Raw genomic sequence first — 288358 nt, 5'->3', positions numbered from 1 at the left:
AAAAATGATGAATCATAGGGTTCAAACAGGACTCAGATGAGTCAATTAGACTAAGTAGTGATATCAAAAGCTCATATTTTCTGCACTTAGGAATCAAGCATGTTTTGCCTAACAACAAACAAAAATGAGCTGTGTTTCATGCTCTCAGTTGACCAAGTCATTAGCAACATGGAAGAATACTTCTTTAAATTTTCCATATTTTCAGATGTTCTTGCCCCCATGGAGTCCTTTCTGGCAGATGTTTATTAGCAGGAAAAACATTTGCAGGAAATGAAATATTGTCTTGCAGCATTCTGCTGATTCCACTTCTAATTTTATCAGTTCAGGGTTAGTTTAGTTGTTTCAGTGAGTATCAACGTAACGAGAAAACTTTTGACTGCTATTAGCCAAACTCTGCACATTCAGTACTCAGACCAAAATTGAGCTCCAGTGTACAACTGGGGCATCACTTCTTCTCTCCTTACGCACATAATGCTCTCCCTGAAGTTGAAATGCAAGTGGTATAAGATTAAGTCTTAGGGACAAATTCACTATACATCGTGGTTCAGGCAGTTATTTACACTAATGCAGAATGATTAGGTAAATCTTCACACCCACCAGGAGATACATGGGCATTAAGCACCTTACTGCCTTTGAAAACATGGCTGATAGATCACCTGATTTGAGAGGTGCTTTTTATTGAACAAAGAAAGATTGTCTGGCTCAGTCTTGTGCCAGTTCTGCACTGGATGAAACAAGTAGCAAAATTCAAATAATGTCAATAGGAGTAAATCCTTTTCCACTTACTTTGTGATTGGTTTTGTTTGATCTTAGGAATGTAGCACAGGTACAAAAGAGGATTTGAAACAAACTGAATCAAAAAAAGTTTTGATGGTTTGGTTTGCTGCTTTTGGGATTTTTTCCCCTCTTCTCATAAGGAAAAAAAAGAAGTGAAAGGGAAGTCATGGGATAAATCAAATCCTAGATGCTTTTATTTTAGCTTCAGGTTCAGTTAGAGCATTTTCCATTTTGACTCTACTTCAGTGAAAGCAGGAATATCTCCACGTATCTGAAAACTGCTGTGAATATTTTCTATATCTCAAAAGGCATTTTTTTGTAGGGAAAAACATTCACAAACCACTTCAGCCACGTAGAATATAAATTAAGTCCGATCTCATTCCAATTACGGCAGTTTGCATTTTCTCACTGATTTAACAGAAAACAGACAATTAAGATGAGAGTTACTGCAATGATGCATCTGCACTTCCAGACTTTAGCCTATGTCAGTATTTTTATAGTGTACTTCCTTGGCCAACGGTTTACTAAAATCTAGCTTTCCCTACCATTTTCTATAAAAGGTCTCTGTCATCACATGCAGCTTTAGAAATATCTTAGCTTTGAAAAAAATAAATAGAAATAGACATTTGAGGACTGAGACATTTATACAAACCCAAAGTAATTTCTTGGGGGCAGAAAAAATCGTCCAGGAGCTTTTATCATTACAAAACCAGGATCTTGTCAAAGTGCCCAGAGAAGGACTTGTTCAGGGTGTCTTTCTGTAACAAGCAACGCAGAGACTATTCCTTCTGTACGATACTCCTTCTCAGCACAGGAGGTGGATTAACTACATGTAATAATGTGCAGTTCTGTACAATAAGCTTGCAGTTGCTACATGCGTGAAACTGTATTTGGCTCTGTCTGAGAAGCCTCCATCACTCCACCTCCTCAGCAGTATGGGCACTTTCCAGCTTTCCTGTTTAAGCTGCTTTGCAAGAGGGGGGCAGAGAAAAGTGACAGTATGAACTATAGTGTCGCACTTAAAGTAAGGCACAGAGCCCAGTCAATGCTCAAGGACTAGTTGTGTATTCTGCATATGACATCCTGATTTCAGCTCAGACACTGCAGATCCTTGAGTGGCCTAAACCCTTTTTGAAGACAGGGTTTGGTTCCCAGTTTCACTCATGAACTTTCAGAAATTTTATCTGTCTTTAATTACGATGTTACAGGACTGCCAGTATTTCCTAGGAACACCGCTACATACCCTGAAAGGGCTCCTGAATGTAAGTGTGTGCATTTTCAATATTTATACTTCCATCCTGCCATATTTGCTCCATTCCTCCACCCTATCGAACAGTTCCTCATGACAGCTATCCTGCACATTATCACCAGCTATCCGCACAAGCATCTTCAGGTTTCATGTTTACTGTTTCTATTCCTTAAAATTCACATCACTCACAAGAGACGGTCAAACTCCTCCACTCAAAACCATTCCTACTCTTTCACTGGTACAAACAGTCAGTACTAATTCTCATCAAAGTTCTCCCATGTCAATTAGGTGCTCACCCCAAACCTTCCAAACTCTCCAGTTATTCTGAGGAGTCTTAACTCTTAACAAGAATTGAGCTTCTTATCAAAATCATCGAGGAGTCTTGGGCCCCAATATTGTATATTCCAACTGCTTTGCACAGTCCTTTGTCCAAGGACAATGCATAAATTTAAGGAGATCATTTAATGTTAAAGGTACAACCTTTCCTACAGAAAGGAAAATTTAGTTTTCAGCTCTGCCCAGACACTAGTAACTATTGCCAAATTTGCTAAATATTTTTTCTCTACACTGACATCTTTCTATTACAGCACAGACTTTTCCACAGATTTTTGGAATACCAGTCTGTGATCTCTGCTGTCCTCTCTCAGAGGTGATCATTTTTCACAACTGCGCTAGCTGCTTCTTGATACTATTTTTCCTCACATTCATGCTTCTGCATCTGTATCTTTGGTCAGCCTCCCCAGTCCTTTTTCAATGTCTATTTCCAACAAATATTTTGCTTATTTCCTTTAGATTTTGCATATGTATTTCTTTTGATCCAGACAGGATCAGGAGATGAAGATAAAATGTTTTGAGGAAAAGCTTTCCCTCTGTATTTATTCCTGCTTTTTATTTTGCATAGCTCTGTTCACTGGCTCCTCAGAAAGAAGTTCTTGTGACCTTTGAAAAGTACGGATAAGATAATTTGAAAAGGCTCAGCCACAGACAAGGTTAGAAAATTTGTGAACAGGCAGGGAAGAGCAGATAACTTTGTTACTGTTCCTTCATTTTCTTTAGATACTTCTTTTCTGAATTCTTATAAAAACATACATCCCAGTGAGTGAGGAAATAGTAGAGGAGAAATAGGAAAGTACAGACAGTGCATTTTCCCTTCAAAATGTTTGAAACATGTTGTGCTGTTTCTTTGCAACAGTGAAGATTGATGTCTTTTTTCGGATAATGCTTCAAGGAACTACATTACAAAAAATACCAGCTTCCTTTCAGCTAGTTCTCTGCATGTGGCAGGATATTGGTGAAAATCAGCAAATTTGGGATGTTAATGTTCAACCAGGTACAGTGAAGGGTGCAAAGCACTTAAAGACAGATCAGCTTGACAGACTCTGCACTCCAGCCTATTTAGCCAGGCATGTACTTTAGTTGTAAGTTGCCTTGTTTAATTAGCTACTGAGGTGTTCCATCTTCATCCCTAGTTCCTCATGCCTCATAGGACGCAGAAGCAATCACTGCTTGGGACTATGACGGAGCAGGGCTTGATTGTTCTACAAGATGTCCCATGGATGGGGACCAGACACTGTTGATTAACCATTAACTTTGAATGCTTAACATCAGGGTTTTTTCTTTCAGTGATGCTAAGATAGACACTTTGGAAAGATCTGAAATGCTGTGTAGAAGATGACAGATTGCTTTGTGTATTTTAAAAAGGGCTGATTACAGCAGGCTCTACCACCAGAGCAATTTAAGAATGAGAAAAACATGGAAAGAGATGGTGGAATTTCTATGAGACCTTTTGAAAAATACATACACGCACACAAGCACATTTGAAATATGTATAGAGATGTCTCTATTGAATGTATTTCTAATAAAATACATATATAGGATTAAAGCATACCTTGCTGAAAACTCCTGCAAAACCACTTTCTAGCAATCAGTGAAATTCATCAGTCCATAGGTTTATGTTGCTTTTACAGAGGGAAGAAGAGAGACTTGTGGAAGGAAAAGTAGATGCGGACTAGTCTGAATAGGAGAGAACTGGCTGCAGAGACCACACTGAAGTAAGTGTGCTTCTTAAAATATGTATTTCCAGTGTGCTGTGTTCACTGCAAAACCACTTGAAATCTTTTGTACCATTGACTCTTTCCATCCTGAAATACCACCGCAATTTAATTCTCAGATGCTTCAAAAGGATTTCTAGGAGCTCTGCTGTGGAGTATTTAATTTTCTTTATGAGGTTAGGTTATGCATTTAGGTTATTTTAGGTTATTAGTTAGTTAATAGTCTAGACTTTTATACCTACCCCTTGCTCCTGAGTCCAAATAACTATATAAGTAAGAAATTTTCATTAGTGCCCATGAAAACAACTTTAGTCCAGTGCTGGCTATTACAGTATTCACAATATGCACCAGGTTTAACTGTTCAAATTAGTAAGCCCATTCTCCTGACCTCTGAGCTTTCTTTTTCCATCCCTTCAAGAAAGTATTGCAGAGAAGGGCACAGCAATCAAGCCTTGATATTGCCGCAAAGCCTTCAAATTTCTTCGGCCATTTCAATTTGTGGTTAGGCCCACTGAGACCACAGAAGAGCACAGACCTCTCTCTGGCAATGATCTGCACTTAGTGCTGGGCAGAGATCCAAGTTTCATGATCCCATTTACATGGGTTTGCAGCATGGTGGAACTGACATCTTGATTTACAACAGCCCAAGTGAGATTAAGTCATGTCAGAGCTGACCATGAAAATGGCCAATGTGACGTTTTGACCAGGCCCGGTCAACAGTAGTGTCTCCAGACATCCCATTCCTATTGACCAGAGAAATCAAATGACAGCACTGAAAAAGCACTCATCTACCTAAAGGGAGTCAGCTTAACTTTCTCAACTTAGTATCTCCCTTCATTTGTTTAGGAACAGAGGGATATCCCTCTGCTTCCTCCCTGACATGAAACACTGTGTGTTTCACGTGAAACATCAGTGAAAACACTGCCATCTCCAGCTGCCCATCACACACCTCTGGGAGTAGGAGCAGCCCTTCAGCTGCCACAGCTCACACCCAGTGTGTTGGCTGAAAGCAAACCTACTGAAGAGCACTTCACCTATTCAATTTGCCCCAAAGGCCATCAGTTTCACAAGCTTAGCAACAGCTGTAGACACTCAAGAAGCTACTGTCTTCTGGCTAAGGCTCACAACACCTGCCATGCAAGCACTTCCCACCCATTACGTGGCACTCACAGCCCTGTAACTACATAAGGATCTAAGGTCACAGACAGACTACCTGTACCAGTGAGGAGACCCAATTCCCCGAACTCTTCCCTTATGCCTCCCTAGTCAACAATAGCTTGAGTGTACTGAGTTTCAGGACACACTGAAGAATCCTGCCATTTACAGAGTCCTCACCCAAGCAATTTTTAAGGAGGTTCTTTAAAGTTTTTGCAAGGCACAGTTATTTTTTGCCTTCCCCCCCACCGAGTCCTTTAATTGACATGGAGTAAAAGTTGTGTGATTTACATGTGCCTGGAAAGGATGGAAGCAGCTATTTTTAACTGTATCGCTTGCTTTTAATTCCATCATTCAATTAGACATAGATTTTAGCTTCAGGAAACTTTCTTTTCAAGAGGTGAAATGCCAGCAGAGTACACTAGCAGAACCATTAGCTGTCAAAATAAAACAGGCTTCATATTCACAGAACAACAAGATCAACTACATGCGACAGAAATAAGATGGCAGTGCACTTTTACTTTTCAGCAGCTAGCACACTGTTTTCTATATTAAATTTCATAGGCATTTTACATGGGATGTCAGATATTTTTGTCTCTGCAAATAGGGTTCTTTCCTTAAAAAAAAAATAAAAAAAAAATCTAGGTTTCCTGCTGCTTATATAGGGAAATCATTGAGGAATGGCACGGAATTGCAGTCTTACACTAGCAATGACTAGGTAGTCATCATTTTTAAAAACAATGTCACAAAAGCTATTTCGACACTGTCACTCTTAAGAATAATTAGTTTCCATCAAAGCAACAGATTATCTGTTCATGTTGTCCACTGGGTCATTACAATGGGCAACCAATACAGATAAATGGTATCTAATCTTTTCTGCTCTTCTGTTGGGCTGATTGATGGTTATAACATCTCCGATATTATAAGGCAGAAAAATTATGCTGACATTTAGAAGCAAAAGCAGAGAAAGATAAAACAAAGTACAAAGCACATCCAACACCATAAAAAAAAAGAAATAGCTAAAGACAAATAGAACAGAAAAACAAATGACAATTAAGCCAAAAGAGAATTATAGAGGGGAACAGCTATACGTTGTGGGTGGCAAGGAGCTCAATTAATTATAGAACATGAAGGGAAATCCAGGCATTTCCATGAGATGTTATTAAAAGACATATTGACTGAGCTTTCTTTACATGTTATGCCTTAGAAGAAGACAAAAGGATTTCCCTGATATTGATTTGTTCCTGGAATTGGTCGACTTTAAGACATGAAGAATAACATAATGAGAGGTGGCTGGGTAGCAAACAAGAAAGAATGAATTGCTGCCACTGACACTCACATTTGTGAGCTTCCATATATTATTGCCTTTTTCAATTTAGCATTTGCTCATATTGCTTGTCAGAAACCATTAAACCACAAAATATGCTCTAAACTAAAAACAGCAAACCTATCAGTTATTCATCTACTGTACAAATAATCACCATTTTCAGCTGACCTGCTCAAAAGTATTAGCAATGTTAACTAGCTGGCTGGATTTGCAATGTTCCTGTGAGCTACTAAATGCCCTGAACTGCTCCAGGTAGGAGGGAAATACTCAGCGTTTTGGAGGAGCAGTCCTTTTCCCCCTAGCACTAAAGGTATCTATCCCACATTCATCTGCTGCATCCTCTGCTGCACTAGCTTTGCAGCCATAGCAGGATGACCACAAGACTAACCCTCTGGTCAGAGCAGCAAGATGAGGATGAGGTTGACTGTCTGCATGACAGCCTGTGGGCTGAGGGCCCTTTAAACATCTTCTTGCTGGTGGAGATAAACAAAAGTGTCTGCTTTGCCGTGATGACCTAATCCTGTCCATGACAGGCTGTTATATAAAATCACTGTGTGGGGACCATCCGTTTGGGGGTTGGAGGAAAGAGGGTTGGCATTGCTACCCACTGTGTAGGCAATTACCAAAAGAAATTCAAAGACAGTGTATTTCTCACCAGTATTATTTATACCGAGACGAGAAAAGTAAGCAGCTCCATACTAATAATTAGTACTACACTATGGCTGGCTTCTTTCCATGAGAGCAAAGGATTGCGAACGTAAGTATCCTCGCTTATGTATGTGCTTAACAATTGTCCTCACAGTTATGACTCTTTGAGCAGTTTTGTATAGCATTAACAGTTTAACTACAAAATAATTCTGTTATGATGAATATATCCACAGTAGGCAAAACCTCCTCAATCTATAGATCTACAGTCAGCTAGCTACCTTCAAAATTATACTATGAGTTATATTTCTTCTCATTCTCTGGCATTTCCCTTTTTGATTTATCAGAAACTATCCCCGATTTTCACCTCTGAAATTTTGTGTATCAGCTGATTTTGCCATTTCTCTGATACTCATATGATAGTGAGTCTCAGGCAACAGAATACTTCAGTATGCAAACGTTATTTGGAAAAATAGCTTACAAAATATCAAGGGCAACAGTGGATGTGGTAAGCCTTAAGAAGGCGTGAGCCAAATAGTTTCTCCGCTACACCAATGTTCAGAAATGAATGTCTGGATAAAGAACTGTCTTTAGATTTGCTGTCACTGATATCTTTTAAGTTTTAACTCTTAGACTCATCCACATGGGTCAATGCTTCTGGGAAGGATAAATCACAGAGCTACCCTCACTACATTTATAATTTCTACCCAGAATGAAATGTTTTCTCCATCTTGTGAGAATACAAGATCTCAAAACAGTTCCTGTCTCAAATGCAAGCAAAATGCCAGAATCTTGACACATTTTCTGAATGAAAAAAATACAAAATTTCCACCATGCCATTTGTAATATTCCATTAATTTCTAAAAAGGCCAACAACTTATTGATACATTTTTACTTCACGTTTGGTTTGGAATTGAATTTTTTTTGTTTTGAACAGCACAGATCAATTTTTTATTCTGTAAGATAGACTATTGTAATTTTGGAACTAAAACATATTAAGAATAAGAAATTTGTTCAAATCAACCTATCATATAGCTTCCATTTCACTTAGTTTGTTTTTGAAAGGGAAATATTTTATTTAAAACTTCATAACTGTCTTCTAATTATTTATTCAGATCCTTTTAAATAATTGTAAATGTTGCTCAGATAGGCTATATCAGTCCTGAGGGACAATTACAGTGTATATATAACACCTGAAGTCATGATATTTCAAATATTGACCTATGAATATCAGGTTAACACAGATACCTGCAACTAAATAGCATGATACAACATAAATCTTCTGAATAAATTGCAAAAGTATATGCACAGGTTCCAAAAACCTATGTTTCAAAACTTTCTAAATTATATCATGTGATAAGTTGAAAACAGAATTCCCCATTGCAGAGTTCTGCTTAAGTCAATGTGGTGCTATAGACTTTGACAGTGAGCCATTTTGTTTCATTTCTTCTACTGCATCCCAGGGCATTAGGATACGCTAGAGTCTGGTTTGTTTTATTTCAAATGGAAATTTTCCTACCCAAGTGTCTGACATCGAAAAAAGTATCATGATATTTCTCCAGTTGTACAATAATTTGGTAATAACATTTTAACTGTAAAGAATTTGCTACTAGTATTAATTTATAAAAGGCAAGGATTGAAATCTGAAGTTCTAGCGCTTTTGTCAAAGTTTAATAAATGTTATGCTCCAAAATTTTGATTCTTCTTTGTTACGTTTTTTTCCTTAGGCTATCAAATAACTTCAGGGTTGAGCTAACTATGATGGAGATGGATAAAATAGATCATTCTTTCACTTAACCAGTAGGAAACAATAAAGCTTATCCCACTTCTTCAAAGCAAAAGCAAATCCAAATCTGCTCTGAAATTTGGAGCTAATCTGGGAAGCTAATGGAAGCACCTTTCAAAAGAATAAAAAATTTTGCAGTGGCACTGGCTAGAAGGGGCTTGTGCTTCTGAACAAGGAAATTATCTTCTGATTCTTTGATCTCCTCTTTTCTCAGTGAAACTCCCTATGTACATAACTTGAGATTTTTTTACTCTTATCACCAAGTACTCCTATGAACTACAACTTGTGCAAAATCCTCATTTTTTTTACCTGTTCAAGTAAATGGGGTAATATAATTTCAAGTCTGAGTATTAGCTCTTCCTCTCAATGGCTTAAATTATAATACTTAAGTTTCTTCAATATGCCCTCTATTTTTAGAAAATAATGGAATCAGAATAAAAAGATGAAACTTTCCACAAATGGAGACCGAGATACAACACAGATTAAGTCAATCAAAATCCTTCAAGATTTTTTAAACATTTTGCTTTGATTTTTAAAAATCAATTTAAATTCCTAAGTGAAAAGTCACTTGGACTAAAAATGTAACTTTTAATTTAAAAAATATCCAAAGAAACATTTCCATAGTTTCAAAGCTTTTCTTCTGCATTTTTTAAACAAATACTGTGTTAAAAATCATCCTTTCTAAAAAAAAAACCCAAAAACCAGCTTTGATTTCATACTCTCATTTTCTGGGGAAAAGATGTTGAAATAATATTGACTACCTCTACTAACAAACAATGGGACCTTTAACGCTGTAATAGTTATTGGGCAGGAAGACAATCCTCTCTCCTCAGGCTTTGTGACTTTGTGCAATTGTGCAAATTAAGGGGGATCTACTTATCACTCTCCATGATAAGTAAGTTTCAAGAGATGATAATGCTCTGATGTTACATGTGATATGGCTGAGTGAATGAATGTAAAGTAGGAGGATAAGAAACTGTTTTATCTAGTTTTTTCTTCCCTTCTGTTGTCTGTTTATGCTGTGACATTTTCTTGTTTTAGCTCTCTTCTGCTTCTTTGGAAATTAAATGAGATCCAGTATCTCAGAGACTACTGGCACTTATGGATTAGCAAGACTAACGTAAAAGCAATTAGCTAGGAAAAAAAAGAAACTAATTGCCTGAATTTGATTTAAAAAAAAAATCCTACAATAAAAATTTGCAGCAAAGGTGAGGTTTGATAAAGAAAGCCAGACCTGGGAAAATCAAGACCAGAGAAGGTGCAGGCAAAGCATCTCTCTTGAACTACAGGGACGAGAAGAATAGATGAAGGAATGGTGGGGCTGTAATGACACTGAAAGAACGGCAGCCTCATGTATTCAGCCTCACCAGCAATCTGCCAGCTGGCACCAACATTTTCTAAACATATCCAGGATACTCAGAACAAGATGTTAAAAGCGATGTATTGTACTTGGTTTATACCAGGGAACCACAGACATATTCCACCTGGATGCCAGAACAGTTAAGTCTCGTGTGTTGTACATGGGAAGACTATATTTGGAAACTCGTTCTGACAACTACATTTCTTTTGAGTTGTTGACTGCCTGAACTCAACTTTTACCAGTTTGAACAGGAATGAATCCATCTAACCTCATAAAAAGGAAAAGGGTATTTGTGCTGTGATGTCCCTTTGCCAGCATCTGTTCATGTTTATCATATAGGTACAAAGACTGTGAAATCTGAGATCCTGTGAGAGAAAATAACTACAAGTATAGGTACATACTTTCCTATGCAAATCGTTAAACTAATTTGAAGCTCTAGCTTGTGTCCTACTTTCTAAAGACCTCTATTTAAATCTATGATATACTATTGATTTTGATTAAATAATTTGGGTTTTAATCTAACTTTTACTCAGAATGCACTACTCCACACTGTACTCTGCTTTGTTCAAGTTTAAAGGGTCATTTTGCAGTTTTATCTAAAGGGGTACAAATAAGCAACTTTTTAAAGTACACCAGGACAAAAGCACAAAAAGCTTTCTTTTCTATGTTTTTGGATCTCTAAATCTAACATCACCACTAAGTCATATAAAACTCTCTAAGCTGATCACAAACTCCTGACTGCTAAGGAAAACATTGTGTAGCAAATTATAGGCAAAACTTTGCTTTTCTGCATCCTGTAAGACGGTAAGCAAAACAATAATATCTGAGCAGTACTTCTGATGACTACATGCCTGGGAAAGACAGAGATGCAGGGGCAGCAGACTTCACAAGTCTCAGTCCTGTTGTTCCCTGGCAGAGCTGATAAAAGACAACATAGTGCATTTGTGTGTGAGTATCCATGCGTGGATCATCTAGCCAGCCTTGCCCACAGGCTCAGGAAGCATTAGATTCCTATCATCCAGGTTTTCAGGTTAGTGTACAAAATACAGACAGAGGAAAGCTACCAAGATGCATACAGACTGTCTAATTTTAAGCATCTGACTTAAATGACATAAATTGTACTCTGAGGGCATCTTTCTTCAACTGAATATGCAGAGAATTTGCCTGTCTGGGCTCAAATCTAGGATGTAAGTGGTGCGTGCATGTTTCCCAGAGTACCCCTAAAGAAAGACAAGGTCCCACTTACAACTGTTAGCCTCTTGCATAGGCAAAGTCGCAACATCTCTTCTTCCTTGAGACTCAGCCAGGACAATGGGTTGTAGGCAGCACTGCCATGCCCAGGCAGGCAGGGTACAAGGACCACAGAACACAGGGGAAAGGGATTAGCACTTCTTCCTTCTCCTTAAAAATACCAGCTCTGAGTCCTTCATATAAAGACTTTTAATGGGCCAGATTTTTCTGTAACCCACATACTTCACAAGCAGATAGACACTCAGACCATTCAGGTGAAACTCAGACTGGACTAATGTGGCTCCAGCTATATGTGCTCTGAAATATATACAAAGTGAATGCCTGCAGCATATGGCATGGATATCGTAACCTGTAACGATTTTTTCACCTGTCAGAATAGTGCAAAACCTGCAATGAGTATAACTTCACCAACTCCGGCACATCAGTTTACAGGGGAGGCGATTCAGGCACAGAGTCCCCAGTACCTCATTGTTTCACATTTCTGCAGGCCATGGCTGGGTGGAGGGCATAAAGAGCCAGTTCTGTGATTTCCTTCTAACTTTGTGAACAAACAGCTCTCAAGATCACCATTCCTGCCTTCAGCTAGCACTGAATGTACTGCCATTTGCAAAAGGTCAAACTAGATTCACCTGTGATTAATTCAATGAGTAGTTTGATTTTTACATTTACTGCCACGCTACAAAGCAAGAACTAAGAACACACTGTAAACATAACTCTTACCATCAAACTAATTCCGTAACTTATGGTTACAGAAAAAATTAAAGTTCCTTGTTTGAAACCAGATGCATTTTCAAGAGCTCTTCTACCTGATTTTGTGCCCACACACTTCAGAAGTATCTGCATGTTACATGCTGAGAATAGCTTACATGTTCCAGTCAGGGGAAAGAGTTCCCTGGCTCTGAACTAACAGACACTGAGCAAAACTTGACTTTTCAGCTATGAAGGATATAAATATTTCTGATATAGGAAACTAAGTACTTGACTATAAGAGCAACATGAGGCAAAAGGCTGATCATTAGTAATCTAAATTTACATAAGACATGCCTAACCATATCTACACCTAGAAATTTTTGAGAAATATATACATTTTGATTTAAAGTGGCCCATTTGAAAGGAAAGATGGTTTTGATCAACCTTTTTAAGCTTAAGATAAAAGTCCCCAAAAGGACTGCTAAACCAGAGAGAGAGAACACTTGAACAGCAAAGGAACTTTCCCTGACCAACCAAAAGTAATTCAGGGAAGCAAGTGCTCAAATCAGGATTGACATGAGAAAACAATTAATTGAAAATATTTATTACCTGTATCTTCTACTACACTGTGACAACTTTCTCCACTGAACGGAACTGCTCTCCTTGCAAGCAGAAGTATCATCCATGCAGTCTTCTACTCTAGCAATACTTGTGTGGGTAAGAGACCTTTGTTCTTTACCTGGGAACCCATCCTGGTTCTATAGTGCTTCTAAGTGCAATTCACAAACCCCTTAGACTCTGGGATGTTGAAAGTGCAATAGAAGAATGAGAAGAATGGCAATAGAAGACTGCAATGAGATTTTTCTTTTTTTCAGGAAAGTAAGATCCAGGTCTAATATTTTAATACTGAGTTAGTAGTTCTTAGACCTCTTGAAGAAGTTCTGTTGTTCCATCATAGACAGAGACAGAAAGCAACTGGAACAACTTTATGTGCAGATGCAAAATGTTTCACAAATTGCCACTTAGCCACAGACATGGCATTAAGCAGTATTCCAAAGATCTGTATCCTTGCATTTCAATAACTAAAATCCTACCTACTTAGTAAATCTCCACATGACAGAAGTCATTAAGTTCCTCAGGAGTCATTAGTGTTCCCCAAGTAGATGCTGTAAGGAGTTTTTTACTAATTATTTTTGCAGTGCTATCACTGGAACCTCACAGACACAAGACACAACCACCCTATGCAACATATTAGTTAAAACAAGCTGCAACATGTTCAAGTGCAATCTACACAGAAAAGACAAAAGGCTACGTCAAAACATTTCATCACTGTTCCCCCAAGTAACAATATAATTCGGTATGTCCCAGAGCATGTTTGCAACAATACATCTACACAGAGAGCTTAGCCCAGGCTCAATCTCAAACTTTTCTTCACACACCCTGCATAAAAGCCTTAAGTCTTAATTCACAGAGCTTGCTGTCTTGCCTGCTGGGAATACTGAACCAAAATTCAGGACTGGGGCTCCCTGGTGTTCCACATCATGGAAGGTGAATGCAAAAAGTAGCCAGACTTGAATCCCGAGCAGGAATTTCTGCTTATATTTGCTCATTTGAAAATCAGTTCTAAAAGCAAAACCTACCTAAATGAACAATTCTACCTCCCATCCTCTTTTCCTAACTGACCCAAACTCCAGCCTTTCTTTCAAGAGGTTCACCAGAGTCTAGTGGATTGCCTCCCTCTTTACATCCACTGACAGTTACTTTTTCTTCATCCACTTATTTCAGGTTGTGTAGAATGTCTAGTCAGGCATCCATTTATTGCAAGACAGGTAGAAGATACCAGAATTACAGACTGACACATAGCGGGTTATTATTGAGAGAGTCAATGAAGAATCTCACAATTAAATAAGAGAAATGCTTAGGAAGAAGCAGAGTTTGACAATAGTCATTTTTGTCAAAGCATCATATTTGAAGCAGTGGAAAAGACTAACCTCGGTGCTGGGAAATTCTGTCCTTTCTGCCAAAAGGGAATTGTAACTTTCTTATCCTACAACTGAAATTCTGCAGTTAACCTCCACAGACCCATGCTGCTCTCAGAGCCGGGACAATTTTCAGAATCCTCCATTGGCACAGGATCAGTTCCAGCACAATGTTTTCATTACCAGAACAGCAACACAGACAGCTCCCTGCAAAAACAGGGGTATGGTCTATCGCCAAAAGCACATGGATGGAATTTACCTCAAATCTACCTAGCAGTGCCTGGGCTAACTAACCTTTAGGATGGAGAATACAGGGAATTCCATCCTGGAAAGCCACAAGATGTCTCTCCCATGAGTGCTCTAGCCACCGTGCTGCCTTGGTACATCCTGTTATAAGGAGACAGGGGCTGCAAGAAAAGCCCTGAGGAAGAGGGGCTGCTGTGGCTACATGCAACCCCTCCTTTTATAACAGGGTATCCTCAAGCCCCTGGAAAGACATTTTGCAGTTCTGCAGTTGCTTCCCCTGTCCAGCAGCACTGACTTTCTCACTACCCATGGAGGAAGAATAAGCAGTATGTCTCAGATTCTTTGAAGGGGGCTCAGGCTTGCAGAGAGGTAAGAGGAAAGGCAGGTCTATGGTATCTGCTGAAGTGGACTTCCTCCAGTTGTCCCGTACATAAGAAAGAAAGTCAGAACTGCAAATTTCCCTCTATATGATTTTGATTACATAGCCAAGAGATAGTTGATGGGACTTTCTGAACACATAATACAAGCAAGAAGCAGCTCCAGATACGTACACACACATAGATCATAATGATGTATTTTCCCTCACCATTTTCTGCAAAGAGACAGGAGCATTTGATCACATAGGCCAAATGAAAGTGCGTGACTGTAAACGAAGCCAACACCTAGCTTGAGTTTGGAACAAGGTGTTGAGCTTCAGTCAGAAGACCCTGGTCTCTCAGGTCTTACATTAAATGCATATTTTAAAGGAATATTTACTTTTAGCAGTCAGGCATGTACACATACAGCAACATCAGAACAGATCTAATGCTCACAAATTAATAACAGGTTTAAAACCCTGCAGTTTTTCCTGATGGAAGCCTAGCATTCTGTAATGGGTTGAACTGCTGTTAGGGGAAAATATCTACTGTTTTACAGTAATTTGAGTTTCAATGAAGGGTATTTTTTACTCTAGTCTCTTTAACAGTCTCTATACGAAGTGCTACAGCTTGTCTTAAACCTGCTATTTACCAAAGTGAAAAGATTTCCAGGTATGAGGAAAATGCAATATTATCTGTTATAGATCAAAAAATAATAATGCTTGTGATAGGATATGATTTTTTATTTTTCACATGTTTAAGCCTATATATTGTCTAGTATTGTTTCACCATTGTCTCATCATCAAGACTAACATTAAATCAAACAATGAATTATTCATGAGGTGTGAATAAATGGAATTAGCCTTTCTAGTGTTCGCTCTCTAAATCGCATCTTCTGGATAAATGCCTTTTTTTCTTTTCTTTTTTCTTTTTTTTTTTTTTTTTTTTTAAATGTCTGAACACTAGAAATAATGACCTGGCTTGCAGCCTTGCTAGATTAGCTCTTGTTAGGGTGATATTTTTAGATGAACATAGGTCTCATCAACCAAAAGATGTCAGGTCTGCTATCATTCCTGTCAGCTTCCTAACTTCCAACAGTTTCCCTCTCCATCCCTAAACTCTACCTTCACCCCTAGTAGCCATGGTACCTGGCTCAGATGATTTGTTGAGCTTGACTCATTATCTACTGTGTTGTAACAGCAGTTAGAAACTGAATGACATTCAATTAAAATGATATTAGCAGCTCAGGAGTGATTTTGTTTAATTTACTCCTACTCAGATGTAAAAACATTAGTGACTTTTTTAATTGGACCTCATAATGTCTAACTCCTACTCAAATGCAATGAAATTAAAGACTTTGGTGGCTAAATACCGCTTAATTTACTCCTACCCATCTATAATGACATTAAAGATGCTTTAGGGTAGATATTGTTTCCAATCTTTTATATTCAAAAGAAATCTGAGCTTATAGGTACTATTATTGAGCATATAATAAAATCATACAAGAAATGTATCTATACGGTAGGGGATAGTTGGTTACAAGTAATATTAAAAAGTAATCATTCATTTTTAATGCAAGGATATTAAAAAGTAATGTTAAACAGAAGAATTTGTGAAGTTTTCTGATCTTCACAGCCTCTTCAAGGACACAATCCTTTCCTTTTTTAATTCAGTGTGTGGTTTTACATGAAGCATTTTTATTAAATTGCACATGGGTTTAAAATCTTTCTTAAGCGGTATTTATATAATAAATCCAAGGCTGACTTGTGTCATTACAGGGATAGACAGCAAAGCATACTTTTCAGTTATGGGGTTCACTTTGCTCTGTAACTGTTTGTAATACAGCTTAATGGATTCTTCTAAAGTTCAAACATTTTAGAGGAGTATGTGGTTCCCTGTCACATTTACAGTACATCACCTCCCTTTTAAATATGACTTGTCCTATACTGAGTTGATGCTCTTTGCTTCTAATACAAGTACCTGCCCCATGTTTTGTAACATTGATAAGGCTGGACCATCAAATCTTTCATGCCTCTTTTACTCACACAAAAATCTCATTGATTTGGCCTTTGGCACATTCCTTTCTTCTCCTTCCAAGCTTTAAAAAGCAAAATCATTATTAAAAATATATAAACTTCTAATTATTAAAATGAAAAGCATTTACAAAATTTCACTTCTGCTTGTATTATGAAGACAAGCCATGCAGATGACAGATTTGCTCTTGAGATGGCAGAACGAGAGTTCTCCCTTAATCTTGTGCTCTCATCTAGTGTGTGGCTATGGAGATGTTCAAATGGAAAGGCCTGTTCCAGGTAACTAGTGTGAACCACTGCCCAGAGAGAGGGGAGATATTTCTCTTTTTCCCTCTTGGTGACACACAGCCAGCATCCTTGTCCTGCTGACCGGTGGTGGTTCAATGACTGTCTTTCGCCCTGCTTTTCAAGTGATGGTGCCTTATACCAGCTTCTTCCCGTTCCAAAAGGAACATGGTCCCTTGAGCTCTTGAACAGCAAAGCCTGTCAGAAACCATGATCTCTGATTCATTTTCTGATTCTGAAGCACAAGCCAATGCGTTACTTCTGGATTTCTCGTGTTGCAAACTAGTTTAAAATAATTTGTTAGTTTATAACAGTTACTTTATAATAATTTTAAGGTTTCATTGTAAAAAACTGGTTTAATCCTGGAAAACATTTGCATGCAATTTTGTAATTCATTCCACTTAAATCTGGAATTTGGACATGGAAGGATTTAGAATAATTTTTCCCTGGGCATGGGCTTGCAAGGGGTGAAGCAGTGTGGGCTTGAAACACCAAGGAACTTCAACACTATTTCAGAGTATTCATAGCGACATTAGTAACTATATAAACACTTAAAGTTAAGCACCAGCTAATGCAGACCCGTCATGTGTCTTCTGCTCTGATCTGCAGCAGGTCATTTGTCAGGTCACACAATAAAAGGGACCACTCTGCTGAGCTGGAGCTGGGAAGTGTATTCCATCACACGGTTCCTTTGGATATTGCACCCAGCTGAACAGTACTCTGGCCTCAGCCATAGCATCAAGCCACATTGTCTCTCCTGCTCTATAGCTTGAGCTGCAAGACAGGATCGCTCTAGGAATTTATGCACTATGAACTACAGACCTTCAGGTGATGAGTTTGAGACATGAGTTCATTGTGGTGAGGTCTTGGGCTCAGAGCATGAGATACAGTGAGACTGGCATAGGTATTTTGCCAGAGCAAGGCCAGAGTCTTCAATACTTTACACCCTATGTGTTTATGGCACACACATGCAAGTGTGGTGTCACGACTAAACATTTCACCAAGAGCTGGGAGAAACTCTCCAGGAGCCCTCTGGTGCCCCTCCTCACCTCCCAGCCCAGAAACTGTCAATCCCCCACAATGAAACACTGAATTTGTGCCTTGACCTGGCACAGGTGTGAGTATCTGGGGCTGGACAGGGTCTGCCACTGTCCAGGCAGCAATGGCTAGCCATGTGCTATCCAGATAGCATGTGTGTGCTATCATGTCCTGTGTTACAGCTGCATATCTGTGTGCATCTGCACATTTATTTCAGGGCCATAGCTACTCCTATTTTACCTTTGCTGACAGGATTATCCAAAACCTGTCTGGGTTGACATGTTGGATGTATATTGTTAGTGTTGTGGAGGAAAAAGGGGCACCCTAGATACAATAGAAGCTCTCAGAGTAACAAGGTCATTACTATACATTTGTATATGGCTCAGCTATCACCAGATAATCATTACAATTTTATAAAATTAACCTACTACTGATATTTAGCATATTTACTGTAGATATGATTAATGTAATTGTCTCCACTTAAAGTGGTCAACAGGGACCACTGAGCATTTGAATTTCTGTTGTCACTACATCTTTCTCTCACTACTTTTTTCTGGCATTTCCTTCCCTAAAGCAGTCTCTGAATAACCTATTGCCAGTAGGTACAATGCAAGGGAGAGGAAGCACAGTTACAATATGGTGAGTAAACTGACCATCGATGGATAATGTCTGCAATAGGAAACACTGATAAAACACTATAGAAAAAAAGGTAGATATTAAAAACAGTGATTAACTGATCCAATTGTGACATTCCAGGATCACTGAAGTCTGAAACATATGCAAAAAATATACAAGGACTTCTACTTGACTTCCATGTCTCAGACATTAAAGGAATCATTAACAGAATACAGTCCTAAATACCTTGCACATATAGTGAAAATGACTCAATATCATCAATTCAGGTGTGAAACGACAAATTTCAAGATACATAGCCAAGTACATATTTGTCTGCACAGGAAGCCTCTCAGGGTGCAGCACGGTAAAGCACAAAGACTCAGATTTAATTGTAGTTTTTTGGGTACTCCCCCTGAAGGCAGAAGTATTTTTGAAGTCAAGGATACTATGACCAGGATGAAGTCCTTTAATGGATTGAGACTTAAATGTCTACACTGTGCAGAGATGCTTTATATTAACAAGACATTTTATATTAACAAAGAGCAAGAGATAACATACATCTTCAGCAGGAAAAAAGAGAAATCTGTATAATTGCCCTTTTCTAAGATGGGCATCTAAGACGGTCAAATTTAAAATGCCAATTAATCTTCATCTAGTTCCCCTGCTCCAGTAACATGGGCTACAAGCAGATCACTTCCCATGGAGTGCAGCCCTCACCAACCACAGGAAACGGCAGTCCAGAATGGGCTAAAGAACACCAGCTCCTTGTCACCACACTGCTGATCAGGCAATCCCATTTAGTCTTGATAATGTGACTGCAACACATTTACAAGGCAACCTAATTCTCATTATGGGTTCTTGACCCATTATATAGAGCACTCAAACAGCCTATACCCTCTCCTATCTAACCTCATTTTATAAAACCATTATTTAATACAGGCACTAAAAAACCTCATGCTTATATGTTTTCTAGTTTTCTGGAAAAAATAAAGCTTTCTTTGTTTTCTGTCTCTAACATCTATTTCTAACATCTCAACCAAATGAAATGTTTCTGTTGCAACTAGTTCAGAATTGTTTCGGGAAAGAGGAAGATACCCTGTAATTTCCATGGTGGAAATTTTAATAAACAGCACCCTCAAGAGGATTAGAACTCACTTCCTTCACTGTTTGGTAAAAAAAAAAAAAAAAAAAAAAAAAAAAAGAAGAAAAAAATCAGTTGCTAGGCTACCACTTTTGAATACAGCCAGAATAATTTCCAAGGGTTATTTAAGGTGTTTAACTACAGAACAGATACTGTGTGGGAATCCGTGTATGCACTAATACCCCTGGTCACAAGTGCTACTGTGGTGGCCCTGAGGCACCTACATGGTTTAGTGTGAAACTGAGGCTCACCAAGATCAAACAGACAATCAGTCCCCATTATGAGATGATCCTTTAAGGAGGTGACTTTCGAAACGGATGAGAAGACAGGCAGTTTTGGGGCTCCCTGTTGCTCTGCACATTTGGGAAAATCATTGTGAGAAAAGCTAATGCAAAGAGAGGTCTCATGTTTTGTTCTGAGGGTGATGAGTCCCATGGCCATCCTGGATTGTAGGCTGAAGGCATGAGAGCACATCTGGACTGTTTCCTTACACTACACCGGGATGAGACCTGGACACATACTGTGGACATTTGGGAAGCAAGCATAGCAGCTATACCCCACACTGGGTAATGGGAGGACTGACTGGAACTAAGGGCACACTGCTGGTGCCCTTCTTCCCCAGGACGGACAGGAGGTCATTAGCTGGCAGCAGCTGCCAGGAAGATTACAGCCCCTGCCCCTATAAATCTCAGCCTGAGCCAAATCATCTTCAGAGTCTTGAAGGAGAGCAACTCGTGTGATATGTCTAGATTTAGTAGTGAAGAGATCTTAAAAATCTTAAAAACATGCTGAGGAACAACCACAATTTGCACAGCATCAGAAAAGTCACTCTGGTGCTTCATTCTACCATATGATGGAGTGTATATATTTTCTTTGCAGAAGTAACACCGTCCAGATGTCTCTTCCCTCTTCCACTCATTCTTTCCAACTGAACACATACCATATCAATATCACTAAAACTGACTTGCTGGCTTCTTAGTGATAACTTCACTGAAAAGGAAGATTTCCAAGAATACCAGAACACTCAATGTTAAATACAGGAGTAATGTATAGAGTTAATAAATTTGATCCCCATTTGGATGTTTCTTTTCAATGTGTTGACAATGCTCAGATACAGGAAATTTGACCTTTGATATTAGGTTTAAAAAGAATCTTGTAAAAATAAAACAAAACCTTGAGAATTAAAAGTCAATTAAATAATTCAGAACAATTATTTTACACTTAATTTAGTAAACTGATTTTCAAAGGTTATATGTTGGGTTCTCACTCTGCTACAAAATTGCACTCAGAGTTTATTGTATTGGCAAATGCTGTTATTTAGCCTTTTTGTTTTAATTATGAGGACTTTCCCTGTGCTTATCAATTTTTAGGAGGACTTTTATGGATTAAAAGATATCCTTACCATTTAAAAAGTCACTGTGATCTAAGGAAGCCTAAGCAAGGATAGCCTTCTGAAGAGTAGCCAGATTCATGCCTAATGCCGTTTCAGGAGAGTGTGAATTCCTAGAGATGGAGTACCCACCAGATACAGATGTGACTGGGACTGTCAGAGAGCACATTTAATCCATCTGCCAAAAGGAAGCTTCTTTGTCAAATCAGACCTGACAATTCAGAACTGTTTTCACAGTTACACTTTGGTATGAAGAAGTATTTTTAAATTGCTTTTAAAAAGCATTTTTATTACTTTTTAAAAAAATCTAGATGCTTTTACTAAAGCTAGAAATGAGATTACACGTATATCCTGAAGAAAACTTGAGCAGAAATAACTCATATCTGATCATTATTCCCTGGAACAATGAAAAACAGCTGCTTATCTGTGATCATGCTACTTGGCTGTAGCATTAACTTAGATATCAAAACTTTCAAGATTCACATTAATGTAAGCTCCACAAATTATCTGCTATACACGCACGAATGGCTCTGGTCCCATTACTCTGAGAGAATTCATTTCTTCCCCTTCTCCCAAGTTTTAACGCCCTTTCTTAGCATGTCTGGCCAATTTTCTGACATGAAAGCCTTACTAAAACGTACTGATTGCTTACTTTACTTGCCATGTACAGCAATTTTGGTTAATTATTTTAAAATCCATTTATATACATCTCTCTATATATAGGCTCCATATGAATAAGAGAGGCTAATACATAGCAATTACCTCCATCTTCTAATTGTTTTACTAATTTTATTTGAGATAAAAATGGGCAGGAAATTTTTGCATAACTGTTAATTAAGATTTCTTTTTCACCCTTCCGGAGTAGTATAATATACTGGGGTAGAAATACAGCTTAACCTACATTTCAGACTCAGCCATATTCCTTTTTATACTGTAGTTAACAAAGGTGTTCATGAATCAGCTGAAAATCTCAATTCATAGTTGGATGACACTTTTCTTCAACTAACAACAATCCTCAGTTACAAATGCCAAACAGGAAGAGCACATCTGTGAAAAACAAGCCTCTTAAACTGAACGAATGAATAACAATGATGTGTGGGTTGTGCTTTCTATGCAGCAAACTCTGGGAAGACCTTTCTGTGAACAGCTATCTGATAACAATTGAAGATGCTTTGGTGTTCCTACTCGCCTCCCACAGCCCTTTGTATCAGCAGCTCAGCAGAGAGAGTCTGACAGCAAGATTCCTTTGTCATTTGAAATTTCAGGTACTGTAACTCAGCTCAGTGCTGCACAAAGGGACCTCTACTGAGTGGCTGTGTGTTTGTACAGAAGAGGCAGAAATTTCTCAATGGCCGGTTCTCAGTGTGTGGCACGAATTGTTATCTACGAGTTATCCCAACTAAATTGCCCCCTGCTAGTAACCTTTCATCACTTTGGTCTCCCTGATTTACACACAGCAGCACCCTCATTTCCAAATAAACAAACTAAAGCCCTACAGCCCTATCTAAAGCCCTACCTATGCTGTACACAAGAACCTATGCTGCATGCAGTTCCTCTCCCAGTTAGCTGCAAGGGCGTGGAGAACAAACCACCTGTGCTTAAAGCACCATTAGGTTCTCAAATACCATGCTGAAAACTGTAATGTACAAGTCTATTCTGTTCCGTTCCCTTCCATTTTTATAAAGTTCATCTTCACATCCAAAGCTTAGCGTAAGAGGCATTTCCCCATCATTCTCATCGGCCCACCAGAGAGACATTGGATCTGAATATAAAAGTGTAGAAGTATGAACATGAGCAAATCATTCTCAACTTGCTTGCAAGCTGCAGTCTGCCATAAACAATCCCCCCCTCCCTTTTTTGCATCCATAATATTAAGGAATAACTAAAAGTATTTGCAACACTTCATTCATCATATGAGATTGCTGCAGAGAGAAAGGACAAGAACATTCGCACTGGCAAATTCACATTGCTCTTTTTCCTCAAGCTCTGCACCAATATTTACATAATCCAGCAACATAAAAACAAGGAACTGTCAGAGTTCATCCCTGAAAGAAATTCTCTTTGACTGCTAAAATGCAGACCTCCCTAGCCCAGAAGAACAGATTGAAGCCGTGTGAAGCTTCTTACGTCAAGAAAAGGGCCACACATTTTAGATAGATGTAACAAACACTTTTAATTTTGCAGAAAGTTCCCTTCCATCTCAGCAGAGGGCAAGTTCTCAAACACTTCAATGACGTGAGAAACAGGCTCTGATCTGCTCACTTTCCCTTTTGCCAAAACAGGCTACAATTTTCCAAATACATGAGACCATTTTTTCCCAACCACTTAATTTTAAGGGACCAGATTCCCGGTCACTGGAATCAGAGTCTGACAATAGTTAATTTATTTGGAGTCTTTCTACCTCATCCACATGCTAGAGCTCCAGGCTGTGGCATAATCTCAGCATTTTTCTCTCCTGAAAAACAGATGCTGCTAGGAGGAAATAACTTCAGGTGCTCTGCAGCAATTGCTACACTCCCAAAGACAACTTCTTCTCATCCCTTCCATGAAAAAAAATGACCCAAATAGAATGTTTCTATAGACTCTTAGGAGTTCCTATCCATGGCTTTCCATGCCTATCCTTGACACCATTTCCCCAGCTATAATTAAAGACGACAAGTTGAAACACAGTTTAAAGCCACCAAATCTCTGATGGGTTTTCTCCTATCCCAAATCTGTGAATGTGAAGGAAAAGACCTTGCTTTACAGAAAAGATTGGAAATGCATGTCAGATGCAATATGCTATTATAGTGACGAATTGCATTGTCTAAAAGTCAGAGCACAGGTCTCTGGGGTACAACCCACTGTTCTGTTCCTGTTAGCTGTATAAGGAACGCTTGTATCCAGTGCTTCTGATTTCCCCACCTGTAAAAATGTGAATAAATAACTGCTTAACACAGATGTTTCAACATCCATTGCCTTATCATTTGCAAGCCTTTACAGGTCCTAGGCTAGAGAGCACTCACAAAAGCTGAAAGTAATATTAGATAATATTTTCTGCATTTTTTGTCCTCTCGTTCTTAATTTTGAAGGACAACTGCAATTGCAGTTCATCCATTTAGGCTTATCCTAAAGTCATTATTTGTTATGATGCTGTTCCTGCCTTCAGCTACAAAGAAAATTACTATCCCTACCCCCTCATAGGCAGGATTAACAGCCACAGAAAATGAGTTATGGCTAGTTTAACTGACAGGAGCTTAGAAGCAAATTCATTTTCAGAAGTCCACCTAAGCCCAGGAAAGAATTCTGCACCCTGTGACTTCTTAATTCTTCCTCACAGCTACGTAAAAAAATACACAATGTGTTTTGCTTCATCACCAGTCTGCACACTCAAGACACATGCTGAGACCTATTGGTGCTAAAGGTAGCATGTGAACTAAGTGGTGTGAAATAAGTGGTGCAACACTATACAGAGCTTGTGCACTCACACCTCTTTTTTTTTACGTAATGAATGTGTTAAAAATATTGTTGGCACTGGTGGATCATTTTATTTATTAAAAAATATTATTAAAAATTATTATTAAAAAATATTATTCCACACTGGGGGAATAATAATTATTTTACTTATGTCTCTGCCAATCTCCAAGTAAGCAAGCTAGAGGGAAAAAGAGGCTAGTGTTCTGTGAGATTGTTTACAAATACATTCATACCAAATCAGTAATAACCAGCCTCATCATTTTTTCTTCAATCCATAGTTTCACCTTTCTTAACAGAATAGGTGCCAGATGGAGCTGCATGAGCTTATTTTGGCTGAATTTACTTTAGAAGATTTATAGATCCTGGCCTGACTGTTTTTAATGTCCTTTATCAGTAAATTGACGGGAATGCTCATCCACCTTGCCCAGAACTAAGCTGTTATCCAAGTAGCCTATGACTGCTATCAGCTTTTGCCCACTAGACACTACTGAAGAAATCATCCTTGAATCAGCTGAAGACAAGACATTGTGGGATAAAAATATAGAATGGATGCTGATATACTGCATAGTGCTTATACAGATTAACACCACACAACGATGATCTCCAAGCAGCCTTCCAAAGTGGTGATATTTCAGTTTAGAGATTACTGTACAGGTTCCAACCAAGTACACTTCAAAATCACAAGCCATGTTAAAAAACACATGGCACCTCTGTTCTGAAAATATTTTTAAGAGATGTATTTTTTGAAGTTGTTGTAGTGTAAAAATGTACTTACCTACCTGTAGCTGCAGTGAAAAAATGATAGTGTTCTCCATGATTCACAGTAATCAATAAATGAAAACTAAATAAATTAAATTCTCACAAAAAGTGAGAGAAGATCTGAGGCAAATAACAGACATACAACAGCTGCAGCTTTTCAACATGGGACTCCAGAACACACTGTAAGTGTGCTTCATGTCATATACAATGAGTGACACGTACCGCAAGTCATTTGGAACATTCAGCATATTACAAATGAAGCACACGTGTTCTGATCTGTTTTGCGTCCAGCTCTGAGTGGAAGAACACACACTGCTGAAGATTCATGTGTGCACTCCTGCCACTACAAACAGCTCCACTGAGATCCATCGCACAATAAAGAATTTCCTACGCAGATCCAGTCTGTAGGATCAGTGCCTTAGTTGCTTCTTGCCACAAATATCAGTAAAACAATGACACATCTTTCAAAGTTTACCTGGAGAACATGTCCTTATCTTGCTTCATGAGCTGAAGCCTAAGGATTTAAAGGTTTTTTTAAAAATCTGGAAAGTCTTTATATGTTTAACGAAATACTTACAAGTATGAACTCAAGTCTTACTGTCGTCAATACCTCCTCTACTAAACTGGAGTAGATGCTTTGCTAATTAGGTCATATGTTACCTTTGCATATTAAAAAAGTAGACGGAAATACTGACTTACATTTATTTTAATACCATTGTGTAATTTGAGGTTTATAGAGCCATGCATAAAGCATTTGTTATTCCACCTATAACAAAACTGATCCATTAACTCTGACAATATTTTTAGTACATATTTTGTTACAAAAGCATTAAGACACGTTATGAATCATTCTGGCATTATGAGAGTTAATAGAATACTATATATTTTTCTGGATTATTAATATTTAGTGTCGTTCAGTAAATTAAAAAATCAAGTTTAACTAAGGTTAAAAATATCTGATGATACAGTACATAGATGATTGTAAATGTATATTAATGAAGCTTTACACAATTGACTGGATATCTTTTCGTTAATCACTCACAAAACCATGCCAAACATATATCAAAGACTTCAGCTCCTTTTTCATCCAATCTTCCGACATTTCATTATTATGGTTACCTGATTAATGGATGCAATAATATATGTGGCATGATATGATATGTTCACATTAAATTTTAATCAAATATTACTAAATTCAGAAAACATTAAGTAAATCATGACTGATGAGGCAATATTGCTGTACTGTCATATTGATGGTTAGAGAAACTCACTATGGAGAGTTACAGATTAAGGAAGAGAAGTACATTTTATGAGGAAATAGAAGTATCTCAAGTTTAACTAGTTGGTTCTTTTAAAATTGCCTTGCAGCCAAAGGCTGAATATTAGATCCATCAAAAGTATTCCAGTGTCTGTAACTGATATGAATGTTTTGTTTTCTTCTACTGCAAGTTGTCTCATTCTTTCAAAAGCATGAATTAACATATACTCTGCACAAGGGCCTTTCCCAAAAGATGATGGCTTGTGTAGTGAAAAAAAACATTATTCCTCACTGCAGTTGGGAAAAATTAGCCCAATTTATTTAAAACCTTGCTATGATCCAAGAAGCAGGGTGTCAGGCACATGGAATACACTTGGTCTGTTGATTTGTACCGGAACTACGCTATTGTCACTTTGTAGAAGGTGGACGGGGAGATAGATGGGGGTTAGTGTTCACAGCCTAGATCTGCAAATGTAAGATGGTTTCATCCTGGAAAAACAGAGAATGTGCCTCTACTGCTGCAGACAGAAGCTTTCTTTTCAGCTTTAAGTCAGCAATGAACCTGTTCATCTGAAAATTTGGAACTCATATTCGGCAATAATTCTATATTGCATTTTTAACTGGCAACAAGGAAGTAAAACACTGAACCAGCTTTTTACTGCTGAGTTTGAAATGGAAAGAGAGCTAATTGTATTTATCTACTCACACTTCCTGTTCTAGTGAAAAGCCAGATGGGATTTGCTTATGTTGTCCTATGCCTGCCTTGGACATCCATCTCCCCTTACCCCTGCCCCCGTAACTGAAAGATTCAACTTACAATTTTGAGGCATTATTCTTTTTTATAATGAACACGTTATTCACCCAGAGAATAAACTCCATCTTATGAGAGTTAGATGACCCTTTAGCAGCTAAATAACAAACCCTAAAAAACAATACTGGAGGGAGTACCAGCTAAAAGACTGCAATAAAACAACTCAAGCAATAACCTGTACTGAAAAAAATTATTCCAAAGAATAATTTTGGAATATAACTCCAAAGAATTTAGAGCTCCTCGAAATAGATATTCTCAGGAGCTAATTGTAAACTTTCAGTGTTATAATCCATGGCTATGCTTGCATAGAATTTCCGTCCCATGGTACAGACTAAACAGCTGTCTTCTTTCATTTGTTTGTACCCTAAAAACAGAAATGAAAACAGTCTTGCCATATGACCACCTTTTTAGTAGACTCTGATGCCAAGATATCAGACGTCACTGGATCTTATTTTGAGTATGTGAAGTAGTGTAAAAGTCCTGCTTAACAGCTTAATTAATTGTATTCAAAAATGTAGTGCATTGCATAGTACTTGCCATGAGACCTTTCCAAAGTCTGTTTGCCTCTTCATGTCCTGGTTTCACTTTTCAATCCCTTTTCTTGTCTTGAAAGATTATAAGGGGTATAAGAGTACCTTGTATTATGTGGACATGCTTACCAGCTGCCAGCTACCAGCTGGGAAATCTCAGTACTAGTGCACTCCAAATAAATACTACTGTAGCTGAATTCTGCAGCTACACTCTGTATATTAAGAGCAATAAATATTTAATGTGTTTAGCTGGAATTTTATTTTGGACAACTTGCTTTTTGGTAGATGCCATTCCATATAAAGTATTTTAAGGGAAAGCATACAGATAATAAAAGGAGAGAGAAAAGGAAATTAAAATGCTAAAACGGATACGATGAAATTAATGACCAACTGGGAAGGAGCTCTGAGTATTGATGCGTCTTGGTAGCTCATCTATGGCACAAGGATTTCAGTTAAACATCTTCTTGCTGTAAAAGTGGGTTTGGAATTTTTTAATTGTGACTAGCTCATATAACATAATGCGAACAGTTATGAGAATAATTAAAGCAAATCACTAAGTTATCTTCCTCTATACCCAGATAAGTTTTGTACAGTTACAAGATTAAAAAGCACAAAATTCCTGTGAGTGTAAGACCTAATAAAAATGGAAGAATACATCCAAACCCACAGCTCTTACCTCAGGCAAACTCCCACTGGTGTTGGCACCTCATGCAATGCAGAGAAGAGTGCAGACACTTCAAACAAAATTGCCTGGAAAGGTTTGATTCACTCTCACTTGATTAATTGAATGAGTATATTATAAGTCAGTCTTGCAGCTCTTGCTTTTCTCAGGAATGGAAACATACCAGAAAAAAAGAGGTAACTCGAGGTCCTCAGTAAACTTTAGATCATAGAGTGTGACGCTATGGCTCAGGCCTCCAGAAAACTGCTGGATTCCATTAGAATCCTCTGTCAAAGTCAAGGTCCAGATTTTAAAGACTTGACATAGCCTTGTAGTCTACAGGGTTGTGTCAAATACCAAACCACTTGCCAGAAAGTCAACTTGAAATGGGCCTCTTTCTTTGCATTTCAGTCTGAGAGAGGAAAAACAAAACAAACCAGAAAATTTCTGACTGAGCACTCAGGATAGGTGATGTTCATTGGATTTTGAAAAAGAGGCAATTTGTATGGGCGAGGAAGGGAATAATTTTCTGTCCAGTTAGAGAAACACAGCTGTGGAGTTAGGATAAGGCAGCCAGTTTAGAAAAAGAGAAAGGAATCAGTGCTAGTGATGCAAGAACAGAACCTTCATATCCTTTAGCAAAGTAAAGCTGCTAAACAAACCTACTTTTGCCCAACCTTTTTAAATCCCCAGAAACCAAAGCTGAAGGCTCTTCTATTTTTGTGGATAGGGCCAGCTGAGAGAAGCATTATTCAGCTGCCTGTGGCAGCATTTAGGAAGGCAGTAACAGAAGCAATGATGCAGCACTGGCCCTTTCGAAGATGAGCATGAGTGGAGCAGCAGATCTGAGTTGGGGAAACAGGGGCAGGCCTGTGGGTTATAGGTGAGAGGAGATTTGTGGCAAGGGTGGGAAAATGATGAAAGGGAGGGTGGTGGCTTTACAGTAGAGCTGTAGGAGAGAATATGTATTAAGAAATGTTAGGAAGAAACTTGAGGCAACAGAGCATGAGCGAAAAACATGGACATCCTCACATACCCAAGTTTGATTCCTCATCACCACTTTCAAATGGCCATCTCTTTCTCACCCCCATTTTTGCTGTCAGAAATACATCAGAACTTGTCAATATAAAGGAAAAAGTCAGTATATCACCTGTTCATCATTATGCTCTTACAAAGTACCGAAAATAGGAAAGTTTCTGCTCAGCTTAATACTGAGACCTGATGAATACAAGCAGAGTTTTCCTGGTATCTTGCACCTGGACGAAGTAATGCAAAGGAATACTACTTAGCCTTTCACCATTCCCACCAACTCCTTTACCTAAATTAGTTGTACTGAGCAAAGAAATCACACTATAAATATAATTAGTTACTTGGAACCTGATCTAAAGCCTAATGAAATCAGCAGAAAGCTTACAGAGAGAACGAGCTATAAAGAAAATATTAGTTTGATTGCTGTGGGCAAAACTACTTTCTGATCTAAGCAGAGGATTTAGCTATTTTATTCTGCAAGCAATGAGAAAATATCTTCTTGATTCTAAAACTAAAATAAGAGACCTAATTAATTCTAGAGCACCACAGTCATATACATTACTTCTTAGTATGCAGGAATCCAATAGTTTCTTTTTTAAACAGTAATATTTAAAAACGCATTTAATTTAAATGGTTGTGGTTCCTCTTTTCAGTAAACACATGTGAAGGCATACATTGTGTTTAAATATAATAAATACAGCTAAAATCATGCATCTGGGTCAATCCTCTGCATATAATCAGGATTATGAAAATTTAGTTTTTCTTGTCTTATCTTTCTCAATAAATGGTCTATGTACAGATGACTGGAAATTTATTCAGACATGGTCTTGGTTTGTTCTTGTTTTTTAACTCACCAGTTCTTTCTTCCCTGCAAATCTGACTGGTTTCTAATTCTATCAGTTGCTCTGGTAGCTAAGGAAAGTGCCAAACTGTGGTTGTTGATTTCTAAGCTGTGCTGAAGTTCTTTCAGAAAAAAAATTCTCATGCCAAGGCATTCTAACTGCAAGTTTCCTGCCCATTTTAATGATTTGCTCTTTTGGTTTTTGGTTCTGATTGCTCACCACATGTAATTGTAAGGGAAAAGGTCACAGAGGACCTTGAGAAGCCAAAATCCAAATAGACACAAAAGAAGGGGGAAAGGTGACAGGAAAAGGTTTTCATTTAGTTTACACCTTCTCCGAGTTTTCACTGTCCTGAACCTCCCAGCTCTCTGAATGAGGTTCCTTCAGCCCCAGTTGTCAAAGCCCTCCTTCATGCACTGCCTTGCCCACAGCTCCTCTCAGGCATTCCCCAGAGGCAACCCAAAGAGACACGGCACATCTAGGGGGAGATCCTGAAATCCAGTTATTCTGAAAAATCTAACAAATGGAAGGAGGCCCGCCAGTCCGATGGCTCTGTACATGTGTGGTGGGAAACAAATTGTCAGAGGCATAGGGGAATCCCTTTTGTTTCAAAAGTCCTTCTTCAAAGAAACAGACATCCCCATCTCTCTTTGAGGAAGGCACTGTGTGGGAGGCTCTGTGGGCCCTTCTACAATGCCATGACTGAGAAGCCTGTCTTTAACTGGAGCTTAACTGAAAATGCACAGTCCAGATAAAATGCAAAGGCACAAAGAGTAAATAAAGAAGTAGTCAATGCTAAGCAAAGTGTGGGCTGAAGAATTCTGCCTCCTAAGGAGGTGACAGTCAAATGAAGCTGGCTCATCATGTGTGTCAAAAGCAGCATCAGACAGGTAAATAGCAATTCTACACTTCCCTCCTACTCTAAAATTCCACTCTTAAAACACAGGGTATTTTAGGAAGCTTCCTGCTGACAGGCACATCCTGCCCAGAATTACATTTTAATAGTTCTTCTTTTAGACAAACATTTAATTTATACTTACACAGTCAACATGCTATTCCCATGCAGTCCCTAGGGAGGAGCAAAACATGCAAAACACAGAAAGGGTGGTAATGAAAAGAAATAATCATCCTGTTTTCATCGATGAGTTTACAGATAATGTAGTAGACTATTTACTGTGGTTCTGTTTTCTCTGGAGGGCAACTTTAAATCTCTTAGAACAACTCTGTAGACACTGGTAGAAAATGGTAGCCATTTTCAGCCCAGTGCAATGGAGGTTAGCATGCCATCTGGAATGAATATGTGACATCCAGCACTCCAAGGTCTTGGAATTTTGGACAAAAATCTACAAAGTGTCCCAAGACTGTTCTCTGAGTAAAGGAGAACTTCCATACAAATTTAGATTTTGAACTAGCAATAACATCACTATATCACATTGCAACTGAAGTTACACAGATAATGTTACAGGCTTTACTCACTTTCCACAGCTACTTCAGGAATTGGCAACACGATGCTTCTTGAAGGACCAGGGCACAATGGTATTTTCATTTTGCCAATTCCAAAGAGTACTACCTATACATCAGGAAAAAAAAAAATCACACTAGAAACTAACTAAGTTGACTACAGCATTGCAAATGGCAACACTGATGGTTCTGAAGCAAATGCTGCATATCACTAGCAGTTTTTAAAACATGAGATTTTAAAAAGTAATCTTGTCAGGTTTCTTTTTATTTGCCTTCAGTTTTTGATCAAATTTAGACATAGGAAACAAAACATTGACACACAGGTCAAGGAAAATGCCCCATTTAAGCATCTGCTAACAGTCCCTGGATGAAAAGAGGCATGGCCAGGTCCCCAGAGGGCCTTACAGTCACTGCCAGCCTTGCTGGGGGAACAGTAATGACCACTGCTAGTTACATGAACAACGGGCACGCTGTAACACATCGGCTTGACTCAGCAACACGGCTCCTAAAACCTTTATTCTGTTGATACAATATTCCTTCTCCTTTAGCTCCCATTCCACAAGTGGTAAATTGCCCCAGCATCTTACTCCTTTTTCCACTAAAGATAATGGGTCAATGAACATTGACTGTCTTTTAAAACCCAATAAATTAAATTGTCTTTCCTGAGCCAGCAGCAGGAGTAATGGAAAACATTTCTCAGAACTAGTTTGTTTTATTTCTAAGTGTTTGACCTAATGATCTATTTTAGCAAATCGGTATGATTTATGAAGAACTGATAAGCACATAGTAAAAAACAGCTATGCAGCTACCTGTCATGAGTCAAACATTTAATGCAAATTAAAAATCATATGCAAACAGATCAGCAATACAGTTTAAATAAATAAATAAAAATCTGCAGTTCAGTCACCAAAGATAAAAAAGACAGTAATGTGGCTAGAAATAACAGCTTGACAGTATGTATTTTAACTGCCAGTGTATCTAAAATCGCATCCTACATAATATTTATCAAGATCATCAAATTTTCCTCTGGATTAATGCAGTATGGAAAAGGATAATCAACCAGCTAAGTGTGTAAGATCTCACGTACAGATGCAAGAGAATCAGTAAATTCTGACACATTAACTCAGCGTAACTTCATTAACAATTGAACAAACAAGTTTTGTGCTCAGATGTAAAGACCTTTGGCAGACCTTTTCCTATTGTAGCACTACCAGCAAGAGAGAGAAAAAGGCCAGGCACCACAGGGCTAAGGGTTAGAGAAGGGCTTGTCATTCTGAAGAGGAACAGCGACCAAGTCAAGATGGGAGCTATACTCCTGCAGATGACAGATAAGTGTTACCTCTTCATGAATGTGTGTCCATAACTTAAGAGAAAGGAAAACACAATGATGTGGAACAACAAAACAATTACATTTTATCATCTCATACGTCCGAGTGTAAGTACTGGCAGTGAAGCGCCAAGTAGCCTTTCTTCTTCACCCTGGTTGACCTACTCCTTCAATGACTGATAGAGGACAACTTCACCTATCTACTATTCAATCAGTGGGCTCTAGATCAAAACCACTCTGGACTACATAGGATCTGACTTGGTGATATATAATTAAACCAAGTGATAGATAAATTCTTGCAAATGAAAACAGGAACTAGCAAAGTATCTTTTGGAAGCTCCTTGCCTGAAGACTATCTTGTCTAACCACATATGTTGGAAGAAAAACTCCCCCCAGCACTCCTGTGTTGCAAAGCTGGTCCCCATAGCAGAGGGATAGCTGAGAGCTATGGCATATCAGGCCACATCAGCTCCCTCAGAGACCCACAGACGCCACTCATGTCTGAGGATCACATCTACAAAGGGTACAAGGGGAATCCTGGACTTTTGTTACTTGCTGCTAATTAGCTTTTTTACTTGTTTTCTAGGTGTCTCATCTTCCCCCCTACCTTCTATCCTCTTCTCTCTCCCCTTTTTTTCTTGCCCTCGTTCCCCTTTCAGTCTATTACTGTCATGCTCCTATGAACTCATGCCATCCTTAGTTCCACCTAAGAAAGTTATACACAATCCTTTTATGGCAATTTTCTTCTCTATAGTCTTCATAAAATACAACGTTGTATGGATAAGGATGATCATGATGCTCAGTAAGTTGGCTGGCTAGCTTATTCGCTGTTCAGTGCCCTGCTTAGTTGATCTTTCTTGAGAAAGTTTATTTCCAATAATTAATACTACTATCTTGTTAGCACATACATGGTGATATGGCAATTTTGGTATCACTGTTATTGTCACCTGTTTTCATATACAGCAATTCCTGCAATGAAGACCCACGAAGAGCAATAGCTGTTTCTTCTTCCCCTCACGGAGAGAGCTGAACCAGCCACCCTCCTGACCAGCTTTGTGCCCGGAGCTGAAATAACAGCCCGGACCGCATCACCTTTGCCTGTTTTGGATAACGCACCTCCGGGCAGAACTAAACTCTCCAGGGCAGGAGCTGGTTTTGCACCTTTGCAAGGGAAGGGTGCTGCTCGCTGTCACTCGTGCCTGTGGCTCGCCTGCGTGACCTCTCTGATACCGGCACCGACCTTGCTGCCCTGCGGCGATGGGTGCTTTTACCGCCACGCTTCATGACGGGCTGGGTGCTTTTTTCCCCACAGAAGCCCCACGCATCTACAGACCGACGACCTGTGCCACACGCAGCGCTGAATAAAAGGGGAAAAAAAGGGAAAGAAATCACGGTTGTCTGCTCCCCTGCGACGGGCGCGGGGCCCTCCCCCGGTTTGCGGCCGTGCCCCGCCGCGGGCGCTACCTGTCCGCCTTTCGGAGGCCGCTCACCCGGTCCCTCGGACCGAGCCCCCCTCCCCTCAGCGGGGCACCGCGATAGCCGCCGCCGGCGCGCGCACCCGCGGGCGGGAAGACGGCCGTTGGGCGGCACGAGGAGGGCTGTGGGAGGGGCGGGGCGGGGGCAGGAGCAGAAGCGGCGCCCGTTGCCCCGGAGACACCGCCCGAGTCTCGCGCGGCCCGGAGGCTCTCGCGAGGCGCCGCCCGGTACGGGCCGGGCGGAAGCGGCCGCCGTGTTTACAACCCGCCGGGGCGGGGACGCGGGAGGAGCGGCGCCGGCGGCACCGGGAGCAGGCCGCCTCCGCGCCCATGTGCCCGCAGCCCCCGCCGCCCATGGAAGTGATGGAGGGGCCCCTCAACCTGGTGAGCGCGCGGCCGCGGGGGGGCAGGGGGGGCGTCCCGTCAGCCGGTCCTGCCGCCGCTCTCGGCCCTCAGGCGGCGGCGAGCGCCCACGGCGGGGAGAGGGTGGCACCCCTCCCCTCCCCTCCCCCCGGTGGGTAACCGGACGGAGAAGGGCGACTTGAACAGTAAATAGGGCCCTCTCCGCCCCGCCCCCCTCCAGCACCTGTTCAGGGCTTGTGCCAGGCCCTGCCGCGGCGGCACCGGGCCCTGGCCTGCCTGGGGGGGAGCGCGACCCAGCGGCTGCGCCGGACTAGAGGCGGCTTCTAGGGGAGGGCTGAGCTCGCCGCAGTCCGGTCCGGTGGCTGAGAGGCGGGGGAAGCGGTGGCCAGGCCGCGCAGCGCTGCCCCGCTGCTGTACGGGAGCTCCTGCAAGGCCCGCGGCTGGTGCAGCACACGGCGGGAGCTGGGCTGCTCCGTGCCCGGGAGCAGCTGGGAGCACCGCGGGAGAGGAAACAGCGCAGGGGTGCGTGTAGCGGCATGTTTAGATTGGGGCGGGGGGGTGGAGGGGAGTGTTAAGACTGGCCCGAGTTGCAAACACAAGGGAAGTTCTGTAAGGAAGCGTTGAGATGACACAGGCCACATCTATGCGAGTTTAAAGAGTTCTAGAGACTTACCAGGGCCTGCTACTGCCAAGATGCTTCTTTTAATTTCAGAAGGTGAAATGCTTTAAAATCAGTAATTACTCTGCTTAAACTAAATCTCTAAGGAACTTTAACTGAAACACAGATGTCTGAAAAATGCATCTTTGCAAAAGCTAATCAGATTTTAAACAACCTAAATTGATAGGTTTCTGCCACATAGACAAGATCTAGTGTCAAGAACAGTTAATTCTCTGCTGCCTTGTGGGTTTTATCAAAGCTGTATCTTGACTGTGCCTCAGATGCGGTGATACACAGAGCATTCCCTTAGAAAATGAGCTTTGGTCCAGCAGTCCAATTAGCCAGGTGTAACACACCAGGAATATAGCTGTAGTGCTTCCAGGAATGAGTTTGATCCAGAAATTGTGTAGACATTGCCATGCAAGCCTGAGACTTGTGTCAATTTAATTTTTAATCAAAGCTTATTTGCTCCAGCATGGTGTCAGCCCTGACAAACCCTTTCCTGCTCCATATCAGGTATTTCTGGATTGCTCTAGTTTCAGAAAGGCTTGTAAAATTGGCATTGCAAACCACCCATAGAATTAAGGCTGACAGTCTAGCAGGAAGATGGTCTATTTAGATCTGAACCAATGGTGCAGAACCACTCTGGGTATGTCTGCGTTGTGCTGTCTCAGACTTTTTACTCTGTATACTGGAAGCCTGATTGAAATAAGGAACAGCAGGAAGTAGAAAGCTCTTGTAATTTGTTGATATGATGGGTTTAAAGTCAGACAAACTTGCAGCACAGTAATGCAGGAGGGATTAACTGCAGCTATTTCACAGACACTATAAAAACCTTTTTAAAAGTAGATCTAGTGCATGAGCTTCTAAGGAGAAAATGATAATTGAATATTCCCTAGTAAATGGCTGAAAGTAGCAACTTTGTGGCAGTGCAGATATCACCAGTTAGTAGTGTTTCTTACTGAGACCACTCACTAAGGATTGTAGGAGTGACAAGAATATGAGTAAAGCCTGGTTGATGGTACTCTGACCATGATAGGACTGTGCAGTTACCACACCTGTCTAGCACCAGGCTAACACTAAGATCAAGACACTTCTGCGGAATGGATGATACAGGAAAAAAAAGTTGCTTTATAGTTTTGTACAGGAAATTATAAAGTTGCCTACACATATACTACCTACTTCCTTTTAAGGAGTATCCTGAAATACAAAAACTTTTATTGAAACTGCTATACAACATAGTCATGGATCATCTTGTATAGAAAAATGACCCGTCTCTTCAGGTTGCGTCAAGGACATGAACAGGAGTTCACATAGAGTTTTGCAAAGCTCTCCTATTCACAGTCCCTCTCTGCAGCTGAGTTTCAGATTCACAACAATATTAAGGGAAGGTGCCAACCTCCAATATAAGAATGTCCATTTAAGTTTTTGATCCTATCCAGTGTCATGTATTTCACTTGCTTCTCCTGTAAATCTCTTCTCTTACCTAAGTCTAGTTCCTGTGGATTGGAAAAGCACAACTTTTTCCAAAGATGCCAAACCATCAGAGAGGAAGGGGGAAAAAAAAAACCCAAACAAACAAAAACCCCCTAAACTACAAAGTGGTTTTGGGTACACTAATTGTTAGGCTTATTTATCTGCTATCAATCACTTGAGTACAAGACAGTTTCCTTCTTTCATTACATCATGGCTTGCTAATTTTTGTGAAATTGATTTTTCTTTAGTTAAGGCTTTTCATTAGAATTTGCTATAGTTCTTGGATGTTGCTTTGTCCTGTAAAACTTGTTCATTAGTTGCATATTTGAATATCTAGTCTTAGTTACTGGAAAGCATGGATACCGTCCTGATTTTCCTGGGGAGCGGATCTGACAAAAAAAAAATTCTTAGTAGTTTTGCAGTATCATAATGTCTCCGTTTCTCTGTCAACATGTAGCATGCCAACTGCACTTAATGGCTTATATTGCTGGCTTTCAGTTTCAGTTATTGTTTATATATTTGACTATTTGCTTAGCCTTCCTAATTACAGGTGGCATGCCTTGTTATATTCTGCTGACTTCAATTACATTCTTTCTCTACCTTCTGAAAGATATGTTTTCCTAAAAATAATTTTATCTTTATGCACCTGGGTCTTAGTGCCTTAAACTATCAATGATATTTCTTTTGCTTAAGTTTAATTATATTTTGGTTTCCCTAATTCAGTCATTTACTTCTGTAGATGGCACTAGACAAATACTGATTTGCTTTCCAGATCTGTTTAAAAAAATTATAACTACAGTGGTTTTTGTTTAATGGAAGTTTTAATCATTGACCTTCAGGTCTAATGACTTCAATGAGAAATTGACCTATCTTTTTAGAATTTGGATTTTAGTTCTTCAGACCCCCTTTCTTTTTAAAGTTATTCTTATCTTTTTGTATACCTTCTGTGCCATTGTTGCATGCTTAACAAATAATCATGCTGAGTCTAACCCCATCTTTCCTTCTTTTAACCTTTCTAGGACTAACTGCTGATTTGCTTTTTCCACTGAGCTGTCCTCAAGGTATTCATTGTATCCAGTGATACTTCATTTAGGAATACATTGAAACAACTTGTCCAAAATCTGTTGCCATCATCTGAGTTGTTAGAGCCACAGGAAAGTGTTTTGGGGCTGCTCTGGTACTTGAGCATTCGTTTTGTCTCTTCCTCTTGCCCTTTTCCCTCCTTCCCTCTCCCCACCTTAGTCTACTGGATGCTTTGCAGATGAGAAACATCATCTAATCTTGAAAGAATGGGTTAAAGCCCTGATCCTTATGCTTTTACTAATAAGGAAGCCAGTTCTTCAACCCTACAAATAAAATATTTAGGTTGTGCTGCGCAACTTAAAACTGGTATGGACTAAGTGCAGTCCCTGCACCTGCAGGCAACCATATAGCGGATAGCTAGTCCAGCTGAATATTTGTTTCACATATAATCTAGTGCCATAAACCAAGACATCTCAACATTCTTCAACAAATTAAAACTTTTACTGCAAAAGCATAAGATAAGTCTCATAAGAAAAGACGTCCTGTAAAAAAAAATGAAGTTAAGAGCTTATCTGTGCCTACCTACTGTAGGGGCAATTCCTACTGCCATCTGGTTTTGGCAAAGAATTCTGATCTTGCATCCAGCAATAGTTTTAACCTTAGGTATAGGAGCAAAAGGTATCAGCCAGACACCTGTGAAGATTTTCCATACTTAAGCAGCACAACAGCACACTGCTGACCATCAGAAGCCTGGAAGTAATGCAGTAAAAATGAGGCAAATAGTATCAACCTCCAGAAGAGACTAAAAAGGAAACTTGCTTGTTGAACAGAGTCTGACACCCAGGACTTCATAAGTCTGCCGATTCTGCTTTAATACCTCAGTATCTTCCTGTAAGATATATGCTAAGGAGCCATACCACCTCTACCTTGTATTCTTCCTACAAGGTAATAGCACTTTGTATGGTTTATAATAAAATACAATCCAAAATCTGGTGCATATCTATTGCCTATAAGTTTCTTGAAGTGTAAGGGATCCAGCTTGAACTGTTGTTGTTCTGATGAAAAACAGAAAGCACAGACCAGTGGCTGTAGCGAGAATAACACAACAAAAGGTATATTGCAAGAATCTCATATAATGGAAGCTTTTCATATTAATGCTGTAAGACATTGGTAGCAACCATTCCAGTGCAAGCCAATCAATGGTTCTAAACCAATAAATAGTTTAGAAGTGAGGTGAATACCACATCCACATGAGGGCAAAATAACAAGCAGAATAAATATGCAATATGGAAGAGTAGGAGGAGAAAATAGAAAGCATCTATGAAAGTTTACCAGAGATCAAAGGATTTAAACCACATGGGCCAATGTGTTTGAAACTTAATGCTAGCCTGCACCTCTGTTCTTCTGATTGGAAAAACAGGAATATTATGTTAATCTACAGAAACATCCACTGAATCCAGTTTGTTTTCTTTGATTTTTTTTTTTAAAAAAGCTTAACCTGAAAGCTGCTATACTTGCTCTTCCAATCCAAAATGAAAAAAAAGAGAGAGGCAGATGCACTCAATTCTGAACTCAAGCTAGAGAAAACAAGCTTTTAGGTGATAAAAGTGGAAGTATCATTATATAGACATGCCTAACACAAAGTCTGTTTACCACAGTGGTAAAAGCCTTGTCTTGGTTTTCCCAGTAACACTGTGATCTATATGGGGCCATGCATTTCAGCTAAGGTATAAACCCACAGATGCAGTAGCATATCTGTCTGAGTAAAGCAACTGGAGGTGCTGAGGTGATACATCAGAAACTCAGCTGAACAGCCAGATCAGTAACAGCCTCCTTGGAAAAGCTCAACAATGTTGTATTCAGTCATATAACTACTATTAAAGCACAACACAGAACTGTTCCACGTTACACATATAATAACTTGCAGTAGCTCCCAGTCAAGAACATAATTAGCTAAGCTATGGGTGGTTGACGGAAGCATTATTTCCTCACTGGCATCTATGCTGTTTGGGTACCTACCAGCAGTACCTTTCAGCTGCGTCACGATGGCATTACATGTATATCATCAAGCCACGCAGTTCAGCTCTGAGTAAGCGTGCCTAACAGTTTAAAGACCCAAATGAAGCTGCTTCATAGAGGCCTGGGGAGGCAGCAGAGTGAAGTCATGGCTGAAGCCTTTCTGCCCCACTTGTTTGAAATTGTTGCTTCTGGAATCGTTTGCTTACTGAACCATTTGTTGTGATGATTCAGTTCTCCCTGCTGAGGGGTAGCTTAGTTGCTGTAACAGCTTGAGCCATGTGGTTTAGGGCTACATATAGGAGCCCAGATTGTTTTTGTTTATTGTCAAGGCAGTGGGACTGTTCTCATTTAGCTTATAACCTCCAGTTAGGAAGACTTGTGTAGTACCAGCTGCAGCACGATATATGGGGATAAGAAAAGCATTACCAAAGCAGCTGAGAACTGCAAGTATACAAAATGGCTCTGACAAGCAAGTTGAAGCATTTAGTGCTTTTTATCATACTAAATGGATGAAAAGGAAGAGAACGAGGTTGATTTGACTTATGCATTAGGTAAAAGGATACCACACCTTAATGAAGTTGCAGGTGATCTGGGAAAGAGCTGCAGCTATGCCTGTACAGGGTTTTGAAGACTCCACCTAACCTGAGCAGTGTGAATGTGAGTTGGTTTCATTCCAGATCTCTTAATTGCATTTGCATGGTGAGGAACTCAGACTAACCATTTTATCTTAAATTTAGAATAGGTTGGGAACACATGTGTAGTCAGTTAGAGCTATTCAGTGAATTAATGTTGACTGGCTAAACAACTGGTTGCTTGTCTGCCCATCTATTTAAATTCTAATACTATTGCTTACAAGCAAGCTGAACTTCAACATCTTTACAGTTCAATACAAAGTGAGGAGTCTGTTAATATTGAGAATACATTCTCATGAGAGTTTCACATACTTGTTTTGCTCCATAGTCACACTAACCTGTAATTTATGGTTGAGTCATTGTTCTGTCAACCTTGCTAAGTACAGGCTTTCAAAGACAGAAAATTGAGCTAATGTGTGGCTAGTGGTATTGGTTGAGCAGCCACAATGGGTTATGCCATTTTTTGTTTCTCCTTCAGTCCACTTATCTTTCTCTACAGAATACAAGGAGTATTTTTAAGGGGGCTTGCTTCTGTCGATAAAACTACACATTACCATTTCTTTAGGCTTAGTGGCAAATATATTCCCATTATTTAGCATAAGTTACAGTACAGCTCTTTATTATTTTTGCTTTTTATCTAACTGCCTGTAAATACAAGCATTTTCTATAGTAACCCTGAGTTTTATTCGTCATGATTGCACTTTTTTTTTTTCAATTAAAAACAAAAAAAAAAGAAGGCCGTAGTTTGTTCTTGGACCTCTCAGGTCAAGTTTTCCACTTGTATTCTCTCTTAATTCCATGTTTCAATGCATATGCAGACATATGCATTCAAACCTTTCTAGGTTCACTATTTTCCGGTAAGAATGGGTTTGAAAGAGAAAGTGCTACAGTGTGTGTAGCACTGACAGAGTGTTTGTGGGGTGGGGGGGAACAATGGTGCACCACCACATCCCACCCTTTGTGGCCTGCTGCTGTGAACATCCACGTGGAATATACTTAGTATTCTTTTGTACAATATGGAAGCAATGCAATGTGCCCTTTCTGACTCTTCCTTTCTCCCATATACATTCTTAGAAAGACAGCCCTATATCCTTAAGGAAAAAAATCCCCAAACAGATCCCTCATCTCAAAAAAAAAAAACCCAAAACCTTCCTCTTTGCTTTCAGCAGTAAGAGAGCATAGGTATTGATCCTTTCTGGCAAAGATAACTGGTATCCACAGTCCATAGCATAAAATAGATGATGTTAGCAGCAAACAGTGGTTTCACTTAAAACAGTTACAAACTGTTATATTAGACAGAACTTCTTTGCAGTTAGCTTTCCTGAGGCCCCATCATTTTAGCAGCTGGGTTTTCCTGCCTTCATTTGTAACTTTATTAGTAAGTAATGCACTGTAATCTGTGCTTCATAATCATATTAAAATATATGACTTTCTAGAAAGTCCCTTACAATGAACAAAGAAGGCTCTAAGCTTAAGGTCTTGTGCAAGGCTTTGTCCAGTGAAGAGCTGTTCCCGTTAAGGGAACAAAGAAAAAGAAAACATACAGAAGACTATCTGTCTCAGCTACAGAAGAACTGTTGTAAATTACTGCTCTTAGGAGAGGGTAGTAGACTTACTGTGTTTGAAAATGAGTAGTACTACATCTACCTTTTAAAAACATAGTAGGATCAAGCTGTTTTTTTCCTGTTACTCTTCATTCTGTAATAGCTAGCTCTCAACTGGAATCACATGGGAAAAGCAGCAGCTTTCTCCCACTCCCCACCCCAAGCTAGGATCATATGGTGGTAATACTTTAAGTTGTAATGGTGCTCGATCTCTAGAAATAAAACTAGCATTTTTATTTTTTGAGGGAGTGGTAAGAAATCTGGCAAGTGGGCCTCATGGCTTCATTTCTCATGGCCTCATTTCTCATGGCCTGCAGTCATATCATTGTCTAGTTTATATTAAAAAAAAGAAGTCAGGTGTTAATTTTTTGGCTGCTAAAGAAAGTTCTAGGCAAAGAGGAGACCTGCATTGCTGTTTTAGAGGGTTGTTTGATTATTCTTTTATTCTGTTGCTCAGAGATTACATAGTCAATGGTTTGGGTTAGTTAGGTGGAGAATCAAATAGAAACCTTTCTTTGGAATAGCAGTACAAACTTACAAGTGCAGGTATCATCCCTTAACATCTCAGCTACAGTTGGAAAGTTTGAGGAAAGCTGTTTAGCTTACCTGCTTCTGTAGTTCACCCAGTGTGGTTCAAGTGACACAATAAGGCATGCACAAATCCCTTAAGAACCAAATATGTTAGAGCAAGGTGAGGAAGCTTTTTAGCTTGGTCATTGTTCACTCACACCTGCTTCCTCTTATAAGAGTCAAGTTGTTACACCTGTCCATTTGCTTACTGGGAATTCCTGCTCATTTGGATTGGGAGGGACATCTGGAAGTAGTTGTCGAACTGCTTCCCCCCCTTCAATTCCATAGCTTGTTAATAAATTATAATTATTCTTACACCACATCCTACGTTTATTTCCAGCACTGCAACTGGAAGAGGAAAGAGAAATCAGATATATAAACCCACTGCAGTTATGCAGCAGCTGTTTCTGTAATCATCTCAGCAGCAGGACCAAAGTCAAAGCAGTCCTGCTTGAATCTCTTGGGAACCAGCATAGCAGCTCCAGAACTGGTGGTGTAAACACCCTCCTCTAGCATGACATCAGACCAGGGATAAACTTGAGAGCCATTTTTTTCACTTTATGATATAGGACCAATTCTTCTATTGCCGGTTTTATAATGGGATACTGGCCACTCTGAGTTCAAAATAGATTTGCTAACAATGGTTGGATGCTGTGTGGCTAAGTGTAACTGAGCGCTAAGAATAAACCAGCAGACTAGACAAGATGTAGAAGCTTATCCATGGTACGTGGCTGTTAAGCATCCAAATAATTCTGTTGCAGCTTCATCACTTGCTGCTAGGAAACAGCACCGCTAATTTCTTCAAACTGCTGGTGATGAATAATGTACCATGAAAACGGGAGAAATTCCTTGGTCCTTGGACAATCAACTAATTGGAACAATCACTCACAGGGTGGAATAAATGAGTAAATATTTCCATGTCAAGCTGGTAGGAAAACATACAAAATGAGGAATTCCTCCCCCATGACTGACTGCAGAACACCTAGCATTCTCACACAAGGCTGTGCTGAAACACTGTTTTTTTTTTCTCTGCTGCAGTTCCTCTTGTTTCCACTGGGGAAGTCTGCTGCCCTGCATCAGAGTAAGATAGCCTGACATCTATATATTTTGATGTAACAGCAAGAAAGGCATTTTGACCTTGTAATCAGAGAATCCTAGCTTTTCTTTTTGCTAGCATCTCTGGACTGTTGTTTTCCTAATTTTATTCACGGACGAGCCCAACTTCTTCAGAGTCCCTTCAGCTTCCCTGGGACTTAATTGAGAATGGATATAATGTAATTGTGCAATCAAATAACAACTGACTGTCCTCAAATGTTCTGCATGTGCTTAAGTGATTTGAGTAAGATCATGCTCCAGTACTTTAAAACATATGAAAATAACCTTTGAAAGCAATCAGACTCAAATTCTTACATGTAGAAACTAATAAATGGAACCAGGCCCCTGGCTTGTTGAATTGCTTTCTTAGCTCTTCTGCCTCTAGCTACCCTGTTTCCTCTTTCCCTGGTTTTTTAGACCTGCCCATGCAGTTTGCAGAAGCAGCTGTATCAATACTAATTTATTGAAAAATTGTTCTGCAAGGAGCTAGCTCAGGTGTTTTTATGTCCATGACATAGCTAATTTGTAACTGGGTGAGCTGCCATGAATAACCGAGGAGATGGCTCTATATGAGCTGATACTGTTTGTTCATTCCCATGGGAAATAAGTTTATCTTTCCAGCATGTGTCATTTGTAGGAGTCCATAGAAAAAGGCCATAAAATAGATGATTTCCCAATAGAAAAACACTTCCTCTTCTGAGATTATTTAACCTCAGGGCAGAAGAAACAAGGAATGCTGACAATGCTATGGGGATTGAATGAAGATGAGGAAGAAGAATATAATTGAAATATTCGTTGTGAAGAATCAATGAGGGGATTTTGTGTGGTTTGGGTTGTTTGGTTTGTTTTTTTTTTTTAGAACACTCCATAGTAGCATATGAAATCAGTTTTAGAAAAGCCAAATGTCTTAATGCAGTGATATAACTGCTAGGGATAGCCTTCGAACAGCTGTTGCCCAAAAGAGTGTTTTCTGTAGAAGTCATTCTCTTCTGTGGTGTCAGAGCTGCTAAAATTCTGGTAGGAAATAGAATGTACTGTAACGCTGTAGGTGATATGTCAATTTGGAGGACAGAGATGACAAAGAAATTGATCTGCATTTTGGAACTTATTTTTAAAATGGATGTTAGTGTAAGTATCATGTTAGTCCTGAAGAATCATGTTACCGTCCTGTTTGGATTATCTGACCTTCGATGCTTCTTCCAAGACTGCAGGAGACAGAGGAAAGTGTAATTCCATAAGGCCTGTAGGGAGCCAGCTGTTCTAACATCTTAAGATATGGACAAATGCTCTCATTTTTATGTTGATCCTGGAACATGCTTGAAGTGAGTCGGTGACTTATATTGACCAAACCTCTGAAGTCTGATACGTTTTATGCCTTTATTTGGGTGAAGGGAGGGAATAGAGAATTTGTACGGGTCAGAGACAGAATTACAGAGGCAGATTTCAGGCTTTCAGCTGTTTCCCCTACAGGTTCAGTCAGTATGGATTTGGTAAAGGCTCTCTTGAGAAACAGTAATCTTAAAAAACAAAGAAACAGGCAAATACTTTCTTCAGATTCCTAAGTGTCTTGTATTGTTTCACAGTGTCAGTGCCCAGTACTTGATGTCTGTTTACTTCAAACTCAACATGTAGTAAAGCAGTCATGAATAGTCTGTGTTACTGACAGTCTTGCCAGTTAGCGGTTGTAGCCTTTCATATTACATAGCTTGTCTTGGAGGAAGGACTGTAAAATTCATGTCTTCTAAGAACAAAAAGACTTGCTTTCATGAATGTTGCAGTGCTGGTTATGCAATACTGTTTCTCACTGAGCATATGCAACTACTTGCATCAATTGCTTGCTTTCAGCAACATCCGTAGTCTACCTTAGTGGTTTACATTAGTGGCTTACAAATGCTAGTATAGACTTAACTGTTGTACAGCAACAACGTGACTTTGATATCTTTAACTATGGCTGTGCTGCTTCCATTAATTCGTGTAATCTGCAAACAAAAAACCCAAGATCTTTTGAAATTTCTTCACCCAAGAGGCAAAGCATCTTGGGCATGGGGCAGCAGAAAATGTCAAACCAGCTGTAAGCTGTAACATAATTCAAATATCTCACATTCTGTGAGGTAAATTGGTTCTGTATACTTACAGCTTCTCATAGCTTCTTATGGCCTTACTGGTCTTTTTACACGACTACAGTGAATGCCTGCCTATAAAGGAGAACATGTACTTTCTGAGGAACAGCTTCAAAAAGATTTTATTGTGTACACACCATCTTTGCTGCATTAACAAGCTTCAGTTCTTACCTGTACAGTACAGACTCTTGTAAGGTAGTATTAAAAATAAAATCAAATTATAAAGCTTGTAAGGGAGTGGGAGCCTAAAAGCCTGAGAATTGGAATCAGTACAGTTTCTTAGATGTACTGATTACTTTTAAAACAGGTATAACTATTTGTTGGTTAACCCTCATTGATGTAATGCTCTTTCTATTTTAAGGCTCACCAGCAGAGCAGAAAAGCAGACCGTTTGTTGGCAGCAGGGAAATATGAAGAAGCAATTTCTTGTCACAAAAAAGCTGCTGGTGAGTAGATATTTCTCACATTCCAGCTCTTAAAATCAGTTTCTAGATTTGCATGCTTCCTGTAAGTAGAATATTTAGTTACTTGCAAAATATTCTTTTTATTCTTAAAATGTGAATCTGTTTTTCAGTCCAGATCAAGCACCCTTTTCAAAACTTTTTCTCTAGTATAAGCAGCTAAAGCCAGACATTTCCAAAGTTGTTTTGATTGGGGGTGGTTATTGCTGTGAAGGCAGTTCTTGTCTCAAGATGAACCCAACACCTTGTGTCATGCACAAATTGCAGTTGGGGACCTGCTGTAAGCCAGTTTCACTTTACACTTTGTGTTTTCTTCATGGCTTTCATAGCTGAAGTCACCTGCTTTCTCTGTTGATAAAGGAAATACTCAGACAAATGTTTGCTTACAAAAGTTTATTTACTTCCCTTTCCTAATGTCTGAGTCAAGACAGCTAAGAACAGGTGATGAGCTCAGCTTTCCCAGAACTCAAGCAAAACAGCAGATTGCATCGCAGGCCTTGACGCTGCAATTGACAGCGTCTCCTAAGTGGAACTTTGTGCATTTACCTGTCCATTTAACTAGTCACGCTTAATTATTTGTGTTGGAGTCTGTCAGCTGGCTGACAGTGCGGCAACTGCTTGGCAGAAGAAGAAAGAGGAGGTCTTAATTGATGCAACAAGTAGGACATTTCCAGTGACAGAGCTTGTGTGGGGACAAAATAAGTGGCTACTCCGAACATCGTAACCTAGATACCAGGCATTCTCGCTTTCCATTCATAAATACTAGAAAACCCCATAAAATGAGAAACTGATGGTTTCTTTCCTATTTATGAATACTCAGAGCAACAAGGGATAGTACTTACATTCTAATACGCAGACTTTTCTTTTTGGTTTCCTTCACTTCATATACCAAGACAAAACCCAGAAACGCATTGATATCTTGTCATTTTCAGCATTAGCAAGATATGCTCAAAGTCTAAAGTACTGCTCTGACTGTAAGCCAGCACCTTTTCTGGTTTGGAGGGGAAGTTGATGAAAAAAGTGGGGAACTACAGACTATACCTCTTCATCAAGAATATAATTAAAAAGCACGACTTCATAATACTGGTGTGCCATGGGTGAGAGGATTTTACTTACCACATTTTGTCTTAAAATGCTTGTACGTTAAAAGTCTGGTCCTTAGCTGTGTTTCTTCCCTTCATGCGAAAGTTGTTCTAGGACTTTCTGGAAATGGCTGCTGTTCTCCTCTGAAACACAAATTGGAACAACCTGAGCCATCAGGATGCCGTGGCAAGGGTGTAGCATGTATTATTACATGATCTTACAGTAATTTTTTCAGACTTTTGAAAAACAGCAGGTGTTTCCAGCCACTGTAACTTGGTAAATACTTCGCCTCTGGACTGCTGCTTTTACGTGAGGATTCAGAACACGGAAGGTCTGAAGCCTTTTCTTAGCTTTTATGGAAACGTTCAGGTTTTGTAACCCTGTCCTAAGTGTTTATCAATTTTCTCTTCTGCAGCATACCTTACAGACGCTATGAAGCTGACCCAGTCAGAGCAGGTGAGACCAAAGTGCAGCAGACGCCAGAATCAGCCATAGCTCTGTTGTGTGCCTGTGTGTCATATTGTGCCCTGACTGATCATACCCCTCTTGGGCATATGATCATACCCCTCTGGGTGTACTAGCCTCTGCATAGTTCTCTGAACCCATGGGAACTGCACCAGCAGTTTTAGAAGAGCGGTGATGCTAATCTTCCTTGAGAGTTTTTCCAAGTTTACGTGGAGCAGGGACAAGAGAACTACTAGCCTATCCAAGGGTTCTCCAACAATGGTTTCTAGTCTGCAAGGCATCTTCAAGTAGGTGATAAAACTAGTTTCATATTTAACTTTTGCTGTGAGGCACTTAGGCTGTTTTGCTGAGACACAAAGCTGAGCACCTCATCTACAGTCTGTAATTTTGGTTTTATTGATCCTGACTGGGGGATCTCCAGAACAACAGCCCTACACCTTTCCTTATTCATTGCACAAGTCTGTCTGTGAATGTAGTCGTGTAGTCTGGTCAGCACTTTTATAGCAGCAGGCTTTGAGTTTAGCCAGTATTATCAAAGCAAATAACCCTTGGAGACTGGACATCTGTCTTTCCTCCAAAGGGTCATTCTTGTAGAAAAATGGTAGCCTCTTACCCAGGTGATTTCTGTGAGTTATTAACCACCATGCCACCCCCTTCATTAAATATGGCTGAATCATTTGGGACTACATCTGGCCTTGGAGCACTTTTCTGCTTAGTGTTGGGTGTTATTAATATACCACTGGTCTACGCAGATACCATCACAGAAGCATACAAATAGTTTGTATTATTTAGCTAAAGTGTGGCTGTGCATGCCAAGTGAATCTCTTCCTTCTTGGTGTTGGGCATAGGTCAGTTAAACTCCTAGTGCCTCTGCTCACAGGTATTATTATAGCCTGGTCAATGACTTAAAAACAACAAACAAACAAACAAAAAGACCAATGTTAACTCACTCCTTCACAATACTAGTAGTTATGCTAAATTTGGGTGACATATCTGAATCTGTTGCATTGTACAAGCAGAGAGCACTTCTTGCTGGATTTAGTGTCTGAATAACAAAAGCTCCTCTCCCTCGGGCATGCTGTGATGCTGTTTATGTAAATATTTACATGCATGTAACTTTACTTGTGTGAATATTCAGGTGGGATTAGGGATCACCAATTAAATTGTTTAATCTTGTTCTTACTCAGGCTCAGCTGTCACTGGAATTGCAAAGGGATAGTCACATGAAACAGTTACTGCTCATCCAGGAGAGGTGGAAAAGGGCAAAGAGGGAGGAAAAGCTGAAAGCCCAGCAGAATGCTGACAAGGAAATAGCTGCACATCTTCAGACTTCTTATAAGCCATCTGCTGAAGACTCTGATGATCAAAACATATTGGTTCCTGTTACTCAGAAATACAGTCCTTCCACAGAGAAACATCCACAGGATATTCAGGGTGTCTTTGACAGGGACCCGGATACGCTATTATTTCTGCTTCAGAAAAAAAAGGAGCCTGTAGAAGCATGTATTGGGAGTAAAGCTCCAAAAGATGACAAAACAATAATAGAAGAGCAGGCAACCAAAATTGCAGATTTGAAACGGCACATAGAATTTCTTGTAGCTGAAAATGAGAGATTAAGGAGAGAGAATAAGCAGTTAAAAGCAGAAAGAGCTAGACTCCAAAAATCTCCAGTAGACAAGGAGTTGGATGTAGATGCTGACTTTGTTGAGAAGTCAGAGTTGTGGGGTCTGCAGCAACACTCAGAAACTACTTCTTCAGCTGCAACTTGGCAGAAGTTTGCAACAACTGCTGGGAAGGCAAAGGACATTCCAATACCCAACCTTCCCCCCCTGGACATCCCGTCCCCTGAACTCCCTCTGCTGGAACTCTCCGAAGATATGCTGAAAGGACTGATGAATAGTTAAAAACCAGGAAAAGTGCTCAATGTAGTTACCCAAACTTAAGAAAAGGGAAAACCACCGGGACAATGGTGATCTGAGGGCAGAAACATCTAACACAATCCTACTGTTGGAGAAAAGGCATTAAAGCAACTTTGTTACTGTGAAATACACATCATATCTGATCTACTTCATAAAAGTTAAAGGTACCATAATCGGTATAAGATGGCAAGCTCTTTAATCTTTCTCCCAATGTTTCAAACCAAATGACTGCCTGGAGAATGTTTCAAGTAACACAATCCTTCAGGGTTTTAAAGTATACTATATGTAATAGTTATCTATAATGCCATAAATGATGGTGCAGAACCTAACTGTTATGATTGCCAGTTGTCTGCCACTTCATATTGAAAAATGCTTTCTAGCATGAATTTAAACTGTGCATTTCATTATGCATAACTTTGTTAATTCAGATACAGTGCAATTTACACACCTCCTGGATGGATTTATGTGCCACGCTCTATACTCCTGACTCTGTTCACCTCAAGTCAGGAGAGATTTTAATTTCCATTCTATGAAGGAACCAACTTATTAGTTCTGTTGACAAGTTTTTTTGGGTTATCTGTTTACATAACTAATCAGGGTGCATCGAATCTAGCTATTGGTTTCTGTATAAAGTGACATTGTTTAAAAAAGAAAAATCTATACTTAAGGAAAAAATACCCTTTTTGTTTTCAGTGATGCATGAATGGAATTAATTCTAGCTGGCAGTATTTGATTGAAAAAGAAATTGTTTACAGCTTAACCTGATTCAAAAAGGATATGGAAATAAAAACCAAGGTGTTTTGACACTAAACATGTGTTAAATCTCTACAAATGTTGCAGAGTCTAAAAAATTAAGATTTATACTAACAGTGTTAGTACACACGTACAGCTGAACTTCTGTGTTCATCGTCCAGCAAATACGGGAAAGCTGGGATGAATTCAGAGGGCCTTGCCTCTGCATGAAGTGACTTGGCTAATAGCTGGCTTCTAACACCTACAGAGCGCTAAGTGTCAGAGAAAGTAGCACTATGTGTTTCCCTGGGGACAGGCTACCTGGAGCTGAATGAACTGCTCCAGGAGAGCTGTGCACACCCGTTCAGGGTTTTGGTTTTCGAGGAGGGCAGTGGAGCCCTCCTCACACTCAGCTCCTTTCGGTATGGGTCACCTTGTGCCCTGCGCCAGAGCGTTAGCCAGCCCTACCCCTGCATTAGTTACCTGAACCCTGGCTTCCCGGGGTGTTGCAATGTGTAGCGGAGGCATTAGTTAACTTTGGCTGTTACTGATTAATGAAAAGTGTTAAGTGTTGCAAGCTACCCCATTTTAAGTTATTCTTGTGCTGTTACAAGGTAAGCTTGCTTTCTAAGGGTACATTTTTCTTCCAGAATAGACTTGGAAGTGGCAGCAAGAACATCTTACTGTGGTGCAAATTCTCCCCTTAGCTCTGTATACCCCTTGTCTCCTGTGCTTGCTTGAAGGAGAGTAGGGAGTGGAGGCTAGAAAACGCCTATGGAAACCAAGGTAAGACAGGTTCATTAGAGGAGGTCCCTTGTGCTGAATTGTAGCAGGAAACTAATCTTGCTGGGGAAAAAATAAAAAAGTTATTTTTCAGTTGGAGCAGTTTAGCACATGGCCCCACAGAACAGCTGTGATGAGGTAACCAGTGCCAGGTCAGCCCCAGCTTGCTGCTCCCACAAAAGGACAAGTTACAGTCTCCACCGTCACCTGCCTGGCTGGCTGTTACAGGTAACAAGGCAGTGGAGCGTAGTGTTTCTGTTCATCTAAGTAAAGCAAAGAAAATGGTATGTGCTCACAAGAAGGAAATAAAATTATTTAAGCACCTATCTCCTGTCACTGCCAGGGATGATAGCCCAGGGCTGTTAGCTACAGACAAACATTTCAGCTGTCTCTGCAAACAGCAGCTATAGGAGAAGGAAGCAATTTTTAGCCTGGCTACCTCTGCTGAAGAGTCAGGAGTCTTGGGGGGGAGGGGGGGGGGGTAGGGGAATTGCAAGCTCTACCTTTTGTTTTTACGACTAAACTGTCCCTTCATAGATAGCTGCATAAACAAAACACCAGATCCAAAGGAAGTGGCTTCTCTGTAGGAAGGTAGCCAAGTAGGGGCAAAACTCCATGCTGCTACTTTTGAAAGTGTTGTTAAAACTTTTCTCCTGCAATGCAAATGTTTGTTCTTGCAGTCTGCCTGCTCAACACGTGACTTCTGCTGAAATCAAACTCCAGGCAGCATGGCTTAGCACGGGAGTTCTCCACTCCCGTGAGTGATGCAGAAAGGAGAATGGGTGCAACGTTCCCTTAAATAGGATAGAAGGACTGAGCTGCAGTATAAGCGCTGCTAGCGTTACACAAGCCCCATGAAGGTGATGTGGAAAGCTGAATATTTCTGTGTAATACAGAGACCGTCCTAGAGCTGGAGCAGGTGATACCAGTAAAGAGTCAGACCATGGCCTAGCGAACGACACAGGTGCTCCTGCTGAAAGGAGAGCCCCAGCACTGCCAGCCTCTTCTTTCCCTCCCTTCCACACAGCAGCACGTCAGCCAGCCGTGAAGCCTACAGAAGGACAGGCATGTGCGAGCAGGTGGGATCACCCCTTTCAGCAGCACCACGGGACATTTGTAAACCATCCTACAGCTGAGAATCCGTTGAGTAACGACTTCTCCTTATAAAATTCTTTACGTTCCAGGGAAAAAGCTACGTGTATGAAATAAGATTAAATATTTGCATTTTTCCAAGTAAGGAATTCTTCAGTCTGAATTCAGAGCTAAGCAATTACACAGTCCATTTGAAGCATTGTACAGAGAAAGGTTGTACAGAGAATGCTCACCACTAGAGGACAAGTTTTATAGATATATGGTGGTAAACCTAAGGAAAGCCTTCTCCAGCATCTGTCCGCGATCAGTCTGTGCCCCAACAGTTTTAAAACTGTTTCGAGTGACGACTGCCTTTCGGCTGGTTTGAGTTCCAGCACCGCGGAAGGACAAAAGCAAGGCTCGGTTTTCCTTCCCCGCACGCTGCTGTCGGCATTACTGTTTCCGCTCCCTTCCTCCCGCCGACAGCCGCTTCCCCGCTCCGCCGCCGCCTCCACGCGAGGGGCCACCAGCCCCGCGGCTGCCGGCGCAGGGCCCGCCCCCGGCTCTGCCGCCCCCGGCTCTGCCGCCCCCGGCAGCGCTCGGGTGCCGCCGACCGCCACCTGCCGGCACCCCCGCGCCGTGCTCGGCTCCCGCTCGCACGGGCAGCCCCTTTTCCTCGGGCCGGGCCTTGCTCTTGCCGCCGCCGAATTAAGTGGCTCGTTGCCCGAGCCTTTCAAGAGCAGCGAAAAGGCGCAGCGTCTGAACGCTACGCAGAAAGCGAGCGATCTCGCGTAAACGATCGCGGCAACGACGAAGCGGCAAGTTATCGGTGGTCGCACCGCGTGTAACCAAAGCCTGGCACAGTACGTGGAAAGAGTCCCATGGGTGGGAAACTGAGCTGTATTGTTTTATACTGGACAGAACTAAAAACTTCTGTGAGCCATTATTTCAAAGCATCTCACCAAGAACCAATTCTAAACACGCGTCCAGACATTGACTTCTATTCATAGACTTCACTTTACCACAGAAACCGCTCGTCTTGGAACACAGAAATATTATCCCTGTTGAATATAGCCAACATATGCTTTGCAAAAAGAAGTTGTAATTACCCAATCTCTGGCTGTATCTCCACAGAAGGAGAAACCAAAGAAAGGCAACCGGGAAGCAACGTGGAGTCTCCCGAGAATAAAATCTGCAGACTGCACCACCAGCTGCTACTTACAATGACAGCTAAAACCAAAATATAGGAGTGTTGGGTTTTACATTTTGGTTTTATACGAAGGGAAAAGAGGATCTTGTGACCTCTTCCTCTGAGAGCATTTCCATTTTCAGGAGCTCTGGTCTTGAACTCCTTCCTACTCTCCTGTCAGCAGCAGCTCTTGAGCCATCTGCAATTCCTGTGGACCTGCTTTCAGTGGTGGGGACTACACCTCACCTAGGCTCCCTTTCCCACAAAAGGTTGGACCAGGTGATCTTTCGAGGTGCCTTCCAACCTGGGCTGTTCTATGGTTCTACGAAAGCAGGCTCGCTAGCAAAATAGGTGGAGAAAAGCAAGTACAGCCGCAACAGCTGATAAAATCCCTTACTGAACTGGACTAAAAACACAGTAGAAAACAAAATCAATTGGTCAAACTGTTCAAAAGTAATCAGAGCGGTAGCGTGGCTGCCACAAATCAGGTATAGGCTGGACAGTATTTGCCAGACCTTTCTGCCCAAGTATGTGGCCCATGGAGTTTAACTGTAGAAAAAGAAGTTCATTGCTCCCTAAAGACTCAGAGCTATGGCCACCTTTTCCTCCACCTCCTTTCTCTCCCATCTTTGTTTTACCAGAAGTAACCTAAACTTACCCAGGCTTTTAGTCTTGTAATCATTTGAAGTGTTCCCTCAGGCCCATTTGCTGCAGTAGTTAAGGTATTATTGAGATCAAACAATATGAAATCCTTAGAGCTGTGAAAATACAGGATTTCCTGCCTCAGAGCTACTAAACCCTACTCTTTAATTCCACTAAGGAAGCACAGAGCTACGATAAAACCACATGCCCAAGGACTGGAAAAAGAAACAGGCATCTGTGTCAACAATATATTGTATTGGTATGGTTGGAAGGTACCAGAAATGTTCACTTTGAAACATAACAGTAAAAATCCTTCAGTCTACCACTTAGCTTTAGAAAGGCCCATGTTTAAAATGCAACTGTTTGCACACAACACATCAGGTAAAACGTCTTCAGTTTGCTGTGAGGCAACATTTTCCTACTAGCTATATATAGATTGTAACTTCCTTTTCAAAACCTACGAGAACAAATGAAAAAAGTGCAGAGGTTAGTTTGTGTGTGCTGCTAACGCTACAGATCATTCACTCCTTGGCCAGAGTTTCCTAGGCCGCCCTGCTGAGATGGAAAGAAAGGGATGTGGCGGTGGACACTGCATCAGAGGAGCCCCCACGCCACCAAGTGCTCCCCTGCCCTCCTGGGGCACACGTATCATGGGAACACAAAGGCGAAGAAGGGAAAGTGGCACTCCTGCTAACAAAGCGCAAGTCAAAAGGTGGAAAGCAGGAGCACAGCGGAGAGCTGACATCATTTGAGGCAGAGCTGGGGGTCAGGCAGTGAAAGCACAGCAAAGCCTTAGTCCGGGAGTCTCAACAGGGAGAGGCAGCTTGTCCAGCGCGGATGTGGGGGAGAGCACAAACATCCTGCTCAGGAAAGCAGCAGACCAGGGCGATGGTGGCTGTGGAAGGAGGAAGGAAGGGAAATTCCCAGTTACGGCGCGGGGCAGGGAAGGCTGTCAGCTGTGAGAGCAAGAGAGGGCTTGACAGGATGTCACGGGAGAGGGTACGAACAAAATTACCACCTACCGAAAAGGTCAGAGAGCATGAGAACGTAGCGCCGATCAGATGGGGGTTCAGTTTACGCACACAGATCTGAGCAATTTCTGTGAAGCTGGAAGAGTAGAACAAAGATTTTAAAATCAGATCGTTACAACCCCCTACGTCTGACCTGCATAAGGGGGACCATGGTTTCACTGCCAGCAATTCCAGCAACCCAGTAACTTCTGTTTCAGCTAAACCATATACACAGCCATCCATCCATGCTGAAACACTTCAGGTCACAGCAACCCTGCTTTATTCTTTGCTAATTACTGACTCTTCGTTAGTTACCTCTGCAGTTACAAAAGGAAGAAAATTGCTGTGGTCATTTACTGTACGGCAGTGCAGTGGATGGAGATGATGATAGGGAGCTGGAAAGGGGTGAGGGAAGGAGGGTGTGTGTGGAGAGCAGGGCTTGCAGTTTTGACGGCACTGAGACATGAGCTTTCAAAGGACAGAAAAAGAGGAAGAGTTTCATGGAGAGCATAGCAGATCAAGACAGACCTTGGAAGGTGGCAAAAGATGACACAGTACTTCATATTCTTGCTCTAGGAGTTGACAGTGTTCCTGCACTCAAACAAACAGCTTCAACTGATCTCATCGAATACTTTTGGCTATATTAGAACAGTTGAGACTGTAGACCAGAAAACCTCCTGAAGAGTCTTTAGGAAAGGAAGATGGGAAAAACATGCCCGGTAACACCTCACAGAACACTGAAATGGTTGAGAGGGACGAACTAACCTGAAAACAAAACACCTCCCCACAAACCCCTCTTTAGTCTCAGACATCAGCTATGAAAATCTCAGGTTGTACTGGCAGCAAGCACAACGCCAGCCCGACTTCCTGCTCCGATTTCTTGTAGGGGAGTAGGGAGCTCCGCTTCACTGTGACGGAGCCAGAAAGCTTAAGATACTGAATAAACTGAATTTGGTACAGTAAGTTCTTAAAAAACCCAGAATTTTTGGCCTCTTTTAGTGGTATTTGGAGTAGCTGTTACCTTTAGCAACTTCTTGTGGTCTGCTAATGCATGCAGCATGCAACCTGCAGAGTCTTTTTGAGTTGACGGCAATAAACACTTTACAGTGCTCCCCGTTGTGCTCAGCTTGTGCCACGTTTTCCTTGTTCGCTCACTTTTGGCTTCTTCCCCTCCCATTAGTTACTGGGAAACACTGTCATTGTTGCGGGCAGTTTGTGAGGCCGCCCCATCCACACCCACAGCAATTCCCAAAGTGATTTGCAAAATGCATCAGGCTATGTTTTTATACATTGCAAATCCATCAGACATACCCATTAACCACAACCTTTTAAAACTATACAACTGGTGTAACTACCGTATCAATTTACTATAAACTCTACTAAACAAATCATGTGGATAGTTAAACTCTACAGTGACTACAGTGAAATCCTATTCGTGCAGTTCAAACTAATTTATCAATTTATCTTTGCTACGAAAGCAGTGAAGATCGACTTACTCAGTGACTGTGCAGCATGCCATGCAACACTGCAGCTTGAGCCCATCAGTTTTGCCTCTCCAAAATGACACTTTTTGTCTTAAAATTCTGTCAGTCTCAGGGTTTTCTTCAGGAGGATTCTTGCTGCTTCACCATCCATTTCACCCACACATTTGTGCGGATTAACAACTTTGCCATACACTTAAGGATTCATCAGCAAAGGTGGCAGGAAAAAGGTCACAAAGGAAGAGCTTTAATATTCACACTCAGAAATACAAACTAGCCTCTGTTCAGCGACTCCTTCAGTTACCACCTGAGGAGGAGGCAAGAACTTCTTCAATCTCACAGGTGGGGATCCCTCCCTGGGTCTGTAAGTGCTGTGGGGTGGCAGGGGCAGCCGTCGGTGCCCCGTGGGGGGCCAAAGGATGGTACCAAAGCTCAGACTTAGAAGCACCGGGTGCTGTCTGCGGTGCAGTCACTGACAGTAAAGCACCTGAACGCCTTTGAGAAGAGGTAGAGCAGGAAGCCTGAAGCTTTGGCCAAGACAGACACAGCAACATGACACTTTCCAGTAGCAGCCCAGGGGAAACCAACCCATTCCCTTCAACTCAACTACAAAGACACCCCAGCACAAGGAGCGAGCTGTGATGACAGCCATGGCCCTGGCCCAAACAACTGCTCTTTGTGTAGGAAAAAAAACAAGGGGGGGATATGACCATCTGCAGCACGAATGCAAATGTCAGCAGCCTCAGGAAACTTCACAAATGTTAAAAGTACTTCACCACAACTCAAGTCACAGGGGATAATATATAGACTTAAGATTAAAATTAACTCATTTACATATCCTGAACTTTAAAAAATAAAAGTACACGCGAGTAAAGTCCACTGGTCATTAAGCAAACATACACCGGCAGGTTTTGCATCTTCAGCCAACGCTCTGGTTCTGTGCTACACGCAGCGTAAAGGAAGACACTGCTCGGAGCTGGGTACAAAGTTGAGAATCAACTGCCAAGCACAGCAACATTAACCCCAATGCATTTCTTCGCAACTTCAAATTCCAGGTTTTCAAACCAACTAAATAAAGAACTTTACTTCTGGAACCAGAAATTGCTTTTGTGTTTCACTATTTCTTAAGATAACTTATATGGGTTTTCTGCTGGGCTTTTTTTTTTTGGTGGCCCAAAACCTGGTCACACTTTGTCAGACTGGGAGCAGTAACCAGGCTAGTTACTATCCCCTTTCAGACCTGTCACGAGCTAGCTAACAGCCGCACCTAACGTGATATAAAATCTAAACATTTGAACAGTTTTAGGAATTTAAATCCATGTACACTTTAACTTTTCAAACTAACTCCAAGAGCTGGAATTCTGCTCAATGTCTAACATTTACCATTATTAAGTAAAACCAGACACAAATCTTTTTTTTTTTAAGCATACATTATTTTGCTGTATTACTCAAACTGTAAAGAGCCAAGATGCTACAAAAGAAATTGTTCTACAGAAATTCCTTTCCCCCTTCGCCCAAAAGTAAGTATTGGATTATTAAAGACAGAACATAAGCAATGTTTGAATTGTTTTATTCTTATGGAGAGGCTCTTTCTGGCTCAGCCATTTGAGCTGTGCTTCAGCACTTCCCCTCGCAGTTTTGTCTCAAACCCGGAGAGGGCAGAGTGGTGCACAGGAACCACGGCAGAACATTTCAAGCCTTACACTCAGAGATGCACTTGCCCTTACTGCGAAGGAAGGACTCGGCTGTCACACATGGCCACAAACAAAAAACGAACACGACAAGACAACGTTTGATAAAGTCATTTTAATGGAAAATGTAAAACCCCTTTCAACTTCAATGTACAAAGCATGTGTAACACTTGCACTTTTAACAAATTAAAGCAAGCCAATGTTTTAAAAAAATACATCATTGAATGTATATATGTATATATTTACACAGCATATTAAGTTTAATATTTAGCTTTAAAAGTTCACATAAATTTTACCAAAATGAGACAATTTTTAAATAAATTACACCTTTTGAAAACGTTTAATTGTACACTGAATAGCTTCAATAAAATACTGAAGTGTCTGTATTTAATATCTACTTTATATACTTTATATTTTACAAAGTTTACAATTATTTGGCAGTAATCTTCAGATTATGACATGACTGCTGTGCGGACTCAGCAAGATCCCAAATGCAGGCAATAGCTGGTGTTTGTGTCCTACTCTCACAGTAACTGTCTCAATGTAGTGAAAAATATCTGAATTATTTTAGCAAACTGTACAAGTCACATTTACATTTGATCAACAATATAGCATAGAATTTTGTGTTTTTTTTCCAAAAATAAATACATCATCTTAAATCTTTGACATTTCACAAACTTCATGTACATTATAATACAGGACAGCAGAATGCTGCTTAATTGTTTGCAAGTCTAACATGTAATCACAGTGGCTGTGATATGAAGCTCTACCGTTGCAGTGTCATTAACAAGTAAATACGATGACTATGTTTTCTTGGCACTGATGGTTTGTGAAGCTTAAATTAGTGTGCATACCGTTCATATATTAGAAAAAATAACCTCCATTTGATGTTAACACAAAAAAGCAGAGCGCGCTTAGTTTTCATCCATATCTTCCATTTCACCTTCATGAATCTTCAAAGCTCTCACCATTTCCTTAACTGCATGATACAAGATATTCTTAACCTGCAAGAACATCACACAGATTTTAGCAAGGCCTACAACTAAGGAACTCTGCAAAGTAACGGTGTTTAGGACTGAGCCCTGAGCCTAAAGGATGGAAAAAAAAGGAAGGCTACATCAAGCCAGTGCAAAAGGAAACACCTTTCTACACATTTTAAAACGTAACGTGAAATAAATAAAACCAGCAACTCAAGGGAGAGTCATTTACACCCCTGGCATTCACGCTGCTGCTCATTGTTATTCTGTGTGAACAGCAGCGAGGAAGTAGCTCCACGCACTGCTCCGCATTTCAATGAGCCTGAGCATGCCCTGCCTTTGCAACAGCTTCCAGAGCTGAATTCATTTCCTACCTGCAGTTTATCATCATAATTGATTTCTTCCTTTGACAGCCTCAGCTCCTGCGTTAAGTGAAATGACTGTACAAGATGTTCTGGAGACACGAAGTCTTCAGTTACTTGAACGCAGCTGTGAAAATTTTGCACCTATCCAAAATAACAAGAAGAGACTGATAATTAGTATTTTGGAGTTATTCTTCAGCAGAGATACCTGAGAAAAGAGTGGGCCTTGAGATGTCTTAAACCACAGGCTTATCAGACTAAAGGATGTCTTTATACATTCTACGTAGAGAGCAATTAAGTGTATTCGACTTATCTAAGTTAGCTTCTGGCAAAAGGTACACTTTGAACAATGCACATCTGCCTGTGCTCTGGCACTTCCTCCTGTAGTCGGCTCTGACATTAACTCAACAGACTCTGATGTGTTATTCCACCCTTTTATCAGCTGCACAGGCAGTGCTGCCGTGTACCACTACTGCACAGCCATTTCCAGAACGCCACGCAGGTGCCGACACTGCAGACCGACTCTGCGGCAGCCTTGCCCTGCAGGACCCGGCTCCTCGGGCCACACAGACACGCTGGAAGCTTGCACCCACACTCTGCCAGGCACAACTTGCCACGTTTGCTGAAAAGTAATTGCTGGTGGAAATATTTAATAGAGGAAGAAAAAAAAAAAGAACAAAGGGGCAGGTTCGGGGGGGGACACACACTTTCTTTTTTCTCTAAACATTTCTTCTTACTGATAAGAGGTAACTACTGAGAGAAACAGACACCATCTCTTGCCACCCAGGTCGTACCTGGAGGACAGGGGAAAGGAAAAAATGCTTCCTGGTTGTGACCTGACTACCAACTCCTGTTTGTCCTCTTCAGAAACATACAGTATCAGGTTTTCACCCCTAAACCCTTACAAATTACACTGCTTCTTCAGCATGTCAAAAATCTCATTTCCCCCAAATTCTAACTGCTCATAAAGTTGTGCAATGTCAATTCTGCAAACTTACCACAGCCTGGGGGGTGGGGAGGGAGCACCTTTGCCGTCCTAACAAACAAACAGTGCCCCCCTTCTCAGTACTGATGAAGATCTGCATATTTTAAGCTCAAGCCTAGCAAAATCTAGAGTTTTTTAGTGCATACTCTAAAATTTCCATTGTGATACCTGACATTCAAAAAACCTTAGGGGCCTACGCAGTTGAGGACATAGCACTTCATTTAAAAATTATTTTCTTCTTCAAAAACACTGCCCAGGTCTGATTTTATAAGGTCAGCTTGCCCCTTTGCAGGTGAAATCCCAGAAGGTAACGCCTAGCTCAACACTAGTGCCTCATACACGGGGCTTCTGCGCCTCGTAATCATCAAGGACAAAGCAGTGCCGTTCCCTCCTGCAGATTAATCAAAAGAGAAACCATTCTGGAGACGAAGAGGGTTTGTTGATGCCACACAATTTGCAAACGGCAGAAAGCCAGGAGCAAGGAAACAGCTGCAGAAGTGCCACCACGAGGCTCCCACCAGCGCTCGGGGAATTTCCTAGAGCTTCGGCTGAAACATCTCTGTGCTGTGCAGCTGGGCTGCTGGCTTCAGCCCCCTTCTCTTCCCTCGCAGCCTTTAACCTGTTTCAAGTCTCTACCTGCCCCTGTTTTCCTTTCCACCCCATGCAAATCCCACACCACTCTCTCACTTTCTCCTCACTGGGACAAGATTTTACGGACTCACTCTCCCTCCATTGCAGAACAGGCAGTATTTGTTGCCCTCAGATCTTTCATTCTGCTGTGTCTTAAACCTCCTTCCCTTCCAGGACCTGTCTTATCAGTGTGCAAGTCTTTGGAGGGACAAATTTTACCCAGCTGGTCTAGTACGTAATGTGGAATGTCCTGCTGACAGCCCATAGGCAGTTCTGTTTATAATATTTATAATACAAGCTGATACAATGACACACAGAAATAAATATGTTTAGCAATGATTCCCCAGAGGTTTGCAGGGCAACGACTACAGCACTCCCACGACTGTGCCAGTTCCAGCTGAACCAAGAGAACAGCTTTGCCCGCAGCCCACGCAGAGCAGAGGTTTTCCAGCAGGGCCCAGGAGACCTGGGAGCATCAGAAAAGCCTCAGACCTGGGCCGGGACAGGTAAAGGTGAGCGGGCAGGGAGGAAAGGGCTGTCCATCCTCACGGCTGCAGCTCCTCACCGCACAGCCTTACTCCTGTCCTTACGCTGAGGATCAGCCATTTCCTGCACCACTTAGCTCTGGGGCCAGCGCTCAGCCCAGCAGCTCTGCGTGCGCAACTCCCAGACCTTTATCCTACATCCTTATCCTAACATCGCCAGGATGTCTCATTACCTCCAGCATGTTATTTTACAATATATAATCCTGCTGTTAAATCAACATAATACCACTATTAAAAAAATCATAACCACCTGTCTACTATGAACAAGTTTTGCATGTAGCCTGAATAACACATTTCAATCACCGACTCAAGCATTTCTAGCTTTTACCACTAAAATATTTTACAAATTTGGAGTCATCAAATTAAAACCAAGGGAGGGCATCCCTATAGGATGACTGTGATACAGGATGACCCAGAGTGGAGCAGCACAAAGAGCAAATCATTCAAAAGAACAGTAAAAACCCCCTTTTTTTAGCTGGGGAAGTTTCCAAGGGGAGCCGAGGGCTTGCTGTTATAAGTGCCAGACAGAGAGCAAGGCCCAGAAGTTAGCAAAGCAGGGGACACTTCCGAGCTCCCCTACTCGCACAGACAAGAAGAAAGGAGATACAATCCTACAGTGCATTACTCACAGTACATTCAGGGAAGCATCTGTAGAGAAGGCCAGCCCAACACTGTATCTATTTCTGGTTTCCCCCCGAGAGAGCAATTCCCTCCACAAGAGGTACTGACAAGGCTACTCTGACCGTCACAGCTCACAGGAGAGGCTCTCCCCCCCACCCCACCACTGGAACAGTTTGACTTTGCCTACTGACATGATCACAAGGGGAATGTGACTGCTGTCTTCAAGTACACAGGGAGGAGGGGGAAACCTGGGAAGGAAGAGGAATGCTTTATGCTACCATAAAATATTAAGAACAAGTCACTTTAAAAGCTAGATATGAATCCATAGAAGCTTGGGGGGGGGAAGAATACATAGAAGAAATACACCCAACCTCCCCCATGTCAGAGCAATTAAATTCTAGACTGGCATGTCAGAAGCAGCAGTGTGACAACAATCCTAACTGGCTCCAGGATGGAAATGTCTGAGCTACACTACACAGTGACCACAGGCAGCTGCCGGGCTCCCTAACTCCATCCCTCAGCCTGATTTCCTCTGCTCCACAACATTACCGATTAGCAAATAAAAATAAAAATGTTAATTTACTACCAAATTTAGTATCATCTCTCATCCAGTTTTAATTATTAAAGATTCATGATGTGCATGTAAATCTGAAACACTTAACATGTAAACTTAACCTGGTATGTATTCTTGTTCAGACTTACTTTTAAGTGTTGAAATGTGCTTTGTGTATATGAAGTGTTGGTGCTGATCCCTAAGGTCAGTATTTATGCATCTCTACACAGAGAGTACTATACGCGTATATGAAAGAACACGATGCTTTCATTTCCTCCTACGTGGCAGATTCAGAAGAACTTCTTACTGAGGATGAAAAGGTTCTCAGCTTCACCCACTAAGGTTTAAAAACACCATGTTATTAACTCCTTGGTGCCAGAAGCTAGAACATTACCACTTCAAAAGCAATCTGCAGTTTAAAGCCAAGGAGATAAAGATAAGAGCGGTCTTATTTTTGGTCCTTAAACCTATGAACTGCCAGGAAGCCTGGAACAGTCCCACTACTTCATGTTTTATATTCTGTATGCCTTTATATAATGCCACATGCTATATAAAACAAACTTCCCAGTATGTCTGTTATTTTCTGTGGGTTCCCTTTTCACTCTTGTATCTGGGATATCTCCCTTGTTTCAGAGTAAGGTTACTGGAGGATGCAACATAAATCTTATCAACTCTGTGAGTCCTAACTGCTTTAGCCTAACAGGAGCTAAGAATAACATCAATGCCAGACGTTCCTTCACCTTTGTGAAGCAACATCAAGCCCTGGAGACATGATACAGCGAAAGGCAACCTACAACAACCCAAGATTTGGTCACCTGGGTTTGGTTTTTTGGGGTTTTTGTTTGTTTGTTTGTTTTTTCTTCTTTTTTTCTTTCTTTTGCCAGAAAACAAATCCACACAGATCAGCCAGGGTTAACATACCATCACGTGAAACCCATCTAAAGACTCACTGGAATGACAAAGGAGTCTAGTGTGGGTAAGGTAGCTGTTGCTTTCAACGCCCCAGCAACTGACATAGCCAGACAGATTAGCGACATAACACCCATCATCACTACAACCCAGTCATTTTTTTTTCACAGAGAAAACTCTCCTGCCCTGGTCATGGTGACATGGTAAGCCATTGCTTCCCCTCTGCTCAGAAGAGGAGGCAGCTGGAAGCTGATCTGCAGATCAGAAACCAAATAGCATCTTCTTCATAAAGGCCTGGCCTTGCTTGAACCCGGGTGGAGAGCGATGATGCAAGCCTTTAAGAGCAAGATGGTTTACAACCCCAACTGCAGGGTGAGTATGCTCCTCATTCCTTGATAGTCAGCTACCTAATTAGTGGTGCTTGGCAGCTGGCAAGACAGCAAGAAAGCAGGCTCCATTTCCTATTTCAACAGGAAAAGGTTCATGGAGTGAAGAAATAAATAAATCTAGAACTACCCAAAAATAACGGCTGAACAATTGTGCTTTCTTCCTCTTTTCACCACGGAGAAGCAGACTGTGAGAAAAAAACCCACCAAACAAAAAGAAACAACAAACCCTACGTGCTAGGAAAGGACTGAAGCTTGCCAAACAAATTCATACTGTTTCTCCAGAACTGCCCTACTGGCAGTACTTTTTCTTACATAACTAAGAATTAAATCAGTCCAGCTGCTGCAAAGGTGATATCACTCTTTCTGATGGTAAGGAAAGCTGCTGAAGCAACAATGATGACTCCTGGTGATTGATGTACCTTCTGTGCAAAAAGGAACTTAATGTGGAGCGGGAAAACAACCTCCAAATCCCATTACAGAAACATTTTGTTACACCCAAACTGTCTCTACAATTCTCCTACAGCTGAAGACAAAAACAATGACACCTGATATCCAGGTATTTTTATCTGCTTGGGTTGCTCTCCCTGCCTCTCTAGGTTAGGTTAACTTTTGGTTTAGAAGAAAAAAAATAATACTAACCTGGCTTTGCCATATTTAAAACTAGTTTATTTAGAAATTTGCTAATGAAATGGAAAGTGGGAAAAAGTGGTTAACAATAGCGTGCTCATTTTTCATTTTAAAGGAAAAAAGGAACAATGTTATTTCAAGAGTTCAAGTTGCTGTATGTTACCACTGGCTGGTCATCTATACAAGCAGATATACCTTATTATACATTCCTGTACACTAATAGCTACCAGTAAGAAAATAAAATCTAATTTGAGTACAGAGGTACTTAGGTCTTTGAAAAAAAGTTATTTTATTGTATTTATGTTATTTAATCCTGTGTGTCTTTATGCAGATGTATGTTACCTGATGAAGTGCTCCTGCTGGTAGAATAATAGCATCACCAAGAAACTGAATAACAGTACAGGTTTTTACTCCATATTCTTCAAGAAGTCTTTGGCGAAGTTTTTTGTTCACATACCAACTCTGATCACGTATTGGATCATGCTCTGGTAAAACTTCTAAGCCTTGCTCTTTTGCTATCTGTAAGTACAGAAAAGAGACCAAGTCACTTTCAAAAGAAGCTGAACCTTTTGCTGATAAGTTGTAAGTATACTTATCTTACAAAGCAACCCTACCGTGTTCACAATACCCGAACGAGAATTTTAGTTAGGTATTCAAAAGAACCTAAAAGGAACTGGGAAGTGCCACTGAACTGAAGACATCTGCAGAACTCCCACTCCAAAATGTAGAGCTTTAAAGAACTTGGCACAATAATCTATTAATAAGCAACATGCTCCCTGCGTGACTTCTTTCATCAAGAAAATAAAATCTGACCTCAAGAGTTCCTATGCTGCCAGTTCCTCAAGCTTACAACCTTCAGTTTTGACACAGACACACAATACCACAACCTCAGCTCAGGAAAAAAGCAGCAGATAAAACTAAGGGTCACATGGTCCTGGGCAACCTGCTCTAGGCAACTAGAGAAGAAGTTATTTTCCTACCATCCCAGCAAGGAATTGGGAAAAAATGCTGAACATTAAAAAAAATTACTTCCTGACACCAGTAGACTTAACTGCAACAACCATTTCTCATTAAGTTAACCACAGGGGAACATATATTACCCTTAATCAATTGCTAATTAATGAATCATAGTGACTAAAGAAAAAAGTGACTAAAAGATAAAACACACATATTGAATCCATCTGTCACGACTCAGGAGACAATAATCTCATTAAAAACATAGATTTTTTTAATTCATATTGATATTGAATATACTTAATTATGTGATGCAGAGCTTGAAACTGTTCCTATGTGTTATCACGTTTCTTCTGTACTAAACAAGATACTGAGATTTGATCTCTTATCAGCAGGCAAAGTGGTCCCAAGGTCTAGTCATCAATCCCCAATTCAGTATTTCAAAAAATACCACCACACCAAAAATACAAGGCAGTACACAATTCATTCTGGATACCATGGCAAGCTGTGGCAGCAAACAACGAACTTTATTACATAGTGTCTTAAGTGCTTCTGTTTTAAACCTGCTGCTCAAAGAGTTTCACAATATCCCTTAATTACTCTGAAAGAAGAAACTCTGAATAATACTCATTGTCCACCTACTCCCTTGCATTCATGACTTTGTTCACAACTCCCCAAACTGCAGAGCCACCATCTACTTTTTGAATGAACAGAAAAGCCTCGCTGCATAATTCATAATCTCCTGAAATTAGCTGTATTTTGTTTACTAGTGCTCATTTTTCCCCACAGTTCATCTTGCCAAAGAGCAAATGTTTGAGTCACCAGCTGCCCTGGGACTGAAACACTGCCTTATTGCCCAAGAGAATCTTTACTGCTGAATTTCTTAGGCTCTTCCTGCTCACAGTAGAGACCTTGGCTTCCAGCCTGTTTATGGACCCCTTTGGTTTAGCCAGTTAAAACTCATCTGATTTTTTTCCCCACAGTAGAAGACAGTGAAAGCTTCTTTTCCTCGTGCAACCACTTCAGTGATATTTTGGTATTTCTATGTCATCTGTCAAGACTGCCTTCTAGAACATGAAAACATGCTAAAGATAAGGCACAGAAAACTGCTTCCAAGATGGTATCTCTAAATTTAATTAATATCCCAGTGGTGGATATTCATCCTACGTGATAACGATCTGAAAGTTTTTGATGTGGCTCTAACTTGTTCATCCCATGCTGCCAAAGGAAGATCTGCACCGTAGCTAATGTTGAAGAAGTTTGCTGCCCTTGGGTACATTATCCCCCACCGCTCTCATCTTCACTAAGAGCCAAGGCACGTTCTTTGAGCTAAGTGACGTGACACACAGTCCTTACGAAGATCGGTGGCTGCTAGGTTGCAAGGTCAGGGTTTTTTTGCATAGGACAATTCACAAAAATTTCAACATCTGATAATGCAAGAATGGATCAGTGACAGAAAAACATTATCCTGCAAATGCTAATACTAAAAAAATAAAATTACCCTTTGTATTAGAAAAGGACAAGAATAGATATACATGCCCTCCTGAGTGTTCAGAGTTTGCAGACTACCTGTAACTCTGAAGAGATGAGTACGTATCATGTTACAGATTTTATTTGTTGACTGATGTAGCAGGTCAATTATAGTTTATTTTATGTGCTGGAAAGGAAAGAATTTTGCTTCCCCTCCTTACCTAAGCATAGGGGTGGGCTTTGTGGTTTTTGTCAGCCCCATTTGACTTATCAGTTACTTAAGATTTTATTTATAAAATATCTATTATAAATCTAACCTTTTGCAGAAACTCTCTTATCTTGTCAGCATCTTTGCCAGCATAAATGTGCCATAAAGCACCAGGTAATTCACTTGAATCTTTCAACCGCTTCCTTAAAAGGTCATCCAAATCTTCCTCTTCAAACTTCTTCAAAACTCCTAAGATTCAACAAAAATATTTTTAGAAGTGAGACAGAGCTGTCTCTGAAACTAAACACCTTATTTTCGAATTTCTTGCGTGAGACTGAGCAGATGAAGGTTTGCTGAATACAACAGAAGACCCTGGGTGATCCTCTTGTTCAGTGTTTGTAATTAGTTACTAGAACATGAACGCCATAAATACCTTAAAAATAACATTCGATTTTAAAACATTTTTACATCTCTTGAATTTGATAGAACACATTCTCCTACCTGAAATAAACAAGCAGGGCTGGCACCAAAAAATTAAGAGATGAAAAAGGTGTTTTCCTGCAGTCAGCAAAACCAGTGTTTTGCATGCTGTTCTGCAGAAGCTACTCAAGAAGCTAGAGCTCTCCCAATATGCTAAAGTTTTGCTGCTATTAACTCAGTGCATACGCAAGTGAAAACAAAGCAAATAAAAGACAGCAAACCCTACTGCAGCTCTATTAGTCACACCTAAAATCTACAATTGCTAATTATGGAATGAGAGGACAAAAGAATAAGGGGAAAGAAGCAAAACTATTTCAGTGATTTAAAGACTGTTTCACATAAGCAATAAACCTCATACAGAGGACTAACATACACCAATTTAAGCTCTCCGGTGCTGAAAAATTACATTACAGTCCAAATTCAATAGAGCAAACACAGTGCATCCAGAGGGAGCAGAATAAACAGAAGGTTTGGCAAATACATCATTCTGACGTAATTGTTAGAACTACCACAGCTTCCAGAGAAAATCCTTCAGCCTGCACTTTCATAAGCCCTGCCAGCCCCAGCGCGGAAATGGTACATCAATTATAGGTAATGGCAAAAAGAGTGAAAAAGAGTTTGAAATACCATTTCATAATTCATGAACTGCAGTGTATTTTATGCAGAATTAATGTGTGTGCAAATTCTTGAAACAAAGAATATCCCAGGTTTAAGCAAGTACTTATGGACATCTTTCATCCGCTTCAAAAGAACAGTGTCAATTTTTAAAGTTTCAGATCATTCAGCCCATCTACACCTCTTACAATGAGCTTCCCTTTACCTGATTTGGAAAGTACTCCATTTCCTTTCGCTATGCCAACATAAACAAGGATGTTCACGACATCAGAAACTTCAATATGGAGATTTGTGGTTCCTATGTCATGGTCTTTAGTAGCAGCCACACCTATGTTACAAGATAAAATTAAGATTTTTTTGTATTGCATATTTACCTTCAAACAGAAATGTGCAACAGCTAGCTGAAAAGAAACTTCTGAAAGTACACCAAGCATCACAGAAAAACATTTTATGTACAGACAGGCTTTAATGTGAAAATACTGAGATACACAAACTACAACCGTGCTTCTGCTGCACTTGCTCAACAAGAAAATGTTACTTTTTTAACTTAAGATACCTCTTAGCCCAAGTAACTGTCTGTACATAGCAGTTGCATCAGAACAAAACGCATTTCAGCAGAATAATTAAAGACATTTCCTGACCACTACGTTCCTTCCCAATCTTTCAACCTTTCAGATTGTCCAGGGCTGAATACAAGTACAATGAATACACAAGGTTATCAAATCAAACGCGTCGCTTTTGTGCCTGGCTGTAAGCTGAGGTCTTAACCAAAAGAAATCCCCAAGCAAAGGGGAAAATTAATTTTAGTTCTAAGAGGTGAAAACATACATGCTTAAGTCGAAAGAACATTTCAGAACACTAAGCCTTGCAGCAGTATTACATAAGCGTCATTAATGATTCAGTTCTTCAGATCCATGCCTTGATTGCTATCGTTAATATGTTTCTTTCAAAGGACATCTGGAGAAGTTTTTAAATCAAAGCTATCATGCTACAAATTACAACTCATTTCTTGTCCTATTACAACAATTTGTAAAACAGAATTGAACAAATTTGTTTGCAAAAGAAGGAGCAGCTGGAAAAGGTCTGAGGGAAGGAAACAACCTTTTCTAAACAGGTTTGAGTGTACAGCATGCAATACAAATACAAGTTATGAGAAAAATGCTGAGATTTATTTATAACCAGAATTATGAACACAATAGTATTTCATGAAGTATTCTGTCATATGGCATTATTAAAGACAGGATCTCTCTTTGTGTAAAAGTAGCTAACCATTTATATGCCTCAGAAGACTATAACAGCACAAGAAAAGGTAGAAAGAAATGCAGAAGCAAATAAACTCTCATGCCTGAGGTGGCTGTACTGTTAATATGCAAGTCAGTAAAGTATTTCTCCTACATTCAGTGAACAATTATCTTCCAAGGAAGCTCAGCTTTCTATCAAGCATTATAACGTGTGACATTCTACACTCCTAAGTGAAGGGGTAACTGCTACACTTCTAAGGCATACTCACCATATGCACTGCATAGTCTGGGTCCCAGATCTGGACGGACAAAAAATCCTGGCAGATGAGAAGCCAAGTTTAGTTTTCCTTCTGGACTACAGTATTCAGGCAAGGGTAAACTTTTTAATAAGTCCTCATATCTGGAGGAGAAAAGAAGAAGAATTGTAATGGAATTTGTGTCATTACACAAAGAGAAAAAAAACAACATGGAGATTGACTTAAGAATATCTAATATCGAACTCAAATACCTTGCTGGCATCATAGCCTTGAAATCTTCACCAGAAGGCCAATCTTTCAGTTTTAGTAGAGCTGTTTCCCCATTTTTTATTTTCTGCCGTTCTGCAAGTAACATAGAAATTACTAAAACCTAATATACTGTGGTTTACTTTATTCAACTAAAACATATAAACCGAACTCTTAACTTGTCTATAAAGATTTCATCCATAAATCAGGAGATAATTAATATCAAGACTCAAGAAGGATACAAAACAAACTCAATTAGTTGAGGAACAATGACATGTGTTGGTTTCTTAGTCAGACCTAACTAGTATACTAGTGTATCTTTAATTCTGCAAAGGTACAAAAATGCAAGTTTCCATCACATTCTCTGGAAACAGATTACCTAGAGCTTTCTTTTTAAAAGAAAGTTTCTTCAAAGCCTCAAGATCCGTAAAGAATATTTTTAACTGCAGTTTCTAACATTGACTATGTTCAGAAATCAATGGAATAATACATTTAAAGTAACATACTTGAAACATCTTCAAAACCATCCCAGAACTCCTTGACATTGGTGTTTGAAATAATACTGTCTTTGCAATTCAAGATATCAGCTTGCTGGTTTCCAAAATCTAGACTAATTGATTCAGCTTTCCACAGGCTGAAGTTCATTTTCTTATGCATACCGGACACTAAAACAGGCTGTAAAAAATAAAATAAAATAATCAATACTTATCCTTTCGGAAGTAAACACCTCCTTCAATTAAACTTGAGTACAAATGCATCCAAAACACACACTGAAGACCTTGGCCCTACTAAGCTGTTAACACTTCCTCCAACAGCAACCATACCCAAGATGTCATACACACATCTTTTTGGAATTTGAATCTCCGTAACAGTAATTTTTTATTTATTGTTAGCAGCTCACTGAAGTTTAAACTACACAAGGTTCATATGTAGGCTATACCTGACAAGCTTTTGCCTACTGCTAACAATACATTTTCAAACATGGAGCTAGGCAAATTTGTACTTTAACACAACTCCCCTGGAGTTAATAATGAGGTCACTTTATAGACCGAACAGCTCAATACCTACCCTTCCTTGTTTCCAGCACTCTTTGAAGAGCTTCCAGTTGTTGTTGTTTTTATGGTCTCTGAGCCACAAAACATGCTTATCACAGATCCATGAATACTGAATATCACTGTACAGTTTACTGCAGTCGTCCTGAATACATTTTCTGTCATCCTTTGGCTCATCTTTTATTTCAGATTTTACATTTATCTTTGGTGCTCTATTTGGTGGAATCTTGTTTTCTACTACTGAAGCAATTATGTCATCAAGAATGTTTGGCATGGTCCTTCCACTCTTGCCACTCTATTAGAAAACAAACAAATGTATGCTTAAACAATGTAAAAGCAAATAAAGTTAATGCAATTCCTTTTGCAGTAGCATGACAACATTTCATTACCAGTTAGAAGCCTGCAGTTATCTACTTCCTTTATAGAAAACTGCATGCATTCTTCCATGGAAAAAGTTAGAAATACACAATTACAAAACTCAATATATTGGAATCTTCCTTTGCTTTCTCAGGTTAAGGCTTTATCTAACTTCATGGACTTCATTGATACTTCATAGTATGTATCAATTATATATATGAATATAAAAAATATATAATGTTAATGCAAATGTGTGTGTGCACATAAAGTTTTACTTATAAATGAGTATTTAAAGCAATACAGCTATCAGACTGCTGTAAGTACAACGTACCAAAACAAATGATAGAGATTTTCAAATCTGATATAAAAAAAATGTGCATCTTGTAAACACTTACTGCTGTTCCTGTAGAGTAAACTGGAGCAAAAGCAATACCAGCATCTGTAGAACCTAGACGCAGTTTGCCTGCTGTTGTAGTTAATAAATCTCGTAAGGTTGAGCCCTGCTCGTTGTTCTGGGACGCAGGAGGGGAGCTTTTACAGTTTTGGGACTCCAAATTATCCTGGTCTTTCTCTTCCTTTGAATGTTTTCCAGAAGGACATTCTTTGTTCTCTAAAACAACAATAATCATTGGAAGTTTACACTGTTGTATCACAATGCAGACATAGGAACAGCACCAGTATCCTGCATTTTATAGTGGTGGCAATATACTGTAGCACTAGCACTTTATTCACCTGAAAACACACCAGAGGATGAACTAGATCCTTCAAAATGCAGTCAAACAGTGTGACCATGAAAAGGCCTTCCTCAGCATCTCAGACATGCAGCTGAGTGAGTACCTGTCACAAATGAGAGATGCTGTAGCTGGAAATACTGCCACATTACACATGCATTCCACTAGTGGCTCTTCTGGTAACAGATTCTGATGCCACCAGGAGAAGGCATTGCAGTTTCAAGATTAAAATTAAGGGGGAAAAGAACATCACCTTTTCTTTTTGTTGAACAGAAAACTGTGTGAATTTTTCCTAATTAATTCAATTACGTATGACTGGTGCCCCCAAAGTCATGGACATGATATGACAATTTCAAACAGATACCTTTCTTTTCTTCTCTGGCTTTCTGCTCTGCAAGATCAGCTAACCAATGCAGTGGTGACTGGGATTCAGGCGGTGTTAACTTGCTGTCTGTGCTTACATCACTCCTTGGACTTGTATTACCATTTGTCTCAGACTTTTGAGGAGTATTCTGCTGTTGAGACTCAGGCATGCACAGAGAAATTTTATTACTGTGGTTAAGGACATTCTGCAAAACCTGTAAAGAACAAATTTATTTTCAAATATATGACACTGCTTTAATGTATTTCAAAGACAAGGCTAGCATTTAACCATCCTATATGCAAATTAGAATGCAACTGGTACTATTCAAATATAAAAATCCACAAGAACCTGAACATCTGAACAAACTGTGATGTATACACCCATTTTAGACTCACCTGAGACACACCATTCATTGCAGGGAGCTTGCCAGCTTGTGTGCTCTGCTTGCTGGTACACTGACAATGGGATTTAATTTCAAATTTTTCTCTAATATTGTGCATAGCATCTAGAAGATCTGTCAACACTAGAAGACAATTAAGAAGAAAACCATCAGCAGCTCTCAATCATTTTGTGACCTCTTTACAATACACACACTATGATGTTAAAATGCTATCTCATTAAAAATGCTGAATTTAATGCTCAAAAACACTATAAAAAGACTGTCCAGTTTACCTTAAAGTTTGTGCAGAAAGAGACATGACCTTTAATTAAATAATTGCATACCACTCTTCTGAATAATCTAACCTTTACTCTGCATTCCCATTGCACGGCACACAAGCAGGCCAGTCATTCATTATTTACTACTTATTGTTCAACTGGTGCATCATTGCTTCATTTAATAAAACCATCAAACTACAGACTGAAGTGAGCCACTTTTTGACAAAAAACTGGTATGCGATCATGAAATTTAAGGCTGTTTGGTAGTGCATACGCACAGAAGAACAAAACTGAGGTGATGGAGGCAGTCTTCACTATTCCATTTCCAGATGAGTGGCTCACTTCACAATTTAAAATTAAAACCAGTTTCAGTCTGGAACCTGCTCTGGGGAATGTCACAATTTGAATTTATTATGGAATCTAACCAACCTTCATTTCTACCTGAACTAACATGTAACAACCCATAAAATAATGACTGGATCTGTATTTCCAGCTTAAAATAACATGGGAATTTGCTTAACAAGTCTAAAGGCACATTTGAATTTTCTATTCTCTGCATCAATGCTGCCAGAGATCACAAGTAAAGTTGCGCTAGCAACAACCACCACACCTAACCACACTTCTTCATAAAACTTGTTTGTTATGCTGGGTTTGCTGGGTTTAGGATTACTGTTTAGTTTTTCATTTATCACAAGCTCCTTTACTGTGTTTTGCTTTAAGATGCTCAGTCAGATATCCAACCAAAACCACACATGATTTTTTTTTTTTTTTTTTTTTTGGGGGGGGGGGGGGCGGAGAACGAAGGAAGGAAGGAAGGACACAATGCAACAGAAAACAGTGAAAAACAAATCTCCAAAAATCTGTTGCCACTTAATGCTCCTTGGCAGTACTATTCTAAGATTTTCTTTTAACAGCTAACGTCAGATTTATTAACTACATTCTGGCTGGTTTATTCTGCTCTGAAAAGGTACAAAACAGTCACCAAAAACCAGCCTGAATTTCTTCACTGCCTGTCCCTGAAACCCCTTCAGACATCTGTCAGCTTACGCCTCTTTCTCTCTTCATCATCTGTGCCCCTTGCTGTCAACTGCCCAAAATCACTTGCCTTCCTGCAATGATTTGACACAATTTGCAGGTTTTTAAATGGAAAATTAGAAGTTTCAAGAAACAACTCTGGCCTCTCTTCACAGAAAGAGGTGGGAAAAAACACATCCTGCCTGTTTGCAGGTCTTACCAGAGCCTGGAATGATCTGTGTTGGCATCAGGTGTTTGTGATCATGAGGCTGTCCCTTCACACACTTCATCCAGGCATATAACTCCTTATCTGCAAAATAACATTGCCAATTGTTTTACTTCACTTACAGTGGTATACAGAGCTAGCTAACTAACATTTTTCAGATTTGTTTTAGTTAGAAATGGTTTTCTACACATACTTTAAGTCTTCTGTCCTGGTATCCTGAGTGACAAAGATTTGCATTCAACAACTACTTTTCACAATAAGGAAAAGAATAAAGAGTTTTAACAATACTGAAAACTGAAGTAGTAGCATCTGTAACAGAGATCCTTGCCAATAACCTCAAAGTTTTGAAGTACACTCCCTTTATTACATTTAGAGTGTTGCAAATTTAGCATACACCAAAATGCTGTACAGTCACAACTGAGGCAGTAAGAGTCACAATTGAGGCAGTAAGACCCCCTTGACGAATTCTAACATGGAAAAGAGACACAACTAGGCTGTGGTTCTAAGACCAATTTAATTTGACACAATTCACACTCCAACTAAAAGTGACTGTCTTCAACCAGAGAAGGCCAAACAAGCCAAAAAGATGAATTTTTAACTGAATCAATTCTGTGATTTGGCCTACCATGCAGCTACACCGATGTTACTGGTGGCACAAAGGAGAGGGAAGTTGCATCATAGATTTATGTCAGATTAAAGCAACCATGAAACCACAAGTCTCTATGTACTGGTTGAAAATTGTTTGTGGCAGCAGAGAGGCCCTAACTGGTAGGAGAGAGAGGCTTTCTACAGAGTTTCAGGAAGAATGTCCCTGCCAGAAAAATATGCAGTGTAAAGACAAGACAGAGGAAGAATGAGAGCGAAGAATATCCGGTCAAGCAACTGGTCACTGATCTGCTATGTGATTTTGGGGCAGAAATACAAATGCAATTTCTCTCTCAACTCCCAGTCTTGTATCCTATCCACTGAACTGCGAGTTTTAAGAAACTTCAAATCTTTTTACTAGTTTGCTCAGCTCTAGCAATGTAAACTAAGGAGAGTACAATAAAGGAAGCATTTAGCACATTAAAAGCATTATTTTCTTGCACTGTAATGGATACACAACTTACCAAATGTTCCTTTCAGATAAATATTAGATTTTTTTAGCTATTTTGTAGTTTTTGTAACTCCTAAAACACTGAAATATATAACTGGACACGAACATAAACCAAATCAAAAAACAAAACAGCATATATATCTACTTAAAGTATTTTATCACTGAAATGCTGTAACATGGCATTCCACTTGATGGTGCCATGAACTGTCTGAAGGTAATAATGGATGCACATTCATTCATTCATGTAGTAATCAGAGAAGTCATTGATAAATATCTGAATATGGAATATTTAAACCTCTAACATTCCTGCTGAAGCAGGGGGAAACCAGTGTATTCCCCGTTACATTTAGCAACTGTAAAAACAACTACCGGTTCCAGGAAAAATGGTGTAATATAAAGTGCTATTATATAGATATGGATGGGTGGTTCTGAACTTTGTAAGAGAGTGCCAAAGGAGAGATATAGTTCACACAAATCCTACAGCACCTTTAGAAATAAAGCCACAAAGAGTGATGTAAGGGCCAACTTACGGGATAACAAGAGGGAAGCTATCGTACTTCTGCTTTTGCATGTAACGTTGTCATGAACAGTAATGAGAAAGTCTTCCCTGTTAGAAGACTGAAAAGAAGCCTGCTTCTGTATACTGCTTTTTTAAGCTTTGAAGACTTTTTACTAAAATTTTCCTGGCTGGTTAACATGCACGCTATAAAAAGCCTCTGACTGCATGTTCCCACTACGGTAAATAATGTTCGGCATACATCCCAAAAGCCACGTCAGATGGATGCACACACAGTCTTCAGCCAGTTAAGAGCTGCTGAAGCAGCCTCCAGCATTCAAGCATTAACGACTGTTCCCAGTGTTGGAAAACACCGACATTATTTCCCCAGAAACTTCAGGCTTTGATGGAAGTCTCTGGGAACATCCTACAACCACAGTGTAGGAGGCTCTCACTGCAAGCCAAGGACAAAAGTAGATTAGTCTCTCCATTTATTAAAGATTTGCCATTTAACAGTTAAACCTTATTTTACTTTATTTTACTAACATTTCACATCTGTTACATTCTGCTGCTATGACAAACATGGAAATGCTTTTCAAAACAGCATTATACTTGAATCAGTTCCTGGCGCAGTGTTTGACCACAGGACTGTGCCAGGACACAATGCCTGCCACCCAGGGGAAGGTAGCCCTTTCCAACAAGCAGCCTGAGCACCAATGTCACAGCCGAGGGCTGAATGACCAGATCAATCTTCCAAGCCATTCTTCCTTTCAGTTGCAACCGGGCTGGGTCACTCAGAAATTACAGGTTTGCAAGTCAGTCCTGTTATACTTCACTACAGACTAAACTAGACATTTCCATTAAAGCACAGGAACTAGATTAAACTGAGTAGGTGTGTAGGCTGATGGATTGTGAAACCTCCATTAACACTCATTTTAAATACTATGTGAAGTAGTTTTCTCCTTGTCTTTTTTATAATAAAAAAGTAGGCTGTTAAGTCAATATGACAAACCATATACTCTGAAGGGAGGACTCCAGAAAGCACTCAAATCAAGGCAAGTCTTAACAGCAATGAGTTACCATAAAGCAGGGAGGTGTAATGGAGTGCCAGTCTCACAGCTGAAGAACAAGATTTAACCTTGAGGGGCAAGGCACAAGGAATCCAAGACAATCCACACAAAAAGACTGAAAAGCAGACAAAGACCTAAAATAGCCCCCACAGCAGTTGCTTTCTGAATGACTGATTCTACATCTACCAACAAAAAAGGAGGTGAAAAAGATCTGAGAAACCAAAACACACAAGCAGTAATTTAACAGTTTACAGAAAGGCAGTTACACTAGTGGATCAGCAGCACTACAACTGAGAATAAACAGCATATACAATACTCTAGTTCATAAAGAACTGACCTCTAGAACTTTTTCTTTCCTTTGCCTTGTAACAATCTAGGCAGACCACAAATCCACATTTTTGGCAGACCCAATGAATGTTAAATAATGTGGCTTCACATGCATCACACATCTCACGGACTCCTCTCACTGCTCTCTTCCATGCAATTTTGGCTGGAATACAAAATAAGCAGAATAAAAGGACTGAAATTTAAATGCAAAGCACAGAATGAATAGTCTTTATAGATGAAGCATTCGTAATTTTCCCCTCAGACGCAACTGGGTGTCAGGGGAGGAAAGTGATCCTTCATAAACAGGCCATCAACATCTACCTCCTTAGTTGCATTACACAGCATCCCCATCAATACTAGTATCAGTACACTATAAAGAAATTAAAACCTCCAAAAAACACAGACTAAAGTAATACAGAAATAATATCCCTGCCTAACACGCGTGTGTTAAAAGTATGAAGAACAACTTCTTTAACATATACTTTTCACTCCATGCAATGAAGAGAGCTGGGTTTCTCACCTGACTGCCTATGGGACATGTTTAATTTCAAGGGCAGCCAAACTGGTGAGTCGGATGATTAAAGTTGGCAGGAGGGGAGGGAGGTGTCTGTCCCAGAGACCTGGCCAGTACTTCTGCTTTCTGCCCCCCCCCATATTTCCTGAAATTAGCCCATTTAAAGCCTGTGCCCATCTGCTGTGGGCCAGAAGGATGGACTAATTGTGGCCTTGGTGGGGAGGAGGCAACAGTGTTAGCACATGCTCCACAGGGCCTACACTGTCACATTATTCTCCTTTGTTTTGGGAAGGAGACACGTCAGAAACGCAGTGTCTGTTGGCAGGAGTCGGTACCTGGCACGCTGCAGGCCTTGGCTTGGAGCTGGCCGCTCTGGCCGGAGAGCTGGAGGCCAAGCTGGGAACAGAGGCTGCTCCAACCCCAACAGCAGCCTGGCCCTGGCCCAGCACAGCCACCAGCGCTGGGAGGGGGAAGGGGCTGGCCCTGCCCCTTCCCGACATACCCTCTTACAAAATAGCCTAGGAAAATCCAACACGACAGTCCGGTGAAGTGAGCTACTCGAAAGGAAGCAACGGGTCATGATGAATGCAAACACTCGAGTAAAACTGCAGAACACTTGAGAGCATTTGAGATTTCCTTACCGTCTTTTTTCACCCAGGACATGGCCGTTTTCTCAGATGTTACTAACTGACAAAATTTATCACCTATAATATCTAGAATGTATTTAGAAGTTTCTAGGTCCAGTTCATCATCATCATAGTTTTCATGTGTCCATAAACTCAATGCTTCATCATCATATTGATCAGGAGAGGAGAAACCATCTATCCTAACCACTCCATTCTTACTGAAAGATAACCTAAAAATGAAAGAAGATAGTTTAACTGCGTATTTAATCATATTCTGTGACTTACAGTTTACTTGCTAATTTACTTTACTGCTTATGTCTTACAAGTACATTTTCTTTACCTTCTTTAGCATTCTGCCTTATTTTTTAATTTAAAAATAAATCCTACTGCCAAAACTGGTTTTAAAATTAACAGTAAGGAAGCGTGAAAACTAAAACTAACTTTTTAAGCACTTTCTGCATTCAGTTTACTCATCATTCTCTCTCTGTAACATTTATTACTGCTTTAAAATTTGAGACAGGAAAATTCTCTCTCTCTCTTTTTTTTGTTGCCAAAGTTTTGTTCCACCTATTCCTCCCCTTTAATTTTCAGAGCATCTGTGACAGCAATCACTCAGTCTGACTCATATTTTATAGATCTTTCTATGCTACTGCTCTCATACTCAGTAAACCGGAGTCTGAACACTGTATTTAAGTCTTTCTAGACAGAACAAATGACTAATACAAGATAACATTTTTGTATCCACTAATTTCTGATCTTTAAAATAACTAAAGGCTTTCCTGTTATCCTACCTGATACCATTCCACTAACCTTGCCTATTATGTAGCCTATTTTTAAGCTGTAACAATTAATTATTCCATCTTGCATAATACAGGATAATTCATTATACATATGCAATTATTATAATAGTTAAGGAATTTCACAGTAACACCAGTAAAATCATCCTGAATTCAGACCTAAGTACCAAAAATCATATTTGGATATGTATTTAATGAACAAGACTAAATGAATTCAGTTACAATAACGACTTCCAACAGTAGTGCAAACTTCGTTTACAATTCAAGCCCTGCTATCTAAATACAATGAAAATAACTAAACTGCTGTAAGTTTTACCACAATATATTCAAAACATTCAAATTTTTAAATTCCATAACTGTGTTTTAAAATGTCGGCAAAACTTTATCACTGCTGTTCTCTCCTTTATACAAGAGAAAAAAACCAAAACTCCTACATTGCCACATTAGGAAGCAAATATTCTTATGCAGAAGGTATTCCGAGTCCAAACTTGCAATGATTCCTGTAGGACTACCAACTCTTGTAACTAAAGCTTCGTTCTAAAAAATTAAACCCAATCTAGGGAACAATTTCCTGTCCAAAACGAGTTGGACATATACTGACGACACAGCCCACGTGCAAATTAAAGCCTTTTTGTTCTGTCTCAATAGCTGTTCTGCACACGCCACATATGCTATGCTGCATCCTGGGAAATTTTCTTCCCGCCCTGTGAGTCTTCCTTGATTTGCCATAAATTGTGAAAACAAGGTCACAACTCCTCTGTCCTCAGAAAACTCCCAGAAAACCCTGAGCAGCATTCCCACCATATACTGGCATAAGAACAATTATGAATTAGTGCAACTCTGTGGTTGTACAACTTGTCCAGAATAACTGAAGCTTCCCTTTTGAAAATCCCACTTCAAATGTCAGACACCTGTGTAATGGTGATGTGCTGTATTTTCTGCTTGCCTAAGGTACACTGGGCAGCTGTTCTGATGTCTTTGCTATAAAGCTTTAAACAGCAATAAAGTCAATCCACAAAAGAAATAAGAAATACAAATGTAAATACTGTTAAATTAGACGGTGTCTTTTATCAGGCAGACTGACTGAGCCAGAAAAATCAGACTTTCAAGCATGCAAGTCCTTTGTCAGTCTTATTTTCAAAAGTTAAAATAACACATTATCAGGAAATAGCTATACTTACCGACGAAAGTAGTAAAATCTACAAAATACTGGTGAGTGAGTTGGTTCTTCTCCTTTCTTACTTCTTATTAACCTACATTCTCTGCATTTTTGCAAATTTGGTCCTATTTCAGAGCAAGAATCATCTTGCAAAAAGGACTCTCCCGTTTGCTTCAGCTTCTTTACTTTGCGCCAATCTTTTAACACTGAGCGAGGTATACCAGCTGCAAAAGTAAGGAGTTTCAGATGAGGTACTGGCAGCCCTTATTCGCAGAACCCAGTCAGATCAGTCAGCGTTCAACATTTCTGAAAGTACATTTGTTACCTGTGTAACATATTTCATTATTACTTCCATTTGTTCGCCTGTCAGCACCGAAGTTTAAAAAGCATAGCTACCAATTAGACTTATACAGGCAGGAGCACAGTTAACTACTTGCTCAGCTACCAGGAATACCTAGGACACTATTTTCTCTCAGATTAGGTGTATTGTTCACCCAATATTCCACTAAAACCATCTTCAGAATCTCCTTCTTACAAAACAAGCAAAGAAATACAATACCCCAAGAAAGGTAGGTTTGAATTCTGTTTCAAGTAAAGATGTATGCATAAAAGGCAACAATTTAACGAATGAAAGCAGAGCTTAAAAAAAAAAATATCCTACTCCTTCAAAACTTATTTTTGCTGAGGGTTACAGATATGGTTACAGAAAAGCAGCTCTATTCACATGTAACTCACCTGAACTTAATGTAAACTATCTGGCATAAGGAAGAACAGAATCCATTTACTCTGTCAAGTTTGTTGGCTTTGCAAGGCTAAGCAGTACAATTCTATTTTTGATACAAAAGTCAGCAGATCTGACACATAGTAACATGAGGAACAAATCTATTGAGTAATACCTGCAATTTTCACATACACATTTTGAAACTGAACCATGTTGTTATTTAACCAGGCTTTCATTTTAATGACTTTTAAAAGTGGCACCAGTTTTATCTGCAGACAGATAGGAGTATCCGTCATTTCGTCTACCACTACTCTGGAAAGTTCATGTCCTGTAAACAGGGATCTCATGTAGAATGGTAGAGAGGTCAGGGTGCTAACTCTGGACTTGGTACCCAGGTTCAGATCTGTATTTTGCCAGAGATGACTTGTGCAAACTTTGCAAGTGACAGACTGCCTATGCCTCAGTTTATGGCCTACAAAATGCACTCCTGCATGACAGTAATTGGATTAAAACCTGAGTAGAAAAGGCCAAAGGACAGGTTTACTAGTCCAAAACAATGTTTTCTGCCTTGGAACCAGAGATCCTGGGAGTCATCTGGGAGCTGCTAGACCTCAAGTTCTGTGGGGAGGAACTTGCAAGACCCCCAACACTTGCAGGACTGTAAAATGCCTTGCTTTGCAGGAGGGAGCCTTGCAGCCTGGAGCTCTGAGCGCTCTGGCTAGCACACAGGCTCCCAGGGCTTTCCAAAACAGCATTGGGACAAAGCAGTTTTCAAGCCTGGCAATATCCAGATACCACCCATGTTGCGAAACTGCTACCAAGCCCCTGGATCCTGAATCACAGTTATCTTCAGCCACTTACGGGGAGCCCAGGCAGCCATCCCATGGGGACCTGTGCTTTCCTGAAAGCTCCTCAAGGTTCATTATGTTTTTGTATAAATCTTTGTGGGAAGTCCTTTTCCTAAGAAATTCCCTGACTAGCGCACTCTCAGAAATTATAACGAAGCTCTCCCAAGATAAACTGACAGGAGCATCAGAAATGCTCATCTATTTAATGATTCAAGTAGGAGAAACAGACAGAAAGACCCCAGGTCTATTAAGATTTCACGAGAGGATGGCAAGCACAAGAAGCTGCTACCACGGGACAGGCCCAACCTGTTAATGTGTAGGACACAGGCTGTGTGACTCACAACAGAACGTAATACCAACTCCTACCCATTTCCCAACCTAAGTTCCATGAAACAGTTCCATAATGTGTTATCACGTATCACTTTCATACTCAGGTACCACCAGCCAAAACAAGAAGTGACTGCCTTCCCCTAACTTATGTAAGCAATCCTTCTACAACAAATCTACAAAAAATCTTTTGCAACAATACAAAGGTCATAAAGATCTAACATGTTACACATATATATTTACAGTTCACTAAGAAGTGAAACCAATAAAGACTTTATAGGCATGTTCTCCTTAATCTTCCCTTGGGGGGGGGAGGTGGCAGGGGGAAGTAATACTACTATCACTGGACTCAAGCCAGAATACCTCAGACAGACTGCAACACTTCCAGCACCCAATACAACTTAGGCATCAAGTACTCTCAGATACCAGAAGAGTAACTTTATACACTAGGCAATGAAAAGCAAGAGAATGTAATTACAGGGAGCAGTACTCATTCTCTTACTACCTGTACTTAAAAATTCTTGCAAAAAGTAATTTAATGGTAGACTTTCTCATACTCAACCAGAACAAAGACAAAAGAATAGTCCTTGGAGAAGAATAAATTTGGATTAAAAAAATAAGGGAAGTTCTTTATTAAGGGACTTTATTTAAGTCCCTCATGTTGGCAGACCAGTTTCTCTTTTCAGATAAATCTAGTTACAATCTGCTACATGCTACAGCATTGCATTTAAATTGAAATTTTTATTTCCCTAAATTTCTTTATTCCTTAAACAAGAGGGATGTTAACACCATGTAATACACATGCTAGTCAGGAGTGTGAAATGACTCTCCCTCAAATCTTTCATTAAATTAACCAAATCATAACAGAGTGGCATCAGGCTCTCAAGGAACCGCCTCTGGCTTCCTGATCAGAGGATGAATTAAAGTTCAACAATAGAGAATCTCTCCTTCTAGTAGCGTTCTAAAAATAAATGCATTAGATCTTTTTATATATATTTTTACATATCTCTCTCTCCATATAAGTGGCACAACAATATGCACCAGTCTGTGGAATTCTGATGGACAGCATAAACCAGTTTGTTTACTGCTCATTTTTAGGCCAAGAACCAGTTTGTTAACACGCATATACAAAATGCTGAATTTCTTAAACCAGGATATTTAAAATGGCCTCAAGACAGATAAATCTGGACCTACTCATTTACCCAAGCATGCTTTTTAACTCTTTTCCCAGCTATAGTGCATGACAAACCCTCCAGGATTAAGACTGTTAGACTTCACATGAGTCTGTCTCTTCCAAATCAGATTAATATACTCACTGCTGTTACTGCTGCTCTGTAACTTCAGCTTGCTTTTTTCTTTGGCACTCCTGCTAAGAACACCATTCGGTTTTACTTCTTCCTCTGTATCACCCTTTTTTTTCTGCAAATCATTTTGTTTCTTTTTGTAAGTTGGCTTGGGCTGCCGTTTAGTCCTTTGCTCTGACTTGCTCTCGCTTTCATCAGAGTCTCCGCTTTCAGAGCCAGACTCGTAAGTTCGTTTTGCTTTTCTCCTAGGGTGCTTATCTTCCTTCGCAAACTTATCTGCCAAGATTTTACTATCTATGTTATTTTGCAAATCATTTGATGTAGAAGCTATTAAATTGACAGTACATGGCTTAATAATTTCTGAAACACTGTTCCCTGAATTCTCTTTTTTATTAGTGTTTTTATCTTCCTCTGAATGTCTTGTTAGCCAAGCCTTTTTCAGTTTAGTGTGGTAGTTTGGCTGACTTGTCTGGGAAGTTTGCCCACTGCCTACAGAGTTCGCTTTGTTTATTGTATTACAGACGATAGCACTGTCTAGGGAGAGAGAGGTTGAAAATGTCTGATTTTTCACAGAGTTGGACTCGGTCTCACTGGTGTTACTACTTTTAAACTGAGCTGCAGCCAAGGCTGCTTTGTGCTTTTTCAAATGGACAAAGTCAGTGGAGGTGGAGAATCCCGAGCTGGGCTGAGCAGTGCTGCCTGTCTTGCCAGCGGCGGGTGTAACCGGAGCTGGAGTGCTGACCTTGCATTCCTGGGTCTGCGCCACCGCCTGACTTGCGGCTCTCGAGGCAGTACACTCCAGCGGCACGCAGGCCAAGACCGTGTTTGATAAGGAGTAAGTCACTTCTGAACTACCCCAGCTTGACACGCTGGTAGTTGTTGCTGCTGATGCAGTGACATCCGTTTTGGTACTGCAGATCATAGTTGTGGTAGGGGTGACAGCACGAGGAATGCTGCCTTGCGAGACAGCTGGAAATTTCTTTTCATACTGTGTGCGAGCACTGTCTGAGTTCATATTTGGCAGAATGATTCTTCCAGTCTCCCTGGCTTCCGCTGTTTTCAGGCAATCTGCTTGATTTGTCACAGCTGAAGATCTCTCACTAACTCGATCTTTGGAAGCAGGCTGCATTACTGGTACACTATCATATTTCGTGCTAGAAGGAGGACGCACAATAACAGATGCTGTAGCGGACTGTGACTTTCCACTCATTCTTTCAGCATGCCAATCCACTTTTTCGTTATTTGGGGCATTACTGGACTTCCATATTTCTGATAAATTCTGTTCAGAAGTGCCCTTGTAAACAGTCTGAGCTTCCTTAGGCTCAGGTACTAAAGTTGGCGGTTTCTGCAACTCCTGTATTTTGCCACCACCAGCATTAACGGGTTGAACTGGGGTTAGAGTCGGAGGTGAAAGGCTGCTATAGCTGTTTTCCTTCTTCTCCAGGTTCTGGTGCACAGGGGGGTGAAACACAGGGGCTCTATGCAAGGCAGGCATACTCCGGAGTGTATTTGAAGACGAGACTGACAACTGAGTAGGGCTCCTGCTGTCACTTCTAAAAGAATTTACAGAGTGAGATTGCACTGACTGCGAAAGCTGCTCAGGCATCTTGCTGCCAGAGCCTTCACTCTCTGGTTGGTGCTTAATTAAAGGTGGAGGTTTTGAAAGAGAAGAAATGTAAGAGGGGAGAGACTGGGGACTAGCTGCTGTTGAAGGACAATTAGTTTGCTTATCAACATATGCACTTGAAGCTTCCTTTGACGGGTACGATCTTGGTGGTTCATTTACTACACTGTTAGACAAGGTGGTAAAATAGTTACTCTGCGGCAAACTCTGTGGAACCGAATGCTTCATTTTATACAGTTCTGACACAGAGCGTTCGGCATCTTTGTCATATTTTATTGAATGGCTTTTGGGACTTGAAGATAAGGACGTTACCCTGGAATAGTTCTCTCTCTCTCCCTCCAGTGCTTTTATTTTAGCTGTAAAAGGAGCAACTTCAATACTTTCTTGGAGTATCCGTCTGTGTTCTTCTTTGTATTTGCTCAGTCGCTCCCCAGTCTCCTGTGGTGGCCTTGGCAGCTGGTTCAACATTGGATCTGCAAAATGTCTGTGCATATGGCTCTCCTTTGCTGTCTGCATTCTGCTTTGCTCTAGCTCCGTCTTTACTGGTGCAGTTGTAACAGAACGTAAAGGTTCAATAAACGCTTTCCTCTCCAGTTCTCTGTTTGAAAAAGGTTAAGCAGACAGGTTAGTCTGAATGTAGCGCAACATGCTAAACGGAAGACCTTTCTTCCCATGCTCCGGACAAAGTTATCTATTAACACAAAATAAACTTTTCTTCATATTAGGTACAATTTTCAAAAGTCTTCAGATGACTCAGGAACTCAAGTACCATTCCAACAGGGCAGAGTCTGTTTTGCAGCACACTGACAAGCTTTTCTCTATCACAGGCACCCACGTTTACAAATAAACTAAAAGGAAGATAGAAGACAACATCAGCTGCTGAAATGTCCCCTCTCACACAGAGTTAAACAGCAAACTTACTCTTTGTGATGCTCTACGATACTTTTGGACAATGGCGGACTGGAATGCGTTGTCAGTTTGAGAGGCCGAAGGGGATCTGCACTGGATGGTCGCACAGGAATGTGACTCAGTAAACCAAGGCTGTCAGCTGAGGTCACCGGGGTGGGTTGGTGTAACCACGGGCTGGGAGTATTCTGTTAACACCAACCAAAACAAAAAAATAAAATCAGATTTCAATCATGAGACCACAAGAGTTACTGTATCAAGTCCTACCAATGATCAGAGTGAAGTAATGTATTTCAGGATCAACTCATACACAGTAAAAATTTAACATTTTAAGTCACTTTTTGATCAACTGGAACATCTGACTGTACTTCACCTAGACTTGTGGCATACGAAATAGTTTACACATTTCAGAAGCATTCTTAGAACCGTTTAATTTTCAAGCATTCAGCATGAATAGTTAATTCCAGAATGGCATTCGAAGCTCATCAAATTAGCAAACCAATTATATGACCGAGTGTGATAACCCTAATTAATCTGCTTTATTTTGTCAGGCATTTTTATTTGGCATAATTTCATCACCAGTACACTACTAAAACCATAAATGTACACACCTGCCATACTTTGCAGCATGGCAAACGCACAGTACGCACAATTTTGTGCTGTGTACCTAAATACTCAAAAGGCGGGCAATACCAACTTCCTCGTTTACACACACCATGATAAGTCTTAATTTATGAAACTGGTTTTTAATGGACTACTTGGGTAAGTTTCTATTTTTGTATCTTCTCTGAAACTTGTGTTAACAACTCTGCAGAAAAGAGCAAGAACAGCTCTCTGTCTCTCTCCCCTTTCCCCCTCTCCTCTGAGATCTGCTTACGAGAAACATGCAGAGGAGTGGAAAGGCAGGGCATCCTGTTGAAGTGGTGCTCAAGTGCTAGGGACAAGCCAAGAAGGGACTGGAATAAGTGAGCAGAGCTCTCATGCACTGAGAGCCTGCTCGGTGCTGCTCCACCCCTAACTCCTGGCACTGCCCAGAACAACTTCCCCTCCTCTGTTCCTCACCAGTCCATCCCACTCCTTCTCCCCAGTCTTGGGGACTCCCAGCTGAGAACTGCTGCAGCAGAAGGGGAGCCAAGAGCTCTCATGACACATGCATGCAGCAGAGAATAGATCTGCAGGTGCTACAACTTTGAAGTTCTGATTTCTATACTTTTTTGAATATTTAAAGTAACTGCTTGGGTTTGCACTAACAGTTTTAGTGCCCATGTTTCCCTAGGCCAGGAGTTCCCACGCTGTGTTGAGTTCCCATGAACAGCCTGTAAGCTGTATTAAAGTATTATGCAAAAAAGGCCCGTCACCTTCCCCCTAGAGGAGCTGGGGAACATCTGCTTGAGCACCAAGCATTGCCCAAACAGCTTCGTGACTCCACCTGCAACCATTCACAGCCCAGCCCAAAGACAGGAGCTGCCGCTGCCACAGCCACCTGTGGCCAGTAGGAAAAGGTGGGCTTGGGGGCACGCTTCCTTCAGCACACAGACATGGCTCAGCCCTGAGCCGAGGGTGGCTGCTGCTGCTGTTACAGCTGAAACACAGAACCCTTTCTGCGATTGTGGCATCCATGCAAACTGACTTTGGAAACACCCATTCTGGGTTTCTAAGATGTATTTAAAAAAGGCCTCCAGTGTGAGAGCCAGAAGACAAGTCACCACAAGACAATTGCCACATATCAACATAATTAAAAAGCTACGTGCCTTGGTATGCAGGCCTGCATACTTCAGGCAGCCAAAGTGAAAACAGTCTATCGTAAGTTCTTCAAAATGGACTTCAGCATGGGGTGGAGCAGGCAGCAACATGAAAAGATAAATCCACCTATAGTTTTCTCTTAGGCTTTTCTTCTCTGCTGCATTTGACTTTATCACATTTTAGATCAAACTGATTTCATATTACAAGGCCAACTCAAATTGACTGTTTGGGAAAGACTTAGCCACAATGGTTTGGCTTTTCTCAAGAATGAGGCTGAGGAAGAATAGCTTTCCCCATGATGAAAAAGAAAAAAGATCTCTATAACCATTCAGAAACTCCAAGCTTTGACGCAAAGGCTTACAATTTGGCAGAAGGACCACTGTCAGCGGCATGCCTTTTGTGGTCCCCGTGAAAATCTGCCCAAATTAGGCCAAGTTGAAAGCCTCTAAAAATCAGTATGCACATGCTCAGTGGAGCTTTGACTGAAGCTGGCAGTAAAGCTCTCCAAAGTTTCTGTCTGCGCTACACATGCTTCATCTTACACTATTCCTCTAAGGTGCCTGCAACGAGCATTCTGTATCCCAAGCCTGCAGGAGCTGAGAAAACTTTTCCTGTAATTGCTACGTCTGCCTGCCAAACACCGCCACCGCACTGGGCGCTAAGCTGAAAAACACAAACCATTTCTTCTGAGACTTCAGTGCTTATACGCAGCATACAGACAGAGGAATCACCCTGACTTGAATACAGAGGAGTATAAAGCAGATGGGAAGGCAGGGATGTGTGTCAACAGGAACAGAAGGGGAGAAAAAGATATGCCAAGAGAGGGTACACAGATAGGTGTAAAGACAAGAGAAATGGGTGTACAGTGCAAGAAAGATTTATAAATGCTAGAGTATTTCTCTTCAGAACTTCACATTGGATTTAGGACTCCTCCTGTCTCAGCCCTTCTCCATTATTTAGCAAGCATACATGAAATTTCATTATGAAGACGATTGTCCTACCTCTCCTAGTATTTAACTTACCTAATGGTTTTCATAGTTTGAGGTAGCAAGTATTCAGCCAGTGGACTCAAGGTCCCAAACCAGCTGCTTGACCTCACTTGGTCATAAACTAAAAAGAAACATCTTGTCTTACTTTAAAATACTTAGGAAATCAAGGTCTGGAAGAACTCCCTACTCACGTCCACTGTGAGACAGTAGTAAGACTGGATTTCCACTCCCAGTTAGTTCTGTGCCTACTCAACCCACCGTCAATGCACACTCGGTACAATACAAACTACCGGGTCTATACCTAGAAAACCACTACTGGGAGACACCAGCCCCGGCTAAATACGTCATTAAGAAACGCGCACAACTTACCCTTCTCAAGGAAGCCTCTGCGTTAACAGGAGTTTCTGGGTGGACCCATTTGGAGGAGGGCAGACCGAGTCCTGAGTAAGCATGTGTTCCATTTGGATACTGCCAAATAATTGGATAAAGCCCTAGCTGATTATAGGAAGCAGAAGGATGAGCTTGTCCAAGAAGATGTGGAGACTGGTGTTGTAACATCTGTTGCTGCTGCTGGTGTGCTAATGCCAAATGGCTTAAGCTGCTAGCATGAGCAGTCTCTAGTCGCGGATGGCCACCCAGCAAGGAGGCAGCAGGCACTCCGGGTAACACTGCAGGAAGTAGATGAGGGTGATGAACAGAATGGTGAGATGCAGTACTAAGGGGGTGAGTGTTAATAGCGGACAAGGGAGCCTGAGCTGAAGACCCAGCTAGCAGATGGGATGAACCAGTTAATGCAGGATGATGAGCGTTTGGATTTAAACAGGTTCGGTGGGATGAGGAATGCAGAGGATAATTATGCTGATGCAAGTAAGGTGAAATGTGATTAGTTCCTGTTTCTTGTCCAATCAGAGTGGGGTCCCTGTACACCGTGAAATGTTCATTCTTGTCAATGATAAGAGGGCTTTTAGTAGCTTCTAGAGCACTAACTCTAGCTGGAACCGGATGAAAACTAGACCTAGGCAAATCATGATCAGTTTTATTGGCTGACCTTGTTAATCCAGTAGCATGGCTGTTTTGGGAACTAACCTTAGACTTCACAGTATCAGAAGATTGGGTCAATTTAGGCTTAACATCAGGTGACTTTGTTTTAGGATGATCAACTGAAGCACTAGGTTTTGACTTCACAGAATCAGGGACGGGACTTTGTTTATGCAGTTTACTCTCTTCTGCTAGAGAAGCTACATTTAACGAAGACATAAATGAGCCATACTGCACTTTTTCTTTTTCAGGATTTAAGTGTTCATTTACTGATAACGTTTTTACAACCCCAGGTTGTATCAAATCTGCTTTGTTAACAACACTGCTAACCCAACTTTGATCAGCTTCCTGTTTTCTTGCTTCAAGGAAATTTGCATTTGCAAACTGCTGTTTTAAATCACTGCTGTGAGATTCCATTTTCTGAACCGTTTGCAAACCAAAGGTACTTGCAGCATTATCCTGACTCTCCTTTTCAGAGTTGTTTTCATTAGTAATGTCAACAACACATTTCGGAGTAGGTGGTCTGGGTACAAATTGCTCATTTTTTAATTCCGCAGTATGATGTTTTTCTGCATTGCACTCTTGCACATGTGGATCCTTGGCATTCTGCTCATAAGGTGTTGGCTGCTCTGCTGCATGGAGTGAAGATTTTTCCTGCTGATCTAAGAAGGATGACTTCAGTCTTTCTGTCTCCTCCTGTTTTTTAGCCTCCTGTATTTCATCCCATGGAGACCGTCTATCTGTTAGTGTCTGTTCTACTCCCTCAATAGTTTGGGATTTTCCTTCTTCTCCATTTATCTTAGAAGTGTTCTTGCTTTTTAACTCATTTTCCGAATTTTGCTCTGAGGATGAATCTGTTAATCTTTTATTTGAAATTTCTGAGTCACTGCTCTCAGAGTAATCTGAGATATTGTCTGTCCGCAGTCTCTTCATATTTAATTTTTTTTCATCCTCTTCAGGTTTTCTTCTTTTACTAAGGAAGTGTTTATTTTTGTTTTTGGGGTTTTCTGTAAAAGATAAAAACATGTCTATAACATTTCAGTCTAATACGATTTTAAAAAGCTCTCCCTCCCTTTCCAATAACTGCTTTTACCTCCTCGACCTATATAATCGTATCTTTCTTCTTTCATCTTCTCTTCATCAGGCATGCTGCTATCAGAGCCTTTCCTCTTATTTGGCCGAGTATTCCTCTGTTGCTGGTGCTGGTGAGAATTCTGTTTTGGTGCTGCAGTTTGGGAATTCATTGCTGGTCTGGGGCTATTTGCTTGCGCACGCGTATAATGACCCTGAAAATAATTTTGTGATTAATGGACTTAAAAGCAATTTTAATAGCGACTTTAAACATGTATTTTCAATATTCGTAATATAAGAAAATACTTAGGTAAAAAGTTAAATGTATCTACGTGGATTGTGTTGCTGTTCTGGTTGGAACGAGACCGTCGGCGTGAAGTGATGCCAATATTTTCACCTTTCAACAAAGAGTGAACAACATCATCTAGAAAGGTCATCTGAACCATAGAAGGATCGACATTCTGAGGTTCTAACACCTGGTTTATTAAAAAAAAAAAATAATCAGCAGATGTTCAGACACTGTCCAATCTGTATTTTCTGTATCAATGTTCACCAGTCTATTTTGTGTGCTAAAGACTAGTCAGAGAAAAGCCTACTTAATTCTAACAAGCAGAACTGACATAAGACTCTCAAAGGTTGGCAATAGAGTAAAACCAAAGCAAATATGTCTTTACATATCACTGTAAAAATAACTTCGTTTTTTTAAAAAGAAAAAGTACCCCACCACCACTTCCTTCCCCTTCACTGACCTGCAAATTTGAAATTAAAAAACACTGAGGTCTTCACAGAGTAACCCTTAAGTAGCAATTACAATATACAAATGTTTTGAAAAATTTATTTAATATACTATAAAATATACTGCAGAAGCACATTACAATACTGCTCCCAACAGAAGCAAAACTGCTGAAAGAAAGGAACCACAACGACTGGAGGGAACAACTCTAAGATTGGCAGTGTTACTAGTAAGTGATGATATTTCAGGAAGAAGGAAATGCTAACCAGATCTTTAATCAATGTGTCACAAAGTGAAAAAAAAATATTCGTGGAAAATTAATTAGAGCAAATGAAGGGAAAGAACGTATTTGAGCATTAGACTAGTCTTAAATCTGTATTGCCACACATGATTTTGTCAGTCATTTCAAGGCAGACGGGTCATTCACTATATTAACTTTGAGTCATTACCCTGGTCTCCTGAAACAGAACTCATTACTGCCACTAAAAATACCAGCATTAATTATTTTTGTAACATCAACTTCAGAAATACAACTAAAACCCACCACAGTAAATGTAAATTAGGGCTGCAGTAAACGCTTAATTCAATAAATTGTGAAAAATGGATACTTCAATTGCCTGGAAGAAGCAATCACTACTGCAGTGCTAAAAGATTTCAGCATTGAGAAATGAAATTCTCAACAGAGCTGACAGGGAAGACCAGTTCTTAAAACTAGATTGCTTCACTTCAAAGACTTGACTAGTCAAATAGCGACAGCAGAAGAAAAGCAAAACTGTCGCACTGGTATTAATCATATCACTGCACAAATGTTCAGCTTCAGGATGGTTTTAACTGCTAGTCCAATGCAAAGTCATGCAGTGGTTTCAGCAGTGACAGACTCACCCTGCTGGAACTGAACAACTCAGTGTATTTCAGAGTACCACAGAAAAATTTAAAAACTCCCAACGTGTAGTTTACTTGAAGCTTGTTTTCCGAATATCACATATCAAACTCACCTGGTCATTCATAACAACCATAGTGCGGGTGAAGAGATCATGATGAGTAATGATACCAGTAAACCACTGGGTGGCAGAATCCTGTCTGTACACTCTCACCCTATAACCATTTAAGGAGTACGGACCTTTAGAAGGGGAAGAAATAAAAAAGCCATTGAGGAATTCAGAAAAAAAAAGTATATAAATGGGTTTTCCTGGGTTTTTTTAAGCTTCATAGCAAACGCGTAGCATGCATGGCACAGACAGCAAACTACAGGCAATTCTGGCACAGCACTGCCTGTGGATTTTACTTGTATTCAGGAAGACATTTTGAAATGCAAATGGTACATTTAAGCATGCTTTAAGGTCAATTATGCTAACGTTTTCAACATACAATTTTCTTATGTAACTAATCTTTCTGCAACCATGACGACAAACGATGGGAAAATTCCTGCCTACAAACAGCAACCATAGAAAAGTAATCTGAAAGGCTAGAAAGTGGCAGCAGCAGGTTATACAGAAGCTATTTAACAGGCTAGTCACATGCCCAGATGCTTTGCTGACGAAAAGATTTACATCTTGGTGGTTAGGCTCTGCATCTGCCAAGTCTTTCCCATAAGTGACCACAGAGTTTCTCTCCATTACAGCAGTCGGAAAGGCAGCTGAGTGCCCATCCCTGCTATGGCCACACAGAACACTCAAAAACACACATGCTATGAAGACACTAGCTCCTGTTTTCAGATGCATCAACTGCAAAGAAACCCTGCACACTGTCCCTTTGCAAAAATCAGTTTAATTCACCTCCAAAAGCCCACAGTGGTGGGGAGACAGTATGATACAGTACTTATTTTATAGTTGGTTTCAAGACCCAGAAATTGAGGTTCAAAAATTTTATTCACTTTCAATGTCTCATTTGATCACTGGGATCCTAAGTTTCATCACACTTAGTGTTATTTTGTATGACCAAGCAACACTGCCACTGAGTTCAGTTCCAACTGTGTGGGTTTCGCTACTTCTACAACCAAACCCCAGGTCAGGCGTACAGAACAGAAGCAAAACCAGTCAGTGACAACCTACAAAAAGCCTAACTTAAATGATTTAAGAGTGCCTAGTTGCTCAACTGCACAGGCAAGGCTAGAACTCCCGTCTTTCCTAAAGATCGTTTTTTTCCAATCCTGCCCAGTACATTAAGTAAGCTTAAACATCTGCAGCAAGCAGGCCAGGGACCTCGCAGGTGACTGCTTTCTCTAGTAAAATATCCATATTCATACGAGTGGGTCCATTATACTCTCTGCATAAGAAAGAGCACGATCATAAGGACTGTTTTTAATGTCAACATTGGAGAGATCAAGAGAAGTGCAAAAGCAGTAATAATTTAGACATTTCCAAGTGGTCTTAGGGTTCAATTTTGGAACCTTAGCAAGGCCTTTTGAAATACCTTTTGCATGTGATTATCTAGGTTTTAAAACAGCTGGGAAACAGAAACACCATGCAATGGCACCCTTCTTTCACCCACATCCACATCATTCACCGCACAACTGAAACCTCGAGATCCAGTGAACCCTCTGAGCTACCCATGTCAAGTCATTCCCGGAGCATGTTTCCAGCTGCACAGACAAGGGTCAGAAGTGTGCCAGCATGCGCACTGCCAATCGCCAATACGTATGGGCAGAAAAAGACGAATCTACACGCTTATGTCTCACATTCCTGGTCTTGGACCAGATGGGGTTCCCGTGGGGATACATTTCCTGATGGCTTCTCTCCAACCCTTACTCCATAGGCCCCTGCAAAACGCCTCCAGTTCAGCTCCCACACTTCTGGCTGTCTGACCCAAACCAACATGTCTCAAACTTTTCATGTCTGTCCCAAAGCTCTGCCTTGTTCAGACAGTCTCAGTAAAATTTTGCCTGTGTCTCTTCATACAAATTTCCCATTCCTACTTTCCTATCCCAGCTCCTCCTCTCTTGCATCCTACTGTTAACTGCACAATGATTTTCAGTCTCTTGCATAACCAGAACCAGCCTCTCGTCTCATTTTAGCATTTACGATTCCAGGCCACTGGCTTCCAAGTCCTTTCCCAGTCTTCTCAGCTTACAAGCTCCATCCTCCCTTCTCCATCAGCTTCCAGCTTCTCTTACACTCTTCTGCACTGACCCAGTGCCAATTTCTTTCCTCTTACTCCTTGTTCTAATCTGTGTCTGCCCTTCATCCCAGCTGTTATCCTATCTATTTTTGAAGAGACTTTATCTACCTTTAAAAACAGTGGGGGTTTTTTCTTACATGCTGCTGGGGTGTCAGGAAGAAGGAGAAAGATTAAACTGCGGTCATACGACACAGGACAGCTCAGCTCCAGCCCAGCCCAGCCCAGCCACAAGCAGCCATTACAGGAAAAGCCTGGCTTTGTCTCCAGTCCCTGGCTGAATCACTCTCAGCTACACATTGTTGAAACTGCCTGTGCAGTACTATCAGGAAATATCTTCAGGGCTGAAGCACACTCAGTGTTTCAAGAGGATTATTATACACACAGCCTCAGAGATTGTAGTGATAATAAATCTAATAGGAAGAAAAAATTCAAAGATTTTAATTGTTAAAAACCAAAGACCCTTGACTATGTTCCTTGAACTGGTTTTATTTGTCCCAAAAGCCTTCAACTTGGCCAAGTTTGGGAGGAGTTTGTTTTTTTTAAAACAAGGAATAAACTACTTTCCTGCCAAACCTACAATCTCTACTGCAAAGCATGCTGCTGTGACTGCTGCCCACAGAAAAGGTCACGAGGGCCTATTTTTTTCTTTAGTTTCATTCTTGTAAATAATTGGACCAGTTCTGACTAAAATTCCCCCTCCTCAAACTGGCATGTTTCTTTTCAAACATTTGGGACCCGATTTTAATGTTTTTCTCCAACCCTCCTCTTTCTTCAGATAAACTGTGTTTTAATGGCGATAGTCAAAGTAGAAAATACTAAGATATGAGATGACAGCTTCAGCATCATGAGACAAGGAAAAGGCTGGATCCTAAAAATGCTATAGAAGATGACATAAGAGGATATGGTAACAACCTTAATAGATGCGTCTAGACACGGTAGAACTGAAAATGTTGCTTAAATTGCAGGGAACAGGAAAATGGTAATAACGGAGAAGGTAAAGAAAACCAGAGAAGGGAGGGGAGGAGAAAGGAGGGATAACATGACTAGATTACAGCAGCTAGCACTGCTAGAGGGCTGTCTGTAAGCCACTGTAAGGTTTGTGCCAAAAGCAAAGCCTCCGTGACCAGGAGCAGATCATGCCCCAGGAGACGTGACAACAGTCTCTGCTGGGTGACCACTGTCCCGCAGGGCTGAGGTGGCGGCACTGCCAAGGCCCTCGCGGTGGATGGCACGTCACTGCCTGAGGCAGCCTGTCTCTCCTCAGGCCACACTGCATCACATCAGGTGAACAAGTGGATTTGAACTGCAGCTTCTCCTTAGACAAGGAGAGATAGCCTGCAAGGACGTTTGGATTAGATTCATCTCATCATCTAAAATACTCCTAATTTGTGCACTTCTAAGCATCCAAACATTTGTTTGAGAAATTATATATATAAGACAAAAATACAGTTCCTGGAATGATGGGATGTAAATGAGTTCTGTGGCTGATGGGCTGGCAGTTTCATTTAGATTACTATTTCAATATTGCTGGGGCTTTGCTCAAGTATTGATTCTGTACTAGTGTACACAGAGGCTTTTCTAATTGTCTTATTAATGTTACTCTAATGAAATACAATAAACAAGCTCAATTTTAGTTTCCTTTTCATATAGCCCTAATTTGATTTCACATCACCTCTCAATCCAGTTTTGGCTGCAAATTTCATCAACTGACTATTAACTCACGTTCTATCTGAGGATATTAGGATAAAATCTAAAATGATTAACACTGACATACCAACTTACTATCTACAGAATTCCATGCATTTCTTTTTTCAGCATCCTTTCTCTGTGGCCCATAAGAATAATCACATCAAGTCAAATTTAAAAAATCCACAGAAGGAAAGACACAAGTTTTTTACTGTAACTTCAGTATTATACTTACCATATTTGTCTGGTCTTCTCATCTTAGTTTTATCAACGAAACCAGAGAGCAAGCAAACCTCAGCACCATCTATACAATATCAGATTATTTACTGCTCCCCTCCCAATCTTAATTTACAGAATGACTTCTTAAGCATTTTTGTCTTCAAATTGCTCTACTGCTTGCCTGGGGATTTTAACCCAGACTCACAGAGGTTAAGTTTCTGCCCCCCATTGCTAGGAATGCCTCTGCAGAGCTGCCTGTCAGTTCTGCAGAAAGTTAATGAATATACTGCAAATGCATACAGTATTTTTATTATCAGCAAGATAGAATAAATTATTTTGGCTCAAACTCATACTAGTTTTCACGTAACTTGTATCTACAGTGTAAAAGTGATGTATGCGTTTGCTGCAACCTTCCAGCATTAGAATCAAGTTACAAAATCATAACTGATTTGAAAGGCACTTTTCAATCAGGGGTGAGGGTGTGGGGTGGAGGTCTGAAAGTATTCTTAATCTGTGACAGAACTGTGAAGAACTACAAGCACAGACAGATATCGGAGAAGTTATCACACGTAATAGTAACACTAATAGAGCACAGAACAGTTTTAAACACGCTAAAAGGTGTGTGGTTGCCATTCATACACACTTATTTTCACAACAAATTTTACAAAATATCTACATTCAGACTAATGATATTCAGCTTTTGCTGTAATCACTAAGACATCAAACAAGTTAAGAACAGTCTGAAGAACTCATGCACAGCTTCTTACATAGTCTTGTTTTCTGGAATTAACAAATACTTCCAAAAAATAACTTCCAAGTTAGAAATATATTATCCTTTACATCACAAATGCTATGGGATGAGCCCCACACAACTAATGGCCTTAAACTAGCTAACACAGAATAAAAATAAAACAAATTTCCCACATAATTACCTTGCATAAAAATCTCCTGAACCTTTTGTTCCTTTACCCAGGCTTTTACCTCCTCATGTAACTGCGGGTTATCCCTGAGAACTGGGTTTAGACTGTCTACGTCGTCCTAAAGTAGAGATTAAAAAAAGAACCATATGTTATGTTTACTTGTAACATTTCTGTTTATTTTCCTAGATGTATTTTAGAGTACAATATTAAGTAGTTTGATGATAATTCTACTGATTGCCTACAAATCCCTGTGTTATTTTTCGAAAAAACTTAAAAGCGCAACACAGTACTAGAAGTTATTTCATGGGAACATGGTATGTCAGATCCCACATGTGGCCAGACTTGTAAGCTATTAATAGGATCACACTTTCATAAGTACTGTCTTACTACAAGGTAAAATTGCTCTCTAAAGACTTCAATGTTTACAGGTATGCAGAAAGAATTGTTTAAATAACGATTAAATTATTTTTTTAAAAAATCTATTTTCCATATCTGTAAAATTTAATATGGACATATTGAGCATAAACATAGATATAAAAACCACAAAGATAATGCATAAGAGATAGCTGTATTTTAAGAGAAACAAACATTCTGAGAGAAACACTGTTACTGATTTTCAAATATGTAGGCCTTTGTTAATTAGGTAATTTCAAATAAGACATGCTTTAATTTTTATTGTATTCAGTTCTCCTGGAAAAGATTATTTTTCACTATTTGAGTAGGACATCATCGGGGAAATTAAGACATATTTGGTGGCACTGTCCTCCTAACAAGGAAAAACTAGGCACAGAATCTGGTTCGTATGCTTGAAAGCATGGCTTAAATCATCATTCATCTCTAGACTTTTAGAATACCTATTTCTCTTTATTTCAGAGCAAACTTGTTATTTTTGCCTTTGAGGCTGTGGCAGAGAAATAAAGCTGCACCGCAGCCTGGCAACTCCTTGTGCAGAAGACGGTCTTGGAAATCCGTGAGCTGTAGGAATATTCACTTGTGCCGAGAGAACTTCAGACAGCTAAAATAATCAGAGCGATTCTCCACATACAAAATGTAAAATGTTTTATCAGTACTGCAGCTGAGATCAAGTAATTTCTTTCCTTGATCTCCAACAAGTTCCTTGATGTTTCACAATTTATTATGAAGAGCTCCAGCCACAGAATATAAAGATACAAGCAACACCCAGGGAATTGTGCATTGCTGCCAGGCCCTCAAGTGACATGAGGAATTTCTCTCTATTCATCTAGATGAGATTACTCCTGCTAACCCACTGATCACAGGATGTCTATTTCAAATTCAAAATTCACTTCCTGATACTTGAAGATTTGCTGTGCTCCATTATGGAGAATGCATCAATGCTTCAGTTAGAGAAAATTACTCTCTCTCCTTATGCTTTTGAAAAGGATATGGCCTCGGATCCAAAAGGAATGGTCAAGATTATCTTTTTAATACATGTAAAGCAGAATGAAGTAAAAGTGAAGAAGATCAACAGGACCTCTACCACCAGGTTAAAAACACCAACCAGGCAAGTATGTTGCTAGCATTATCAGAGGCACAAAAGGGTCAACACTAAAATTTATTCAAAGATGGCAGACTAGCAAAACACTTTCTCTCCCGAGGCAATCTAAAAAAGGTATTAGCTGTTCTACTTTCCTGTGCAAATCCATTTTTGCATTGATCCTACATACAGAAGCAACACCACCATTGGAAAGAGGGAATGATTTGCCAGGGGAACCCAACAGACCCTGGAACTGGAGCTGTGTGGTGATCAATTCATCTGTCCTCCTTCCCATGCACTCTCTTTCACAGCAGCTGCAAGAGATTCCTGTACCAAAAATCTCCCCTCTCAGATCCACAAGCATTAGACCTAAGCAATGGACTGAGACACTGCAATACTGGAAGTCTGTCTGACTTAAAAATGCAGTTAATATGCAGAGCTCGTACATTTTGAGTAATTCCTCCAGTCTCATCTATGAAAATTTTTATCTTCATTTCAAGGCTATACACATTGATTAGGTACCATGAAGTCAGACCTGTTACTCAACATTATGCTACTTAGATGAGTTCTTTATGCAAAGTTTTTGAGTCTCTATGTCGTCTTGAACCACTTTTGATTTGTTTCTGAAAGCAACACACACTGCTGCTTTTCTTTTTTTAGATTTCACATCCTTCCTAAGTATCTCTGCCTTCTCTGAACTTGACCCTGAAGATACTGGTGATCCTACAGACAGTATATTTGAAGTTTTTTTGTTCTGTCTCCTGTCCAGATCCATGATGTATCAGTAGCTTTGACAGAGTGCTTGGTGTGAACACTTAGAAAAGGAGATGGCAAAGTCCATTTTGTACTTCTTTCCCTCCCTCTTGGAGGAAGATGAGCTCATCTCAAAGATGAGCTACAAAAGGCACAAGTGAGGTCAAAGATCCATTACACAAACTGCACCCAGGTCTGACTGGGATTACGTAGAGGATACCAAAGAGAACTCAGGGTTTCTAAACATACACACACACAAAACACACATTTAACATATCATCAGTCACTGGGGGTGGGGGGAAGTGTTTTGCTTCTCGACGTGAACATGCTATACATTGGTCAATAGAAATCAGTGCAGCAAAGCAAAATTGCAACTGACAACTGAAGCTCAGCATCAAGATACTAAAAAAAAGTTCCTGAAGTCTCAAAAATCCTGTTCTTTTGTGCACATATTACATATACCTATGAAAAAAAATGTGTGTGCCATGACTGACCTTTTTCCACCATTAATCTTAAATCTGAACATCTAAATACCAGGAAATTAATTGCATAATGTGTTAAACTGTAAGGTGATGGCCTTAAGCACACTGTTTTAGTGCATGCCACAAACTTTGTCAAAACAGGAGACAGGGCAACAAGCAAAGCTGATGAACTTGCAGTCTCTTCCCTGTCTTAGCACTGAAGATGAGCAGATGACTCTGCAGTGCCCAGTCTTTTTCCTTACCCTGTATTTATATTGCTCAACAGAGCAACTCTGTCTACAGATTTGAACCTCGGCAATTATGACCTTCAGCTTTCCTCTCCTCCTTAGTTGAAGTAGCAAGATTGACAGACTAACCCACAGAAGAATTAAATGCCCTGTAGGATTTTCCTCCAGACTTTTCCTCATTTGAAAGTAGTTTCACTCACAAAATTAAGTATGGTACCCTCTCCTAGACTAGTTTTTCCACAAGTCCTGGAATACCTCCTCCAGGATGATGTTAATGCTGCTTTGAAATCCTTATGAAACGCAAATCAGAATGCAAATCAAGTAAATGTGACTGCAATTTTCTTCTTTAAATCTACTGTAGGAAGCTCTTTATGTACTTCATACAGCAGTGCCCCTTGCTCCACAAATGACTATATGCAATACTGGGAGAAGACAAAGGGCATATGAGCTAGAAAGATATGGTCGAGAGAATCCTTCCTGCCCTTCTGGAAGACAGTCACATGAAGCAATGTGACTATCAGAAGCTTGCCAATCTGTATGTCATGTTTTTTAGATCTTTGCTGCTATTATTCCTTCTTTCCAGACCAAAAGAGGAATTCACTTCTGGTGAAGTGGACTTTCTGCTTAATTATCCAAAGAATACTTGAGTCAGCTGCATGTCTCTCTAGGTGAGAATGCTCACCTGCTGGAGACATGCTCGACTCCTAGGAAGTCCTGAAAAGAATAAAGAATAAAATTTCCCCAATAACAAAGTGATCCAGTATTTTTCTGAGTATACCTGTTCTTTATTCTGCTGCAAAATGATGGAACAGGTTGGAAACTACAGGCCATACTATCAGGTTAAGGTACCACGCTGCTCTAACCAGCAAGTATAAATCTTTGTTCAGAGCCACGTTTTCAGAGAGGTTATTCAGACAAACATAATTTATCATTCACAGCCACAGGTGAACAATTGCAGATCACTTACAATGCTTCTATATTCCTTTAAGTCAAGAATCAAACAGGAATTTCAAAGACAATACCCACAGAAAAACAAGTCAAAATCCAAATACATACAGAATTTTCCTACTCATGCCCCATCCACAAACAAAATACTGTCCAGATCTGAGAGGCATCCCTGGATGAGCAAAACCTGCACGTTGCCTAAAGACCATACAAAGTGCCTTCTGAAAGGCTCATATGACCACAAGCTCCTTTTCCGTTTTGGGCAGCCAGGCATGTGTATGGTGGGAACGCCTGCACATTTCCACAGCTCTCTACCTTCTCAACAAGATGTGCACTATTGAAGCAAGATGTTTCCGCAGCATTTTAAAATACTTCTCCAAGTCATTCTTCACAAACTTGAGGGGCAGAAACGAGTTAATTAAACAGAGATGAACCCCTGGAGCACAAAACAACAACTAAAAAAAAAAAGGATTCAAGTAGCTGCCCCTACCCCCAATCACACAGCCTGCATGCTGCTTATAGGAGGGTACAGAAACTCCAGTCAGCTCTCAACTCTCCATTTTCAGTGAAGGAGAGGAGAACTGACAATATGCATTCCAGGAAAACCAGTCCTGGAAAAACAGTGGCTTTTGGCACTAGAAAGGCTTAAATCGGAGCCCTGAAGACCAAGCCTCAACACACGCTGTGTGCATTAGAACCTGCAAACGTTTATTTGGGAAAGCGCCTTCCTTGGCCACGGTGTCTCTGCATTTGGCTTCAATACATCAAGGACATCTTTTTAATATCAGTAGGAACTCATTTCAGATAGTGTTTTACAGAGAAAGACTAAGTAGATTTTGCAGTCCTCGCAAAGGTCAACACCACATTAGTCCTCACCATCTGTGGCTGAATTAACTGTAGCTTCCCCTGGCTGCTTAGAGGTTTTCTGATAATTTAGGACATGAATTAAATGAAAACTAGTATATAACCAACTTGAGAGTCCTGTTTACAAAGTTTACACAGTATGTGCTGCACACGGAAATAAGCATTTTGTTAGTACTTTAATGGTAGAGGGACCACGTTTAAATTCAAACAATGCAAACTAAAAATTCAGAGATCAAAGTGTCAAAAGCTTGAACCTTCAGTTCAGTTTTCTTCTTGTTTCATGAGTGAGTATTACAGAAAGTGATTTCAAGAAATGAGCTCACCACCTTTTTTTTTTTCCTTTTTGCACCAAATCATTTTTATAACTGCATGGAACTTCAGCTGCATAAATATTCAATTTGGAAGTTGCAGTCTAAAAAACAAGGAACAAGATTAATGCCTGCCTACCGACTGCCCCAACAGTCTTCAGAGAGCAGTGGCAGCAAAAAGTATTGTTTTTAAAATCTAGACTGCTGAGAATTTATACTAGTCCTCTAATGCCATCTTTTAGAAGATTATTTCCTCCCATTAAAAAAATTCTCTCCTTATTTTCATTCCTTGATAACTAGCCTTTTCTTTTTTCTTCCTCTTATCTTTCACAGATATGTCAGGTGACACAATCTGATTATACCACTGATCTGTAATGTCTTTCACAGACTATAACTTTTTAACAAACCTTCAATCTTAATATTGTCCTGCCTGACATCAGAGTAAGCAGGGAAAAAAACCCCCACAAAACAAAACAGTGACATAAAATCTGCATAGGCAGAATACCACAACATCACCCATTAATTAGTAGTATCCCTCTGCCATGCTACAAGACTTTTTTTCCAGTCGCAAAAGATTAGAATCTAACTAAAACACAGAGAAACCAGCAGCAACTGACACCCCTGAGGGTATCACCAGGCAAGCACTGCTGAGGCCACACAGACCACACCAAAACCCTACAGGGAAACCATCAAATTTAGCCAAGACTAAAATATACAGATCTTCTGTTGCTTCACCCATCTTTCTAGACACGTACGCATGCATGAAGCACTGGTAAACAGTATAGTCCTTATTCCTTTCTGCCAAGTGAAAGGCTACCCCAGCTGCCACGCCACTGCAGCTGGTGGGCAGGAGGTCAGAGAGGCACTGAAGGCTGCAGGGCTGCACTGCTCCACACAAGCCAGCAGAGAAATGCCTTTCCAGAGGGCACCGCTCCAGGGTGAACACATCGACCCAACCCGCCACGTGCCCCTGCAACTAGGGCAACCTCCCTCCCGCTCCAGGCTTCTCACGACGGGCAACGCTAGCCAGAAACACCAAGGCTACAGAAGGCTAGAAAGTTTTTTTGGGAGATGGTAACTTCCCAGTTTACCTTAAACAGCTTTGTCTGAGCAGAGAGAAGAGGCTTAGGCTTACCAGGCGACGCTAGTGCTTTCTATGTAAACCCAACCCACACTTGACCTATTTTCTGCTGTTCTGAACGCACGGTCACAATTTACCTCATTCAAACCCGGCAGCTGCTGGGCTACATCTGAACCAGTTAAGTCAAGCTTGAAGGCACAACCCTGACGCCTAAACCAGAAACAAAGTCGAGCTGAGGTCAGCCCTGCTCACACGTGCGCAGAGGCACGCCACATGGGAAAAGGCAGGGACAGGCAGTGACGCTCTCCCTACGTGCAGAGACCAGGCAAGAGCAGAGGGATAACTAACCCCTTCCCAACAAGGGGCTCTGAATGCATTGTTCAGAAAAGGACAAACGTTTATAGATATTTCGGACCACAAACATTTAAGATTAGGGGTTATTTTCAGAGTCTAACAGCAACAACTATGTTTCCATAAGTAGAAAGTTAAAACTACAGGGAAAAAAGATGAGGACTAAAAATTTAGTAATTTTCCAACTGTCAAAACTTAACGTCTCTCAGGAAAAACTATCAACAATTTTTCTTTTGCTCCCCACTCCTCCCTATGCCTAATACTTCTCCCCACACACTCCTACTTCCTTCCTCATTTCACCTGTTCAATAATTAAAGAGTTGACACTGATTTTAAAATTTTAATTATTGGGTTTGAGAATTAGGGGAGCAGGGCTGCATACATTTCTCCAAGTCATGATTTCAGGCTTGAAGAAGCATCATTGCACCAATTAGTTTAGTTCTGGAAGAATAACTCACACCCATACAAATACCAGAAAAATTCTATTAAAAATATAAAATATTATCCTATGGAAAACCAAATGTAAGATAGGAACATAAATAGACAGGAAAAAATATGACTCATAGTCAAATATTTTCCCTGATTTTAACTCACAAACACAAAAATAAACAAGAGATATTTGCCTTCCTATGAGACCACCAATGCCACAAGTGAAATGGGCGTGCTGGAAAACTTCCTTTTTACAAGTCAGCTCATTATTCCTGTATCTGTAGATGAGAATCTAGTATGGAAAGGCAGAAAGGAAACGAGAGCAGAATACGGAACGAGCAAGCAGCAGGGAAGCAAGCAGCCACCGATGGATAAGCAAAACCAAACCTGGGCCAGGCAAGTATTGTCACAAAACCACCTAAAAACTACTCTAGTGACTTCTAGAATAGTTTTGCATTTGAAAATAGAGATTAAAAAAAAATAGATGACCCCTATGCTCACAGGTTATGTCACCCTCTCTTTGAGCAGCTGGGACAATCTGGGTCAGAAAAGCAAAATCTCCTGGAGTGACAGACATCTCGTTTAGCATCTGATCTAAAGACTTCCCCAAACAAGTGGCTCCTACCCACAAACGTGGTGGGCTGTCAACTTCCACTTAGAGCACTGCGGTGACCGTTTGTACTACTTACATTCTTCTCCACATACAAATGAATGAAAGGTCAAGTGAATAGCACTGCTCCATGTCCATCTTCTCCCTCATTTTGATGACACAGCAGTACATTTGCTTTTCTTCTGTTTTCTGCTCAATCACATTTCCTTCCCCTTCCTCACTGCATGCTCCATACGTTTACCACCACCATCTCAGCAACATGCAACTTTGTCCTAATTTTGCATTCTGTTTTATCTGCTCCTAAGAGAAACAGGGAGGGAGTACTGGTCCTACCCCACTCAGCCAGTAACTCCCACGTCACATGGTGATATTGGAACAAGCCTTTGAGTCACTTACCAAGCAACTCAATGCCACTATGGGAAAAGAAACCTCAAAGTGCAGACATTTCCCTGAAGCAAGCAATTAGCAGAGTGAAGTTGATGCTAACAAGGGGAGCAGCTAAGTGAGTAGATCGGAGAAAAATCTTTTGTACGTTGATATTAAAATTTAAACTGAGACCCAGACACCCTGTGAATTGTGAACTGCTTTCAGAAGGTATCTAACAACTCTCCAAATCATATCAGCTGAAGGACAAGCTGTATGGATGGAGGTGTGTCTAGGCAAAAAAGAAAGTACATTCTGTTGATCATCAGTTGTCTGGACTACTGGGCTGCTAGAAAGGCAGTCTAATGCCCCCAGAAATCAAGCCAAGAGATCAGTTCTTGCTCAGACACTGACCATTTTACAGAAGACGCATCTTCCTTGCATCAGGGACAGCAGAAATTACTTGCGGCAGCTTGAACTGGCAGAGTTGGAAAGCTGTATACCGCCGCCACAGATAATGACAGACTGGATAGTTCATCTCTTATCTCATGGTAGTTACCTCCATCAAATCTTTTATCAGTTGCATTATGCATCAACACAGTATTATTTGACGAGACTACTGATAACTGAGAGCTTACTGTATGAAAGAGCAAAGGGCCCTCAATTCAAATCTGCAAAAGAAAACTGTAAAACACTATCCAGTACGTGGCAGACTGACGACAGCTCCTAGAATCAACACCACCTCCTAGAAACATGCATCAGAGTATCTCACTCTTGTGAATGACACTCTGCTCTGCAATTTGAACTACCACCAACTTAGATTACCAGCAGTCACAGAGCTACCCACTCTCTTCTGCAAATATCCTCAATCCTATTTACCAAATTGGAGCTCTGCGAACACACAACTTTCCAGCTCCTTTCCCCCCATAACTCATGAGGATTATGGGCAGAATACAAATACTTCCCAATAATAAAAATATCTTAATTTTTTTTGTCAAGAGGAAAGAATATATCAGATATCTTCAAAATGTTCTTGAAAGCCAGCTTCAGGGAAGTTTGGTCCACTTATGAAATTAATGTTTTATTTTCAAGTGGTTTTCCGGGGTTTGTTTGAAAATCTGTCTTAGAATAGCGCTACATAACAGTGTTGGCCAACACGCTGATCACATGAAAGTAGTTCAGAATAAAACACATTTCTGTCACATTTTAAACGAGTACCACTATATTTGCACAGAACTTTTCAAAGTTTCTAATAGGATTTAAGGCAGCACTGCACAGAAGCAATGCATCTGGGTTGGGAAAACAATTAGCACATTTTCTTGCAGAATTTCATTCAGAAGAACAAACTTCTCTGGTCTCAGGGATACGGTGCAGAGACTCTCCAGTCGTCTGGCTGGGCATACAACAGCAAGCCCATCACTGTGCAAACGTGGAAATGCTGCCTCTGCTCCAAGACAGTATCAGAAGCAATGCAGTCATCATTGTGTGCTTTTTTTTTCTGCTAAGAGCTCCATTCTGACCTGCTGGAGCCATTTGAGGAATTTTCCCTATAAATAACAGAGGTCTGACCAGCTGGGATGTATATCATATTTGGATTAACACTACAGCTCTCTGCAACTCCAGAGAAAGCAGCAGCTGTGCCTTTTATAGAACAGATGAATAATGGTCTTGCAAAGAGGAAAGATTAAATTGCTAATCAGAAAACAGGGACATTTCAGTTGTTGCTGCAATAATCTCCTTGGGGTAAACTTAGGAAAGTCATTCAGTGTTTCAAATTGATACAATGCTCGTCTAATTCACAATATTTTTCCATCAGTAAATCTACTAGCACACAGAACCAAGAAATTCCTGTTAAAAACATAATTCAAGACTGAACTACACCACTTGGGGGTGGGGGGGGAAGCCTGTCAAGCACCATGCTTTAGCCACCAAGTCTTATGCATCCTGATAATCTGTTTCAACCTGATTTTATCTGTTGCATACCAAAGTGGCATGGAATGGTGAAAAAAAGATAGCAAAAGGGCAGAAAACATTCACACTGGGTAAAACCCTGCCTCTATGGTTGATATATAATTTCTAAACTGTATGCTTAAAATTCACTACTAAAAGCATAAAGTACAAAATAATTTGAGAGATGCACAGAAATTACTGTGCTTCAAACACACTTGCTCAGCAAAAGCAGACTAAAATACTACTCCCAATAATGCTGGCAGACACACACAAGAAGAGGGGGATGCAGGGAAAAAACAGGAATAATTTTAATTCCATTCAAAAGACAGGAAACGTTTGCTAGATTGAAGGGGGGGATCAGTATTTACAAACAATAGCAGTAAAAAAAACCTTTAGAACTATATTTAATTATGTAGTATACTGTTAAAAAGAAATTAAGTTTGATCAGGAAATGTACTGTACACCAAGCCTTCTACATCAAAACAAATACTGCACTTCTTGCTTTATTAGTACAGTTATTCCAATGTCTAAGAAAATAGTAAGATTCATACTTGGTTTTAATAAAAAAAATAAATAAATTCAAGTTCATATAAAACTACTTGAGTTTCTCCCCAGATGTCTGGCCTGGAAAAGGAATTCCATATACACACCTGGAACTGCTATAGCTCTCAACCTCTACTAACTGCAGCTTGCTGAAGGCTGTGGAGCAGTTCTCATGAAGCACTAACCCTAGACTACAAATTAGTACTTCTATTAGGTGTAATTTCAAAAATATATTTTGTAAGAAAAAGTTATAGAGTAGCAGCCCTGAACAAAGCGACGTTGTATCAGAGGAAGGAACAAAAGCAAACAAAACCACAAGCACTTCATCAAATGAGCTATTGTGTTTAACACATCAAGCTAAAGCTTAATTCTGGTAACAACAAATTTCAATGAAACTCAGTTCCCCCCCTACCTGAAGGCCTACTCTTTTCTCTCCCTGGGTAAGCACTCTCATGCAACCACTGCGGGATTTTACCCTCACTCATGCTTCAGAGTTCTCCAAAGCACTAAGGATTCCCAATTCCAACATAGAGCAACTATCTGGGAAAGCAAGAACATACTGGCAAAGCACCATCTGGTTATAAAGCGAAACGGACTTCTCTCGGAGCTGACTTTGTGTCTGGATTATGAAAATAGCGTTGGTCAAGAACATCACCTAAGAAAAATACTTTAAACTTTCACTTTTAATAAATCAAATGCGAAGATTGGGAATTTTAAGGACACAGAACCGAGGATAAAGCATCCTTCTCTTATTCCTGAGTGGTATTTTCCATGGGCTTTTACTGGTGAAAAAAGTAATCATTTCTGATCAAACACAGGAAGTTCCTTACCCAGAAACACTGGATGGATTTGTAAATTCAGTAATCCCAAGACTGCTTTTGAGAAGTACTGAGATACTCAGTGAAAGGACTTGATATTCACCTTCAAAGAAGAGACAAGTTTTGTTCCATCTGTTCTGTTTTGAATTCCTAACTTTAAATTACGTATTTCAATGCTATCTCCTGAAGTAGGATTAATGAAGTTAAACAGTTTAACCGACTGTGATTTTTGAAAAATAGTAGGAAGAGAAAAACAAGTTTCTCTACAACAGTGGAAGGAACCCTGTTTTCCTATGGATTTGAGACCTAGCTCCACTATAGCAACCTCAGCTTATCCCAGGGACCTCACAACTCTTTCCCCTTCCTCCTCATGTACCTTCCCACAGCCTTCAGCAGTTCCACCTGAACTCCCTCCTACTACCTGGAGGAGCCACACTATTTGTGGCAACTATGACACCTGCCTCCTGACTGATGGCCTCCCCTCCATGCTGCTCATTTCCCTAAGGCTTGTCAGATCTGGAAGAACTCCACTCCTGCACCAAACCTCGCTGAAAGAGACAAGAAAGTGACTAAAGCACTTATTTCTTAAGAAATCAAGGTAAAACAGAAAGGTACAATTTTATTCCACCTATTTTGAGAATAAAGACAGATTAAGTGCTCAGGGAAGCAGCTCTTTTTCAAACGGAGGCACAAATACAGGCTTAGGAGAGACGATGTACATCTCCCTCTGACTCTACAAATGGAGGGTGCCAATCCCTCCTCCCTCGTTCCTCTCTCCTTGTGAGCATTCCGATTAAACTCTTTTGTCCCACATGTGTAACTGGGAGGAAGGACTGGTATGAGTCATCTAACCCACTTCTAGCTGGATGCAGCCTTTTGGTTCCCCTCATGTTGGAAGCGTACACTTAAACATAGATGTGTCAGTAACAAGCTGTTTAGACCATCGCTCTTTACAACGCTGCCAGAGAAGCCAGCTGGACTGCTTATGGGTGGTCCAGACACCAGAGACACGGAAAAGAATAGAGACGGCTCTTAAAGACAATGCTGAGAAGAGTTAAAGATGCAGAAAGTTGTGTGTGCCTCCGTCACCCATGCAGGAAACGAAAGCGGGAGGTGAGCACATGACAGCCACAGCCGCCAGCTGGCCGGCACCAGGAGTTCCCGAGCTGCTTCTGTCAACCTCAAAGGGTGGGACCAACCCAAAAGCTCCTGCCTGCCTGGTCAGTGGAGGTACAAGTTTATGGGAAAAGCAATTTTCAGCTGCAGCAGCTATTTTTAAGCCTGAAGTTTCAAGCAAGAGAAGTCTGAAAGATGAGTGCACTGTATGATTATGGGGTGCTTAAAATACAGACAGAAAAATATTATTTTATCCCTGTTTCAAGATGTTTAAAGTATTTTTTTATGTGTACATGTCATTACTACACAAGCCACGTTACACAATTGGCTTGCTCTTATGAGCAAACAAGTCATGAAACCCAAGAGCATCCAGGCCTGAAATAGCCAATGTCTGCCCATAATAAACAGAAAAGGAGCGTATCAGAGTTGCACTATGCCCTTTTCTCAAGCCTTACTTCATGGCATATAGAACTTGAATTTGTAATAGATCAAGTAAGATTAGCACAGTATGAGATCCTGAATCCGAGGTACCTATTTCATGATTAGTGAGAAAGTTTATTATTATTACTTCAACAACCTTGAAGGTGCGTTAGACATTTGACCTGTCAGCTCTCAGATATGCAATGCACATTTAGAAAAAGAGCAAAGTACACACGCCTATCACTGTGCATGTAACACCACCCACAAGGGATTTCTCAGTACCCTATCTTTACATCTGCAACCTTCAGCACAGAGGTAGACAAGCAGACCTTACAATTTTGAAACACTAAGGCAACAAGGCTTGTCTTAAAAAAAAAAAAAACACAACAAACAAACAAAAAACCCCCAAACAAACAAAAAAAACCCACCAAAAAAACCAAACACCAAAAAGAAAAGAAAGAAAAAGTTGTCCTGAAGGAGAATGTGCATAAGTAGGGTGGAGAGACTCCCCCATAGAGAAGAACTGAAGTGTGTTCTTGATTCATTCTTAGCAGAGTTTTTTTTTTTTTAAACCAATATGCAGGAGGACTTTTTGAAGACTGTGTGTGCACCCTTCCACTTCCTTGCTTGAGTGGTGAAATACCCTCTTTGTAGGAAGTTCAATGATTGTGAAGGAACTTAATTTGAATTCTTTGCCCTGGCTCAGCTATGCACATTTGTTCCAGTGCTGTGTGCTCACAAATCCTTTGGAAATATATTATCACACACACACAAAATGTGTGTGTGTACATTTGGAAATATATAATCTATCATGCACCCTGCTCTGCCCAACCCAGACACACAACTGTAACGCACCAACTGCTTGGGAAAAAGCAGAGTCCTTCCGGGTCTTTCCATAAGTGTATTTTATTATGGAAAAACATGATATAATCCACTTTTTGTTATTCTTTATTTGCTTGTCCAAAGTATAATGCAGTTGATTCCAGCTGCTTCGGCCAGTAACAGCAGAATCACACACTTCAGCCCAACAGTGCCTGTGACGGGTACTGCCAAACACCACCCAGACAAAAACACCACACTGATGAGGTCACACCTACCATATGCTGAGCTTTAATGCTTCACATCCCCATCTATAGTCCTTCAAGTAAACTACAATGCTTAAACAAATTAAGGCATGATCAGCTTTGCTGCTGCTGAACTTACTACGTGTATCGTAACGAACAGACACATAGCTGTCACAGAATAGTACAAGTAACTTATTACAGAAAGCCATTTCAGTTCTACTTATTTGATTTAGGTCACATTTGTAATTGTGTAGGCTTACTGTAGTTTTGCTTAAAATATTTTAATAACAAACATATTTGAAAGCGTGTTCATTTTCAATCTATAGCAAAAGCCACTATAAAACCTACCACATTTGTCAATTTTTACTTAATCACAATATACACATGATATACTGTGAACGCAAAGCAGAAAAATATTAAGGACCTGACTTACACGTCACATTTCAAGACTATGTTTCCTACAGATACTAGTTTGACATAGAAAATGCATGTTATAAATTTTATGTCTATCCCTTCCTGCAAAGGAACATAATTTTCATCTCATTGCTAAGCAAAGTACCACGGCAAATGTTCCTATCTGCTTTCTCCTCAAGATTCCCTTGTCACCACCATAAAAAGAACTACATGACTAAATGGTCTGACCATCCCAGATTAATGAATGAGTCATTCTCAGTCACATACAAGTTTCACGTAGACAATAATACCGTTTGTATCCTCTATGAAGCAACAGAGATAAAAGCCACCGGAAACAAGTTGTAGGTTGGTGTTTAACGCACCACACATAGAGAATCCAAGGAATTTTTATGGAGAAGGGCAGGATTCAAAGAGGTACACACGTAAGGGAAAAGAAAAATCACATAACACATTTAGCTGTAAAGAACAAATTCACTGACAAGTGTCATCCTTGCTGTAGAAAATCTTGTGAAGATATGAAAAAAATGGAAAAAGGCTAGTATAGCGCAGCTGCATACCCCACTTTTAATAACGATACTCATCTAGCTCTTACAAAGGTTGTTGAACCTCTTAACAATTGAAACATGTTTATTTATGCAAAGAGCAGACATGGCATGGGAATCCGTGGTTCATGATTCCCCAGTGAGTCCTGCCAAAGTCTCTTTACTCTTGTTCTGGAAGAACCACTTTTGGTAACAACAGTAATTTAGTGCTTTGCCTAATCAAACTTTGTTTTTCCTGCCAAGACTAAAAGGATGCCAAGTGTGCTGTTTTCTTTGCCTTGAGCAGTTGTCACCTTTAAACTGGACAGCACCACCTTATTCATGAAGCCCTTTGGCCCAATAGTTATGTTAAACAGCACTGTGTTTTTTGATCAGAACTGATCTGAGCAGAATTCATACCAAATGCTCATCTGCTGCCCATTACTAGTATTACGAGTATACTCAACGATGGGAAAAATTACTCAGTAGTTAAGAATTGTATCTGAAGTGAAATGGACTCTTCCCACACAGATTCAAACTTTTGTTTGTTTTGGCAAAAAGGTACTGGAATTTTAGGCACTAACAGCAAAATGCAATAAAAAAGTGTTTAGATCACCATGGTCTCCAAGGACTTCATATTGAAAATGTACAGCCATGAGAGCTTAAACCAAAAACGAAACACATTTAGAAAAACTCAAAGTTAACTCATCTCTGCAAAGAATGGTTCCTCAGTTCTGTCTTCTGCCTAAAAGCAGGTTAACAGTACTCCAGACCAAACAAGGGAGCAAAAAGGCCATTTTTCTTCTTCTTCTTAGAAAAGATTTTCACAGGAAGTTTACCAAAGGTTCATCAAGGACCTGTTTTCATGCCAAAGAAAAGGAAGGCCTTCCAGAAAAAAGGTACAAGTAAAAACCACCTTACATTAAGTGACTGAAGGCTAGGAATGTGATTTCCAGCATTAACAAAAAAGTAACAAGCAGAACAAATGAAAAGAGACAATCTTCCCACTTCAGGTATCTTTCAGGAGAAAAGTGTCTCATAACGATCAAGTTAATACTTCTGTCTAACACACTGCTGGTACATAATTAAGTTAGCATATTTTAAAAAATAATTTCTGTTCTCTTAAAGACATTATCATTCACTAAAGTTCTTACCTGTACAATTAACTCGTAAAACTTGACAATGAAATATTGCTAGCCCTGCAAAGAGACATGCCTAGGAAAGTAATTTCTAAAACTTCTTATAATCATTCAAACAAAGAAATCTTTATTTGATGAAAGCTCAGTGTTATTTTATGTATTTACATTCAAGACCTGAGCAATATCCAGTTAAGATGCAAACTCTGGATGCCTTAATACTTAAACGGAATCTCTGTCAGCAGCCTTCTTGTAATGTTAAACCAGACAATTTTGGTATCTCTTGTCACCAAACTACTTATGATTGATACAGATCAGTAGAGCCTCCATCTCAGGCTTTAGTAGGTAGCTGTTTGCTCCAAGAGAGGGGGAAACAACTTGACCTCTCACAGAGTTGCCCCCTATGTGTCAAAAATGGAGGCCAAGAGTGAGGGAGACCAAGCGTGTATCTGGAACTATTTTTCACAAGCTATTGCTTTGTACCAGTTTTTGCTCAACACCTCTTTTAAAAATGAAGTTGCTAATGCTGTTAATTACAGTATTATCTACCAAGATATTATAAAGCCCGCTGTTTATATGACACATTTTCAAAAATGACACCTTAAATTTGTATGCACCTTCCTAAATTAAGGTGCTTCTGTGTCCAATTCTGTATCAGTAAATACTCCCTGAAGTGAAGGACCTAAAATGCATATAGCATTGCTATGTTACTGCCAGCCAGGCCTGGCAATAAGATTGTTTTTACAAAAGGCAGTCCTCATCATATATTCAATTTGTTTTGCTCAGCTCATATTGTAAGAAATGATCCATTGCCAGAAGGAGATTGATTACTGTTACTGGAATGAACATTATCAGAGACATGATCTTGATAGATCTCAGGCAAAGGACAGACGCTAGCACAAGTATTTGCTTTGTAAAATGAATCTGGAAGATTGCAGCTGGACTCTGAGGGTAAATTTACACTTCACGACTCAGCTGATTGAAGAGGTCGCTGCTGCCAAAGGAGGATATCCCACTCTGCATTGCGTCATCCTGACCCCCTCCCTAGAGGAAGCCACAGCACTCGCTGCACCCTGGGCTAATCCAGCTCAGCACACTAACATCACAGACTTTCTCCCCCATTTTTGAAAACGAAGGTTGTGCTGGTTTAGAAGGCTGAAGGCGCTAGCATGGGGCCTAATAGTGGGAATTGCCCTTTGCGGCAGAGCCAAGCTGTTCGAGCAGCTCGAGTCATAACATGTAACCTCACCCTGACAAGAAGCATTGAACTCGTTTGGCTTCCCCACCACAGACACGCAAAAGCACCAGCCCTTCCACGAATCGAACCTCCCTCTCCTTTCCCCAGGATTCTCTCTCAGTCACTTCTCTTTTTCTAGCTCTATATTTGGTATTGGAAAAAAAAAAAAAAAAGGCCTTGGTGAAGGAGGAGGGAAGAAGGGGTGTCAGGACAAAATTACATAGCATTTATTCAGGGCCATCTGTTATTCCAAGTCTCAAAGTACTATTTCTGTATCACTGCAGTGTACCATCCCAGCCGTAAGAAAAAAATTATGGCTATTCTAATTGCAATCAGTTCAGCACAAGCTGAAGTATCAAATGCTTTTCTATTTGTCATAGAAGAGATTTTTAGACCTTGGGGGGAGGGGAGGGGGATAATTGATTCTCTTGTTCTTTAAATACACACACAATATATTAATGTGTTTCTAATTAGTGAAGAAGGCATTAAAATCAAGGATACTGGAAATTTTAGCAGGCTTAGAAACACAGCAAGAGAAAGCAGTTTTTCTTTTTTAAAAAAATAAGATTTTCTACTATTTATTCTCAAAAAATGCAGTAAGTCGGATAACACTGTAGTAGTGCAAAGATGTAGAAATGAAAGCCCGGCTTCAGAAGCATGGATACCATCTTTTATCTACTCTACAATTAATGGTACTGATTAACCTTTAAAGGGGTCAGGTATTTTACTTAAAGGTGGTTCAATAATACTAGTCGCACAGTACTCCTTGACAGGATCAGATTCACTAGGATCAGATACAGCATCCGATATAACCTTTCACAAAATGAGCAACAATCTCTTCCAATAAGCAATAGGAAATTGTTCCTGTAACACAGAACTTAACTGTAAAATGCAATTAAAAATAAACACATGGATTTTAACTATAATAATTAACACATGGATTTTAAGCTAAATGGACAGTACTTATACACTAACCAAATTTCTTACCTGATAGGGCTGAAAGGCACTATCTTCAGTTATAAAATCCAGCTGTTTGTCCACAAGGAATTCTACTGCAGTAATTGAATTGTATACACTTTTTCCAACCAAGGGCTTGAATGTCTATTGGGAAAAAAGAAAAAGAAAAGAAAATTAACCAATTAAAAAAAGCTCAGCACATCAAACCCTTAGGACTGTATAAACACTGACGTAATACTTCCATCAAAACAAGTTAAAACAGAATAGCAATTATTAATTATGTAAGAAAGGAGGATTTGGTGTTTTGTCGTTTTTCCTTTGTGCCATTGGTGGAAAACCAGCTAGAAAAGGGAGCCACACCATACATTCTTCCTTTCCCTCACTGAGCTTGAGCAAGAGCGTTTACCACAGAAGCTCAAAGTACAGGAGAACGATTATATCTTAAACATACAGCTTAGCACGCAGATTCTCTCCTTCTGCCTGCAGGACTAGCTAGCGCAGTGGTAATTACACTAAGGACGCTGAAGTGGAAACAGACTGCAGACGTGAAAACGCTCCCCGCCTTCCTGTTCTGAAATCGTTCACCTTGCCTCGAGTCAACCATCTCATTTCCCTGCCCGTCTCTGCATCTGTTCTGCCTCTGCTGCCGGCCGCCCCCACAGCCGCTCCTCCCTGCCGCAACCGGCTGCTCCGGCGCAACCGCTTCGGAGACGACAGCGCCCGGTCCCGGGGCTTTTGCAGCGGGGCCGGGAGGTTTCCTGCTTCCCCAGCACGCGGGACGCCTGCAAAAGCCAGGCATCGAGAAAGGGGAGCAGGGAATAACGGGCTCCTCGGTGCCCCCATATGGTCTCTGCCCGAGGCACCCTGCCTCGTCCAGGCGCAGCAGGATGCAGCAGGCGAGTGGGGAGGGAGCCATGCCTTCAGTGCGTCTCCCCCGAGAGCGGACAAGCAGGCAGTCCCCTTCCCTGCTGGCTGGGCTTCCTGGAACAGAAGCACAAGGAGAGTGTGTCCGAGCGGGGATGTACCGAGCGGGGATGAGTCAGGTGAAAAGGAAATCCCAGCGGATGGAGGGGAGAGAAAACGCCGCTCTGAAGGCAGACGGGAACAGCAAGAGGAAGGCACGGGTGAACAAAAGAAACGGCCAGCAGAACGAACATGCAGGATATAAGGGGGAAAAACATGGAGGGACAGAAAAAAAAATACAGGAAAGTTAGTCTACAGGACAAAAAAAATAGTAATGAGGAAAAACAGGAAGAGAAAAAAGCCCTTTGAGACTGATTCTAAATTTAAAATGCAGGAGGAAAAGACAAAGAGGAGAAACAAGGGCAGGTCAAACCACATGAAGCGTTGTGCAAATGCTACAGCAACATCTGTTAGGATGCTGCTATCACAACAGGACATCACTAGCTTACATGCAACACCCCCCAGCAACAGACCCCAAGTACTTACAAGGGGAGGGCAGGATCACAGCCACCTATTTACAGATGGAGAAACTGAGGCATGAAGCAACCCCATAACTTGACAAAAGTCATCTCACAGGGCAGCGGCAGAGTCAGTGACCTGCCCTCAGCCAGTCTGCAGGCAGCTCCTAAGGGATGCACTCAAGGTTTTATCAGACTTCATTACCTACTTTACAAAAGTGTTGCCTTGCGATTAGGCTAAATATAACTCAAGCCTCTCTGGAGCTTCAGCTTTGGCACTTGCTAAACAAATGAGAGAATACTTCATTGGAGATACTTAGAGATACGTAATACTTTCCAATAAATATATCCAACTCTACAAATGCTCAGATTTAATGTACTGCATTCTTGTTTCCATTTTATTTAAAGTTTCACTTCAGCTGTTACCCTTTCTCATGCAAGCAAGAAAAAAAAACCCTTATCAGCCAGTAGCCATCTCAACAACAGGGTAACTAGATGAAAGGGCTGGAGGGGCAGGAGACTATGATAATATGCTAACTACAGAGTCTGAATAGTAAATAATTATTTAACCTCTAATAGTTAAGAAAGGGCCTTTGCTCTTGCATCACTCTTCTATAATGGATCTCGTATTGCTAGTGGTTAGAGTTAAGATAGGGTGGAGTTCACATCACGAAATTGCAAAGTGTTGACTCTATAAACTCATAAGCCGACAAACTTTTCCTTAAAAAAGTCAATGTTGTGGTCTTTCACTTCTTAATTCGCCCCCACGCCTTTGCATACACTGCTCTACTTTTTCCACGCTGGCTTCCTTCTAACTTTCTGCGCTATTATTCAGGTCAAGAAACTCGTTTCCGACTACAAACAGGACATACCACATCATTAGCCGAAACGAAACCATGTGGAATGCAGCTTGCAGTTATCATTCAGGATTCAGACAACACTACAGATTAAGGTACGTGTGAGCCACCGGTTTATCTTACTGCTGGTATTAAAAGAACTAGTCCAAATATAGATCTGTGAGCATGATTATTCTGAGAAGAGAAATGAAATGCCTTCTCATTTGCTTTCATAGATCTAAGCCTCTAGACAGACCAACGCCCCCAAAATACGCATGTGGAGGATGCAAGCTATCCCACAAACACAGAGGAAAAATATTTAAATATATAAAGCAAAACTACGCCATGTCACACACCTCCTCATACATGGATGGCTGCTCAGCCGCACACAACTTGAGATTTTTCAGACACTATTAGAAAACATTCTCATTATCAAAGAACAACAAAACCCCACCCTTTAAAAAAACCTGGCCTTCTCCAGAAAGCAAAGTCCAGACTCCATCAGCTCCAGGAGACAGGCAGGCCATCAAGGAGATATCCAAACTGGGATGGGCTAGGGATTTGAAAAATCTTAAGATGGAAGACATGACCAAACTTCACACCATGCATCGCACATGCACAAAGAAAAACAGACTAAGAGCACAGCAGGCAAGAGTCAGCTACTAGAGGCAAGCACGTGAGACGTGTAACAACATGAAAATAGATGAAGAAGGTCCAACAAGCTCCTTGCAGACTTTCAGAGGAAGACGCTTCCTCTTTCTGTTCCCAAAGCGGAGGACAACTCTAGGGAGAATCAGGCACAGTGGCTGGAACCAGGAAAAACTGAACCTCTTCAAACAAAAGTCTCCCCTTCGAACTTGCATAAAACTTCCTTTTACCATCTACATTAACCCAACTCTCTAAAGACCACAGTTAAGCAAAAGACTCAAGCACTCAATTTTAAGTGATGACCGACTTCAGCGCTCTTCTAAGCAGCTGTTTGAAAAAAAACCCCACTTTTTTCCCCACCAAGTTTCCCTGCCTGGCCAAAGGGAGCTCTATGAACACATACACACACTTTGGTTGCTTTGCTACCAAGTTCCCTGATACTGAATAAAACATATTTCTTACTCTGCCCCTGCCCTCCCATCTCCCCATGATTTTACCCCAGCTCACGCAAGAAATAACCTGCCTACGGGAGGCATCTGGCACAGCTCTGAGACTGAGAAGAAAAGTTGGTTTAGGAGGTTAACGGTTGGACTCAATGATCTTAAAGGTCTTTTCCAACCTAAATGACTCTATGATTCCTGAAACCCAAACAAATTTTTAGAAAATATTAAGCACCACCGCTTCATAGCAAACAATCTGAAAACTATTCGATTGCTTTCACCAAATACGAATACAGCGGATTACTCACAGACTGCTTTTTCTAACGCCCAGTAACACAACTCATCTATTTATTTATCGTTTCAAAACCCCCATGGCAACCACAGGCCCCGCTTTCCCGAGGAAGCAGCACTGAGCAAGCACATAGTGCATTTTTATCTCTGCCTAATGCAATTAAGCAGCTGTAGACGTGGTAAGCCGCCCCCACCATGTCAGCAGGCAGTTCCCTGGCACTGGCCAGGGCTCCAGGAGCCGCCGCACCTCGGCTGCGAGCTGCTGACTCCCGGCTGCTGCAGCCTCGGCGCTGCCAGGCTGTGACACCCAGAAGGCTCACTGCAGCAAACGCTCGGGTTACAGCTGAGCTCGCAGCTGCTGCCCGGCTCATCCCGCACGTACCACTACCTCATTTCCCCCACTGGGGCTTACAGCCTGCTTAGCTAGGCACCCCACGCCTGAAGCCCGTTCCTCACACCACAAAAGCACATTTTCCTATGCACACGTAGTACCTTTGCCTTTTTTTTTTTTAAATCCCTCTAGAGGAATTTACACCGTAAAGAGAACAGACTTTTAAAAAGCTAAACATTTATTCGAGAAAGCTATTCTTAAACTAAGACCTGTAACATTTTATAGGCTTTCCTCTTTAAACCAGAAAAATTGAAAAGATCATGTAAACTTAATTTATACGTGCTATTCAGCAAACTTTTCCACATATTGTTCTTTAGCCTCCCTGTTTAGTCTGCAATAGCGCAAACACTGGCACCTTTTCATTATGACACTTAATCATTCAAAATAGCTGTAGCTCTCTTCCAACGCCTGTTTGTTGCCATGGTTTGTACTCAAAGGCAGAACTACCGAGCGGAAAATAATAAAGCAGATTTGACATAAAAATCGAGCATCGAGTTTTCTCATTTGCAGACCACTTTGCCTGCGTTCCGTAGAGAAGAGCGCGTTTCCAGCCAAGGCGTTATTCCGGGCGGAACTCTCCCAGCCCTTCCCCGGAGGGGGTGTCGGAGCCCGCAAGCAGAAGGAAGTAACCGGCGGGACGCGGGTGCGAAGCGCCCCCGCAGAAAGAAGGCACCACCCGCCGGGCCCCCTCCCCGCCGGAGGCGGCGGGGGTGCCGCATGGCAGCGCGCACCGCGCTGCAACGATTATCGCAGCTGTTTTGTAACGGTGGGCTCCTTACCGCTAACGCCTGGACGACGAGCCCTTGAAGTTCAGCAGCCGGCGCCAACGGCAGAAATTTGGCCTCGCCAACAGCAACAAAAAAATCCCCAATTTCTTAAGCTACGTTTTTCCGAAGGGCGCAGGCCGCCCCTGCGCGGCTTCCCCGGGGCAGGGAGGTGTCCGGTACTCACGGTGTCTCCGGCCCGCCTCGGCGGCGCACAGCCTGCATTCACCCGCCGCCGGGCCGCGCACAAAGCCGCCGCCGGCCGCGTGCCGCGCCCGGCTCCGCGCTCCCCCGCGCCCGCGGAAGCCCGCCCGTCACGTGCGCTGCTCCGCACACCGCAGGGACGAGAGTGGGGGGGGCCACGACACCCCCGCGGGCCGGGGGCGCGCCCCGCTCCGCCCCCGCGGCCTTGGAGGGCAAACAAAGACGCGCGGGCGCCCCTCAGAAAGTTAAAATGTCCGCGGGGGGGTAGGGGGGTGTCCCGCGGAAGCACCCCCCCCTCCCCCCCGAGTCATGGCGGCAGATTCTCTTCCCCCCCCCCCAGCCGATCCCCCCCACCCATCGGTACGCACCTCGCTCGGCGCCCCGCGGCCCGACCCGGCCCGCGGGACCTCCGCGCCCGCCTCCGCCTTTGAACTCACAAGGAAAATGGTTCTCGCCGCGCCGCTTCCGGGTCGGGCCGGGCCGGGCCGGGCGGCCGCGCCGGGGGCGGGACGGCGGGGCCGGGGGAGGAGGCGACGGAGGGGGGGATAAGAGAGAGGAGGAGGAGGGCTCGCCGCCCGCCCTTTGTGGGGCCGGCGCGGGCTAGCGCGCAGCTGGGCCCGCCGCGGAGGCCCCGGCGCGTCCCCGCTGCTGGGTCATGGCGCGCTGCCGCCGCCGCTTACATAAGGGCGGGCGCGCGGTGCGCGGGGCCGGCCATGGCGGCGCTCTGCCGGGGCGGGGAGGAGCCGAGCTGGGACGCGCCGAGCCGAGCCGAGCCGAGCCGAGCCACCGGCAGCCGAGCGAGGGGAGCACGCCGGAGGGAAGGGGCGGCGCTCAGCAGGCGCGGCCCACGGGGGCGGGGAGGCGGCCACGTCCCGCGGGGGCGGAGCCGTGGGCCACGTGTGGCGGCGGCCCGGGAGCGGGGCCGGGGCACCGGGGGGCCGAGAGCCTCCCGCTTCCCAGCGGGGCCGCCCGGCCCACGCCAGACCTCGGCACGCTGCGAAACCTGCAGCCTTGTTTATGGCCTAACGTCCTTCCTCCCCCCCCAAGAAGCCCCCACGCTGCCGGGTCTGTCCTTTGAAAGCCTTTCCCTACCCCTCCCCTCGGGTGGGCTTTTACAGTCAGCAAACGATGGCTACAACTCTGTCCACATTCGCGCACGCACACACAGCCCGGGGGTGGGGGGTGCAGAAAAAGGAAGGGCGGGTCAGGTATGAGCTCAGTGCCTGATTTCGGTCCAGAAGCAGCCAGAGCAGGGGGCGGTGAGGGCAGCGACCCGCACGGCAGGGGACGAGCCGGGAGCCCTGGGCTGCTCCGCTCCCTTCTGCGCCGCCAGGTACAGCGAAAAGCCTGGCAGGGGCTGGTCATCCGAAAGCCTTCCACTAAGAGCACACTTCGCCGTGATCAGCAAGTATTTACAGCCCATAAACTGATGCCAAACGTTCTGAAGCACAATTTTCTAATTTTCAGCATACAACCCATTTTCTCCTGCTGACAAAAAAACCCCACAAAACGTGTTTTCCTACTGTTGTACAGAAGTTAATGGCACTAACCAACTAGTTGTTTACAGTTTACATAAAAACATCAATTCACCTGAATAGTCCAAGGGGAAAAAAGTGCATGGTGCACTATCTAATGAGAAAATGGTTTCCAAACAGAAATTTAGCAATAATGCCTGTAATGCATTCCTCGGGTTTAGCTCACATACACAAGCATGGAAAGAAAAAAAACCCATCACAAGGGAGGCTGGGATAGAGGCATTTATTTCCTCCAAACCCTTAAAAAATGTACAGCTGTTTGTGTTTAATTTCATGGAAAAAATATGAAGCATGTCGTTTGCCAAGAAAGTATGAGAATAATGGGAAATCAATGCATGACTACCTCTCTGTTCTCATCTTGAATTATTCCAAATGATGTAAGCTTAAAGGTGTACTGGAATGCTATAAAATACTGAGCTCTGAAATAATAAAATACTTAAGTACAGTTAAAAATTAAAGTTGAACTGGAAGGCTCTCTACCCACCACGGACTTTTCTCCAGCAACTAGATTTCTTCCACAACAGTTCATGACACTGCACGCAGGGCAGGAACCAGGCTACCTGTATGTGGTTTTTGGACGCTACTCAGCCTACACTCAAACCACGTAACTGCAAAACTGGGTTCTGCTTTGAAGGGAGACTAACAGAGGCTGTTTATTGTATTGATTTTCCCTTTTAAGTGGTCTTCCAGCCCGTCGAGCCCGAGGCTGCTGAGCAACCTTATATGGCAGCAAGGCTGCGGGGAGGCAGCGGTGCCCTTAGCAGCCTCCATCTATTCCTGACCACCCAGGCCGGACAGTTGCTCCTCTCATCTCCGGCACCCCTGTGCACAGCCCCACTGACCCCACACCCCGCAGCCCCTCACCAGGTCTACTCGCCCTCAAGGCTAGCCAGAGAAAGGCCACCTTCTACAGCCAGCAGAGCATGGGGATCGCTAACCCCCTCTGCTCGCCCAAAACACACCCCTTGCCCCAGCCAGGCTGCGGTGGGGCTGCACTTCCTCATCTCCAGAGAAGAAAAATTAAACATCTTAGTGACACCATTTTGACCTCATTTCTTTCTACTCCACCCCACCTCCCCCAGGGTTGGGAGGAATAATGCCTCAGCCGCTTTCGTTGGTACCAAGACAGGTCATGCAGTAGCAGAGACTAAAATGCATCCTTATTCCATGTTTGGGGCCACAGTTTGCACTGCCTTTACCCCTTTGGTGCAGAAGTGTGCCTGTTCTCTGCCACCAAACAGCAACAGGGGAGCTTGTCAAGTGAGTGAGGGAGTCTTTCACAGGCTTGGTTGGTTCAGAGGCCTCACCACCTCTAAAAAATAAAACTCAACTTATCAGTGATAGCTGACACAAGGAAATATCCTGAACTCAGACTCTGCCAAGTAGTCAAGAAATAAAGTATTTTTTCCAAACTTAATTCTATACTTGTATGATGTTCAATTTAACTTCGAAAATGCATTTTAGATTACCTCCAAGAAGTACTGAACATCCCAAAGACAAACTCTTACTTTTACTAAATTCATACCTCTCTCATATGGTTTCAGGGGTTTGTTTTACCATTTCTCTCAAGTAAGAGTCCAAACACTAATAGTTATTTCAGGAAGGGCAAGCAAATGAATTATGCCTATTACAGAGTGCAACATACTTCATGCTACTATTAAACTAATGGTGCTGTGATAGCTGAGTGGTATGTAGTGCAACTGTCAAAGCAGGCAATCCTTAATAATATCCAAGACAGACACTGTTAAAATACAAATCACAAGACTGTCTGGAGGACAGGCAAGTTTGCTCGTTTGGACAAAGCTTTATTAATAGACCGCGACTTAGTAACAAAGAATATTAATACCCAGTGCAGCACCACCTATTCATTGCCGCAGAGGGATTTTGCTAAAAATTCTCAAGTGGCACCAGCTACGTGTGGAATACTAACCCAGCAACTGTATTTCCAAAGGTTTCACTTAGACGATCTCAGTGAAAATCCACTAGGTGGGAAAACACTTTCAAGAGTATAAAAAATAACGAAGTTGCTACTGGTGCAATGCTAATGTTAAGTACACTAGGGCAACATAAAACAACGTTTACATCATTACAGCTTACTAAATTTACCGCAATATATACGTGTATATTCTTAACAAAACACAGATTTGCCACGTAAAGGCACTAATGCCGATTTTTAAATAACAATTTTAAAAATGAGTGTCTTAAGAGTCCCGAAGCCTATGGAAAATATTGTATCCAAGCTTGGTTATGACATCTGCAAAATACTGCAGTTTAGAGCAGCTTATTTAATCATCACATTATTTTAGTGCTGCTTCTAACTACTGTTTGCTTCGCCTCACAATTGAGCCTGAACTCTGTCAAACAAGCCATACTATAAGCTTGCAGAACAGAGCTGCCTTTGTTCTTTGGCACTGCCAGTCCCTTATGGAATCAGGCAGCACACTGAACTGCACTCGGCAAACAATCCCTGACCTTCAATTACTGTCTTGGCTCGCTGCCACAGGACACATGTATTACTGGTAACACAGCGTGCCCTATTTTGCAGGTAATCGCTACAACTACAGATAATCACGAAAATCGACGGAAAAACGCAAACATTCCCTTCCTAAAATCGCAGTCGTAACTTCAACTACGGCAAAGCGCTTCTCCGGTGTGCCGCAGCAGCACACCCCAGGCTCAGGCTCAGGCCCAGGCCATGCAGGCGAGGATGGCAACGCTGCAGGTTTTGTATTTTTAGAGACCGCACAAAAAATTCCAGGTGCCGTATGGCTTCGCCTTCCTCTGATGGAGGTTTTCGGTTTGGTTTTTGTTTGCTTTGAGGCGGAAGACACGCCGGATTGTGCCGGCACGGTTTTGCAAGAGCTGCTCTTTTTTTCTTTTGTTTTTCCCCTTTGAAACACTGGCGGGTTTTTCACTCGAGCGCCCCGCCACAGAGGCGTTTGCTGGGCGGCTGGTGCCCAGGCAGGGCGGGCGGAGGCCGGCGGGCAGCGCCGCCCCCCGCAGCCCCTTTGTTGGCGGGCCGGGGCCGGGGCCGGGGCCGGCACCAGCTGCAGCCCTTGTGCCTGCGGGCTGGCCGCCGGCCAGCGCCCGGGCCGTGAGTCACTGCCCTTCCGGGAGGCTACTGACACCGCGCTGCCAGAAGCACAGCAAGGACACTGGGAAAGTAAAGCCTGGGCAGAGCGGGGGGTTCTGCTGTAACCCTCCTGTCGTTTCTTGACGGCAGCAAACCCCTTCAGCTGCAAACCACGCTCCTTTCCCGCACCTCCCCCGGGAAACCCATGTCTGCGATGCTGCCGGCAAGGAAAGAGTACATGTAGATACTGCAAATGAGTAAATATTTAAACTTTAAAACAAATGAAAGTTATGTAAATCGGTCTTCATCATTTAAATTAGCGTTTTTCTACCTACCTTCTTCCTATGTATGCTGCCCTACATTTGCTTAGCAAGCAGAACCGTTTCATAGCAATACGCCTGCAGAAATAATACGGTGTAAGGGCAGAGCTACGGTCAGTCTCACCTTAGTGGAGAAATTAACTTTCTGATTACGTATTTGTGCAAACCAACTGAGTTCAAACGGAGTACTTCAGTGCAGAAGCCAAAGTCCAAAGGAGGAATTAATGCGTGTGAAACAATCAGTACTGCTAGGGCTGCAACATGTAGAATAGAGTAACTGGCATTTAGGTGCCAGTTCATTTGGCAAATTCTTCATTTAAACTCTCCTTTTTGGTTATGGAGGTGGACAAATTGCACTTGGAGACATCCAGACATGCAAAAACTGCACCAGGCTTTCTTTAGTAATTTTTCAAAATTGAGAAGCTGAGGACAACAGTGTACATGGAGGAACATGAGCAACAATAAAATTAATACACTCACGTATCAGCGCTGATTTTCCAGTATACTTCAAATTAATCCAATTTAAAATATGGTTTCTATCTTTGCAATATGTTCAATCAACTTTTAAAATCACTTTTGTCCTTCCCTGGGCAAGCACCATGGGGTTTAATGCTGCATGCATCAACATGACTGTGCAATTTTCCCCATTACTTCATTCCCATTTACTTCATCATACCAGTACTGTAATCACAGCTCTGGGAATAAGCTCTGTTGTAAACTTGCACTATTTTTGTGGCTGAATTGGTGTCCCTGCTGCAACAGGAGACCAATAATCTTGGTAAAAGAAAAACCAGAAGCGTGGCAATAAAAAAAAAAATAATAATCATTGTAGGCAATAGTATTGCATGAGTTTTCTTATTTGCTGGAGTTTGCTGCCAGTGTTTAAATGCAAACTTTAGAAACTACAAATTTTGAATGTTGATAAATAATTTCAGACTAAGTTGCTTTCATTTATCCTGTTACAAAACCCCAATCCTTTGTACAAATTCAACTCGTTCTTTCAGGTCTGAGCTACCCAAATAGTATTTTTTACAATTGCTGCCCCTAGTTTCTTTTCTTCCTAGCCCATTCTACACCTTCCCCTAATTCAGTTTCTATTAGCAGCCTGTTGCTGACATTTTTCTCTCTACCTAACCTCGGCAGTATGCCATTTACAGATAACAAATCCTCATACTTGGAACCTACAGGACAGCGCTCTAACTGCAGATTTACATCCAAAGACAAAATATTGAGCAGTCTCTCAGGCATCCCTTTGTGGATGTCTGTCATCTCAAGCCCAGCGTTGCTATAATAGACTTGTGTTTTCCTATGCCCTCTCCCTTCGCTAGCTAGGCAAAAATGCTGTGACCCTGCCACTCACTCAAATCCAGTAACTTCAATGTCATCTTTAAGTGTGACCTCCTCTCTCTCACTTCTGGGTCCAGGTTACATGAAACTCTTGCAGATCTTTCTCATAAAGCTTATAAAACATGTGTTTTTCTACCCATTCCCATAGTTCAGAGCACCAGCCTACACTCATCCTGCATTTTGATTACTGAAGCCACCTTTCCTCTGGCCTTAAAAAATGCATACATGTTCAGATCCACTCAAAATGCTGTCACAAACACCTCCAGCCCACAACGTCCACTCTTTGCACTCCTTCCCCCAGCAGTCCCATCACATCAAACTGCACTTTCAGAAACAGCACCTCCCGATCCTACTATCGCTCATTTACCAATTTCAGGAACAGCTTACTGGCAACACTTGCAAAGCCAATTCGTTGACATCTTTCCATTTTCTCCTTAAAACTCTGCTTTGCTGTACTGACCTCTGAAACCTTGACAATGGCTTGGCCACTGCTTTATGGAAGCCTCATATTCCCTCATAAGCAATGCCTATTTCCCATCTGCCTGTCTCTGTGTGTCATCTGCCCTTGACTTACTCTCAAATTTTAACTCCGTGCAGAAAGGAACACTTTTCACTCTGCGTTTGTTCTACAACTCATTGCACAATGAAATACTGGACTTTCATATGAGTTTCCAAGTGTCATGGTAATATGCCACAACAGTCATTAACCTTGGGACTGGATTCTGTCTTCCACAAAGCAAGCACAACAGCTTCAAGATCATAATGTTCTTACCCACACTCCTTCTGCAATATTCATCAAACCCTTTTTAACTTGGGTGCCATCCATGTTTTTCAGTATTCACGCTTCTTCAGCCTTCTTGCTTCCCTCACAATAATGCCGAACTCCCTCCAACTCATATCTTGGCTTTATTCTCTTCTTCCAACCCTATCGCCAACACTCACAATGTTCTTGCATCCTTTTCCCCCTGAACTTACTGGATGTAACATTCATTTACCCAGCCTTCCAGCCTCACCTCCAGAAAAACAACCCGATTGAGAACATCAGCTTCGGGCTTCTTACATCCACTGAATTGCTGCTCTTCTGATTCAGCATCCGGCACTGCCTCCCTCTCATACTTCCCACTAACCAAAGTCCATTACAGAACAGGACTCCACCTTTCACCCTCCTACTATTTCCTGCCCCTCTCATACTACATTCCCAATTGCCTCTCTGAAGCACATCTCACTTCCTGAGAGTCACCCAGATCCAGCTTTCATAAGCTCCCTTTCTGTTTTTATTCCCCAGAGCTTAAATACCTGCCTCACCTTTTTCCATCTCACCCCCTGCATCCTTCTTAACTTTGATTTCCAGAGCATTATTTTTTTTCCCAATTCTGCTGTTTTTTCAGTTCTTCTGCCCTGCCACTCCCTCTCTCTTTCCTTTGTCTAAGGCATCTTATTCATCACTTAGCTTCCTGTCTCTTAAATGGACTGTATTTTATTTTGCATTTTTCTATTTGTTCTTCAAAACAACTCAGGTGCATCCTCACCATGGAAAGCTCAGCTTCCCACTGCAGTTCGGGCTCCCTGATTGCTCAGGCTGCTGACAGGCCCTTCAGTCCAGGGCCACCTCCTGGAAACAAGCCACTGGCTCCATCAGAGGCGAAACGGGGTGTGGTTCTGAAGGAGCCTCACTCCAGGCATCACTTCCTCTGTGCCCGTATTTTCCATTCCCACAGCCCTACAACAGTATCCAAGCAACTCTTGTAATATCAAATGCTCCCCATATGCCTGACGCCACACCCAGGGCATGCAACATATTCTTGACATCATGCTATAAAACGGTCACTTGAGTAGGCTGTAACAACTCAGTTAAGTAAAAAGTCTCTACGGGGAGTGGACTTGGCTCTTGAAACAGAACTGGGATCAGGAGAAAAAGATACAGTAAATAGGAGCTCCTGTTTGGAGTTATGTGGAATAACAAAAGCCTCAAAACCATATAAAAGGTGAAGTATAAAAATCTTGAATAAAATAATCAAGAACAGGGAGCAGTATTTTAGAAGAATACATCCTGTAGAAGCTGAAAGAGGGAAATACCTGCTTCAGATTATCATATGAATGAAGTTGTTATACATAAATTTGGATTCCATTTCTGAGAAGCAAAAGACTCCTCAAGGCCATTCCTCCAGTCTTTATATTTACTCCCTTTTACTGACAGCAATGTATTTCACTGTTTGTCAGGCAGAATAAGAGCTGTGGAATAAGCACATTCAGTTTGCAATATATTCAGAATGGGGGGGGGTTTAGTGAATAGATAAAAGGCTACAACTTCTATTCCTTCCTCCTTCTCTACTTCCACTGTCTCAAAAAAATCAGGAACCGCATTTGCCAGTTCTGCAGGCTTTCTATTTGGCTATCTCTGGCTTCCCTTAATAGGGAAAGGCCATTTGGGACAGGAGAGGATTACTCATTTTGGATTCAGTCCCTCTGTGCTCTCTTAGTCCCAGCTTGTTGGGAGTAAGGTCGTACTTGGACATTTCTCTGTGTTTTGCGATACATCCTTTTTATATCCTAAACACATACACTTTAAGCATAAGAGTATCTTTATCTTAGAAGTAGTATTTTCGTATTTCCAAACACTAAGACTTAAATATTAAGCAACATTGATGCATTGTATTTTTATTATCTTTGTAAAAAGCTCCATCTTACTGAGACAACATGCTAGTATATACTCCTCAAAAATATCACTGTTCACCTCACCTTCGTGTGTCATGTAAGCAGGGAGAGATACAATCTAGTTTCAGTCTATATACAGAAAGATCTTTTAACCTTCTTGAGCAGTATTTTTTCCTGCTATGATTGTTTTCTAATAATACTGTGACTTTGTCGGACTTCCTACGCTGAGATACCATTGCTAATACACTGGTTTGATTCCTAACTCTACAATATAAAAGGTTTGGGAGAACCTCTCGAAGACAAAAACCTTATAGGCGTAAAACACTAAGAAGTTGAGGTTAAAAGTTTACAGTTGATGATAAAAAGTCTGATGGAACAGATGGGGTTTTAGTCAATGTATCCCAGCATCAGGATAATGCTGAAATAATGTTGAAACACCATCAGTCTATCTAGTAAACAAATTAGAAAATAACCTAGATATCATAATGGATATCCCCCCTCCCCCCCCGTGTTATTTTTAGATTCTCACATCTGCCCTCCTACATGCCTGTCCAGTAGCAACCTTGATGGACAAACACTTTTTTTTCCTTTCAGGAAAACACAGGACAGATGGTGTTGAAAGTATTTCTCTCTAAGATAACAAGTTTTCTGCTTTTTATAAATTCACTCATCTTCAAACTGTGACAGCTGTGAGTTTAAAGATAAAATCGAAATGATCCAGATCTTGTTCATCTCCTTTCTCTAGGGTCCCTGAAAGGTCACACAAATATGTCTCACTTAGAAGTTTCCCACTAAATGTGAAATGCATTCCTTTTCCAAGTTCAAACTTACTGGTACATTAGAAAGAAGCGATGTACCCCTCTGCTTTTTTTTCAAATTTGTGTCTCAGGCCTGTATTGTGAATTGAGGATCTCCTGAATCCGTTTGTATAGTATATCAGGCAGTATTTACCTCTAAGATCTATTTATAGCACTAATTACATTCCCTCATTCCTCCCATACTAACATGACAATGTTAGTAGCTTACATTATCTACTCCCACTTAGTCTCTCATGTTAGATTGTACTTCCACACCCTGGTTATCCTCATCATCCTCCCCTGTATCCTGTTTGGTTTGAATTTATCTTTCTCCAGCATGGCTGACCAGAATTATGTATGTTAGTTTAAAAGCACTCTCGAGAGCAGCTGTACGGGGACACTAGCATGCTTCTATTGCAGGAAGGTAAGTCTTGCTCATCCCAGAGTCACACCTGTGATCATCTCGATGTCACACAGCAGGTACACAGACCTCCTCTGACTGGCCAGAAGGCTCAGACCTTCTCCATGTCAGTGCTTCTGCTGGATAAGCTCTCGTCTATATTTGCCATCTGCTCCTAAATCCACCACTTTGTGTTTTATGCAGTTACATTTTGTTCCATTTCTATTACTTCGTTTCACAAGGACATTCAGTTTTAGTTGCATAAAAACCCCTCATCCTCTGTGTTAAGGGCTCCTTGTATTCTCTACCATCTACAGATTTAATCAAATTTAATCAATTAGTCCAAACATTTCAGTGAAAACACTAAGCAAGTCATTCCCAAAATGTGTGAACAACTATTGGTAGCCAGACTTATTTCACCACTACACTGCTCCACCTATTTCAACACCACATAGCTAACATGTTATAAGCCAATTCCTATCTAATTTACTGTTCACGCTACTAATCCCCATCTTCCTCTGATTGTTCATCACTTGACATACTGTGGAATGCATTACAAAAGTTTAGATGAATGATATTAATTGCATTTTCTTGCTTCAGAACAAAGTCGACCAATGTTTTTGTTCAAGTGGGTCCACGATGTAGCTTTTCAAGGTGTTGATGAGAAGAATAGTCCATGATTAAGGGGAAGGGGAGGAAACACACAGTAGATATAACCAGTCTATTTGTAAACACTTAAAAGAAAACAAGACGATGAGTAAAAGCCAGCATGAATTTGAAAATAATACATTATGTCAAAGCAAATTTCCTTTACAAATAGAAAAGCAGACTTAAGAAGCAGATCTCTATCCTGACTTAAATAAAGTTTTTTACACTGCTTCCTATGATACACATGGACATAAGCTAAATAGATTAAACCCAAATGAAACTAACATGGATGCATATCAAGAAAAAAGAAGATATAAACAAAAGAAAAGAAAAACCCAAAACATTCAGAAATCATCACTAGCTCACCGTCAAAACATATATCTAGAATGCAGTTCCCAAAGTCACCTACATTGGGTCTGCTCTTACTCACTATTTTCATTAGTGACCCAGATGATAGAACAGAGCCTACATTTATTAAATTGACAAACAACCAGCTTGGTGGGACTGCAAATTATATTGGAGGACAAAAAGACAAACTAGACAAGTGGTCTGAGAAAAAAAGATGACATGCAAAACAGTGCATGTAGGCAGAAGAACTCAAAAGCAGAAATGTTGAATGGCAAACAACTGGCTAAGGAGAAATTCCACAGAAAAAGAGAGCAGTTAAGTTCAATTTATGAACTCCTATGAGTTAATAGTATCATGCTGTGAAAATGCAAACACAATACTGGGATATATGAATGTTAGTACAACCTGTGTTCAGCATTCATAAAGCCTCAGTTGGAGTACTATAAAGTGAGCAGAGTTTTGGATATTGTTCTTCAAGACAGGTATGTGCTCAAAAGTATGTGCTCAAAAGAGAGCAGTAAAATGAGCACAGTTTTGGAAAATACCATGGATGAGTACAGACTGAAGAGACTGGGAGGGGAAAACAGAGCTGGGCGTATCTCCAGCTATGAAAACAGGATGCTGCAAGGAATAATTTCTTAATCTCTACAGCAGACACAACACGTTTTAATGGCCTTAATTTAGATTGGATGATCTCAAGGTCTTTTTCAGTCTTATGATTCTAGAGTATCTGCAGGGTCACTTACCTCTCCCAAAAAAAACAGCATTTAGAAACACATGCCCAAATTAATGCTATATTTAAGTCTGCTTTTATTATGCCATCTGCCTCTGCCCAGCATCACCTACTTCACGGCTTCTCTCAACAGCTACAAACTGTTGGTCCTTTGGGGGCCACAATGCAAAAGGAAGAGTCTCAAGACCTCGCTCCCTGGCAGCAATATTCTGGGACTCTCAAGAGCTGTGAGGTAACAGCTTCCCCTGCCTGCACTAATCCCAGCCTGTGGATTCCCACCGATGGAGCTGAACAGGAAGATTTACCTGCAGACCTTGGGAAAGGTTCTGGCAGATCATGCCTGACCTGAAGGCCACAGGCTGGCCTTCCTTGTCTAGAAAATTAATTCTTCTGAAAGACAGGTATTAGGTCACTGAAATTTGCTCTTTGAAGTAGGTATATCGTATTTTACTACATTTTCTTTAATCTCCCAAGGCCTTGATTATTTCCCCCCCCCCCCCCCATGCCTTCCAAAGCTTTACATATTGTGAGGGCAGACTGACAGTCTTTTAATGGCTTGCATAATTCTTCCTTTCCCTCTCTTTATGTTGGCATTGCTTTCTCCAGTCATTGGTACCACCCTAAAGGAAAGATTAGCTAAAACAGTTACAATCAGCACTAATTCTTTCCTAATTCTGAGATGGAAATTTCTCTTGGTCTGAGTATTTTATGATCCTTAAGTTCCTTCTGGTTGTAGTAATTTCCATTCTCTTATTCTCATTATACATCTTGCCTTTTCCTCTGTAGTTATCATCCTTACTGAAAATTAAGCCAAAAATATATAATGTTTTAGTTGTGTATTATTGTTACTTTCTACCCTTCTCACCACACAAAAGCTTCTTTTTTTTATTTGTTTTCACATAATTTGCAAGATCAAATTCAACTTTTAGAAACAAAGAGATCGTAATTAAGTCTTTTTTTCCCCTCATTGCTCACAGGATTCCTGCATTAGTCTTACTATGTATCTTCAGGCTGGCTATTCATCCATTTTGGTCTGCAGACCAGGAGAACTCATCCTTACTTGGGATTCAGTTTCCAGACAAATTTTATGTATCTGTGACTTCAAGAAATTGAGTCCTCAGGCTCCTTACACGTGTGATCACCTTTGCTTATTTAAATTTGCCACTAAGATTCAAAACCTAAATTCCAAACCAACCTTCCTATATTTTTTCACGTATTTCAAACTCAATCAACTCATGATTACTAAGGGTGCAATTTTAAGTTCCACTTAATCTGATGAACTGTAAACTGCCACTGAATGGGAAGGTCCTGAACGCCTCACCAGCCCCAAGCACTCACTCTATTTCCTCTGGCAGCCTGATCCAGCAGAGCTCACCCCCCCACCCTGACTCATTTTCTCTGGAGTCACCTTGCTGATGTAACTCACGCCTTGGCTGTGTGACTGCTAGGATCAGCTAGACGGGGGCAGAAAAAGTGAAGCCAGCTCTTTCAGCAGCTGATTAAGCATAAAGTGAAACTGAATCCTCAATTCAAAATTATTTTCTAGAATAGCCTCATTGCTTTTCAAAATTAAGTCTGAAGCAACACTGATTTCCTGTTGGTTCAGTGACTAGCTTAAGGAAGAAACTTGCCAGCAATCACATCCAGGAATGATGGCCCTATCATTTCTTCTCTAATCTCTACCTGGGAAAGTAAACCACCTCATAACAAGCAGTACTTATCTAACAACACTACAGAGATCCCTATCCCTATTCGAGTCTAGCCCTGGGGCTAACAACAGATTCTTTACTCCTTCTGTCATCTTTCTCCAAAGTGATTTTGAGCCAAACTGATTTTGGTCTGTCCTTTTTACATCAAGGTATTTTTTCTAGTCTACCATGTAATCACTACTGCACAACTTATGCTTTTGTTTGGTTATTTCTGAACAGCACAAAGCGTTTTAAATACATCCAGTCCAGTTATTAAGAGCATTCTACCATGCTTCTGATACTCAGATGTTTTATATCCCGACCTCTATCAGAAGCTCAGATTTCTCCATTTTGTTGTCCAGGCTCTCAATATGTATACACAACATTTCAGTTGTTTCTTAGTAACCACATCCCATTATCCAGTGAAAACCTTTCCTTAGCTGCAATGCCTGACTATCATTTTCCTTAATCTTGGAGCTCTTTTCCTTCTCAATTAGTACTAGTCTTCTACCCACTGGCACTTCTCCATATGCTGAAACAGAAAGCAAGGTTTACCCGACAGCTCTCTGCTGAGAGCTAAAGCCTGAATGGAAGTTGCATAGGCTGCTCAAAGCTTTTTTCCTTCCACTAAAGTTCCCAGCCATTGCACTAGCTGCCTTCTCCAGAGGCAGTTTTTGTAGGTACTTGGGGTAGAGTCTAACTGTAAGAGTGATCTCCTCAGGGCTCTCTCCTCCAGGGACCATAATTCCACTTAAGATCATCAGACCATCTACTCTATGTCTTCTCCAGTACGGTATGCATCTGTAATCCACCATGGTAGAAAATTTGCTGTCATTTATCCTATCATGAAGGCTAATGATGGAGTCTTTCCTTCCCACTCCCACTCACATCCCTTCAGGATCTTTCTCAGCTTTCTCATTCTGCCTTATCTTCCCATTCAGCAACATCAAAAGTCCCACCAAGAAGTCTGCAATTCCTCAGCCACATGAGCCTTCTCTTAATTCTTGGATCCGGTTTAACTTCCAGCCTCATCGCCAGTTGCATCTTCAGCCTACCCCCTTTTCTTTCTTTTTTTCCTCTTCACTTTTGAGCTGTATTAGTGATTTCATGCATACTATATTTAGTCATCTTTATTAAATCTGCCATTTTTCAGGTTTCCTCCACTGTTCCCTTGATTATTAACTCTCATCTCTTTCAAGTCCTTGCCTTCAAAAAGGACGCACACTAACCTCCCTTGATATACTTACCAGTTACACAGCAACTACTTATCAGCTGTTTGACTTTTGAAACCTTTTCTCTGAAGGAACTTCAACCCTTCATTTAGCTCAGCTGTGGCTAGCAGCAGGAATCAGTCTTGCACTCAAGTTCAAATGCTGTCCATAAATTACATTCAAATCAAGCACTAGTCACTGATCCTCAAGAAAGAAGGTTTGCTTCCCAACCCCCTGGGAAAGGGTCCTATGCTGGCTTTGTTGACCTCTACTAAAAGCTCAATGCTTTATAACAAACTGGATGTGCCAAAGATGTCTGCTTTGGCTATTCCCATGGAAGTCTATCCAAATTTGGCACAGTTGGAGACCTCAAAAAAAAAAAAAAATTGGAGTTCACAGATGTTTGAGAAATGCTTGGAAGCAAGGGGCTGTTTCCTTTCCTGGCAATCACTGTTCTTGACTAGTGAGGGCCGTGGCCTCAGAGATCAGAACAGAAAGTGTCCTCCGTTGCTGGCACCCAGCACTAAAGGAAGATGTAAACTGAGGAGAAGGCACAGGGGGCAGGAGAAGAACCACCAGAAGGGTGAGAAAGAGTAAACGGGCACAACAGCTGGCAATGGATTAACAAGAATAGAACGCTCTGTGTACTACCACCACACATCCCCCTTCGAAGCTGGAAAGGCACCTAGAAACTCCATGCAACATTCCTCTGTTTTCTACCAAGATGACTTACTGCCTTTTTTGTACCTGTGCCACAAAACCAACCAGCCAACTGGTGTGAAAAAAACAGCTTCGCTCTGTAAAATGCTTGAGTACTAAATGATAAACTGAGGAGTTAAGCTTCTCTCTACCTCACTACCTTCTCTCCATCACTGAAAACAGGCCTCCTTCGGGGACCCCTCCTTCCCCAAATCGACTGGAAGGAGCAGTACTTTATTTCTAAAAGTACTGCCTGTTCTCAACAGTGTCAAAGCAGAAATCACCCGTGCACTCTCTGCACTCTCCCCATCCGCTGTTCTGTTTGACACCTTCCTCTCTTTCCTGGCCTGCATCACTTCTGAGTACTTTTGCCATTTGCAAGATACAGCATGCTTATGTGAGGATGAGGAACGTTGTCTTTTTTTTTTTTTTCCTTTCAACTTAGGATAGCTCCTGTAATTTTTCTTTTAATTCTCCTAATCATGTTCAATTTTTTGTAACAGTATTTCAATTTACTTTTTAAGTTAAATTATTCTTTTTTGGCCCAACAAGCCAGGCGTAACTGATACAAAACTATCAATAAATCAGATAACAGCATCAAATCTAGGACTATTCAAAAGTTTGGGGGTTTTTTTTACCCCTATTTAAGATATCTCCAGCTGTGCTTATTCAAGATATAAAGCAAGCAACAGATGGAAATTTAAAAAGGAAGCCTCTCTTTGGTCTTTATATTCTCATATCTGTAAAATGATTTTAAGAACTTTACTCCCTTCCCCACCCCCAAAGTAACAAGAAAAAGCTTTACATTAGCTAGGCATTGAGGGAACAAAAGAGTAACTTTCACTGACAGGTTTTCATTTTTCTCTGAAAGAGAGCTCTTTCAGACCAAGACCCACAAATGGAGCTAGACAACAGGGAAAGCACTACATCTCTAGGACACTTCCGCCCCCCCTCTATTTCCTAGTGCTAGAACATCGTACATTGAATTACTTCAGGAGAATCTATAAAATGAATGACCCATTTCTGGTCAAAAATCCCAGCTGTGAATCACATAGCCATTTGGTCTATAAAAAGCAAAACACAGAACCTCCCCCTCCCCCTCCCCCCCCCAACCTGTTCTGGTACAAAAAAGAAGTGGGGATGTTTTCCAATTAATATAAAAGATAAGAACTTTTTGAGAAAGAAGCATAGCTATTTTTAGAACTACCTTTCCTTATGAAAAAAATCACTCTGGCATACCTGCATAGAAAGGTTTCATTTCTCTCTCCCAGTCATTATTCAGTCTCTGAAACAGTTTCTCTGTAAGTTTCTCTGTAACTGAGTTATACCTGAGTTTCTCTGTAAGTCTGCTAATCCTGAAAAGAAAGGGGATAAAGAAAAATATATCCATGGTTTTGAGTTTATTTCAGCAGAAGTAAAGACACTTTGTATTAAGTGGCTATAATAGTGGTTTTAACGATAGAAGAAAATACATATCCAGTTTAGGGAGATGGAACAGAGATATTGTAGCTATGGAAGATCTCTCAAACTCAAGTATATTTACAAGAATTGTGCCTTCCCCCTTACTGGCAACTTTTTCTCTGCCTTCAAGCTAAAAGATGACTTAAGTAACATATCAATGGACTTCAGAAATAAATACCTCATCATTGTAATGAAAAAGAAATGGACCACTAGTTGTCACAGCAGAATCTAAATTAGGTTTCCATATTTAGAAGTACCACCTTTCTTTTGAGGATAGTAACGTGCTTCAGTTGAAGGGCAAAAGAACTCATACGAAGTTGATACAGAAGCTCCTGAACGCAAAAATGGGTGGCAAAAGAGAGTAAAGTGAAAGAAATTTATATGTAATGACGCTGAGTATCGAATGTAATTATAACATCAAAATTAAAACTAATCTTGTAGAAGATGGGAGGCATATGAAATTGGAAAGTGAAGTTTAACTAGTTAAGTTCTAGATCTGCTATTCATGCCATTATCAGCTTTTTATTTATGACCTTTCAAACAGAAATGAATTAAAACATTATAATGACACCAGATATCTGTTATAGTAGTAGTGTTGTCGTTATTAAGGTCTAAGGATGAAGACTGACACTTCTATTTCAGAACTGAAGAAGAATTTGCATTATTAAAGCTTAGCAGTTTAATTCCTTCTGTATGTGTCAATCCAATAAAATATATTAGCTCTTCAATAAGTCTTATTCCATCTTTTATTCCACAAAAATATTGAGGATTTTTCTTCCATTGCATTCCCCCCCACCCCCCCAAACTCTGTTATACTTTTGTATACTCCTTTACTTTTGGGAAAAGGAGTAAAGTTACTCCTTTACTTTTGGTCACTGACACAGACTTTAGAAAGCTGATCCTCTGTAAGTGAAACACAGTATTTTAAAGTAGACTCTATGAGTGAAAATTACTCCTACTTCATCTTTGCCTTTCATTCCTTCTCATTTTCTTTGTCACTGAAATGTTCCCAGTCTGCATTTATCAAAAGTAGTCTAGGTGAACCTAACTCATTTATTTAGTATCTAAAACATCCAGCAACTCCAGATGTTCCATTACAAATACATCCAATTTATTTTAATTTCAATTTTAACCAGACACCAGATCCTCTAGGACAGATAAGTAGAAAAAAATACAACCTGCTGAGCAAAGCTGCGGTACTCAAAAAAGCTGCGCTATGCAAAGTGTGATGAACTTCATACTAGAAATTACTTTGATTCATATATATGGAGTAGGAAGGGGAAAAAAGGATTAATATAAAATATATTGAATTAGCCACAAGACTGCAACATAACAATTAATTAGGCTGGAAAAATGTAATTCCCAACAGTATGCAACACGTATGTAAACTTAAGATTCAGCCATATAGCCATAAAGAGGAACTGACCTGTTACCTAGGTGTTTAAACATTTAGCAGAACACTGGCAAGTTACTGAAATACTTGTCTGCCTTCTTGCTAAACCATCCTGCCAACTCCCATTTCAGTATACTTTCTTTCAGACATGATTATTTTAGAGAAAAAGTGAAACCCATCCTTTTTGTTCTCCAGTCTGGTAATACCTTGCAGCTCTACTTCTCGCATGTAAAAACTTAGACCTTTTTCAAAACTGCTTTCTCTATGAAGCACAGACAAATCCCACTGAACTCTAGATTATAATAGTTTTAATAATATAAAATGCATACTTTATTGGAGTTGGCATTCTGCTGCACAATCTAGCTTTTCCAAACAGAGAACTCTAACATTGGGCTAAAAATTATGTTTTAAGGACCAAAGTAGCTCTATGAGGATGGGAAAGAGAAAAATATATATGCATGTATTCATGCAAACTTTGCTGGGGAGGTATTGTGCCGCAGAAGGTAGACCATAACCTGACTTTTAGCAGGAGTACAGCAGAAAACAGAGGCACAGCCACTCTTCCACATAGCGCTTTGCAGCAATGTGGCTGGAAAGCAGAAGTCAGCCAGACCACAGTAACTGTGGTGCACCAGCACGCCTTTCACCATTGCTCCTTACCAAAGCATGCAGTGGATACTCACAGGCCATGTTCAATGCAGCTGAGAAATTGCAATGAATTAACTTTTTTCTTCTTTTTCTTTTTCCCCAGCAACATTTTTGAAACCAAACTCTCATTCAAGAGGACGACACTCCATACAAAAGGCTGGTGTCTATAAATGCTTCCTAAGTGATGCAGCTCAGATAAATATACTTTAATGTATTTTCCCTATCATTTTAGGGATTAAAAAGCATGGTCAAGAATTGAATTTTAGCTTTCTGATAGGTGAGTTCAATATAGAGATTATTAGGAGCACTCAAACCAGATTCTGCATTATGTGCAAAACAGCCATTTAAGCATCGATTCCAGAGCTTCCCTCCATGCCCCCTGGGGTGGATTGGAAGGGGGAGGGGGGGGTGTTCTTGAACATTTACACAGTCTAGATTCCTTCAGGTTTTATATATTAGCAAAAGATATCTGCTAACATATTAAAAAATTTCTGTCTGAAAATCAGTACTGTTTCATGATAACTTTTGCATCTCTAACATTTACTGAATTGCTTGTTAGTTTTTCTGCCTGTTGCACAAGCGGGCAGTGGAGTAGAGGAATGCCGACGTTTGAAAAGGGAAGCCCAGTTTCAAGATCCTCTTCTGTCTGCCTCAGAGCAGTTTTCACTACTCGTCACTCCGAACCAGGAACCTGAATGTCTCTCTCCTACCTCCAGTGTTGGCAGCAGCAAAACCACGCTCTGGCGGGGAAAGGGACCGCTTGACCAAACAACGCCCCATAAAGGTTTCCATGAGACTTCTCTATGTTTTAGAAACAGTTTATTTTGCCAAAAAGTGCATTTCTGTGGCTACCTCAGCCATCTAACAATGCCTGATGGTCTCATCCAGTTTGGTTTACTAATTTAAATGGACTTAGTTGGAAACAAAAGCTATTTCTACCTCTACCATATTATTACAGCTGACCAGGGGGAAAAAACCCTTGCATTAGAACAATGAGTATCATTTTCCACAGCACAAAGTACTGAATTTTAGAGGGTATCAGCCATCAACTCTGAAGTCTGTACAGTCTTCAGTGAAAGGCAGCATTTAATCCAGAGAAAACAGATTTTTATACCAAATTTTGCAAAAGAATTTCCCATGGGTAGTGTTTTGACAGTTACCACATTGGGACATCTGAAAATTACTATAGATTTCCCACACTGAAAGTAGAGCCTAGATGACCATCAATTTCAGAAGCATTCAGGTTTGTTAATTAAATGGTCCAATTCTCATATTTACAAAGAAAAGGGGTGAAATGGGACCAATCAAAACTAAATTAAGCATTAAGTTTATTTTTAAAAATAAAATTATCCCATAATATGTTTTCTTCTAGGTACCACCAAGTTATAGTAAATGTTAACTTTTTAGTGGTTAAAGTAAGTAAAAATTATGCAGAAGATCCTTGCACTTATTAAAATAAAAGGCCTATTGTGTTATAGTGTCAATTTAGCTAGCTGAAACTCATGTATGTGAATAAGTGACTTTTTTTTTCCCCATAATAGATTAAGAAAAAGAAGATACGTTGTATTGAAGAGCATTAAGCATGATTAGCTGCTTCGCAGAAAAGCATGCCTGGAAAAAGATCTGTTCCTATACTACAGAACTAACATAGGTCTGGGAAGAAGTAACCAGATGAATATTTTTGCACATACTTTATCAATAAGCTTACCGTGTAAATATATTTGTGTGATAAGCAATTAGAAAGAAACTAACTTCTGCCTCAGATAATTTTCCTTAACTGTAGGTTATCTACTTCCTTACTCTTAACAGAAATGATTGAAAACAACTGTGGTACATTGGCAAGAGTCTGTCCATGAAATTAATCTATTTACATTAGAGTAAATAGATGACTTAAAGGTAGCAGAAGTAGCTGACTGATGTAGCCAATATATTCACATTTCCTTAGAGCCAGACTGAAGGAACTGCAGTCGTGCCTGCGTGAACCTGCTATTTTGATGCCAGAGCACAGTCAGGAACAAAACCCCACACTCGGCCGTGCACGGCACTGGGAACGCAAACCGCATGCCCGCGAGAGACCCACGCCGGGCGTGCTCCTGAGGAGCTCCCACCATGCTCCCACCACCCACTGGGAGCTCCGGCCTGGAAGATGACACAACAGCAGTCCAGAGAAAATGCCCAGAGTATGCATGGTGAGGGCATCGCACCCTGCCCATCTGCCGTGCTGCTCCACATCATTTGCTCCAGGAGGCATAGCCTGCGTTACAGCCAGGCTCTGATGCTGTGGCTTATCACCGTAGGGTCACAAGCTGCTCTACATTCCTAAAACTGCCTTAGTAAGTGCTTCTCTCCTACAGAAGCAGAGACAGCATCACAGGGCCCTTATGTCAAACATATCAGCAGCCCTCCTCTGTTTGCAAGTAGCAAAAATTAACATCCTTTTTACGAGCACACTTTTGATGTGAGGAAATCTTAACCTTATCGCAAAGGCCAGGAAGTCCTGGGCTAGGCTGGTAAGCAACTACACAGTTCTTTTTCCTACAAGAAGCCTTCTGTTGGACTGGTGCTGGCAAGGCTCCCTGAGAAGTCATGTGTTTTGGCATTTACTCTTTTATTGCAGTATATGGTTCCTCTTATAACTTCCCAATCTACTGCTTCTGCTTCTCTAAGGAAGCAAGCAGATGTCCCTGTATCTGTTACATTCACACCACGTTTCAGGACTTCATTTCCAAACATGAGGGGTTTTTTTCAGAATTATTAAAGGAAAAAAAAAAAAGATTTGGTCTTCCTCAAAACTGCAGGTGTGAGGTAGCAGACCAAAGCACTACCTGCATCAGCCCTTCACGTTTCTCTAAGTTCAGAGAAACCTCTTCCAGCCCCACAAAGATCATCACCCTGGCCGAGAAACCTCAAACATGAGAAATGTTCTGACTGACAAAAGCAATCCAGGGTGGGGCTGGAAAAAATCACAGCTTTTAATCACAGGTCTCAACATGCAGAGTTGCTATCAAAACATCCACACTACTATCAGAAAACACAAAGCATGCCAGGTGGATGTTTACTTATTGTAAATGTGAAATTTTAAGTACCTAGTATAGTTTATCCAGTGCTGATGATCTCAGTGCACACACTGCAGTAGCCTGCAGATCCTCGCATGAATTGCACAGCCTGGCTTCTGGCACGGGAGATAGCCTGGGGCTCACCTGGAGAGCTCTACCTAAACATCTCTGGATTTGCACCTTGTGCCCACCCAAGATGATGAAAATTTGTTCCCTTCCACCATAACACACATAAAACCCTAACCAGTGAAAACATGGTATGTTTGAGTGTTTAAATGAAGAATGTTTAAACATAAAGGCATGATTCAGGTGCTGCATAGTACTCCTAGTGTATTCTTTCAACGCAGGTGCTCAAAGTTGTATGGGGATTTTTGAAGTATGGAAGTGTAACTGAGGACTGCCTAATGTCGTGTCTCAGTTTATATCTCAGGCTTCAAAATACTGACCTACAACATAAAAGCTTAATCCGTATTCCTGTTATTTGAGAACATTCAGGGGGGTAGATGAAGGCTGAAGATGACTGCCAACAAGTGCATATGGGAAGATCACAGACTACCAAACTGAAAACAGCTTACAAAAGACTTTACTCAGGAAAGTTTGCAGCAGTATCATGTTATTGTACTACCCTGAGCTTTTGATTTTTTGCAAAAGTAAAAATTGCTTCCCCATATCAATTCTCTCAGTACCTGAGATTTCAAGCCCTCTTTTTGGCAAGGTTTTGTCACAGCTAGTGTGGTGATCAGGTTAGCTGGTACCTTCTTCATCTGGCATCCCCACTAATTCTTTTGCTTTTTCTGATGATTGCAAAGCAGTTGATTGCACATGTCTATTAACAGGGACTGACGGCAGGAAGTTGTCTTCAAGTAGCTCCATTTTTCTCTTGAAGGTGCACAGAGTAGCATTGGATAATTGTACATGCAAACCAAAGACACTTTCATACGAAGTGCCCAAGCTTGATTAGGCTCTGTGTGTACAAGGCCATCAGGGAGGTAATGAAACACTAGTTTTATCTCTGTGCCTCACAGACATGTAAATGGTAGCCCTCAACACAGGCTGAGATATGACAACTTTGAAGCTAAACCTCAGTAACAGCTTTATTGTTTGGGGTTTTTTTTCTTGCATAGACTAAATCAGGCTAGAAGAGAAAAGTTATCTTGCATTTCCAAAGCGCAAAATAAACCATATCTAAATGTAGGGATTACATGGATTTCCTGCCAAAACCACGAAAATCACAAACTGAAAACTAAGGATTATTTTGTCTTGCTATATGGGTTTGGGGTTTTTTTCCTGGTAAAGTATACTCTAACTGGTCACAAAAGATTTGGATGAAACTTTTATTTGTAAGAAAGTCACTCACAGATACATGCCATGCTTTGAAGTCTTAGGTAAGAAATACTTTAGGCGAACAAATACCCACGGCCATGCATGACAGCTAATTCTATGGAATTAAAGCTGGGATGATCATGAGGGGGCTGGGGAGAGCAATGGGAGTTTACAACTGAGGCGGCTGCTGAAGCAATGCTAATCAACTTCTGATGATAGTAAGGGGAAGCAAAGAAAACTGTGAAGGCGCAGAAATCTGACTTTACAGCTTCATTTCTTCGTGCTGTTAACATCGTCTATCCGGTCTTCATTGAGGAGGATGAAATCACTAGAGAGAGAGTTGTTCACTTTAATGCAGGGGCACAAGAGGGCATAAAGAGAAACTTCCAAGAGGGCTGAGACTTGAAAAAGGCACGTCAAAATGGAACAGCATAATTCCCTCTCTGACCACACATATAGCTCCCTAAACCACATCAAAGGTTGTTACAAGAAAAAAAAAAATCAGAAACCTGAAAGGAAAAAAAAAAAGAATTCTTTCCTAAAGAAAGTAACCGACAAAATCTTGTCTAAGTAGTGTATAACAGCAGAAGGAATTGCTAACTACTGTTATTCCCATCTCTTCCTTCACAAGAATATGAGCAGTGATACTAGGTCAGACTAGGTCACTACCTGGGTTTCAGCAATTCCCCCACACACACTTTTCCCTCCTCAAAAACGGAAAGGGGCACACAATGATCTAGCAGCTACTGGCAAACAGTGGTTTACAGACCAACTTCCTGAGCCAGAGTCCGCATCCTATTTCATCATCTTCTCCCTGAGTCAGCAGAACCGCTTGCCATATCCATGTACAGTTTCTACCACCATAGCACAGCATTCAGTGGCAAGGGTAACGTGGCAATAACTTTATTATTCCCTTTGTGGATAAAGTATTTCCTTTTGCTTGTTGTGAACCTGCTGTTCCAGTGTTTCACTGGGCACCCATTGGTACTTCAAGGCAACCATTTTCGATGTGCTATCTCAATAGCATTCATTGCCATACAAAAGTCTGCACCCCACCATCAGCCCTCTTCCAAGCTAGAGAACACAAGCCCATTTAAGACTCCTGAGGAGAAGTTACTACCTACTCAATATTTTCTTTTGACCCTCTTTACTTTTACAGTTCTACTATACAATCCTTGAAGTAACCAGACTGCGTTCACTATGCCAGGTAGACATGCACTGTTAGTTTGTTTCTACAGTGACATAATTTTTGGTTTTGCTTTGTCCTTGTTCTTACCCTTTTTCTATTGCTTGATGCTATTCAGCTGATCACCAGAGCTAAAACCAAGATGGAAATAGCAAGCCACAGTTAAGGTCAATTAAGGGCACGTGACCTCTACCTGCTCTTTAGAATGATGCTAAAACGCTTGGTAAACAATCAAGTGTGCATTTAGACTTCATTATTTTGGAGAGCTAGGGGTATTCCAGCACCAAAATAAGTTTTTTAAAAATGCTATAATGCATTTCTGAATGAAAGAGCTTCACAGAGAGACTTACAAAGTGGAGAGTTTGACAAAGGGATTTCCTCATTTTATGGAATTCCAAGTTCATAAAAATTTGAAATTGGAAATAATGTTATTTTAGATTAACAGCTGATCTACCAGGGCATTGTGTTTCCATTAGTAGTTGACACTGTCAACACTTGTATGACATCAATGTGTGCCTCATTGGGGAGACAGGTACAAGCCAAAACAACAAAACATTTTAAGTTGACAGTGTTACTCTAAGGTCCTGAAACAAGCTTGCATTTGTAAAGATCTATATTATTTGAGAAAGAAGGCTGTAGTAACAGTTTTCATTCCCTTGTTACTGACAGTAGTTAAAAAAGATGGCATAGATGAACACTTTTAATGCATTTATTTTCTGCATTTTAAAAAAACTGAAATAATTTTTGCCATACAAAAGCTTTATTTAAATTTACTGTAAAATCTTCATAGTCTTACAGATAAAATATTAGAAGAAAACATTAGCAAGACAAGGCTTATAGGGAGAGAGAGTATCAAAAGATATGACTATAAAAAGATGGTAGGCCAACTGATGACTTAAGAGGATATCTGCAAGCATACTGTATCTTTAGACCACCAGAAACCCATACCTCTTACCAGAGAAAAAGCCATACTTTTTCCAGTTTCATTATTTTATTTCACAAAGTCTTTGTGTGTTGATAAATCACACCTTGGTGTCCTGCACAAACACCAAAACAGCATTTTGAATCATTGCCTTGGGTGAACTTCACATGAAAATACTTCCTGAGGCTGTTCAAAAGGATGTTTGCCAACGAAGCAGCTTGTAAAAATGCAGACTGAGCAGGAGAAAGCTATACTGATATTATTTTCAAGATCACACAAAAGACCCCTATACACTTCAGCCAAGGAAGAGAAAAATTTTCTTTAGGTTTCCTGAACATTTAAAGACAGCATTTATAAGGTTCTAGATTGTAATAGTGTATTCTTAATGGCAACAACATCTCATCAAGCATCTATCAACAAATCCCTTTTGGTCAGAAAGGGAGACAAAGGTATTGTATTTTATTCTCCAACAATGGCTTTTAGTATAAAGAAAAATATTTTTTCTTTTCAGAGTTTAAAAGCATGCTTGAATTCTGTGCTATACTGGCATAAAACAATCAATTGACCTGACTTCAATATCATTTGAATACACAGCATTATTGATACGAATTTTTATATAGAAGGAAAACAAGGTATGGCTGTCTTCATAATTAATGCTTTTTAACCAGAAAACTATTTTGGGCATTAGAAACTAGAGCAGAAATTATGTTTGAGGAGTACTAGGAATAAGCCTTATATAATTCTTGACCTAAAGTAAATATTAAAAAAAATGATGCTTATATTAAAAAGGTACCTGATCATTTCTATTTTTATAGCATCAGTGATAGAATGGAAGAACTCAATTCCTGATTAACATTTAATATACCATGTGTATATATATATTTTTTTGAGTGCAACAAAAATACATTAAAAATCCATACTCTTAATATATTTTAAGTATTTAAAGTACTTTTACATAGAATAACTGAAAGAGACTCCAAAGTCTTTCACATAACATAGAATTTTAATCAACTATTCTCAGCTACAGTTATTAATCTCATATAATGCTTTCTGCCATATTCCACCATAGTATTTTGTAGAACTCCACAGAAATTTTCTTTTTCATCTTTTACCCATCCTAGCTATTAAGTAAACTTTTCAGTTTTTAGGAATAAGCACGTTCTGGACAATTCCCAGCATTAGGCACAGGATAATGGGCACAACGGAATATAAAGATACATCATCTGCATTATTTAAAATTTTAAAATATTCAAGAGTTTGAGAGTGATGGGAAAGGCATAGTGAACCACTAGGCTCCAGATAAGGACAATCTTACACTGTTGACAGAAAAATTGGTGGGCCATCTATCAGTTGGTTTTTGAGAAATGACCGAGAAAGAATATTGGGCATAGATACTATCATTCTTTCATTACATACACAACTTTAATTACATTTTTATTCAGTTAAGAGAAAAAATTCTGAAGTTCAGGAACAGAGGATTGAAAATTTGCACAGGCAACTTAATTCTCCAGCCTCATCCACACATAGGAAAACAAAATGTTTTCCAATTTTTCAATGGCTGACTTTGCAACCTGAATAATGGCTTTACAAGTATGAGTTGTTTGGTTTGTGATCTCCTAAACTCAAAACAGAAACCGATACTACAGAAACTCCATCATGTGGTAGTATACTGACCTCACAGAGATCACAAGTCTAATCTGAACTTTTATATTTCACTTACCAACCAAATGAAGTGAATGAAAGAGCAGCAGGCATGAGGGTCCCTGGCTGGAACTACATGTATTCTCTTACTCTAAAATATACTCTCTTCTAAAACAAAATAATAGCCTGAGATGAGGTTCTTCTTGAGCTTCCAAAACTGAATACCAAGTGTTTCGCTGCTCAGAAGCCAAGCAGCTATGTTCCTCCCAGTAACTGCTGAACCAGAAACTCTGGCAGGCTGCCACAGAATATAAACCCAGAAGACCTTGCTCAAAACCAACCTACCTTGTCAGATGCCTTTTGAGCTAAGAAGCCTAAAAACCTGTGCTGCAAGGCAACCACAGAAGCTGGAACAGTTTTTAACACAAGGCTGTTCAGACCAGTCCCTAGAAGGAGATGAAAGACTATGTAAATGAGCGTCAATTATTTGGTAGACAAGTTTTGGTACTCAGGATTCATAGGTTTTATTTTTAGTTCTGAAAGGAAGTATGCTTTTTTTATGGTCAATCCCAGTTGATCTCTTTCTGCTTTCACTGCCCTTATCACTTTAGCAAGAGAAATTACACTATTTCTCACTTCAGTTGCCCATAGGTTTTCCTGTAATGTTTATATGAAACTGGGATGAATTGATACTCCCACTGTTATTCACAGAATTGTACAGGAGAGAAGTAGTGCATAATTAATTTCATACTTATGCTTCCTACAAAATTCTGGCCTTACATTTAAAGACCTACCTACTCGGCTCAGGCAGTAAGTTCATATACAGTATTAGGGATATATCAGCCAGATTTGGTTTTATATAAAGGAAGTGCAAGTCCTATAGAAATTGAATGGCTAGACCCTGGGCACATTAAGGAAATCTTTCCACCTGCAAATGAGGCCCTCACTACCTAGAAATATGACATACTTATACCATAGGGGTTTTTTCCCCCCCTATAACCAGAAATCATTTTCTTTTCAAGTAATCACACTTTCTTTTTGTATTTTAAATCATTTTCTTACAACCAAACGAATAGAGGTTTATGCTAGAGACACATGTCACCCTGTAGACTAATGATCAGTGAAGAAGGCACCATCATGACTCACCGTACCCTCAAATAACCTCCAGACTGTTCCGACAAGACCTGCAGCAGAACACACTGGCTGCTGACTCAAACAGATGCAATATGCACAGCCTCATTCCCTTGCAGAGCGCAGTGCCTTCTCTGTGCCATTAAATATGATTCATACACAGCACATTGCCAAAATCAAAAGAACAGATCAACATTAGCAGACAGTAAATTCTAAGTCTGCTCTTCTTTGAATACTACATGCAAATAACCTCTAGTATAATTCTGCATATAGCAACTTGCCTTTCAACCTCAGTAAGGATGTTACAAATTTACCACCTTCAGTAAAATCACGCATCCGTTTTGACCATGTAAGCACCCAAAAGAAACACCAGAGATGCCTGACACCAAAGTAAGGTAAATAGATGCCAGTGTTTTGCCTCAACTGTTTGTTACTAGCAGACTGTGGTGAAAGCACTGACATCAAAAGTCATTAAAACCATGTCCAAAAAACACCTTCAGATTTCATAGACTCTAACATTCATCTCGACCCCTCAGAAAAGGAGCCAGTGCCTTTGGTAGAAAGGAAGACATAGGACAGAAGAACTTTTGAGCAATGCTGCCAGACAGCATGGCATGAAGCAGTTCCTGTCTTGAGAAGAAAGTCAGAGACACACAGACTTGGCTAATAATCCCATCCTTTTCAACCAGACAGGATGTGGTTCTACAATAAAGAGACACTATCGACTCCATTAACCTACAGTGCTGGAAACAAGTAATGAAAAATGTATTAATTTCCACTGCTCATTACCACCCTCAGAATAGCTGCTACATGCTTACCTATCACTTGCAGTATTTTTCAAGAGAATACTGTCATCCAGAGAGAGCAGCATTTCTTAACTCTAATATTTTTTCTTAAAGAAAAAAAAAATCCAAGTTAAACCAAGTCTTTTTATCTGCTGATATTTTTATATATGATGAATTAGTCCCTTCCTATGGTATAATGCAGACTCTCAAACTAGAAGAATTGACCTTGCTGCCTAGAATTTAAAGGTTTCACTAGCAAGGAGCTTAACTTCCAGTTTTCAGTGATGTAAGTCGTGGGGGTTTTGGTTTTTTGGGGTCCGTCCCTCCCCCCCCCCCCCCCCCCCCAGTAAAGCAATAAATAAGTGGGATGGAAAATATATTTTGAGATTGATATGGAGATGAGCAAATAATTGTGTGTACATTTTACATGTCTAAAGCAATTTTCTCCAGTGATTTGAGACCTGTACCATAATCAATTAATATGAATTCAGAACTCTTTTTCTCCCCAAAAAAAGTTATTGTTAAAGGATGATGTCAACTGCATGACCAATACATATAAGTCTTTAGCCCTCCGTGGCTTGATAAACAGAAATACCCATTTATTTACATATTTATCTGTATACTTCTATATTTTTTTTAATCCCTTTCCCCAATTTGTTCTCCATAAATTCAAGATGTGGTAAGTCATCATGTTTTGTTATTTTGCTTACTGAGCCTTTTCCTGCCTCTTTCTGTTTTTACAGTAAGAACTTTGTCAAATTAAGACAGCCTTCATACTATAATAAATATCAATTGACAATGTTTTTGCCATTAAAAACATATAGAGAAACTGTCAATATGTAGGAAAAATACCTTCCAAAAAACTATTAACCTTTATAATGTATTTCTGAGAGTGGCTTATACTCATTGAATAACTTTTTCCCCTCCCATCCAAATAATGGTCCTCCCTCTGTCGAACTGAAGATGAACAAGAGGGTTAAACATCGCGTTCAGCGTCACAGGAGTGTGATGGGCTTTGTGGTAATATTCAAGCTCTTAGAAGTTCCAGTGATTGCTCCTCCCAGAGGTGTAACTCATTCCTGTGACCTGTCAGAGCATAGCACATTGGGGATTGCACCACCAGCCCCAGAAGGGATTTTGTGAGGAGTCAGCTGCCATCCTGGAATACCTGAGAGCATCACAGAATAGTCACCCGTGACACAGCAAGCTAGAGTCTCCGCCTGCCTCTCCAGCTGCGTAGGGACAAGGCTATAGATAGGAGAGTTGTTCAAGCAGCGACAGCCCACTTCCTTTCACTGAAGGCCCTCCAGCAGCTTTGTTACCAGCCAGACAGCAAAGCTGCAACAAAGGCACATCAGCAGACATAGGAAAGGCCTGCATTTTAGCCATGGAGATTGCACCCTTAGCAGGTGACTGAACACAAGCTGTCTCATGTAAATATGCACTTCATCACTTTAGCGAAGCATTTTCTGGAGGCAGCTGCATACTGCGCGTGTCCTGTGAACTGCTGTGACCGACCACATACAGGCAATATTGGAACATGGCATTCAACTTCAAAAAGGGAGCTGTGGAGAGCAATTGAACAACTGAAACATCCTGTCCTCTGAGGATAACAAAGACTACTTAAAGGAGATATTCATTGTTAACAATCCTGTGCTCCACAGAAAATGCAAAGCTTTGTTCTGCTGTCCCTGGACTGACTCACAGGGAAAGCACAGCTATAAGAGGGGCACGCACCCTATGCACGAGGCAGGTACCAGCACCACAAAAACACAGCTGAACAGCACAAGAGGGGACCAAGGATCCAGGACACTGAATAAATACCAAATGGCTCTCAGGAATTGTAAAGGGAATAGGAGAGAAGGAACAAATGGCACATCAACATGTGTCTACATTTGTAATGTCTGCTTTTTTTTTTTCCTACACTATGATGGTTTCAAGTTTCTTTACAAAATTAAGGCTACTGAAGCTGAATTCTCAGCAGACTGTGGAACAAGAGCTCTCACAAGGGGAGTGCTTTGAGAAGGGAGATCTGAAGCTAGTGAGAAACCTTTAAGGAGAAGAGGTTTTAAGAAGCACTGTTTTTAAGACAAAGCTCTAGCAATCAGGAGGTGGCAGAGGACGAGGTGTCTGTACTCTAAGCACTGTACCTGACCTCAACGAGCATGTTCTACACACTACCCTGGCAAACCGCACTATGGGCACAGGATTCAAAAGCATGGTCCAGAGGACCTTTTATCTGTTATGGCCACAGGAAGAAACTCATCACAAGATTGTTATATACACATCTGTGAATTTCCTCAGAAATCTGGTTAGCCTCTTCTAAAACCACTTAAGAAGAGGTGCGGCTTTACTGCTCAGTTCCTAAAGGGTTAGGAAATACTAGGAATGAAAAGCTTTCTCTGTATTACATGGAGAACACCTCCAATCTAACAGAGATGACCTCCCTACAGTCATCAGTCTTGTGAAATGAATCCTTGCACAAGACCTGGCAAAATAAGGAAGCGAACTGGGGATGAAGAGGAGAATGGAGCTGAACAGTGTATCCCTTCAGCATCACATGTGTCTGAAGTGAGGAATTTGTAGGCATTGCAGAAAAGGGATCAGTGATTCCTCAAACCTAGATTATATTGTGAAGAATTTGTGAAACAAAAACATTGCTCTGCCTGTGACCATCATCCCAGTTCCTTAGTCTTTGTTAATGAAGTAGGAGCATGGGGAGGTTTCCTGCTTTCAGTTTTTCTTCCGAGGGCTCTGATGAAAGCTGTACAGTACATCACTGGCAATCTGGGACTCTACACAAACATACATATTCCTTTCAGTAGCCACTCCTCTATTCAACACCCCACCTGGAATCAAGGTGAGGGATGCTCTCCCATCCTTTCCTCCAAGAATGGCAAAAATAACAGCATGAAAATATCACCACAAAGGAGCAAAAGGAAAAACCCACTGGACTCCATCCTACTCTGATCCACAATCTTCTGTGGAAGCACTAATACTCCTTTCAAAGGTAAAATGGAGACAACAGCTACCACCAGATATTCTATGATTCTATTTATCTCAGGATAAATGAGGATCTATGAGCTCTGGTGAAAGCGTAGAATCATTTGAACCACCTTCAGCCTCCTCTTGCAGAGAAGAGAACAGGGAGAACAAAGTCTCCCCCTTTTGACACCAGTGAGCTCCTGCAACAGTTCTCTGAATTTGGAAGATGATGACCTTGTATTCTGACAGTCACTTGCCTGAAAAAGCCACGTTTTAGTGTATACCTCATTCTGGCTACAGGTGGGAAGAGAGTGAACGAGCAACTGCTGGAGACTGAGTCTCACATGCTAACAAATTCAATTTAGACAAACAAAAGCTGCTGCTGAAACAGGAGAAAAAAGAAATTCAAAACAACCAGAAGAAATGGTAAACAGCACAACTACACTGTGATGTTTGCATTCTTTCCCCAGTTCCCCTCACACTCATATTTTTTTGTTCTTTGCTGATGAATTCCCAATTCCTTTTTTTCCCCTGCCAGCAGCCTCCGTCCCAACACAAGCCGCTCAGACAGCTCTAGAAGCACTAACGTTGCTTGCACTGTTATCAAACAGCAGCAGAGAATTAAACCAGGCACCAGTTATAGCTTGGAACCAAATACGACCAGTTCAAGTAGACAACTTTATTGCTTTCACACCTATCCTGTTACCGATGGTATCTCCTTTCAAACAGTGAGATACAACCTCCTATCTCAAAACAAGCAGCACATCCTGGAGGCAAAGGAAGAAGTGACTGAATGCTTCTTTCTCAGCCGAGCAGCAATCCCATTAGACAAAAGAGGAATTATAGAATAATGTACAGACAAAGTTTTGCATGACTGCTAAAATCTTACCAAAATTGGAAATCAGACCGGGGGGGGCAGGGGGGGGTGTCAGTCTTCTTTACTATTTCTATGCCTAGGGATCATAAGAAATCACAACTGAACTCACCTTCTGCCCCAAAACTACTCAAGAGAGTAGTTTACTACTGAGTACAAACTAATCAGTAATAAAATTTTGTTTTCAGCCTTCATGGTTGCAAGCTGAACCTAGAACTATTACCAGGCTGCAAATCATTGCTTGCATGAGTCTGGAGAAATGACTCAGATCTGTAAACTGTGCTGTAAACTAATCTCAAAGCAGAGCACTACTGAGTCCATGTCCATGTGGTGGAAGTTCTGGCCTTTCTCCACATACAGCATAAAGATGAAATTTTTGCTAACAAATTTCATCACTTGGTCACAGTCAGGAACTATGTTATTTCCCCCAGTCTACAACTGCTCCCACTTGCAAGTTCGTCCCTCAGAGGGTGACTAACCTGCAAGACAGTTCAATGAGAAGTAAAATATAAAGAACAAAGAGAACACAGGTTTTGTCTGCACAGCAGAAGAGAGGGAAATATGGTCTGGTGAACTGATCAAAGCCACCAAGGAAGGGGGAGGGTAGGGGGAGATTCAGTGAAGGTGGATCCAAGCTACAGTCTCTGACACAGGACACCCAAAACACTGTACAAAAAAAAGTCTGTGCAGAACAAATGACTTGAAGAGTGTGATAAAAACCACTGGCCAAGAATTACAACAGTTGAAAACATACAGGCTTGAAAAATAATTTTACATATGGATTTTTTTAAACTTCTTTCCACTACTCTGATGGGAAGGCTGTTTGAAGACAACATTGCTTTAAAAAAAAAACCTGATTAGCCTTACTTATTAGAGTTAATTTGTGGGTAGTTCATACCCACATTCTCACGTCTACCTTGGAAATGGAAAATAAGCCCCAGTTTCTGATAAATTAACATTACTATTTTTACCTGCATACATGGTTACCAATATTCTTTGGCTCCTCACAGTTTTGGATCACAGTTGAAAACAAAATTTCAAGAGAGAAGCAAGTATCTGCTTTGGCCTAATGACTTATTTTCCATAAGAAATTTGATATAAACAGTTACTGCATTTTCTCCATTTACTTTTTATAGTCAAAACGTTATTGCTGGCCAACATAACAACAGTATTCAGAATTTACTGTGTTTTATAAATCTTGCAATGACTTTCCTGTTATCTCCCATCTTCATCTCTCATTTATGAAAATAAACAGATCTTTTAGTTCATTTCAAAGACAAACTTTAAAGGCAACCAGCAAAAATCTGGATTACATTAGTTGAAAGAACTATGCTGAAACTGTACTGAGAAAGCAAACTGCAGCTAGTGCTTTAAACTCACAATGTACATGCTAAGACCCTGGTTAAAACCAGTGAAAGAGGTCCATATATGTTAAAGAAAAACATTTCCCCAACAGAACGTAACTAGGTATTGACTACCTTTCATAGTCTCACTGTGCCAAAAACATCCTTAGCTAAGTAACAGACCTGCACTTTCTTTACACAATTAAATTAGATTTAAAAAAAAAAAACAAACCACAAAACATCAGTGCCACAGTGTAAATACATATACTAAAGCATATGTTAAAATACCATTAATTTATAAAAGGAAGTGTTTAGAATCCTGTAAAACCAGGGGAAAATCCAGTCTGTCTACCCTACTATCCAAAATTTGCTTAAAATAACACAAACAGAATGACTTAGTTTTCTAATTCTCTTGGTAGGTAAGATGTCATACACTATATTACCAAGAGGCAGGCAGATAAAGGACCAGTCAAATGACATCCAATAGCGTTAACCTCCCCTGCCTGGACATGTGGAACTGTTGCCTTTCCTGCCTTCATTTGTACTTTGTACATGCATTTGTAACATTTAAGGAGATTACATTGGTCAATTTGCCACTTTGAAAGGAAGCTTAGGTTAGATATTCAGAGGAGGGTTTAAAAGGCTCAATAAAATGGACAGTGGTTATTCTAATAAATAATCTAGTATACAATCTTATGTGTGCCAATAATGTCATTTGTATTGAAGGAACTCCAAGTACGTCTATCGTTAAAAGATTGTGCAATTGCAGCAGCCAAAGATGTCGAAATCAGCATTCTACGGCAGTGGCAGTAATTTCAGAGCTGTGTGCCAAAAAATGATTAATCACAGTTCACTGGGTATTTTGATAGTAACACAGGAAAATAGCTTGTCGTAGAAAAAAATGTATGACCAATTAAGAATGCCATCAAGACCCCCATAAGCATAACCTTCTCGTAGTATGAGTACCACAGCACTTATATATATGCTGATTACCTGCCAAGATACACGTTACATACATAAAGGGCAGAAGATCAAAACTGTTAATAAGAGAGCATATGGAAAACTGCATAAATTCTTTCCTAACAAAAGCTCATCTGAGATTATGCACATCTAAAAGGAAACACAAATTGCTGCACATTCAGACAGACAGCAGAGCTGCATTTCTACCTGGCCACATTTTGGAGGGGGAGGAAAAGAAGCAAAGAGTCACAGCAGGTTCTCTATATACTAGACATACTGGTCAGGCTTAAAAAAATCATCTGCAATACCTTCACCTGCAAATCAAGTCAAACACATTATTCTGCTAGGACTGCACCAGTCTTGACTAATCAGATACTGCTGCTGTCTGCAGCTACCTTCACCAGCAAACCTGACGGCACTTCGTGGAGGTTCATGCAATCCTGTCTGTCTAGGTGACGCCTGACAGAAGTCAGTTTGCTACAAACAAGTTCTGATGCAACCTCAAACCCACAACTGCTTCTTTTCCACAGGACAGAAGCTAGTATCTTACTAGGAAGTAGGAAAACATCCATAAAGCCCTAAGTACTTAATAAATAAATGCATACAGTGATTTTATTTTAGTTTTACATTATTTCCAATATGACAAAGTTCCCAAAGACTTCTCTGACTTAATTCCCCCACAGTCGTCAATAAATTGCCCCAAATATTTCTCATTCTCCCTATATGAATTAATTGCACCATGAGTCTTGGACAACAACTGTGCACAAATACCTATCACTCTACTTGCCAATAAAGGATCAATAGCGAATTCTTTACCAACTCTCAAACCACCTTGTAAATACTTCTTACCCATAAAGTAAAACATTATCGATTAGGTCTGTCCTAAGTAATCTACAGAAGGAGACACTCTGAAAGCCAGAGGTGCTGCCCAGTGTTCAAGACTAAAATGATTAGCATCTTGCCTCAAATTTCAGTAAGGATCTGATCCTGACAAACTTGTAGCAGCAGTTTGCAGAGGTGTTGAGACCTCTTCATGTACACCACAATCATGTACAATCCACTACTAACAAGATTCCTGAAAGGGAATGTGTTTTGGTGCATCTTTGTAGCTTTGTAAGCTTTGTAAGCTACAAAGATACACCTGGCATTTCTGTAGTACTTCAGACAATCACAATATGAAAAAGAAGTTGGCTTTAAATTTAAAAGCAATAAAAAGTTTTATGAATCATTTAGAATACTTGAAGTAGTACGAGTACTAAAAGCATTGTAATTTAGAATAGTAAAAGTACTATAAGCAAAACCATACCTGGACAAATAGAAAGACTGGAATGAAAACCAACAGGCTTTAGAGTTTGGTAACAGAGCCTCACTAGAACACTGCTTAGAATAAATACAGCCTATTCCAGACAAATACACTAAAATACATAGGAACATTGTTCTCTAAGAAGCCAGTTATACTCTTAAATGCAAAATTAATGTAAAAAATGTCTATAAAGCACATAAATGTATTTTGGTTGCATTTGTATTAATGTATAGCTTTATTATTATACTTTCAAAGTAGCTAAATTCATCAACCAATGATAAGGAGTACTATTCGGCTCATTTCAGGGTTCAGCTAAATGTTTCAGTGATTCCAAAGGCATCCACTCAGTCAGCCCTACAAATCAGTATTTTATTCCTATTGTGATGGTACTAATTTAGTTTGTAGCAATTCAGTAGATGCATTTAAAATCCCAAAGCCCTTCAATGAAATATGTAAGAATTTTTCAAAGCCATCTGAAACTAAAGCCATGAACAGAAATATAGTTCTGCATCATTTATTAAAAGATATGAGGTACTTACCCAATGTCTTAGACCCAAAATTGATGGGAAATTTCAAATTAAAATACTTGGTCAAGAGTTTTTCAGAATTATGCATTATACGTAAGAATAGTTAATTTTTTTCTTAAACAGTTCTGTTCAAAAATTGAATATTGAGAGGTTTCATGTAAATTTTTAACAATTGCTTAACTAATGGACCAAGTCTTTTCCTTAAAGCAACCAAAACGGAACACAAAAGCAGCTAAAAGACCAAAAAGCCTAATAAAATACTTTTTTCTACCCATGACTGGTGTAGACCCTATGACAGTCAGCAGACAAAAAATAAACACTATATTGTTAATTGTGTTAATAATTCACCTATCTGTAAACAAGAAGCTAGACTTACTCAGGGTTAGATGAGGTCAACTGTGTTTCTCTAGTAAAATATTAATTACTGCTAAAGGATATTATTTTCAAACAAAGACCCACTCCCTGATCAATAGTAGACTATTTTGATTGCTTACAGTTAGTCTAATGAATATTTTTCTGAAATTGTTTTGGTTCCTAAAGATTTTATATAGCCCTAAAGTTAGAGTTAACATTGATTCACTTTCCCTTATTAAAGATACTCTATGTAATAATGCTTTAAACATGCAATGCACACTAAATAAGATAAAATATCTTAAAGAATTACTAATAACTACTAATAACTACTGTTGAAGTAACCTCAAGCTTTACTGCAAGGAAGAGCAGATAAGATAGGGAAAAAAAAACCCACCAAACATAAAACCAAGTTTCACTGTATGTCCTTCCCCCATTTATGTGAATATTCAACACAGTAGACTGTAGAAAAGCAGAAATGTTGTAAAACCACAGATATGACAAAGTAGTTGTTTCTCAATACCTGATGAATTTCAAAAAATTAAACGGTTTCAGTGTTGTTCATCATTTGTTTACGACTGACATCATCCTAACAGGACACACATTGCGAATAGAAACACAAATGTCTTCAGTTTAAGTTTTTTGCTTTTTCTTTTAAGAAGTCATTGAAAGTGTATTTGCCATTTCTAGCCCTTGACTCAACTTCCTGATTTGGCCAGCAGCTGGAAGGATGTTAATCCGAGGGTACGAGAAAGGAAGTGGTAAAACAATATGCTCCCAGCCCCTGGCCTCTGCATGCTCACAGAGAGACTGGATTTGGAACCCGTTGCAGACAATTGGATGTGGCATGTAAAATAAAAACTTTTTTTTTCTTATATTAAAAAAAGAAAAAAAAAAGATAAGTCTGTGCAGCAGAAGAAATAAACCTGTGCCTTCAGCAGCTTCATCCTCTCCCCATCAATACTCCCTCACAATTCCAATTAGCCTGTGGTTACTGCCTAATCACATCTTAATTCTTCTCATCATGAGTGGCACGACCTGCGGCCAACCAACATTTCCGTTGCTCCTGCCCAGCTGGGGCACATGCAGAGCCACCAAATCTGAGAAGGGCTTCAGAAACACTGATGAAATCCATGTTGACATAAACGTTGCAACATGAAGTTCAGAAAGTAACACGTGTTCCCATACAAAGACGCACCTGAAAGGAACTGACAAGTATTTCAGGAGACTGCTGTTATGACAGTGAAGCCAGGAATAGAGGATATACTGGTTTTACTATGTAAGAGTTTGTTTTTCAGAAAATAAGAATGATAGTCACTTTGTGAAAAAATGAGGTTACCAGAAATTTTAGGACACTAAAGATATAAAATACAGATTCCATCCCAGCTAGCCTCCTCGTGCAGGTTAAATACCTGAAGCTGACAGGCTGTTCCTGAACTTCTTTTCCTGTGTTCTGTTTTCTCCTTAGAAGTTAAGATAAATTTTAAAAGTAAACATACTAGATGTACAACATCAAATCATTGCAGAACAACTTAAGCAGTATATGAGGTTGCTGTGGAAATTTGACTTTTTGTGGTCCTCAAGAAACTGTCATATATGAAAACAGATTGCTCATGATAAATGTATCATGCAGAGCCCATTATATAATGCTTTAGCACCTATGACAAAGAAGAAAAAAAACCAACAACCTTTTGCTCTAAGTACTTGATTTAGTCTGTTTTAGCGTAAGGGAAGGCCTGTAACATCTGCCAGCAAAAGAAGTTTCTGTCAATGGTAGCTAACTACCGAGATCTCATTTCAAAAGCAGAGCCCTGAGAGCACAGAATGACAGAATGAAATAAAAATAAATAATAAAACAGAAGTGATCAATACTATTCAGGTACAGACAATGCATAATCATAATAAACAATAGCACTTCATTCTCACATATATGCCTGCTTAGTCCACAAGAGCTCAGTGTAAATGATAGCATAGAATATTTTTGTGTAATGGTGGGGTGAGCATGAGTGTGTGTACATACCCTAGGGGATAGAGCTTGCAGATCTAACTGAAATTGAGGGGGTTTTAAGACAAAGTACCAAAAAGGGGAGGTAGTAGCACTGTCCCTTTCAGCATCAGTGAGAGGTTAGTTAAATTCAGTGTGAAACCACATCCGTAACAGATTGAGCTGAAAGGAAGTTAGGTTTTGTTTTGTTTTTAACCTGTTTGCAAAGCAGAAGCACTTTAAAAATTACTACCATAGCACTACTGAGCTCCAATTCTGGGCTGCAGAGGCGAAATGATTTTTTTTTTCCCCCAGGCTCTGTCAAAATCACATAAAGGAGACAACCTTTTCCTCCCAACAACCTAACCAACACCACAAGTAACATTCACCTCATGAGGTAAAGAAACTATCCTTTTTTCAATTCCATTTCCTTGTTATCCCAAATATTAACATCCTTTTTCACACTACAAGGGCTCAAAGGACTAAAAAGTCATCCTCTGTATCTTCTCAATCTGTGTTGTCAATTCTCTTTATGAATCTAGCAGCACAAGATGCCCCATCATCACTTATTCTGCTTATTCAAAACTGTGAAAGATCATACCCAGTGACAAGATCTGCTGCTACTGCTGTAAAAAGAAGTAAAGCACTACAAGAAATTCCCAGAAATCAAGAGTATATTGTTTCATGGGTGCCGGTTCTGTGGTAGGCCGAGAAGCTAAAATACCGTGATGCAATCATGACATGACAAAAATGCTCTGTGGACCCCTCCATAAGAAAAGGAGACCTTAGAAGCAACAGTTGCCTTGTTTATATGCCAATAACCAAAATTCAGGTGGAGCAGAAGTATATGCTTTCTTAGTACCATCAAAAAAGCTTCCTTCAGATTCTCAGTACTTTGCAAAATGCAGAACTTTTACCCTAGCCTAGCAAAAGTGTTTGGCCCTGACCACAACGTTTTGACTTCATCCAGACAATTTCACCTGAGGCTCCTATGTCTCAGCTGCAGGAGAACAGACTCTATTCACACAAGGCCATATGCATCCAAACAGTAATGTGTAAACTACTGAAATACTTCTTCAGAAAAGGTGCTTCACATTTTAGGTGCGTTCTCCATGCTGCTATATGTTTAAGGTGGATACTGAGACTTCATACAGCACATCGGGGGATTCACAATGAAACCCAGAAGGACATGCTGGAATTCTGGGAAAGGAGAACAAGAAACTCATAAAACTAATTACGCCTTCCATAACTCATCTTACTCAAGTCAGCATGAAGAGAGCAGTGCTTCAGTATTGCACAGCTGACAAGTCATTAATGCACAGAAGCAGCAGTGGAGATTTTAACAGTGGGTGGCTTTCGAAATTAGCTGCCAAGTAGATTTGACAGGTGTAAAGCCCAGCTGCTCCTCCCCACCATCACAAGAAAAACACTGAGCAGTTGCTTGTGGATGGATGTCTGGTACAGCTTTCCTCATTCTGGACAGCCACCATTCAGATGGAGGACAAGTACAAGGCTGACATCCTTCCCTCACTGTACAGCCTCTCAACAGGTATAGGTCACAAGATTTTTTAAAAATGTTTTTAATATATAGAGAAAAATATCATATTTGTGTGTATATCTCTATATATACACAGATCTATAAATACATACCACACATACATAAAATGTATGTATTTATAAGTCATAATTTATATAAACAGCAACAAATAGACTGTGAGTGACCAGACTGATGGAGATATACGAAAGGCACTGCAGGCATTCAGTCATTCTTCCAAAGCCGAAGCTCTGGAAGTTGAATTTCCAAAATACTGTGCTGAAATAACCAGCTGCATTCACATGCCTATATTCTGCTCACCACTGTATCTCCAAAGTTGAGCTGATCCTTCTAGTTAATTGAAGAAGTTCAGATGATCTAGAGAGCTACAAAGCAATTTGTTTTCTTCAGCACAAATGGAAAATTTGTTCTCATGAATGCGATTAAAAAAAAAGACAGACTTAGGACTTCCCAGTCAATTCCAGAGAACCCAGCATAGCTCTTTGCTTTTATACCTGATGAAGCTGTGGAGTAGGTCAACACTGAAGATGGAAGTGTGAATGCAGTTCAGATACACCTACACTAACTCCGATCTAGTTGACTAGGGTATCAACAGGAGTATAGCCATATACCAAACCAATATAGGTTTCAGCACCAGTTATAAAATCAATAATGCAAGCAGTTATCCTATGCTGAGCTCCCTGCAACCGCAGCTGCTCTGCTTCAACTGCCTAGCTTGAATATGGAACATTGAGAAGCTTTATGTCTATCTTTTACAGAAACACATACAAATTATTACCAGCATTTCATTGCTATCTGTCTTTTGAACAGGTACAAGTGACAAAGGCACACTCAACTGAGAGTACTGCTTAGTATTACAGCTGAAGGACACTAAACAATATCTAGTTATTTAATTTGCATAATCCTTGGAAAACAAGGAGAAGTGCTTTACCAGCAGGGAAGAACCTGAAGTACAGAGACCTCCACGATGCTGTGACATATTAAAGCAGCTTTCTCTAGAGGAGCTGCCAAAATGGCATCTCCCAGGCCCGTATGATCAAAATGACTTGTGCTTACTGTTATTTTAAGGCTAAAGTCTAAAAAATACTCTATTTTGTTTGGAATTCTAGCACTCCTGTAAATGAATTTGACATTAAAAACAATTCTTAGCATAGCACTTAACTACAAAAAATATTTTCTGTATTTTAAATATGGAAGCATGCTTTTACAAAACTAAATCCTTCCAAATAAAAAGGGCCTCCAGTGCTTAGAAATGCAAGTTTAAAAAGAAGAAAGTAAAAAAAAAAAATTAAGTACAAGCTTGCCATTAGCCAACACCTTGAGACAAAAAACTTTGGAACAAACAATGCAGTAGTATAAAGTGCACAGAAAGTACCAGGGCCACATACAAGTCAGCACTTCAGTGAGGCTTTCCATTCCATCACTCATTTCCAGAGTGGGAAGCCACAGTACAACACCCATATTTAACAACAGAGCATCTGGGGAGGCAGATTTTGGTTTACTGTTGTTCATTTGGAGCATATCCTAGGAAGGTAATGGCCTCTGCTTAGAAGGCTATGTGGAGAGCAGTGGCTCCCAGTAAGCAGTAGTTTAAAAAAAGCAAGTGCCAAAGTACACAGGCGGGATGTGGTACTGCTTGAGACATTTGTGTTCTGTGGGAATATCACAGTAACGTACTCTCCAGCAAAGTAATCTTTGAACCATCTCCAAGTGCTGTTTCTGCATGTTACTGTCTTTCACAATGCAGCAAAAACCAGGTCATTTATGCTCTGCTGAGTCAGTTACTTAAATTTTCTCTTCCCCAAGCTCTGAAGCTCTTAAATCTTTTCCAAGAATCTGACAGTTTCCAAGCATTTTCTCCTCTGCTGTATATACCTCATCTTTATCCCAGATTAGCAAGGTATACAAGCACTAGAATTTTGATGGAATGGAGAAGCTGAAAAAATCCACTATTAGTTTTTGATTGTTTTCCCTGGAAGCTACAGCACTTCCTCCCCTCGAATTTGATCCTCAAAGTTTTTACTTACTTTTAGGACTCAAGTGACTTGAGTCTTTTCTCTGCCTTGCTTTCCATATACACAGTAATCCTTTGTGAACTTATTTCTTTCTACTGCTAGAGTATTTTTGAGTGTCTGCTGAGGATTTAATCGCAGTATCTGGCAGTGTATACCTCTATTTTTCATTGTGCAGAGGGAGGAGAACTGAATATGCAGGGGGAATGTTAGCAGTATCTACAGAAACTCCTGACTTTGAAGGGGATCAATCTGATCCAAGGGACCAATGTATAAAAGAGAAACTTACTCAGAAATCCTAAAATTAGACCATCAAGACAAGGAAGAAAACAAATCCTTGAGAGAGTGAAAAAGTGGTAATGCGTCACAGTATAAACAGGAATGAACAAGGGACCTGTTCTACTTTCCATCATCATGCCAAAAAAAGAATTTGGTTTGTCTCAAGAATCTCTGGAAGCTCTATAGAAGCTTGTTGTTCAATCTGCACACTTTCTTCTTTAATCGTGACACAAATGCCAATAAACTGGCACTTTATAAGTATTTGCTTTATAATCCAACACAATCAAGCCAGCTGAAGCAGAATGCAGTTAAGCAAAAGGATTCTACAATTGACAGCTGGGACAGAGGGGCAGGGAGGGAAGGGGGAAGGCTACATCAGGTCAGAGGACAAGTCTATCCTCCACATGTCCATGAACACTTCTACTCTTATACTTTGTCACCAAGTACCCTAACATGCAGTCAGCACATGAACATACAGGCTTCTTCACATCTAACCAAGAACACATCCACTACCACCCAGAACAAGCCTTGTCTCATTCTTCTGCAAGACGACCTCCTCATTAGCATGATGCTCAGACTGAAGGCCCACAGTCCCACAGGTACCACTGGCACTGTCCACCATAAATCAGCTCCAGATTCTCACAGTGCAAAAGAGTTAGTCATTGCCAATGAAGACCCACTCTTTGTCCCTGGTTTTGTTATAAGCCTGGCTAAAGCTCTATATTCTTGCAGAGCCCTGGACAGAGTCCCAGGAAAGATTGTTGTCAAGCCACTGGTTTAGCAATGACTTCACTTGTTCCAAGAGAGAGAAACAGACACACGCTCTTTTTTTTTTACTGGCGGCAGGGGGAGATTGAGTCACTCCTGCAGCTACCCTACCTTAGGAAACAAGCATATTCAGGATCTCCTCATGAAGTGTATTTAGGTTATATTATATATCACACACACACATTCTTCAGAAATACACAATTGCAGGGGAACCAGTTCCTACTGTATGCCATCACCAAAACTGGGAGTGATACAGTTATTGCAGACCTTTGTATTAGCGAGACCACAGGGCAAATCTGTTGGTTTGGCAAGTTGAGTACTGTAAAGCTAGCAAAGCACTGTCTCCATATTCAAACCAACAGAGAATTCATATGGATTCTTCTGATTTATTATATATGAATACATATTGAATTCACAAGCAGCACTGTTTTATTTACAGGTGTAACAACAGGCAACACATACTTTACAAAACAAACCATACCCAGTAGAACACATGAAACCCCTGAGCCATCACCCATGCTTGTATGTAACCTTCTCAGGCACCCAGCTCTGCCCTGCCAGCTAAATGTACCATTCCCCAGTCCCGTTTTTCATCATATTAGACTGACTCAAACTGTTCCCTCCTCCTACCCTGCACAAGACTGCCAGTTTCTTCCAAAAGGAAAAGGCCAAAATAAGATAATACTTTTCCTTCTCCTGTTCTACAATAGTGTCTTCCTTTCTTGTTGCAAGTGCAGAAGTTTCTCGTGTGTGCTCCCGCCATTCAACGCATTCACTTTTCCTTATCTCCAATTCCAATCCTTTTCTTTCCAACCCTCTTGTATTCTCTTAGGTCCTGTTCCTGAAAGTACAAACTTGTCATAATCTATCCATCTTAAACTCCTTTAATCTTAATTGCATTTTCAATTACCCTTCTTCCCCTATTTACTTTCCAAGATGATTGAACATGCCCCTTAAAATGACTGTCTTGAATTTCTTTCATTTCTATCTGTAGACCTTTAATGATAAATTTTCATTTCAGCACATTATTGAAGTTTCCAAAACCCTCTTCCCAAACAAAATTATTAAGAGGAGGCACTCAGTCCATGCCTTCCTATGCCTTAAACATATAAAGTTCATGCTGTTAAAGTGAACTGCTATCTAAGTTTCTACCATGGTGTCCTCTCCTAGTTACTCTATCACCTTAAACTTTTCTTCCACATTCTATTATTCTCTAAAATGTCTCTGGTGGCTTCTGTCCTTAGTCCTCTCTTTTTCTCCTTCTACACTTTATTTCTAGATATTTTAATATGCCATTAGAGAGAGAGTAATTAAATTCAAACTGACAGCTCACAGAAGCATTCTGTTCTGTCCACATTAAAACCTTGGCTCCAATTCGTCACCCTCCCCACACACTTACTTCCATCTCTCTTCTCAGCTGCTGAGGGGATACCATCATACTCTTAAGACTTCAGACTGAGCTGTATCATAGGCATGATTTTATCACTGATCTCTAACATCCTAGTACCCAAACTATTTCTATTAATTTACTCCCCCTAAAATGCAACTTTTCCTATCCACCCACAGATCAAAAATTTTTATCCATCATCTCAATTGCTTCGAAGTTGTTTCCTGAGGAATCCAAAAATCAATTTTGTCTCATTTTTGAAGTACTGGTAATTGTTCTAGCCCATCACTTTAAGCCCATCACCCCCCTTCTTTTTGTATCTTTGTGACACACACACACACACACCCCCCCTTGTTTACCAAACTAAGCTGATGCTTTCTATTTCAACACCTTATCTAGGCTACTTTTCTTAATCCCTTAATGTGGAAAGGCACACCACTCACTTCCATTACCTACACTTTTTAAGTTTTCAAAATCCATACTTTCATTTTTTCCTATGCTACCCCTTTGGCAGAGAAGTTTTCTTCTGCATTGACATCTGTAAAGCATCTCCATTACTTGAGATAAACAACAAGCGTTGTTTACCAAACACTCTCTTCCCTAATATGTAGACTACATTTATGCTGACATCACTTATCACCATTGCCATTTCTTTATGCTTCTTGATAGTCTTTTCTTCTATGCTTGTAAATACCCCATGTGCAGGGTGATTTCCAGTTGTACCAGTCAGCTAGGCAGCCAAGAAGTTCTTCACTGTTTCCAGAAAATCATCTCACAAGAAGGAAAAGCATTCAATTACAGCATGAGAAGCTGAAGCACTACACTTCCTCTCTCTTTCACAGACTTGCACAGTGGCCCAGAAACAGGTATCTAGTCAACATCAGAGTGACCCTGATATGATGAAGCATGTTGCTGCCAATATGACTCCAGGCTCATTTACGGTCAACTTTTCATCCTCAGCATGAATGAGGCAGGAACTCCACTAAAAGAAAAGATAATCTCATCATGAGAGAAACTGAATTCAGGGGACAATCTACCCCTCCTGTTTCCAAAATAAAGCATCCAAAATAAAGTTTCTAAACAAGGAGAAGGCGGCAGTACTTCTCATTTCCTCACTTTTGCAGCACCTGACGTAAGAGCCTAAAATCTTAAAGCACAGCTACATAAGGTCAATGGACACTGTGCTTTCAATAACAGCTACACCTCAGGCATTCAGGCATTTAAAATTAGCAAACATTTGTGACCAACTTGCATTCTAGCAATTTCATCTATAAAGTGGAGATTACATTGTATCACACAATTGAGTAATAAAAGAAACCAGTAATTGTGAAGTACACAGATACTAGATTGATGACTGCCCATGGATAGCCCCACCAGAAATTACAGACCTTGTCTTCTGATCAGGTTTGAATACCATACAGTAAATACAGAGCACGTTGATCAGAGAAGAACAGAAGGTGATAATCATCTAAATAAACAAGCACTTTCCATTCACTCCACTAAAGGCAAAGATCCTGTAGAATTGCTACATAAAATACACTTAATATTGCTTTGTTGCGTATACATTAGCATCCAAAATAAAGTTGTACCAGAAACTTTTATTTTGGTATTTAATATGGAGACAAGATAATCAAGTACATGAATGATTTTTTTCAATATAGTTCACATGCATGGGAAAGATTGAGACTTTTCCTTTAATAACTACAGCAAGACTCAACTTTTCCAAAAAGTGTACATTATCACATCCACACTCAAGATTTCACATAAAAGTACAGATATTCCTATTGCTGTTTGGCAAATCAAAATTTTTTACCACCTTTTCCATTGCTTTCCCATTTTTAATAGGTCTTGTTTTGACAAAAAAAGAAAAAAAACCAAACCCTCATAGAGGTCATCCATTCCACTACACAAGAGTGTTCAGATAGTCTGGAAACAAACCCCAAAAGTATTATGGCAACTTGAGCACACTCTGTGTTCCCCAAGGCCTGGTGTGCTCAGTGCAGCTATTGATACAGAGCAGAACTTTGGGAGGTCTCTACGGAAGGAATCTGCTCTAACTAGAGTTAATATCCTGTATCTACACTGTCCCTCAAATATAGGTTTTCTGGAATGGATGACTAGAGCGTTTGACTCAGAAAACAATTGCTAGAACATTTGTAGGCAGGCCAAGTACAAAAGCTGAGAACTTGTCATCTTTAACATCTGGAAACTGTGACCTGACAAGCTATTTGAGCCCCACTTTGGACTATACGATTTCAATTTTTTAATTGTAAAAGAAGGAGGTGGATCTTTTGCAAACCTTCCTTCTCACGCCTATCAGCTACCTCAAGAATGTAAACATTAAAAAAAAATTGATAAGATGGAGATGGAAGGAAAAAAAAAAAATGTTTTTGCCTTCTGCTGGACCAGCACAAGTTTGAAACAGTCTCTACTGCAAGATAGGTACGACTAAAACATTTTCACACATTAGCAAAGACATACTTTTAACTTGGGGACAGAATCAGCTAGAATACTTCCTAGAAATACACCCCTTCTAAACCCAAGAAGGATCTCTATCCTAGAGGACAAGATTAAAAGCATGTAAAATAGCAGAGTACTTCGATACTAAGTTCTAAGTTGCTAACAGATTTTTAAATGATAGGTATTTTAAATCTCAAACCTATCTCAATCAAGGAGAGATGGGTGGTTTCAAAGAGCAAATGACATGACTCCCTAAAACTAAAAATTCTCGCTCAAGGATATACTAACATGAAACAGAAGATTTGCCTGTACAAGCAAATATACAAAACAGCCTGTATATCCAGAAAGTTAGCTTGTTTTACACAAGCACATTAGCACAAACATACAAGGTGAGTCAAGTAGGAATATTAACTGAAGAGGACGTAAGTCCATTCTAAACCATGTATGCATCTCTTCCACCACTAAGCTTTCTTGAACAGCCTGCTTCATGACCTACAGCATGACTGCTCCAAACATAGCTCTAGAAAAATAATCATGCAACAGCATTTCAGAAAGTCCATCAAGTTTCCAGAGAATATGAAGGGAATATTTAAATGAAACACAGATACAGCTACAGTCCGGGGAAAAAAGTTACCATCATCTAAATTCATTACAACTACAAATTTCTAAAATCCCAAGACTGAAGTTACAGATACTAAGCTTAATATCAAATATATCTAAGACTTCCCTTCACCATTTTGACAAATTTGTTGGAGCTCCCTTTCACCTGACAGTCTGTGACAAATCTTCCCCAACTCTCTACAAAGCAAAAACATCCAATGTAGTAGGTTCCCGAAATCTCATATCTATTTGGATCTTCAGAAGACTTTGCCAGCACCTTTTTTTCTTTGGAAAAAAAAGGAATACATGTTTATTGCTTATTAGATTATCTCATCAGATCCATAGTATACATCAGGTCTATCTAAAGACATGTCAAAAATGGACACAACCTCCTAGCAGTTCTCTCAGCAGCTTTAATGTTTGGGCATCAATCCAGAAAGAATGAGAGTCACAAGTATCATCTCATAAGCCAGGCAAGCAATTATCACCTAACTTTATTGATCTTTGCTCACTTTTCTCATCTTTCTGAACTCTGACCTGAATTCTAGATACACTCAACTCCCACAAAGAAGGTATCACAAGCTTGAGGGTTTATTTTTCACCTTAGTTTCAATCCTCCACAGAGCAATAAGATCAGTTGCTGGTAAGTTTATATTTGTAAGATGCTTTGACTATGTAAAGTGCCATTAGTTCTATTATGTCACTCACAGACTAGTTTTGCAGTGTTCTAAGCTGATTCAAAAAGGAAGATGAGTGACTATTATCACACCACTCCCACCCTTTCGACACAAATATGCTTTATTAGTATTTTCTTATCCTTTTCTTACCCTCCTCTCCCTCCATGCCCAGCACTTTCCACTACCACTTAAGTAACCTAGACAGTTTCCTAAAAAGGACAGAATTAAAGAGATTAAAATAGTTTAGTAAATGCAATTGCTCAAGTATCTTACCAATGCAGGCCATTGAATTTGTTTGATCTTTGATCCCTGAGTCTGGCTTGGGTCCTTTCTTTTCGCCCAGACCAGCTGGTACTCCACCAAGAAGGTTGCAAAATCTTCATAAACTTTAACCCATTCTCGCTTTTCCCATTCAAGGTCATCAAATTCCACATATACCTGGGGAAATTTAAGAACAGTAAAGGACATACATTATTAGATATACGCAGCATGTGTGCATCTACATGCACTTTTGAAAGCATGTATTTTAAAATTTAATGCAAGAGCTTAATATTACCCATTTTACTGTTATGGTATTGAAATTATATAATCAGTTCCTGCACCACAGAAGAAATTTTTCTTGGCAGTGCATTTGTGCTGAAGACAGGAGGGTTACATTTGCTAAAACATTACTGTTAACATTGGGTATCTTATGAAAAGTAGAACATTAAGTATTTATTAGTATCATTCAACTAATACATACAGCTATTTACATATCAGTAAATAAGTTTTAAGAATGCTTCTCATTCTCAGTTCAAATACTTGTCATATAATACAAACCAAGCAAAGAAACACTCTTTCAAGGGGAAAAAAAAAAGTGCCATTTGGAACAGAATCAAAAAGGACATCCTGAGCCTGCACACTCTGCTACTACAAGCAAGCCCAACAGACAGCACCTAACAGGAACAGCTCAGTTTCTTGCCATTTCTGTCCTTCTGGAATCATGCTCCTTTGGAGGGAAAAAACCCACACTTTTTGTTTCCAGCTAAATTAACTTGGAGACAGTTTGCAACTATTTGACCTTGTGCCATCCCTGTCCTGTAGGTTATACAGTTCTTCCCAACACATTCTTTGAGAACAACCATACCCTCCCTCAGCTGCATTCACTAAGCTAAATATGCCAAACCTTTTGTTTCCTCTTGTAAAGGGAAGAGGGAACTCAGAGCCAAAAAGCTATTCAAAAGGTATCTGCATTAGCAAACACAAACTCTTCTAAAATCATTACATTTCAAAATTACAAAGTTTATTTAAAATAATAATAAAAAATCAACATAATCAATTGCTTTCTTTTCCAAATTATGAGAAAATTCGTAAGAAAAACCAGCTGGCATTATAAAAAAAGGTCACTGCTTGTCACACAAACTGGAGAAGAAGGGAAGATGCTTTGCTACCCTCCTGAATTTCAGCTCTCAGCCACATCCAAGGGAACTTCTGAAACTGAAGTTTCTTCCTCTGATTCCGATAACTTAAATCACTGCCACAGAAATATTCTTGTCTTTTTAACTTTGGTTAATTTTAGGCCTGCAACACACTTCCTCGTCTAGACTTTCTGTCTCACACTTTCCAAACATGTACTATGTAGCACTCCTTTTCATCTTGTCCTTCCCCCTTCTGTGTACACAAATTTGCACCAAGCCTCTTCTCACTCCTGTATCAAAATTCATCATCCCAGTTTCCTCCCCCCATAAATACTCTTTTTTTAATCCATATCGCTCCCATTCTGTTCCTACACACTCCCTTGCTTTCCCCTTCCCTCTTTAAAGCATCAGATTAAAAAGATAACTTACTGCAGTTACTTTCTTCTATGACAGCCCATTATTGTATCTCCACTTAAAATTTGTCCAAATAAAAAGGAAGAAGCAAGTAGTTTCTTCTCCTGTCAAGCTACGCTCAGTCTATCCATTTATTCCACTGTACCCCCTCCTCACAACCTCCATGAACTTCTCACTACTCTGACTAACCGCAGCTATCACTCACTGTGCACGCAACTCCTTTTCAACCACCCCTCTACCAAATACTGACACCGGACTGTTCCGTCATCATGCACACTCGTTGTCACCAATATCACATTTACAGCTAACTGGTCTTTCCACCTGTTACCTCACATCTCGTCTTACTATTCATTTTCTTTCTTGCCCGGTCTTAATCACTGGGTCAAGATAGAGTATATGCAGGGCAGCTGTCTGCATTAAATACTGTTCTTTCTTTATTTCCCAAGGGCAGAGCTTTCCCTCTGGATTCACCACCTCGACATCTGGAATTTCTGCCGTTTGCCTCCTGCCACTCCTCTGACATTTCAATTACCCTGGCTGATCACAGTCACCCCCCATCTCTGCATCACCCTGTTCATCAACACAACTACTCTTTTACCTTTTTCTTTTGCCTAATTCACTCACTGAAACTATCTGGAAACTACTGCTAGTCTTTGTGGTGGCATTAGAATCTGCCCTATAGGAACAGTTTGTATATAAAATTATTCTCTCACCTCAATTGTTCATTATTACAGCTATCACCTGTTATTCTAACAAAGCAAGTAGAAAACAGCAGCAAAAACTCAAACTTAAAATTTGTAAATTGACACCTTTCACTAAAAAGCACTTTTTAATAACAATTTCTATAAATTAATTTTAAAATACATAATAAAGATGCAGAATAATAACTTCTCAATCAAAACCAGAGTTAACAGTAAACACAGTAATGCTTTAAAGCACTGGCAGGAAAGCACGTCATCTCAAATCATCTTAGCAGCAGTATCTTGTATTTGCAGCTCCTTTGAACCCTTCTAAAGAGACATTTATTCAGACAATCTTCAGTGACAGTGAGTCAAAAATCGTTGTCTAAAGTCACCTTCCACCTGGCCCCTCCTCCTGCAAATTCCACTCAATTATTCTGGACTGGTCAAATAATTTTATTTTAATATCTAGAAAGACATTTTACTTGGGTAGTCTATAACAGAGCGTAAGAGGTTAAGCACCAGACCTCACACAGCAGTGAATTTAAAAAAATAGGAGGCAAGGGGAATGAAGTGAATAAACTTTTTTCAAAAACACAGATAAGTCTAAACCAGAGTTAGCAGTTTAGAAACTGCCACACTAAAACATACTGTATCTTCTGGACACTAGCCAAAACTTGTGGATAACTGTGATACAATCTAGTGTTTGTGTGCAAGTTTTGCACCCCAAATAAACCAAAATCCGGTGCAATGACAGTGGGAGTTATTGCTGAGCTATCTGCAGAGTCTCCTGGCACCGTATAATTAGATCTTCAAAGGAGCAGTTCCAAGAAAAGTGGAGAATGGAGTGTGGCGCAGAGCCAGTCTGCCATTGCCCAGGGCACCATATTCTTCCTCTAGTACGATACACACACAACCTTACTTGGGAATTACTTCTGCCAGCTTCCACCACATTCAGGTTTCGATGCCAAGACTATTAACTATCTGCTGGGTTTTCAAAGTTTATTTCTGAAAGACAGAAACAACACAGACGAAATGCAGAGCCCGATCCTTTGCCCATTCTCTTTTTTGCTAGGAAATACTTGAATCAGGAAAATCCATTATGAAATTTTCTAAGGCAACAGTAAAGCCTCTGAAGAACACAGGCTTCCTCTTTCTCTGCACACTGACCTACTGCACAGAGAAGAGCAGTATCCCAAGCAGCACAATTTATGAGAGTAAAAAGGGGAGAGGAGGAGGAAAGGAAGCAATCCAGCAACATATGCCAACAAAATAAAATGTAGAGCCAAAGTTAGACCCCCTAAGGAGTGCAAAGGCTGAAAATATTTAATCTTTCTTGCTTCACTGCTGAAACTCTGTACAGCAAGAAACTCTACAACATTTGCCTCCCTAAGAATTAATGTTGATTTTGAGATTTTTTTTTTCAGCCAAATTTTGCTTCCTTGCCTTGTCAGCTATACAGAAGTTTGTGTTCCCAGAGTGGCTGAAGTCTTCTCACCACGTATGCATTCACTTGCATAAAAAGGAGAAATTCCCACTGGGATGATATTGTATTTATAATTGGCATTAATGCACTAATTTTGTAACTCACTACTATTTTCCAACAGGAAGCAGCATAAGCTTTTAACATGCTTTTCCAAGTAAAGCAGGACAACAAATTAATTTCCAATGGAGTCAGCCAAACAATTGCAACAAAATATTGCTGTTTCAAAGCCAAAACATAACAATCATGGTGAAATTCTCTACATGTAGCGCTGTGATCCAGAGTTTTCCAGTCACTTATGCTCCAAAACAATATGCCTGACCAAACAAATTCTGAAACCCTTTAAACTGTCATGAAAGCAATGCTGACTTCCTGCAAATTTGACTTATAATGCTAAAAAGCATAGACCATGCACCATTCACTTTTTGAAACCACCGGAGTGGGTGGATGCTGTTTGTAACTCCCCCACACTATAGTAGTGTATGCGTTGCCCACGGGCTGGTTAGTGCTGAAGACAACTGCAGCATTAACAATCCAAAGGCTGACTTCAGGTTAGGTTTGCCCTGGCAAGAGCTCCAGGCAATACAGCTACAAGAATCACTAAAAACTTGCATCATTTTAAGGCAAACTAATCTCTAGTAACAAGGAAATAGAGTGTTGTATAGAATTTATTTACTAAGTTTCTAACCCAGTGTGCTAAAATGATCCATCCACCTGATTTGTATTTAAGAGAATACAAGTTCTGTTTTCTCTCCTAAGGGAGGAGTTTCCCCTTTATCACCTAAAGATTGTTAGCAAAATATTTATTCCGGGGGGGGGGGGATATCAAGGAATCTAGTACACTAGGATTCAAAGAACTTCTCCATCTAGTTATTGAGATGGATGCAACTGCCAAATATCTAACTGGTATAAACTAAACCTAGCTGTAACTACACAGGGAATGGAGCCAACAAGAATGTCTTTATAAAACTTAAACTTCCCATCCTGTTCCCAATATCCTTGCCTTCTCAGGTTTTTACAGATTGTTTCTTTGATGGAAATGGCATTACCCAGCAGTCAAGTCTTCCTAAATATATCTTTAACTAATCAAATGCAATCAAAGCACAATTTACTATAAAGCAAAACAGCTTAACACAGTAAAATTATTACTGTGTTATACAAGTGCTACCCATTTCTGCATGGAAAAGCAGTGAAATAGCAACCAAAGACAGCAGTAGGGATTTTTGTTTAATAAAGGAATTGCAATTTTGTTCTATGCTACCAAAATTTCCCCAATCCTTCACATTAGCATTTCATAGTCACTCTATATTAAAAAGAACTCATAAAAGAATCATCATACCCTTTCCTTTACATATTGAAATGCTATGCATTGGCATTTTACAAACTCTTCAAGCAAAACAGTACAGAGGAAAAAAAAAAGAGTATTTGAAAATACATTGGCTTCAGTCCATACAGCCTAAAAACACACGAAACAGCTAGAATAATGGCAACAGATTGGTCTTAAACTATGAAATTCTTTAGGATTAAAAGATGGGTTTTATTGTCTCCATATATTCTTAAAAATAGTCCACATTTTTACTGCAAATCAGACATATTAAGTACAAAATTTTCACTTATATTTGTAGACAAGAAAGTATTTACTTTCAACAAAGAAATATTCAATGTACTGTGTATTTTTGAGCAGGGGTGTGTAGACACCCACAATGCCACAGTAAGTCTTTAGAAGACCTGAAAATGTTGACAAAACTGGTATATGTTTATTATTCAGACTTTTATGATTCCTCCACCATTAAAGGAACAGAATAGCTTGTCTCAAAAATGCAAGAGCTCTGCATCTAACTCTTGAGCACTAGAAAAAAGCTGTAGAATCAGACACATGTTTTACAGGAAAGAACACCGAAAGCTCCTTAGAAGATGGGACAAATTAATAGTGTTGGTTATTTTACGCTATTTCAGCACTTAAAGAAAAAACATGAAATTGTTTGGACAAATGTTCAAATCTGCACATCTGTTTTGATTATTTGTGGAGCTTGCAAGTAGTAACAAAAATTTAATGGCAGAAAATTTCATTTTCTCTTAAATGGAAAGAGAAAGTCCTGCTACTTTCAGATGAGCTGTGGAATTCAAAAGGACAACTCCTCAAAGATTAAATCCCCTTTGACACAGCCTACTACCATGAAACATTATTCTGAAGACTTAAATTCTCTGTTTATTCAAAGGAAAATGGAATAGGTATATTATCCCAGAAGCAGTCCTCAGTTATAACCTGGGAAGTTAAAGTGTAAAAACAAAAAAAAAAAAACCAAAACAAAAAAAAGAGGCTAGTTCATTATCTGCAGGTATTAAGTTTCTATTGTTTCAGAACTGCCTGGAAATCTCCTTTTTTTGCGGCGCAATGGTTCTGCGTCTGTCCAACAGGGATGGACCAACACTTATTTCTTGTAAACCACTGAAAGACCCTGCATAACAGCATCCAGCTACAACTCCTATGAAATACAAAGAGACAAGCCCTCCAAAACCACTACTCTCATTACTGAGGAAAAAATAAAATCTGCAGCCTCAGGATCATCTGCTCAAAATTTATAAAATTATATAGAAGAGCCTGTATCCTTGCTCAAGATACACAGTGACAGACATACTCAAGCTGAGGCCATACTCTAACTGCCAACATGGCTCAATACACTTCATTCATGGAAGAATAAGGAAGACAACCCTGCTCTCTCAACAGGCTTCTGAATAAACCCGAGATACACACTTGCTGGAAGTCATGTATATGCCATGTGAAGGAGGGAACAGGACCAGATGTAACAGATACATGCTTCAATAAACATGAATTTAAGGTAGCTTCCTTATATCAAGCTTTAAAGCATAAAAATCCTACAAACACAGAGAAGCCTTCAAATAAAAACAATTATTTATTTCAAGAAAACAGTAGTCTCAAGATACATTATGGGGGAATAAACATAGAAATTATCAACACGTACAGTTTATGGTTAATTTTGAAACCCTAATTCTGCATTCCCTGAAATGCATGCTTGAACACTGACAATAAAGCAGCTTTTGCAGAAAAAATGCAGAGAAAAATGGTTGCAAAACTGAAGAAAAATACCAGTACTATTGCAACAGCCTGCTGCAGTCTGTAGCTTGAATTGCTAAGCAACCAGCACATCATGTAGAGTACAAAGCAAGATTGCAAGGAAGACAACAGAATAAAAAAGCACCCTACTTGGATGCCCCAATACCATCTTTGAAAAATAAAGAAAAACATTTAACACACACATTTGTCTTTCATCCCTCAATTTAAAATGCATATTCTAAAGAGAAAGCTGAAGGGAGAAAATATGAACTACACTGAATTGCAAGAAAAAAAGCATACTTCTTGTATGTGATTTAGAGTTTTAAATGAGTTTCTCAAAAAAGACTTGTCCCTGATAAAAAGATAATCCACAGGCAGAGGAGTACCAAATTTTATTTTAAAAGCTATATGAATCACTTAGGTATTTAAAATATTTCACATACCTATTTTGCAAATCTTTTTCCAAATTCAGATCTTAACAGCAAAGTGAAGTAACACGCAAACCAGAAATTAAATCATGACTATACTGGACTTAAAGAAACCAAAATCAAGTAGCCCCACTTTAAAAATGGTTTAGATGCCAAAAATACACTGAATTACTCATCCAAAATGAGAAGTAGAAATTACTTACAATTTTAAGAAACCATGGACTATGAAATCATAGCAACAACTAGTTAAAAATATACACATTACACAAACTTCCTGGTCCTTGAGGCTTTAAAAAAATCTTTCAAATTCTCTTTGCCATCATACGACATAGGAAACTTTTCTTACTGTATCTAAATCTCTGAATGTTAATTTCTAAAAACAATTGGTAAGAAGCATACATACTATAGAAAGCCTACATATTCAATTTAAAAATAGAAAGAATTTTGTGTTCAAATCAGAAATTTGTAATTTTAGATAAGGTGAATAAAAAACAATTTAAAAATTTAACTATTTAGCTGTTTAGACAGCTAGTTAAAAGCAATTCATATGTGCATATATGCACATTTTTAATGTCACACTAAAAAGATGAATACCTGTCATTTAATAAGGAATTATTATTGCTAAGTCTCAATTCAAAAAAGATTATGCTGTTTTTAAACTGTATATTTCTCATATTTGAAGATCTGACTACAACACAACTGAATGGAGATAAGACTATTTAAAATACTAATTATTAATTGTTAAATGTTAATGGCTTTCAGTCAATTTTTACAGTGCAATGGCTTGTTAATGAAGATAAAGTTTGTCTAGTAGGCTGTCAGCGGACACGAAGCACTACAAGAGGCTGAACTACAGTGCGTGCTGAAAGGAGTAGGTTACTTCCTAGTTAGAATTCATGATTTGCTATTGTTCCTCATCCCCAAAATCCAAGTTAGCTACAAACAGAACTCTACCTCTCTTGGGACAGGAAACTTCACCGAATCACCTGGCTGTAGCCTTAGCTAACAGGGTATGGCTGTAAAGCCACTCATGGGGAAACAGAACAACTCCAGTCCTCCTGGGATAGTCTGAACACACATAGCTGGAACTTAAGGAGATGACCAGGACCTAAGGAGAGTGTGTTGTGGTTTAGCCCCAGTTGGCAATTAAGTACCACACAGCCGCTCGCTTGCTCACCCTCCCCCCCCCCCCCCAATGGGATAGGGGAGAGAATTGAAAGAGCAAAAGTAAGAAAACTCATGAGTTAAGAACAGTTTAATAATTGGAACACACACACAAAAGGATTATAAAGAGAAGGAAAACAACAAGAGAGCGAGAGAGGAACAAAACCCAGAGGAAAAAAACAAGTGATACAACTGCTCACCACCCGCCGACTGACACCCAGCCAGTCCCCGAGCAGCAATCACCACCCACCGGCCAACTCCCCCCAATTTATATACTGAACATGATGTCATATGGTATGGAATAGCCCTTTGGCCAGTTTTGATGAACTATCTTGGCTGTGCCCCCTCCCAGCTTCTTGTGCACCTGGCAGAGCATGGGAAGCTGAAAAGTCCTTGACTAGTGTAAGCATTACTTAGCAACAACTAAAACATCAGTGTGTTATCAACATTATTCTCATCCTAAATCCAAAACACAGCACTATACCAGCTACTAGGAAGAAAATTAACTCTATCCCAGCCGAAACCAGGACAGAGAGCTACAATGATTACATGAGTTTTTCCTCATGTCTCACTCCAGCTGAATAGCCCAAACCCAAACCATTGCTAGAAGGGATCAACAGAAGTGCTAAAAGCACAAGGTTTTCCCCATTTCTACCAAGACAATCCAATTAGCTATCTTCAACAGGTGAGAAGGCAAAACAGTCACCTTCCCAAGGTTCAAAGGACTAACCCCTAGATTAGACCTGGACCAGAAGTATTTATCAATGTCTATCCAAACTGAGGTTCAATCTGTTTTATATGTTGGTATGAAAAGTGATGTCCTCCCAAAACTACAGTGCAGAGCCTGAATAAACACCGTACTTTTCAAGAGCAAATCTTTCTTTGAGATCAAACAAAAAAAGAGACCGTAAAAGAACAGCAAGGTTTTGAGTTGAACTTTTGATACTTGTAACTTGAAATCCAGACTAGGAAAAGAGACCAAGCGCCTCTCAGCTGCTCTGTGTGTCCACCTTGTTCTCCAGACAGCAGGCAAAACAAACCAGGAGTGGGCTCACAAACAATTCCCTTTTTGTCAGATAAAGCCAGGGATACCAAAAAGACATCAGCAAAGCTTTAGCCTAGTGACAGACAACACCAGAGGAAGCCAGTCAGCAGATTTTGTTTGGACCAGAGACATTTTCTCAAGGCCTAGTTCATACCAACAGCAGGAATACAATCAGACAACCTCGCACAATTCATTGCTGTTCTTTGGTCAGCTTAAAGGAATTAAGACAACTATGGAGAAATATTAAAAGAGTAATCGGGAAACCAAGAGAAAAGTTCATCTACCAAAAACAGACCGTATATTGTATTTTTTATAAATTATTATCAACTACAACAGGGTAATATTCTGTGTTCTGACGACAACGCAATATTTGCTCTTATAACCAAGATTATTAACCTTAAGCAACAAGCAAACCAAACAAATCTCATCAAGCAGATGAGAAAATAGTAATAAAAAAGAAATCTTCAAAAGCATCAAGACAAGAATCCTGAAAGGTAAAAGAAATTTAGTGAAATATTTATCTACTTCATTGATTATCCACTAAAATGTTGGAAGATATTTTCCAGATGTTTTTTCGTTCATAAGAGGACCAGAATATTTGAGTAGGAAAGTTAGTGGGTTTTGTGCATTTATCAATGTATGGAAAGTAATGTCTAAACATTTCCATTTGTGTACACTTATGCTCTGTAAACCAGAATCTGTTGTTTGTTTGTATGTTGGTGATCATTCCCAAAGTATTACAGAATATTTTAAAATTATAGTTTTGATTCTGGTAGCCCTGTAACTATATTCTAATATATCACATAACAGCAATAACATATAAATCCTTTTTAGCTATAAAACCAATTAAAGGGAGATAATGAGCCTATTTCCTAAAACACTTGAAATTTATTCTCTATTCTTTTCCAAAGTGTTTCATGTAGTACTTTATTTTCCACCGGAATTAAATCAGATCTCATTGAAATAAATAGAAAGCCTCCCATTGACTCCAGAGGTTTTATACAAATAGAATACACTATGTCTATTCCAGTTAATTGTGTTGATGACTGCAGTGCACAGTACTAAAATACAATGTTCAGAAAATCATTTAAATTTTATTGATCAAACTGGTAGACTACTTTCTGAAAATTCAGCTAAAAATATTTGTAGTCGTCAGTTCAGGTATTGAACACTTTCTAGCCCCCTTTCCTCCACTGAAATGAGAATTGAGATTCATGAACCTAAAAGCTTCAGACTTATTCTTTGTTCAGTTTAAAAAAAAAAAATTAACTTGCAGATAAGACCTAAGGATGTGGCTTGAGTGCAGAGTGCTTCCTGAACCATGCTGGAGTCGAATGTTAACATCTTCTAAACGTTTTTGGCAGGGTAATCATGTTCCTCTAAAGTAAAATCAAGATCATACACCTGTGTTGGAGTATGAGACTACGAAACAGGAGAAGAGTGCATGCAGGCTATACGGCCTCAAGTTGCACCAGGGGAGATTTTGATTGGCTATTAGGAAAAATTTCTTCACCAAAAGGGTTATCAAGCATTGGAAGAGGCTGCCCAGGGCAGTGGTTGAGTCACCATCCCTGGAGGTATTTAGAAGACACGTAGACATGGCGCTTAGGGACATGGTTTAGTGGTGGACTTGGCAGTGTCCAGTTTACAGTTGGACTTGATCCTCTTAAAGGCCTTTTCCAGCCTAAATGGTTCCATGATTCTGTATCAATTACTTTAAAGCTTTACCTCTTATCAGAGAAGAACATTTTACTGTCTTAATAGTAACTTGCTGTCCTCTTTCCTCTGCTTAACGTGCTATCTATAACTGCAGTCTGCAAACTGTTTCTCCTAGTCCTGCCTAAATCACCTCTAAGCAGTATAATAAAGATAAACAGTTTCTAAGTTCTTCCTAGCTAAGACGCAGAGGTATTTCACTTTTGCTGTGGTGTTCAATTTTTATTTTTGAAAATCTGAATTCTTAAAGTGTTCTTCTTTAGCGTTGTGATTGTCTTCAGTGCTATCTCACGAGCTGAATTACTCTTTTGTTGTTTTAGTCAGAGGCAGCTTCTTGTTACCATTCCAGCCTTTGGGTTTCAATCTCCTCTGCAAGTCCTCTTTCAAAACTGCATCTCTATTTCCTTCACATTGCTGATCTTTGGTCCTTCATACTGGAGAATCATCACTCATTCAAAAATAGACTCTCATATAGTCTTTCTGATGTACCTAAAAGCTTGAAAACACCTGCTAACAAAGGATAATGAACAAAACTTACAGAAGTCTACTTCTTTCCTATGGATTAACTGCAGCATTAGAGAAGAAAAATAAAATCTGTACTCACAGGCTTCAAAGGATTAAAACTTTTCAGGTGTATATGGTCTTCCTTTATTTTTCTGTTTGATACCAAATTGGAAGACTAGACTTTATAGAGAAGAACTGGGTCATTACAGTTCATAGTACACCAGTGCATAAATGTCCACAAACTGGGATCAAGGTTCATTCTAACTCTGAACTGAGATATCTCCAAGTATTAGTAAAAGGCCAAAGAAGATTAAGACTGGGGTGGTGGCGCATGTGAGTAAACAAGACATCAGGAAACTTCCTGCCAAAGTTAAGCAGCATTTTGGGAGCAGAAGGAGAAACATAACCATGGTTTCCTGGGTTTTCTGACTGTCTTAATCCATGTCCTCAACCTCTTCTTTGCCATAATGGTCACTCCTCAGTCATAGATAACTGAAATTTCTGACCAAAAAAGTTACAACTCTATAAATAATATGTAAACTACAAAGAAGTACAGCAGCACCATAAGTAATTTAGGCAATCATCTTTTCCATTTCACAGTCTTAAGGAGATGTTTTACATCAGAATGAGGGCTCATTAGTGATGTGCACGATTTGGTCCCAACTTAACCAAATACTTACCTTTTGTCAATGTATTTAAAGAGTCTTCTAATAGTTGTTCGCTTGTGTTTTGTTTAAAAAAAACAACAAACTTTAGACATTGATATTGAATTGATATTGATATTGAATTCTGCACTCGGTTCGTGGCAGTGGGCAAGTTGCAATCTCTGTGCTGTAGTACGCATACTCTAGAACAGGAATACAATCACTTCAACCCAGTGTTGCCTGTTTTGACCACAAATTCTTTCGGAACTGAGATTACATGTTTACATGATACTAAATGTAACGGAGATCTAATGTCAGTGGGTTTTCAGGTGTGACTGAGGTGTTACAATACAAACCATATTATCACAGAAATACAAAGATGACCCGCCCTTCTGAACAGCTGCCCACTTTGTTGCTGTTGCTGCTGCTAAGGCTACAGCACAGGAAGGACTGCTTCAAATAAAAAGAATTATTGATGCATAAAAGCTTCAGGAATATAGGGGTGGAAAGCACTTAAGGTTACGGAAATCATTAGTGATACGTACACGAAAACTCTCTCTCAACATGATTGTCTACTAATGTTTTTCAGAAGATATGCTTTTGCTCTCTCATCTAACATTATTTTTTGTCCTGCAACAAAATTTCTCAAGTATGTGAGGAAGGTCATTCAACCTTTTATATCCTAAGTATTAACTAATTTATTTCAGTACCACAATTCTCCAAACTACAGAGAAATGTTTATGAGTTTTACCTTAATTGCATGAAATTTCTTTTAAAAAAGCTTACAGCATATGTTTTTTTTTTTTTTAATTAGAAATTGTCCTAGAAATCTCCAATGTACTACAACTCAATCAAAAAAGTGAAGGCAACATAATGTTATGCATTTTCTGCTCTCCTAGTAATTTCTTGCAAAGACCTTTTTAAGGAAGAAAAATAGATCCATTGATAACACCAACAGAACAATAGATCCAACAGATAACACAATCAAAGCCTTAGTGCTTAAGCCCAGAAGTAAAGACATAAGAACAAAACACTCGCAATGAGTATATATCAAAAGCTGCCTAATGAACCAAATGAATAGCCTTAATTACTGCATTAGCTATCTCTGGGTAACTTACTAGTGAAAAACTCAAACAGACATTCCCTGTAACAACAGCAAGGATAATATTTTTGAATAAATGGCATTTTAAAGATGATTATGATAAATTAAAATAAAGGTTTTTTTTATGCACCATGATTTTATAGGCTGTAACTATAAGGGCTGTGCCTGGGATTAAAAAAAAATAAATAATAATCTTCCCTGCAATTCAAAATGCATGCTGCAGAGAAGAGAATAAAAAGCATTAGTTCAGAACTGTACATAATTTACTCACCATCTGTGCAAGTTTCTGGAACAAAAAAAATGAGGTTTGCTGTATGTCCAAGGCAGCTTTTAATGCTAGAAATTATACATATGATAAATGTACCTACTGCATTGACTCTGATATTTATAAAAGTTACTTAAATCCTTCACAGAATTGAACAATTAAAGTGTGAAGCCTGAAGTACAAATAAAAGGACTGGTACTCATCATCTCCACCTTTCTCCCCTTTATTTCCCCACTATCATCTTGCTGATTTAAAACTAAGATATAGTTTTATGTATCCCCTGATTCAACCATTGCTATATACAAAAAAATGCAGAACAACTTCCCCCAAATTTTTAGCACTCATTCTGCGTATGCAAGTTTATTTTCTGAGGAGCTCCTTGTAATTCTGATAGTCACTTAAACTTAGATTTTAATCAGAATCTTTAAAGAAATATATCAACATAAGCAAGTTCTTTTTTGTAACAAATATTACACACCTCATCTACTTCCAAGTTTTCTGAATGAGGAAACATCTTGAAAACAAACAAAACCCCCACGAACTGCAATAGATTGTGCACCTACTGTTACAGTTATACAGAATACAGACAAGACTTCCGGAAAAAATTCAGGTAACTAAGTAGGGCCTTTATGACCTCCAGAGGTAACTCAAGCGACGATAGCCTTCCCTGAGTGAACTTGCATTTGACAATTCTATTGTATTATGATAAATCAGTGCAAGAGAAGATATAGCATACTTGCATCATACTTGTTCCCATTCCCCTTGGGAATGAGCAATAAAATTACTGTCCAAGTTAAGGGACACAAGTGTTCCCTTCAGGAAAACGAACACACTGTAAGAAGATATTTTTGACTGAAGGAGTCACCAGCTGGAGAACTCAGTAGTGTAAGATAACTGAAGTATTCATTGATAAAGAAGTGAATCTGTTTTCAAAACATATCGGGGAATGACAACTAAGGCTTCTACCTTGCTTTACCAAATGCCTTCTGCTTCACTGTATGGACTACTTAAAATCTGGATGTTATTTCTAACAATCAGTCTCATCTCCTTGTAAACTCTTTGTATAATATACCTTGTGCTGCAGTAAACTTACTGTGAATGAGAAAGGAACAATTCTTACTCACGTGAAACTTCACTTAGCATCCAAGACAAAAATGCAAGACAGATGTCTGTCTTCTACTGTCAAACATTAATATTGCAATAAATTAAAAGAATATGCATAAATACTTTTGAAAGTAATGTTCATTATTGGCTTTCTCACAGCTTTTGATACATTTATTTCACTGTGATACAAATAAATACCTCACATATTGTAATCTATTAAGAGTATTAAGTATAGCCAAGGCCTGCAATCACGCAACTGCAATATACTTTGAATAGATAATAGTTCTCAACATTGCAAATACACTTAATAAAAATACTGGTATATGTATGTATGAAAACTAACTGCATGGAGGAGGGAAAAAAAGAAAAAAGGGAAAAAAAAAAAAAGACATGTTTTTCTCCCATGCATTTCACTTCCCACAAAACCAGTAAGGCCAAGATGCTTTATTCCCCAGTCACTGCATGGAAAAAAAGAGGGAGGACGGAATGCCACAGCTAAAACCCATTCTTAAGTCTCTCTCTTAGGATGGGAAGGAGGAGATCACTGATGAACCAGACAGAAATAAACATCTAAGCCACTCAGGGAATCAGTAAGAGTTGCTACCATCTCCCACTACTTCATGTTTCGATCAGGAGATGAAGGCTGAATAAACAAGATACAGAAGTAACATTAAATCCACTACACGGCAAGGAGAGCTTTTCTAGTTTTGCTCGTAAGAGGGGATCAGAATATTGCATATATCCAAAAAAATATTATTTGGTACATAGATTATTAGATACCAAAACAAGCTGCCAAGGAATTTTGGCACAAATTCATGGGAATCATAAAAATAAACATACCTGACAAGTTCCATAGCACTGGAAAAATTAAGTGTTCTTGAGCACTGAGAGCAAAGGGCAAAGATTTCCAGGCTTTCTAATGTGTGTGGCTTCTCTTACCATCACATCCCTTCCTTTCCAACTTTGATTTAAAAAAAAAAAACCAACATATATTCACAGGATACATTTTGCCCAAGAGTCCACAGTGGCAGGACTGGTTGTTCAGTTAAGACTACCCCTTGCTTTCAGTACAGGCTAGTTTCTTAACATGTTTTCTGCACTGAAGATGTTAATAAAAAAAAAAAAAAAAAAAGAAAAACCCCACTCACCCCCCAAAAAAGCACACAAGTATGAAAGATATGTAATGCCAAGACGAGATCAATCCTTTTGCAATTATTTGATTTTTAGATTTAAAACCAGAAATAGGCAACTTATTATGTTTTTTCATATTAAACCTCTAATCCTTTAAATAGTTTTTCTTCCCACATACAACACACTGAAAAACAATTGTACAGCTCTGAGGAAAGCCAGCACCTGCAGGAAAGGGTTTAATCTGGCAACTGCTGGTGTTGTTGAGTTATTCATCACATAAATCTCTTACAAAGGCCCACCTCTTTCCTGTAGTTCCAACCGTTGGAGTTTGAGAAAACAGACCTCATTTCATGCTAAACTCCCACCGCTAAGCAGCTGAATCTCCTACATTACTTAGGATACTGTTCGTGAGAGCAGACTTCACATGGAGTCATGCAACATCCTGTTTGAAGCCAAATGCTCCAGATGGGATATGTTTCACTGCTGCCTCCCCCTCCCCAGCCCATTTAAGCTTGTTCTTTTTTCTTTGAAAGCATTTATCCCAAATCGATGCTATAATAGCATGTTAAAACTGATCTTTTAAGAAAAATACAGACAAATCAAAACTTAAAATCTAAATGTCTTTCTACAAAAAAAACCCCACAACACTTAAATTATCAAAATATTTGTATTAGCTAACCAATTAGCAAAACTACATATATAATAAAATAAATGACTTGATGTAGCTCTCTCCTGAAGGAAAATCTGCCTTGGTTCAGAAAGTTTACTAATCATTTAAAAGCTTAACATTGTCACGCACGTTACTAATCTAATGGAAGTTCTCATCGACATAACAAGGAAAAAACTGTCTAGTCTGCTGATCACTCTGAATGCTGGCAATTTCTCAAACATCTGCTAAAGGTCAGATTTCCACTGCATGGAACCAATCAATGAAGCTACACAACACTCCCAGCACCATTGGAAGTGCCAAACAAAGACCACTGTTTTACACAAGCAAAGAAACTCAGCCTGAAATCTTCCAAAACACTACCAGCAAAGTCTTCGCTCCCGTCGCCACATAGTACTCATCTACCTGGCAATGGCTGTTAAGATTATCCTAGTTTTGCTCTTTATAGCAGAAACCGAGTTACTTAATGCTAACCCATTTTTCTGCATTGTTAAATAGTGTGCAGCCAATACCACATGCAGAGAAACATTACGGAGGAAAAAAATGAATGTATATTTATTTAAACAAAAGCGGTTTTTATTTAAATGTTAATCATCACAAAAAGCAATGTTTCAGAAAACTGAGTATGCACACATTTAGTGCCTTTGTTTCAACTCAGTGACTTCAAAAAAACCCCACCCCTACCAAGTTCTAAAAAACAGATCTAAGAGTTGAAAAACAGCCTGAAATCACATATTTCTGCCCTAAAATCCTTACTAAGCAACCTCAGAATTATAATCCCAATATCCTAACAGATTAGGGAATTGTTGTCTCCTGCTAAAAACATGCTCTATGTTTTGACAGCTTATCACACAGCATAAAACCAGCGCTTTAGCAAGAGCCTACACAGAAGAAATAAATGATCGATTCTGATGCTGCTGAAAAGCTGAGCTTGTTCTATTTTTACAGATAAAACATTATTTTATATATGGATAATCTGGTATTGATTTACAAGGGGAGAGAGAGAGAGAGAGAGGCCAATAACAGAGCAATCTGATGGAATTCAGATAATATATTTTTTTAATTCTTTGTCACTAAGTCATCTTCAAACTACCGTTTTAGGCTTGTTCTCATAATTTTTTGTTGCTGTTAAAGAAAATCCATTTTAACTTCAGAGCCAACATAGGTAACAGAAGGGAAGCAGAAGTCAGTAGACAGTCCAATAAATTGAGTAGAAATATTCTCCTCCATTCCTTCTAACTCAACAGCTAATACAGCAACGGTGTGGTCGCAGGGCAATCCTAAATGAAGGCAATATCCATTTAAAAAAATATAGTTATTACTAGGTAATCATGTTGCCACACAGTCAACAGCCTTGTGCCGAAGCCGCCACTGTGCAATGCTGCAGTCCTAGCCCCGCGGTGCTCACAGCTTTGCTCCTGACCCCCAGTCCTCCTTGCCACAGCTGGGACAGAGCTGCCAAATGGCCTCTCAACTCCAGTGCCTGAGGTGAACCATGCTCCATCTTACAGAGGGACCACTCCCTCAGCAAATCAGCGCAGCTACCATGCCAGGAATCAGTACTATCCATGGGTCAGAGAAGATATTATCCTGCATGAAAGGAGAGGACTGTACAGCGAAGTCCCATATAACGGGCCATGGGAGAAGGGACCAGCACTCCTCAAGCAAGACCAGGCTCACTGGAAAGTGGTGTTTCGTGACAGCAAAGGCAAAACAACAAAAGCACAGGCTGCTTCTACAAATACCTGTCAAAAAGTTTTAATGGCATGATAAAACTTGGTATTATCTGAGACACAAAAATGAAGTTACTAAAATTGAATTTAAATACATCTCTCAAATAAAAGACTCTTCAAAATTTTACTTTAAAGCTGAATAGCAATAGGACTATGGGATATTTCAAGGAGAGAGTTATTTCTCTGTACTAGTTCCACTTAATCTTTGAAGAATGCCTTCAGCTCCTTTCAGCAACTTTTTTTCATGATTGTTTCTTGCCTCATCTAGCTATCAGTGTTTGGGCTGATCCCAGTTTTGTGGGACACTTAGGGGTACGGAATTTTGTCACACTTACAAAAATAGAAGGCAGCCCCAGAAAGGCCCACCAGTATCCAGCTGTCTCCTAACTTTCAGTCATTCAACCATCTCTCCACTCAAGAGAAGCCAAGAAAATGAACAAACATCTGTATGAGATGCTTCAGGGAAGAGTGCAATGACCAATAAAAGTTTCTATCACGCTCTATGTTTCTTCCAGCAGGTCCGTACAACTTGCCATTACAAAGGGGTTTCTCCAAAGTATGTTTAGAAGCAGCATATCACCCATAAGGGAAGAAGCATAACACCATATGCTTCGATGGCAATTCAGTATAAGGATCATAGATCAATAATATCCTATAACCATGACAGCTTGCAGAATTTGGGTGCTTTTATATACAAACATTACCAATAGCATTAACATATTTGAGTACAGTTTTTATTTAAACAAATATCATACTCAAGAAGCAGCCTGGCCAGATGGGAATATAGAATACATATGAGCACAAATTACTTACATTAGTTCACATCATCACACACACATGTGTGGGAGAGAATTGGCCTGGCACTCCTATTACTTACACTTTTACAGAAGGGAGGACAAAGGCATGCTTAACTCTCTCTTAGTACTGAAACAGAACTGTATTATAAACGGTCAGAAGAACTTGCTTTTAGAAAAGATACCAAACAGGGTTAATTTCTCCAGCTTTCTAGTACATGTAGATCCACCTCCACCTTAGAGAGGTTTTAAGCCATTAATGCGTTTCCAGTGGTTTTTTGATGACATTAACCCCACAAAGCAGTAAGTTAAGACAGCAAGTGCCTGTAATGCCTGATAAACGCAAACTGCGCACGCAGAGTGCACCTACACTACCTTTACTGATTTAGTGCACAGCTTGGATGTTAGCCAACAAATGAGGAAGGGAGATGTTAAAAGCGAGCTAGAAGATCTGTAAAGACCAGTTTTATGAGTGCAGGCCAACTGCCAAAGCATTTACTTTGAACTCCATGTTACCGTGGCTACAACAGCCTAAACCCAGCTCAAGAACATCTGCTCTGCACTGCAGTGCACATCGAGAGACTTGTCAGCTTGCTCTGCTTTACTCTCTTAACGTGGGTCACTCACACTGCTTTTAGGGAATCCACTGAAAAGCAAGTTATTCAAGTCATCAGTAACAACCCTCAGTAACACACGTGAGTCACAATGTCACCTTGTACCAGTGAGTGAACTGTACTAGGGAAGTCACAAATTTATTCATTAAGCAGAGGGAAGAGAGGGGAAAAAAGCTGCCTAAATGCTGCTTCCAAAAGAGCTGTACAGTGAATGACTAACCCAAGAAAAGCACAAGTTGGTCACCATTAGATAGATACTATCCTAACTTCAAACAGTTGGGAAGAAGTTCAGTACTTAAACCTAAAATTTAAAGCTTCTAGTCATGCATAACTATAGTTATCCCCTACAGAATTACAGCACTTACTCATTCTGTACTGAATGGATTTTTTTTAATGAATTCTCAAAAGTTCACTAGTTCAAAAGATGTAAAATGTTCTTTACACATGTGCTACCAGAATTGCTCCCCAAATCATCTCCATGCATGTATATTTAGGATTAATATCTTACAGTTTATTTAGTGAAATGGAGAGCCTATGAGAAGAAATTTAGATTTAGCAGCAATTTTCTCCCATGGCTCTTCAGAGAATGAAGAATAATGTTCTCCAGAGAACCTCTCAAAACAATTGCCCTTTTTCCACAACAGCTGCCATTTACTTACGCTCTCAGAAGGATGGATGTCATAGGCTGCCTCTCAGCAAAGAATAACTGTTACCTCGCTTTCATCCTTTCTCAAAGTCATCATCTATATCCCTACAGATAGGAAGCCACTTTCTCCCCTGGGGGCAATTGGCTTCATTCCCAGTAGCGAAAACAGAAGGCAAGTAGTGGCCATCTTTGTTCAGGCAGTTGTAGCTTCAATCAGACTGAAAAATGAGAAGTTGCAGGCACAATGGAGGGAAACACGCTTTTGGGATCCTTTCCCTAAAAATTAATCTCAGTCCTAAACATCCTCAAACCTGCTGCATCTGAATTAGCCAACAAGACTGATACGCAGAAGGAGGAAATAGATACGTATTTGAAGTGTGAAAAAAAGGAAATGAGAAAATTCAGGAGTTCACAAAACATCAAGAATGAAAAACTGCGGGTCCTGTTGTACTCAGTCAGTGAGGCAAAGCAGCTGTAAATCTGTCTAAACCGGCTCTACATTCTCCAGTTGCTTTGTAGCTCCAGAATGCTTAAAACAGCTAGCACATGCCAGTCAATCTGACCCTCCGAATTGTTAGAAGTCTACTTCATTTAACATAGATTCACTCTTTAGGGATTTTCTTTTGTATGAAGTGGGTAAGAACACTGCCTACATGGAGCGTGAAAGATGGGTCAAGCCAAAGAAATTGCCAGAAGAGAACTACATGAAGCCTGAGTCAAGCCACTAATTTAGAATCAAAGGAAGCATTTTACTGAGGGAAGACTGGGGAAGGAGACAGACACATGGATGACATCACACAGACTTACAGAACAACCTTTATAAGTTTAAAATATGTTATTAATTACACTTGCTGTAATTAACTGCAAAGTCAGGTAAATGCAGGCTTTAACAGACACGGCCAATTACATTTTCCTTTAATTTTTCTGTTAAAAATTGCTATGCAATAATCTGTTTAAAATACTATTCTGAAGTTTATGGTTTTACTACTCCAGTTGTTTGGGTGATGATTACATTCTTCCCCCATCCTAAATTACTGATCAGATTCTCTACTTTAACTTAGTAGTCCTTAAGATTTTGCTCCAAGGCATTAAAACTACAAAGTGTGGCAGGTAGGATTATTCATCTGAGTTGATAGCATTACCTTTTCCTGACATTTTAGTGCTTCATTTTGCAGCCTTTATCTTTAATTACATTTTGCACTGGAATAACAAAGAATACAAAACAACATGAAATTCCATTAACGATACTCTTAACTAGAGCTGGCAAGATGCTTTTATCTCAGAGATGCCTGCAGGTTTTTTGCACTTTAGTTTCATACCTTTTTCAACATTTTGAAAAGCATGCTAGGCAGCCAGCTAATTCAACGGGTTTTGCTTCATTAAATATTCTTGCATGTAGCACTTGCAATACTCCCTCCTCTCCCCACTTGCAAGGACATTAATACTCAGTTATAAGAAAGTTTAATTGAAGTATAAAAAATAAATCAATTTAGAAAGCATAATTGCACTCTAATCCATTGAGCGTACAAATAGTTAGATTTCTAGTTAAACTGTCGGCAAAGGCAGCAGTCTCTAGAGTTAATCAAGCATGCCGTATAACATAACAATTAGACCAATTTATTCCTTCAGAAGATACAAAAGCAGAATGGGAAAGAAGAAAAAAAAACAAAACCACCACAAAGTCCCCTAACTACCAAGGGAACTAAGAGAAAGTCCTCACTGCATGTCCAACAGCCGGGAAGAATCCAGAAAGCAGAACACACATTTGCACTGTTAACTCCAACAGGTACAGCCAAAACTGCCATCATACACACGGTGCTTCTTATTTCACTGGAGATAAAATGGGATTAATGTAACATCTGCTTACACAGATCAAGAAATTAAACTATCACTTTGTACTGTTCACACAGTACAAAGAATATATTCTTACAACAGATGCACAAATGCAATAAACCCATGAAACACGAGGAAAAGGTTTTACCATGCCCAAGCTTGCAAATGCCAGATCTCATCACTTCTCTGGCATCATTATCTGACCAATAATTCAGACTCTGCAGGGCCAATTAATATCTCATGCAGGTGACAAGTTACCAACATCTGAGAGGTTAAACACAGTTGAAATACACTCTAGCAATGGCTACAGTATAACTGAAGAACATTAATATCTTTAAGACATTTCTTGAATAATTGTTATACTCATTATACCCAATTATATTCACAACCTGTTAGCAATCAACTCTAAGAATTAGAGATCCGCCCCTTGCAACCCAATGGCTGAAGTATCAAACCCAGACTCTCGCAGACCAATAAAGCAAACTTCCAGATGGCAACAGCTACTTACTTTTACAGCTATATAGGTTCTTCCACTCAAGTACTTCATCACCAGAAAATGGAGGGGAAACACTCAAACAGTCCCAAGATAGCCTGCCTTTTTTTTTTTTTTTTTAATATGTAAAAGTTCTTGATTCACTGCTGTTCATCCCGTATCTGTAAAGCAGCTCACTGCTTTTAGTGTTGTGACAATTCCCTTACTCCAGAACGCAAGCATATTCAGGATTGCTTGACAGACAGGCAAGAGTATTGCGATTACCAAATCTGACAAGAACACTCACTTTATTCTTACCTCCCAGAATTAGCACCTTTCCATATTTCATTAAATACCCAGGCAGCATTCAATTATTTCTCAGAGTAGCATCGTATAAACCTACAAACTGTCATCATCAACTTCTTATTTAATTCATCTATCAGTTGGCCTGCCAGTACAATTTCACAGAATAAATGAGCTGAGACAAAACAGCATCATATGGTCAACTAAATGTGAACATGTGGGAGGAAAAAAAGGAAAGAAGCAGCAAGTCCCAAGAATCAGTACTTCAAGGCATTTTCTAGGGAGCTTTACTCTGATGTTTCAAAGTCTACCTTCCCAAATTTTTAGCATTCAACACTTAACAGAAATAAAATCATGGATGCAAATACTAAGGTATACCATAGACAACAATGAATGCTACCTTGGCAGGTTTGCCTGGCTTGTGTTTGTGCATAGCTCAAGCCCAACAAGCAGTACGGACATATTCCAAGTCATTAATTCTTACAGAAATCCAATTAAATATTTAAATTTTCCTTCCACCTGCAAGAGAAAGCATCAAAGACCTAACAAAAACAATACTCTATATAGGGGGGGACTGTGCTCATTTAATAATTGTTTAGTCTCTTATTTCTCTTTATGCTGCTATAATTTGAAAGGTGATTTCGTCATCACCTGACAGCTGAGCCTTCATGAAGGATGAACAGATTTCGCAAAGTGTCCAATTCTGATTTGTTATTACATATCCCTGAAGTCTCTCAGGATATTTCAACAGCAAAACCTGAGTTTCTACGACATTTTCATGACAGTATAGAGAAAATTTGTGGTACTGTGATTTTGGACCATGTTACCTGGGTGCAGATATTAAAAAAACCTCTCAATTACATTCTCCACATCACATACATAAACTGCTTTAGAGATTAGATCTTGCTTCATTGTTTATACTGATTAACAGTGGCTTATATAGGACATACCTTCCATATCACTCACTGCTTTCTTATGACTTTTTTTTTTTTTTTTTAGAACTAACTTTTTATCCAGAAGCAGAAGAGTGTTTTTTCTTATGTTCCCAAATATACTTTCATCATATTACTCTGAATTCCCTGTGGAGCTGCAAAAATGAGTTCCCTCCCATTACACACTCCAATCTCTTACCACATCCCAAAGCTTCCCCTCTCACCTCCACAACACTCTATCCTGTAGTTTTACTCAGCCTGAACTGCTGGGGATATGACAGCACGTGCTGTGGCTTAAGCACATGCACAATTCTGCACAACTGGTTTGTGACCAAATTAAATCATCACCTGCTGAGCTCCCTGTGCCTTTGTATGCAAAGTGTTAATTTGGACTCCCATGCACTTACCCAAACATTAGTTTTCACTGAATTCTCTATGAAAAAAGTTGTCTTTAGTTATCATAGTTTCACACACCATATATTTCACTGAAAATGGTCAAGAGATTCAAGTATCAGTGAGAGGGGACAGTCAGACAAGAAAAAAAGCATGGAAATGCTTAAGCTTCCCCACCACGATCCCAATTTTCTTTGCATCTGTCCTAACACCAGGCTGGAAGAAAAAAGAACACAAGCCTGAAATAAATATAATGAGACCAAACTGCTGGAGAGCTTTGCCCTTGAAGGACACGGGGAGATGTGCCCAGCAGTACACTCCTCCAAAACTGCCAGTAAGAGAAGCTGGTAGCACTGGAGGAGAAGGGGCAGAGAAAGTGAGCCTAAATGTTACAAAAAAGAGGAAATTCTTATCTAGGAAGATAGATGTGCATGGCAAACAAGGTTCTTCAAGTACATATGTTTTTTTCTTTCCAATGAAGTCTAGAAACTTCCCCAATTTTCTAGTTTAATCATGGAGAGATGGAGCAGTTGTTATTAAAGTTATGACTTAAAGCAACAACACCACACTAAGCACTTTCAGACATCCAGTATCTACTACACTATGCAGGCTTTACTTCAAACCATGCTACTACAAATTGAAATGCCTATTAAAAAAAAAGATAAAGAAAAGTGAAAAAACTCAGCATAATAGGTCTAAATCCTTTCTTTTACTATATAACCATTTTCCAGGACAGTGTATCTACTACCTAGTAACTGTCTCCCACCTATGTTAACATTTATAGAGACAGAAAGAACAGAGTTTCTCTGCATTCTTGAAAAACTCTTGGTCAGACACCCAAACACTTAGAGAGCAGACCTTTAAAATTATGTTTCTGCCAACAGAAGGTGGGGGCAGGGGGGGAAACACCTTTTGTTCTCCTGAAGAGTGTGGATATGGTTCATACAATTAATCATTTTAAGGGGGACATCTAAGCAGCAATAACACAAGAAAATACATTGGAAAAACAGAATCAGAAGCTCCTGGGTGGGTGATTGTACTTGGCAGGAGAGGCACAAACTCACTTCAAATACTCTTCTTCGAGACATAATCAAACCACTGTAAAATATCAAAACCTATACAAAGGCATTTTAAGCAGTATATAAGCAGGCATATAAGCAATATTCAGAGCATCTTCCCTAGTCTCTCACAGGCTCCTCTAACCAATAAAATTCAAGTATGACCTTTCAAGCAGGCAAAAGGGCCTGTCAACAGCAACGGTGATCCCGTAAAGAACATGAGCAATACATCAATGCTAGGACAGCACATTGAGTTGACAGCAGCTGGGGATCAGCTGGAATCAACAGCCCCTGTGTGCTGCACCATCACTGACATGGTGATAGAGGCATACAGGCATTTTTGAAGTGATCACTATCAGTTGTTCTGACATACTGCCACAAAAAAATATGGGGCACAATGAAAGTAATGATTTAAACACTTTCTCAGGGGAGGGGGGAAAAAGGTAAAACAAAACTTGAACTTCTGCAGATAGAGTGTCTTTTACAGCCTTTTAGAAAAAAGGACATCTTGTAGCACCAAAAACACATTGCCTCTTGTCAAAAACATCAAACAGCTAGCTGCTACCAGGTCACCTCATATATATACATAGACACACAAAACAAGTCACTTACTTCCCCCTTCAGATACACCAGCCTAAAACATTTTGAAATGGGTTAGGATGTTGTCTGAGAAAGACAGAAACTCAGGAGGTAAGGAAAAACAGCAAGTCTGGTAACAGCCTGGCAAGTTTCCCTCTAAAAAGACACTTGGGGTTCTTTACCTAGGAATGCTGTACCTGTCCAGTAGTACTAGATCCAAAAATACTGCAGTAGCTTGTTGATTTATCTCTGCAGAGAGATATTTTCATATATCTGGCAAGTCAGGACTCGCAGAACAATTTAGCCCTTTTGTGAGACTGCCAAAATGGCAAGAGCCAGGCATCAGATTTCTTCCAACAATTAAATGGGTCAGACAGAAACTACCAATCAACTTTCTCCCAGAGAAGAAAAATATCCACAATAGCAATACGTTTATGATGAAGAAATGGAATTTATTATTAGGTGAAGCTAGCATTTTAAAGTTAGATCATCACTTCATTAGTCTGCAAACTACCTTACTTAAGCGCTGAAAGCAAAGTCTACAAAGAGAGTCTCCTGGTAGTTTGATTTTCCTGCAGCTAGGAATCAACACAAGCATGCAACAGGAGTCAACAGGAACAAAATATATGCCTACATGACTAGGAAAATATCTATGAATTCTTCCTTTAAGTGGAAAGAATTAAACATGTTTTGGAAAGCCCATGCTAGAAGACAGAGTAAGCAAGCAGGAAACACCCATAGGTTTTGCATGTGAAAGGCAAGAATCATTTTAAAATCAGCAAAACAAGTTAAATCCACTAAACTTCAGTGATATATTTCTGTAACACCATATATCCAAATGCAACTGGAAAGAACTGGATAATGCAGACATCATCAAAAAAGGACTCTATATAGCAACATTATTTTCTTCTGCAAATGCTTGCTAACATTGAGACAGTAGGAAAATGGGGATCTAGAAGTGGATAGCAATAAAAACTATAGTTTAAGGTTCATTTGGTTTTTTAGTGCCCTAACAATAGAAACTTGTGAATGTTTGCTATACGAACTTGTAAGCAGAATGGTCTGCCACATCTACTAAATAACCTCCAGGGACGAGACCATATTTCCTTGTCAAAGTGAGCTTAAACTTCTTAAATAACATAACTTAAAGCAAGCAACATAATTATTTTACTGGAATAAAGCATATCAATTGCAAGAGGCTTCTTCTAGTACACTTGTATTGAATTCACATTCTAAGATTATATTTAAAAAAAAAAATCACATGAAAGCATAACAACAACTCTGCAGTTTCAGTAAATGTATTCAAATACGAAAGAAACATTTGTATCCGCCTCATCTCTGCCAAAAACATTTCCACCACAGTAAAATTACTTCAAAGTTTTGCTAAAGTAGTAACTACAATTCAGGTTATTTTATAGATACAGATCCTACTCATAATGAATGTACACATTCAACATAAGTTCAGGAAATTCTCTTCAGCAGCCTCCGTTAGGGGTCACACAAGCACTCTCCCTACTCTCACACTCCCAGGCTCAAGCACATAAGGGTCAAGGCAACCCACGCTGCCACATGGGCCCCAGCGCAAATAAAACCGAGCTGCATGAACAGAGGGCAAGTTGCCGGATCGACAAGTACAGAACATTTCTAAGTACAATAGTTATATTAAGTAACAGCTTTTTGCTCAAGTATCCATGCATGTGACTCTCACTTAGCAGCTTTGTCGTGTAGGAGATGGAAGCTAGAAATTCAGCTGAAAGATCAGACGGCTAACTCTCACTGCATCTGTTCTCAGTGCTTCCATCAGCACATTGTTCAGTTAGTGCATACACGAAGACCACGTAGCCTCTCTCCAACCCTTCATCACAGGGACCTCACTGAAATAAGCTATGAAGACAGTGTGAGGCTTAGCTGAACAGCTTCCAATATCCAGTGGAGCATTTGTTGATATCGTTCATTGTTATGCCTCAATCTGTAATCCACTTTAGTAGCATGTGCCAAAAACTACTCTTCCTACAATCAAAAGAAACAAAACAATCTAGGCATTAAGCAAATAGATCTTGCTCTAGACAAATACAGCCTTTCAAATAATCAGACTATATTATTTTGCTTCAGTCTGACAAGCAAGAGACGGTCACTCTGGACCGAAGAAAGACAGGTTCTCAGACAATTTGTGAAATCTTAAGTGTGATTGTTACCCTGTCAAAAAATAATGCTATAACCATAGATATCTTGCTGTACAAGGTCTGATAAACAGAACCAGTGAGGCTGTTTCAGAACTAATGAGACCACCTAGGCCTTTAACAGTCCTGTAAGAGAAGTAACACACCAGTTGAGCCAAGATCCACAACCAACACTGCGCCTTTTCTCCTGCCAGAATATGGATCTCTGTAGAAGCAGTGGATCTACTTGAGGGACTACTCATTTGAGGGGCACCGAGCTCAGAACCGACTAAGAGACTATTTTATGAACCAGAGGTTCTACCACAAAGAAGGTCAGCTAATTTGTCCATCTCTCCACAGCCATGAAATGTTTCAGATTTACAACCAATCATTCCCACACCTGGACTGCTTTGGACAAGTTATTTATGTCCCTGTTCATGTAACACTGACCTACCCAGCCGTTCCTCAGAACATCTCAGTTTTCCACACAGAATCAGACAGAAGGATCTTCATGTTTGCGACTGGTTGTTTGTTTTCACAAAAGCTCATGTGAAATGTAATAAACATTGACCAAATGACTGGCAGGCAATGAGTGAGTGAATACATTTCCAAGACAAATTTTTTCTCACTTTGTTCACTGTTTAAAAAAAAACCTGTCTTACATTTACTTTTTTAAAAAATGGCTGATTCACTAATGCAACCCTTGTAAATAGTATCACATATGTACACATTTGAATGCATGCAATGAACATCTATTTATTGCTGGTTGTGTGTGGCTTGTAAGCTTAACAACAAATAGCATTTGAAACACATCTTGATGGAAATCTCTCACACTCTGGAACCCCAAGACCACTGTAGAAAATTACAGACTGGGACAGCCAGATTTGACCTTTTAACACTGACCTGCAGGTCTCTAGGGAAAACAAATCACAAATGACTGTTTTCTGACGAGGGATGACTCAGGCATCTTCGTGTCAATGGATAACTACACCTACAGACTTTGCTACCAACAGATAGCTCACAAAATTTTATGAGCTGCTTAACCACAAAGACCTGCAATGAGTAAAGTATTTGAGTCTTTAAACCATACCAAAGTTTTACCTGCTTTCACACTACATAAAAATTTGTTCAAAGTAGAGTTATTCCATTATCACCTAGTATTTCTTGGGGAATACCAAAATATTGCTAATTGAGAATCTATCTTTGTAATAATACCAGTATCTGCGACACCAAGAGACTGAAGTGTTGCTCTGACAATTAACTGTTACCCAGAACAATCTGGCAAAGTTTGCTATCAAGCTCCCTGTTGGTTTGACAGAGGAATCAGTGATTGTTTCCCCAGCGAATTTTGATAGTTATTATATTTTAATAATAAACTGTTCTGGGTGCAAAATAAGGGGGATAAAGACAAGAGAAAAAACTTATTGACATCCATCTGTCTATGAGATCAAACTTCTTTTATGCATTGTTGTTTTAATTTCTAACTGCCATGACTGCTAGAAAGAACTGCAGAGTACTGTAAAGATACTCAAACCCCTTGGAAGGTATCCAATTTATGTGGTTAGCATGGTGTGATGATGTGGAAACAGAAGATAATGTGGCCCACGGATCTTCGGCAGGCTTTAAAATATCATCTTTCATGGCAAAACTACTCTATTTTAAGCGGCTGATTGAAAGGTACTAATAAGGCATTTGGGTTGATGACTACTAGTATGGGGAGGATTGCACCATTTCTAAAAGAATTTAAAGACTCTTGGCTCTTTTTAATAGCTCTTGAAAGTCCTCCATTTAAAGTTACCTACCTAGCACAGGAGTCATCCGCATATTGAGATCTGTCAGGACAGAGCTAAGAAACACACCTTTGATGAACCACTCATTTTACTTCACTGATATCACTCCTCTTATTGAGGCCATATCTGAGAACAAATTAATAAAGTCTTAGTTTACCAGTCAACTTTGAGGGAACCATAAAAAAACCTGCTTTGGTAGCTACAGCCAGAAATCTGGCTTAAGACCTGTAAAAAAGAGAGGCATTTAAAGATCCTCCTTCTCCTGAAAGAGCACCAAGGAAACGAAAGATCTCAAGCAAGGTACATTCCAAGTTGAGTCACTTAGCTGCACAGTTCTTACTTGAGTACTGCACTGAGGCACAGCACTGCGCCCTTAAAAGTTAGCAGCTTTTTCCTCCCTTTTCTTTTTATTAATGTCTTCAGCGCAGAGATACTAAGCTTCTTTCCCATCTCATCCTTCTTACATCCTAACTGCATGACTATTAATTTTCCCAGACCTTCTACTGCCGCACAATCCCCCAAGTCACAAGCCCTCAGTCAGTGAATACCGCTAGCCTCACACTCTGCTGTGCCTGAAAGCTAACAAAAGCACTGCTATAGGTAGAGTCAAAGCCAGAAAAGCAGTCTACTTTTCTGCCACACGTCAAAATACGAGGTATTGAGAGCTGTGGCACCAATTAAAGCTGCTCAAAGTAAAAAGCAGCTGCATGTCCTGTTGCTGAATGAAGTTGGTTTAGATTAGGGCACGTCACAAGTTAATGCACTGCATATAAGTAGTAAGCACTCTCTTGCTGGCAATTCCAAATACACAGTGACTGTAATACTGATGTCCGCCACATGCAAATGCTCATGAGAGGATCAGGTTTTCTTTATCTTAGTCAATGCAAGATGCAGCTTGCAATTAATAGGTCTTTTCTTTCTTTGTCCTTGGGACAAAATTCATAACATTGAAGACTTTTTGGCTCTCCTTAAAGCAAATAGAATCACTGATTACAAAAAAACTGATCATGAATGGCATCCATTAAAGCCATCAAATCACCAGTCACAGCACCCTTTCTACAGAACTTCTTGAAGCTTCTGGAACTCCCTCTGATCCACTGAGGTGGAATGGACATGTTGGTTATAGATATTTGGGTTCAAGTGAAATAGGCTGTCTATGACACTCTGAATCTGCATTCTTTCGTCTCTGTTCCTCTTTGAGGTACCTTTCTACACAATGCTCCCTTGACTTCTGCATATGTTCCCTTAGAAATCTGCCTCTCAACTCTGAGTGCCCTAAAACAGAGATAGAGTCCTGCTCAGTAAGAGGAGCAGGCTATAAAATCTCACTGAGGGAACTGGCTATGCCTAATTATTTATTATCTATTTTTAAGTGCCTCCCAAACATTCTGGACCACTGACAGCATTCAGTATATCTTCCACAGAGCACCTTAATGAAGTTTAGGTTATTTTTCAACTAGAGAGGCAATGAAGTTTTGCAGACATCTTGCTGCTTTCTTGGGGCCCACCAGTGACACACAGATCTCTCTTCTAAATAGAGTACGCTAAAACAGCACATTGCCACAGACTAGAAGGCTATTTCTTTCTAGTTGTTGACATAAAGCTACATGAAGAAACAACACCCACTGTAGCCACACTGTTTACAGGAACAAACCTTCCCGATAAAAGGCACAATAAGTTCACTCCAACTCTCTGCCCAAGCATTGTAGAACACACTGATAGTGTTATCCCACAAGTGTGAGGTTGTTTACCCAGTGTGCAAGGTGCCAATATACACACAGGGCAGAGGTATTTTATTTCATGTCTGTGCAGAGATGGGTGCTAGGTGGTAGCTCCAGAAAGCTAGCACAAAGTTCGGTCATGCAGGTACAGTATTTATACCATCTAGTTATGCATATGCACAAGTAATTACACAAAGCAGTTTTCTATTGGTCTACATTTCTCTTATTTCAACTTAAAGCTACAGTGCTACTTTAATATTCTGCGCATGCTCAAGGGTGAGGGGTCCCTGCTTGGGTCAGGGTCTCCAGCTCAAGGGGTGTGTTGTTTAGTATTATAATGAGGATAGTTCACGTGAGGGTGCTTCTTATCACACTTCTACTAGCTGTTTCAGATGGTTCCCAAAACGTCTTAATTAGCTTACATATTTCTCCAGGATGTGCTTTACTCCCAAGGACAGTAATTCTTGTTTAGACACTCCACGTTCCAGTCTGAATTCCCCTTTATCAACTTTATGTAAGTCCTGGCCTTCCACCAGCTCCTGTTAGACTACAATAGTTTAAAATGCCCTTTATGCCCTTGTGAACAGCATGATAACATGAAGAGTCCACATAAAATCCTTTATGTGTATTGTTGGTGAAAACTTGCCAAACCTCCCATGCAAAGGGTGTCTGCCAACAGTGACTCTTGAATAGACTAAGTTGCTAATTTAGGAATAGCCAAGACAGTAACTTAACCTTCAAAAATTCTAAATTTTGCATTGCTTCTAGGTATAAGAATGAAAATATTTTTAAAAAAATCAAAGCATCAAACATCTTTCCACTTGAATTAGTTTTCAAAATGCAAATAAGGAACTACACCAGTCGCCTGAACACTAACATGAAAGTTATGACCAACTGGTTCCAAAGTAAGTTTTGGAAAGTCCTTCTCTTCACATGTTGTTTTTAAAATTTTTAGTAGGAAAATCTTGTACCTGAAGATACAAATTAAACTTGTAGGGCTGTTGCTGTAATTGAAAAAACATAATGTCTTTTTTTCCTTAATATCTGTTTGCAGGACAAGCTATGAATAGTCATTTCCAAAGTCTTATTGATGGCTCAATTATAGTTAAGTTGGCATGCATTTGGCATGACAATATCACCCATTCACTGCTATGTGAAGAGTTCACACCTTCTCTGCCCCCACGCCTTGAAAGAGATTGCTTACCAGTAAAAGCAGTATCAAAGCTGAAGTTAACTGAAACTGAAGAGATAACAGGCAAGCACAGAGGTAAAGAAAACCCATGTATTGGCCAAGCAGTTTTGGTGACATTATTCAATCAGCAAAAGAGAAAAACCTGTGGCAAAATAAAGCATTTTCCACTACTTCCGTTCAGGGTTCTGGTGTCTTGTTTGTTTGTTTCTAAAGTACAAGACATTAAAATTGTCTTTTTTCAGGGATGTAGTCTCTCCTTAAATTATCTTTAAAACAAAAACAGATCAAGTTCGCAGTGTTCCTTTTGTGAAGAAAAAAAATAAAAACAGAGGTAGTCTCAAATTTTGTATTTATTTGTATTTGTGATTTACAAGTCTAAGATAAGGATTACGCTAGAAATTCAGATTTCTTCCCTAAAACAGTCTTTCCAAAGACTTTTCTAAGTTACACAAATGATTTCTCTTCTTCCCTGCCCTCTCCTCCCCCCACCATCTCTTGAGAACCGCCTGAAGGCAAATATAATTGGAACCTTGCACTCGCTGCAGACATGTCATGAACAAGAACATAATCCAGGGTCATCAGCAGGCTAAAGCCAGCGCACTGCACTGCCATGCAAGATGATCAGTGTCTGCATGATAAGCATGCCTACAGGCCAGCATCGCAGCCAAGGCAAACCTAACAGACTTGAGAGAGTGCAGCTTGCATTGTTCTCAAGCAAAATCTGTTCAAACCATCTACAAAACAGCTCTGATATGTACAATTGCTTTTAGAGCTATTCCCCCCCCTCCGCAGTAAAGAGGACAAAACATAAGGTCCTAAGGACTTGGGGGGGGGGCGCACGGGGGGCGAGGGGAGAGGTTGAAAGCAGGGATCTGCTTACAGCCAGAGAAGATCATTAACTATTAATAACAAAAAGGCTGCAATGCAGACAGCTTGAAATCTGGTACAGCTCACTAAATCACAACTGCATGAGACCATTACACTACAGTATACCAGTAATAGCTCCACAGTTCAGAATCCTTACCTTGAAAGCTCACTTTCAGTGACAAATTCCTACATTTATATGAAGACCACACCACACATCTTTCCAGCGATACAGCACTTATTATAATGAGAGTTGTTTGAAAATTCAAAAAGATTTCTTCTAGTTAAACATTCATTTTAAAAGTAGGTCCTTCTGAAACAGGATGTTTTATGCCAAACAATTTACAGACAATATTCAATAAAGCGCAACTGCAGATCTTATTCAGACTGCAGTAAGATCGGGGAGGGAGAGGAAATGCAAGTCATGCATACCTAACAAAGTTTCTTCACTAGGAAGAAATGATGAATAAGCTTCCTCTTGGAGAGAGTCCTGTGAAAGCCAGCCTCTTATGCCCAGACAGTGGTTCCAACTTCTTTCCACCTCACTTCAGAAAACTGGCAATCAGTAAGCAGTTAATACTGCATTAATAAGCAAGGCATGGCAGAGAATTTTGTTGAGTGCCAAATGGGGGGGGTGGGGAGTGGTTTGGTTTGTTTTTTTCTTTGGGTTTTTTTTTATGTTCAGTACACTAGTGGCCTAGGTGGAGCCCTCTATTCACACCTAAGCAAATCAATTTAGCTGATCCCATTTTCTTCCCATTCCCGGGACAGACATTTAAAATAATATTTATCTGCCCTTTCAGGTACACTCTTCCTTGGTGAAATACAGAGTAACTGCTATATGTTTTCCAGAATGACAGGAAGACAAAGGGCTAAAGGAAAACAGGGGAGGCTGTCTGCAGGGAGAAGGGCTGGATCACACTGGTGCTATGATCAGAATATATGATGGGCAATGCCAGCCATCTCAGAGCTGTGAGATGAGTAAAGAGCAAATCGGGATGCCAGTGCTGAAGCAAAGTGGGGATGCTATGGGAAGGAGAGCTGCAGACGTTTCAGTGCTGCAGTTACCCACAATCTCCTCACCGCATCCTTGCTGCAGTTGGTTCACAGAGCTGGAGTTGTGCGGTCCTGTCCCCCTGCTGTCACCCCACTCACAGGCTCGACAGAGCAAAAAGGAGCTAAAGAGTCGAGCCCTAGTGCTGGGCCTCACCACTTAATGTGCTCTCTTTTCTCAAGCGAGGTGGGTCTCGTAGTTTGGAATGTATTTTGTAAGAAGGGCATATTTGATCACAGATAGTCCTGGTCTGTCAAGCCTCTCAGAGTGGAGAAGGCTGTCCACACAAATGGGTGTTGTGTAAAGACAGAAAATAACAAGGTAAAGAACCATTAACAGAAGATTTTTAGTTACATGAAGTGCACAAATAATTTAGAAGTTAGCAACATTGTTTCAAAGTAACCCATACAAGAAATACATTGGAGATACAGAAATAAAACACATGTAGAGAGCTATTTATAAGAGTGTCCAGTACCACACCAAGAAATGCTGGGGTGGAAAGCCAATCAGAACAGTTCTACAACAAAAACTGCAGATAGTAGGAGGGTGGTCCACTTACTAGAACAGAAGTGGAACAAGAAAGATAATAAATCCAGAGACACAACCACATTAAAAAAAATACTGCATGTGGTTAAGTGTTAATTTGCTTCTTTCTGGTGTTTAATTTTATTTGGGGATTTGAATGCAGCAATTCACTATCTCTGGGAGTAAAAGTAAAAACCCTGGAAAAAAATGTAAATGTTAACAAATCTCAAAGAAAAAAAAACACCTTTCTCAGGCCTGAGAAACCAGCACAGCTCACTGTTTCATTTCTTTTTCTAGAACAGAAGCTGGCAACTTCTCAAAGTGTTTGGGAGTATTATTTTTTCCCTTACATGTGAACTTAAGCATGCTGGTAACATTTTTCTTCCTGCCTTCCCATTCCCACCAAGTTTGGAACTCATCAGGAGCCCAAATCCCAACTTTCACAGACACAGGACACCAAAAAACATCAACGATTTACAGCATCTTACCATAGCGAGAGACAGTGGATACCTACTCCCTGCTCTGAGCTCTAGAGTCTGGAGTTCAGCAGAAGTCAGGCAGCAGCTTCCCACCTTTGTGGCTGACTAACAGTGGGTGCACAGACATTTTGAGAGGAGCTCAGTCCAAATCAGGACCCGAGAGCTGTTTCCACTAAAAGATATGACCAGCTGCTCACAAGCCAATGTTTGCTGAAACACTGAATTTGCCATGTCAGAGCTTGCAGGCTGCCTCCATGAGGATCAAATTTGATGTTTGGCCCTCACATTCAGGGACTGTTTGTCGAAATTTTAACATACCAACAGTAGAGAAGTGCAGGCATGCATCCAAACACAAGAAAGGTTGTATTTAGAGTACAGGAGATCATTACGGAAAAACACAAACAGGAAAAATTTAATGTTGGGAGTGGATAAATGGTTTATAATAATGATCAGCACTGATCATGAGCTCTACAGTTGATTGTAGCAGGGCAGCACTCCTCTGAGTAATGCAATGCCAAATTAATGAAACTATGGGGAACAGCAGAAACAGAAAACAACAGAATTATTTTATCCAACATATGTTTTGAGACCGCATCCATCTGATATCCACATTTTTTAAAACATGCTAAAAAAATGGAGGAGGATGCAGAAGAGTGCTGAAAAGTTACTGAAAATAGGCAGGAAAACCCCTTTAGTGCCATATACTCAGATTACTAACAGAGAGCGAGAAACGTGACTAACTTACAAATATTACCAGGAAATACTTCACAGGAAAACACCAGATAGTAATACACTACTATGACAAAGTCATGACTGGGGCTCCCTCCAAAAATTTTTTTTACTTATCTTTATTCTCTGCCTAAAGCCATGAGTAAGCTTTATTTATCAGCATTAAAGTGTCTGCACAGTCAGTAGTACCCAAGTTATATATATATATACACACAGACACATATATATATATCCCTAAGTTTCACAGAAAACTGGTATGTGATTCTTTTCTTTGTCTGTGAAGGCAAGGTATACTTGCATGATCCAAACAAATCATCTGCTGAGAAGATGTGTGATAACGCTGTCTGAGCCGCCAGGATCTCAGACTTTTTCAAAAAGGCATCTTTGCATGACAAAAACCTAATGCTACATCAGACAGCTTTTCATTAGCAGAATGCTGATAAATTGATATCCTCAACTAATTAATTATGAAGACTCTGGGCAACAGGAAGTCTTACAGCAAACATGTACATTCAATTGTCATAAAGATGTTTTGCCCCAGTATGAGCTCCAGTTTGGGGAAGACAGTGCCAAATGAACTGAGGAACCGACTTTTTTTTCTAACAGACTGCAAATCTGTTCCATTAGTTCTCAGCTGCACTAAGCACAGTTGACTTTGAAAACCAAGCCAAGCACTAGCAATGATCATTGATGCTTTGTTTCTTTCAAAAAGCTCTGTACTTTGACAAAAGGTTATTCACTTTAAAATTCAGCTACATCTCTTTTGTATTGAAAGCCTGCCTCTGGACAGCACTGGAGCATTCCAAGATCTCATGGGCTTTTCAGTCTGTAAATCACAAGGCTTTTGCTCAAGTACGAAAAGCAAGACTCACAATAATGTTAGACAGAGGCTTGGTAGCAGGCAGCAGAGCAGTGAGAGGGGAATCACAGGACTTGAAATTCACCCTGTTGTGCTTCTCAATAGGAAATACAATGCTATTTTAACAACAATGATTAATCACTAACAATAGAAGAGGGATTCACTACTCAGAACCTTCAAATCAAGCCTAATGCCTCTTCTGGAAAATATGCTTGCGTTAAATGTATTTTGAAAACCCAGCAAGACAACCTACAATAAAGCTTCATAGCCTCAATTATTCAAGAGATCATTATTACTAGATCATCTAAATGGATTACTTCTATTGCCAACAGTGCTGAGGCCTAATTATGGCTCAGGATACTGCACTGACAAGTAAATAGACATTTCTAACATAAGAAACCTAGGTTTTCATTTTTATGATTAGTTTCATCAATAAACCAGAACAGAATATACCAGCAAGTGCCAATTACATGGGATCTGCAGCTGCCTTGCATCTGCAGTGCAGCAGTTCATTTGCCTAAGTAAGCTCAAGAGTTTTGGTACTTAACTGGCAACAGATTTATTAGCCTAGAGTGCCACATTAGCAAAACCAACCCTGGAAGAAAGATCGGCAAAGACCAGCTAAGAAAACATTAGAAAGGAGTTGGACAGAGCAATCTGTGAATGCAAATACCAGCAGCACCTGAGCATTCAAACCCACAAATTACTGCAACCTATGGTCTGTCAAAATTCTCAGTCAGTGCATGACAACTGGTTAAATTGTGAGCAGGACTGATGGTGAATAAACAGATTACTAAGAACAAAAGATCATAAATCAGTTTATGTTTTTATTTTAAAGGGTTCTCTTTTGCACAAAATACTAAGCTGGCTCCTGTCCCAACACTTAGCAGCTACATTAGCACCAGACAATGACTTGCCAGCACATCTAATGCCACCACAGTAAACACATTCTGCAACACAGACATCAAAATCCTGGGATCTTGCACCTGCACTTTCCAGAATGTAACATTCCTCGTCCGATGCACTATGTGCCTAATGGAAGCTAAACAGCCGCTGTAATAGTGGAGCTCATTAAAGAGACGTTTACAAAGGACAGAAATATATAGCTGCTAGAGCGGGACATCAGTCAGAAAATAATCATCTCTGTGCTCTCTGCCCTGATCCACAAGGGAAACCTACAAAACGTATTCCAAAAAATGAGCCTGGGAACAAGCTTCACTGAATACCAAAAAGCATGAACTCAGTCGATATAAAGTGCCATAAACCCAGTAATTTTACTCCCCTCCATTCATCTCCAAACAAACTACATTTTTGTAGATAAACTTATTTTAGCACTTCTTTCACTCCCTCTTCCCATTCCCTCATCCCTATTGCTTCCATTTCAAAGACAGACTTGGATGCCAAAAAGCTTGTCTAGTTTTTCCCCCCTCACCTACACCAAAACATTTAATAATAGTTTCTCTACCTTTGAAACTTGGTTTGCCTCACTCTAATACAGTCACGCAATGATGTCCATCTTTCAAGGGCTCCTATTTTTTCTTCACATTTGCCAAATCTAGATGATCTCCCTTCTCAGTTGCCCTTTCAATTGACAGCCTACTGTATATACACACACCATAAACAGAGCATTAAAAAGCTGCCATCAATCCAGTTCATAAAGGCTTTTCCTAACAAAGGTGGATTCCCTCCCATCATAGCAAGGTAAGGCAGAAAAACTTCACTGATTCTCTGAGCAGTGAATTGAAAAAAAATAGAATTTGGGTTTAGTTACAGAACTAGCTTTTGCTCCCACTCATAGTTCAGCACATCCGCCTCCAGGGACCCAGATGCTGCAACAGAACCTCTCTGTACATCCAATTCCTCTGATCGTGCTCTTTGACAAAACCCTGTGATGACCGTTATGAGTATCCTTCATCACCTAGTGGGTGTACCTTGTCTACTGACTTTGACACTTTAGATTATCTTCTTAGGAACCTCTGACCAAACTGATTTCCTATTTTTATTTAAGCACAGAGAAGAGAGAAAGATTGAGAAATAAGTCTAGAGAATGTCTATTTTAACATCTTGTGATGATACTTAAGGCTATCTTGATTTTTTTTTCAGGCACACCCATTTTCAGGACTCCTACAGCTCAGTCTGAATCCTTGAAGTATTACAACCCACTCTTATGAGTGGGAGTTGAAAACATGAAAAAAAAAATCTTCTTCTACATATCCAGCTTTGGTTCTTCTAAACAACACCAGTCCTGCAGGCTTAATTAAAAACAAAGAAGTAAAAAAAAAAAGCAAAGGAAAAAAACCACAAGGGATGACAGAGTCACTGGCTTAACAGCACTCAAATTCTCTGCCAAGACACAGAATTCTTTCTGTTCCTGCCTATTTTCCCCAGACACCTCCACCTCCTCTTCCCCATTAAACTAAACCAATATGTTCACACAGTTAAGCATTCCAGTAACTTGGTCAATATAAAATATTCATAGTAGCTCCAAATCTATCAAATTAGGATAATTATTGCCTCCCAATTCAAGAGGCGTAAAGCCTGAGAGGACTGCAAGCACATCAACACTTTTGCCTCCCCTGGCAACTCCGTAAGATTGTCCTCCTCTGGAAGAATTAAGAACTAAAGCATGAGGGCATTTAATGATAGCATGGTCCAGATTTCATCATGTTTTACCACTTTCACAGGTTGGAAATGTTAAAACAAGAAGGTGTCACAAACCCTACTTAACACCTAAAATTTTGTTAGGCAAAACTGAATTAATACAAGTCAGAACATATGGAGCATTTCTTCTCTCTTTCTTGATGCAACCCACAGAAGTGATTAGCTTGGCTTCTGACCAATCTGACATCTTGACAAATTAGTCAGTTCCTCACAGAAAAAGGATCTCAACTATTACATGTTTAGGCAATCCAGGTTAATTTGATTATTATTCAACTCTTCTGCCACTCCCAGTTATTCAAACCTCTACAATAAAGTGAAAACCAAGAGGTCTTTACCACATCTGTAACATAACACACAACTAACATCACAAGCAATATATGAAAAAGCCTGCTGGCAACTCAAGTTGCCCCCAACCCTTGTCATCAAGATGTCAATGACTGTGGGCCTACTAAATAGTCAGAAAAACATTCAAATGAAGATATTTCAAAGGCTTTAGGACTAAAAAGCTATTGTTAGCATTCAAACTTTCTGAGATCAGTATTCACGTAAACTTTCACTAGAAATACTACACAGGCATTCTGGTTCCACTTACCACTTAGTTTCCTAGACCACAAATGGTCTGCACACAGTTGAAAAAAAATCACTAGTGTAATCCATTTCAAAAATTATTTCCTGAGTTCATACCACAGAAACAGAACATGTGTGATGGAAATGGAAAATACGTTCTCTCTGCTGGGGAAAAAAAATACCCAGAATGTACTTAAAATACGAGCTGAATCAGACTACTTAAAACAATCCTATGGTTAGGGTCACAAATACCATTTAAACTCACTCACTGACACTAACTTGCATAGTTTGCACCCTCAAGCACAGCATGGCTAAGACTGAGCTTTCAGTGTTCATCCCAATACCGTTTCCATCAACTCCTCCAAGGTCCTTACCCTCAGACCTACATTTAAGTCTTACCTAGGTTCTTACCTCACGTATTACATACTTTTTTTCCTTGGGACTTCACAGAACTCTCCTCCACACACATCCTCTCACAATGCTGCTACACAATAATCATTTACTACATCGCAATGACAGCATCTGTCTTTTCTACATCATTCTGCCTCCTTTCTCTATCAACATAACTTACTGGGGTTTGGTTTCAAAGTCTTCAGGCTCAGCTACAAAATGCCAAGTCCTGCTTCTGATCCATACTTAATCAAAACCTCTGTCATAGGCTGCTTAAAAAAAACAAAACAAAAAACCAACCATTTCAGCCTGCCACCTTTGAGTTTTATCCCTGGCTATCCTTCATGTTTGACAGACATAACCAAGAAACACCAGTAGAGCTACTTTGTTATATGCCTCAAAAACCTCTCCTACATCTCCTCTGTCACAAGATTTCCCAAAGGTTAGGCTGCTGTACACAAACAACACATCATTATAACCTCATTTCAGCTCCTTGTCCTTCCAGATTTCATAAACTCTGAGGCACAGACAATTTTAGCTCTGTGTTTGCACAGCACCTAGCACAGTGAGGTCTTGGTCAAAGAGTGTCCTACAAAGTCAGAGTTGCATGGACACAGAAACGGTAATCTCAGCAATTCCAGCACTGAGACTTGGCAGAAGTTTATCATGCGATTCACAGTCTATTTACCCTAGAACATCTCAGTCTTACCTTCAAACAAAATCACATACACACAAATCCATTTTTTAAGTTAACACCCCCCCCAATCTTTCAGATCACCTTCAGCAAAAACACACTAAGTCTTTGCTTCATTTATTACCTACAGAACCAAACAGCCAACAGACCTGCGTAATCATCTACTGCTAACAGAAGCAGCCTTGATGTCTTTTTTAAGATAAGCGACCAACAGTTTCAGTAGGTTTGAGCTTCACATTAAAAATGGAAGTTATTAGTTAGCTAACAATATCTTACTGCCTGAGAGAAGGGAGGTTTACTGAAAGCCTTCCAACTGTGAGGACAGGAAAAGATGTTTATGAGAAGCCTGAAGTACTCTGACCATAGAAAGATGCAATAAAGAGATGTGATATAAGGAGAAATTAAGATATAGCTCATCAGTGGAGCAGGCAGGGAACAGAAATGCTAAACAGGACTAGGACAACATCAGATGGAGTGTTTTGCATGCGATGAGAGAAGATTAAAAGCAGTGTCAATAATTTTGACTCATGCATCCAGAAAGAACGCAGTCTAATCTTCTTCTATTTATACTTACATGACAGTAAGACATCTTCTCCCTGCATAACACTTACCATTGCCATTTTTCTTGTGCTGGCTACCTTGGTGGTTTGATATTTCTAACATTAGAAGTTAAGAAAAAACACAGAACACAGCAAGGTGCATGGGGATGTTATTTTACAGCACTCATTTCAAAGCACCTCCACAATGCCTTTTAGTTGGAGTGACAATTATGTTAACTACTCTGTGAAAATGTTTAAAGATTCCTTTGTAATTTATTTTTATAAATTACAACCTGTAGAAAAATTTTTGTTGTATCTTTTTCCCCAGGTGTGCACTTCCCACAATGCATGCATACTTTAAGTTATAAGCCACCAAGTTTGACTCTATGTCACAGGCTAACCACCCTTCACACTGTTAACCCATTTGGCATGACTCTGTTAAAACAGGACTTTATTTTCTTCCACACTGTTAGTAAAATCCTTTATTAGAGTATTTGAGTGAGTATTTTCCATTTTAAATAATGTTAAAAAAGTGTTGGGAAACAGTTAAAAGGACTATACAGAAGCAACCAATAGAGAAATACAAAAATACTTCAAAGCACAACTTAACATCATATACTGTTACTGCTCACCATAACAGCCTTCACCACTACTACAAGGGCTGTACACCACAGAACCCACAACCATAGCTCTCTTCTCCCAACCAACAGTACCAACAAAACATAGCAGAGGTAAAGTCCTGCATACTCCACAGCACAAGTAGTACAGCAGCAATTTTCAAGTTCTGTAGCAAAGTGGATATATTCATTTTCTTATGAAATATCTCTAGTTTTTATCACCATAAATGCCAAGTCTAGTAGGCAATATCTCATTACCACACAAATTTTTTTATTACTTTCTGCTACTGTTTCTAGGTATATATTTTTTTCAAGCATGCTTTCTAGTCAAGACTTCCCTATTAACTTTAAGCTACTGCCAAATTTCAGAAGATCTGGAAGTTTCTGTCCACACACAAATTTCTTATGAGAGGCTTGCAAAACAAGTGACTGGCAAATCCATACACTTTACTGATGGTGAGACGGCTGCTTGCCTAATGGGCATGCCTGCAGTTCCAAACCTTGTACTGCCACTGCCCAGCTGCCAGGCCTAATAAAGAAAGGTATGGGATGTGGGCGAAGCCAACAGTGATGCAGTGAAGAAAGTACCTGGTATTAATTAAAAGTAGCTTTCAGTGATACACTCACATATTTAAGTTAGACACCATTGTCTTCTAAGCTCTGAAGGAAAAAAAACAAGCCCTCCACAATGAAGGAAAAGATTAATTCTGTAGCTCCACTGGTTCAGACAATAAGCTCACGCTATAGAGAGAGTTTGAATAGCCTGAGGGTGGATAAAGCTGCAGTCAGAGTTTGCCCTTTACTAGACATCCGATAAACTAATCCCCATCAAGGCTATCTGTCTGTCTGAGCTCTCATAACTAACAGGATTCAACAGCAGCCTTAGTTAAAAATCAGCTGAAAGGGCAGCCAACCAGGCAGCACAAATTCAGAGACAACTTGACTGCATTAGCACAGATACACTCAGAACCACTTTTCTGTGATCCACAGGTAGTCCAAACCTACCACAGTATCAGGCAATATCTCCCTCCACCACAATATGTATTAGGGAAGCAGTTTGTACGACCGAACTTCCCAAGTCACAGAATTATGCTGCTGTGTTATTCTCCATGGTACTTAGATTCCCAGCCTACAGATATCTATCCCAGCTACCTTGCTATAAAGTAAAGTTTGAGTTCAGGCTCTCCACCCTGTCCATGCAGTCCCATGGAAGAGCGCATGCCTGCTACGTTACACATGAATCTCCCTTACAGTGAAAATGTGACAAGTAACAAGTAGATGCAGGTAAGTCCTGGGAAGAGAAGGAAACAAAGCAATTAAGAAGAGACGCAAAAAAGCTCAGTTCTACAAATGCCCTGAGAAATGCTAAACTGACAGCCTTAGGAACAAGAACTGCACATGGCCCAAGCTATGATTAATGAAACAGCAATACTAGCTTCATCTCTGCTCTCTGACTTAAAATAATCAGTGCTTTTTGAGATTTTGTTTTTCTGAGTTTAAGGAACCATTAGCTTTGAGTAAAACTGTGAATGCAGGTATTGAATGTCAACATTTAGATTTTTTTTTTTCCTTTACAGATTTCTTAATATTTCCTTGTGTTAGAGAATGGACCCACTACTTCAGGAGACAGAAGCCTCACAGGAAGGATGCTGGCTCTCGTGCACACAGAAGGAGCCTTCCTTTCGTCAATTTACATCACACTATGTATGGGTTATTACATCTAAACCATCATGGTCCTTCTCTTCTTTCCTTGCCTCCTCTGCCTAATGACCCATACACTCTAGTTGCTGTATGCACCTGACTAGTCTTCCCATAAGAAGCACTGATCAAAAGGTTTTCAGCAAATTAAAAAAAGGTACTTTTCCATTCTTTCCCCCCTCCAAATACTAGCCAACTCAGGAGATTAATTTGATCCCTAAGGGCCATTCTGCATGTCTTTACATTGTCCTCTTCTCAACTGAAGACATACTTCTTAAAGCGTAGGCATGCTAAACTCCAGACCAAAACCAGACTTCTGTAAGAAAGGAAGGAAAAACAGAGACATAGAACTAATTGCTCATTTCCACTGAAGCACTAAACTCTTTCAAATATACCAGTAAACATTCCTGAGCTCACAAGTTTCAGGTACCTGGAAATGGGTAGCCTACCATAACATAAAACACATCTTAGGAAAAAAAACCCATAAAAGAGTATTGAATGCCACCCTTTTTCCTCAGCCAATGAACCTAAGAACCCTCTGGAGATACAGACTTCATCCATTTCAAAGGTACCAACTGAAGAGCCCTATTAAGTTCTGCCATTACTTAGCTCTTTATTGCTCATTATTTTAGCAGAAAAGTAACATATGGGCAAACTTAAGATTTAACTTGTATTCTGTTTATCACATTCAAAACCAGCCAGTGAGCAGTGATCAACTTTGCCATGTTACTGAAAAGTGAGCCATGCTCAAATGTATCTGAAAGCAAAAATGTTTTAAAAATAATCAAAATTAGATAACAGAAAATCCATTCAATGTCAAAAAAATTTGACAGAGGAAAAAATATGTCAAAGTATACACACACATCTCACTTTATCTGGACAAAACACTATGACAGAACTCAAAAAAAAAATTGTGTCAGCAAGCCATTTTTCCAAGTGTCAACAGAAAGCCAAGTCTTTCCATTTTAAAATATAAAAATCTTTACAATGCTTTATGAAAGTACTACATTCAGTTTAAAAAAAAATCTGATGGAATTAGAAAGTAAGTTAATCAATGAATAATTTATCAAACAACATTTTTAATTTTATATTTTATGTAGTCTTAGGCCTGACTCACTAAGTTGAAATTTTGTAAAAAGTTATAGGTAACAAAAGGAACAGATTAATCTAGGCTACAAATTTCTAAAGGAAAAATATGGTACAAAGTAACAAAGCACTTGAACATTTTCTATTTATACAAAGATACTGAAATTTCTTTCAATGAGTCAAAATTGATTTTTTTAAAAAAGATCATGCAGAAGGAGATAAGTACCCCATTATACAGAAAAGCTACCTATCAAATTAAAAAGTGATTATGATATTGTCTAAAAATATTCACATCATGTTCTGACCTATATACAAAAGTTAAAATATGACAGTATACAGAAGGATCAAGTATATTTAGGACAGCTCACCTGGATTAACAGTTAGCAAGCCAGAAGTATTTCATTACCACCCCTGGCTTTTTTTTTTTTTTTTTTTTTTAAAGCTTTACTCACTACTTAACTGTCATTAAATAGATCACAACCGAGGTTTGACCGACACCTGGGTATGTTAAATATAAATGGACCTGCAATAGACAATTTTGGTACCAAAGCTAAAAAAAAAAGAAAACCACTAATATACTCCAGAAGAGAAATAAATTTTTACAATTTAAAACTAATTTAAAATGTTACTTTATTTCCTGGAAAAAAATGTAAACTTAGTTTGACAGTATTAAATTAAATCTACTCAGAACAACCTGCAGAAAGGAAATAATGTGAAGATATGCTTCTCGGTGCAGATAGCCATTTAAGATATGCAACAAACTGCACACTCTTTGGAATAATCTGGTTCAAACAGATATTTATTTGGACAGGGTTGGTAGGGATTCACAGACAGAACAGATACCTCTGAGTCTCTTGGGTTAAGAAACAGTAAAGGAAAATTGCCACATTTATATGCTCCGAGAGAGGAGTATGAAGTAGTACAGTAGAGCTAATAAAATAATGAGTGTCATGCAAATGGCAAACAAGGGGTGACTTGACTTATACCTCAACACAGGAACCCAACCACGTCTGAAACAACAGCAAGCAATCCTCAGTACAACACGCAGTTAAAGCCTGACCCTTCTTTGTCACAGGATGTTGAAGAGTTCACAGGGTTTCCTACAAATTCATTTAGGAAAAATCCAGCAAGAGCTACAAAACCCGAAGAGCTCTGCTGGATGAAGCCCCTGAGCTCCAAATCACCGTAAGGAAACACTGAGGAAGTGCAGCTATGTGCCAGAATTGTAGAGGTATGATAGCTAAGCGTCACAACAACAGCTCTTTAAGACCACAGTACCTCGTTCACATTTGGTCTTAAACTACATCAGCTTCTGTATTTTTAAGTGAAATCTTGGCACTAGACCACTGTTAGCTCCTAATTCTTTAAATATCACTGTGGTTCTATAGCCAAAAGTCATTAACCTCTCCCCTAGAAACTGCTCACACCATGCCTTGCTTGCACATATTCACTCCTGCCTTTGATGATGACCAAGGCTGCAAAACTGAAGTCTTCGAGTTTTGCTTTAGGAAGAATTAGGATGCAAGAAAAACTACAGATTAATGACAAACTCCAGTCTAAGACTTCACTACGAATTTCCTGTCACTCTTTCTCCAAGATTTTCTATACTAACCAAACAGTCTAAACCACATATTTCCTATGATTACCCCAACAAGTTTCTTTGTCTGTTTGATATCAGTTTTCGGGTTGTTTTGTTTGTTTTTGAAAGGTAGTAAATTTACTTTCTGTGTTTCAGGAAAGAAGAGAAGCCAAGAGCAGCAAAAAATAAGGAAATAAGCTGGAGGACTGTTTCGAAACGAACCGTCTTTGCCAACGCTCCTCCAAAATACAGCTTTCCAGTCCCTCCTCGCCAGACATGCAGGACTAAAGAGATTTGACTTGGGCCACCACCTGGCAATGACTCAGCAAGTGCTCTCTCTTTCACAGAGCAATCATACTCCAGATTTGAAACCATTATTTTATTAAAGAGCCCTGTTCCCTTAGCAAAAAAGTAAAACCCTGGTGAATCAACCTAACTACTAAGTCAGCAGTGTCTACTTGAGTTGTCATACATAGCAGTGAAGCCTAACTACAATAATTTCAACATCCACATTAATTACAGTGCTGATCAGAACACTCAAAAGGATCATATTTATTATATTATTCTGCATAATATTATGCAGAAATATTATATGCAATATTTTGGTGAGGCATCAGAGGTGCATGCATTTTAACATATAGATGCTTAAGTTTCCCTCAAAGCATGTGACTTCACATCTATTCTTCCAAAACTTGCCTTTGAAAGCAAGTATAGCATCAACAGACATCAAATGATCGTGTTATGGGTTATTTTGAACATGTATTTCCTTATTCAAGTGAAAGAATAAATTATTCATACTGAGTGAATAAATATCGTTAATTCAACTGCAGTACAAAACCCCTGCCTTACAGCTGAGCAGGTTAGGACACATTTATTAGTTACAGTGACTGCAACTCTCACAAAGATATTTAAGCTAGTTTTCAACTACTTCATTCAGGCCATGGTCCAGAGACATTTTGCCTGGAAGTGGTGCCAGCTTAAGCTGCTCCTACCCTCAGCCATTTGCCTCTGATCGATCTCATACCACCTCCTCAGCCTCAGTACAACTGCTTGAAGTGCCATGTGGTTGAATGGATCAGGAAACTGCTCAGGGTTAAAAAAAAATTAAGCCAGCACTGCCACCAAGAGAAATGTCTGTGGAACCACAGTCTCCAAAACTTCTAAAAATGTTGCCATGGGAGGGTCAAGCTAAAAGCCTTAACGCTTACCCTGCATCTTTTGTGCCCATGAAGCTCTGAACAGAGTACATGAATTAGCTCAAACCCAGTTTCTGTATGTACACTGAGGCAACTTCCTCATGAGTGGATTAAGCTGCTCCATTCCACTTAATTCTGAAAAGTGGTAACAGCTGTTTAAAGTAAAAGTAAAATAATTTAAGAAATCAATGAAAACATTTTTAAGAAAATTACTAGAAAGCAAAACACAGCAAAATCCCCGAGGTTCTTCTGGTTCCCCTGCTCTCATTCCATCTTATAACATGAGAGTTAGTAGTACATGGGAATAACATCAACTAACAACAGTAACTTTCTGCATGAGTCAATATAATGAAGCAACATAGCATTAGTTTAGCTTAGAATTCTTCACCAGCTTTAAAGAACAAGCTGGTTACAAGCAGAGCAGGCCTCAGTCCCACCTAGGAGGGAAGCCACCCCTGCAGCAACACTGAATGTCACTGCTCAGAGCATGAAAGTGGGCAACAACAGCATGTCATAGCGGTGTCTATTCTGAGACAACCACCTTGCTGCCAACTTCAGGTAAACTTCTCAGATGATCAATACTTACTTTCTTTCAGCAAAAGCAGAAGCAGCTTACTGAGTCCTGCTGAAAGGGAAGGTCAAACCTGATCCCAGCAGAAATCCAAGATCACCGATGGAACTAAGCATCTCTACAATTCACTGATAGTAGGATCAGAAGAAGGTTGAGCTTATTTTTGGCCAAATTTGAAAATTACCACTTTTAAAATTCACTCAATTTGACATTAAAGAACAGTTCTGCTGTTCTCAAGCAGGTTTTGAGATCTTGGCATGTGCACAAAAAGAATGGCTTCCTGTAAAATGACTACTCATTCTTCAAAACTCTTTAAGATGGCTATGGTCTGTTTTTTTGAGACACCTCCAAAGATTCACACAAAGTTCTGGAACAAGAAAAATTTGATGTAATGCAAATGTGCGATAATACATTATTTGTATGCATGGCATATAAAAGGCAAAAGTGAATGCTTTTTTGATTAAGAAAATACCTGATATATCTTTCTTAAAGCCTCCTGAAAGATTTAAGTGTAGGATCAAACCTTCCTTCTTCCATATTTTGTTCACTGCTGCATACTTTGCAACTATGCAGCAAATTAATAAAAACTAAGTCCTAGCTCGGGACATCTAAATTCTGTTTGCAATCTTGACATTCAAATAAACCTTCCTCAAAATCCAACAGCGTAAGTATATTTACTTGTTGACCTACATCATATTCAGGTTTCTATTAGTATAAAAGAGGAGGGAAGGGCAGAGTATAAAGCATTCAATCCTTGCAGTCAGTTTCATAGGAACATTCCTGTGTTTGATCTTTTTGTTAAATTACTATGAAAGAGATACTCCTTCCTGAACACCAACTGAACTAACTTTGGAAGACAGATGAGGTGACATTCACAGGCACAGGATGACAAGCTCAATCTTATTAGAAACACAGAAAGGAAATAGGAAGTTTTCTTTACTGCTGAGCCAAGAAAAGATTGCCCAGCTGATATGCACCAAACTTACAAGACCCTTGTTGGCTTCAATACTGATACAGAACAGTAGAAACAACTTGAAATGGTCTAAATCCTTGTTGCATTTTGAGCTTCTCCCACTCCTTTCAAATCAACTTCAAAACACACACAAAATGCATCCTACAACACTCCTTGTCTGGATCCAGAGGTAGCAGTGACATGATATAAACTCTGGCATGTTTTTACCATCATCTCCAATAGCTGGAGTAAATAACGTGACAGGCTCCTCACCAACAACTTGCTCTTCATCTTTAACGCAGATGCTGGTACAGAAATATGTAGTATTTTTAAATTCCATTAACCACCAACAAGCTACGCACAACTAGTTTAAAGCATATTTCTGCATCTTCCAGTTTATTTCAGGGTTAACAAGTAAAAGCTGCAGAGCATGTACTTCTAAAATAAGGAATGAAAATGTCTATTTCATTTTTAAACAGATTAATTCAAATGCATTCAAAAAAAATGAACACATTCAGTTTCTCCTTAAATACTAGCTTAGTGAAAGGAAAACAGAGGACAATGCAAAACACTGCACTAAAAATCAATATATGGCAGAAAACAAATGTCACCTACAGAAGTGTAATTCTGTGTTTGTATGAGAAAGCCATACCGCATTCAGAAAGTTTGGGAATGCAGAAGCAGGAAGATTAAAACAATTACAGGTCGTAAAAAGAGTGGGTAAGAGCAGCTCCACACACAGCAAAAGCAAATTTAACTTCATCTTTCAGTAAGAAGCTCTCAGCATATGGAATACTTCTCTAAAATATCTTCTTTTATTTTCAAATTATCAGCAATTATTTCAAATTATTTTAATGTTATCTGTAATACAGTACTGATAAGTTTCCATTACATTCTGTGAACTTCCATTTTACTGTTAAGTGAGGGCAAATTCAGTTAAAACAGACACTCGAAGTCTGCCGCTATTCTCTTCAAATGGTTTTACCATAGTGAATTTTTAACAATTCCTTGTTTGCAAATTACCAAAGATGAAATACTAAAAAAAATACAATTTACCAAAACTATTTATTATTATTTCTCCCACTATATCTTACCAATTTTACTGTACATAAAAATCAAACAACTACTTCAAACTATCACTAACATTTAGGTTTTTATGAAGGATATCTAACATGGCAATTTATTGCCACAATATATTTCCCTATGCACTATTACTAAATGTTACATCTGCCTATTGTAAGACATTAAAGACTACCAAAGTACTCAATTCTTGATTTTGTATTCCAATCCGTGGAAGTCATGGCAGCAAAATTCACATGTCAATAAATACACAATTACAAATCACTGCAACTTATAACTATACTTTTTATTAAGGGATGCACATTATGTGTTTAAAAGCTTATTTCCATTTTCTCTTTCATGTGGAGAAAATATACAGCTGAAAATATTACTATAGTCAACATACAACTGCAGGACCATGAAAACTCACAGAACTCTGAAACGCTTCCAGTAAGCAAAATAATTTTAATAACTTGATTTATATTTTTAAAAATTCACTCCTCTAAATAATCACTTTTTAGGCACAATATAGGAAAACACCTGTGCCATCACCATGTCAAATCTTGGCGGTAGTGGTTAAACAGACATTGTGCAACCCATGGCCCAGAAAGCAATTCTTACCGGACAGCAAAGACCAGGGAGATCGTATGGCGTTGACTCCACCTCTTTCCTCCCGGCCCTTTCTTTATTTGCCCAGAGTTATCACTGCCATCAGAGCAGCATACAGGCTTTTCCAGGCAGTTAGCAGTAAGGACAAACAGAGTTCCCAGCTTCCTCTAATAGCACCCGCTGTTACTTAAGTGGAAAAATAGTTATCAATTCTCTCAATGACTAGTGAACCACACACACACATCTAAATATACACATAAATATATATATGTATATGAAACTTTTTTTGCTTGTATTTTTATTTTTAAATAAATGCTTTTCATGCAACAGAAATGTTCAAGAATGTTCAAGAGATATAACTATCAAGTTTTGACTCAGTGCATGAAAATCATCAAGAAAACTCCTGGATTAAATTGTATACATTGTACACATTGTACCTGTCTAGCAGGTGTTTCTAAACATCTGTAAACATTACAGGATGACTAAGAAAGACGCATGGGTTCCAAATCCTGGCAAGAAGGATCTGCATGTAATGGCGAGAGCATTCATCTTCCAGAAGACCAACAGTACTCGCAACCAGTGCCAGTTGTTCTCCTCATATTCCCCGCTAGCGTTAAATTAATAAGAAAGCTGAGGAAGGCAAATTTCCATAACGTAGTGGGAGAAAAGACACTTTGATACTTTCTCTTTGTTAAAAATATTTAAATAAATCCATATTAAGAAAAAACAGAGACTACGTATCAGCTACGTTGCAATCATTAGAAGTGTAAGGAAAGAGTCTTTTAATGTACATTCCTGGAGTAGGAAAGACCTATCAGGAAGATGATACTGGATAACTGAGTCTTTTTGTTCATTTTCTTACCAGGACAATAATTTCAACTATGAAACTATTCATTAATTTAGTTACGAAAATACAATCATGAAACAAACTTAGCAGCATATGAAAACTAGAGTCTTCATTTGCCTGCTCACCAGTGGAGAGCAGCTAGTCCAGCCTTCAGGTCTGGAGTTCCTGATTTAATGAGTAGTTCTGTTTATAGCAGAACTAATGAAGCTTGGTTTCCTGTGGATTTGCTCCTACAAGCCCTGTGGCCACTTAACATTAATTACGTCAGTTGCCTCTAAGCTCGTCCATGTGTCCCTAAGATCATTCACCTCATAAAACTCTCCATTTTCCCCTATATTCCCATATCCAACTACTCACACTTGCTCTCATGCTTTTGTTAACACTCAGCTCCTTCTCGTGCCCTTAAACCCACCTTCAGATACCATCAGCTCCATCCCCCATCACCCATCTATCTCTGTACGGTGCTAAGCAAGAGGCAGTGTATGCTGTAGCTGGTTTGAAGCTCAGTGCATGCTGGTTGGCCAGCTGGAGATGGCCTCTTTGCTTCCAGGAGGAGCGCACAAAATGCCACGACCTCCTTGCCTTTGTGGTTTTTTGGGAGGAGGGCTCTCACGGCCCCTTCAGATGTCAGCTTACACAGATTGGGAGAAGGTAATCTCTCTCAGACCTCTCCCCGCTCTTAAATTGGTTGAAACTGACTGGGGGGTTCACACTTACTAAGGAAGAAAAAATTCAAAGGCAATGTAAATGATACTTCCCTCCGAAGCCAGGATTAAAAGGTAACTCAGTTCTGGCTGTTTGCAAAACATCTTGAAAATGCCCACTGGTGCCCTCCTCCCTTCCTGTGGCTGAGGGCATCTTCTGCAACGTCCATCTTACTCAGAGGGACCAGGAATACGCAAAATTGACAAAAAGTCAATTTCAACATTTTTATGCTGCACCCTGCGGGCAGCAATGAAACCGTCAACAAGAATTACCATTTCACTCCACTGACGAGTAGCAGAAGGGTCTGGAGCTATTCATAGGGATGGCCACCTCAAAACAAAAGCCATGGAAGGATAACAGCAGCACTCACTCCATCTAGGATAGTACATGTGGAACCAGGACTAATAGAAAAATGCCCCTGTCCTTCACTGGGGGCAAGGAAGAGGATACTCATGTTAGCAAATATCAACTAACAAGAGGTTAACATTAATTACAAATGCAAAAGGAGAGCCTAACCCACAGAAACTACCTGTTGCTAACAGAAACCTTACCATTTCTTCCTCTGCCCGCTCCCTTTGTGATTTATAGTTGTTTTTTTGTCTTCGGGACAGAGAACAGGTAACACGAAAACCAAATATTGCACTTAGAGAGGGCAATGATGCTCCAGTAGTTAAGTACTAGTCTGGAACTTGTTAGATCTAGATAGTATTTCCAAAACCTTCCCAGGCTTCCAGCACTCCTAGGTGACTAGGAGTATATCTATATAGCACAATGCAGTGCTGTGTAGCTAGCTCAAGTACCAGAAGGAATATAGCCACGTTAGCACTGCACTGCATCCAGGCTGAAGTGTAGGCTGGAGCATCCATCCTGCTTCTCAGGTAGTTTGGATCTATCCAAATGGCGCTCCACTACAACACGTAAGCATACCCTTAGTCATCCTGCCTCAGAAATCAGCCATAACATGACAGTTCTTCCTTAAACTACGAAGAATTGTAATGAAAGAGTATCTGAAAAGAAAAAGCACTCGGATACCAAAGTTAGGAAGAGGAGCAATAGGCAGCATACAATAGGCAGCATACATTACCTATTTAATATAACAGATACAACCCCTGAAACTCCTTGTTTTAGCACCCTTTCTCTCCATATCAGCTCTGCCCCTAGAGTTTACAAATTATGGCTCTGACTTGTAAATGGTAGTAAATATCTCCTTAAACATTACTCAGTGTTTCCATAATTGTATATAGATTCTAGAGAATACTACCCTGCAAGAAAAACATACAAAATAGGTTCTAAAAATAAAGCATTCTAGATGATTCTCACATATAACTGAAGGCTGAAAACACAGGCCATTTCATAAAGATGGGTACGAAGAGCATGCTATTTGAATTATAGCTGGAGACTGGAAAAGAAACAACCCACAATATAGTAAAAAAGTAGCATTTCAGGTGTCACATATATTCTGTTTCTAAAACAAAGCTTAAAGCCTGGGACATACGAAAGCAAGAATTCTTATTTTTGTGAATTGCACTTCTTGCACCAAGCGATCAATAATCTCTAAAACCAGGCAATTGTTTTCTTGATGAGTTTGTAAAAAAGGCAACATTCCACCCCGAACCCTGTTCGGCTGAGAACGCCTCCCTCTTACCAGCAGCAATACGGATCGCCCAGCGCAGTTTGGTGATTCCTTTTTTCAGCCTACGTAATGCCCATTTACATAGTCGTGATATTTTTAAACGTGCTTTCAGAAGCACCGAATAACATGAAAACATGGAAGGAGACAACCACAGCAGTAACATGACACTCGTTAGACCACAGAATTCACAAATAAAATAATGACCAAGACCACGGAGCACAATAAAACTCCATTTTACAGATTATGCATTCAGAACACTAACCCAAGGAAATCCTGGTCGTGTTTCCCCCCCAGCGAGAGTGTGTCTGAGCACAACAGAACATATCCTAGCTCCTTCGCTAACCTCCACGCACATTCCTACACCCCTTAGGAAAACAGTGACAGCGGACATAAAAGGAAGGGAAACAATGACATTCTTTTAATAACAACGTTCACTACCGCGTCCAGTACGCTAGACCCAGTCGGTCAGCGCTACATGACGACAGTTTCTGCACTCCCCTGGAACAGACGCATTCACCCCCAGCCCGAGCTCTGCTGCTCCAGGGGCACACTGATTTTTCCCTCGGCGGCCAGGCCAGGTATTCGCCCTCTCCTGCCGCCACTGCAGCCGCAGGCGGCTGCTCGGCCAGGAGCCGCATCCGCGCCTTCCGCACGAGGGGCTCGAAGGGGGCCGCCGCCGCCGCCGTCCCCCCACACCGCGGCCGCAGACGCCGAGGGGAAAGGCGCCTCGCCCCGGCCTCGACCCCCGGCGGCGGTGCGGGCTCCACGTCAGCCGTCCCCGCCGCCAGGGCCCCGACACGCACTTTCCCCCCACACCCGCCGCCCCCCAGGCGAAGGGCTGTGTCACGCCGGGCCCGCCCGGGGCGCCCCGCTGCCCCCCGCCGCCGCAGGCCCCGCGCCGCCGCCTCGGCCCCGCCGCAGCCCCCCCTGCCCGGCCCGGGACGCGGCTCTTACCGACAGGTCGGGGCAGTGGGAGTCCCGCTGCGAGACGGCGCGGATGACCCCGGCCCGCCAGCGCCCGCTCTCCGGCGGCTCCTCGCCCCCACCGCCGACGCACAAGAACCGCTTCCCCACCAGCTCCGGCCGCGTCTCCACCGCCACCGCCATGGCCGCCGCTGCCGCCGCCGCGCAGGCACCGCACCAGCCGCCGAGCCCGCTCCTCTACGGGCCGCCCATGGCGGGAGCGGCGCGGAGCGGGGGCAGGCGCGGGGCTCTTCGCCTCAGCGGTCGGCTGGGTCGGCGCCCCTCGGCCGGGCCGGCGCCGCGGGGCCGCTCCGCCGCCAGCAGCCTGACACAAACACCGAGGGGCGGGGGAGGGCCGGGGGCGCGCGCTCCCTCCCTCCCTGCCTCCCTCTCTCTCTCGCGCGCGCTCGCTCACCGCCGCGCTGCGGCCCCGACCACTCCGCCCACGCAGCCCACTGCCATGGAGACCGGCACCACGCGCCGTCTCCCTCCGCCAGGCAGCGCGCGGGGAGGGGGCGAGCGGCCGCCGCCGCGCGGCAAAGAGTCCGGCCGCGGCGGCACCGGCACCCGGGCTGGGGCGGCACCGGGACCCCGCGGGGGCTCCTCCCGCCGCCGCCGGCGGGATGGGCCGGGGCCTCGGGAAGGCCGGCGCCGCAGGACGGCTGTCCCCCGTGGAGGTCGCCTCCCGCCGGGGGAAGCCCCGGGCCGCCGCCGCCCGCCCAGCCCCACGGCGGGGGGAAGCACGGCCCTCACCTGCCGGCCGGGACGCCCCCGGTCCGGGCGGCTCTGCCCGCCCCGCCAGACGGGCTTCTCGCCGTCTGCGGGAGGCGCAGGGGGAGCCCCGGGCACCCGCCGGGGAGCAGCTCCGCGGGGATCTGGCACCGACAACCGCACAGCCCCCCCCTCACTCCGGTCCTACGGCGGGATTTCAGACACGGCCTCTTCTGGCATTTCCCCTCGCTTTGGCAAGCGGCTGCCCCCCAACCCGGCACGCCCCCATCCTAGCCAAGGTGCATCGCACCGAGAGCGCGGGCGGGACCCCTCCAGCAGCCCGGCCCCGGGAGCCCGGGACGCTGGTGATCCCAGCCCTCGCAGGCTGGGAGAGGTAGGACTAGATCTGCCACCTGCAGTGCCTTCTCCCCCCAGTTTAGCTTCTCCTTGGCTAAACAAAGACAGACATCCATCTTTCCCTACTGCAAACAAGACCACAGAGCCCTATGGGAATGCACCACTTGCTTAGCCCAGCGTAAGCTTTTACAAGGCATAACACCTCAGACCTGGAAGACATTATCTGCTGCCGTTCAATGCAAGTGAACGGAGGATATCAGAGCAGTCAGCTCGGAGACTCACCTGTGCTTCAACCAAGAGCTTGGGTTGTAACACATAACAAAGCCATGTTCTGTAGCTATGAGTTTATCGTTTTTTCCATGAAGCCTGCAGTCATGCCGGAGTCATGCCATGTTTGCGTTTTAAGAGGTTTTTTCCCTTCACATTATCTAGAGGTGTAGCTTTTGTGAACTTCTGCCTTTCTTTACTGGCATGCTTGCTCTCAAGTGAGTGGGTTAATGATCTCTCATCTAGCACTAGAAAGCAAATTTGAATAGTGCACTTTTGAAAAATAGATCATGAGGCAAAAGCAATAAATCATGAGTGCCAATTTAGCACATTCCCATGTATTTCAGTGGAACAAATAACTTCTGGTACCAGAGAAGTTAATTAACAGAACGCAAAAAAAAAAAAATCAATTCATCATTCACCATGACAAGTTTGTTCACAGTATTAGAATAACTTCGAAGACGTAATATTTATTCAAGAACCTATAGCTGCCTGGCATCCCATTGGCAGTAGATGAGGGATGCATGGAGGCATGCTCCTTAGAAGCTGTAGAAGAAGCCACAGTGCGTTTGAGCTAAATGAGATCTTCATCCACATTTCAAGGTAATGCTAGAACCAACAAGAGTTCTGCAGTCTTGCAGAACGAGCAAGAATTATGTAAGTACAGAGCAGTTACTCATAAAGGGTATAAAAAGAAGTTACAAGGACAACTAAATATTAATCATATCAAAACTCTTTATAGTTTTATTAGATTCCCTCTTGTTTAGCCAGAGTAATTTGATATTATTACTGAATTATACACTTAAGTAGATTACATTAGTGTGCAACAAACCATAAAATATGCCAAAAAAAGCTGAGTTACATGATTCTAATAGTCTGAACTTGTGAATTGATCACAGAATACCAAACTATTAAGAATCAAATATTTTTAGTTTGTTCCAAAAATTCATATCAAAGTGCTGACACCAGAATTATGTTTTCATATAGATTAGAATTCACTAAAGGCTATTGTTCAATGCTGTATCATTTCATAGTTGTCATCACCTGAAAGTATCAGTAAGATCAAGTAACATCAACATTTAGAGGTAAATTCCCATGGTCAGCTGTCAGTTCCCAGATGCCAAGTGAGAAGGACAGGACCTTTGCCCAGCTCCCCACCACACTGTCGAGCACAGTGCTGCTCAAAGAGCTTTTCATGTAGACCAGGAGAAGAGAGCTTAAGGGAGAGCCCTGACATATCATCAGGGCAGCTTCCCTCCCCGGTCACCCTGCATCTCAGCTCTTCTCTTTCAGTTATTCAGCTTTGAACAGCTTTTGGTACCGGTATGTGCTTTAGGAAGGTCAAAATGACTACCATTCAGGTGGATCAGTGTACAAGAGACCCACGGGTTGCTGAACACATTTTCCACCTTCAGCAACTTATTTTCTTAGCCTCTGTTCACTTACCTATTTCTTCTTTGCCTCCTCCTTGTCTCCTTGTTTCTGCAAGGTGCTGGAAACTGGGAGAGCACTAAATACTCAGGATGTGGATAAGTTAACTCAGAGCCTCTGGCTGCAACAGAACATAAAGTGCTGTGGCCCAAGGTGCTGCATAAGGTGCTGTGGCTCAAGGCCTGAAGATTGCCTAGAGACTAACTTTAGACAGCCTGTGCTCTATCAATAGTCTGTGGTCTATCAGTAGTCCTTCAGTAGGACTTCTTCCTTTCTCAGAAGCCTTTGCATGTCAAACAAATACATTAATTCCCCTTTCAAATTCTATTTCCTTGATAAATATTATGCAATACTTGAACTGAAAATTCAAAGCACCAAAATTCGCAGGATTGAAAGGATTAGGGATGGTATGAATTGATGCACCTTCTGAAGAAAGTGGCGTAAGGAAGCCTCTTCTCATAGATTACTCTGAGAAGGCCAGGGGAATTGTCCCCTTGGAGCTCAGGAGCAACGCTCAGATCTGGGTGCCCATGGGCAACAACAAAACAGAGATTACTTTCAGGCTAGAGAATTCCAGAAGGAAACAAAGCAAAACTCCTCTAGGCTGAGCCCCAGGGAAGGAGGGCTCTTCTTGGGAAATGGACTGCGGGCAAACTCCCCCGTTACACTCCTACGTAGCCCCAGTGCAGCTTTGGCAGTAAATATGGTGACTGATCAATTCAGTCACCAAGATTTACAGGCAAAGTAAAAAAGTTCAGCCATCCCAACAAAGGAAAAGCAACACTGACACTAGATACGGTCTGCTGGGTCCATCCTCTCTCACCCAGATTGCACATTGAACCAACGCTAACCACCTGAGCCCACCTGAAAGGGGCAACCAGGTCCTGCCACAAAGGCATGGGAATAGGAAGATGGGGGAAACAAGGCTCAGTTTTCTATCCCTTCAAGCATCAAGAAAAGCTATTTCCATAATTTCAAAAATCACTGCATCTTCCATCTTTTGCTATAATTGCAAAAATATTGATGGTGCTGCTTATATCTTCAACAAGTGGCTTCTATGGCTATATACCCCACTTCAGCTGGGCATTTAATCACCTGAAAAGGCTGTCATGCATATAGTGTATTAACAGTGTCCTTTAAATTGCACAGATTGCTAAATAAAGGGTTTTTTTCCCCCAAATATTTTCAGTCCCACTTCCTGGAAAGTATACACATTGGTCAGTTGCAAAATCAAGATCTTTACTGAGAGCTATTTCTAACTTTCAGGTTTAAATGCAGCACAGCCTGTATTGGCAGTAATTGCACCTTCTCCATACAGATAGGTACTGCATTTAGAAATGGTTATTTCTACTGTGCAGGAAGGAAAATTGGGAGAGGAAGGCAAAATGACTTGTCACTGTCTCAGCTCTTAAGCAGAGTAAATATTGAACCATGTCTTCCTAAAATCCCATGCTGTATACTTTTAGATCTATTTTACCTCTCCATAGGAGATAGCAAACATCAGTTTCCTCTGAACTTGTAATTCCTCACAAATTTGGAAAGTCACATTTAATGTTTTCCGGGGTTCAGCATCAGAAAATTAAGAACCTGTGTTTAATAAACACTTCCATAATTCAGTTTAAAAGTTTCCTAACTTGAAAATTCATAGCCAAGAGGAACCAGTTTTTCCTCAAACATCAGTTATTTCTACTACAAAGCTAACTTTTGATTTCCAACTGTCTTACCTTATCTTCTACATACAGTCCAAGGGCTTTTCTTAATGCATTTTACCAAAACTTCTTCCTTGAAGACACAATTATTTGAGTAGTGAGTGAGTCCCTAAGCACTGAATAGGACACAGGGTCAGTGGGGAAAATACGATTATTTAAAGAGCTATTTAATGCAGGTGCAAAAGCTGCATTAAACACCTGGGGTGCAAAGGTGCATGACAGCAAGAGTTGTGGTTCATGGGATTACCTCCCCAGCTCCACCACTAACATCCCACATGGTGATTTACTATTACTCGCATCACTGACTGTCTACAGCCACAACTCCATCTGAGGCTGTCAACCAACGGCTCCTGATCTTTTCCTGTGTCTTGTCTTTCTCACTTGTAAAAAGGCTGCAAATTTACTGCTATATTTACACCGCAGGTGAACGCAGCACCCCATGGTGGCCAGGTACTGCCTTCAGGACTTGACTTCCTCGATACCATCCTGGCTGTTGCTACAACACAAAAAGGAGGAAGATTTAAGTTTATTGCATTTGTGAATCACTCCAGCCATATCTGCACTAGAAAACACTGTAGTTCACAGGGTGCCACTCCATCAATGCTGACAACAGTAAGGAGCACTACTGAGCCTCCATGTGATGTTTCACAGTCAATTTGCAGCCTAGAACAGATGAATACTCACAGCACACTCTGATTCCAACATCTCTTTCTGTTCCAGTTAATGAGGTATCACCAAAAGATGGCTGAACAAATTAAATAAATATGGCCTTCAATACATCCCTTCTTCAGAAGCTTGCTGATGTCTTAAGATATTAACCCATCCATATTCCCCCCTTCCTTCCTGTCACCTTCAAACACTTACCATCGCCTTACACTTGAGCCAGCAAAACAGAGCTGATGAGCATCCCACATCTGTTTTAAATAGGCAGTCAGCTAGCTCAGCCCGTTGAAGCTGCAGGGGTGGGTTCTGCTGAGCCCTGGAGCTGCTGGACCCACCCCTTGTCCTCTGCCGTGGGGCTGGCCACCTCCCTCCAGCTGAGGATGGCACCACCTTTAGAGCTGCCACCGCTTTCTGCAGTAAGCATTTAACTGCAGCCTGAGGGCAGAGCATCGTTGGACCAGCACTACACCTTAGCAAGAAACAGTCCCTCTCATTCCTGAGGAGTTTACATCCTATAGAGGTAAAAAGCAGAGGGTGGGGAAAGAGAGATAACAAGGCTGCCAGTCAGTCTCCACCTTTCCCTGAATGCCTACAGGTTTAATTCCTCAGATTAAACTTCAGGGCCCTGCTATGGCCTTATCTAACCTCTTCGAATTTGCCTGGGGGAAAATGTTCTCAGTTTCTTCAAGCCGGAGATGGAAGATGCTGTTTCCTTGGCTAATGGTCACTCAGTGCAGTGCAAGCATTGAAAGCAATGACAATGCACAGGCTGCAGCAGTATAACATTGTTGTGGCTCTTCTGTGGCCATCCGAGTAATGTTAGATCTCCATTCAAGTTTCTTCCCTACTTTTCAGTGAGGTGGGGATGCCAGCTTGAGGCTTTGGTACTTCTCAGGAATCAGACCGAGCTTTAGGCACAGTGCAGAAGGGATTCACATCTGTCAGCCCCTTACAGAGCTGTCCTGGGACAACGCATGCTGTAACGCCTGGAAGAAAGCGACAGAACTGAGAACAAATTATTGTTTAGCTGAGGGGATCTGCCTACAGAACAAAACGCCAGAAGGGATGGGATATATTCAGAGCCTGAGCAGCCTCAGCAGCACTGATGTTCCTCCTGAAAAGGCCTGCCTTTCACTGGGCTGCTCCTAGCAGCAATGCTCCCTTCTCCTGTCAATCGCTCACACATAAAACCTGAAACCAATCATCCCTAAAAATTAATTAATCACCTTCCCAGGAACCTTCACCTCCAGTAGTGCTTCCTCCCACTCACCCCTAAGTTGTATAAAGGCCAATAAGTGCTTTGCTACTGCTGGTGGGGTATTAGGTAGCAGTACAGTCTGGTGGGTAAAATATAGAAATATCTGTTTCTCTCACATGAGTTTCTGAGCACTGACTTTATGGGTTATCCAGTGTGTGAATATTTTTATTTATTTATTTTTACTTAATGCTAAATGCTTAGCTATTGCTATCTTTGTGTTTTTACAATTAATAGGTTTGTAAGATTAGCAAATGGACAACAGTAAAAAAAAAAACCAGCCCTGAAAACATAAACAACCCTGGGAATGGCAGTTATTTCTTCTATGGCAGATTTTTATCTCTGTTTTAAGATGTGCTTAAGTCTCCCAGAATCTTGTAGAAGAACTTCTTTCTGTATTGGATGAAAGGTGTTTAAGTAGATCACTTTATGAGTAGATACTGTTACTGATGAAAAGAATAGGATGTATTTAGCACTAAAATAAATTTATAAATCTTCTTTGAATTAACTGGGAGCTGGATCAGGACTCTTATCCTCACTGGAGATCATTGGTATACTATGTAGTAAAGCTAGAAAAGGGAAAATGGGCAACTAAACTGGCTGGAACCTTCTATTCTAAGTGCTTTGATCCACCATGTGTGGGGTGCTGTGAGCACCTTCAACAACTCTAACTTAAGAGGCAGAAGTCTTATAATCTCTTTAGTACCCTGCACGTAATTTTCTCAATATTTATCTCAAAACTTCTTACACATCTTCAAATAAATCACTAGTAAGAGCTGCATTGGTGCTGTCATCCAGGTAACTTCCCACTACTGAACCTCTAATTTCTGTACAAATTGTGTTGGGGTTGTGACCCCTTCAGAAGTAGGGGTTCTTGCCAACAGCAGCTTTAGACTGAAATCACTTGGATGTTGGTATTATTTATTCTGACATAACTAAAACAGGTAAGGAAATGGCTTAGCATGCTGCTACATGATACACACAATAAAAAGCTAATGGCACACTTTGGGGTAAGCTCTAAAGCTGAGGCGAGAAATAGCTAAGTTTAGCTATCATTAAACTATGCACTAGGTACAGAAAGTGACTTGACAATGTTGCTTATGGCTACTTCTTTGTCTGGAAATAAACCAGAAAGGTAGCTGGGTCTTTCTGAAACTGAGGTAGAAAGAAAAGCTCACAGACAATCACTTAAAAAAAGTTCTTTTAGCTAACTTTTCTCTTTGTAAGGTTCTGTAATATCCTTTCTCCTCTATTTCTTCTGTCTGTATTACCCTCACTCTTACTACTCTGCTATCCAAATTCCTTTGCATTTTCTTAATGTAACTATACTATTTTCCCTATATCTATATGTCATTAAGCGCAATTGTTTGATATCAGCTTTGTCTAAACCAGTAACTATCGCATGTGGTAACTACCCTTTAACAAACTTTTCTGATCGCTATTTTTGTGTGATGCTAGTTCTTCTTTCCTCCTGCCAGCAAACTAGCTCCAAACAGGATTAAAGCCAATACACAGGTTTCTTTCTTGTATTCCAGCTGCCTGTCTTGTTGAGTTTCTATGTCAGGAAAGGCTAACAAGTTAGTGTTAATTGTGTCCTGCAATTCAGTAATAGCTATTATTTAACAATATTTACCTCTTTGGTAAGGATTGTCGTAATATTTCATAGTGTTGTATGGCACAGCATGTAAACAAACTATGTTACCGATTCCATGCTGATCAAGTAGCAGGACTTACTTTTCCTGGTGCTATTATCCCAATTAAAACTATCACAAATTTTCTACTGAGCCAGTAACTACTTCAATTAATTTACTGTTCTCATTAGGAGTGTTCTGGGGTCTGTCTGTCACATTTGTTCAGGCTATACTCAAAATTGGTTCTGGAAAGGGAATTGATTTAAGTCTGTCCTTACTGCAAGAACTGTAATGAAACATTACATCTTATAATGAGAATCTGAAAAGGTGCAGACCTACATAAGCAGAGAGATGAGAAGGGACTTGCTCATCGTCTTGGAGTTAAAAGCAGAAGATTGTGTTTGGTTGTTGCTGTGTCATTTAATCGAATGAAGAGATTGTCTTGGAGTCACGGACTAGTTGAGGTTGGAAGGGACCTCTGGAGATTGTCTAGTCTGACTCCCCTGCTCAGAGCAGGGCCACCTACAGCAGGCTGCTCAGGGCCATGTTCAGTCAAGTTTTGAATATCTCCAAGGCTGGAGACTTCACAGTCTCTCTGGGCAACCTGTTCCAGTGTTCAACATCACAGTGGAAAAAGTATTTTCTTAAGTTCAAATGGGATTTCCTGTATTTCAGTTTGTGCTTGTTGCCTCTTGCCCTTTTACTGGGCAACACTGAGAAGAGGCTGGCTCCTCCTTTACTCCATCTTCAAAAAAGATTCCAGCAACCACTCTTATTTGTCCTAATAACAGCCTGATTATTACCAAGCCTATATTATACATTCATTATTGATTTTTTGTGGTGCCAAAGGCATCCACTTCTCTGTCCAGATCCACCTCCCTGAGTTATCTTCCTTGGGTTCCCAAACCAGCAGTGCTACCTGCTCACTACATCTGCATCCTTGCTGCTGCTCAGGTTGCCTCTTGTGTTCCCATAGTGCTCATGACCCTAGACTGGAAAAGGTAGAAGCTGAAATTGGCTCTCAGTCTAGTTTGCTGAAGTTCAGCCAGCAGATAGCTCTCTTGCTGATTTGCTGAAGGCTCTGTGGATGCAAGCATAGATGAGCTGCTCTAGTGTACAAACCAGGGAGTTATCTCTCTCCCTGAGGTAAGTCCTAACTACAGGTAAAGGTCTAAAACTTAGAACAGCACATACTCTGTAGCTGAAGCATTGACTGATAGTAAACATGACTGAATTGGAAAAAACATTATTGGAAAGAAGGATTAGTGGAGAAAGATGTGCTCAGTCCTCAGTAGCTGCAGGTATCTGCATTGCTGTTGTTATTCCCAGTGTAACTGGCACACAATCACACCTCTTTGTGTGATTATTTTCCTGTTGGATATGACTTCCGGACCTGAAGTTTCTATTAATTCTAAGAAATTAGTCTCTTCAAACTTTTATCTATACAGGGACTTACTGGTCCTGTCCCATACTATTTTGTAGGACGATATGCAGGAATCCTAAGGAACAATCTGCTTTAGATGATTGTACAGATTTGTAACATTCAAAAAACGCTCTTAATACAAAACCTGCTGAAGAAAATTTAGTAAGGTGTGTGCAGGTGGCTGCATGCAAGACACAGACCTGAACACGGAGTGCACAGGTCTGCAGCAGACCTACCTCCTTTCAGTGAGTGGTCTGAAGGTGGGCTTGCTCTCACTACCAAGTCTTAAATCCAAGAACCTAATGGGTGCCAGAGGGAGTACTGCGCTACCCTTTCTATATTTAGATACTGATCATGCTTTAAGAGTAATAGGCCAAAATACTTTCTAGCTCTAATATTAGAAGTAGCTGAAGGGAGGCAAAAGGAAGAATAGTAAGTGAAGATAAGTCTTTGTGTCTTGGTCCTCTATTTTTCCCCTCCCTGTCATCTTTCTCCTTTTAATCAAAATGCTGTTTCCAGAAAACTTTGCTCTGGTATTACTGAGTTGCAGCAGTAACTATATGGCAATAGTCATTATTTGACCACACCTAAAGAAAGATGACCCCAAATTATAAAACATCGAGTTGCAATTGTAATTGCAATGAGATAATACAGAGTGCAGAAACTTCCCGAGCACAAGCTGGTCTGTATCTAAAAGCACTATGCGTAACCTGGACTTCAGAAAAGGCTAGCAAGTAATTTCCGCTGGCTTTGTAATCCTAGCGATGTTATGTACCTGAAGCAAACTTCAGATGACTGCACAGAACTCTATTTGAGATGATTCAGGAAGGTCAAGGTCCAAGGCAGGTGGTGAGCCAGCCTGTATGGCTGCACTGATGTCCTGGACTGGAGGGTGACATTCCCTTTGCAGGAAGAGGCCTCAAATGGCTCTTATTAAACCCATAATTTGGGACTCTCATATGCCTGAATGTAATGCAAATCCACTGTCTTTCTCATCTGAAGTTACCAATAAGAGAGGGCAAAACGGAAGTTCAAGGAAATGGTTATAATAAACACCACGTCAGAGCCTCGTGCCAACTCCAGTTTTCTTATGTCTCAGCCTGCTTTGAACCCTCGAAGTTATGTCCTGTCAATTTAGCATCTGTGTTTCATGTTGTTTAAGTGAACTTTTTAATAAAAAAATGAGGCTGAAGGCACACATTTTGTGTTAACTGCTAATCCAATTGAAGTCTGAAGTCGTTGCTACAAGAGATTTAGTGGCTGTTACAGTTGTGATGCAACTCATTCGCAGCGAAATAAAGTAAGAGAATATATTAGTATCTTCCTTCCAGCGTTTGCGTTATCTACAAGACTTGTTCTGTGCCAAGGCTGATGGAACTTGGGTACTTGACTTGTATCTGAGAACCAAGTGGGTCAACCATGTAAACTTTACAGCCACTCAAAACCATAAAGGTGACTTCATGTTTCTTAATTCAGCTGATCAACACACTTAATTGTTGAATATCCATCACTTGTGAAGTCAGTGGTCCTAAGTACTTCAGAGACCAGGTGCTGAGGTTCCTGATTTTTGGGTTGCATTTTGGTTTTGTTTTTTTTCCTATGTGTTACTTCTGGCTTCATGTATGGTGGTGAATTGTTTTTCAAACTTGGGAGAGAAGATGAAAAAAGAGCACATGAAAGAACTGTGACCATACAGGAATATGGTGGGAAAGGGGGCTATAACAAACCAGCTCCTGATTCCCATCTTAGACTTGTTGGACGGTGACTTTCAGTGTTCATTTTTGATGGCTAACAGTTCTTTGTAGCAACTTCTGGGAGACAAAGGGTAGGCAAAAAAGGGTAAACCTCTGTGGGAAGAAGTTTTGATTTGTCTAGACAGAGCTTCCTTGACATAATGTAGATAATTGTTCCCTAGCCTCCTGCAGAGTACCAGCTCAGAGCAACTAAAGCAGCAGTGTATTTGTGCCTGTTAAACCAGAAGTTCTGCCTATTGTTTTTCCTGCCTTCATCACTTTCCACTGCTATAGTCCAGCTATGCTATACCAGGACATTAAACATTCAGCATCCAGAATGTCTAGACAGGCTGAAAGACTGTCTGTGCTCCATTTTTTCAGAGTCAACTTTCCTAAGAACTAAAAGGCTATTTGGAAAGAGAAGGTGGCAGAATTCCTAGTACGAGATGCATCTTCAGGCTGCCTTCTGAAGCAAGTACAGAGTAATGCAGTCTGGTAGGGATTTCTAGCAGCACACAAAATTCCTGTGCAAGCCTCCCCCTGCTCCCCAGAGAGGCTTCAAGCCTTTGACAATTATTGCTAATGCCTTAAACAGCTTGCACTTGTATTCTAAGGCTACAAGACTCCATAGAAACGTACCCTGTTAGCTGGTAATGTCCTGTTAAAATAACAGAGGAAAGGACTAAAGGATGACTTCCTTGCCACAGAAGATGGTGTAAAGATCTTTCTGAGGCAGAAACAAATGGTTTCCATTTAAAGTAAGGGACCTGTGGATCAACAGATACGTTATGCTGTGCATATCTGCTGGTTTTAGCAATGCTAAACAAGCAAGCAAACAAAAAAGCCAAACTTTTTTCCATATAATTTTCCATATAACCTGTGTCATTTTTTTTCAGTGTTGACCTTAGTCACTCTCTGTACAGGAAGAAGCAAGTGCTTGTTTCCTGCAGGGTGGAAATGAATGTTGTCTCTAGAAGCTTTGTAAACTGTGAAAGTTGGATACAATATAAGGGGTGATGATCCTGTTGCTATTAATCTACCTGCACACTGTGTATGATTGTGCTATATATCATAGAAACTTAAAGCCTCTCAAGCTTATCCTGGGGTCTGAAATCAAAGCTTAATCAGAGGTGGGGAGGAAGGGAGGGCAGTCAGCCCATACAGTGTGGGCTGCTGAATCCTCGTGTCACTTGCAGGAGTGAGGACACAAGGGTGCTCCTATCGAGCTTTTGGGGTCCATCCCAGCTCTCTCTTTCCTGGGTGGCTGAAGATTCCCAGGGAGCCTCATACTAACCCTCTTAACTTCCAGCAGGGGAGAACAGCATCCTTGTGTAAGTGCTTAATAAACTGGACTCTTCAAAGCAAAGTCGATTTTGCTGTATTAAATACATACATCAACAAGCCTTCAGACTGGTAGCCAGGGTTTTGAGAAGCAGCATGCAAGAAAGATGCCTGCATCGGAGAACAAACAACTGCATGTGAGCACCCAATATGATGGAGTGGCTAGAAGTATTTTGTTACCTCTACTAATGAGAATAAAAGGTAGGTGGCAAATTTATTCTCTTATGCCATTCAAAGCCACATAGAGTTAACAAATCCAGTTACAACGTCAGTATATGAAAGTGCTGGAAAAATTTGGGGATAGAGCTAGAAATCTACCATAAAGCATTTAGGGACTAGAAAAAGAAGTCATTTAAAGAAGCTTGCAGTTTAATTTGTCAAGAAATTGAAAGGTGACTTACATGCATAAACCCTTGTGGAGAGATAATGAGTGGAAAAGAGCTCTTTAATCTATCACTTAGAGCATAGCAAGAAACACTGACTGGAAACTAAAGGCAAATTCAAAGTTTAAAAGCATGTGCCCAGTTTCATACAAGGAAAAACATTTTACTGATGAAAATTAAAAAAAAAAAATCAATGCCCTGATGTCTTCAAATCAATATCCTTTGTCAGCAGCACCCCTTCTAGAAAACAAAGGTTATCTGACACAACACATGAATGAATGATTTCTGTCTTGGGTTTAAATCAGCTGAAATGATTTAATACTCCTTCCAATGCTAAGATCTATAAAAAGGGATCTCTTCCCCAATTTAGGGGATAATGCAGAGAGAACAATTCTTGGGAGAAAAGGACAGAAAGCATTGCTCCGAGAAAAAACCCATCAGGATATTGTATAATAAAATAGCTTTCTTAAATGCATTTGGCGGTCAGTAGTTTTGACTAGACCTGTCTTAGGATGAACAGGGAGGGCATAATGAAGTCAGCTGGCTGAAGACTAACTTTTGGTTGTATGTAGGAATTGCTGTCCTGGCTCACAGCAGTGGTCCAGCTGAGTTGCTTTCCCAGCTAATCATGCTGTGTTGCCCTAGAAGGTTGGGAGAGAAGGAAAGGGAAACCTGATAGCTTGGTGTCCTTTGGCAGCCTTTTGACTTGCTGGATAATGTACGATGTAGCCCTTCAGTTCTCAGTACTGATTAGGTTCCTCTGGAGCTGTGTGTGTGGGTTTGGGCTCTGCATTTCAATGAAGAGTTGGATGTAATAAAGGGAAACTAAGGGCCTAGAAAATGTGCCATAAAATGGTTGAATAATTGGGATTGCTTCTTCAAGGGAAGCTGTAATAGTTTAAGTACTGGTTTTGGTTTTTGAAGTTGCTGCAAAAGGAAATTAACAATTTTCCTTCCAAGCTTAGGGGAGATGGGATAACAAGTCCTGAATACCCCATGACTCAGCTTAACTTTGGTACTAGGAAAAGCTTCCTAGCAGGATAATGAAGGACTAGTAAATAAATAGCCTAGAAAAGGTGTTCAATCTTTGTTGCTGAAAGGCTTCAGTAACAGATAGGACAAAACATCTGCCCCAATGACATGGGCTGATCCTGTTTTTTTTATGCAGCAGATAAACTTGCAGTCCTTTCTGGTTCTAAGATACATTTTTTTTCCTGCCTTGCTTGGGCTGATGGCCATGGGCTGGTGCACTGTTTAGCTGGAGGCTATGACTTTCTACAAATGGATATCGTGCTGAACAAGGTTCTAAGTGTTGCCAAAGAATGTACATCTCCTCTTCATTTTAAGTAAAATCTATCAGCCAGTACAAAAGGCAAACATTTTTCCCTGATAAAATGCAGCTGGTGTGCATATGAGCTTAGTCAGCAGACTATAAAATAGCATAAGCTTTCCATAGTGAACAGAAACATCAAAACCAGAAAGTGTATTTAAAAAAAAATCTCCAACAGATTGCTATAATTATTAAATGTGGTGCATCACAAGTAGTGATGGAATATAGCTGAGATGATATTACCCAGACAGGAAGGAATAATATGGCTTTGGTCTGTGTCTCTGTATACAGATTTCAAAACACAGAGAGAAGGTAGATTATCAGATACCAGAGTATGTGTAGCCCATCATTTAAAATGGGTTTGCTCTCATGAGAGAGGCATATATTTACTGTAACTTTCAGCTGCAGCTTTTGAACAAGTTAACAGCTTTAATGCACTCTACTTGGGAACAGGGGAAAAATAAACTATACAAGTCTGTCCAGTGGACTGCCCTACTGAGATGCACTGTTGTATAACCCTGCTGTGTGGTTACACTTACCTACAGAGTAATGTTTGCAGGTCCATGTGCAATACATGTCAAAAACATTTCTAGCTATAGTTTACCAATACAGAAGTAGGGGAGCGATAGGTATGGCACTGCTGCTTCGTGAGAGTCTTTCAGGTACTCTTGAAGATCTGGAAATCAGCTCCTCTGTTGCTGCTGCTTGCCCCTGTGGCCTGCATCTCATATGCTTTCCACTCCAAATGGAAGCAATAAGGTAGGATGGACATATGACTGCTGCCAGAAGAACAAGTCTTAGATGGAGCCGTTCTGAACTTTCCCCTTCCTCTTTAGATCATGTTTCCCTTGAGAAAAAAGTCCTAAGGGCTGCTCTTATGTTTCTGCTAAGAAACAAGGAACCAGAGCCATTTAACCCATTGCAACCAGTCTTTAAAAACTGATACAACCAATCAACAGTTGCGTGATAAGTCTTTTCACAGCACAGTGAATTTTCTTTAAAAAAAAAAAGTAAGCAGAGTACGTTTTTAATGTTCATACTTTTAATCAGATTCATCAGATTCTGCCTGAATTGCCTGGTTATATTCTATTACACTGCACTCAAAACAGGCTAGTGCTGCAGTGATGAAAATGCTTTGGTTTTATATTGACAGGAGAGCTGTTCTGAGGTTCTTTCAGTGCTCTGTCTTGGCCTTATCTGTTTTCCCTAACCTATAGCTCACTGAATTAAGAGTGCTAGGCATCATTCTTTTGTACTCTTGGGAAAAAAAAAAACAACCTCTGGGCCTGTTCTTGCATTTGCTAACTTCTCTACTTGCAAAGATTTCCTTCTGCTATGCAGTTCAGTCATTCTACAACCCCGGTTAGATGACTTTTGAACTCCAAATTCTGTATTGCTTAAAATTCATACTAATTGAAATTGTTAGGGCCCCAAAAGTCAGGAAACTAACTTGAAACCTCCCAAACAATGAATTTAACATTGTGTTGCTGTTTGAGTTTTCAGGCTTTGCCTTTTTAGGTATATCTGCTAACAAGAGGAGGAGAAATAAGTCAAAACCTAAGAATTTTATTCATTAATATAGAAGCAAGAGCTTTAAAAGGAATGTCAGACTGTGTATAATAAAACTGTGAGAACAACAGTGGTTAAACCTACCAGATTAAAAAAAAGAAAGCAGAAGTACAGATTTTAAACTTTTTTCTTTTTCTTTTTTCATTAATTTGGATGCTTCACATTCCTAAGTTGGAATGTTAATAAATGTCACAAACATATTTCTGAAAAAATAAACTTATGGCCTCTTGGTATACTGTCTGTCTCTGTATTGTAAAAATCACTTAAGACACAGCTGTGTTAGACACCAACTGGCTTTGCCATGTTCCCCAGTGAGATGCTGCACTGGGAGGTTGAAACACACATGTGAGCAAGAAGTGGCATGTCCAGAATTTTGCACAAAAGCTTCAGCTGCTTTGATTTCATAAAATGTCCACAGTGTTGCCCAATGATCACTCTCGGATTAAATCCCCTGAAGGCAGTAGGACTACTGGGCTGTTTGGTGATCAGAGCCTACTTTGCTGTCACTTCATGCATATGAAAGATACATGAAGAGTTAAATATTTGAAGGCAGTATAAACCATAAATTTCAACCATATTCATTAATAATCAGTTATGGGAATCACACCGGCTTAGAGCATTCCAAGAAATAATCATCTTCACCCATTCTGTATTCTGTTGTTTTGACAAATAAACTGGTATCATCTGTTCTATATTCTGGCTCCAAAATTACAAACAACTCTATTATGATCCAGTAACTGAAAGAATTCTGTAATTTTTGTTCAAATTGTTCTATATTTGAGACTCATTTAGAATATATTCATACAAAACAGCAATGTTAAGAAAAACCCAGCACCATGATTAACATATGTGCTTTTTCTGGGAGCTGCATGAAAGTGGTGCTGTCTTTGGGGAGCTCATCCTCCTAGTGCAGAGGACTGAATCCCACAATTCCCACAGTCAGCATCAAAAGCTCTGTCAGAAACTAGCTAGCATATTCCTAAGTGTTGCTCAGTTGCTGTTTTCACAGCTGCAAAGTATGAAAAACATTTGTTTACCTGTAAAGGAGGTGAAAGTTAAACATTAATGTTTGTGTATATATATATAGTATTATACCAAAGAAGTTCAAAGGAAATTGAGGGCAGGTGACCTTTACAAGTGATTTTCCAAACACTGTTAAAACTATTTAAAGCAACTTTTAACTATATTAAGTGGCTTTTGTGGGGAGCTTAAAAATATCCTATAATGAGATATCCGTAAATCTCTTCCTTACATAAAAATAGACAGACATATGAGTAAGACACCCCAGGTTTGAATAAGTACATGGTATGGATCTAATTGCTACGCTGCTCCCTGTGTTTCTGCTGCGCAGGAGCGTGGATTGTCATTCTGTGTGAACTGGGATACGGGGAAGCCCATGTGGCACCCTCGTGCCTGTCTGCTGGGGGCCCAGCAAACACCACCCAGCTTGCTGCACTGAATTAAGTCTCAAATCATTCTATGAAATAAAGTATAATCTTCTTAGCAAGATAAATTACTCTTAGGAGCCATCTGCCTTTACCTTTTAAAAAATGCCTCTTTAAATGTAAATTTAGCTTTCCACCAGAGACAGTATTGCCATGGTAACAAATGCAAGAAAAAATAAATGTCTTTATACAAAATAAAGAGTGTTTTTTCTCTTAAACATACTCCATATGAAATAAAATATGCAGCTAAGGAATTAATGTATATGCTATCTTGGACAGTAGAAAAGAGTATCAGTCTTTTTCTGGAATGGTTCTCAGTATCAAACACACAATTGCTTGCAGTAAAGAAATCTATTGTATGCTTATTTAATATGCTATAAACTAGAGCTCTCATCTTGCACTTTGCTCTAGATGGACTGGAATGCTACAAACTTCAGCGGCATGTTATGAGGCAGCAGGATCCGTCTCTGAGCAAGAGTTTACAGAACTGGAGTCTAAAATGTAATCTCTCCCACGTAATTTATATTTCAAATGCTTTGCTGTGCAAGTTTGCTTTGTACAGTCTGCCACTGGAGAGGTTTGTTATTCAAGGGGCATATAAGTAGTGGTTCAGATTTCTCCTTTCATTGAATGCAATGAAGAATGCATTCAGGTTAGGCCTGTTTCAAAAATAAGATTGATGAGTGGGGTACTCTAAATTGCCCACAAACAAATTCCTCTTTACCTCTTTCTGCATGAGTTACCCCTACAGAGGTCAAAGTAAGGAGAGACCCAAGATGGTCAATATCATTATTTTCAAGACCCAAATCCCTGCATGGTAAAAATAAAAATTATTTTTATATTATTGTATACTTTCCCATTTCAAGCTTCAAATTTCACAGTATACAACTATAGGGACAGTTTTCAAACACTGCCATTGTTGAAATGTTCTGTGCTTGTTTATTTACCCTCTTCTTTCTTTCCCAAGTCACTCTTAGCCTTTTGACTGCACGTGTTGTGTTTGAAGGCTGCAGAGGAGGGAAGATGCCTGCGACTGGGTTTTACTGGTTCGAGTAGAGAAGGAATTCTGGCACTTGCTTGCAGAACAGAAACCATGCTGTGCTCACCTAGCACCTCTCATCTGAATAAGACAATAGTTTATGAAGCTTGAGCCATTTCTTCTCACTGTATGGTAGGAAAACTATGTATTATCCCCACTTAAAGACATGTTGAAGAACTAATTTCTGCTACAGACTGTGATGCTGACCTTGCCATGTCATTCACCGCAAGAGTCAGCAGGAATGATGCTGAAAGCAATAACTTCCTATTTCTCTACCTTAACTGCTGAGTGGCACATTCAGTAGCATCTATCTATCTTCAGCTATCACTCTGTTACGTTTGTGTGTATCGGAAAAGTAAAGTTGAATGTTTCCAGCGATGGCATGGGCAGAACTTTCTACAACCTCCTCTTCTGAGAAAAGATGAAGCAGTCTGTTTCAGCAAAATATTGTCGTTTTATGTCTACAAACAGTTCTGCATGAAGTGTAAAGCTGGTATGCAGAGATGGATTGCAATGGATTAGCTAAATTATTAGGGAGTATTCAGCTTCTCCTGCATGTGTCGACCTGCCAGACCATGAGCTTGTCAAGAGTATCTGGACTGGGTCATGCTGTGGACTGTCTTGCCCAGTGTCTTGCCTTGGGCAGCAGCTGATAACAAGGTGTCTAGGGACAGAGCAAAGGTACAGGGCACACAGGCACTAATCCTTCTCACTCATATCCTCCCACCCTCCCAGTCACCTGAAGTTTTCGATCCACTGCACGTAGCAGTCTGTGCGGCCCATGTAAGGATGTGTCCTTAGACAGCCTTTGGGACTGAGCGCTTGTAAACAAGCACTGAGGAGAAAGCTGTAGGAGCTGGCACCTTCCTGCAGTGGTTCAGACGAGTGCTGGAGCCCTGGGGAGCCAGCTGTCTCCACAGCTCTGCTCGGAAGGGAGGGCTTCAGCCTGTGTGAGCTGGGTGAAGTCCTGTGCCCTTATCTAACCCCTCCAGCATGCACAAGTGGCTTGGCACACTCTGTCCCACAGCAAGCAAGCAGTCTCCAGGTCAGCAAGGCCAACGTTAGGTGACTTGAATGTGTGAAACAGATGTTTTGATGGGTCCTACAGCAAATAGAATGTAAGTAAACAGGGAACATAAGGAAAAATTGCAGGCAAGGGGTGAGCATCCCAACCTGCCTTTCTCGCTAGAGTCTGTCACTGCGCTTCAAAGGGAAGAGATGAGAAGGGGAGAAAGGGTGCCTTACTGCATACTTAATTAATCGTATCCGTTCTATCTCCTTCGTGCACCGGCCCGACGGGTGATGTGCAAAGGCTGCCTTAACGTGTCAGCCTGAAAACAGACGGCACTGCTGCAAGGACGGCGGAGGACGAACCCCACCGCGCAGGCAGGGGCAGGCAGGGGCAAGAGCCGGCAGCTGCGGGCAGGAGGCGCAGCCCCCTCCTTACAGCGGAGCGCTGCCCGCAACGCTGCCTTCAGCCCCTCGCAGCGCGCACCGTCTCCGGGAGCGCCCTGCCGGCACGGGCGTCCTGCGGAGGGAGCAGCGGTGGAGCCCACCCGCCTCCCTGAGAGAGCCCGGCCGTGCCGCCGGGGTAAATAAACCGCCCGTCCTCCCCCCGCTCCCCGCCGGGCAGGGACCCGCCCCGCGCCCCCCCCGTACCTCCCGCCGCGCCCGGGCCCGCGTGGCCGCCAGGGCGCATGCGCGCAGCCTCCGAGCCAATGGGGCGGGTGGGGCAGGGCCGCAGCCATTCGGGCCCGGCCGGCTGAGGGGACGCGCTGCCGCCGCGGCCGCTGCGATGGTCTCCTGGATGATTTCGCGGGTCGTCGTGTGAGTGTGGGGCCGGGGGAGCGGGCAGCGCCGGCCCTCGGGGGGCTGGGGCCGGCATCTCGCCAGTGGCGTGGGCGGTCTGGGGCTTCCCCTGGCGGGGCTGGGAGGGATGCGGCGCCCCTCTCCTCCTTCCCCCCGTCCCCCTCAGCTGGGGTCCCCGTGCGTCCCTTGGGCGGCCGTTGAGCTGCCGTTGGGCCGTGGGGCGGCCGGCCTCGCCGCTCCAGCACGGCACGCCCTGGCCTCGCCGCTCCCGGCGCAGGCGGGGCGGGGGGCGGCTTTCTCCGGTGCGGGGGGGGGCTGCGTCGCGCGGGGCCGGCTGGGCTGCCGGGGCGGTGAGGGGAGCGGGTGTCCGGGCCGAAGTGCCACGGCGCTGCATCAGCTGACGGCTTAGAAGTGCTGTGTTAAAACAAAGCACTGCGCTTTTAGGTATTTATTGACTTCAGAGCGTTTCCCCCCCTTCCCCCGAAACGAGTGAGGTAGCGGGACCTACGGTTCTGCCCAAGAGTGACACTCGTCTGGCAGCGGTTGAGCTGTTTGGTGCCTCGGAGGGTCGTTGTGCTCCCAGAAGTGCCCGCAAAACCCGCATCAGGCTCCTGGTGAGCACACGTTGTCTCTCCTGGTCGCACCGTGCGTCTCCCGCTGTAAATTGTGAGGGTTGCTTGTAAATTGATCCAAATTAACCTATAAAATCTGTTTGGTAACTGTTTCCCATTTCAACTTGTGGCAGAGCTGAAAGGGCTAGGAGAACGCTTGGGAGTATGAAATGGGGGGCTGTGGTGAGTATCGGTCATAAGCTGATGAAAAGATAGACTGGCAGTGTTATTGTGTACTGGTCTTTGTAAAGTTTAGTTTTTGTCAACCGAAGGGGCAAACTTTCTTAGGTGAAAAGTATCATCTTAAGTGTTGTCCAAGTTCTGTTTGAGAAATAATAAACTCCAGTGCAACCTCTGGTCTTTTTCTTAGGCATTGCACTGTTCCTTCATGAAACTGATGGGTTATGGGTTATTTTGCTCGTTTGAATAATATTCCCTAATAAATGTTGAGTAATATTTGAGCAACTGAGTCTTCCTTGTGCTCCTTGCTGAGTAGCTCTGTGACTGTGGGGGCCCCAGTGCTTATTGGGTCGCTTGAGCTGAGATTTGCTGTGTGTGACTTTTTGCCAGGCGAATGAAGTGAATCTGCTCACAAAGCAGTACAACAAACATCTGAATTGTTGCAAAGTATGTAGCAGGAGTGTATGACCCAAAGCAGGGCGTAATAGGATTTCCCTGTTTTGTTGGTGACGAACATCCCCCTTAAGCTGTCTGGTGTAATTTAATCTGAAAACTTTATTTGTTGCCAGGAAGCCTTTTCATACTGCCATGTACATTTTCCTGCCACAATCTAGTCACCTAGGTAAGTAGCAGTCCTTCTCCCTCTCCCTGCCCTCCCTGAGACATGTCAGATAATTTAAACTTGTGAAGTAGAGCATTGCATTCCAGGATTGGCAAAGGATGACCTTGGTTTGGAAGAGAGGGGCTGTGGGAAGAATTGCTGTTCGTGCGCTTTGTCAATGTGGTCTTCCCATGGGCAATACACAGCACTAGAGGCAAGATGTATACACTTATTTTCTGTACGTCAAATGTAGCTGCTGAACCTGTTTCTACTTTGTTACATAAAAGCACCAACCAGAAATTTTTTATTTTAACAACAGCTTAGAATGCGTTGGTTGTAATGGTAATATCAGTGATGCTGAGCACCTCAATTTCTAATGACCAGATTTTTGTGAAGTTAGTTGTTTGTTTTTCACTGAAATGAATTGCTAAGGGTTGTATTTGCATTTTGTGGATTAAGACCTCTATGGGCCTAACCAATAGCACAGGGAATGAAGAGAATAGCTACTGCTATCCACAGATTATTGCAAAAAGCAATAAAGGACAATGTATTGTGCAGTTCTGTGTAGTTTGGTTTTCTGGTTGCCATTGGTCATTCATTTGTGTGCCCTAATTATTTTTGCTAAAAAGGGAGTCCTTAATATTATTTATAAATCCTCTCCACCTTCTTGTGTCCTTGTTTCCTAGCTGTGGGACTTCACTAGTTCGCCTGTGTTCAGCTTCCCAGGAAGGGGAAAGTGTTCCATGAGAACTTGCACAGCTTCAAGGCTGTTGTTTAACTTTGCTTAATAGAGCAAAATTCATGTGGAAAAGGAAGGTGGGAAGTAGCACAGAAGTATATGTCGTGTGACATAAGAGGTCTTCATTTCAGTGGTCTTGAGACTGTCTTCCTTGTCCTCTTTTCTCAGTGTCCATTATGCTATCTTCCTCTGTTTGATCTGTTTTTCTTCCTGGTCTCTTTCCAGACATACCTGTTCCAGTGGCTTTGTTTCTCTGACTTGTGTGTCATGAGTTCGGAAGGCGTATACTGCCTTTTCCTTAAATGCTGTAAGAAAGATGGAAATATTTTTAACCACTATGTAGCTGCTAAGACCTGAGGTTCGTTCTTATGTAGTGTTTCAATTTTGGTGTGGTGACTTTCTATTGTATATGAGAGCTATGGATATCCTATGCTGTCCGTAGCAAGTCCAAGAAGCCCTGTTGTCGTGTGTGGCAGCCATCAGGAATACCTGTTGTCTTGATTGGTGATTGGAAGCAGCAGCAGCTATTTTGGCTGCAGCAGAATTCTCCTCTCCTGATTGACCTCCTATTTTTCAGGGCCAAAAGAGCAGCAAAATATTAATTTGTAGGTGTGTCACAGTGCCCTCTGCTGACTTTTGACGTGGAAGCCTTGTTCTGACACGCATGTCTCAAGCAAACTGACTTCTGATTCAGTTTGAGCGTTTGCAATTTGGAGTTAATCAACTCCACTAAAATAGTTTGGTTAAAGCTTTAAGAAACTAGGGAATGGAGCTAGTAGAGAATTAGAATTCTTAATTGCATGTGAATTGTCTCAAAGCGTCATGCACAGGAAACAGGGAGCGGTTCCAATTCACTGTTCCACATAATAATCTTTGGCAAAACTTTGTTTTCATGAAATTTTTTCCCTTTGCTCTATAAATGCTATTATACTTAGGCATCTAAACATGTGAAATGCCTTGTACTAATTGCACATCTTCTTCTTTCTGTCAAGAAGCAGAAGACTTGAAGCACATAATTAAAACATCTTTTCATTTTGAAGTTTTGGGTCTATAGGATGCTGCTGTAGTAAGTATAGGTTGTTATTAACTCCAAAACACACTGGCTATTGCAACAGGTTTCATAATGATCACTGCAGGGTTTTTCCTTTTTTCACTTCCAAAACAAACAAGAAGTAGTATCTTTCAGAGTTTCAGAAAACTTCTCAAAGTGGTACACCGTGTCAAGTTCTTAGCCTTTAATGGTGGGAATAGCTTTTTAAATTTGTGGCTGCCCATCTTGTTAACTTCTAATAGAGCCTGTGCCCGACTTTGTCTGCTTTGATTGCTCATTCTTCTCATTTGTAAGGTCTGAGCAATTGTGTACACATCAGTTGCTGAGACAGTATTTAATAGTAAACATGCTGAGTACTTGTCAGTCACAGCCTGGTATGGATGAGATCAGACTATCCTCTTGTGCCAAGCAAAGATGTGAAGCATCCTAAATACAAAGTAGATGGCCATTTTGTTCTTGCAATCTGTTAAAGCAGACTGTCTGCTGTAGCCTGTTAACTTTTTTCCCCCTCCTCACTTAAAAATGAAAGTTCCCCCATCTGTGTTGCTTTGCAACACTCTCTACCCTCATGTTTAAATACATGTTTTGCTTTCAGTAAAGTTGGTCAGCAGTCATGACTGTTAGAAGGGAGAGTTGTAGTGGCCCACCAGGAGGATGTATTTGTCTTGGGTGCTTCTGACTTTTCCATCTGCTTGTACTTATAATGCCTCCTTTCCCCATGCCCATTTTAGAGCCTTGCAAGGAGCAAAAGATGTACAAGTAAAAGATTCAGCAAGCATTCCTTGGTTCTGATATTAGATTATAACTGTAGCTACATTAAGCTGGACAAAGACTGGGGCACACAGGAGGTGACCTGAAGGTAGGTAGTAGTATTAGTCCCTTTCAGCTTTTGCTACTTCACAAATTGGAGCTGTTTCTTTCATGGTAGTTTCAAAGGCATTCTCTTACTCTACTTCTAATACTTCGGTTGTTGTTAGTTCAATGTTTCCAGACATCCAGCTGCCCCTAGAATTACTAGATATCTGAGAATGGGTGCTTGAAACCATAGCTTCTGTATTGATTGGATTGTTGTCAGAAATATCTGGCTTAGCGTGGTGGTGATGTTTTATGTAACTGTGTATGCTTTGTTTGTAAACCTGGATTATGTCTTGATCTTGGAATACAAATTTTTTAATTAAAAGCAGTAAGTACAAAAATATTTACCCTCTTGTTTGCTAATCAACATGCTGTCAAACATGTCTTGAAACAACCATAATTTGTCAGACGGAATTAAGTAATGATACCACTACATGCAGTGTGGAAGGAATAACTACATACAGCCTAATCTTCAAGTCAGAAGGGCCATTTGTGGGAGAGTTTCTTTGACTATTTGTAGCCTGCTCTTCTCCTGGCAGGATAGTTCCAGCTGAAGTATGAAGGATGTTGAGTGCTGTTGGATGCTGAATGCCTTCCAGTATCCTTCCAGTTTAAAGGCCTATAAATTGCTGCTCCATCTGTGGGGGGAAAAAAGGAGTTGCTGTCATAGCGTCAGTGACTGAGATGGAGAGATGTGTTGAAATGTCTGTCTCGCCACAGACCTGCAAAGATTCAGTCACCACATATCAGTTATCCTTGGTGCTTCATTCTGTGCTTAAACAGATTTCACTTGCCTGTTGCTGAGAGGGGCCATCCTGCCCTTCACCGTCTCCTTGTTCTCCACTTTCCACAGGGTTCAAAAGTTGTCTGGCAACAGGGTAAGTCTGGTTGTTTTGTCAACCCAAATGAAAATTAGCATGCTTGAAAGAGGTTAATATTTTGTTAGTTGCAGTGAACTGCATCAGCTTGTGCTGCTGTTGTGTAGTTGCTAGGTAAGTGCCGTGTTGAGAATGAAAAGTTGCAGGACAATAGCAGCATTGTTTTTGGCATCAGCATATTACCAGACTGGTTAAAGCATACTCTGAAACTACATTCTTCACTTGCACATTGCTGCTTATTCTTTCTTGTAGTGAAACTAGTTCCAGTAATAACAGTGCAGCTGTTCTAATCAAACAAGGTGTAATTTTTTTTAAAGGGTCTTAAACTTTATAGGTTGAAATCTGTAAGCATATATAAGTCTAGAGATTAAGTGTATTGTCTTGTATGTGTGAAAGTTTAAAATCATTTATGTAATTGAGCAATGAAATAATCACAGCACTTCTCTCCAATAGTTCAGCTTCTCAGTTAGGCAATCCTCATATGTCCAGCAAAAAGTGTGTGCTCCCTAAATATGACTTGTAATACCTATTCTGTAAGTTAGTGCAATGCAAAATGACTAGCTCTGACAATTTGTTAGAAATAAGTGTCCCCACTGCTGGCCTGACACACCTTTCATTAAATCAATGTTTGCTACTCAGTCTAGCTGCTCTTTTCTCTCTCGTGTTTATGGGATTGTGTAGATGCAGAGCATTTGTGGTCAGTGTTCACAGCCTATGGCAGGCGGGTGGACTAAAGCTTGCTCAAAACAGATGGAGCACAACTAGAGGCATACTGTGGAGTCTGATGTTCTTGCTTAACGATCTTGGCATGTACTCTGTTACAAAGTGTGCTGAAATTCACACCTGTGTCCTATGCATTGTAGATAAAGAAATACCAAAGGCATAAAGAAATACTCTGGCACAAAAGGATTTTTCTAATTAAAACAAACAACCTCCACTCTTGCATGTTCCAGAAACCGATGTCTGCTTTGACAGAGGGTATTTTAGGCTCTTGAGAATTTCTGCAGCCTAGATGGAATGGTTTGTCTTTCCTGGTTATTTTGTATGTAGAGCCAACTCATATGCTCACATAAGGCTGAGGAAGATCCAAAGCCAAATTCTGATATTAAAAAAAAAAAAGTTGCTTTGTCTCAATACTTTTAATCCTTGATAAGAAATTATTAAAAAATGTATGTAAAAACATGTCTGGCAAAACCCCCTGTTCTGGTGCTTCATGTGTAAAGAAGCTTTCAGTAAGCTTTTTGATCCTTTTTATTCTGCTTTTGAAATTTTGGAATTTCAAAATCTGTACTATTATGTAAAAATATTAGGTTTTTGGAGAAGAAAATATTACAGCTGAAAACAATACAACCTCTCTGTTGTGAATCTTTCAAATTTTAAAGACTTGCCAAACTAGATTGTAACAATTTACTACTGGACAAATGAGATGAGCTGTACAGAGTCTAGGTGGGAAGTCTTATTGCAAGTTTTTTGCTGACCAGTCTGTCTTTAAACATGACTGGCCTCAGTAGCACTGAATAACCAATCTGATGAGATGCTTTTGGACATAGGGGGAAATAAAACACTCCATAGTGGCTAACTCTGGATTGAGCCTTTTGTTAGCCATCACTGTTACTTTCCAGTTCAGTTTATCACTGACAAAATAATAGGGCGTTACTTCTGTTTCTGTTGTGTTTTATAGCTAGTATGCAAGCATCGATGTGGAAGTGGTTTTAACTAGATTAATGTTTTCCCTGTGTTTATCATCTTTGAAATACTGCTCACATATCCTGAAGACAGTTGGAACTTGCATTTGATGTTGAAAACTGCAATTTCTTTCAAAAGCCTTTAACCCAGTGTTTAAATGCAAGGATTCACAAAGCAGAACTTTTCCTGAAGTGAGAAGTCTGACATAATGCTTTATTTTCTTCTGTTAATAAAGCTGTTGGAACTTGCAGTGCTCAAAGGGGAAAATCAGAAAACAGTTTGTGCTTGTGCCTTCCTATCACTGTCTGGTTTTGTTATTTCCTCCCCCCACCCTGTTTTGTAACTCATTGATCAAAACCATGGAAAGGAGAGTGAGGAAAATGGTCACTAGCTTAGAGATATCTCGATTAGTTTTGATAGTATAGTAACATTACCTTAGACTGTAATGTTAAAAAAAAGTTAATTGTTTGGCTTTGTGCTCTTATTATTCACTTTTGTCTGCTAATCTTTTTTCCCAGACTAGGACTTTGTTCTAGAGCACATGGTTTCCCTTATGTCTAAAAGCATGTCTAGTGTTACTCAGTTGAAGTGTATTTACTATTAGACTGTTTTAGAAGCCAGAGAAGCAGCTGACCTATTCATATTTTTCAGCAGTGAACAGCTTAAAGCTTACTTGGAAGACAGTATATCCACAGAAACATAAAATACATGTTTTAAATTACTGCTTTGGCAGTCATTAGTTTGCCATAGATGCAATATAAGCAGTGTTGGTTTTACTATTCTACATATAGAACTTTGAGTGGTAGTTTTTCTTGAATAAAAGTTAACCTTGAATGCCTGAGACACAATGGAATTTACATTTGTGTGAAGAGGATAATGTGAATCAGGCAAATGAGCTTTTTGAAAAGGCACACTTAAATTTGCTCTATCTTCTGGTTTCTTAGCCTGTTTATATATTACCAATCAAGCATATTTGTGTTAACAGAATTCTGTCAAAAATGAACCTTTGGTTAACTAGCACAGTGTGCATTATCTGTTTTTTTAAGAACAAAACCTACCCCTGCAACTACTTATTAATGCATGAGTCTCTAAAGAAAAACCAGTAAATGATTGGGGTTCAGAAAGGAGGAAATGAAGGTATCTTTTAGCATGCTATTTTTGACATTAATGTTAGGTTACTAATACAACTACATGAGTAAGTTTGGTAGAGATTCTGCATGTTGTCAGTTCTTGACTTGGTGTCTTAAGAGCATATTCAGAGTTCTCTAAGTACCAGTTAGAGTTGAAGAAACACCTATGCTTTGGAACGACAAGTCCAGATGTTATCTCAACAGTATCTGCCAAATACGAATTTCATAGAAATCTTTTCCTGTGTACAATGGGGAAGTTTGGTTTTTGAATGCTCTAAGAGGCTTCACAAATACTTTTCTGGGTCATAAGATTAACAGAATTGTTTGGAAATCGGGGACCTTAAGGCAAAAATTGAGGTGTAAATAACTTCTGATGATCAAAAGCAAAAAACCCAGTTGTGTGGGGAAGAGATCAGAAGGCTAATTTTTACTTAGAGTTGGTGTTGTGTGGTTGCATTTTTTTCTTTGCTCAAATTCTTGTCTTTTTGTAGCATATTCTTGGGAGAGGCAGGACCTTGAGGCTGGTCTGCAACAAAACCCTTAGGTTCTAGGATGTGTAATGATTAAGTAGGAGCTTTCTGGGACTTTGGGTTATGAACTTCACTTTTCTCTCTAAAGCTAGCCAGCCAGATTAATATTCCATATAGTGTGGCCTGTAACAGTGTTGGACACTTTTTTCATTTAAAAAAAAAAAGCAACCCATATGATGAATGTATGGTTACATGCAGTGTCGTTTGTGTTTCACTTACAAATGGCTCAAAAATAAAATGTGGTTTTCCTTGGAACAAGCAGAAGCAATTCTTAGTTGGGACCACTCCTATTTTAAATGTTAGTTTCCTATAGCCAGTTCCTTGATGTTGATGGTGCTCCAAAAATATTGAGAGAAGATATTCTCTTAGAGCAGCAAGCAATGGCATGATTGTGGATTTTAACTTGTGAGGTTCTCCAAAGTGTCTAGCAGACCGATGTAAGGTGAAAAAGCCAAGTTGACAAAGAATCCAAGTGGAAATCCATTTTTGTTAACTATATGGCATCCTGAGGTATTAGAGGGAATGAGTCTAGACTGTAAGTGATGGCTGAGGCCAGGATGGGGAAACTCTAGTGCAGTGGCTAGCTTTAAAGCCACTTTCCAAACCTGAAGAAAGCTTTAGATTCCAAAAAATGGTTGACAATATGCATGACTTTATAGTCTGAACTTGAGAGAATATAAACTGTTTTTCCTCTAATATTGAAAATAGTATTGGAAGTACTAGATGAATGAACTTCCACGATTTGAGTGTTGGATATGTCTGGTCACTTTTTCCTTATGCAGCTGCTGAGAGAATAGAGAAAATATGCTTGAACACTTTGTATTAAAGAGTATCTAAGAATTTCTCCCCATCTCATGCAGTTGAGGCTTGGATGTCCATATTGTGCAATTATGCACAGGCTTCCCATCACAACTTCCATAGCTTGATTGAAGATAATATAACTTAGGGTAAATATGCCCTAGTTAGCACTAACAAAGAAAAAGCTGGCCTTGGATCCTTTCAGGCAACCAAAAATTTCTTTTTCCCATCACTGAAAGAGATTACTGCCACTTAAAATACTGACTTATCTTGCTTTGGGACTTACATACTTTAATGAGTGAGGCTACTTTAAACATTAAGTACAGTTGCTGTAATGAGAATGTACTTTGGAGTTTTTTGGGTTTTATTCTGGGGAAGTGGTGTTCATGTATTTTTTACAGTATTTGTTGTAGTTTGTTTCTATCAACTGCAGAACGTTTGTCGCTTAATTAGTGTTGCTGTATTAGTGTTGCTTCTGCTCCAAGTTTGTACTGGATAAAAGCTCATCTTCATATGCAAATCTGATTCTTACCTGGTCATTTCACCAGGATTGGGATCTTTGAGATCTCCCGGAGCTGGAGAAATTTACTGTGGCACGGAGCAGAGAAACCTTTTAAAAGAAGTGGCCACTGACTTTACATGAGTTAATTGAAGTTATTGTAATGAACAATTTTTTCAGTGTACCACTTAGATTAAAATGGAAGGTGTTTGCAAGGTCTCTCCTGGATTCTCCTAGAGTATCCTTGATATGAAGGACTTCATATTCTTATGCAGAAATTAAGAACTAATTAAAAAATTTGTAGGATCTTCCAAAATTATTTTGAAGACACTAAACACAAAGCTAAGAGTAGTAAGTAGGTAAATAAGAGAGATGGTAATTTTTAACTTAAATTTATTAAGGCCAAGAAACTAAGTATCAAATGCGTATGTAACTTCAAACCTCATGAGAAAATTAAACACCTCATTCTTGAATTTGCCATGTCCATGTTAATCTTGTTCAGCACTTCATCTACATTAAATTAGTGATATCTTTTAGGAGCTCATGAGAAGTATCCTAAATTGAGAGGATCACGTTGCTCATGAAAACTGTATGTGTAGGTTGTAGTACCTCTGAGAGTAGTAAGTGTAAAGAACTTTTTCAAAAACAGGGAAGCTCATAAATGTGTTTCTCTGTCAATTACTTTTATTATGTAAACTCTTTTAAAGCGTAATCACCCGAAATAGAGTTTATGCTATGTGACAATTTCTTTGAACATCCATGTAGGTATCAGCTTTCATCTTTAAATTTAAAAAATAATTGTGTTCTTGCTCACCTGCTCCATGGAGTAAGCTTATTGATGCATGTACTAAATAAAAATAGAAAATATCTGTTGAAAACTAGAGTTGGGTTGACCTTTTTTTTAAAAAAAGAAAACCAACAAATTAGTCAGTTGGTCTCTTCTAACTGACATCTTTAATCCAGCTGTCAGTCCTTGCTGATCATTAAAAGAAAAGCACAGTTCATTACAAGGACACATCTTTTTCTTTGAACAAGGTCATGCCAGGTTCTCTTAAGAGCTGTGTGAGAAGTAGATGCAGTCATTCCTAATTGTTGGCTAGTTCTCAGTGTTCAGTTGTGCTCCTGCCTGATGCCACACATCGCTGCTGTGAGGCCACAAATACTTAGCTTCCAGTGGTAAACAGTCACAGCAACAGGTGAAATCAGGGACTATTTAAGGTAGATTTGAAGGAAGATAACTTATTTGAAGTAAGTGTGAGCAGCTTTGGAAATTAATGCTTCTCTAGCAGGGATGAAATTCTGCTGTTGAGCTTGAGGTAAGAGCTATGTGAAAGACTTAAGTTCTCTAATAGGGGTTACTCTGTATTGAAGGCCTTCAGTGTTTGCTCTTTTATCATGTCTAAGTGTTACAGATGCATCTTGTTGCAGTTCCTCAGTGTGGGTGCTTGGAAGTTATGAGCTCACCTGCTGACTGTTCTGCACATGTGGTTGAGCTTAGTAAGTCTGTAAACAGGAAATAGTACAGGGATAGTCAGGATGCTATTACAGCAGTGGTCAAACATGTATGTTAAAGTGATGAATAAGTAGGCATGCAGAGAAGTGACTAAGAGTTTTATAACAATTTCTATTCCTACTATGTTTTCTATTGTGCTTTCCAGTACTAGCTTTTTGGAATTTTCTGTACTACTGGGTTTGCTGGGCCTTTGTATGTTTTGAACAGGATTTGAGAGCTGGTGTTTTTTTTTTTTAATGACATGGTGATGATGTCTCCAGCGTTATACCCTTCTGTTAAAATATGCCTAGGCTATCCAGCAGCACAATAAAAATTGGTCAGGCCTGGACACAAATTTGGGACACCATCTCCAGACATAGGCATAGATTCTTCTAGCGAGATTGATATGCAATAGCTTTTCCCCAAGTACTTCTGCACTGTATGTGATCTAGACGTAAACAAGAGGTGAGTTGTTTCACAGGGTTTGTGTACCAGTTATGCCCTGTCAACTCTGAGAAGAGAGTGACTGGGAGAGCTGTGTTGTTAGAGCACTGATGCAGCTTGTCCATGTGAAAGACCGTCTCCAGGCTGACTTGTTAGAGAAGGTAGCCTAGATTTTGCTTCAGCAGTTGTTCTTAGCAGTACCTTGTTCCAGACTGCCACAGGCCCCTGAGAGAGGGCTGTTAGGATACATGTGTAGTAGGTTTGTTGTTGGGAGAGTGGGACTCAAGGGACTTGTGTTTGGAGTATATTGCTGGCTGACTGAACTGGCCTAATAGGCTGCAAGCCATATGTAGGCTAGGAGTTGGAAATTCAAGGTTAATTCTTGCTGAAGGAGGTAGCAGCACATCTAAAGTGTGTTCAGGTATCAAGTTAATTGTTAATTAAGACTACTCTCTGATCTTTATTGTGTTATGTAGGGTTTTGTAGTAGCAAGTAGAATGAGTAACAGGCAGCCTAGAAAATGCTATGAGAGTTTCCAGTGCTTTCAACTCTTTTTGAGCATGTGGAGAAAACAAGTGGGAATTCTTAAGAGGATACATTTATAGGTGAATTTTGCTTAAGGTAATGGCAGGAAAGGAAAATCCTCATTTTTGGATGCAAATTTCTCTGCAGAGAAAATGGGTTAAAGGTTTGAATGTTCTCTTGGCATCTAAATCTTGTTTTCTCTGGGAGAAACCTGGTGAACCTATGCGAATAAGCAATCAATCTTACTGATGTATCTTGCCTGTAAGTATGTCAGTACTTCCGCACAGATTCCAGTACAGAACATGCCTTACAGAAGATATTTTTTCTAATTTTTTTGCTGTGCTCTTTTTAGACTACTTTCAGGGTTCAGGCAGGGCTGTTTTCTGTGCTGAGAAAACTTGAAGAGTATCTGGCAACAGGTTCCCTATTTTGGGATAAGTCAATAAAGTAGTATTCCATAGACACAAGTAGATAGGATACATGTAATGGAGCCTGGAGCTCTGCATTGGAAGAAAGGCTTAATTGTCTCATTTTGGACTGCTTGCAATTATTATACTTAGGACTTATTAAATAAATGTTCCTGACATAGGAAAGTCCCAGTTTCTAGTGGGATTGGTAGGGAGGTCAGTTTTTCCCTTAAAACTTTCAGGTGATTTTCAACTGCTTGAGTAATTGCATTACTTCTGGTTATGTTGTGCTTTGGAAGAATCTGGCAGTTGCTTTGGAGAATTCCAGCTTCCTAAGCTGGAAGGTTAATAGGCTTCTTGCTCTGCTCAAGAATGTGCTTTATTCAGATCTGTCAGTGCTTCTGCGTATATTATTTAACTGTTAAGACTTTTTTTTCTGACTTTTGGGGGTACTCTCTATATAAGGATGCTGTGAAGATTTTAACAGATCTGTTTCTGATAGCATTCCTGCCTTTTGGTAACTGTAATCTGCCAAGGGAGTTGCTGAGTTTAAGGTTTGCTACTGTTAGCAGGCATGTTCTTTTAATAGGATTTATGTGACTTCCCCTGCTCCTTGCCCAAGGCAGGGGAGTGAAAAAGTAGGATACAATTTGGTGTGAGGTTCAGGAGCTTGTCCTCGTGCTCCCCTGTCCCTGTAACAGACTAGCATTTTGGTCCAAGTGTATTTTTTGTAATTACTTGAATATATAGTCTTTAAATGTAGATTGTTATGGTTAGTGTTGTATATCTGAATGTTGTCCAGTAGCAAAATAGAACTAAATTCTGTCAGGTGCTGGGGAGAAAGACTTTGTTTAGTGTGGTGCCTTTCAAAAACATTCAGGACAAAAATGCTAGAGTGAGCTTTTGTTTGTCTGGACATGTAAAAACTTAGGAGATAGCTGGCTCAGTCTAGAACTTATGCCCTGTTGTAACCCTCAGGGGGTGTTGGCAGGCATGACCGAGGGTCTTGCTTTTTCAGTTTAATTGCAGGCTTTTTTTTTCCTGAATAGGATTCTTATAGATACTCCTTATGCCTTATTTTGAGCGTGAGGGTACCACACAGAGATGCACAGCAGTTATAACTTAATGCATAGGTGATTAGCTTTACAGCTTTATAGCCAAAAAAAGAGAAAAAAATCCCAACCGCTTATCTTTTATGCGAGTAGCTTACAAGTGTATGAGTAGCATACAGTCTAAGCAAAAATATTTATGCTTTTCCAGTGTGTGCTGATTGAAACCGCAGTGGACACATTAAGGAGTATGTCTGTATCTGCCTTTTTAAAGCCAAGAACAGCCAGCCAAAGACTTGAGCATTGTTCTTCAGACTAGATTTCATTCTGCTATGTAGTTTCCATTAGCAAACTTACCTTTTGAAAGAATCTTTGCTTAAACTAAACTTGCTAACCGTAACATGGAATAGTAATTTTAGTTCATATAGAAGCAAAGTAATACTAACAACATCAGACCTAGTTTCTGCATAGATGCTGCAGTACAGTTAAGGGTTTCAGACACACGCAGAGCTGGGGGTCCTCTATATTACTTCTGGTATTTCCATGGTGTCTGACCAGCTCTTAGAAAAGCTTCTGTGTGTGTATAAGAGGAATGGAAGATGCTCCTATCATAACTTGCAGGTAAAGACTAGTATTGGGAAGGGGAACTGGGCATGGTCAGCAAAGTAGGGAAGTATATCAGGTATTTGTATTCACCTCCAAGGTTTTGTGGAGATGGGGAGAATTCTTTTATTCTCCAACCTGCCAAATGCTGTCAAGTGACCCTTCAGGTTGTAGGCGCATATTTCCACTGTAGATGCACACATTAACAAATGGCTGGCTCTGTATCAGTCTGTGCCAAGATCGTCAATCTGTCAGTGGGTGGACAAATCTGTGTCATCTCTGTTATCAAAACTTTTTAAGGAAAGCAAGCTTAGCAAATGGCATTGTCTCCAAAGTATCTCATACTGAATTTCCTCATACTGAGTTTCCTGAATGGCTTTTACTATGAGGGAACACTAGTGGCCCTTGTCTTTCTGCATTTCAGAGGAACAAAAGAATAAAGTGCCAAACACTGTTCCTTGCTTCAGGCAATTCTTTGGCAATGTGAACAGTCTGAAGTCTTAAATGCAGTCTTGGTTTAATGGCTTAGTGTTCTGGGAGTCTGGATGCAAGTAGTCTTTTTGAGCAACTTGGTGGCTTTCATTTGGTGGGTTTTTTTAAACATTACCTTTAGAGTTGTTTACTATCCAGGTTAAATATGCTCAGTGCCAGAGCAACGTGTGTACAAGTGACTGATTTTTTTCAGTTATCAGTCAAATGTAAACTCAGTTGCTTTGCTTCAGAAATGAGTTTTTCAAATAGTTGTGCACTTCAAAGCTTTTTAAACTGTAAGACTGTAGATTATGTGATGATACAGGCAGTAGGTTGTGTTTGAATACAGCTATATGGATACAAAAATACATTGTTTTATTCAGATTTCAAGGCTTTTCAATAATTTTTTTTCTTTGTCTTTGACTTTAATCTCCTAGTATATTTGAGAAACATTTGTCTTCAAATGAGCAAAGTGTCTGTAGGGGAAGTGGCTGTACCAAAAAAGGAGTGCTATGTTAGTTGCTGAGTACAGCTGAAAAACTGAAATAGCTAGGCATACAACTGGCAGTAAAATTACATTGGTAAGCAGGATTATCCATATATCTACTGGTAAAATAAAGTAAATGACATCACACTCGACTGAAATCTGTTTCCATCTGTGGAAACTGGCTTTGTTTTTGTCCACTACATCAGTGCAGTGTGCTGATGTCCAGTGTGAAATACAAACTGCACTTTTAAAAATAACTCTTAAGCTTTTAAATTTGAAAAACCTTGGAATAATTGGGCACATCCTTGAAGTTCGTTGTATATTTACTGTAGAAATACCAGAGGAGGGATGTGCTTATAATGTGTAGCAGTAGGCATTGCTAACAACTTTGATATTTGTGGGGGTATCGATGCAAACAGGAGAACTATTAGAAAATGTTTGGCTGTTGTTAGCTCTCTGTCAGTGATTGTGCCCGGGCTCCCTGCTGCTGCTGTTCCATGTGTTTCTGCTTCAGTCAGCTGCCGTGATCTCTCTTTTGCCTGTATACTAATCTATGATGTATAGTTTGAGGGTAAAAGTGAATTTTGCTGACCTTCAGCTACACTCACTGGCAAAAAGTTGGCTTTTCTACTGTTAAATTGCCTGGTAGCTTTAAATAAGATTAGATGACTTTGACAGTGTGAAGGATGTAGTGATGCCAGAGTTGTCAGCAACATCATGCCACGCTTAATGTCAGCTCTGGCTGTAAGGAGATAAAAACTTCACAGTACTGGTTCCTATTATTACTGGCTAAATGTGCTGACGTTTTTCGTTCTCAGTCCTATCTACCCACTTTTTTGGGACAAGTGGCAGTTTTTCTAACACTTCCATGTTACAGCAGTATTGAACACTAACAAGTAATGATATATTGTAGTGTTAAGTTTCTTGTTCTTTGGTTTTAAAAGTGATTTCTAGAATAATTTTTTTAAAGGAAAAAGTGAGTACTAAAATAGGGATTTTTTCTGACTCTTTATTTGACCAGTACTGAGTAACATAAAGATTTGCTAGACGGGGAGAACTAGCTACCTTTATTTGTCTTGTGCTAGTGTTCTTGTTTAACTTGAGGTCTTTTAGCTTAACTTTATGATTTTCTTATTGTTACTGTAATAAGCTTTCTGCTTGAAGATTGTTTCTGAAGCAGTGCACTCAAAAGAAATTCCATTCTGTCCCAATTCTTGTTTCTACCAGATTTTGCAGGATGACACATTCAGAGGATAAATTGCTGTTTAAAAATATAACTTTTTTTTTTTAAATAGAAGTGGTGCTACTTGACAGTAAAGTGAGTGGAAAAGTATAGACCAAAAATCTGTTAAGTGAAAGATTCAAACTGTTTCTCTTTCGTATGCTTCATAGCAAGAAGCTTGCATGTGCCAGCTACTAGTAGCTATTTAAATAACTTTGGACTATTTTTTGAGAGTTTGGGAGAGGTGCATAGATGACCAGTAACTGCTGACATATAATCATGCAGCCGTCTGACAGTTGGTAGTGGTTATGATGTTCAGGAACCTCTTTTGTGTCTTTTATTTGAACAAAGGAATTTCTGCCCTTATAAAGTCTGTGTTGGGTTATTAGGATTAATGAGGCTTTCCTTATCTCTGATAGGTAGTGGTTATAACTTCAGCCAGAAGAACAAGGAAAGGTGAGAGCCATTAGAGCTGATGGGTTACTGAACAGGGTATTCCACAGGGACAAAAATGAGAGGAAGAGCTGTTGTCTACAGAATTTCATCAAAATGAAGGGTGTTTGGTCTCATGTTCCTTCTGTTTCTGGATCTCCTGTTATTTGGGTGAAATGAGGTTTTTAACTTCTATTCAAGTAGTCCGGACTCTTTCAAAAGGCATTTCAACATCTGAAACATATAGGTAAGCTCTGCTGCAGTGGAGTAGCTGCTTGCCTATACATATAAAAGAGCTTCAGGATCCATCTTCTGTTAAGTCCAGTTTAACATGAATTGTGAAATTCTGAGCATCCAGATCCACGTTTTAAACTGCTGCTATGGTACACCAGTTATGCTTTTCCATATCAATATTGTTTTAAGTGATCTGCAGTGCACCATCCCTTCCCACTACAGAGGAATCTGATCTTGTGGAGACCTGCTTGAGGTGCCCTTTAGCTCCTCTGCTGCTATCGGCCATTAACAACTCTGTTGTATGGGTAAAGGCCCAATGTATGCAAAGATTGCAAACATGCCCAGAAGATTTGTTCAGATCTAGTCTTGTGTTGTGGAAATGAATGCATCCTAGAAAAGAGCTATACATGATTAACTAGGTTTGACTCTTACTTGAAATCAGGTAGTAATTCTTTATTGTCCTAAATTCAATTAAAACCAATTATTTTTCTTAGAGCCTTCTTTGTTCTTTAAAGGTAAGAAAATATATGGTTCAGTGTTGAGAATCTTTCTGAAGTTGAGTTTTATAATTTTTAAATTAAATGATGAGGAAAATACATACATATTACACATTCAGAAGAGGATGGAGATGTAATTGTGAGTTTTATACATTTGACTGTCCGGATTTGGGCGGCTTAGTGCAAGAAAGATGTTAATTTATTTGACAAAGTTCAGTGGAGGTCACCAAGATCGTCATAGCACATGACTTGTGAGGAGAGTCTGAATGAACTAGGCTTGTTCAGCCAGAAAAGAGAAGGCTTTGGGGGGCCTTATTAGCAATCTCACGTAACTCTTTGGAGGTTACGAGAGCCAGGCCCATTCTCTTGCTGTGCTACTCAGTCAAGAGAGACAATGGTCATAAACTTCTGGTTCTGACTAGATATAACTAAAACTTTGCACTAAGAGGCTCATAAAGCATTGGAACAGGTTGCCCAGAGAGGATGGGAAATCTCTGTTTGGAAGTGTCCAAGACCTGATTGGCTGAAGCCTTAAATAGCCTAGTCCAAATCTGATGTCAGCCTTGGTTTGAGCAGGAGATTGGACTAGATGACTTCACAAGGCCATTTCAAACATGAAGGGTTCTGCAATTATGCTTCCATAATTTTATCCTCACCCCTCACTTGGGGCATTTATAGCTTAACATTAGTACCTCTGCCAGTATCCCCCTGCCTCTGCAACAGGCTTCCTTCCATGGGTAACAGTGTGTTCATCTTGCAGTAAAGATGGAGAAACCCTCTCTCTGTTATCTGTGATGTTGAAGAAAGTATCTCACCTTTGCTGTTAACAATTTCATATTTTTTTTCGCTGATGTACTACTATATGTTAACTGTTAAAAACTGTTGGAGGTGACTTCAGTACTCTAAATTGGCTTCCTACCGAGCAGAAGACTTCTGCCTTCATATCAGAGTGGGGCTTGGAAGATGGTGTATATCAAACTGATTGAATTCAAACTTACATTGATGCCTTGTATACTAGGAAAGTTCTGTGGTAGTCTTCTGCAAATAACAACTTGTAGAAGATGAATGCTCTTGGAGTAGTTGCTTAAAAAAAAAAAAAGTAAATTGGCCTACAAGTTCTTAGAATTCTTTCCTGGGTCTAACAGTAAAGTAAAGCTTGCTAGTGTCCTGCAGTCTTCTGCAGTGGCTCTGCAGGTAGAACCACTTATTTAAATCTACCTGACACAGTTATAAAATCTTAAATTTTAGTTGATTGTTTACTTTGGTAAACTTTGGCCATTTGAGTTGAAATCTTACGTGCCAGATCTGTCCCAGGTGGACTTTTATTAATAAAAACATGTGATGTATCTTCCTTCGCCTAACTGTGAGAAGTTAAATTACTTAAGAGTTCTGAACTTTCTTAGAAGATCTCTGGATATCCCTACAAGTGTAAATTTCTCCCACATAACCATCCGGAGCAAGTTGTAAGTGATGCTGCAGAGATGTAGCCAGACTTTTCTGTAATTGCTGCTTTAGGCCAGCTGGAACCAAGGGCAGGCAACTGCTTGACTTTACAAAGTGTAACAAGCTGGTGAAATAGAAGTATGGAGCTCTTGCATTTGTCAGAGATGGCAATTACTGCTGTTCAGTTTGTCATAAAGAACTGTTCCACTAGTCTGCGGCCATGACTCTTACTAGAAAATGCTGTATTGTTACAAACTTGTGTTTTTCTGATCCTGCTCTCAGCATGGATTGCTTAGCACCCTCTCACCCTGCTCTGAACCTTACTTTTGATGAATTTGAGCAGAAACTGTCTGTCTGAGCAAAATTGGATTAATTCCCACTTGCCTCCGTTTCTGTGTGTTGCTGTTGCAGAGTTCTAGCAAACAGAGATGAAATTATGTAACTCATCTTGTTGCCTTAAAATTACTTTTGAAGAATCTTCTGGTAATCTGATAAAAGTAGATGATTCTGATTACCTACTGATAGTAGTTAGAAGCTCTTTAAGTGTGATAGCATTGCCAATGCGGAAACAGTCTTTTGGTATGGACAGACTGCAGGACTGGTTTTACTTGTAGCTGAACCAGAAGAGCTACTAGTTTTACATTATCTATTAGAGGCAGTCTTACGAAATTGTTTGTTGTCTTCAGGATATACAGCCTTTTCTGTTCATGTTGCTCTAGTTTTGTGTTGCTAAACTTCCTCCAAGCAACCTATAACATTGTGATGATGTATTGTCACTGTTTTATCATATACAGTATAATAGATTCTGAAAGCTCTTTTTATTTTCTAATAGGCTGGTGTTTGGGATGCTGTATCCTGCATATTACTCATACAAAGCTGTGAAGACAAAAAATGTGAAGGAATATGTAAGTTGCATTCCTTTTAATTGCTTAATTAAATGCCTCTGCGGACATACAACTGTGAAATTTTCATTATGCAGTGCAATAAATCATATGAAAGCTTGATTTGACTATCTTAGTATTAGATACAACACCTGTGTGACTGTAGTGGTAATGCTGTGATTTTGTTTGGAGAGCTAAAGTTAAGGTTTCTCAGACTTTTATAGACTTTACTGAAACGTGTCCAACACGTTATGCTGTATACAGATATTTTTAGGAGGATTTTTAAACATTGATATTTAAAAATTGCAGTGTTGGCTGCATTTTGGTGAAGTGCTCAAAATAATGTGCTTTCGGGCAGGGGGTAGAAAAAAGGCTTTGTAATTCTACCAATGCTTGTAGTATAAGCAATGACAAATTGATTTTCAGTGACCACTTGAACAGCAGCAGCAGTTTAATTGTCATTGTATGGTGCTCAACAGGGGATTCAAAATCTACCTGAGAAAAGGGTAGCTCTTGTTAATCTGTTGTTCCTCAAAGAGGAGGAAAAATGTAACCAGGGAAGGAAAAGATTTGGTTAAGGTGATGTAGAGGAAAGAAGCAGAACAGACAGAGTAAGATGGAGAAAAACGCAATTACTGTAGTTACTGCAGTTTAGAGTTAATCTGTTAAATTATTTACTTTTCAGTGTGAGCAATGACGATTACCACAAGAATGTTACCCAGTTGCAGTCACAAGGAGCTTTGGTCACTGAGTTACTTCCCTGTTTTAAGAGGCAGCTTAACTTGATTTCAGGAACTAACCTATACTGGATGGAGTCGGTGCCATCAGTTACTTTAATTCAGCAGCTGTAGCTGTGACCTAATGCTGCTGTCTGGATGTGTGATGTCTCCACTTTGTACTTGGTTGTAGTAGTAGGATGCAGTAGTTGTTGTTCCTCCCCTTGTATGTCTTACATTTACTCTGATCACTCCATCAAGGCTCCAATGTGGATGTCATATTCATACTTCTTTCTGTGTACAAGCAGATTAGAACTTATTTGTGCACGTAGAGCTGGTGCCTGCCAGAGCTAAGCTTCTGGGAGGAAAAATCATCAAAAATAAGAGAAGAATTTCCTCTGTCTCATGCTTACTTTACCCTGTCAGGAAGGTGTATAATGCAAAGAATTTATAATCTGCTTTTCCTCCATGCTTCCTCAAAAGGGATCTACAGGCTAAGTAGAAGATAGCAGTTTTGAACTCTAACACAATAAATCACTTCGAGGTTACTATTGGTTCTTGCAATATGTCTTCTAGAAAAAGAACAATAATGTTTATAGAGTGCTGAGATTTTGACTTATCTCAATTGTCCAGTTAGCTATGACTTTGTTCTTGGGCAACCTTTTTTAGAGATGCCTGTCACTTTCACAAGACCCTTAGTAGGGCCTCTAACCATATTTTTCCAACTGTATATTTTCATTTAGTTTGAAAACATTGCTTTTCAGTCACCTGTGGTCTTTGACCAGTCCCTGAATTTGCAGTTGCATACAAAATGTTCATGGGGCTGAGATGAATGAGATCCATCACAGTGACTTTTTCATGGGCAGAGAATGACACTGATTCATCAGTGAATTACCACTCTGTTGCTGGTTGGGTGGAGTGTCCAGACAGATCTTTGGGACAATCCATGGCTTTCATCTTCCCAGCTGGCTCGCTCTCTTTCATGGAGAGGGTGTAGGTTTAACTGCAGCCTTCCAAATGGCACAGCTCTCCTGCCAGTCATAATATGGCCCAAGCACAACTTTGTTTCTAGGGTTGTGTGTGGCTCAGGAGCCATCTGTTTTTGTTTGCTGGATTGGATTGTAAGAGCTTTATAACAGTGAAATTTTTGACCTAGCCACTGCTGCTACCACTAAAAAACAAACAAACAAAGTACAGACATCTTGACTTGCTGTGTAGGTCATGATGCAGCAAATTGTTCAAAGATTATTTCTGGAAAATTTGTTCCAGAAATATTTGTTGTTCTTTACTTGTTCTTGTAATTACTGTAGTTTAATGGAATTGACTAAGATCTTTGAGGATTTTTTTCACTGTATTACACCAAAGTGCTTGTAATAAGCATCTGAAACAGTTTAGAAGTCCGAATGATCAGTCGTCTTAAATCCTGGCTTCAAAATCCTGATTTGAAAGGATGTGCTTCAGCCAAAGCCAACAAAGATTAACTTAACGCTTGAGTGGTAGAAAAAAAAGCTCAACAAAACAAATCTGTAATCACTGTTTTAACATAAAAAGCAAAACTCAATCAAAGCTTCTGTATCTTCATCTTTAAGAGTTAAGTGGATGATGGTCTTTTGGGCAGTGTTAAATATGACCTTCTGTTTTTCCTGGTTGGTGTTTTTTGTGTGTTTGTTTTTTTTTCTGATTTGAAAACTACTGTAAGTCACTCAGGTTCATTTGTCCAGGATACTTTTGGTACCTAATGCATTAGTTGTACTAGAATATAATTTGCCCTGTGTTTTTGAGGATCTTTGCCCAGACCTCAGCAGGACTCCTGGCAGATCTCATGTGCCCTTCTTGCAGAGCATTTCTTACTGTTCCTAGCAGCTCAAGAGAAACTCCACTTCTAATGTTGTTCCTAATTGGATAAATAGATGTTGATTAAAGAATGAATAGCCTGGGTAAAATATATTGGAAAAAAATTCAGTCTTGCATGGTGTCTTAAAAATAGCATTGTATCATGCTTGGGTTGATGGGGCAAAGGTGGATGTTAATTTTATTTTTATTCAGGTGTTGAGACTGGTTCATGGAAGGGTCAGCATTCTAAATGTCACATGACCTGTCAGAGATGACTTCAGCTGTTGTGTACGTTTGTCTTAGCTTATTCAAGCCTGAAATACCTAAATCCTCTGAGAGACTGAAATGAAGAATGTCATCATATGACTGAGTTTCTTTTCAAATTGAAATGCAGAAAAGCATTTAATGTGAATGGGTCTCAAGTTGTGATAAAGGAAGTGGTTTTAAAGCATGATGTACAGCTATGAAATAGGCAGCAGTATAGCATTAGGCTTTGAGTACTTATTTAAGTCTGTTTCAAAAAAATATTCCTTTAAAAGTGAAGATTAAATCTAAGCCATGTTCTCTGTAGGAAAAGTATATCTGTTCCTCCTTTTGAAAGAGGGTACTATGAGTTCACGACTTAAGCTAGTGTTGAACAGATGTGGTGTCTAATGCTTTGTGGGTATACCAGAAGAGTTAGTAGTCTGTATATTGCAAATGAAATGAGGCTACTGAATCTGGTTGCAGGTAATGCTTTTCTTCTCTTTTTTTTTTTAAACTGTGTTGTTGGTTTTTTTTCCCTAGCATAGATAGTGTTGGAATTTAAAGAACATGTGGGCATTCAGTTAGTATGAATAGCCAGTGGTGGTTTGCACTGACCTATTTTGGAAATATTAGTGGCCAAATGCAATGCATTTTAGAGAAGACAAATGCACGGAACTAATTCTATAATATTTATTCTGAAAGATGTAATCAGTTTAGACAACCAAATCTGAACAAATGTTCAAGATAGATGAGAGATTTAGGTAACTATTAGAAAACAGAACTAAAACTTGTATTTTAAGAGCATTGTCTGATTTCAAAACAATGATGTATAGTGTAAATCTTAAAAGTATATAGATATAAACCCCTGAAGCATTAAGATGCTTACATGTGAGCTCTTTTATTACAATAATTTTGTAGTTCTTGGCATATGCCAATAGAATTAAATTTCCATGAAAATGCTTTTTTTTTTTTTCCTGCCTTGTCCTGGTGTTAATATCATAATGCTAAGCACACATGTAGAACATAACTGCAAAGTATAGCTGATTAACTTATATTGTGAAATGAAAGCAAGGGCTATCTGACTTACTAATGTTGACTTTTGTATTTGTGGTATTAACATATGGATGAGTGTGGAAGAGAGTGAAATATCCTTTAGTGCTATAGTGGGAACTGCATTTCATACTTATGATAATCTACTGACTCTTTGCAGTGTTTTTTTCTTATCACTAAAGCTTTCTAGAGGCAGAACCAAATCTGTGAAGCCAGCCTAGGTGAGGTTGTGACCCTGGTGACCCAGCCATTTCATTTAGCTTGTTGCAGCTGCCACCAGTTCTACTTATGAACAGAAAACCCTTAGGACCTTCATATAATTTCACTTGAAATCCAGTTGATGCAGACTGAGATACTGTTGAATGTCTTGCTTTGACAGCTCTGAACTGTCTGTACAGTGTATAGTGTATTCTGTGAAAGGTGAAATAAAAATTCTTACTGAAGGTGGTGTTTTAATTTTCAGGTTCGCTGGATGATGTATTGGATTGTGTTTGCTCTCTATACAGTTACTGAAACAATAACTGACCTAACAGTCTCTTGGTAAGAGCCTGCTTTTTATAAAATCTGTATGAAACTATATTTGTTTCTGATGTTCTTCGATTTGTAATGATTTAATTTTTATAAAGAAGTTGTGCTTGTTGATAGTAATTTTTTTTTTCAGGAAAAGATCTTGTCTTGTATGTCAAGAATAACATCTGTTTTCAAGCTTGCTGTACACTGTCACTCGAAGTAGGGACTATAAAACTTCCACCTTTACTGTAGAAACTGAATAGGGGAATGGAACTCTTAAAAGGATGGACTATAATTTCTCTGTGCAGGAATGTATAATGCAAAGCAAGTATATTAACTGTTTCCATTTCTTAAGTGACAGTACGGTCAATTAAAAAATTAAATCCATAGTTCTATAACTCGTTTAATTTTTGTCTAATATAACTTCTTGTATGTGAAGAATCCTATATGCTAATATGTAACTGTGTTTTTTGAAGTGATTTCTTCATGATGATTAATTACTGTGCATTTTCTTACTGCAGTTGTTGATTTCATGTAACCTTTAACTTGTCTGTAGGTTTCCACTGTACTATGAACTGAAGATAGCTTTTGTTGTTTGGCTCCTTTCCCCATATACTAGAGGGGCAAGTTTAATCTACAGAAAATTTCTTCACCCACTTCTTTCTTCTAAAGAAAGGGTAAGAAATAACTTCTCATATTTTTAATGCCTAATATGGAAATACCACATGCTGAAATACTAAGTGTTGCTAGATACATGGTAGAAGCAGATCAGTGTGTTACTGGTTTGCCAGGCAGCATGAACTAGAAGAGGCAAGTCCATATGACTGTCCAAATATAGGCTTCTGTTTAACTTGCATGAGCAGACAATGTGCTACTTTCTATTGACATGAGATAGCCTCGTGTTCTCGGGTCTACTTGGTGCACTTTGCAGATCCCAGCTGAGTGGAAGTGATGCAGTTGGACTTTCTACTGGAAGAACATGTGCAGAAGCATGAATGCAGTTTTAGCAACAGCTCTTCATGTTACCATTTTTTCTAGCCTAATCTAGTAATAAAACTTCTCAGGATGAATGACATCTGACTTTTCTGGTGTGCAAACTGAAAAGATAAGAGGAGATACTTTCTACTGAAGTTTAAGGGAAGACCAGTCTGCAACAGAAAATACCCAAACAGAACGTAGCTAAGGGATATTTAGCTTTAGCCAAAGTATTACAGGGCCACAGATCTGCTTAGCTCTTTTTCAGTATTCTATTTGGATGCGTGGAAAGAGCGATTAGCAAAGGTGTGAAGACTACCACTGAAAAATTTCACAGTACAGAAAATAGCATTCAGAAAGGTCAGTGCTGGGCTTGGCCTTTATTAGGCAAAACAGGTACTGACACGATTGCCACTGATATGAACAGTAAGGTGATCTTGACCTTCTGAAGGCTGAACTATAAACTGTTTGCAACTTCATAAGTTAAAGGGATTTCCTCCCGTAGTCTCCTAGCTGTTGTGAACTACCTTGAAGCCTCTATCTCCAACTCCAGGCATTTACCACAGCTGGGGATAAATGTCATGACTGTATTGTCCTTGGTACTTAACTATGTCAAAGCTCTGGCTTCAGAAGTTCTTTGTGAGCCGACTCTACCTTTCTAAGGAGCTCTCTGATTTCATCTTAAGCATGTTATTTCTTGAACAGCTTTTGTCTGACAAGCTAAGCTTACTCTCTGTAAGGAACTTGCTATGTAACTGCAATGTTTCTGAGCTGGACAGAAGTGATCTATTTTATCTTCTTGTTTGACCAGACATAATCCTTTTTTAAATGAGAGAGAGTATAAGTGAATGAAATATCAGTATACTGAGGCAGGAGTAATTGTCCCATTAAATATTTTCTTAAAGATTTATTCTGTCTTCCTTTATTGATGGAAAAATAATACTGTGGGGTAATGTGACTCTCTTATGCACAGCTCTCTAAAATTTAAGTATGTTTTGCTTTTAGGAGATTGACGAGTATATTGTACAGGCCAAAGAAAGAGGCTACGAGACAATGGTGAATTTTGGAAGGCAAGGGTTGAATTTCGCAGCAAGTGCTGCAGTGACAGCAGCTGTAAAGGTAACTTTCTGCTTGCATTAATTGCTTTTGTCCTTGGTATACTTATAGAACAGTGTAATTCTACTGAGGATTTGCCATTCTTAAATAAAAATATTAATTCTGCAAATGTATGGAAAACCTGGAACACAATTTAAGGGTTGCAGCACTCTAGTCCTCCTTGCACTATGTTTGTTTGTTTAAGATGGCTTGTAGTTATTTCTTGGATGATGGGGATCAGTTTACTGTAATTCAAAAGATACCATGCAGGCTTTTGGTAAAGATGACCATTGTTTCTTTTCTGTCTCTGCTGTGCTTTCTTGTTGGTAAACAAACTATTTAAAGGATTTCTGCCTTTTCTGCTGTTTTTCTCCAATCAACTTGAGGTGACTCCACGTATGAAGTAAGGCATGAAAGATTACTACCACAGATAAAAGTTATCTTGACACAATTAACTTGTTTGCAACTTGTTGATGGAATTGTTAAATTAATACACTAAGCATAAGCTTGCATATAGCTGTTTAGCATACTCTTGCTTTGTCATGTATTTCCATTAAATCATGAAGTAACCTGTATTCGTTCCGAATTTATGTTCCTACAAAACTCATGACCTTCAGTTGAATTTCAGAAGGTTCTAGGTCTAGGAGAACAAAATACAAGCTTATAAGTAAGATTCTAAGCAACTTGTGGCCCACCAAAAGGACTATAACTTCAGGCCATGTGTATCCTACCTAATAGTTGTTTAAACCAAAACACAAAAAAAGTGTGGAAAGATGTCTGTGTCCTAGTTAAATGATAGTTTTAAGGCGATCAGGATTAATATTTCTTCCTGGGAATAAATGAAACTGCTGTGTTCATAGTAACAGGACTGGAAACCTGAACACTGTTAGTAGATAACAGAAAGCAATGTAGAGATCCCTGGCTGTCAAAGTTAAGTAGGTACAGCTAGCATTTAACTTAAATTTCTGTGCTTGTATGTGAACTTCTTGCTTTATAAATCAAAGACATTCCTAAAACCTGCATTTTCAAATGCTATCTCAAAAAGGTTTGGAAAAATAGTCACGCATCTCTTGTTCATTTTCTCTCTTTTTTTAAAGATATATGTGGGTGGTAGTGTAAAAAATATCATTTTTATTGTAAAATGTGGACATAATGAGCCTGAAATACTGAGAATGTGATTCAATTTGATCACTGATTCTTTTTTTGTTATTCAAGTTCTTAGTATTGCCTTGAGGCATGACATAATTTAAAATTAAATAGAGTACACCTCTAAACAAATGAAAGTATCCAGAGTGAAAATAGGTTTTTAAAACAAAAACAAACCCCCACAACAAACAAAACCTCAAAGTACTCTATTGGAAAAAAGTTTAAGAACTATGCTAAAGTGCAAATTCTTTGCCAAACAGCAAATCATAATTTATTACAGTGTGCACCTGTAATGATACTTGGGCTCTGTGTGTTTTCCTTATGTCTGGCTAAGGTTGGATATTTCCTTGTTAATTGTTATGGTGTTACAGAAATATTGTAACACAAATATCTCCTCCCACTTTCTTCTGAAATAAGGAATAACTTTTTCCTAAATGTCTGTGTTTAGATTTCATTGCTATTCAGCTGTGACTGGCAAGATGCCTGCTCTATTTGTTAAAACTTGTTAAACATGCTCATGAATATTTGTACGGAATTAGTTCAGTGCAGATGAGATGCTGGGGCAAAACAACCACCACAATATCAGAGACCTAAAATAGACATGATTTTTAAACAGTATGAAAGAAGAGACTCTGAAAATCTTTGTTTTGGCATGTTAAACCTCTCTTCAGTTTGTCATTCCTAAAAGCTGAGCGTGACTGCTCCATACAAGCAAATGGAGACAATGCATGTGTTCTTGATTCTGTTCCCTGTTTTTCAAGAGTTGACTGCTGCCTCCAGCAGGTGAAAAGATTATCCCTTTAGTATGAACTGGTGGACCATGCTATAGGATTTCAGGAATGGAATCCTGTTAGTGGGATCAGTTTTGATGGGAAGGAGACACACTTTCATAACTTTTTTTTGAAGGAGAAGGCATGCTTATTGACATATCGGATCTCAAATTAGGAGCAGAGAATGTGGGAGCTTAAACACAAGAGGAGGTCCAAAGAAAGCTTCTGTTCACTAAAGTGCCCAAGCAAAAGACGCTATGATGTCTACTTATGCTGACTTTAGGAAGGTGGTAAAATTGCTTGGAAACTCTCTGGAATATTTTCAAGATCAAGTGTGGGAAAGAGCGGTTTTCTCCAAGGGCTGTCAAAGGAATATGGGATTAGTATTAAAAAGCTAGTTGGCTAGCTTGTAGGGGAAGCTGGAGTAGCCAGCCAGGTCAGTCTACTGAAATTTGACATAAATTTAAACCTGCTCCACTGTAGTTAAGTTAAAATGTAATTGGCAGGAGTCATGGCTTATAGCTTACATTCCTATACTGATATTTTTAGCTGGTACTAGTTAGAAACTGTTCATGTAAAATTTAGTGTTTCAAAACTTGCTAAATAGTATATATTAGAAAAATAAATTGTGTTACTGTCATGTTAAGTTAAGAAAACAAATCTGTGTAAAATCCTGATTTCAGGAGACTTGGAGATCAAATATGGTCTAGGCTGACTTTTACAGGTGACTAATAATTTTCTTTGGAGTATAAAAGAATCAGCAACAAGGTGCCTTTAATGATAGGGAAGTTGTTGGAGCTCTTTCAGCTCAGTAGTGTATAGATTTGTAGAAATTATGTCCACAACACTAAGTTCCACCGATTATATCTTGTATTTTGATGCATCTGCTTTCCAGATCTTCTGAGACGTTAGTTACCTTTACGTTCCAATTATTGCTAACACATAAATTCTGACTTCTCAAGCTACTAGAGAAAACTGTTTTCTGTATCACCATGTGTGGGACGGCTGCTAATTAAGCTGTGAAATGCACTGTCCTTCTTTATGAGGTCACACAAGTATTGTTCATTTGTAAAGTATTACTTGGTAAAAAAAAAATAATACATTTTGAGGGCTGTGTTTCTGCATGTCTTTTAGTCGTCCTGAATCTGCTGCCTCTGTTGATTGAGTATTCTAATAGCCTTGCTCAGCCTTCCCCTTCTTCCCACTCAGAGCATGGCAGAGGAAGGAGGTATCTTGCAGCCAGCTGTGGCGTACAGCCAATATCACTATGAGGAGCTCAGCTCACCAGCAATATTGCTTTCATCCCTCCTCCCTGCTGGGACTGCCTGGCATGCTGCAGAGGTCATTCACAGGACAGCAGTCCGTCTCCAGGTTGAGAGGGAACAGAAGTCATTCCCTGTCAGCCTGGATCGGATCAGGGAGAGAACAGCTGGGAATGCGGGTGCTGCACACTGCAACTCTGTGGCCACAAAGCTCAAAGCATCTCTGTGGACACGCAGTCCCTTTAACTTGTCCAATGAAGGAAAGCAGCTTTCTTCAGTGATCCCAACCACTCAGGGGGTGCAAGTCTAATTTAAACAACAACAAAAGAGTCCCTGAGGCAGACGTACTGTGTGGTGTCTGTTTACAGCAACTTCCCTGGGTTAAGTTTAAGGCTATAAAAATACATGCTCAATAACAAAATAGAGAAGGGCATTTCATACAGAGGGTCAGCTGATGAGATGGCATACTAATAGCTTACTAGAGTCTGAGTAGTCTCAAAAGGAGTCCCTTAAGTAGGCTACATGTATCAAAAACTAGATTTAGAAACCCTTTAAGTTAGTGCTTCAGGTTCGTCACTGGTAATGAATGTGGTCTCTGAAAAGTGTTTAATGTTTTAGGAAATACTATTGAATAAATAAGCAGAGTCATTCTTCAAGACTCGCATTTTGTTTAAGACAACACAGACTTTACAATTCATCTCTCTTCAATGTTCATTTACACAGAAATTTGAGCACTGGAGCTGTATTGTAATTGTAGATGCGTGTGTCTCAATCTTTTGTGGTGTGGTTTAGTTGGCAGCCTCTGAGCTGGATGCAGCCAACTGTATTTCTTCTTTACTGATAGGAACTGTTGAAATAATGGGACACCAGTGCAGGTGTGGCAACTGCTCTACCATCTTGTGAGCATCATCTTGAGGCTGCGTGTATGGCTGGGGAGAGGTGACGGCTGCTGCCGTACCCATGGCATGAGTGTGGAAGCAGGAGACCTCCCTTTAGCTCCACCTGCAATTGGATTGCTCTGCCTTCTGTTTTGCGGGCAAACATCCTGCTTTCAAGCTGTGGCTATTAACTCTCTGAACTTTCAAACAAGATACCAAAGCTCTTAATGCATTAATATTTTAAATGTGAATGTTACTCTCACATTTCCTGCAGTAGAGGGTATTTAGTATTTTTCAGCCAGACTTTCCTTCTGAGCTGATAGTAATGCAGATCCTCATGGAATGCTTTGTTTTGGCAGAAGGCAATTATCTGCTTCTTTTGGGTATGGGGGTGTGTGGAAGAATCTTCCTAAATCGTAAGTGCTGTATATGAGCACAGTGATGTGTTTGTGGTTTGTTTTTTTTAAATAATTAAAAAAACCCACACAAAACACCTTGAAATTTGTTCTCCGGTCTATGCAGTAGTGTGAGGTAAAAATCAATCTTGATTTGTCTAGACTGGATCTTCCTAGGGGTGGGATGGAGACTGCATTCAGGCAGGAGGAGACTGGGGGGACTGTAGGGAGTACCTGCATAGGATTAGTATAATGTGTGACCATGACTGTGCAGTACAGCAGTGGTCATGCAGCCCCCGTTCCTGCTGTGACTCTCGGGCATGTGTGCTGCATCTCTTATTTGTATATGTATCCTTTCAAACTTCTTAATATTTGCTGTGTGTAACTTGAGTGAAACTTTCCATCTTGGCAAGTACTTTTGGAATGAAGGGCCCATTGTATGAATCTGTTATGTCCTTGCTGAATGAGGCAGTTGTCCACAGGAGCTCTAGCCTCATCAAGTGTGCAGTTTGGTTAAGGGCAGAATGTTGTTTTATGGCATATAGTTTGATTTCCCAACTCCCCCCCCGCTTTGAAAAATAAAATTCTGTATCCAAAAGCTGCACTGAAAAATAAGGCTGAATGTTCCCATCTTGAATTTAGTCCTCTATATCTACAGTGGAATAGGAAATGCAAGCTTGTAATGTGAATTCTTCTGAGCATGTTAATTATTATAATCTTAATTATGTTATATTGTACAATTTCTATGTCTCTGTAGTACATCACATGATGAATGAACTTGCTGTGCAACTGTTATGCAAGTGTGTCTTTCTATACTTTTGTTTCTGGCCAAATCCAGCTTCTGTAACTATTTTACAGTAGATTCTGCCCACGCTTAGTGAGTGGAGTTGCGCTGAATTTATATGGATTCTGCTGAGAGCCAACTAGGTCCACTTCATGCGTTCATTAGTGTTCAGTGATTGAGACCTGATTCCAGTTGCATCTCTTCAAGCAGTGGATGCAGACTGATCAACAGTCTTATGTGTTACAGCAGATACTGTAAGCTGTTACTTGTCAAAAGAACCAGTCCTGTGTCTCCAGTTATCTTTTCTCTAGTGTCCTAGCAGCTGACTGTTAGTTCTCAGGCATGGCTGGTTCCTGATTTGGTTTACTGTGCAAATGCTTTTCAAAGCAAGAACTGGAGTAGTGGAAGGGCAGGATTCCTGCCTTAAGGCAGGACAGACCTGCCTTAAGCCATTTTAGGGAATAAAATTAACTTCAGAGTTTCTACAATAGTTTATATACAGACTGTTCAGTGTCAGTTGTGCATTTTAACTCAAAGGCAAGCTGTAGTTGTGTTCTTGAGAACTCAGTCATCCTACATGTATGTAGGAAGAACTAGAAAAGTGAAGGCTTCCTCTTCTCTCATAGGAAACCCTTTCTTGGCTATTGTTTAGTAGCAATGTATGAATGGTGTTGCAAGAATTAAAATAGGTAGTTCTTGCCTGTGTAGCACACAGTCTTAGCTTTATATGCTGTACTAATGACTAGTCATTAGAAAATGAGTATTAGGTTTCAGCTACTTCCCCCCTGCCTTTGGTGGCCATGCAAGCTTAAGGAGTATCGCTCTACTGTCTCTTCACTTTACATGGCTATTTTTAACATGGAATAATTTAGTGTGCTGGTCTACCATCTGCAAACAGTTGTTGCCGTGAGAGAGGGAACAAATGGCTGTGGCCAGTGGTGCAAGAACTGCCTTGTGCTGGTGCCGTTGCAGAGAAGGGTGTGTGGAATTGTACACGGATTTCTGCTACTGCTAGCTAACATAATGCTCAAATGAGGAATTTTATTTAAGGTTCATTTGTAAGAATGAAACAAAATCTTGAACCCTTGCTCGAAGTGGGATTTATGCACAGGCTTGTCAACCTTCCTCTGAAATGGTTATTTTTTGCCTCATGCCAGAGAGAGAAGAATTAAATGTTATTTTAACATGACACTGAGTAATGTGCTTGTCCTTTTAGTTGCTTATACAATAAATTAAGCTTAAATGCTTCAATAATAACATCATCTGGCGTAAGATGAAAGAGCTGCTTGACGACCCTTCTTTTCAAAGGGGAACTTTCTGTATGTCCCATGTAGAAAAGATGTAAAGACAATCAGAGGAAGAATACTAATGTTCAAATGTGATCAACTATCCCTCTATGTAGCATTAGATTTTGGGTTGGTATTATGTCAGTAAAGCTACATTAGTATGAGAACCTGCTAGCCTGTAGTCCAGGCAGGACCTCTTTGGTTTGTGGTTTCAAGTTTCTGTCAACTAGAGCTTTTGTAGTGCTGCCAGCTTCTCGGTTATTTGAGTTCATGTTACAGAGTGTATTTTTAACACTTTTTTCATTTCTTATGCATATTCAAATTTGTAGAGGGTAAAATATAAAATAGCGGAAATCTTTATTTATCTTCAACCACACTTTTTAAAACAGAAATGTTAAATCCACTGTCATGCTACCTAGCACTGCTAGAGAAATATCATGTTTGAAGTGAATTGAGCATTTCTGATGTTTTTCTTCTAAACACTCCCTCACACCCAAAAAGCCTTTATTTGCTCGGGTTAAAGGAGTGAAATAAGACATTATAATGAAACTGCTAGCTTATCTGTAACTTTTTTGGTTAGGAACAATATACAGTTAAGCTTGGGTAAAAGCAATACTTAAAGCAACTTAAATCTACCGCATGCTTATATTCAATGAATTTTGTAGTGCAACAAGGAAGCATGGGCTTAAACATCTTAACTCAACTTGAACAGCAAAGGTAAACCTCTGCTTTGTTTTCAAAGATACTGCTGTTGTATTTCAGAGTCAAGGTGCGATAACTGAGAAACTGAGAAGTTTCAGTATGCATGATTTGACTACTATACAAGGAGATGAGCCAGTAGGACAGAGACCCTATCAGACATTACCAGAAGCAAAAAAGAAAACCAGAGCCTCTGCAAGTGAATCTTCAGGTAAAGTATCTTTTTTTTTTCTAGCTAAAAGAACAATTCACCAAGGACAAAAGTAGGAAAGCAGAAATACTTTTACCCCATTTAGAAATGGAAAAGGCCTCAAAGAATTCCAGTGCACTGGAACAGAGTTGACTTGAGCAAGATATATTATGACAGTTGAGAAATGCTCCCTGAATTATTTTCTTCTTGCAGCCACTAACAGTGTAGTCATACTGTACTCATTACTCCTATGTTTGCCAATTAGCAATGAGAATTCCTTGCCAAAGTAAAGCTTAATTGGAAGTAAAAAAATATATGTGATTAAGTGGTGTTTCTGTCATAAATGTACAAAAAGTTAAACACAAAAATTTATGGAAGAGATAATTAGTGGGGGGATGGATTAATTAATGGGGATAAAGAGATACAAGAAGAGAAAATTAATGGAAATGAATTCAGTAGATCTGTAATGATAGTTCAAAATGTAAAATTGCTTGTGGTGATAGAAATAATGAAGGCATTAAGTTGTCATAATGGACTGATGCACATCAACACTCAAAAGATGGTGTTCAGTGACCAATATATGTTTTTGCAGAGATATTTTATTATTAGTCTTACTATTTTATTATATTACATATGATATTAATTATTATTATCATCACTTTGCTCTTGAGTCTATGATGCTTGAAGGAGGGTTTCAGTGGAAGGCTGTCTATTGCACCTTTTTAAATGATTAGGCTACAATGTAAAGCGGTTGATATTTCACACACAAGAAATATGTCTGGTCTGTTTATTTTCTTTTCACCGAAGCCTGTTATTTCTTCTCATCCCTCCATTTTGGGGAGGGGTGGTGCTTGTGGAGGACAAGGAATTCCAGGTATTGCATGGTAGCCCATGGTGTTTCTGAGGAATAAATGGCCACCTGAATGGCCCTAAGCTGAATTGCTAGTTGAGCCCAGAAGGTATCCTGTGCAGGTCAGCGTAAAGACGGGGTCCTGGCCAGAGAGAAAGCCCATGAATTAATCTAGGGTTGCATTAGGTATGATGTCATTGCAGCTGTTGTGCAGGGGCTATTCCTCAGTGAGAGAGCATTAGTTATCAATCTGAAATAGCTTGAAAATGCTCAAAATTCTGTTTAAAATAAAATTACTCAGGTACAGTTTATACTGTGTCAATAACCACTGATTGTGAGATTCAATCTCGCATGTCAAAATGCTTTCTTAGAGCTAGTGTAACTTAATTGTTTCTACTCCTGGACCCAAATCTAGTGTACACCTCTTCTGTTTTCTTTGAAGTTTGGTCAACATTAGAAATTTAAAAAAAGAACAAACCACGGATTAAGTTAGGGACACTATGCAGCAATATTTTGTTGCACTTAGCAGAATGTTATTTTTTTGTGATCTGAGGTGGGAGTTCCTGTGCAAATCGGTTGAAAAGACCTAGTTGTAGAAGGACATTGATTGTGACTGAGCTGCCGGTATGCTTGCTGTGAAAAAGGCAAATGTGATTTTGATGCATCAGAAGAGGTGTTACAAATAGAGATAAGGAATTATTGGTGTCACTGCAAACATCCCTAGTTAGAAACTATATGAGTAACAGATGCAATTCAAATCTTCCATATTGAAAAAAGATGAATTGAAACTGTATTGGAGGCAGAGACATGTTACCTCTAGAATGGCAGAAGAAGCAAGGCTGCCTTAAGTAGCTGTGGAGTAGGTGAGCGTGATTCTAATTTCAGGAAGAAAATGAAATGATGAAAGGAAAATAACCTAATTAAGCCTAAATAAAATATTGGCTTAAGATGAAATGTACATTGATCATGAATAAAGTTGGGTTTGGAGTCTAAAATGTGTCTGAATGTTACAGCTTGTAGGTTCTGGAATGGCTTTATAAAAGGGGAGCTTGGTGGGAGGGAAGAACCAGACTACGTTTGGGAGCTTTATGGTAAGTGTGTGGTGAGGATTCAGGGCTTTTGGACCCCAAGGATCTCTTCAGCACGTGTTTTAAAGCAGTTTTGCGCCCTCTAGTGAGAATCTTTGGTAATAATCTTGGTCCTATTGTAGGCTTTAAACAACCCTTAATAGTACTTTGATATTGTATCGATCTGAAAGGAACTTTGGTATTACATATGAAGAGAGGTATGCAAGTATGAAGAGAGATCCTATGAATCACAGAATCATAGAATGGTTGGGGTTGGAAGGGACCTTTAATGATCATCTAGTCTAACCCCCCTCCCATGGTGATTGTAGCCAAAAACCTTAAGTACTTCTCAGGATGACTGCTGAGGTTTTTGCAGTTCAGTGTAAAGCAGAAGATGGAAGCAAGACTGATGGTTTAATTTTTGGCGATTGAGGAACTGTTGCATTACATACCTATGGAATGAAGTGGCTTGTTACGTACAAATGACAGAATTATAAGTAACAAGCTCCTGGCAGACTAGATGTCTCACTGTTTTGAAACAGCTGGCAGACTGACCATATTGTTTAAAAGAATAAAGGATGTGTGTTAAAGATGAAACTCATGGCTTTCTTAGAAACTAAAAGTTACAGCTACTTACTATTAAACATTTTTATAAAACTGTTTTTTAAAGGTTACAAAACTCCACTGGAAAAAAATCCTGGAGATGATAAAACAGATGAAGAGATGGAGGGAACACATTCAGAGGATGAAATGTTTGCTCAGAGAGGCCTTCGAAGAACTCAGAGCATGAAATCTGTGAAAAGTATTAAAGGCCGTAAAGAGGCAAGTATAATCTTAGTTAATTATTGAGTTTGTTTTTAACAGTGTACCTTGGCATTTTTAATAATGCAGAAATCTTTTTTTTCCTTAATTTTAGAGTGGTTATCAATGGTAACTGGGTTGTAGAATGCTAAATGGAGAAGGAAGTATGTGACAATATCCAAGCTTGGAGCTTTTGTACTTTGGGGTGTTTAAGGGAAATACATGAATGAAATTAACGAAGTGAGGAAAAAGGGAGGAGGAGATGAAAGACTGTGTGCTTGTGATGCTAGTTCTGGTACCACCAAGCCCAAATTCCAGAAACTGTTCACCTTGAAAGGGGTGTATATAGCAGTATTGTCACCTGCATTTGCCTGTCTTGGTTGTGTGCACGTAAACATCTGCTGTTTAATGGATTAACAAAGATTCAGAATTTTTTAGTTCCCATAGATATATGGCCTACTTTGACTTGTAACCCACAAAGAGAAAATTATATGTAGGATTCAAAGTGCTTTGTATTTGCATGTGTCTCAAAATTTAAAGATATTTCAGAATAAATATCTATGGAATCTCATAGGCGTTTTTAGGTAATTCTGGGAAAACAGTTGAGACGTAACCTTCTTGCCAAATTTTGTTGAAACTGTATGTTGTTTAATCATAGGTAGATTCTCATACTGAATCTGGAGTGTCCAAAGCGCACTTAAAGATGCTTACTAGATTGGATTAGTGGAAAGGTAAATAATATTTCTGCCTGAAGTTATCTCACCTCTTTGTTAAATTATAAATTTTTTTTTTTCCCCTCAGATACGGTATGGATCACTGAAATACAGAGTAAAGAAGAGACCCGCTGTATACTTCTAAGTGTATTGCACAATGCCTGCAAGACAAACTGCTGTATTATAATAACTTGAATTCAATGTGTCAAGCATTAAAGATCTGTGTATGATTCATATAATGAGTATGTATGAATAGCTATGGTAGGACTTGTTTTTATGAACCTAAATGGTTGGATAAAGTATTACTCTGCTTTTCTGTAATTGCTTATTGTTTAGACTTAAATCTGGACTAGTTTTAGTATGAATTTCAGCACTCCTTAAATAAGAGTTAAATGAGGAACAGGAAACAGCCTTTTTCTAGACGTACTGAACAGACTGAAATAATTACAACTCCAATTGAATTAGCAGAAGTTGTAACTATTTGGAACTTGTCAAAATCAAACCCATAGTGTCCCCAAGTTTACATGGAAAGATATAGGAATACTTGAAATATTTTTCTGAACTACAATTCCTGAAAAGGCCTTTCTGTAATTTAAAAATGTACAGTTTAAAGGACAGTGGATGATGGTGGGGAAGGAGAAGGAAAGACGAGGTAGATACGGTACATCCTTAAGGTCATCTTCTTGCATCATATTGCCAAGCTTAAACTTCTATAATACTAATAGGTGCAAACCGGGGGTACATTTAGCACTTTATGCAAAACCGTATAGTTTTGCACACTTACTGATTTACAGCTGCACATGTCATTTTAATGACTTCTTAGGTAGGTTAGATTTATCTTTTGAATGACAGCAATTCTTGTATTTCATGATCTTTAACTCTATTGCTTAAGTACACTTAGGATGCTGTAGATAATTGCTACTAACATGTAACAACGTTATCAGGTGCCTTTCTCTGTATTACAAGGCTGTGTGGTTTTTTGTTTGGGTTTTTTTTGTCTTGGGTTTTTTTGTTGTTGTTCTGTTTGTGTCTGTCTTCCTTCATCTGGAGAGATGTAACATGATTTAAGTCAGTTTTTGGTTAAAATTGTGGTAAGTAAAACTTGTAGCAGTTCCAGTGATAGACCTCAGGGATCTGATCAGCCCATCAGCGGTATATTCGAAGTCATGCTGACATGAAGGCATGTATGATAGATTATTCAGGCCCTGATTTGGTTTTGCTCTGCATTGCTTTAAGAATGAAAAAAAATATTAGAACATGTATGTGTATATGTTTCATATCATATGTGGATTCTAAAATTGTGTAGTACTTTCTTTTATTGCTAAAGTTATTACTAAAATATTTACATGCAAAGAGCTTTTTTGAAAAGTCTAGCTGATTTAGTCAGCCATTCTATAACCTAGAATCCCATGGCATAACTGTTTGCACAGAGATTAATTTTGGAATGTCATTCCAGGCAGGGACTTGTCAAAATGACTTTTTTGAGGTCCCTTTTGGTTCTATTTTCTTCAATTCTGAGAATTAGGCTGATTTTAGTTTTCTGTGTGACTATATCTCTACTGTGGATTCAGGGAGAAAACACCCATTTTTTGTAGATGGTATTTTATTACTTGGCATGGGGAGAGATAGTGTTACTTTTCTTGAAGAGAGAATGGTGTCTGATCTCTCTTATCCTTGGATCTCAGACTCCAATCCTTAGACCTTCCCCCAGGTATGACAGTCATCTGCAAGTCTACTGCAGCACGCTTAAACATATTCTTAAAGGTTTGGGCCTGCTGCAGTTCTTTTTCTTTGTATTACAGCTATAGCAGGTTCACTGCTGGTAGGCACTTAATGGCCTGTTAATATATTCTGGCATTTGAGGTAGTCTTTTGTAGACTTTGGGCCAGGGTTTGACTTGTATGGGTAAAAATGCAGCTGGTCTGTATTGGCATTGCGTTACTCGCTTGGTATTGTAGGCATTTCTAAGCCAAGTGCAAAGCCTTGGTCAAATATAACAACACTGATGGCACAGTGCTTTTAGCATCTCCGAGGAAGTTAAATGCTTTAGTAAGAAGTTGCAACAGTCCATATGTGACTAAAAGGCCAAAGCTTGTATTACTTTACTCGAAGATGCAGTTTTGTACCAGAAGCCAGGAAGGCTGCTCTCTCCCAAATGAGTACAGTGCAAAAATCCCATCCTCTAACCAAAACTGCAACTTGTGATCTAGCTTTTAGAAGGAGCTGTTATCTGTGGGGGAGGCAGTGATCAGAAAGGCAGCGTCCCTGGGGCATAGTTTATCACTTGTTCCCCTCATCTCTTTCCCTGAATGTAGGGAAAGGCTGTCTGTGTGTTAAGGTATGCAATACGTTAGAGGAAACTGAGGCTTCTGTATTTGTATCTTGCCCCTCTGAGAATTCGACTAACCTGGGCCTTGGGTGGAATCTCTAACTCTTACTCTCCAGATGAGCGTCCTCCTTGGGCACTTGCTGCCACATCTTGCTTTAACTCATCATGTTTGTTGTATTGGCAAGAATGGCAATAAAACTGTCATCTTTCTACAAATCAGAATCCTGCATGAAGGAGCAAGGAAAGCCCTTCTTTCAAGAATTACAGTTCCTGTTACACCGTTCATATAGATCCTCTTTTGGGGGTTGTGTTCTTCTCACATTTCCAGGACTAGAGATCACTTGAGTAGTTTAGGCTCTACCACATTTGTGGTCAGTGAGTTGCTCTGTGTTATGTACTTGAGGCTGTAACTTCTGGCAGACTTAACTTAATTAGTAAGTAGTGACAAAGGCTAAATAAACTCTCCTTTTTCTGAACTATGCATGGAACTAGGAAGGCTGGCAGTATTATTTATATTCATTACTGTTTGCATAGAAATGTACTTGTGTTCTCTTAGGTACTGTCTTAAATGATAAAACTTCCAGTGTTTTCAGTCTAATATCCTACTGTAAAATTATTTTCTTGATAGCTTGATTTTGCTCTTTGAATTCATCCTGAAACTGGTTCACTGTATTATCTTAATTTTTTTTTTCCTTGCTGTTCATTGTCAGCTGATGCTTGGCAGGGCACAATAGCATGATTATCATTGGGATGAAAGCTATGTATTTCTCTCTGCTTGTTGAATTTAATTTAGTTTGGTTTTGAAATATTACACAATCTTTTAAACTTCATGTACAGGGAATTTTCAAACTTTTTTGCCTTAGCAACTGCGAAAGTGATCTGTCTAGCTCTTGCCAGTAAACTTCTTGGAAAAATGTTAAACAAAAATCAAAATTTAACTTAACATTCTTTTTGGTTTTAGAATGTAAAATGTAGTTCCTGTCAAATTATATAGTCTTATGAGCAAAGCGTTTCCTGAGAACTGACTGACTGCCACCAACAGGACTGCTAATAGAGTTAAAGAAAAACTTACTTAGAGGTTAAAGGTACTTTAAGGGAGAATATGTATTTCTTGTTAAATCATGTAAAGGTTTCAAGTCTTCCCAAAATATATCTGAACTGACTCAGATTTCTTAGCAAGAGCCTACTGTACATGTTAAAATACAGTTTGAGATGAGGATTAAATTGATGGCCTCAGTTGCAAATAAACTCAGGCCAGACTGATTACAAGGTAATTGCCAATATTAGCTACTTAATGCTAATTGCTTTGCTATGTGAAAGTAACTGAATATTATCCAAGCTACTTTGTGCAAACTATAATTTTTAAATGAATTTTAAAATGAACAGAAGATAATTTGGTTAAACAGAATGGTGGTTAAATGCTAGATGCATTTAACACACTGTTCATGACAGAAGATGCATTTTATTTTTGGTGTTGCTTTTATTAATGGGAAGTTGGTATTTTTAAGTATTTTTCTACAAAAACATGTATGTGCAAAGGTAATACTTTAACATTTTTCAAGAACTCGTATTTTTAAATGCTACAGACCAGAGACTGTCTATGTTGAGACTGTAGTAGCTTTAAAAAAATGCAATGTAAGCTTTAATTTTTATATTGTAATAATAACTTGCTGTCAACTTGTTTACATATTTGTAGGAGGGAAAGCTTCATTATGCATTGACCTATCTTGATACTATCTTTAATAAATGCTGCTTTGAGCAGGATGCAGTGGATATTTTATTACCTGAATTACTATTAACAAACCAGTCAGTATGAAATCTGTATTCTATTATTTATTATAAAGATTCCAGTACTGGAACAACCTATCTGAATTGTGAAGAGACTTTTAAAACTGTTCGAAGTATGACTAAACTGTCATTAAGGTTTTGCCATGGAGCCTGATGCTGATTTAGACTTAAATGAAACTTAACTTGCTAAAGGCAACTTGAAAAT

The 288358-nt window shown here is 40.1% G+C and overlaps 3 protein-coding genes across 7 annotated transcripts; 2 read left to right on the top strand and 1 right to left on the bottom strand.

The window, feature by feature from the left end:
* Positions 1-35177: 35177 nt before the first annotated feature.
* On the top strand, positions 35178-51290 carry NRBF2 (nuclear receptor binding factor 2). The gene is made up of 4 exons (XM_072870610.1): positions 35178-35367; positions 46905-46989; positions 48503-48543; positions 49740-51290. The coding sequence occupies exons 1-4, from the start codon at positions 35314-35316 to the stop codon at positions 50454-50456; spliced, it is 897 nt and encodes a 298-aa protein (XP_072726711.1). The 5' UTR covers positions 35178-35313; the 3' UTR covers positions 50457-51290.
* Positions 51291-59183: 7893 nt separating this feature from the next.
* JMJD1C (jumonji domain containing 1C) lies at positions 59184-227269 on the bottom strand. Of its 4 annotated transcripts, XM_072871680.1 has the most exons (26): positions 226921-227269; positions 171288-171452; positions 116985-117098; positions 98884-98989; positions 93925-94049; positions 92529-92672; positions 92219-92411; positions 90457-92132; positions 87371-87543; positions 84838-87047; positions 81648-81849; positions 79685-79899; positions 78540-78692; positions 75535-75624; positions 74039-74166; positions 73644-73857; positions 72944-73158; positions 72208-72486; positions 71646-71814; positions 71145-71235; positions 70906-71036; positions 69601-69723; positions 68410-68549; positions 66011-66187; positions 60422-60553; positions 59184-60074 (listed from the first exon to the last, which is right to left on the bottom strand). In XM_072871680.1, exons 1-26 carry the CDS (start codon positions 227071-227073, stop codon positions 59985-59987), a joined length of 7608 nt encoding a protein of 2535 aa, XP_072727781.1. In that variant the 5' UTR covers positions 227074-227269; the 3' UTR covers positions 59184-59984. The 4 variants fall into 4 exon arrangements, with proteins under 4 accessions (XP_072727781.1, XP_072727782.1, XP_072727783.1 ...); XM_072871681.1 differs by lacking the exon at positions 171288-171452 and having other exon boundaries at positions 226921-227268; XM_072871682.1 differs by lacking the exons at positions 171288-171452; positions 226921-227269 and adding an exon at positions 122318-122734 and having other exon boundaries at positions 59185-60074.
* A 19661-nt stretch (positions 227270-246930) lies between these two features.
* Positions 246931-288138, top strand: REEP3 (receptor accessory protein 3). 2 transcript variants are annotated; one of them, XM_072870153.1, is made up of 8 exons: positions 246931-247043; positions 266722-266794; positions 271079-271155; positions 271682-271802; positions 273106-273219; positions 280479-280626; positions 283193-283344; positions 284125-288138. In XM_072870153.1, the coding sequence occupies exons 1-8, from the start codon at positions 247012-247014 to the stop codon at positions 284179-284181; spliced, it is 774 nt and encodes a 257-aa protein (XP_072726254.1). In that variant the 5' UTR covers positions 246931-247011; the 3' UTR covers positions 284182-288138. The 2 variants fall into 2 exon arrangements, with proteins under 2 accessions (XP_072726254.1, XP_072726255.1); XM_072870154.1 differs by lacking the exon at positions 246931-247043 and adding an exon at positions 248421-248438.
* Positions 288139-288358: the final 220 nt, after the last annotated feature.

Source organism: Ciconia boyciana, chromosome 8, assembly GCF_034638445.1.
Source record: "Ciconia boyciana chromosome 8, ASM3463844v1, whole genome shotgun sequence".
NCBI classification, from domain to species: domain Eukaryota; kingdom Metazoa; phylum Chordata; class Aves; order Ciconiiformes; family Ciconiidae; genus Ciconia; species Ciconia boyciana.
This window is presented reverse-complemented; position numbering and strand designations above follow the sequence as displayed.

Excerpts from the sequence above, each read along its gene's own strand:
- NRBF2 (XM_072870610.1), top strand. The coding sequence starts at position 35,314 with ATGTGCCCGCAGCCCCCGCCGCCCATGGAAGTGATGGAGGGGCCCCTC. Across the intron at positions 35,368-46,904 it reads TGGAGGGGCCCCTCAACCTG|GCTCACCAGCAGAGCAGAAA; the intron begins GTGAGCGCGCGG and ends TTCTATTTTAAG. Across the intron at positions 46,990-48,502 it reads TTGTCACAAAAAAGCTGCTG|CATACCTTACAGACGCTATG; the intron begins GTGAGTAGATAT and ends TCTCTTCTGCAG.
- JMJD1C (XM_072871680.1), bottom strand. The coding sequence starts at position 227,073 with ATGGCGGTGGCGGTGGAGACGCGGCCGGAGCTGGTGGGGAAGCGGTTC. Across the intron at positions 74,167-75,534 it reads ACAGATCATTCCAGGCTCTG|TGTTGACAGATCTTCTAGAT; the intron begins GTAAGACCTGCA and ends ATTGTCTTCTAG. Across the intron at positions 66,188-68,409 it reads TAAGAGAGTTTCTGCAAAAG|ATAGCAAAAGAGCAAGGCTT; the intron begins GTTAGATTTATA and ends CTGTACTTACAG.
- REEP3 (XM_072870153.1), top strand. The coding sequence starts at position 247,012 with ATGGTCTCCTGGATGATTTCGCGGGTCGTCGT. Across the intron at positions 266,795-271,078 it reads CAAAAAATGTGAAGGAATAT|GTTCGCTGGATGATGTATTG; the intron begins GTAAGTTGCATT and ends TTTAATTTTCAG. Across the intron at positions 271,156-271,681 it reads ACTGACCTAACAGTCTCTTG|GTTTCCACTGTACTATGAAC; the intron begins GTAAGAGCCTGC and ends ACTTGTCTGTAG.